The sequence below is a fragment of the Aphelocoma coerulescens genome, assembly GCF_041296385.1.
Source record: "Aphelocoma coerulescens isolate FSJ_1873_10779 chromosome W unlocalized genomic scaffold, UR_Acoe_1.0 ChrW_unloc_scaf_4, whole genome shotgun sequence".
NCBI lineage: Eukaryota > Metazoa > Chordata > Aves > Passeriformes > Corvidae > Aphelocoma > Aphelocoma coerulescens.
The window spans coordinates 2,964,784-3,253,141 of NW_027184083.1; the positions used below are offsets into that span (position 1 = coordinate 2,964,784).

General features: G+C 47.4%; 1 protein-coding gene across 2 annotated transcripts; it reads right to left on the reverse strand.

Annotated features, from left to right (window-relative positions):
• Positions 1-47,701: 47,701 nt before the first annotated feature.
• Positions 47,702-209,828, reverse strand: LOC138102890 (microtubule-associated protein 1B-like). Of its 2 annotated transcripts, XM_069000666.1 has the most exons (8): positions 209,570-209,828; positions 189,302-189,403; positions 76,219-76,301; positions 71,727-71,867; positions 56,439-62,586; positions 52,575-52,813; positions 51,725-51,876; positions 47,702-49,596 (listed from the first exon to the last, which is right to left on the reverse strand). In XM_069000666.1, exons 1-8 carry the CDS (start codon positions 209,748-209,750, stop codon positions 49,554-49,556), a joined length of 7,089 nt encoding a protein of 2,362 aa, XP_068856767.1. In that variant the 5' UTR covers positions 209,751-209,828; the 3' UTR covers positions 47,702-49,553. The 2 variants fall into 2 exon arrangements, with proteins under 2 accessions (XP_068856767.1, XP_068856768.1); XM_069000667.1 differs by having other exon boundaries at positions 47,702-51,876.
• Positions 209,829-288,358: the final 78,530 nt, after the last annotated feature.

Consider the following 288,358-nt stretch of genomic DNA (forward strand, 5'->3'; position numbering starts at 1 on the left):
TCCCCGCTAGCTCCTGTGCAAAGATACTTTTATGTCGGGGTCTCCTCCCCCTGCCATGTAGTCCTGAGAGAGGGTCCCTGAGGGGACAGAGACAGGGTTTCCCTAGCCCCTGGGCAGTCTCGTTCCCGATTGGTTGGTGTTCCCCTGAGCGGGCAAGGACCCTTGGTCCCGCATTGTAAGAGTTCCTCGGCAGAGCTCCGGCCATGCGGCTGGAGAAATAAACATCTCTGAAACATCTAGCAAGAATTTGTCCATACATATTTCTTTTCCACGGGACTCCTTGTTTGGTACACGCATGTTACAGAATCCCCGCTGTAACAAATGGTGGAGAGTTGCTGGCAGAATGATCCCTGATCCCTAAGTAATTGATTTGTGTGAGTAAACCCTAGAAACTTTGGATTCCTGTTGGGGTCCCTCCCCCGCGCCCTGTAGCCCTGAGGGAGGCACGGGGTTTCCCTGCCCCTGGTCAGCCTCGTTCCCCATGGGTTGGTTTGTGTTCCCCTGCGCGGGCAAAGCAGCTCGGGTCCCGACTGTAAGAGTCCCTCAGCAGAGCCTGGCCATGCGGCTGGGGAAATAAACATCTCTGAAACATCTAGCAAGAATCCGCCCGTATATATTTGTTTCTTTTCCACGGGACTCCTGGTTTGATATATGCGTGTTGCAGTATCCCCACTGTAACATATGGTGGAAGATTGCGAGCAGAACGATCCCCGCGACTGATTTGTGTGAGTAAACCCTGGAAACTTTGGATTCCTCTTCTTGGTTTTGTTTTGCTATTGCATATCTGGACTATGGAAGAATCGTGGGAAATGGGGCTCTCTGAGCCACAGAAAAAAATGTATCTAGAAGTAAAAGGGATCCTTGAACAACAAAACAAAAAAGTATTGGAACCGGGAGATCTTGAACACTTTTTTATCTGGCTTTTCAAAGAGTTCCCCTATATTTCTCGAGACTTACTTTTTGATATCAAACCTCCTGGATATTCTCAGGAGTGTTTCTGGAACGAGATCTGTGATAAGCTAAGGGATGGACTAGCGATAGAAGCTCTCCGTGGATCCTTTATAATCAGTGACGCTCTTCAGGAGCATCTGTATGATCCCATTACCCCTAAAGCAGAAGATCATACTTCTCCCGTGGCCGAGACCGCGTGGCGGCCACCCCAGGAGTGTATGACTGCAGCCGTGCCAGCGGAGGTGCCTGCGCTGGATGTGCCCGGCCCCCTCGGGAGCGCGCGCCTTACTGCGGACCCCATCCCTGTCTCGGGGTCCCCGGCCATGCGGCCGCGAGTGAGGGAGCGACGCCGCAGGCGCCATGGGTGCCGTGGGCCACGAGCAGCCAGGAACCGGAGGTCAGCGTGGAAGCCCGCTCTGAGCATACGGCTCGGAGAGCCCTGTGGAGGGAGAAGCGGCGGTTTCCACAGCGACACGAGAAGCCGCGCAGTGCAGCGCCGAGCCGGAACGGGGCCGCTCTCGAAGCAGCGTGGAGTTTGCGGAGCGGAGCCGTGCAGAGCCCAGACACGCGCCGGAGCAGCGCCGTGCAGAGAGCGCAGAGCGGCCGCGGCGCGGGGGCCTGACCGAGACGTCAGAGTCGGCGAGGCGGCGGCCACGCGGGACCGGCACCCACGACAGACACGCAAGCACGTGATAGGAGACGTTCTAGCAACGAAAGTCACAGGAACTGTGAAATGGTACAATGTAAAAAACAACTATGGATTTATAACACGAGATGATACAGGGGAAGATTTATTCATCCATAGAACTGCCGTTAAAAGGAATAACCCTAAAAATTACCTGCAAAGTGTAGGAGATGGGGAAGTTGTTCAATTTGATATAGTGCAAGGAAAGAAGGGTTTACAAGCAGCGAATGTTACTGGGCCTGGAGGTATTCCCGTCAAAGGCAGCCGTTATGCACAAAATTATAAACACTATCCATTCCAGCAATTTCCCTACCCACAGCCTAATTTCCCCTTTTACCCTATACCCAATATGAACCCTTTCCTAAGTTTACCCTATCCCCAGTTTATTCCCAATCCGTTTTTTCATCCATGGTTTCCCTCACAAAACCCTGCCTTTGCCAATTGTTTCCCCAAAAATTCCTCTCTGATGCCGATGGGGGGATGAAAAGGGGGAGGGAAGAGATTGAACCCTCTCCTGCCTCAGTTTCCCCACAGGCATGTCCAGAGAGTTCTGTCTCCCTTCTGTCAGCCCTAAGATGTTCCGCAGAATCTGTTTGGACATTTAAAGACTCAGGAGGGTGGCTTGTTTTGTTTTGAAACTGTTCTTGTTATGTTTATCCAATTGTCTTCATTCTCCTTTTATTAAAATAAAACGGGTGAGATGTTGGGTCCCTCCCCCGCGCCCTGTAGCCCTGAGGGAGGCACGGGGTTTCCCTGCCCCTGGTCAGCCTCGTTCCCCATGGGTTGGTTTGTGTTCCCCTGCGCGGGCAAAGCAGCTCGGGTCCCGACTGTAAGAGTCCCTCAGCAGAGCCTGGCCATGCGGCTGGGGAAATAAACATCTCTGAAACATCTAGCAAGAATCCGCCCGTATATATTTGTTTCTTTTCCACGGGACTCCTGGTTTGATATATGTGTGTTGCAGTATCCCCACTGTAACAGATTCCTCTTCTTGTTTTTGTTTTGCTATTCTATATCTAAACTATGGAGGAACTGTGGGAAGACTCTTGGCTCTCAGAGCCGCATATGGACATTTATCTTAAACTTGAAAAGATTCTTGAACAACGATTTGTAAATTTTAGCTTAATTCAAGCTCAAAAAGAACTGAAACATTTCCTTTCATGGTTGTTTAAGAACTTTTTCTATGTTTCTTGGGATTTAATTCTTACCAAAGACTTTTGGAACACCGTTTGGACACAGTTAATTTTTGAGTCAAAATATATGCCAATGGAAGAGTATTTTCGTGAATATTATTGAATTACCGAGACTGTTGAGCAATGTCAGCTGTGTCCTGGCGAAGAGAAGCCTGCCTCAGGGACCATGAGACCCAGACCAATAGGACCAAGCCTGCTCCGAGCAGCAGCAAGGCAGTTCACGCGCACAGGCGGAGCCACGTGAGCCACAGTATCGGCGGAGAAGCAAGGTGCGGCGGGAGCAGCGCAACCCGGCGGTGCCTGCCTGGCACCATGCAGCGTGTGGTGGAGTGAGCCCAGTCAACACCTGACCGAGAGGGGCGGCGCGCGGGCGGAGGCTGGCAGCGGTGGCAGTGGAGTGGAGCCGCGCCCAGCCGAAACGTGCTGAAGCGGGGCGCGAGGGCGTCATCCCTCGGGGGCCCAGCCGAGACGTGGGTGCAGCGCCTGGCATCGTCAACGAAGCTGCGACCAGAGGAGGTGACGCACGGAGAACTGAGTGGCGCAGCCCGGCCAGGCCTGCGCGGCCCCGAGTGCGACCCCGGGAAGAGCGCGCAGGCACGAGCAGCTCCAGCAATTCCAACATGGGAGCGAGCGAAAGAGAAAGCAAGAACGCAGTGAGACAGAAAACAGCAGCCACTCGGAAAAAGGAAAATATCATAGCTAAGATTTTAGGAATAGTAAAATGGTATAATGTTAAACAAAATTATGGTTTTATAACAAGATGTGACAACCAGCAAGACATATTCGTGCATAGAACTGCCATTAAAAAGAATAACCCTGAAAAATGCATCCCAAGCTTGGGAGATGGAGAGGTGGTGGAATTCAAAATCATACAAGGTAGAAAAGAGTTACAAGCATCGCAGGTCACTGGGCCTGATGGTGTTCCTGTAAAAGGCAGTATATATGCAAAAAATCGTAGTCATGTTAGACAATATCTCCATTGTAGTCCCCCCCTACAGTCTCCCTTTCCTAATCCCACCTTTCCCTTTTACCCTATATCCTATTACCCCCAGTGTATTCCCAATCCGTTTTTTCATCCATGGTTTCCCTCACAAAACCATACCTTTGCCAATTGTTTCCCCAAAAATCCCTTTCCAATGCCGAGTGGGGGATGAAAAGGGGGAGAAAAGAAATTAAACCCTCTCCTGCCTCAGTTTCATCACAAAGCATGCTCAGAGAGTTCTGTCTCCCTTCTGTCAGCCTTAAGATGCTCCACAGAATCTGTTTGGACATTTAAAGACTCAGGAGGGTGGCTTGTTTTCTTTTGAAACTGCCCTTGTTGTTTTCAATGTTAAGTTTTACATCTCTTTTTGTTAAAAATAAACCGGTGAAATGTCGGGGTCTCCTCCCCCTGCCATGTAGTCCTGAGAGAGGGTCCCTGAGGGGACAGAGACAGGGTTTCCTAGCCCCTGGGCAGTCTCGTTCCCGATTGGTTGGTTTGTGTTTCCTTGTGCGGGCAAGGATCCTCGGTCCCACATTGTAAGAGTTCCTCGGCAGAGCTCCGGCCATGCGGCTGGAGAAATAAAGATCTCTCTGAAACACCTATCAAGAATCTGTCCATATGTATTTCTTTTCCACAGGACTCCTGGTTTGATACATCGTGTTGCAGTATCTGCACTGTAACTCTTTTATCCCTTTGAGACAGGTGTACCCAGAAAACTCAGTGTTGTGCAGACTGACCATGATGAAAAAAATCAAAATTCTGACAGTGACACCAGGCTCGGAGCCAGCTATTGATCTTCTGGCCCTTCTTGTTTCTTCCCTCATCATTTCTTGCAACTGGAAGGATAGAAGAGAACACTACTTGTGCTCCTGATCCCTTAACCAGCAGTCCCAAGGCCTGAGGTCTCTCTTGGTTGCCCTTAGACTTCTTGTTGCAACTTTATTGCTGCCTACCTGAAAAGTCAATAATGGAAAATAATATAAAGGCTGTATCAGGGTAGTGAAAGGAATGAGGCACTTGTCTTTACTAACAAGCTGTGGACCTGCTGGAAGATAAAACTAGTACTGAGAGATAAAAGAAACAATGGGAAGGATTCCACTGATTGATGAATGGAAAGAAAGAGATTTGTCTTTACAAATAAACTATAGGTCTGCTGATAAATTAAATTGGATATTGAGAGATGAAAGAAACAATGAGAAGAACCATAAGAATTAAAATAAAGGGAGGGGTTATACATTAGAAAGGAGTCTTAGGTATTAGGCGTTTTGGGAAGTCTGTACCTCTCAAGTACCTCAGCCAATGGGGAAAGAGAGAGTGAAATGCCATCGGGAAATTAGGATAAATAGGAGGCTGCACCCTCCAAAAATTTGAGAGACCCCAGGGGAAATGCCCCATGGCCTCTCCCTTAATTCGAATAAAGTAACAAGACTCCTCTGTCTCCTTTTTGGACATGAACCTCTGGTGTTTGTGGATTAATTTTTCTGACAATTTGGGGACTCTCGTCTGGGATATTTCCACAGTCCAGGGCAGCGAGCAGAGCTGAAGGCGCACCTCACCGAGTTTCGGTGATAGCTCCCCTTGGTGGCGGCCGGCACCGGGCGATCAATTGAATTCCCGAGACTGTCCAGGAGACAGACAAGTGGCAGAACAGGGGGGGTCCATGAAGGGTCCACAGGGGAGGACCGCTGAAAATCTCACCAGTGAGTACAATGGGATCTTTGGGGAGCAAACCTGGGAGGGCACCCATGGAGGGTAGCACAGGTAAAACAAGGCACCCATGGAGGGTAGCAAAGGTAATGCTGGGAAGGGGTGAATCGTGCTGAAAGTGGGCCAGGAGACACTTCAGAGACAGAGTCAGAGAAGTGGATATTTGCTTTATTCGGCGCTCTGGGTGTGTGGGGATCACTCCTCCAAACACACACACTGGTGCTCCCTACAACACAGTATTATGGGTTAAATTATGAATATTCATTACATTCCTTGGGACAGGCGTGGTTATACAAATTATTTCTCGGAAGTCATTAATATCATTAGCATACGGATCACGCATGCACTGCGTGTCCTGGTGGTCGTGCTGAGGAAGGCCTCTCCTCTTCCTCGGGGGTCTTTCTGATGAAGGTCAGTAGTCTTCCTCACAGTGCACTTTTCACCTTTCTCCCTGGGCATGCGTAGTCCTTAGAGGAATGATTCAGCAGTCTCTGAGATGGTCCTTGTCCCCTCTATCTTGACAAGATAAGGGCGAATTCAGCTTCTTAGGTTTTGTAATTAACATCTGCTGTCTGAACTAACATTTGCTGTCTCCCAATAGTTAACTTGTGCTTACATGAGTTAGCTATTGACTGCCCTTACTCAGGGGCCCTGGCAAATGGGATGATGATCCCAAAATATCTCAGAAGAATCCCTTGGACGAATGTGGAGTTGGTTTACACATTCTCCCAGAGGTAATTAAGGACATAGATGCCCAGAAGGGGCAATAATGGGAGTCGAGAAGGGATCTCGACAATCCATGCCTAGAGGGGGAAATAAGTGGAGTCGAGAAGGAGTCTTGACAAGAGGAGATGGACAAATAGGGTTAATATGGTTGAGGCAATGCTGCAGCTCTCTTTGTGAAGATGCCTTTCAAGGCAAAGAGCAGCAGGACTGGGCGTGGAGCTGCAGGACTGGGAGCATGGGCTGGGGGCCTGTGGGGGCTGTGGGGCAGCTCAGGCTCAGAGCTGGGCAGTGCCTGACCCTGCCACCTCCGGGCAGGGGGGGCAGCGGCTACCAGCCCCTATGAGGTTGCGGGACGCCTGTGGTGCTGCTGGCTGTGCCCGCCGGGAACACCGGGGGGCTGAGGATCTGTTTGGACACTGCGGCAGGAAAGAGGACATCTCTGGAATACGGTGTGGTGAGGAGAGTTGCCGAGGACGCCCCTTCCGTGGGGTCCGATGGAACGGGAAGCCCCACGCTTGGGCGCCAAGCTGCCTTTGTGTCCCCTAGGAACAGTTCCCTCTCAGCCCGGTCAGCTCGGGACACAGCAGGCTGCGGGGGCCAGCCTCTGATATCGGAGGGATCAGAGGTCTGGCTCGTGGGTCCTTCCAAGGGACCACGGTGATAAAGGCAGAAGGCGGGGAAAAGGGGGCAGGCTCAGAGTTGGGTTAAATCCAGAAAGTTTATTGGTCCTCCGAACGGGGGGGACCTCAACCACCAGGGGGTGCCCAACTCAGCGCGCCTGCAAATCTCGTGCAGGGCATTTTATGGGGGGGGGGAGGCATGAGGGGGGAGTACAGAACAACCAACTAGGGAAGGGAAGGGTGCGGCAAACAGAACGAGGGACACATAAGGGAACCAACTGTAACAGGGGAAGGGAGGGACTTCTTTCCCAGGACCAATCACCTGGCCCCCTGGCTAGAACTTTCCAGAAGCCTAGGAGGGGTGCCAGAGTGACAGACAGGGTCCTGGGAGGAGACAAAAATGACAGATAGGGTGATTTTAATAAAACGGGGGGGGGGCCAACTGGGGTACACCAAACTTAAGGAACATAGAGGGGAGACCTGGACTGAACTAAACAAACACACTCCCACATCTCCTCCTTTTTTGTTTTTTAAGATGACATGAATTCGGCTTGGGGACAGTACTCTGAGTCTGGGTACAGGTCCCCGAACCACGTCATCTCCTGGGCCATAGGCTCGAGTTCAAAGTCTTTGGGGAGCTCTGCTTGGTTGATGTCTGCAGGGGAGGATGAGCTCATAATCATGTTGGTTAGCAGTCTTTTCAGCAGCCCGAACATAATTATGACAACCAAGAGAATAAAAAACAAGATCAGTCCGGTTCGGAGAATGGATCTAGTCCACCTGGATAATCCCCATCCGCTGACGGCACAGGACCCATCTCCGACGTCTCCAAACTAAAACAAAACTTAGAAAAATGAGGTTGAAACTGGGGATAACAACTGGGATAAACTTGGGGCTCGGGGCTCAGAGAGGCACACGACTAACCTACCCCGGTCTTGGGGGGTATTTGATCTCCCTTCCTGACGGTCTGGGAGACATATGGTTTCACCCACTTTGATGGGATCCACCTAGGGCCCTCGGGGGTGGATACACATGCGTACCCTTTCCCCTAGGTAACTAGTTCATAAGGCCCTTGTATCTCCCTAGTCTCCGGGTCCTTAACCATCACCGGAGACCTTTCTTTCATTTGCAACTGCTGAGACCGCCCAAAGTGCCGCACGATTGGTGGGTTCAGGTTCTCAAAGGCACAGTCGAGGAAATTTAGGGTGAACAATGCCTTTGAGAGCCTGACAGCAGGTGACTCTAGCTTTTTGGAGGAGCACTGGCGCTGGAGCATCCTTTTGATGTTTTGGTGGGCCGTCTCTACAATGGCTTGACTTGTCGGGGAATAGGGGATGCCAGTCATGTGTTCTATTCCCCATTGCTGCAGGAAGCTCCTGAACTCCTTGGACATATACGCTGGGCCATTGTCTAGGCCCAGGTACTTCCAAGGTGGCATCCATTGAATCTTTCCCTCTTGGAGCGCAAACCCTGCAGCAACCAATGCACTGATTGTCAGGTCGAGCACACTGGCAAGCATGTCATTGTCGGGGGCACACACGAGGACATCATCCATCTCTTGTGGTGTGCAGGTAACATTTCCGACAATGACATACCTGTCAGGGCCTTGGTCTTCTGCCCACAGCTCACCACCAGCGCTTACCGGTGCGGTATGCCACTCTTTGGTCTTTAGGTGGAGCGGTGTCAACAGCTGCAACCTGAAAGAACCATCAGAAAAGGAAGTCAAGTCCGGTTGTAAAGTTCTGTCCGGTAGTTTTGCCTCTTTGAGTTTCCCCTCCCCCTCTCGTCCCGTCCCTTTTTTGTCTTCACGTGGGGCGGGCGCGCGCTCCCCATTCAGTTTTTTTGTTGCAGTTGGCCCTCCTGTCCCCCAGGTTCATGTTCCTTTTTAAATTGCTGGAACTGCCACTTGAGCGGGCAGTCCCTTGTCCAATGTCCAGGCCGGTCACATAGGAAGCAGGTGTTCCTGGCCTGCGGGGCTCTCTTCTGGCCGTTTGCAGTTGGAGGTGGTTTGGTGTTCAGGCCCGTGGTCCTCCTCTGGTCCGCTGCAGGGCGATGCGTTGCTGTTCCCACTGAGGCCATTCCTCTGGGCCGCTGTCTCTCTGAGCTGGTAGGTTGCAGGTGTGGTGCCTTCGCAGCACAAACTTCCAACATAGTCTGTATGGTCGGCGGGGGGTCCATGGGGAGGCTCAGGATGGCTGCCTTGCATTGAGGGTTGGCATTCACCATAGCCATTTCTGCGATGACCTCTTCCCTGGCCGCCGGCTGCTTGACCTGCAACTCTACAGCTCGGGTTAGTCTCTCCACAAACTTTAGGAATGACTCAGTGGATTGCTGCTGGACCTGCGAGTAGGATTCTATGGGCACATCAGGCCTCAGACCAAGGAATGCCTTACTGGCCGCTTCCTTGACCTGTTGCAGAACCTCCAAAGGCAAGCCTTGAGCCTGCTTCGGCGCCAGAGCTCAATCTGCTTCGCCGCTTAGATGGTCCAATGTGAATTCCTTATTGTCGGCATTAACGGCCGTATCAGAACCTTGAAAGAGCGCTGGAAGGAGTCTGCGGAGCTCCCTTTCCCACGCTGCCTTCCAGAGCAGAAACTCTGCCGAGGAAAGCAGGCATGAGAAAAGCTGATGCAGATCAAAGGGCGTCATTACCGCTCCGGAGAGATTTGCCTTTAAAAGGCCACGAAAATATTCGCTTTCTCTCCCAAACTCCTGTGCCTTGCAGAGTTCCTTTATTGTTTGGTGGGAGAGGGGTTCCCAGCTGACATGGGTTGTTCCTCCTCTCCGGGACCTCTGATAAAAAACTGGAGCGGCTGAGGGAATGGGATCCAGTTCCGGGTTCCGGTCCTCGGGCCCCCCCCTTCCGGCCAGACACCGTGGGAACCGGAAGGACAGGCGTGGGAACCGGAAGCAGGAAGTGGGTGGCAGCCGGGCATGGAACCGCGATTTCTGGGGGCGGAGCACGGGGGCGCGCACTGGTGACAGGTAGGAGGGGTAAGAGGTGTGGAACCAGCTTGGGAGTAGGAGGGGTCGGGGAGAAAGGGGTTGGGACTCGGGAGAAATGGATTTTGGGCGGAAAAGCGCGGGGAAAAGCAAGAGGGGGTTTCTGCCACGTGGCACCAGCCATCTTGTCCTCCTCGGGCAGGGAGGGCATTTTCTAAACTCTCTGGATAGCCGAACCAAACTCGGGGTCTAACAACTGGGGAAGCCAGGGAACGGGATAAGCCTCGGGCAGTCTGGCCGGGACTGTCTGAGCGGGGGCTCCGGGGAACCCCGAGGAGAGCCAGGGAGACGGTGGCAGCCCTGCGCATCGCGGGTTGCTCTCCTCAGGATGCCCGTTTGAGGGGACACGGGTTTGGGAGACGGGTTAGGGGTAACAACTGGGGAATTTGGGGTTGTTCGTCCTTCCCTCTCCCTTTTTTTATTCAAAGCCGACCTAATCTGCAAGTACAGAAAGGAGAAATCTTTCTCTTTGGCAGAATTAGTTTTTCTCCCGCGGCATTCCAAAAGGGAACGGTCAAAACCGAATCCTGAGAGCACTGAGGGAAGTGCAGAAACAGCCACCGAATAAACCGTTTTAAACATCCCTTTGAAAAACTTATCCCCCCACCCTCAAGGAGTCCTGCAACTTGGAGAAATGCCCCCTTCTGTGCTGTGGAGAGTTTAGCACCCATAGCCGACAGCACAGCGTCTGGAGCTAAACTTCAAGCCTGGAACGCCGGTTTTCCCAAAAACCAACTGGAGACAAGCTAACCGCGCTTGTTCCGGGGCTGCGCAGCCTACGTTCGGCTCTTCGAGAGCCGGGGACCGTACCGGTCCCTCCGAAAGCCTTTACCGGCTTTGAGGCAAGTTTTTCCCCCCCCGGGGAAAAATACTTACCTGACTGGAGTCCAGGTTAGCTCCAGGCGACCGGGTCCTCCTTCGAGAACGACTTCGCGGCGTGGCGAAGCTACCGTCCTCAACCCCAGGAGCGCAGCTCACTAAAACGGAGCGTGCTGCAGCTGGGGTAGCTTGACGTCCCGATGACGCACTTGCCGAAGCAATCAGCCCCTTCCGTGGGGTCCGATGGAAGCAGAGCCCCACGCCCGGGTGCCAAGCTGCCTTTGCCGAGGACGCCCCTTCCGTGGGGTCCGATGGAACGGGAAGCCCCACGCTTGGGCGCCAAGCTGCCTTTGTGTCCCCTAGGAACAGTTCCCTCTCAGCCCAGTCAGCTCGGGACACAGCAGGCTGCGGGGGCCAGCCTCTGATATCGGAGGGATCAGAGGTCTGGCTCGTGGGTCCTTCCAAGGGACCACGGTGATAAAGGCAGAAGGCGGAGAAAAGGGGGCAGGCTCAGAGTTGGGTTAAATCCAGAAAGTTTATTGGTCCTCCGAACGGGGGGGACCTCAACCACCAGGGGGTGCCCAACTCAGCGCGCCTGCAAATCTCGTGCAGGGCATTTTATGGGGGGGGGGAGGCATGAGGGGGGAGTACAGAACAACCAACTAGGGAAGGGAAGGGTGCGGCAAACAGAACGAGGGACACATAAGGGAACCAACTGTAACAGGGGAAGGGAGGGACTTCTTTCCCAGGACTAATCACCTGGCCCCCTGGCTAGAACTTTCCAGAAGCCTAGGAGGGGTGCCAGAGTGACAGACAGGGTCCTGGGAGGAGACAAAAATGACAGATAGGGTGATTTTAATAAAATAGGGGGGGTTCCAACTGGGGGACGCCAAACTTAAGGAACATAGAGGGGAGACCCGGACTGAACCAAAGCAAACACACTCCCACCGAGAGTGAGCACAAAGAGGAGGAAGAAGGAATATCTGGGAAATGCAGATTGTACGTGGAAGGATTAGAATTTTCTTTTAAGGATTTTGGTTGGGTCACTGGACAAACAAAAGATTTTGAGCTCTGGGAGAATGAGTACCCACAGGCAGTATTGGAGGGGACTAGAGGAAAGGTAGAATAAGTCCCTGGATGAACTGATTAGAAAGATAAAGCAAGTCTATGTAAGAAGGGATGAGGAAAAGGCAAAAGCAATGGCAAAGGTGATGGCAGAGTTTTACAGCCCCAGAGGGATAAACTGCAGGGCCCAAGGGGTCCCCTGGGATAGAAGGGATGGGGGTTGGCCACAAGGATGTGGCAGAGGCATTCCCTCCTCAGCAGGGGAGAGCCAACCCAAACAGCGGTTGGGAAGGAATTAGTGTGTGTCTGCAGGGCAGAGGGACACTGCAAGTGAGAATGTCTGCAGAAACAGCTGGATCCTCAGGAGGAGGAAGTCCAGAGGATAATGGAGATGGGTTGTTAGGGCTGTCAGGGTATCCCATTATACCAGGACCCACCACACTGGAGCCCTTGCTAACTTTTAAGGTGGGTCTGGATCAAGAGGAGGTGTGTTTCCTGGTAGACACAGGGGCCTCTCTATGCACTTTAAATTTTATCCCTAAGGGGGGAAATTGTCAAAAAGATCTTTGATTATTCAAGGGGTGAGTGGAAAGGATGAGCAAGTGCATTTTATTCAACTGCTGTTCGCAGATGTGGGGGATAGGTTTGAAATGCCTGAATTCCTGTTTGTTCCTAATTGTGATTGTAATTTACTGGGAAAGGATTTGATGGCTAAAGTGGGAACGCAAATTAGTATTGTGAAAATGATACAGAGGCTAATGCTGTGGTAACTTTGTGTAAATAAAATGTCTGAGAAGGCTTATGCTGAAATAAACCCGGAAGTGTGGCCACTCCAGGGAAATACGGAAAATTAGATATGGAGCCTCTCCAAATTACTTTGAAGCAACCAGGACAAGTGGTGTCTAAAAAGCAATACCCTCTTTCAAGGGAGGGAAAGAAGGGGTTTACAGCCTGTCATTGAGTCCCTGCTAAAGGCAGGTCTTTTGGAGCCAGGGATGTCTCCCTATAACACTCCTATCCTGCTGGTTAAGAAACCAGATGGAACCTACAGAATGGTGCAGGATTTAAGAATAATAAATGGAATTGTCAGACCAAGGCATTCCACAGTTCCAGACCCCTATACCATCCTGAATCAGATTCCTTCTTCACATCAGTATTATTCAGTACTAGATTTGAAGGATGCTTTCTGGGTGTGACCAATTACAGAGGACAGTAAACAGTATTTTGCCTTTGAGTGGGAACAGGAGGAAAAAGAGAAAATGGTAAAACAACAATTGACCTGGACAGTCCTCCCGCAGGGATGTAGAGAGTCACTGGTTTTGTTTGGGCAAACCTTACAAAAAATGTTAAGAGAGTTTACGCCACCCTTGGGAGTTAGGTTGTTGCAGTAGGTGGATGACTTGCTTTTTATCAAGGGAACAGGAAAAGGTAGTTGAAGAGGCTACTGTGAAGCTGCTTCATTTTCTTGCTGTTATAAATGAAATTGGTAATTCATGCTTGTGTACATAAATGTATATATTAATTGTACAAATAAAAACGCCTAAGCCCAAACCCCAGGCCAGGGAAGGAGAAAATTTCGCAAGCCTTGGCAGCAGCAGAGAAGACAATATGGCCAGGAACTAATCAGCATACAAAAAAGTCTATCTCTGGGTAGAGGTAGACCTTATATGGAGCCATTAACACCACACCTGGGCGATGATCTGGACGATGATGAAACTGATTAACATCTCAGAGTCGTTAAAGGAGTATCCCATTCCAGGAACTAAGAATAACTGTTCCAGGAATCGGAGATGGACCATTCATCATCCAAGATGGACAATTCATCAGACCCAGGAAATGCTTTGTGCAGTCCAACTTCGGGACAAGAAAACATCATGAATATGCTAAATTGTGAAAAGAATAGAATTAATTCGGAATCTGCCCAAGAACTGTATAAGAAGGAACCAGCCGAAGCAACATTTGTGAGCTTGGGGATCTGACGCGATAGAGGTCAGATCTGTGTTCACCCAGCACCGATCCCGGGCTCGGGGCTGACCTTTTTCCAATCATGGCTTTCTGTGTGACCGATCTTTTGGCCGTGGAATAAAATCTATTTCTTTATTAAATTTAATTTGGCTGAATTTCTTTACTACAAATGGTGACCCTGACATGATCCGATTTGGGGTATTGCTGACCCTCTCTCCGTCCGGGAGGTGCCCTGCTGATTCTAGTGGCCTGGTAGGATAGGTGGGTTCTGCGAACCAATCAGACCACCGAACTAAATTCAGATCAGTGCTACAATAGAAAAAGGGGGGATAAAAGGAGCTCTCGGGGAACTCAAGGGAGGATCCAGGGTAGTATCTTTGGAGCCGCGGCATAAGGTTTTTCACTCAGAAAACTCTACGTGCACGAAGAACCCACACAAGAAAAGGAACCGTAAGTATTGCGTGGTTGAGTGAAGGCTGATCGAGCTTGTGTGAGATGTGATATTATCACGAAGCGAGTGGGGACCCCAAGATCGCAGTTCCTCTCTCCCGCGAGGGAAGAGATCGGTCGTGGGGGAAGCGAACGAAACGGGATAGAACCCCATTCCACACGTCAAACCCGAATAACTTGGGACATTCGGGGGATTGATCACAGGAAGGCCAGAAGGGAAGGGAACGTTCCCTACGAGTTTGGGGAATTGGTAAACCTTCTGGTCTGGGACTATGTAGTCCAGGTAAGGAAAGTAGGTACCGATTAAAAAAAATAGGTACTGATTGAAGTCGAGAGCTGTTACCAGAGGAAAACCCCCAGAGTGGTTCACTGCGGGGCCAGTAAACTGGTAAAGAACAAAAAGTAGGTACCGATTACAGTTTAAGAAAAGGAACACTAGCGAAACAATTCTTTTAGGAAAAATGGGGCAAAAGAAAAGCAAAGCCCAGAGAAAATCTCGAGAAAAATCCACGGAAAGAAAAGAACCAGGTATACCTGAAATTCCCAGAGGTAGTCGCTTAGGATGGATGTTAGAAAATTGGTGGGACTGTCCTGAGAGGAGAAGTAAATCTAAAGAAAGGATGATATATTATTGTGTAGAAGTGTGGGGAGGTAAAGAGATCAGAGAACATCTAATTTGGCCCATGTTGGGCACCTTTGAGAAATGGACATGCCAAAGCCTTAAGCAAACATGTGAACACCAAAAATACTCATAGCGAGGAAGAAAAAGATTACGCTAAAATATGGGAGTTTGCTAAAACGGAGTTACTCCCGATAAAAACTCATTTGGGTCCCGAAACCCAGAATGGAGCTTGGGATCCCTTAGATAACCTACTGCCCCCATATTTGAACCCTCTGCACCAACCTGTGCAAATTCAGGGACCCCAAAGGGAAGGTGCACCCTCAGTGCTGGGACAGGTTCCAGTACAGCAAATCTATCCCCCGCTTCCACCCCCACCCCCACTGCCAGCAGAGAGAAGGGAAGATCTAGCTTCTCCCATTAAGGGAACCCACTCCCCCCCTGCCAGCAGAACATGATTTCAGACAAAGAAAGCCGGGGCAGATTGTAGTGAAGGGGAAGAAGAGAAGCCTAAATTATGTCCCCTAAGAGAAGTACCAACAGCGCCAGGGATTATAGGATTTGTAAACGTACCTATCAACACAGGGGATGTAAGGGCATTTAAGAAAGAAATGGGAAAGCTAATGGATGATCCCTTAGGGGTGGCAGATAGGTTGGATGAATTTTTAGGAACTAGTATTTACTCATACGAAGATATATGTGCAATATTAAGATCATTGTTTAACCCTGAAGAACGGGAAATGATAAGACAAGCTGGGGTATGAGGCTGGGAGCGCAGAAACCCACAGGGAACGCCAGGGACTCTGAAGTGGCCAATTCAGAGTCCCAGGTGGAATGCACAAACAGAGGGAGGGAGACAGAACATGGTCGACCTAAGAAATATGGTAATACAAGGAGTGCGGGAGGCCGTACCCAGAGGACAGAACGTGAGCAAAGTGTTCGGGGAATGCCAGGGAAAAGAAACGCCTACTGAATAGCTAGAGAGATTAAGGCAAAATTTACAGATGTATTCTGGGACAGACCCAAATTCTCCAATCGGGGAAGTCCTGTTAAAAACGCAGTTCGTAGAGAAGTCATGGGAAGACATCCGGAGAAAACTTGAGAAAATAGATAATTGGCAAGAGAAAAGTTTACAGGAGTTACTCCACGAAGCTCAGCGGACGTATATGAGGAGGGATGAAGAAAAGCAGAAAGCACAGGCAAGGGTATTGGTAGCTGCAATAAGGGAAGCCCAGAAACAAGAACATACCCCAGACCCTGCAAGCTCAACACAGAATACTGAGTCACAGAGGAGGCAGTTTCCCATCCAGAGACAAAATTCAGAGAACCGGAGAAATACATCGGGGTGTTTTTACAGCGGGAAGAAGGGGCATTTTAAGAAAAATTGTAGAAAAAGAATGAAAGATGAGAGGATCTTTCAGGAAGACTAGAGGTGTCAGGGGCTTTTTAACCTGGGGTCCAGAACATCCCGAGAGCCCTTGATAAAATTGAAAATAGGACCCCAGAAACAGGAGCTGATGTTCCTAGTAGATTCAGGAGCTGAATGAAGTACGGTTTAGTGGTTGCCATCGGGATGTGTTAAGAGCAGAGAAACCATAATAGAAATCAGGGCTAAAGGAAAGCCCTTTAAAGTTCCAGTTATTAAAGATGTAGAAATAGAATCAGACACCAGGGTATGCCTGGGAAATATTTTATTAGTAGAGGAAGCAGATTATAATTTGTTAGGGAGAGATTTGATGGTGGCATTGGAAGTGAGTCTAATTGTTCAAGAGTCTCGGCTTGTAGTGAGTTTGTATAAACTGACAGCAGAGGATGAGAACAAAATAAATCCTAGAGTCTGGTACTCAGAAGGGGAAGCCAGAAAATTAGAAATTACGCCCATTCATGTTGAAATTGAGAGACCAGAAGATCCCATTAGGGTCAAGCAGTATCCTATCCCGATGGAGGGAAGAAAAGGGTTAAAACCAGTAATAGATGTGCTAATAAAAAGGGGAACTCTAGAGCCTTGTATGTCCAGGCACAACACGCCTATCCTAGCAATACAAAAGTCAGACGGAAGTTATAGATTAGTACAAGACTTAAGAGCAGCAAATGCAAGAACCAAAACCTTATTCCCCACGGTCCCCAATCCATACACTTTACTAAATAATATCTCCCCTAAGGATACCTGGTACAGTGTGATTGACTTGAAAGATGCGTTCTGGACTTGCCCCCTAGCCGAAGAAAGTCGGGATTACTTTGCTTTCCAGTGGGAAGACCCAGAGACTAATCGAAAACAGCAACTGAGATGGACCTCTTTGCCTCAAGGGTTTGTGGACTCACCAAATCTTTTTGGCCAGGCTCTTGAACAATTACTTAGCAAATTTGAACCTGTAAAAGGAACTATATTGCTACAATATGTAGATGATTTATTAGTGGCAGGACCAATAGAACTCGATGTAAAGGAATGGGAGGAAAGCTAGAAGGAGGTAAGTGGAAATTACCTGACGGGAGAGAATTACTGCCTAAAGATTATAACAGAAAAATTTTAAGGAGATTACACCAGCAGACCCACTGGGAGGCACGAGCCTTAGCAGAACAATTTTTAAGGTTTTTCGGATGTAAAGGAATTTATGAGTTAGCTAAGCAGGAGGTACAAGGATGCATGACATGCCATGCTAGATCTCAACGAGCAGTGTTGGGAAGTTGCCCTGCAGCCCACCGGCCTTTTGAGAGAATTCAAGTAGATTTTACAGAGTTGCCTAAAGTGGGGAGATATTAAAATCTGTTAGTATTAGTAGATAAATTAACACATTGGGTAGAGGCTTTCCCAACCTCTAGAACTACAGCCCAAACTGTATCAAAAATATTAATAGAATAAATTATACCCTGATATGGCATAATAGATTATATAGACTCAAATCAGGGGACACACTTTACCTCAAAAATTATTAAGCAATTGGCCGAAGCTCTGGGAATTTGATGGGAATATCACACTCCTTGGCACCCCCAGAGTTCGGGTCAAGTTGAAAGAATGAATCAGACACTAAAAGCTCAATTATCTAAATTAATGTTGGAAACGAAAATGTCATGGGTAAAATGTCTCCCCTTAGCCTGGTTAAATATCCAAACTATGCCGCATTCAGTGACAGGGCTGTCACCTTTCGAAATGTTATACGGGATGCCAGTAGGACACCCCGGGATAGAGGATGGACAAATACAACCATACTTAATAGAAATTAACAGAAATCTCCAAGAATTGAGAAGGCATGGGCTGGTAACTCAAAATTCACCTCTGGGATTTGCTATCCACAAGATACAACGGGTAGACAAAGTACTTATAAAAACATAGAGGGAGATCCCTCTCACACCTCACTGGGAAGGTCCTTTTCTCATCCTCCTGACCACAGGCGCAGCAATTTGGACAGCAGAGAGAGGTTGGATGCACGCTTCTCGAGTGAAGAAAATAGAACTTCAAGAAGAGACACCTGAGTGGAGGATCACTTCTTCCCCAGGGGACTTAAAGATAAAACCAGCAAATGACCGGGAGGGACCAGATAAGTTGTACCGTAATTGGTTGTACATGTTACCCGTTTGTCTCTTTTGAATGCGAATATTGTCACGAGGTTCCGGTTACTCATTGCCAAAGGGGCTATAGACCCAGAGACTTGTGTACAAAGTGTTTAGAAGAAGAACAAGACTTGACTAGCCGTGTCTTAGAGCTTGCTACAAATTTGGGTATAATAGAATTGGATTCTTTAGAGTGGTATCGCCTATACAAAAATGGAGTAAGGGGAAAATTGGACTCTTTGGCACAGATTCTGACTGTCGAGTGTCGCAGGTTAAATAAAGTACCCTGCGGGACTGACACAGTTAAGCTCTCTAGGTGGGGCGTGTACAAAAGGCAGTATGCAGCTTGATCTGGCCACAGGATCCCAGGACAATATTCCTGCTGCCGAGAAGATGGTTTACCTTGCCGCTGGTGGCAACCCAGTGGGCGTAGGCACAGGCAGAGGAATGCATCTGTGGGGATTCCTGATGGTTCTGAGCCTAGCCATATGCCAGACAGCTAACCTACAGCCGGATAGCTGGTCCTACACTGAGGGGGAAGACCTCACCGAGAGGTGTAAGCTGTGTCTGCCAAGCCTCTTAAAGGAACAGGGTACATATCAAGTCCCAGAAGTCTGTGAAATCAGAAAGAAAGGCGGGACCTGTCATATAAACGGCACTCGATTCCAAATATGTAAAACAAATGGGGTAATTTTGTGCTACCCCCAAGTTGCAAGCTCTAAGTCAAGGGCACCTCCTATTAAAAGTAGACACCACCTTAATAGATATAAAAGGGAAGTCACACAAAAACCTATTCCAACTTGCAACCAATGTAATCAGACTGTTTGGATTGGAGGAAAAATGAAATCCATTTTTGTGGCCTACTTTCAGGTTAACAATCTGTGCTATGATACCTCTACATTAAGCATGTGTATTATGGGTGGAAAAACCTACTGGGTGGGGCAAAATTTAAAATATCAAGGTAAACTGACCCTGGGCAGTGAGTCTGTTATATTAGATCTGCTTGAAGAAAGTGATGACAGGGAATGTTTGAAATATGACAAAACCTTCTGTTTCTCAAGGAACAAAGAGGGAATGGACCCAGAAAATATAATATCGTCAGAACTTAAAAGAAAAGAATCCAAAATGAGGAAAAAGAGGGTGGCACAAGAAAAATTGTTAACTCTTAGCAAGCAGTATGATGAATTAGAGAAACAGTATAATGATTGGGGATTACCGGCCCCCAACCAAAATTTGTTCATAAATTTAATGCAGGAAATTGCCACCAAGCTAGGATTATCTAATTGTTGGATCTGTGGGGGACTAAAATCTGCCGGAAAATGGCCTTGGAAGGGTGAAGGCTTAGCTCCAGAACAGCTCTTAAGATGGGACGAGGGCCAAATCTCAAAGACCATACAAAGACCTGACGGGTGGGTCCTAGATCCACGAGTGATAGGGACCATTTGTATTAGCAGGGAAGGAAATGAATATACTGAGGTCATGGGATATACTCCATGTATATCCACCCTCACCGTAAATTCAAATAATAAATGTAAAATCTGGCAACTGGAACCCCCTGCAGGCTACTGGAGTCAGAAAAAGGGAAAAGAATGTGAATGGAACGACCAAGTCAGTCTATGTTGGCACAAAAGCCCTGGAGCTAACCCTTATCAATCCCTAGAAAATTTAAAAGATTACTGGCAGGAACCAGAGAATACAAAAGTAAAATGGAAAGCCCCCAGTGGTATATATTGGATTTGTGGGAAAAAGGCATATAGTGAGCTGCCTAGGAAATGGAAAGGCTCATGCACACTAGGAATGATTCGACCTTCCTTCTTCACGCTTCCCAGATCTGAGAGCAGTCTGTTAGGAGCTCCCTTATACGAAGCCCTGAACAGAAAGAAAAGAGAAATAAAGAAAGAAATACCTATAGCTGGTGGGAGTCAGAAATGGGGTGAAGAAGAATGGCCCGTGGAAAGAATAATAGAGTAGTATGGTCCTGCAACTTGGGCCCAAGACGGGAGTTGGGGATCCAGAACCCCAGTTTATTTGCTCAATAGTCTTATAAGGCTCCAAGCTGTTGTGGAGATAGTATCTAATCATACCTCAGACGCTCTAGAACTGCTAGCAAAGCAACATTCCCAGATACGAGCCTTTGTATATAAGAACCGAATCGCATTAGACTATTTACTGGCCAACGAAGGGGGAGTCTGTGGAAAATTTAATGAATCTGAGTGTTGTGTGGAAATTGATGACTATGGTAAAACTATAAGGGGGCTAGCTGCTGAAATCAAAAAGGTAGCACATGTCCCAGTTCAAAAATGGAATTCGATTTTACAAGCATCATGGTGGGATCGACTATTGGAGGGTGCATGGTGGAAGAAGGTAGTATTTTTCATCTTATGTTCATACCTTGCCTAATACCATGTTTTATTAGACTAATCCATTCAGTGGTACAAGGCATGCAGTTAGCGGCAATGCCCATAGATCCAGAACTAGCTGCAGGAAATTTAGGTAAAACTTCTAGGATCTCCAAAATTATAAAACTAGAAGAAAAATCAGAGAAGAGCAGGGCGGCCAAGGCCCTATTAGAATTCAAAAAACAAATAAAAATAAACTAGGTAAATTTATAAAAAAGATTGAAAAACCAAGGGCAAAAAGATTTGTTAGCTGTTTATGTTCCAAGACCTAATGCCGGTGTAATAAAGTTAACTAGAATTAAAATTAAAAAGGAAGCACGAATTAATGTGTTCATATAAAAGGGAGGGAATTGTTATAAATGAAATTGGTAATTCGTACTTGTGTACATACACGATTAGAAGGGGAAAAGGGATTTTACCTTGGTATTTATTTTAAGGATCCTTAGGTGCACACGTCCAGGTCATATGCATCGAGATGCACCCTGCCGAGAGTCTCCCCAAAGATCCGGTATTACATTATAGGTTTTACTAATTAGCATATCTATCGATGATTCCCCAATGAGAGGCTCAAGTGAGCTCCCCTCCCCAAGGAACCTTCCCCTGGATGGTTCTATCTTAGTTTACAGAATGTGTTCTGGGGAGGACCTTGGGGTCTGGGGCACACTGATCCCTAGCTATGAAGCTTCTAAAATGTTTAGTCTCCTAGCTGAACAAACAAGTCCAAGAATGTAGGGAAAAAGCACTAAGAATACAGAAGTTGTAAAAAGGTATAACAGGGGTATAAAAGAAAAGGCAAAAAATCTTCATGGCATCACCATTACTCCAGACAAAAAAAAACCAGAGCTACAGCAGTTTTTCATGGTTGATGGGGTACTGCAGAGCATGGATTGAGGATTTTTTCTGTTTGGGCCAGTCCTTTACATGACTTTTTAACCCAAGACAGTCCTAATGTCCTGGTATGGACACCAGAAGGAGAGCAAAGCTTGAAGAAATTAAAAGACAAATTGGTTAATGTCCCAGTCTTCGCTCTTCCAGACTCAGAAAAGGAATTTGAGCTATATGTGAATGTTAAACAGGGCCATGCTAAAGGAATTTTGGTTCAAGACCATGGGGGAACACAGCGGCCTGTTTATTTTTCTAAGCTGTCAGACCCAGTGGCCAGAGGCTGGCCCCATTGTCTGCAGAATTGTGCAGCCACAGCTCTGATGGTAACAGAGGCCCAAAATCTGACAAGGGGTGGGTATCTGATTGTTAAAGTTTCACATCAGGTTAAAGCTTTGTTAACTGAGAGGGCCTCTAAGTGGATGACCGGCACTCAGTTATTACAGTATGAATCTTGTTTAATGGAACAGGAGGATTTAGAATTGAAAAATGGGGAAGGGTTTAACCCAGCCTCCTGTCTGAATGGCCCTGAAGAGGGGGGCCGGGAAGAAACCCATGACTGCATTCAGGTGATGGATCTCCAGACCCAGGCTAGGGAAGATTTCCGAGACACTCCCTGGCCTGAGGGAGAAAATGTGTTTATTGATGGGTCTTCAAGGGTGATGGAAGCGAGTTACAGGTTACACTATCGTTAATGGAAGGGAATTAAAGGAAAGGGAGAGGTTACCGCCCACATGGTCAGCTCAGACAGCAGAGCTGCGTGCACTTGTGAGAGCCTGTGAATTATACCGGGACAAGATAGTGAATGCTTTTACTGATTCTAAATATGCATATGGGGTGATGCATGCATTTGGGAAACTATGGTAAGAAAAAGGTTTATTAACCTGCAGGGGAAAAACGTTAGCTCATGAGAACTTAATCTCTTGCCTATTGGAGGTGGTGAATTTACCAAAAAGGGTGGCAATTATACACGTCAGAGGACACCAGGCAGGGTGCTTAGAGGAGGCAATAGGTAACCAACTGGCTGATGAAGAGGCTCAGAAAGCTGCATTGTTGCCAGAAATCTCTGAGATCCTCCCCTTGCTCCCAGTAACTGCACGGCTGCCAAAGAAACTGTCTTTTCCACCAGAGGAGATTGAGATAATTAAAAAGAGTGGGGCAGAGGAAAAAGGGGATAATTGGTTTACAAGGGATGGTAAACAGTTGAATTGCGCCACAACCGGGCCAGGAGACACTTCAGAGACAGAGTCAGAGAAGTGGGTATTTGCTTTATTCGGCGTGCCGGGTGTGTGGGAATCGCTCCTCCAAAACACGCATACCAGTGTTCCCTACAACACAGTATTAAGGGTTAAATTATGAATATTCATCACATTCCTTGGGACAGGTGTGGTTATACAAATTATTTCTCGGAAGTCATTCATATCATTAGCATACGGGCCCCGCATGCGCTGTATGTCCTGGTGGTTGCACTGAGGAAGGCTCCTCTTCTTCCTTGGGGGTCTTTCTGATGAAGACCAGTAGTCATCCTCACAGTGCACTTTTCACCTTTCTCCCTGGGCATGCATAGTCCTTTGAGGAATGATTCAGCAGTCTCTGGGATAATCCTTGTCCCCTCTATCTTGACAAGATTAGGGCGAATTCAGCTTCTTAGGTTTTGTAATTAACATCTTCTGTCTGAACTAACATTTGCTGTCTCCCAATAGTTAACTTGTGCTTACATGAGTTAGTTATTGACTGTCCTTTCCTCACAGTGTGTTGGGGTCCCTCCCCCGCGCCCTGTAGCCCTGAGGGAGGCACGGGGTTTCCCTGCCCCTGCTCAGCCTCGTTCCCCATTGGTTGGTTTGTGTTCCCCTGCGCGGGCAAAAGCAGCTCGGGTCCTGTGACTGTGGGAGCAGAGTCTCTCGGCAGAGCCCGGCCATGCGGCTGGGGAAATAAACATCTCTGAAACATCTAGCAAGAATCCGTCCGTATATATTTCTTTTCCACGGGACTCCTGGTTGGATATAGGCGTGTTGCAGTATCCCCACTGCAACAACAGTGGATGCCAAAAGCTCTGGCCTTACAGTTATTAAAGCAACTTCATGTAGGTAGTCATTGGGGCTCCCGAGGACTGGCAGATGCAGTCCTCAAAGTGTATGTTGCTGTGGGTCTTTTTACTCTGACAAAGCGAGCTATTGAGGATTGTTTGATTTGTGCTAAAACCACTAACAAGGTTACAAAGAAAATTGCCAGGGGAGGGAGGCCTTGGGCTGTACGTCCCTTCCAGAGATGCCAGGTGGATTTTACCGAAATGCCCTGAGTGGGAAGGTTTAAATATCTTCTGGTAATAGTATGTCAGCTAACAAATTGTCCTGGAGCATTTCCAGCTGTTTCAGCAACTACAAGATCAGTTATTAAAGTATTTTTGGAACAAATAATTCCAAGGTATGGGATTATGGAAGCAATAGACTCAGATAAGGGAACTCATTTTACAGGAAAAATTCTTCAAGGGGTTATGACTGCTTTAGGAATACAATGGATCTTCCATACCCCCTGGCACCCCCAGAGCTCAGACTGGGTTGAAACGGTGAATGGAGAAATAAAGAAACACCTCCTGAAGCTGGTGATAGAAACTAAGATGCCATGGGTGCGGCTCTTGCCACTGGCTTTAGCAAGAATAAGGACCAGACCCAGGGGAGACATTCAATTATCTCCCTTTGAATTGATGTTTGGAATTCCTTACCCTTGTAATTCTCAGCCTAGTGGGAGGGTGGAAATGTATATTTAAAACAATATGTGGCCAGGATACTGTTTCTTGTGAAATCTCTTCAACAGGAAGCTCAGCTGGCACAGACCCTGCCTTTGGACTTTGCTGTTTGTAACATCCAGCCAGGAGATTGGGCCCTAGTTAAGGAGTGAAAAGAAGCACCACCGGTGGCAAAGTGGCGTGGCCCATTCCAAGTATTACTGACCACAGAAACATCTGTCAAGACAGCTGAACACAGGGGGACCCATCACACACAGCTCAAGGCCTCTGAGGCCCCAGAGATTTGGACATCTCAACTGGAGGAGAAGGACAGGAGGCCATGACTGGCACTCTGCAGGAGTGGGCCAAAGCAGTAGCCAGTTCATCAACATCGAGAGAAGCCTCGTGTGCCTACCCACAGACCGTCTGCTGAAATAGTCTGTATGGGCATCCCTCCTCTCAGATCTCCAGTCACTGGGGGGGGTCAATCCTCACTGTCATTGTTTTCTTTATGTTAAGCTGTTTCTGTGCCTTCACTTGCCACAGGTAGTGCGGAAGACAACGTGAAAGTGAAAATTAGATTAGGAGATTAGATTACTCCATTAGAATGTTTCTCTTAATAATCTTACCTGTCATACATGAAATCCCTATTTGTGCTTGGTCTTTGCATATTAAGTGCCTTAATTAATTTGAGCTTAATATTTTTAAATTGAATGTTAAAATCAATCCATCAGCCCAGGTACACTAATCAAGTTTTTATGATCTTCCTGTGTTTACGGTATACTTTTACAAGTGTTTTAAGATGTGTTGGATGTATTTTTTTGTTTTACTTGTATCTTGGTTTCAAGGCAGATTTTAAAAACCCCAGTTGCAACAAACAGCCCAGCCCCCATAAGCACATGACCCTTATCTCAACTAATATCACCCCTCTGACCAGGAGGAGCCATTGGTGGACAGAGGTGGTCTGTCAAGGGGAAAACACCAACCGCCTTGAACCAGGGGGGTGGGCTGTGGGCGGACTGTGGGCGGAGCAAAAGCTATAAAAGGAAGAAAAGACACGTGGTCATCCTCATTCTCCCATCCTCTCCAGCTTGCTAAGGCAGTGCTGGAGAAGCCTACCCCTTTCTAGGGGCTTTTTAGAAATAGATTTCTTTTTGACCAGCCTAAACTGCAAGTTTATTTTTTTCTCTACCTGAGGTTCAGAGCTGTCTTAAGCCTAAAGTTCCTGAATCCCTGCGCTCCTGGGGCATATCTCTCGAGCCATCTGGATCCCAAATTTTTATATTTTGTTAGTTTTTTGCAATTTTTCAACTTTTTTTCTGTTTTAATAAATTGTTTTAATTTCTACAAAGAGCTGTCTCATTCCTCACAACTCTTTTGGGGGCTCTCCGGGATCCTATTTTTGCCCTAAAATCCAGGTATTTTGGTTAATTTTACTATTTTTGAATTTTTGCGATTTTTTTGGTTTTTCTCCTTGGATTTTCTGGGCTCCCACAAGGATTACTGCAGCAGAGAAAGGACACCTCCGGTGGAGAAAGACTTGTGGTAAGGCTTGAACCCTTCTTAAAGGGAACTTAGTTAGGGACTTACCCTTTTTAAGGGCTATTAGTTTTTGGGGAACCTCCGAGTGGAATTCCTTTTGTGAGAGAGTGTGTGGGGGGGTTGGCCGCCCCCAGTGTGTGTGTGAGTGTGCTTGAAAGGGTTCATTTTTAAGGGCACCACGAGGGATCACCCTTTAGAGACACAGAGGGGAAGATCGAGTGTGGTGATCAGCCTTTCTGGGGGGAGGTTTCCACGTTTTAGGGGTGTGCGCAGCCCCAAATTCATTTTTATTAGTGTCTCAGTCTCCTCGGGTCTAGAACTGAGGAGAAACCTCATTTTAAACCCCTCTCTTTTTCTTTTCGCCGCGTGGTCGGCGGCCATTTTGAAATTTCGGGCTGCCGCGTGGTCGGCCGCCATTTTGAAATTTCGGGCCGCCACGTGGTCGGCCGCCATTTTGTGTCCTTTTAATTTGAACTGCACCCCTTTGCTACCCCTGTGCATGTGTGAACTTGTTTTAGCTGCACTCTTGTGGTCAGTGCTATCTAGCACCTTTATACTTCCTGTTTGTTTGGAGTGTTTGGGTTATTGGATTGTAGTTGTAATTTGCTTTATCTGCTTTAATCATAAGACACTACTTTGATATTTTGAATTACTGCTTGTGTTATTCATTATAATCTTTTTCCTTTAATTTGGTTATAAATATTTTAATCTATCTCTCCTTTGCTAATAAAGACAACTCTTGTTTCTTAAATTTTAAGTATATATGTATAAAACTATCTAAATTTCAGTCATACTTTAACCAATTTAAATATTCACTAATTATTCTTTTTATAATTAAAATTAATTTTTCTTGCAACATATTTGTTTCTCACCAGCCTGCCATATTTAATTTTTTTCCCACAGATTCGCCATCATTTATTCCCTTATATATCTACTAACCCTGCTTGCTTTTCTCTACATTAGTTGTATTGTATTTTATGCTTATAACTTTATTATCATTTTTTTTTATTGTGATAGTGTATTGAATTTAGGTTATTTTGTAACATTATTTCCTTATGCAATATTTTAATTGTTTTATATAATACAATACTTTGGTTTATTTAATTAGAAAAAAAAAAAAATTTTTTTTCTTCTGCACTAGCTGCTTGTTTGCTTCCCAGTAACAAAATGGGACAAGCGAATAGCAAAAAGAAAGACCTAATGAAGAAATACAAAATCTTCCCAGACAGTCCGTTAGGGCAAATGCTCCTAAAGTGGGAAGAAAATCTTTTAACTAAAGAAAAAGACCAGTGTCAAATGATTAGGTACTGTGTTTTTAAGTGGCCAAAACATAAAATTAACAAAGATGGACTCAGATGGCCCAAGTATGGGTCTTCTGAAAAATGGCTTTGTGAGGCTTTGCATTCTTATGTACATTACAAAGCTCCAAAACATTCTGATGAATTAGACTATGCTAAAATTTGGTTAAATTATTGGCAAAAACAAAATGAAGACCAAAGCAAAAAAATAGAATTGGAAGAGGAAACTAAATCTGATTCAATTGGACTTAATAAAAATTCAAACCAAATTTTTTCCATTGCAGAAGAACACAAACAGAAGGAAAAGCAAAAACCTAAATTAAATAAACCAAAGTGGGACCCCCTAGACTACCTTCCTCCAGTAACTCCTCCAGAAAGGAGGGTCCAAATTGAACAAGAAAGGGTCCTTCCTTCATCAAGCCACCCAATCGAAAGGGACTCAGAAAATGAGAATGAAAGTGAAAAAGAAAATTCTGTTCCTTCCTGCTCTCACAAAAAGACAACCAGACAAAGGATTTCTTCTAGCCAGGATGGCCCAGCATCTTGCACTAGAAAGAAATCATTTAAAACACCTGACTGTCCCACCTGCCTTAGCACTCCCCATGAGTCTAAAATTCTACCTCTTAGGGAGGTACCCATGGGAAATGCTCAAGGAGGAATTGGTTATGTAGTTGTACCTCTAGCTTCATCTGAGGTACGGGAATTTAAAAAAGAAATGAAAAGCCTGATGGCTGACCCAATTGGTCTAGCTGACCAATTTGATCAATTCCTCGGCCCTAATATTTATAATTGGGGAGAGATACAATCCATCCTTCACTCCTTATTCACCATTGAGGAAAGAAAATTGATTAGAGCTGCAGGAGTGACAGTCTGGGACAGAGAAAATAATTCTAATCAAGGCCCAATTGGAGAACAAAAATTACCACTGACAGACCCTGAATGGAACCCAAATTCAGAAGAGGGCAGGAGGAACATGAAGGACTACAGAAATTTAATTATAAAAGGGATTAGAGAAGCTGTTCCTCGAGTTAATAATATGAAAAAAGCATTTTGTGGGGAACAGGAAAAGGATGAGTCCCCAACAGCTTGGATGGCTCGGTTAAGGAATAACATTCAACTTTATTCTGTCATTGACTTAGACAGTGAGGGAGGCAAAACTATGCTAAAGGTACATTTTGTGCTTCACTCCTGGCCTGACATCAGGAAAAAATTGGAAAAATTGGAAAAATGGCCAGAGAGGGAACTAGATGAATTACTGGAGGAAGCCCAAAAAGTCTTTGTTAGGAGGGATGAAGAGAGGATGAAGGCTAAAAGCCGAATAATGAATAACAGTACTAATGCTCCAATCCACAACCCTCCTACACAAAGAACTTCCCAAAGGGGCATCCCACAACAGCAAACCCAAATCTGCTCTCAGCAACAGCCACAGGTTTGTGTTTGCAATAAACAACCTAACCCAATTGTTCAAAGACCTGAGAGGTTAATTTGCACATACTGTAATAAACCAGGCCACGGGCAGTGGTACTGTTTTAAAAAGCAGAGAGATCAAGGAGTCCTTCAAATGGAGGGACAAATTTTGAACAACTGAAGGGGTCAGGGGCTTTATTCTCTGGGGCAAAAACATCTTAAAGAGCCCTTGATAAAATTAGAAGCTGGACCCCAGAGACAACAAGTGGAGTTTTTAGTGGACACAGGTGCTGAAAGAACCTGTGTCACTGAAACACCTCCAGGATGTTTTATTTCTCAAGATACATTAGATATATATGGTGCTAATGGTGAAAGCTTTGCTGTTCCTGTAATTAAAAATGTAATCCTTTCCATACAAGGACGTACCCATACAGGGGATGTGCTATACCTACCTCAAGCTGGGATCAATCTTTTAGGACGTGACTTCCAAATACCTCTGAGGGTTGGGGTGGTACCGCAGGGTGGAAAAATGACCACTAAATTGTTTGTTTTATCTTTAGTAGATGAGCAACACATTAACCCGGTAGTGTGGGCCAAACCTGGCAACCGGGGAAAAATGGACATCACACCTCTAACAATTGAGTTGCTCCCAAATAGCCAGCCAGTACGTGTACCACAATATCCCCTCTCCAAGGACAAAAGAAAGGGCCTGAAGCCTGTTATCATGGACTTATTACAAGATGGAATTCTTGAGACCTGCAAATCCAGTTACAACACTCCAATTTTGGCTGTCCAGAAACCAGATAAGTCATTCCGGCTTGTACAAGATCTGCGTGAGGTCAATAAGAGAGTCCAAACCAGGTACCCACTGGTGCAGGACCCCTATACACTCCTGAGTCGGGTACCCCCAGCACATGCCTGGTTCTCTGTTATTGACCTTAAAGATGCTTTCTGGTCATGTCCTCTAGATTCTCATTGCAGAGACATCTTTGCATTTACCTGGGAGGATCCAGACACTGGACGGAAGCAGCAGCTGCGCTGGACTCGCCTGCCTCAAGGGTACACCGAGTCACCCACACTCTTTGGCCAAGCGCTAGAAGATTTGCTAAGTTCCTTTTCTCCACCCGAAGGGATTCAGGTAACTCAGTACGTAGACGACCTGCTCCTCTCTGGGGAACAGGAGTCTACGGTAAGAACTGCTACAATTCAGTTACTGAATTTTCTAGGGAGGAACGGGCTGAGGGTGTCAAAACCTAAATTACAATTTGTGCTACAGGAGGTGAAGTATTTGGGACATCTAATTGGCCATGGCACAAAAAAACTCAGTGCTGAAAGAGTAGAAGGAATCCTAAATCTACCACCTCCAACCTCAAAACGAGAAATCCGGCAATTATTAGGCCTATTTGGATACTGCAGACTGTGGATTGATCAGTATTCACAATCTGCCAAATTTTTATATGAAAAACTAATAGAAGAAGAACCTTTTAATTGGACTAATTCAGACACACAAAAACTACAAAATCTGAAAGAGAAATTAACAAAAGCACCTGTTTTAAGCCTTCCTTCACTAGAAAAACCCTTCGATCTATTTGTTAATGTGGAGAAGGGAATTGCCTATGGCGTCTTGACCCAGGAGTGGGGAGGAGTCAGGAAGCCGGTTGCTTTTCTTTCCAAATTACTAGATCCAGTGTCCAGAGGATGGCCCGTCTGCATCCAGTCCATCGCCGCAGCAGCTGTTCTGGTCTCGGAGAGTCAAAAACTCATTTTTGGTGGAGACTTGACAGTGCATACACCACACTCAATCAAAACCATTTTAGCTCACAGGGCTGCAGAGTGGTTAACTGACCCAAGAATAGTCAAATATGAAGCCATTCTCATGCACTCAGACCACCTGAGGTTAGTTGTGTGTACACACCAAAATCCAGCTCAATTTCTTTATGGGACCCCATCAGAAAAAGAAATTGAACACAATTGCATTGAGATAATTGACATCCAAACAAAAGTCAGAGAGGACCTGGTGGACTGTCCCCTCAATGAAGGGGAAATCCTCTTCATTGACGGGTCATCTCGAGTGGTGGATGGAAAGCGATGCTCTGGCTATTCAGTGGTCGATGGACACCAAATGTGTGTGCTAGAAAAGGGCAGATTGCCACCAACCTGGTCAGCTCAGGTCTGTGAGCTCTATGCCCTAGAAAAAGCACTCCACCGACTAGCAGGAAGCATCGGGACCATTTACACTGACTCCAGATACGCTTATGGCGTAGTCCACACCTTTGGAAAAATCTGGTCCGAAAGGGGGTTCCTAAACACCAAAGGGAAAGATATCCTACATAAGGAATTGATCCTAAAAATTCTAAAAGCACTGCAACTGCCTCAGGTGATCTCAGTGGTGCATATTCCAGGTCATCAATCGGGAACCACAAAAGAAGCTCGAGGGAACAACCTAGCAGACTTGGCAGCAAAAGAAGCAGCAGTGGAAGAAGAGGTAAAAGTGATGGAAGTAAACCAACTTCCAACTAACACCACCACATCTGACACTATTCCACAAACTAACATTTTACCCACGCCCATTTTTACTGATCAGGAAAAACAGAAATTAGTTTTAATTGGTGCCAATGAGGATTCTCAAGGCCGCTGGTATTTACCAGATAAACGCCAAATTTTAAACAAAAATTTAACCCGAGAAATTCTACAAAATATCCACCAAAGCAATCATTGGGGTTCAAAGGCTCTGGCGGATCACTATCTCAGAACCTTTGGATGCACTGGTGTTTATGAAATAGCCAACCAAATAACCCGGGACTGTGTAATCTGTCAAAAAGTTAACAAAAAGGTAATGAAAAAGAACACTGGCGGAGGAATTGAATTAGCAATCAGGCCTTTCCAAAACATTCAAATTGACTTTACAGAAATGCCTCCTGTCCAGAGGTGGAAATACCTATTGGTAATCGTTGATCACCTTACCCACTGGGTGGAAGCTATTCCAACTGTCAATGCAACAGCCCAGACAGTGAGTAAGGTGATCCTCGAGCAAATTATCCCCCGTTATGGGATAGTCCACCGCATAGATTCAGATCGAGGTACTCATTTTACCTCCCAAATTGTACAACAATTGGCTCAGCAATTAGGAACAAATTGGAGATTACACACCCCGTGGCATCCACAGAGCTCTGGGAGAGTGGAACGGATGAACCAGACAATCAAGAACACCCTCACAAAATTAATGCTGGAAACAAAATGGACCTGGGTAAAATGCCTTCCACTTGCTCTTCTTAAAATTAGGACACAGCCAAGATCTGATTTGGGTTGTTCACCATATGAGATGTTGTATGGATTACCCTACCTTGCTACACCACAAGAGTTGAATGTGAAAGAGTGTGGAAACACCAATGTACAAAAATATGTACAGATAATTGCCAAAAATCTAGAGTTGCTGAGGGAAAGAGGTTTTCTACCACAAACTCCCCCACTTGATTTTAATTTACATCACATCAATCCAGGTGACTGGGTGTTAATAAAATCCTGGAAAGAAAAGTCATTAACCCCATCCTGGGAAGGTCCATTTCAGGTCCAGCTAACCACTGAAACAGCTGTCCGGACATTTGAAAAGGGCTGGACGCATGTCAAGAGGGTGAAGGGTCCAGTGGCACCACCAATTGAAGAGAAGAAACCTCCAGACAAACCATCAAACTAAACACCCTGTTTGAAAGCTCCACTCAGCATCCCTCACTCCAAGTTAATAAAATCCTGTACTCCCAGTTCTTCCCCAGTTATACCTCAGTAATAAGTGCTAGCTACAAGTTGTTAAACTAAGTTGAAAATATTTTGCTGTTAATTCTGTTCTTTGTTATTCCCTTTTACAGATTCTGCCTTCACACAACCATATTGTCACATCAACTGTATAGTAAGGCTCCATTTGAAGCCAGCATTCTCTTCCAATAACAGTCCAATCAGACTCCAAAATTATGGGCACGATAACTCTAATCTTTGACAAGGCCAACCCTAAAATAACCATGAGTTTCCAGAAGCCTGAGGTCACTGAAGAACCATCTGAAGGTGAGATGCCTAAAGAAAGGACGAAAGAAGCAAAGATGACAACCCCCACCAGCAGAGGCAACCCAAATGCTGACAGCTCCTCTCGGGTATGCCAAAAGGGGAAAGTGAGCAACATCCTGCTACTAAGTGTCATCTGTCTCTGGGTCCTCTGGCCTCCCTTTACACAAGCAGCCGACAGCCGCTGTAACAGATGTTACAAGACTGTGTACCAGGCAGAAGGAGGCTCATTTCAAATTCGACACTTTTTCCGAGCACATACTTATGTTAATCCATCTTGTTACAACATAACAAGGTTGAGTATCTGCTCAGAAAAAGGTCATAAGTACTGGATTGGCAAAAACATTGGCACCCAAATACATAAGCAGAAGGGAGAGTGCCCCTCCCAAGATGATTGGCTCTGTTTCAATTTTAGATACATAACCAAGACAGAAGATTTGTTAAAAAGAAAGACCTATGACACTGACCTGATCCAAGAGGTGGTCATAGAAGAAAAGGAAAAACAAAAAGAAAACAATCCTTTGATGTCAAGGAAAAACTTGTTTATTGACCTGGCAGAAAGGATTGGACAACAGCTAAATTTAACAAATTGCTGGGTGTGCGGAGGAACTTTAGAATCGGAGAGTTGGCCTTGGCGGGGAGTCAGTCTTGGACCCCCCGATTTACTCCGACTGAGTAATCTCTCCCCCACAACCAGACATGACAATGAAACCTGGCTGCTAAGCAATACTGTTATTGGAGAAGAATGCATCTGGAGGAAAGGAAGAAAATTTTTAGAAGAAGTTGGTGAGACAATATGCAAAAGGTACCTGGTAACTGATGGGCAAAAACATTGGTGGATACCTCAAGAACCAGATGTATTCTGGTCTGCAGAAAAGGTTAAAAACAAAAACTGCATTTTGAATCCTGTTAAAAAACTCTGGCAGTGCTGGGATCAAGGAAATCCATATTCTGTCCTGCCACAAATTTCCAAGTACTGGATTACAGCAGCAAGTATACAACCCCACTTCTGGGAAGCACCACAAGACCTCTACTGGCCAAGGACAATGGTGGAAAAAAGCTTTAATTATTGTTGGACTTTCCCTTACAGTACTTATTTTTCTCCCTTGTTTAATCCCTTGTTTCATCCGTCTAATCACCACTGTCGTCCAAGGCATGCCACTGATCCAGGATCTTCAAGGACAACAGCAGCGTCCACCATTCGCTCAAAAGATTATGCATATCAATAATAGTAACAATAAGAAAACTAGAAAGGAGAGAAAAATTGCCCAGCAAGTGTGGGACAGTTTTAAAGAGCTTGAATCTATCCCTGAAGAGTTATCCACCTCCACTTAAATGCAAAGACCAAAGATGTGAGCATAAGAAAAAAAGGGGGGACTTGTCATACATGAAATCCCTATTTGTGCTTGGTCTTTGCATATTAAGTGCCTTAATTAATTTGAGCTTAATATTTTTAAATTGAATGTTAAAATCAATCCATCAGCCCAGGTACACTAATCAAGTTTTTATGATCTTCCTGTGTTTACGGTATACTTTTACAAGTGTTTTAAGATGTGTTGGATGTATTTTTTTGTTTTACTTGTATCTTGGTTTCAAGGCAGATTTTAAAAAAAACCCCAGTTGCAACAAACAGCCCAGCCCCCATAAGCACATGACCCTTATCTCAACTAATATCACCCCTCTGACCAGGAGGAGCCATTGGTGGACAGAGGTGGTCTGTCAAGGGGAAAACACCAACCGCCTTGAACCAGGGGGGTGGGCTGTGGGCGGACTGTGGGCGGAGCAAAAGCTATAAAAGGAAGAAAAGACACGTGGTCATCCTCATTCTCCCATCCTCTCCAGCTTGCTAAGGCAGTGCTGGAGAAGCCTACCCCTTTCTAGGGGCTTTTTAGAAATAGATTTCTTTTTGACCAGCCTAAACTGCAAGTTTATTTTTTTCTCTACCTGAGGTTCAGAGCTGTCTTAAGCCTAAAGTTCCTGAATCCCTGCGCTCCTGGGGCATATCTCTCGAGCCATCTGGATCCCAAATTTTTATATTTTGTTAGTTTTTTGCAATTTTTCAACTTTTTTTCTGTTTTAATAAATTGTTTTAATTTCTACAAAGAGCTGTCTCATTCCTCACATTACCTTTATATTGCCAGTTATGTTTGGGCCAAAAGTGGGAGGATAATTTTTTTAGCCTTAGGAGAAGTAGCAAAAACCTTTAACCTTAGCAATTGTTGGGGCTGTGGAGGGCCAGGAGGATCTGAAAACTGGCCATGGGTGGCCAGCCCAATCAAACCTAAATGGTGAGTCAGCACCCTGTGTGAGGTCCATAATAGAACAGAATTTTGGGGTGAAGAAGGAAGTCCATGGCTACTTCATTCTTCTGAAAGAGGCATTTATTGTCTAAATAGAATCAGAGGTGTATAAGTGGGAAAATGTGTTTGTGACTGGACTTTATCTCTGAGTTTATCTATTAGAAGAAGGGGGAGTGTGTCGAAAAATAAATGACTCAAACTGCTGTTTGCAAATAGATGTCAATGGAAAAATGGTGAAACAAATAACAAAAGGAATAAGAAAATTAACACATGTACTGATCCAAATGTGGAAAAGATGGGAATGGGACATGTTTTCATAGTTACCTGGTGGACTATGAGTTAAACAAATGCTTTTTTCTCTTATGTGCTGTAGCAACTCTAATCTTTTTACCATGCATGATCCCCTGCTTAGTGCAACTTATTCAACATGCAATCAAGGGGATGCAGGTAGTAGCCATGCCTGCTGATCCAGAGATGGCTACAAAAGGACAGAAAATGATGTCACTGCAAATAATTGCAAAACCAAAAAAAGACCGAAGAACAGAAAATTAAGTCACTAATAACTAAAGTTTGTAAAGACAATTATTAAAAAAATAAAAGGGAAGGGATTGAAAGGAATGAGGGACTTGTCTTTACAAACAAGCTGTGGACCTGCTGGAAGATAAAACTAGTACTGAGAGATAAAAGAAACAATGGGAAGGATTCCACTGATTGATGAATGGAAAGAAAGAGATTTGTCTTTACAAATAAACTATAGGTCTGCTGATAAATTAAATTGGATATTGAGAGATGAAAGAAACAATGAGAAGAACCATAAGAATTAAAATAAAGGGAGGCGTTATACATTAGAAAGAAGTCTTAGGTATTAGGCGTTTTGGGAAGTCTGTACCTCTCAAGTACCTCAGCCAATGGGGAAAGAGAGAGGGAAATGCCATCGGGAAATTAGGATAAATAGGAGGCTGCGCCCTCCAAAAATTTGAGAGACCCCAGGGGAAATGCCCCATGGCCTCTCCCTTAATTCGAATAAAGTAACAGGACTCCTCTGTCTCCTTTTTGGACATGAACCTCTGGTGTTTGTGGATTAATTTTCCTGGCAGTAGGAAGCTTTCTCTCCACATAGAATCATAGAATAGTTTGGGTTGGAAGGGACCCTAAAGACCATCCAGTACCAATCCCCCAGGACTGGGACACCTTCTACTAGACCAGGTTGCTCAAAGCCCCATCCAGCCTACCATTGAATACTTCCAAGGATGTGCTGATGTTAAGAGAGGACATAACCTTCTGCAGGGTGGATACCATTGGTCCCTGATCAATCCAGCAGAACTAGAGCATCCTTGCTGACAGCCATGCTCCTTAAGGGCTTCTTTCATACAGGGGGCAGGGTGGGGGAGTAGGGCTGTGGTTGCTCCTGGCTGTGCCCAGGTCCCATCAACTGCTATCTCAGAGCTTCAGCCTCCTGGTAGCTCTTTCGGCTCCCCCAAGTTTTCCTGATTCAGGAAATTCCCCTGTGCACTGTGTTAAAGCACTCTACTGTGGATCATGCTGGCATGGGAGCTGCTTGCCTCAGTGATGTAGTTTTATTTGGTGCCATCTCTGATACAGCCCCTTGAATGTGCACTGTGTGAATCGACACATACAGGTAACCAAGGCGACCACCAAACCACAGCTGAAATGCAACGAGTAGATTTATTTCATTACCTTGCTAACAACGCCTGGCGGCAGACACACAGGGACACAGGCTCAGTTCATCCTGGAGGGCGGGGGGGAGGGGGGGCCTGCTGACTGGCCCAGTATATCAAAGGGCCTCGCCGACCCACAGTATATTACAAGGCTGTTCTTTTATGATCTCTGTCTCTCCCAGCAGGAGTGTTGGGGTTTTAGGAGGTCTCCTTTTATTTTGTTTTCTCTTAAGGAATTTTCCCCCATATGTGTTGCTAGGAGACAACAACGACTGGATACTTAAGAGAGACAAAAGAAGTCACAGCTCAGGGGAGGGGTCCAGCTGGCTACTCTCTTTTACCTGGGGGTTTCTCCGAGGGCAGAGATGCCGAGAGATTTGGACTGGGAAAACGGGGTTGGGTGCAGCCCCTAGTTCTCTTGTTCTCTCGGCATTCGGAGGGGAGAGAGGCTGCAGTCACTGTGGGGAGAATTCGTCACTGGGTTTCTGGTTCTGTTTGTTGTTACTGCCATAGTTATTGTTGTTTGTTTGTCTTGTTATATATACTAGTAAAGAACTGTTATTCCTATTTCTCATATCTTTGCCTGAAAGCCCCTTAATTTCAGAATTATAATAATTCGGAGTGAAGGGTGTTGCATTTTCCATTCCAAGGGAAGCTCCTGCCTTCCTTAGCAGATACCGGTCTTTCAAACCAAGACAAGGAGGCTCAAAGCATGTCTGTGAGAGTGTGTTATCTCTCCACAGGAATTCTACTTCTCAAAACAGGCAGAGGATGAACAACACTAGGCATAATAAATTGAGTTTTCTGACACCAATTTTCTTAGCATTCCCAGCTACAAGGTCAATTTAAGCGCAAATATTCCCTCTTCTTCCAGTTTTAACCCTTTTCCCCCAACATGTACTTACTGAAAATTAGGTGTTTTCTCATGCTGCTGAGGGAATACAGAAATGAGAACAACAAAAAGAAGCCACATCTCAGTACATCATGGTAATGTTTTTTATCAGAAGAGATAAAACTAATCTTTAGAATTTATTTTTCAGTTTCTAAATAAAGATTAGTTCTTATCTAGCATTTTAATAGTCATTGTGAAAAGTGGAAAGAACTCCACTACTAGAATAAGTAGTAAAGTAGGTATGTTTATTCCAGCGCTGGGACGCACAGGGGATCGCTCCTCCAAAATCATGCGTGCCGACAGCTGTAGTTACAAAAATGCTGCTAGCGAGGATTTTCTTGTTATTTTCTAAGTCCGTGAGAGACTTTTCTCTCTCACAGAAGAGGTAGCAGGGAATGTAAACAACCAAGCCACCTGCAACCTTGAAAAGTCTTGTTTATGGTATAGTAGAAAAATATTTTGACAATGGATGTTTTAGGATTTTAGCCAATCACCCCCAAGGGGTGGCTGGCCCTTTGTCCAATTAGGCTATGAAGAAAAAAGTCTATAAAAGAGTTTGAAAAATAATTAAATAAATCAATCTTGCTGCACAACTCCTGCCTGCTGGATCTTCTCTCCTCCTCCTCCCTATGGCTGCGGGACACGGTGCTATACCGTAGGAACCAGGCCTGCGGTAATAGACAGCTGCATTCAGCTCGGTATTTATTGGGTTACAAGTTCCATAGTCATTAAGTTTCCTAACAAACTTATACATATTCATCACTTAGCCCCGCCCAGCCTCACTTCGTATTATAATGAACTCAAAAGTCATTTACATCCGTGTAGCGCTTGCGCAGTGTTGTTTGGTGGTTGTGGTAGGGGTCTTCCGAGGGTCTTTGGATGAAGTCAGGGGGAGTCTTCCTCGTCTGAACTTTTCACCTTTCTCTCCTGCGCATGCTCTTTTATACCTTTGGCCTGGGTTTAAGCTTTGGCACTGGTTTGAGCTAGTTTTGGGTTGAGCACAGGATGTCTGTCTGAGACTCCTGCTGGTCTTATCAGCGGTCTCTTATCTTTTCTTCCTGCTCTGGTATGCTGACCAAGCTAGATGCATTGTTCCTGACAAACGAATTCTTCTGCTCCCCATCCCCCTGATTCAGTCCCCCCTTTTCTAAAGAGTTAGTAAATTCTTTTACTAATACTTAAATTCTTTTCCTAATGAATTTTTTGGTAGGCATCTCTTAATGTTTTTCCGTGTGCGTTTGACAAAGTAGTTAGAACTGATAGCCTTTTTAGTACTCTATAGTTCCAAATAAGTAACGCGATAGACAGCGCGAGGCAGGTACTAACCAAGGTTAATAAGACAATGATGGGGTGACATAATGTATTTAGGATACCAGTTGCGGTCGGTGACCACCCGAAAAGTGAATCCCACCAGTTATGGCTTGCGTCTTGTTTTACTCTTTGCAAGATTATGCTGATTTCTTGTGTGTCATAATGGACGATGACTAAGGTCTTTTCCCCGTTTCTTTGGATTTCTCTCAAAATCTCCATTAGGTCTTGATGTTTCACTAATTGCTTTACTAATGTTAGGTCCATTCCAATAGGTGTGGGTAGCAATTTATGGTAAATGGTATCGTTAGACCTTATTAATTGATGAGATACGACTGGTGCTAAATACGAAAAGTCACACCCAACAATCCTGGCAAAATTACAAATACAAAAATTAGAGTGATTCCTGGCAGTTACATTTATAACATTGTCATCTATCATCATAGAAGTGCAGATAGTTCTTAAGCACACACAGCCTTCACTAATATATACAAGTACAGTTTTTGGTGAAGTGTCTGGGTGGATCTCAAAGTGACACATGCCTTGTTCTGTATCAAGACATATGTCTCTGGCATCAAGCGTATTACTTTCACAGCTAAATCCTTGTTGTTTTCGTGTGATGCAAGATTCTAGATCCACCGTTTGCCATTTTTCTCCTACCATCCGAGCCCATACTCTATGTTCAGAGGGGTAGAAAACTGTCCCTTTATGGTTTAGTCCTAATGCAACAATAGGATGAATTACATAAACTGTGGCATTCCGTATCATAAGGACAAAGGCAGTAGCTATGTTAGTCATTGGGTTATAGGTGAATTTTACCAAGGTCCACCAGGATTGGAGCTTTCTTTCTAACTTAGTAGCATTGTTCCAAACAGCCTCTCGGATTTCAGTAGGAAATACACCTTCATTACCTTCTCTTATGATTAAGGAAGCTGTGGACTGCATCCATAATTGAGCTTGTATGCAGCTAAGGGCTAATGAGACATTGTCCTGAGCTGTGCCAAGTGTGTTTAATATCAGTTCGTGGTCCAGGTTGCTGATTTTCGCAAGGTCTGGGAGTATTTTGGAGACTTGCCACTGGCTGTTTCCTAATGCTAATAGGGAAGATTGTAGGGGTTGCTTTAATTTGGTCAGGTCACTGGTCGCTGTGGCCAATTTATTCATCAGTATCTCTGAATCAATCCCATTTATAACTCCCAGTCCTGTTCCCAGCATGCCAGTCAGGTCTCTCTGCATTCTGCCCTTGAGGGGGGTTTGCTTTTGCAGCCAGGCTGTCCACCCTTCAAAGGATGTTTGAATTAAAGGGGAGCAGGCTGGTTGGATTTCAGAAATGTTAATTTGCATTAGTAGTTCTACACGCTTAAGAGACCATTCTGGGTTAAACAGCAGTAATTGTTGGCCTGTGTTCCTTACTACATAAGGGCCAATCTCATAAACCTTTGGCTCAGATTTAAGTGGTGTGACCTGGGTTTGGATCTGATTGCCAGAGTAGGTCGTAGTAGGCCTAGCCATGGCATTTCCTGGAATTTGAATGAGAACCCATTACTGCCTTGGCCCCAAAGACAAACTACTTCAACAGTCTGTACTAATGTAAAATTATACCAACAATCTGCTTCACTTGAATAACTACAGATTTCACGGTGTTTGTCTGTAGGAGTAGTTGAGACACTGATTTGGGTTGCTTTTCTGTGAGTAGTCCCGTTAATCATTCTGCATCCAATCTTGATTTTTTTCTCCTACAGTCCCCTGGAGCTGCCAAGTTCTTTGTTTTTCCCATTCTTGCTTTGTATACACTTGGTTTCCGTGCATGACTACAGTCACCAAGTTTAAATTTTTTAAATCAGAATATTTCCCCATGAGTCCAGTAACCCGTATAAAGGCTTGGGACCATATGTCTTCTCTCCTATGAATAACTTCCCGGCTGAAGGTTACAATTATAACTGTGAGAAAAACAATTTTCTGGGTTATACTTGTGTGCCACCCTAACATTTTCATTTTGTTCGGGTAAACTTCAATTTCAGTTCATCATCCCCAGGGGTCACTTTCCAAGGGGTCTCTGGAGCCTTCTTTACTCGGGTATGGTGAATCCAGGCACTCTGTTCTCTGATCTTAATCGCGGTGTAAGTGGTGAGGAGCACCTGGAATGGCCCTTCCCACTGTGGTTCCAGAGTCTTTTCTGTAAGAGACTTAACATATACATAATCTCCAGGCTGAATGCCATGTACAAGCCTCGACTTCAAGTTCCAGCCACATGTTTTCCAATTTCTCTAAGCTGTTTGTCTAAAGCAATCATGTAGGTGGTTAGCGTTTCTTCCCCTATTTGGGTAGATATTCCTTTCTGTACCCCATATGGGCTTCCATAAAGTATTTCAAAGGGACTTAACTTCTCCTTAATTCTGGGCTTGGTCCGAATTCATAACAATGCAAGTGGAAGAGATTGGGGCCAGGGTAGGTTAGCTTCTTGCCCTAATCTCACAGTTTGCTGTTTAATCAAATGGTTCATTTTCTCTACTTGGCCACTCGACTGGGGATAGTATGGAGTGTGGAGTTCCCAGTCTATGCCTAAATGTCGGCTAGTTTGTTGTACAACCCTTGAAATAAAATGTGGTCCCCTATCTGAGGACATTGTGGCTGGAACTCCGAAGCGCAGTATTATTTCTTGTAGTAACACCTTGGTTACTTCTCGAGCCTTAGCGGTCCTAGTAGGAAAGGCTTCTGGCCATCCTGAAAAAGTATCTGTTAGCACTAATAAATATCGATATCCCCCTTTTCTTGGAAGTTCTGTGAAATCAATTTGCCACTGCTGTCCCGGCCCATGGCCTCTCCCAATCTGGCCCATTTTTGGTTTGGGGGTATTTTTGGGATTAGTCTGGAGGCAAAGGTTGCACTGTCGAGTTACTTGCATAACAGTTTCGTATAAGTTTCTAAGGATAATTTTCTCAATTAAGTAGTTATATAAGGCATTTGTTCCCCAGTGTGTTTTCTGGTGTTCCTCTCTAACTACGGCCCATAGCAAATGAGAGGGAATAACTACTTTTCCTCCTGCAGTGATAGCCCATCCCTCTTGGTTAAATGTTCTTCTTTCGTCTTTAATCAATTTCTTGTCTTTTTTATTATATGTTGGCTTACCCTCTAGGGAAAGTTGTCCATCTGGGATCTAGGCTCCAGTTGTTGTTACCTCACCTTTTGCTGCTTCTTTTGCCTCTCTGTCCGCTAGTTCATTCCCTTCTTCCAATTCTGAGCTCACCTTTTGATGTGCCCTTATGTGCATGATTGCTACCTTCTCAGGTAGCTGAACTGCTTCCAGCAGCCGCATTATTTCTTGTGCATGTTTGATGTTCTTTCCATATGAATTTAACAGTCCTCTTTCTTTCCAAATGGTCCCATGTGCATGTACAACTCCAAACGCATACCTTGAGTCTGTATAGATGTTTATTTTCTTTCCTTTTGCCATCTCTAAGGCACGGGTTAGGGCGATTATTTCAGCCTTCTGCGCAGAGGTGTTTGTTGGCAGGGGTCCGGATTCTATCACCTCCCTGCAGGTGGTAACTGCATACCCAGCATGTCGCTTTCCACTGATGACATAACTGCTCCCATCAGTAAACCAGGTCTCTGCATTGTCTAAAGGGGTATCCTTTAGATCCGGGCGGCTGGAGTAGGTAGCTTCGATAGTCTCCAGGCAATTATGGCATACCGGTTCTCCTTGATTTCCACTGAGAAAGGAAGCTGGGTTGACAATGTTAGTTACCACTATTTCTACATCATCTTGTTCTACCATGATGGCTTGATATTTCAGGAACCTTTGTGGAGAGAGCCAGTGCCCACCTTTCACTTCCAGCACTGCGGACACCGTGTGGGATACCAGTACAGTCATTCTCTGACCCAAGGTGAATTTGCGTGCTTCCTGGATGTTTAGCACGACTGCTGCAACAGCTCTGAGGCACCCAGGCCATCCTTTGGCTGCTGCATCTAGCTGTTTAGAGAAATAGGCAACTGCCCATTGGTATGGGCCCAGGTCCTGTGCTAGTATTCCCAGGGCGATCCCTTGCTTCTCATGGGAAAATAGAAAGAATGCCTTTCTCACGTCTGGAAGTCCTAGAGCTGGAGCTGACATGAGGGCATTCTTTAGCTGGCTGAAGGCCCGCATGGCCTCCTTTGTCCACTGGAGATCTCTGCTTTCCTTTGTAATGAGCTCATATAGTGGTTTCACGAGCAGCCTGTAATTGTAAATCCACAGTCTGCACCACCCCGTCATCCCCAGAAAAGTCTGTAACTCTTTCACTGTCTGGGGTTTCGGGGTTTGGCATATCGCTTCTTTGCCATCTTGCCCCAAAGTTCGTTGCCCAGCACTGACTTCATAGCCCAGATAGATCACTTTCTGTTTCACCACCTGAGCCTTTTTCTTGGATACCCTGTACCCTTGGAGTCCCAGGAAGTTTAAAAGGCTTACTGTCCAGGCTGTGCAAGCTTCCTCTGTTCAGGTAGCTATTAGGAGATCATCCATGTACTGCAATAGCTTCCCTTCTCCTGGTGGGGCTTCCCAGGACTCTATGTCTTTTGCGAGCTGTTCTCCAAACAAGGTGGGACTGTTCTTAAATCACTGAGGCAACACCGTCCATGTGAGCTGGGTTTTGCGCCCACTCTTAGGGCTTTCCCATTCAAATGCAAAAATTTTCTGGCTGGCTTCATGGAGAGGGAGGCAAAAGAAGGCATCTTTTAGATCTAAAACTGTAAACCAAGTTAGCTCTGGTGTTAAGCATGTTAACAGAGTGTAAGGGTTTGCCACAACAGGATAGAGATCCTCAGTTATCTTGTTAACAGCCCGTAAATCCTGTACCACCCGGTAAGATCCATCAGGTTTACGGACAGGCAGGATAGGAGTATTAAAATCAGATTGGCACTCTTAACAATCCCAACTGTAAGAATTTTTCAATTATTGGGCCAATTCCTTCCCTGTCTTCCCTTTTAAGGGGGTACTGTTTAATTCTAACTGGTTGTCTCCCTTCTTTGAGTTTGATCTGTATTGGGGTTGCATTTTTGGCTCTCCCAGGTACATCTGTGGCCCAGACTCCTGGGAACACTTGGCTTATTATCTCTTCACTAATTTCCTCCGCAGGGCCTTTGGTTGTTAATATTAGGCTCAGTATTTCTACATACTGTTGGTCATTTACCTCCAGAATAACTTCCCCATTCCTAAAAATAATGGTTGCTTGTAATTGTTCTAATAAATCTCTTCCCAAGAGTGCTTTTGGAGAATTGGGTAAATATAGAAACTTGTGAATACCCTATTGTTTCCCAATTTTATATTTCAATGGCTTACAAAAATAAGCTTTTTCAGATTGGCCAGTTGCTCCATGTACCACAATATAGTCATCCCCCACAGGCATTAAAGCTTTAGTTAAAACTGAATATGCTGCCCCCGTATCCACCAAAAATTCTATTTCTTTTTCCTTGTCCCCTAGCTTCATTATAACCAGTGGATCTGCTAGGGTGGAATCCCCCGGTCCTCTTCAATCTTCTTTCACATGTGCAACCACCCTCCCCCTTCCTCGGTTTCCTCTGTTCTGGCGGTCTTCTTGTCTTCTTTCTGGGCACTCATTTTTCCAATGGCAGGACCTTCCACAAATCGCGCATTGGTCTCTACCTAGCCGGGGTGGGCCTTGTCTGGGCGGTCCTTGTCTAAGTTTTCCTCTATTCCCTTCTTCTACTGCTGCTACTAATCTCCTCATCCCTTGCTTGTAACTTTCTTCTCGATTACTGAATACCCTCCAAGCTGCATCTAATAGAGATTCCAGATTCCTCCCTTCTGGCCCCTGAAGTTTCTGCAATTTACGTCTGATATCTCCTGTGGATTGCCCTATAAGCAAAGATACCAGCTGTTGTACCCCTACCTCGGTCCCAGGATCCAGCGATGTGTTACGGCGCTTTGCATCCCTCAGACGATCCAGGAATTCGGATGGTGACTCGGAAGGACCCTGTCTTATTGCGTACAAAGCTGACCAGTTTAGGGTCTTGGGAATAGCCTTTTCCACCCCTTTTGCTATCCATTCTTGATAACCTTTTAATTTCTTTAATTCAGCTGTTCTATTCGGATTCCAGTGTGGTTCCTGGAGTGGGAAGTAATCTTTTACATCTAATTGTTGCGTTTTGTAATAATCCTCTGCCAAGTCTCGAGCTGTTTTCAAAACTAACTGTCTTTCTGTCTCTGTTAGTCCACCCAATAGTAATTGTATATCAGCCCAATCTGGATTATGCTGTTTAATTATAAGTCGCAAGCACTCAGCAGTACCCACTGGATCATTTCGGTAATTTTTGGCAATATTATACCATGCATCTAGGTCAGCAGTAGAAAAAGGTACTCTAATCAACATTGTATCCCCATCAGGTGCCACCGCCTCTCTCAGGGGTGCCATCAGTACCTGTTTCCTGGTTTGGGACGAGACAGGACTGCCCGGGGGAGAGGGGGTTGGCGCTGGTGTTCCTTCCGAGTCCGCATCCTCTTCCTGTCTCCTAAGGGGAGGCTTAAGCAAATCGGTTAATTCATCATCATCTTGTTCCTGAGCTGCTGCTTGATAGACTTTGTCTGACCTTGTGCATCTCTGGCCTATGCTGCACGACGAACAGCAGCGCTTAATTCTTCTTTGGCCCTTTTTATTCTCTTTTTCCAGAGCTAACACCATAGGATCACTGGGGGGTTTGATTCCACAGTCTCTCTGCCATTCAGGGTGTTTTCGGAGAGAGAAAAATGCATCAGCGTAGGAAACTTCTTCCCATTTACCTTCCCGCCTCAGAAACAGCATTAGCTGAAGCAAAGTATTATAATCTAAAGTTCCATTAGATGGTCATTTGGCTTCATTTTCTAATTTATACAGTGGCCACCACTGGGTACAATATTTTATAAGGGTTCTTTTATTTTCTGTGCCTCTAGCTCCTACTATCTCCTTCCAATGTGCTAAAATACAGCCGAGCGGGCTTGCTTTGGGGATTTCCTTACTTTGTCTGGTTCCCATCCTATTTGAGTTTACTCAAATACTGTGCCACCCCCTTCGGGTCACCTGTATCCTATGCCTTTTGCCAAGGCTGCTTTGCTGCTTGAAATCTCCTTTTTTTTTTTTTTTTTTTTTTTTTTTTAATAACCTTTTTGACTTCCACAAAATCTGCACTGAGCTTACACCCACACACAAAGCAGGGAGTCCTTTCTATCACTCAAGCAGATAGGACACATGAACGGAGAGAGTTTTGTCCCCTAGTGTTACCTCTTTTCTACCCAAATCTTTCTTCACACTCTCTCACAGTTCTTTCTCAATTTTCTTTCCGAACCTCCCAAATCTCAGGTACCAAATGCGACTTCCCACACACAATCTTTAAAATCTCAGGCTCAAAATACAAACTTTACACTGCATTAATACCCATGCAACCTGCCACCCTCCCGTTGAATAAAAGGTTCTGATACATCCACAAGAACAAGCTATTCCACGTACTCTTTCAAACTCTAAATTCTCTGCTGCTGGTTGTTCTCAATCAAAAGCCACTAATCTTCCTGCAGAGGTTCTCCCAGTCAAGATTCCAAATTCAACAAGCAAGCACTCTCCCAAACAAATGTCTCAATATCACACTCTCAAACAACACACGGCAACACGCACGCTCCCGTTTTACAGATGAATAGGCGACCTAATACACATCCACACCCATAAAAGCAGTCCGACAACAACCAATGTCTGCACAGACATATAAGCAACACAACAAGATTCAAACCAGCTACTAGTAGCAAAAATGTTCGTAACACTCGCTTGTAATAGTTTCAGGGTCCCGCTTATATTTTCCCAACACAGTAACAAGTTCCAGCGGGACCCCCCCCTGGAATCACCCAATCCGCCCTCAGGATCGCTAGCGGCCGCTCTATCGGTCGGCGATTCCCCCTTGCCGGCTCCGGTAGCCGGTTGCTTGCAAGCCCCACCTTTACCCTCACAGGGACTGTGCTGTGTGTGGGACGTCTCCTCACGGCTTACCAGCAGCCCTGGCCACGCGTACGACTTACAGGCACCTTAAATGCAAAACATACCGTTTGTCCGCAGCTTCAGCAGGTCGTTGTCTGTCCGCCGCAGTGAGCGAGCCAAGGGGCGGAGATCCTCCAGGAAAGCCCTGGGGCACGCCTAGGATGTCCGCTCCCCAGCCAATCCTGCAGCCGGGCAGAGTTTCTCCTGGCTGCTTGCCAAATGAAAAGCAGAAAGAACTCCACTACTAAATAAGTAGTAAAGTTGGTATGTTTATTCCAGCGCTGGGACGCACAGGGGATCGCTCCTCCAAAATCATGCGTGCCGACAGCTGCATTCAGCTCGGTATTTATCGGGTTACAAGTTCCATAGTCATTAAGTTTCCTAACAAACTTATACATATTCATCACCTAGCCCCGCCCAGCCTCGCTTCGTATTATAATGAACTCAAAAGTCATTTACATCCGTGTAGCGCTTGCGCAGTGTTGTTTGGTGGTTGTGGTAGGGGTCTTCCGAGGGTCTTTGGATGAAGTCAGGGGGAGTCTTCCTCGTCTGAACTTTTCACCTTTCTCTCCTGCGCATGCTCTTTTATACCTTTGGCCTGGGTTTAAGCTTTGGCACTGGTTTGAGCTAGTTTTGGGTTGAGCACAGGATGTCTGTCTGAGACTCCTGCTGGTCTTATCAGCGGTCTCTTATCTTTTCTTCCTGCTCTGGTATGCTGACCAAGCTAGATGCATTGTTCCTGACAAACGAATTCTTCTGCTCCCCATCCCCCTGATTCAATTGAATTTTTGAGAAAAAGCCCATATAGTAGGTAATCATGACTGAAGGAAAGGGAAAACTTACAAGTACTTACATACACAAAGACAAGAAATGTCAATACTGCTTTACTGCTTTTGTATTTTATTGTGGAACTGAGTTTTTTCTTTTACATCAGATATGCTCAATGGAAGAGGGGACATTGCACACAAATATCATAAAAGCATTGCATATTACTTTCATGGGAAACTAATTTTCTACATTAGATATGACTGGATAGAAGTGATGCAGAATTATAAGACATAATACCATACACAGCTGCAGATTGGCACAAACACCACTCAGAACAAGAGAGGAGGTGTGTGAGGTGCTTCTCAGCCAGCAACAAGACTGTTTCTTTCCATGGTTTGGAAGATGATGGCTGCATGCAAATGTGTGAAAGGATATTTCAGATTTCCTCTTTTACAGTTGTGATTTCAGCCCAGTCCTGAAAAGGTAGCTCTGACATCTGGACCTCCTAGCTAGTCTAGTGCAGAGAAGCTGGTTTTTTCTTCTTTTTTTTTTTTTTGTTTCAATATTTTTATGTCATTGTTTTATTTAGTTACTTTTTTTTTAGATTTTTTTTTGTAAAGTCACAACAAACAGACTTTTTTCTTTTTTTATTTTAAACAAAATTACTATTTTTCTCAAAACATCATAGCAAGAACCTCTTGCAACAGATGAACAAAGAGAAGCATATGACAGAAATATCCTATATGCACAGTAAGTGTTCTTTGGAGATGACTTTCTTGTGGTAGGATGGATTGACAATTCAAATAACAAATTGATCCAATCTTAGTAAATAAGTACCAGAACTCTCCTAAAATGCATAAGCTATTGTAGACAATTTAACAACCCCATTCATATACGCAGCTAGCTCCATTCACTGGAGTATGCAAGATAATAATAAAAAAAAATCAAAAATTAATTTTATGAAAGATGGCATGAAAAGTAGAGGTCACTGAAGTCAGGCCCACCACAGGACTTTGAAAAGGCATGAAAGAATGGCTCTGTCTAAGTTCAGGAGTGGGGTGTGACCTCTAAAGTAATTTATTGAATTTTATGAAGCAGTAAAGTAATAGCATGAAGATCATGACTGGGGATGCCCAATTTAAATGGCATGCCCTACTGAATCTTTATAATTAACCAAAACAAACCATGCTCCTAGAAATCTATGCTGATCAACAGTACTCATCGTTAATGTACACGCAACATTTTTCTGACTGTTTCTAAACTGATTGTGTAGTGATTAGTGCAGTTAGATTAGTTCCACAGGCAGGAAAGACATAAAGGCAAGAGGAGCTAATGGAGGAGTTCATTGCTGTGTTACACCCAGGCATGATTAACATTTAAAAGGGAATGGATGGAACAGGCATTACAATACCTCAGAATAGTCAGACTGGGTTTTTAATATTCTTGTAAAAGCAAAAGATGAATAAATATTTTAAGAACAGCTGTAACTGCCTAATTATTATTTTTAAAGTAAAATAAATGCTTGAGCCATCACAAACTTACTTGGAAAGATTTAAGGCTTGATTCTAATTTCATTTACAGTAGGACCTAATGACTGTAACTTCCCTGATTGTAGTGAAATTGCTCTTGATTCACAAGAATAAGTGGCATAAGTGAGATTAGACTCAGGACCATTGCTGTACTTATATTTTCTACCAAAGCAGAGGTACAAACCATTTCAGATATTATCAGAAAATCAATTCCCGCCCACTTAAAAAGTTTGAAATTTGACATATATAAGAATGTAGACAAAGCAGAATTGTAGAACTTGTACAATTATTCTTCCAAATATTTTGCCTATAACTTTGAAGACTATGTATTACAAAAGCCATTTTAAGTGAATGATTATGAGCCCAGCAAACATGCTTGTTTTCACAATACATTTCCATCTGCCTTTTCTGCCATAGTCATTCTGAGTGAAGTTCTTAACAACTTAAAAGGTATAGCAATAAATAAAACAGCACTGCCAGAGATACCTAAAATGAAGAAGACATTAAAAATAAATCAAAAACCTCAACAATTGACAAACAGTAATTCACAGCATTAAATAGGCCTCAGAAGCCCACATTTAAAGGGCCCTAAAGCAGTATTAAAAAACCCCTCATAAAAATTAGGAGTGCAAACATATACCTATTAAACAAAAATGGCCTAACAATGTAAAATTGAAACAAATTATAAGTAAAGAAAATAAAATGAGGTCATAGTTCACTACATTGCAAAGCTTAATACCAGCCATAATGGTGAATCACACAGACCAGCACATATTTTCATTTTGGAGGCCTTTACACCTTCTATAAATTCAGATTTGCAAACCTTCTACAATGTAACAAGACTTTTTAATTGGGATAAAACTTCTGAGACTAAAAAGTCCAAACTGTCTTAAATGACATAACTGTTCTATATGCTGTTCTGCTTGCAAGCAGTCTAAAGAAGGAAGGGAAGGGAGAAAGGAAGAGAGAGAAGAAGGGGGAAAGGAACTTATTTTAGCTTATCATTTATTATATCTTTTTTCAAGATCTTGGGGGGATTGAGCATGTAGATTACACTCTTGTAAATATTAGGCAATCAGCATTTAAAATCCCATTTTCTGTCACCATCAATAGGTTAATTTTTCCACCAGGGACCCCCTTCCCGCCGCTTCCAAAAAGGCAGTTGACTATTTTCAACAAATCTTACCTCAATATCCATTCTCACTAGAACTTTAAATAACATTAATTTATCTTACAAGACTACTACTACAACTAAAAAAATTGTCTTGGCCTGAAAAACTTTTCTTTGAATTTTCCTTTAAATGAAAACTTTTGTTAAAAATTTATTAAAAGTTCACGCAGCACTACAAAAAAGTTTTCTGTACATTTGTACCCATATATGCTCTTAAATTAAACAAATAAGGTAAGACAGAGGAAGTTTGAATACTGTACAGACTTGCAGGTAACCTTCATCATCCTTAATATTTTACCAAGTTTTGCAACTCTGATAGCGGAGACTACTTCAATCTTACTTCCACAGTACAAAAGAACCTTTAAAAAAAAAAATGCTCATCTTGCCTTGTTGAGCTGTCCTGGTGCATCAATGAATTGTTCACAGAACTAACATACGTACTTCATAGCACCAAGCTGTTTGACCAGTCAGATAGGTTTCTAGTATACACTTTATGCACACTAACACTTCTTTACTGGGGCAACTATGATCCTACACAGATGTTTTATAAATTTGCTGTCTCAACATAAAAAATAAGTGCATCAAGTTTCTTTGTACATTCAAGTCACTTTCTAAGGCAAATTGTCTACTGTATGTACTCCCAACTGCTTTGGTATTTTGTTTTAGTTAATTGATAGTGGACATGGGTGTTTAAGCATGTGTACTGGTCAGTTCTGACTGGAGTGAGTGGATTTTTACTGGGAGCATGCCTTAGATCAACAATTTTGCATGTTGAAGTAAAGGTTTTAGAATTCTCAATGGGGTTCAGACTACATGCATATTTGGCCTATGAATGTTATTGGATGTCAGCATGCAGGATTCAAATTTAAAGTGGAAAACTGCTAATGAACATTTAGGTTATACATCCCTTCCTAGCCACATTCTGCTTCTTATTTTGCAGCTAACTTAATTCTGTAAAGTAAGGACCTCCTTTGCAATAGCTCAGATTGATACAAATTTCAAACCTCCTTTTCATGTGAATGCATGAACTGCAGTAAGACATACAGCTATTGCCATAAGACTACTGGAGATCTAATTATTTATTACTTTCTCCTCCTACCCCTCTCTTTCTTTTTCTCTCTTTGTAATTCTTTAGATGGAAAATGCCTCTACCTGGCATAAGTCACTTGGAGTTGCTAGTACATGGTTTTCAAACATTCAGTGGAGATGAAACTGGATCTGTATTTTCCCAATAATTTTGACCCTATTATGGGAATGCTGTTATTTCCCCTAGCAATCAGCAAAGACTAAAAAATATTTGTGACTTGCATCACTGTGATAGGGTACAGCATTTTGCAGGTATACAGTTCAGCAATTGAAATAGATGGGTTGAATTTTTAGAAAAGGTGTTTTCAAACTGAAGAATTTATGGACAAAAAGTAAATCTTGCAGTCTGGTTCTTACAGTTCAATCTTGCACGCAGGAAAAGATTCATCTTGCATAACAACAGTGCTGCTGCTTGCCAAAACCATGATGTTGAGGTCCTGCTGTTTCTCGTGGGTCTCTTGGTACCATTCTCTCATCACTTCCGAGTCATGGGTTGGGATTAAGGTCACCTGCAACACAAAAGAGGAGAACTCTTGAGGAATGGACAACAGAAGCAACTGATAAGAAAAATGTCTTTTTAAGAAATCCTAGCCAACAAATATGATTCCCTTTTGGAAAGAGTGGATCAGATAAAAGAAAATAAATAAATATGTAGATAACATAAAATGACTGAGAAGAAGCAGTTTATCAAAATAAAACCTTGGTTCTCTAAGGTACTGAGGTGCAACTTTCCAGAGAAGCAGCAGTCTGTAGTCTGCACCTATAGCTCTTCAGATTATGGCCAAATATTTTGTTTACTTATTTATCATGTTGGAAAGGCACATGAAGTTTCCATGTGTACGTGTTGACTGTATAAACCATGAAACATTCACTTTTCTTTCCTACTTAAAACCTGCAAGGTTTCCAAACTTGGATCATATATGGTATAACAACAAGATCAAGTAGACAAATGGCCTTGTAAACCAGGTCCCAACTGTTTTGTTCTCCAGAGACAGGTCAGAAGGGTCAGAAATGGAGAAGCATTTGAGTATGGTGCAACTCTATCCCTCACTTGGGTGTCCTCTCACATCACTGATGAAACAAGGTGTCCAAGCTGGGAACTCCTGTCTCCAGCAGCTGCTGCCCACTGCAGAGGCACTCTGGCTTCCTGTAGTTGCTTTTCAGAGAAGATTACATTTCCAGGTAGAAATACGAGTGAAAAGCCTACCTGCATATTACTGTCCCACTGAGCCTTTCCCTCCAGCAGGGAGTCCAGAACAGCCCTGCTTGGCTCCTCAGCTGCAGAATCATTCCCGCTCACCACATAGTAGGATGACCGCACCCTCTTGAAAAACTCAACATCAACATTTTTTCTATTGCTGTGGTTGGGAATGTACACCAGATCCAAATACACCGGAGGTCCTGGAGGCACTGCTGTAGATTTTGATGACTTACTATTCCCAGGTCCTTTAGAAATCAAACAACAAAAGAACATATCATAGGATAGTTAAAACATGCATTTGTTAATTACCACTATAACTGCTGAGATTATATTAAAATTGCTTGTCTTAGTTAAACATTACATAGCTACAATTGTACTTCTGTGTCCCCTGAAACATTTATGGCATTACCCTCCTACATCTAATAACACGTTCCAACTTTGTCGTATGCCAATTACAATTGGACTGGGAGGAAAAAAATGAAATAAAAATAACTAACTATATAATGCAATAAAAACTCACTACCACATAAACAACATTTGACCGAACCTTTCCCAGTAATATACTATTATCCAACAATTACTATGCAGGGCTGTGGTTACTGAATTACCATTCAATAAATGGCAGTATTATTTTCCAATTTAAGAAGTACAACTTTTTGAAAGTCTCAGGTATGCATGATTATAAAAGCTAGGGTCACACAGGGAGCCATGCAGAAGTGGTCCTGAGATTTGGGGTATCACCACATATCAAGACATAGTAGCTGTTGATATGTTCAGACTGTCTTACAGGTGCATCAGGAAGATACTACATATGAGCAGAGAGAGGGGCGAAGTGGAAGGTGAGAGAAAAGAGAAACTTTCTAAAGCAATTACTACAGGAAACTGAGAACAAATGTTTGTTTGCCTGCTGGATCCTTATTTACATACACAAACTAGCCACATCACAAAAAGTAGAGGGAAGCATGTTTTTCTGCTATACACAGCATAGTATCTGTTCCAAGAAGAGGTCAAAAATAGCTGCTTTTGCTGAACACTGGATCATGGTGTGAACTGACAATCAGGATTCAAGCAGTAATTTTATCTAGATGATCACCATTTATGTTTTATTGATCTCCTCATGATGTTACAGAGGATGAAGTTTGGTAAACTAAATTATCTGAACAACACTATTTAGGATTACATATTGAAAATACTGGCAAGTCCAATACAATTGTCTAGTGGGACCTGCCATTCATCACAGGGCAATATGTCAAATAAGCATCATAATATGATAAGATTTCCTGAATTAGAGAGTTTTTAACTATTGGGTATATTAAAAAAATCTTTTATCATCTTTTATCATAAAAAATCTGGGATACATCTTTCTGAATTGTGTATACTAACATTGCATAATACATTAGACATTACATTTTACACTTAAATGTCATTATCAAATTGAGCCTTGTCTTCAGCGCTAGAATATACCTTAGAAGTATGCTTCAAGGAAGAAGAATCTAATATAAAACTGAAGTGCTGGAGAAATGTACAGCATGAGGAACTGAACAGCTGCTTTGAAAAACATCTACTAGGAGCTACATGCAAATAATGATGTAAGAAAGGAATAGTGGACCACTTAAAATGATGAAGCTACAGAGAGCTGAATGCTGGTTTGCTTGTACTGAATCCTACACTTGTTCCTTGTAAAAAAGTTTTCAATAAAACATCAGTCCTGGAAACAGCAAAATCCAAGTATCCCCAAAACACTCTCTAACAAGATCTGCCAGAAACAAAATATTAGCACAATGTCTTCTTTGGTAATCTAATTCATATTTTATTACTACTTGGAATACACAACAGTCATTCAAAATAACATTAGTTTTCTGTATATTTAGTCATTACTGATGGCATAAAACTTAAACTGTGTATTGGTTCTGGCTGAGCTGGAGTTCATTTTCCCATAGCAGCCCTCACAGTGCTGTACTTTGCATTTGTAGCTGGAAAGGTGTTGACAACATACCAGTGTTTTGGCTACTGCTGAGTAGCACTGCCACAGCGCCAGAGCTGTCTACCATTCCCCCCCCCCCCCCCATCAAGGGGCTGGAAGTGGGCAAGATCCTGGGAGGGGACTGTCAGAGACTGAAAATAGTTCATGCCTCAAACATTGATATAAAGTTTTGCTCATTATAAAGAAGCTACAACGGAGGAAGTCCCCCTGAAGAGTGGGACTTTGAACTGAAAGTCAAACTGTTGATTAGATAAAGGGAAACGCATTGTTTAATCATCTCAGGCTGAGGGAAAGGTATGCATCCACAAAAGGCCAAAGCCACCAGCTACAACTATCCCCAGCTGAGTTTGGGGTGGGGGAAGAGCACAGCTCACAGAGGCCAAGTTTACACAGACTCCCCCCAACCGAGGGGGGAGAAGGAGGTTTTGAATGCATGGTGTAACCTCTGGTGAGAGGCAATAAACACCCATCCTGCGATTACACAAACTGGCCCAGCTGTGGAACCCCCAACCCCACAGGCCACATCCACGGGGCATTCATGTGAAAGGCTTTGCCCCACAGGACTGCACGTGATGCAACAGACCCAGAGTCTGCTGTGAGAGACTGCCCCCCCACCTCCAGGGGGACACGCCTGGACATGCCTACCTAGCCTGAGCATATATACCCATGGGATTCTATGTTTTCTGGGGGAGGTTTTCACCACTAAGGGGACCAGCTGGAGAGGATCAATGGGACACCGTTGGGATCCATGGAGTGGTGATATCTTCCTTATTCTGTCCCTGTCACTCTTTCTGTCCCCCCCCCCCCACCACCTATTTTCTACTTCTTTCTTTCTCTCTCTCTCATGTTTACTATCAAATAAAACCCTTACTATTGTCACTGACATATGGTCTTGTTTGCACCTTAATTTGGGCTGAGGCATTTCTAAGAACCTTGAAACTGGATCATAACAGGGACACAACTAGGACAGCTGACCCAAACTGACCAAAGGGATATTCCATACCATCTAATGACAGCTCAGATAAAAAAAGCTAAGGAAGAGAGGAGGAACAGGGGGGCATTCTACAATGTTTGCCTTCCAGATCAACCACTGCATGAGCTGAAGCCCTGCTTCCCAGAAAGTGGCTGAACATCACTTGTTGATGGGAAGTAGAAAATAAACTCTTTTTTTCTCTTTGCTTGTGCTTGTGCAAACTTTTGCTTTCACTTTAGTAAACTGCCTTATCTCAACCTACAAGTTGTTTTCCATCTGATTTTCTCTCCCCTGTCCAGCTGGGAAGGGGAGCGGTAGAGCAGCTTGGTGGGCACCTGGTGTTGAGCCAAGGTCAACTGACCACAACTGGATTATGTGATATACATGCTCAGCTCACTGAAAGTGCTCTTACTACTGTTATAATTTTTTAAAAATACTATTTTTAAAATTAATCCAGAAAAGTAATAAAAGCATCCAATGTCTGATTGTACCTATGCCTCTCACAATATTGAATTGCATTACTTTATGTTAAGAATATTATGCCTATACAATTCTTATAATGAATAAAGTAATTTACTTTACTGCTGATTTCACTTCACCTACAGAAGTGGTACTTTTAATTCTAATAGTTGGTTAACAATTCAGATAGTACTAAGTTTTTTATATTTGATGTACCCTCTCTAATTCTTTGCATCTGAGCAAACTGACACATCAGATTTATCAGATTGCAAAACTTAATTCAGTGTATTTCATTCATTTAAATGTAGCTATAATACACGAGATTTATATTTAAAACATGAACTTTCCTTGGGGGTTTGCTAAAAACCACATTGTCAGCTGATGTAAAGGCAACCTAACTTCACTGCAACAACAAAGAAAATCTTAACATTAGGGAACTCCTATCTGTCTTTACCTGTGGTTGCAGTCTTTGCTGACTTGTATGTTGTTGTATTTGCTGCATTCTTGGTGTCCTTATCTTTCTCTTCCACTTGAGACTTTACTTCTGGATTAGAGATATTTTTGGTTGCTTTCTCCACAGACTCCTTTTTTTGAGAAACTGTTTTGGAATTTTTGTCTAAAGATTCCTTTACAGCTGGTTTTGGTGAAGCCACTTGTTTTGATTTACCATCAGTTTTTTTAACAGGAGAAGACAACTTGGTCTTAGTACCCTGCTTTTTTGTCTTTGTCTTTTCTTTGAGGTCCTTCTTCAAAGGTTTACCCAAATTCTGATCAGTGGGCAAAATCTCTGGATCAACCATGGAGACGTCAGGGTGCCTAGGGGAAGGACTGTGATCCTGCATTGGGGCAGGTGGTGGGTCAATTTGTTTGTATGTAATTGTCTTGTCTGTCGGAATGGTTTCTGACTCATCTTCGGAATCAATGTTAGCATCTGCAGTGATGGAAGGGCATTCCTCAGTCTCAGGGGGAACATCTGAATCAGTCTGAGATGGGGCAGACTCACTCATGGATGTAGGAGGGGTTTCATCACACTGCCGCCCTTGCTGCTTTCCCCCAGAAGGTGTATGAGCTCTCACAGATTGAGTTAATGGTTTCTTTTGATATTGAGACTGTTCTTCACTTGCAAACCACTCAAGGGGATTTGGGTTGATAAATGACGGTGAAAGTTCAGTTTTAGGATGTTTATATTCACAGGAAGACACAAGGCATAAGTCAACATCTTGACGGGATTCTGCTAAAGATTTTTCTGGAGTAAAATGTGCACTTGCTTCATAGGAATAGCTAGTAGCTTTGGATGACCTGGTGGTTTTCCTAGTTGTCTCAAATGAGTAATCTGTGTCTTCAGGTGAGTTGGTGGCTTTCCCAGTTGTCTCATAGGAGTAATCCATAGCATCAGGTGATCTGATAGCTTTCCCAATTATCTCATAGGAATAATCTGTGGACTGAGGTGATCTAGATGTTGAAACTGCCTCATAGGAGTAACTAATATCATCTGGTGACCTAACAGTTTTCTCTGGGGCCTTGTAAGAATAACTAAGTTCTTCTGGTGACCTGCTGCTTTCCTCTAAATCTTCTTTTTCTGGGCTGATTAAAGGTTCTGGACTGTGCTTTGTTAGGGGTTCTTGGTAACCAAATGCTTTGACAGAGGACACTTGCAAAGACAATGAAGATGTGTGACTAGCTGGCACAACTTCTGTGATTGCAGGAGGTGAATCTGGAAAACTAGGAGAGTACAGAGAAGACTCCCTTGGAGTTAATGGAGATAGGTCAGACTTTGGTGAAAGCTTTTCTCCGAGGCTCTGCATCTTTTCTGAAGTAAAAGAAGAATGTAGTGACATATGTCTGGGTGGAACAGCACCTGAAAAGGTTTCTTCTGGCAGTGGTGAAGTTAACTGGGAATGTGTATGAGCTGATGAAGTTGAGGATGAAGCTTCAATTTGAGAAACTGAAATAATTTCTGAAATATCCTTCTCCTGAAAGCAAGATGACTGCTCCACAGGGGAAGTCTTCCATGCAAAAATAGGCTCCTGTATATCTGAAGGGCTATAATCTACTTCTGTCAGTCCATTTTCAGATATATGGTATGTACTAGTGCCTACAGTAGGATAGTCTGGAGATTGCCTACTAAAGTCCATTGTTAAAGACTGCTCAGGGGACTCATGACCAAATTCTACTGACATAGTTGACTGCTCAGGAGATTTGTGATTGTGCACTGGGGTTCTTGATTTTGTAGTTTTAGGTGAGAAATCTGGTGGTGAAATTGACATGGGTCTTGGGCATTCTTCTTTAGATGGAGACATCTCTGTTTCCTGAAACATTGTTGGTGTTTGTACAACTGACACTGAAAGGGAATCATCAACTTCAGTAGAGTGGGGGGATCCAACCTCGGCATGCAAAGAAGGAGATACATCATCAGTAGTTGGTTCTGGAAATGAACTAGTAGCAACAGATGCTGTAGAGACAGAAGCTACTCCTTCTATATGGGAATAGGTATCTTCTGCTACAACTTCATCAACTGGAGTTGCAGATGTGTCAGAAACAGTACCTTCTGAAATTGACATTTTGGTGTCTTCTTTTAAGGAACCAAACTGACCAATATCTATTTGAGTCGGCGAGAGATCACCTGCTAACTTCTGCTCCTCCAAGACCAGTGAAGACTGAGAGCTGCTGGGTTCTGTATCCTCCATTTTCCTTTCTAGGCTGAAACCTTCCTTAATTACCATAAACTCCATGCTTTTTTCACCTTGTTTTTCTTGGAAAAGGCTCACAGAGCTGGCTTCAGAAGCCGGGTTCATCTGAACAGGTGATTTTTTTTTTTCAGGTTTCCCCTCAGAAGGATTTCCATAATCTCTGGTGGGAGACTTTACATCAGCACTCAAAAATGTATCATAAGTGGTCTCTGAACCTATCAGTGGTGGACTCCGTAGAGGCGAGAGAACCTTTTCAATAGGAGATTCTGAATCTGGCACAGGCTCATCCATAGGGCTAATTCTGGGTTTAGCAGACTCATCTTTATCTTCACTGAGTTCAAAGATAACAGGAACTTCTGTTGACTTTTCATTGGTTTCAGAGGGAAGCTGACTGGATTTTTCATCAGTGGGAGATTGATAATAAGGCGTGTGGCCAGCACTACCAGCAGCAGACTGTGAGGGAGATGCTACTTCTAATGTTTTATCTTCAGGGCTTGCACAGTACTCTTTGGCAACTTCTTGATGTACATCAGACAATGTAGCAATGGGGACAGGCTCAGCCAAGGCTTTGATCTCACTGGGAGTAAGTGAAAAGTTCACACTGTGTTCACTCAGTGGTGTTTTAGCAACAGGTGATGGAGGGGACAAACTCTTAGCTGGGCTCTTGGCTGGACTATGTTTTCCACCATCTTCTGGACAGGGTTCTTTGATTTCTAATTTGTCAGTGCCTTGGATTTCACTTCCTTTTTGACAATATACATCTTGGAATGCAGATTTACAGAATTTGTCTTTCTCTAATGAAGAAGGTGGTGAGATGGTAGAAGCTGAGGCATTATAGTCTTTAACTTCTGTGGCCTCTGTTTTGGATCCCTCTGATAATCCATTAAAAGCATCTGGAAGTGGAGAAAGTTTAGGTCTAGCAAATTCTTGAGAGTACAATGATGTCTCATACTTGGTAATGTACATATACTCTTGAGAAGGTGACTCACTTTCCTCATTGTTAGTTTCATCACTCATGACATCCCGGGGGGTAGACATTTCATCCATTGGAGTTGGTTCACTGGATATTTCGATGGTAGACTGTGTATAACCTGAAGTAGCAGTGAATTCCTCAGGTGGATTTTCTCTATCTTCTTCATCAGAAACAGTGGCTTCACTTTCTGAGCCACCAGGTAATATTTCATTATGGATAGAAGAAGCCAGTTCAACTGTTGGAGACTGAGGCTCTGAGTGTTTTGTTGGTGTAAGTATGAGTAGGCCATATTTATCTTCAACTTCACCAGTTTCTGCAGCTTTGTCTACCACAGCCATCACATAATCTTCAGCTTCTATTTTTTCAGTCTTCTCTTCATCTCTAATGTCTTTTGCTTTGTCTTCCTTGTCTTCTTCAGCCTCTTCAGTTTCTGCCTTTTCAACTGCTTCTTCCCTGTCTTCCTTAGCCTGTTCATCTGATGCCTCATCATCTGCCTTTTCAATATATTTTTTTGCTTTAATATCAGCCATTATTTCTTCTGAACTCTCTTGCATTTTTCTTGCTTTCTTCATATATAGTTTTGTAGTGACCAGTTGTGTCTTTACCTCCGCCTCTTCACCTCGCTCTTCAGCTTCTTCTGTCTTTGCATTTTCCTCATCATTTCCTCCTTCATATGAGTCTTCCAAGACAGTTCCCTCATCTTCAAACTTTTCATGGTCATCAACCCTGTGCTTTTCCAGAGGTTCCAATTCTTCAGATGTTTGTTCACACTCACCCTCTGCCTCTGTAGTAGTTATGCCTTCATCAGATGACTCAGCAGGTCCTTCATGATCTAATTTTTCTTTTTGGACTTCAAAGGCCTCTTTTTGTTCTGTGCCAGTGAGTTTCAGTTCATCCTCTATGAGTGCAACTTGAAGTTTCGTTACTTTTATTGTTTCATCTTCTTCAGCTTTTAATTCCTCAAAATCCTTCGTTAAATCCTCTGGTGAAGACATAAGGGATCTCTCAACTTGAAGTTCTTTTCCACTAGCTGCAATTTCTGCAGCTGCTGCAGTTGTGGTAGTGGCTTCAACTACTGAAAGGGCAGCTTGAGCTCCACTGACTTTAATCTCCTTGAGAGTCTTGATTTTTACTTTTTCCTTTGGCTTTTCAGTAGATATTGCTTCTTTATTAGTAGGTTCCTCCTTCTTTTGTGGTTTAGTCTTTGCTGCTGGCTTTTTGACTTCAGTTGAAGGAGCAGATGTCTTTGTTTCTTTAGGAACCTTCTTGATGTCTTTTTTGATTCCTTTTTCTTCCTTCCTTATTTCCTTCTCTTCTTTTTTACCGTCTTTTTTAACTTCCTTTGGTGGAGCTTCTTTCTTTACTTCCTTCTTAGTTTCCTTATCTTCCTTTTTCACCTCTTTTTTAACTTCTTGCTTGATCTCTTCTTTTTTGTGTTTTTCCTCTTTTTTGATGGGTGTTTTCTCCTCTTTTTTAGAAACTGCTTTCTTTGGTTTTTCTTTTTCCTCTTTTTTTTTTTCAGGTTTTGCTTTGACTTCCTTTTTCACTGGCTTGTCCTTTGCTACTTTTGCTTTTACATCTGTATCTTGTTTTTCAGGAGTTTCAGATTTTTGCTCTTCTTTACTTTTAACATCTTTTTCTGCCACTATAGGTTTGGTCTCCCCTTTTACTGGTTTCTCTTTTTTAACTGGAACGTTTTCTTTGCTTTCCAATTTCTGAAGCTTTTCCAGTGCTGGACTAGGTTTTGCAGGCTCCAATCTTTCTTCTTTAGATTCCTTTCTGACAGGTTTGCTTGGTGTCTTTGCAGCAGGCTTCAGACTCTCCTTGCTGTCTGTTCGCTGCTTCAACCTTGCTTGTTTCACAGCTGGACTAGCAATGTTTCCAGTTAGGTCTTTTTGTGTAACCACTGGTTGTTTAAGAAAGTCTAAGTGTTTGAGTTTTTCTAGTCCTTCTAAAATATTATATTGTGTGCTGTTTCCAGGAAACAGAACTCGGATTATTTTTTCTACAGGATTAGATGGATGCCACACAATGAGGGATGAGACAGAGGTGAAAAAGGATAAGGGAATGTCTAGCTCTTGGCCATTTGGTAGCAGGAATTCAGCTTTATCTTTGCTAGTACCACTCCACTGCTGCATAAAATATTGCATCTCTTTGCTATTTTTGACAGGATTAAGCACATACATCTCAAGTTTGCCAACTCCCATTTTCTGAAATAAAATGATGGGGTCAGTGGTATTTCCTATGTTTCTGAAAAGAGGTTCTGGTTTCATAGACAATTTATTTAAATATTGGAGAGTAAACCAAGCTTCTTCTACACTCCTATTTACTCTAAAGTTAGGATCCAGGTTCTTCAGGTTCTCAGGTATATTAAGGAATACAACACCTAAATCAGGTGAGATCAGATTTTTCATCCAGTCACTGTTGGACGCAGACCCTTGGGACTGTTCCTCTTCTAATTCAGCTATTTTTCGCTGAAGCATGCTATTGATTCCTGGCAGGTTATCATCTCCAATGTGAGTGAGTAGAATGGAATCTACCCTGTCCAAGTGCCGGATAAGTTTCCAAAAGCAAGATTTTCTTTCAGATCCTCCATTGATAAGCATGTTGAATCCATTCACTGAAAATAATGCAGAGTCCCCTCTTCCACCTGGGAAAATATAACAGCAGGGTTTGGAGAGTTTCAAGAAGCCTCCTGATGTTGGAGGTTCTAAAATGTCAAAGGGTGATGGCACTTCTACTGATTCTGACAGATACTCAGTGAATTCAGAGAGTCCTTCCATTTTGGGCAATATGGAAGCTGAGTTGAGCTTAATGTTAATAAAGTCTTGAAGGTTGTGTCTGTCAAGGTTGGAATTTTTCCATTCTCCTTCCTCAGGGCAGAAAAGAGTTAAGCTGGCTTTGTTGGCAGGGTGTGTGGTGCTCAATAATTCACCAATCTAAGGTTGTAAAACAAAACCACAAGATGAATGTAAATTCATTTTTTAATTACAATTAATATCAGAACATAATAGTTCCCGATCAGATAAAACCTTTTTCATTCGCTTCTGCACTGTTGAGTACCCATCCTAGAAGCTAAAGGAACCAGTTATCCCAATTAGTTTTCTACTGTATTTTTTAAAATACAAAGGATCACCTTATGAGGAAAGGTCCCTTCCTCGCTACCTAAAGGGGGAAAGTACCCCAAGGTTCTCCCCTCCCTCCTCTACCCTTTATAGGAGGACAGTACAAGTTTTAATTTAGAGGGGATGAGGACTATGAAGCTAATGTTGCCAGAGCTGCCACTATCTCTGCCATTGGCTCATGAGTCTCCCTGCTACCCCTGTTCATTCAGAGGAGGCTAGTATCCTCCTGGAGCAGCTGCCTTCCTCACCCCCCTCCTTACACAGCATGTATTTCACAACACCACAGTTCTTTCTGCAGACTGGATCCTGACTCCCAGACTGCAGGACAGTTTTCCAGAACACTAAGAAATTATTTACTCCATCAAAAATGCAAAAAGTTGCAAGTTTTGTATTTGTGAGATTGTGAGGCAAATATATTTATATATGTTCTATTGTTCTGGTTTTGGCTGGGATAGAGTTATTTTCTTCATAGTAGCTATTATACGGCTGTGTTCTGGATTTGTGCTAAAAAAAGTGTTGATAACACAGGGATGTTTTAGCTGTTGCTAAGCAGGGCTTATACAGAATCAAGGCCTTTTCTGCTTCTCACATCACACCATTAATGAGTAGTCTGTGGGTGCACAAGAAGTTGGGAGGAGGCACAGCTGGGACAGCTGATTCCAACTGACCAAAGGGACATTCCATACCATATGATGTCATGCTCAGCATATAAAGCTAGGGGAGGAAAGAGGAATGGGAATGATAGCATTTGTCTTTCCAAATCACCATTACTCATGATGGATCCCTGCTTTCTTGGAAATGGCTGAACACTTGCCTGCCCATGGGAAGCAGTGAACTAATTCTTTATCTTGCTTTGCTTGCATGTATGGCTTTTGGTTTTCCTATTAAACTGTCTATCTCAACCCATGAGTTCTCTCATTTTTCCCCCTGATTGTTTCACCAATCCTACTGTGAGGGGAATAAGCAAGCCACTATGTGGGGCTTAGTTGCCAGCTGGGGTTAAACTATGAAAAAAAGATATAAAAATACATATATCATATTATGCAATATATTATATATTTAGAATACTTTATATATATAGTCTTATAAATAAAAAGATATAAATTCAATACCAAAGAAAGAGCCAGAAGAAAAGTGCTATGGTTAAAAACAATATTGTCATTATTTTTATTTTCAACTCATGGATCACAAAAGTGAAAATCTAGAATAACTCTATTAATTTTGACAGTGTTTGAAAACATGTGGCTGAGTTTCAGCCAGGGCAAAGTTAATTTTTTACAGTAGTCAGGAGGGGGGCATGGCCAGGCTCTAATGTTATTCAATACCACCTCATGTCATTGCTAGGGATGGGGCAAAGGGACCCTCTCTGGCTTCAGAGGAGGAGAGCAACCTTTTTCTGGTCAGGAGAAAAATGTGGTCAGGAAGAGCCAGTCACTATTTGTCAAAGTTTTCTGTGTAAATAGTTTCTTTGTCTTATAGCTTTTATTATTAATCTTGCTGTTATTGTTAGTTTTCTTATCTCATTGCTGTTTCCAGTAAATTGTTATTTTCGCAACCCGTGATCTTTGCCTTTTGTACTTTCAGTGGGGGTGGAGGGGGAGCAAGCGATGTCTGGTTTGGGAGAGTCTAGGTGGGGGCACTAAATTGGGGAGTACCATTCCTGAACCATGACAGCCTTATTTGGCGCCCAATGTCAGGCATGAAGGGTTGAGATAAGAACAGATCTGCCCAGAGTGGATTGGAAACAAATTTGATCTAAGCATTTGTTGTATTAGGCATGGAGCCACCGGTCCCAGTGTAGCTTGGTCTGTTCATGTGGGTGTGGTATCTAACCCTGTATATATTCCTGTATGTTCTCCTTGCAACATTCTTTTTCAGAGCAGGGAGAGGGATCACCATTGCTTTGTTGCTGTACTGTGGGATATCAGTTTATGACATGATAACATCAAGGGCAATGAGGGTTATTTGGGATGCATATTCAGTGTTGCTTTCCTACCTAACTTTGCAGTCCATTAATAATTATACACAGTCTGTGGAGGGAACAGGGAAGGATAATTTTCCACAGCCTTTCACTTCCTTTTCCTCCTTCAGGCCTATTACAACAGCTTTTGAGAATTTTTAATTCACTTTGGATATTAGGAAAGCATGTTCTTGGTAGGTCTGCCAGGTCTCCTCAGTGTGGTCCACATTATGTTTAGAGTCAAGAAAGAGATTTCTAGGGGGAGGTCATTCAGAGATCTGTCCCGAGAGTGGATAGTCATGAGTAGCATGGACTGTGGGAGGACATGGGCCAGTATTCGAAGGACTTCTCCAATGGTTTGGAAGTTCACCCCTGAACAACTACAGGACCCTGTTAAAGTGATAAAATATGCGAAGGAAAAATGCTGTGGCAGTTCTAGAGAGGTGCAAAGTTATGCAACGTGCTGGTCCCTGGCTACTAAGTATCAGACACTGTTCATCACTAGACAGCATCCTGAGGAAAAGAAGGAAAGCAGATGAACAGGCACTGTGGCCACTCAAACTGCAGCTGAACCAGAGGAGCAACCTGTGCCGGTAGCAGTTGCCTCTATACAGCAGAAGAAATCCAAGACCAAATCAGTTCGCTTAGTGAGGGATGAAGAGGAATCAAGACTGTCAGAACAGGAGGAAGAGGCAGGGCCAGAGATAATTCCCTGATCCCTGTCCTCAGGTGAGCTGTGAGACAAATGAAAAGATTTCAACTGCAATTTGGGTGAGCGCCCAGTAACCTGGCTACTCCAATGCTGGGATATCACAGCCCACAATATGAAAATAGACAGTAGTGAAGCCAAGCAGCTTGGATCCATGTTCCAGGATGTGGGCATAGATAAGGGGATTGGGAAGAGGACAGAAACAGCCTCTGAGGGCAACTCCTGTCAAGCATGAGGCAAAAGTATCCTCTCAAGGATGATCTAATAATGTGTCTGTATTGGGTTTGCATGACCAAGCTTAGGTGGGGGGGGGGGCAGGCTACAGGGGCAACTTCTGTGAGAAGCTGCTAGAAGCTTCCTCAGTGTCCAGCAGAACCAATTCCTGGCAGCTCCAAAGATGGACATACAACTTGACAAAGCTGGGAAGAATAGAAATGGTGGTAACACCTCTGTGATAATATATTTAAGAAGAAAGACAAACAAAAAATTGTGCAGTTGTAATTCCAGCCAGAGAAGAGCAGAGTGAGAACATGTGAGAAGAACAACTATGCAGACACCAAGGTCAGTGAAGAAGGAGGGGGAGGAGGTGCTCCAGGCACCGGAGCTGAGATTCCTCTGCAGCCCATGGTGAAGACGGTGAAGCAGGCTGTCCCCCTGCAGCCCATGGAGGTCTACAGGGGATGCAGAAATCCACATGCAGCCCATGGAGGAGATCCACACCAGGGCAAGTGGATGCCAGAAAGGAGGCTGTGACCCCGTGGGAGGCCGGTGGAGAGAGGGGCCCTGCTCCCAGGCTGGAAAAACCTGCCCATGGAAGACTGCACCCTGTGGAAGAGTGACCTATGCTGCAGCAGTCTGAGAAAGACTATTGCCCGTGGGATGGACTCACACTGCAGCAGGTCACAGAGATCTGTTGCTTGTGAGATGGACTCATGTTGGAGAAGTTCATGGAGAACTGTCTCCCGTGGGAGGGACCCCACAGTGCAGCAGGGGACTGACTCGTCTCCCTGAGCAGCAGGAAAAACCACAGGTGATGAACTGACCATAACCCTCATTCCCTGTCTCCTTGTGCTGCTGGGGAAGGCAGTAGAGCTGGGAAGGAGGGAGGGGTGGGGGCAAGGCGTTTTTAAGGGTTTATTTTACTTCTTATAAACCAGCTCTGATTTTGTTAGCAATAAATTCAATTCATATCTCTAATTAGACTCTGTTTTGCCCGTGATGATATTTGATGGGTGAAATCTCCCAGTCTTTATCTCAACCCATGAACCTTTCATTATATTTTCTCTCCTCTGCCCAGCTGCAGAGGAGAGTGAGTGAGCAGCTTTGCTGGGTGTCTGGCATCCAGCCAGTGTCAACCCACTAGTCATGCAGATGCACATGTACCCAGAGTCACACTACTGAAGAACAATGCAACAACGGACAAATGGATTGGGCTGCCAAGATTAAAGTGTCTCAGGTAGATCTGGAATGGCAACACAAGGGTGAATTATTTCTGGCTTCATGGGCCCATGATGCCTCAAGTCATCAGGGAAGAGATGCAACATACAGATGGGCTCGTGATTGAGGGGTGGACTTAACCATGGACACCATACCCCAGGTTGTCCATAACTGTGAACCATGTGGTGCAGTGGAACAGGCCAAGTGGGTAAAGCCCCTCTGGTATGGAGGGAAGGTGGTCTAAATATAAGTATGGGGAGACCTGGCAGATTGATTATATCACACTCCTGCAGACCTGCCAAGGCAAGCACTATGTGCTTACAATGGTGGAAACAACCACTGGATGGCTGGAGACACACCCTGTGCCTCAGGCCACTGCCTGGAACACTATCACAGCAAGTCCTGTGGCAACATGGCACCCCAGAAGGAATCAAGTCAGACAACGGGACTCATTTCAAAAATAGCCTCATAGACACCTGGGCCAGAAAGTATGGTATTGAGTGGGCGCGTCATATTCCCTATCATGCACCAGCCTCCGGGAAAATTGAACAGTACAGTGGACTGGTAAAAACCACATTGAAAGCAATGGGTGGTGGGGCCTTCAAACATTGGGATCTACATTTAGTGAAGGCCACTTGGTTAGTTAACACTAGTGGCTCCACCAATTGAGCTGGCCCTGCCCTATCAAAACCTCCGCGTACCGTAGAAGGCAATAAAGTCCCTGTGGTGCATATGAGAAATGTTTTAGGATAGTCAGTTTGGATTAGTCATGCCTCAAACAAAGGAAAACCCATCTGTGGGATTGTTTTTGCTCAAGGACTGGGGTGCACTTGGTGGGTAATTCAGAGGGACAGGGAACCATGATGTGTACCTCAGAGTACTTGATTTTTGGGTGAGAACAGTCTGTAATGTTAAGTTGCATGATATTGGTTGCTGAATGACATTGCCACTGTATGCCATAACTCCCATGGCCAATGAGAATGGACTGCTCCAGACAGACCAGTCGTGAGCTCCTGATGCAGCAACCAGCCAACAGCACACCATCCCTCCTGCCCTGGAAGACATCTAGGACAGATAGAACCCACAGTCATGGATTAAATGAACTCAACAGACATCATGGAGGGACAGCCAGTGACTATGGAAATGATACCTGTGCATGTGTATATTTATATACATGTATATGGATATAGTTGGAAGGTGTAGGATCTGGGCATGATATGCATGGTCTAGAATAAGGAGTGGGTAATATCCTAGTTTAGGCCAGAAAAGGGCTTTTACAGTAGTGGGGAGAGGGGCATGACCAGACCCTAATGTTATTCAATACCACCTCACATCATTGCCATGGGTGGGGTAAGGGGAGGTTCTCTGCCTTCAGAGCAGAAGGGCATCCTTTTTCTGGTTGGGATAAAAATGTGGTCAGGAAGAACTGGTCAGTGTTTGTCATGGTTTTCCATGTAAATAATTTCTTTTTCTTATAGCTTTTGTTATTAATATTCTTGCTGTTACTATTAGTTATCTCATTGCTGTTTCCAGTAAATTGTTATTTTCTCAACCCATGATCTTTGCCTTTTGTGCTTTCAATGGGGGTAGAAGGGGAGTGAGTGGTGTCTGGTTTGGGAGAGTCTAGGTGGGGGCACTAAATTGGGGAGTACCATTCCTAAACCTCAACATGATAGTACTAACACAATCTACTGAAATAAAGGCACAGAAACCAAAAAGTTCTATGCCATAGTATGAAAAGCTATTGCTCTTTTCCAGTCTGAACTAAAAACCAATATTTGGTGCTTCCACATTAGTACACAAACATGAAAAGGTATGATATACTTTTTATCTTCTCCCAATTTCACAGGCACATTTGACTTTTTTTTTTTACAGGAAAATAGGTCAAATGTAGCCCATTTCTGTTCTCTTTGCTCTTAACAAAGAGACCACCAAATTATATATTTATAGAATTAATTCAGACATAAAATTCAATGCAAAATATACCCACATGTTATCATGCAAAATACCACAACCTTCTTTGCAGACACCCAATTGCTAGTTCAAGCTATAGGAGTAGTTTTCATAAAGATAATATAGATTAGGCGGCAGCTGAATAATTTTAAAGTCTTGGACTACAAACTGAATCAGCAGAAGAAATGGATATATAAAAAAAGATGCTTGATTGCAGTAGATCTCTGTGGTCCTCTGTGTATGTCTTGTTTCCTTTCTTTGTGTTACATAATTTATTTTGAGAACTTACCAATAATAAAATGCAACAAAGACAATGGCTGTAATCTAAAGAAAAATTATCACACCAATAACTAAATAAAGCAGAAAATACATATTTTCTATCTTTGTTGTATTGAAACCGTTTGATATGAGTATAAATAAATCTCACTCCTAAGTCAGACGTGGCTTTGTCTGTAAAAAAGCAAAGAAAAAAAATGAAGCTAAACTTCTCTCAACCAGCAACGCTCAGATCCCTTTCTGTAGGGCTGCTCTCCAGCCACTCCTCTCACAATCTATATTCATGTTTGGCATTACTCCATCCCAGGTGCAGAATCCAGCATTTGGACTTGTTAAATTTCATTTGCCCAATGCTCTGATCTGTGTAGATCCCTCTGCAAGGTCTCTTCTCCCTCAAGAGAGTCAACAGCACCTCCCAGATTGGTATCATCAGCAAATTTGCTAACGGTGCATTTAACTCCTACATCCAGATTGTTGATAAATATACTGAACAGAATTGGGCCTAGAATTGAGCCCTAAGGAACACCATTAGTGACTGGTCACCAGCCAGATATAGCCCCATTCACTACAACCCTTTGAGCCATGCCCTTCATCCAGTTCTTCACCCAGCCCACTGTTGGGGTTTTTAGTTTAGTCCTAGTTTTTTCCTGTTAAAGGAATTTTTCCCCATATGCATGTTGCTAGGGGACAAATAGCCGTACTTAAGAGAAGACAAAAGGGCCTGGCCAGGCTTTTGTTTTCACCTGGGTGTGAGTTCAGTTCGCTCTCAGCGCCTGGAGAAAGAGGCTGCAGAGGGGGGGCTGCTGGTCCCTGTTTTTTGGCCATCTGTCTTTCTGCTGGAAATAACGCCAGGATCCCAGGGCTGCTTTCCCTGCCCTGCTGGAGGCTGGGCTATGGCCGCCCTGCCCCGCTGCTGCTTCGAGCCTTCGCTGCATTGTAGCCGTGCTCGCCCTGCCTGCCTGGACCTCCGGGGGGTTCCCCTTTTGGATACATCTCGTCTGCCACCCAGGATTTGTGTTTGTGCCTGCCACTCCAGCCTGCCGTTCCAGCCTGCTGTTTCCGAGAGTCCGGGATCGGCTGCCCAGCGGTTTGTGAAGCTTTTGTTCCATCCTTCCCCGGGATCCCAGGGCACCAGTGCCGCGTGCTCCCCGAGCTCGCTCCGGAGCGCCCCCTGCAGCCGTGGGGGAACCATTGCACCTGCCCTGCTCACGGGGAGCCGCCAGCGCCCCTGCTGGCTGCGAGCGGAACTGCACCCAAGGGGAAATAGCCTGACAGCCGAGAAGGCTGGGACTGGGTTTGTGTTTGCTGTTACTGTCATAGTTGTTGTTGTTTTGTTTGACTGGTTATATATCTATATATATATATAGTCAAGAACTGTTATTCCTATTTCCCACATCTTTGCCTAAAGGCCCTTGATTTCAAAATTATAATAACTCAGAGGGAAAGGGGTTATATCTGCCACTTCAAGGGAGGCTTCTGCCTTCCTTAGCAGACACCTGTCTTTCAAAACCGAGACACCCACCATGAGCCCACTCATCCCATAGTTGGGCAACTTTTCCAGAAGGATGCTGTGAGGGACGGTATCAAAAGCCTTACTAAAATCCAGAAAAACTACATCCATTGCCTTCCTTTCATCCACTAGATGGGTGACCTTATTGTAGAAGGTCTACAACCTCTCTGGGTAACCTGTTTCAGTGTTTCACCACCCTCATCGTAAAAAACTTTATTTCTTATATCTAGTCTAAATCAACCCTTTTTTAGTTTAAAAGCATTATGCCTTGTCCTATTTCAACACACCCTGCTAAAAAGTCTGTCCCCAAATCGATACAACAAGGTCACACTGGAGCTCATGCAAACTTTGCTTTTTCAGTGCTTAAGTTTCAAAATTCACTCCACTGAAATGCTCCTATTTAATTTTGGGAACTAAATACCTAGGGACACAGCCATATAGATTATTTAAATATAGACTTTACACAGCAGCCAAATTAAGTGTGACAGCTTGTTTACTATGGGTTCCTGCCCCACAGGAACTTCCAGACACAGTACATTAAGCAAGACAGCAAAATAACAAGTCATGAAAGAAACAGCATTAAATATTGGTATGTTTCATTATTATATTTTTGTTCTGTAAATCCCACAAGATTTACAGATTTCACTATCAAAATTTTAAACACTACAGTAAAGAAGCCAAACAGGTAGGTGGTGCAAAAAACTACAGACATTCCAACAGGTAGTCTGTCTTATTTAATGTAACTTATTACTTAACTGCCACCAGGCAAGAACCTGCTGTCAAATTCAACTGCTTTCTATGTGCACCTTAGATAAACAAGCTGTATATTTTAAGCACAACACTGTCTCTTTCCATTGTCAAAATGTTCCTTGGTTTTCTCTTTCTTGAAACTACAATTTAAATCCCAAAAATAAAATGTAATTCATTTGTAAAGAAATTTACATCAAAACTGAAGTAAATTAAATGTCTTGAAAGAAAGCCTATAATAAAGAGTTAAAAGCATCAGCATTAGTTAACCAATGCTAATTCTAACAAGATGGTCATTTTTAATCTCTTAAAAACCTGTGCCATCACATGACAATATATGGAAAACACTTTTCTGAACACACCTCTTGATCTGTGAAGATCTCAATGAAATTATTGAAGGAGAAGGTCCCTGACTGAAGAACAAGTTCTCCTGTGTTTTCAAAGCACTGTCCAGTTAGTACAAGGAGCTTGTGTCTTGCAGCATCTGTGATCATTAAGCGCACCTAAAGAGAAGGAGAGAAACACATCAGTAATGGGAGTTACCACGTGTTTGTACATTCCTCTGAGAATATAAGGTTTGCCTCATCTAATTTAAAGCATATTTTGCATCAGTCTCCATAGGACTGTCAAAACATTTTCAAGTTATGGAGTGTTTTTATTGTCTGGAGCTTGATGATGGCTCAAATAGATTAGAGTGTTTATGGGTAAGAATCAGGAGAAAGGCAAACAAGGCAGATATCCTGGTGGGAGTCTGTTATAGACCACCCAACCGGGATGAAGAGGGAGATGAAATATTTCATAAGCAACTGGGAAAAGTCTCATAATTTCTAGCCCTTGTTCTCCTTGGGAGACTTCAATTTACCAGATATCCACTGGAAATACAATACAGCAGAAAGAAAACAGACTAGGAGATTCCTGGAGTGTGTGGAAGAAAACTTGCTGACACAGCTGGTTAGAGAGAGCCAGCTAGGGAAGGCACCTCCCTGGACTTGCTGTTTGTGAACAGAGAAGGACTGGTGGGTGATGTGATGGTCGGAGGCCGTCTTGGGCATAGCAATCATGAAATGATTGAGTTTTCAATTCTCAGAGAAGTAAGGAGGGGTGCCAGCAGAGCTTCCACCTGGGACTTCCAGAGGGCAGACTTTGGCCTCTTAAGGAGACTGGTTGAGAGTCCCTTGGGAGGCAGTCCTGAAGGGCAAAGGAGTCCAAGAAGGCTGGAAGTACAGCACCTTGCACTTGGTCTTATTAAACCTCATGAGATTCCCATGGCCCCACTTCTTGAGCTTGCCCAGGTCCTTCTGGATGGCATCCTGTCCTTCAGGTTTGACAACCACACCACTCAGCTTGGTGTCATCTGCAGACTTGCTAAAGGAAGCACTCAATCCCGCTATGTCATTGATTAAGATATTAAATAGCGCTGGTCTCAATACAGATCCCCAAAGAACACCACTTGTCACCAGTGTCCATCGGGACATTGAGCCATTGACCACTACCCTCTGGATGTGACCATTCAACCAACTCCTCATCCACTGAACAGTCCACCCATCAAATCCATATCTCCAATTTAGAGAGAAGGATGTTGTGAGGGATTGTATCAAAAGCCTTACAGAAGTCCAGATGGATGACATCTGTAGCCCTTCCCTTGTCCACTGATGCAGTCACTCCATTATAGAAGGCCACAAGATTGATCAGGCAGGACTTGCTCTTGGTGAAGCTGTGCTGGCTGTCTCAAATCACCTCCCTATCCTCCATGTGTCTTAGCATAGCTTCTAGGAGGATCTGTTCCATAAACTTCCCAGGCACAAAGATGAGGTTTGTAGTTCCTGGGGTCCTCCTTTCTACTCTTTTTAAAGATGGGTGAGATTTTTCCTTTTTTCTTGTTCACCTGACTGCTGTGACTTTTCAAATATCATGGAAAGTGGCTTGGCCACTACATCAGCCAATTCCCTCAGGACTCTGGAATGCATCTCATCAGGTCCCATAGACCTATTCAAGTTCCTTAGGCTATCATAGACTTAATGTTCTCTTACAGTGGGAGGGACTTTGCTCCTCCAGTCCCCATCTTGTAGTCCATCCACTTGAGAGGTGTAGGAATAGAGACTGCGGTTTGGGGCAGCTGACCTGAACTGGCCAAAGGGATATTCCATACCATAGAACGTCATGCTCAGTATATAAACTGGGGGGAGATGGCCAGGAGGGGACTAACTGGGCATTGGTCAGCGGATGATGAGCTATTGTATTGTGCATAACTTCTTTTTCTTGCATTTTATTATTCTCTCTCTCTCCTTTCCATTACTCTTATTATTGTTACTATTTTTTAAATTATTATTTTATTGCATTTTATTTTGTTTCAATTATTAAACTGTTCATATTTCTACCCATAAGGTTTACCTTTTTTTTAGGATTCTCTTTTTCCCCCGTGTGGAGTGAGTGGCTGCATGTGTCAAGACTTAAAAAATGCAGTGAAATGTCTCAAAACACTGTTAAAGAAGGAAGATCCCATAAGATAAGCCACCAAAACAGGTACAGATGGCAAAAAGGAAGGTGTTAATTCCAGGCCTAAATGGAGGGGAAGGTTTGGAATTAGGACACTAGACAAAATTGCACTGTAGAAACTTGTGATAAGTGCAGATGTCAAGAAAGGGAAGATGCCAGGCCTGGTGAGGCAGATGTGGGTAACCTACTCAGACAAAAATTCCTACCATGGCAAACTGTGAGAAAGGAAGGAAGTCCTTATACACATGCCAGCCCAAGTTGTGGGAACACCATCTATGCTCTGTGGATACCTGGGACTTAGACTGTATAAGTGGTACCTCCAGAATAAAACTTGTGGACCCCCACCACTGAGAAAACCAGAAGAGGAAGGGCCAGCAGGATGCTGCAGGGACCCACGTCATGGTGGCTCTCTATCTACTTAATCTGTTTTTTTCTCTCTCTTTCTCCCCCCTCCATTTACTGTTAAATAAAATCTGTACTATGGACTTTAGCATATGGTCTCATTTGCAAGTTAATTTTGGTGGAGGCATCTTTTAATAATCAGATCCTAACAACACGATACTTAGTTGCTGACTGGGGTCAAACCATTAAAATTTCTTCCTGTTTGTGTTTGATATCACTTCATGTTGGTAAATAAGCGGAATTTTTGACAAAATACTGCAAGCAGAGTGTGTTGGTTTTGCATGGCCTGGTTCTTGGTAGTGGGGGAGGCCACAGAGGTGGCTTCTGTGAGAAGCTACTAGAAGCTTCCACCATGTCTGGCAGAGCCAATCCCTGGTGGGTCTGAGGATGGACATGCTGCTGGCCAAGGCTGGGCCAATTAGAGATGGTGGTAACGCCTCTGTGATAATATATTTAAGAAGAAAGACAAACAAAAAATTGTTGTGCAGTTGTAATTCCAGCCAGAGAAGAGCAGAGTGAGAACATGTGAGAAGAATAACTATGCAGACACCAAGGTCAGTGAAGAAGGAGGGGGAGGAGGTGCTCCAGGCACCAAAGCCGAGATTCCTCTGGAGGCCGTGGTGAAAATGATGGTGAAGCAGGCTGTCCCCCTGCAGTGCATGGAGGTCCACAGGGGATGCAGAAATCCACATGCAGCCCATGGAGGAGGTACCCATGCTGGAGTGGGTGGATGCCTGGAGGAGGCTGTAATCCTGTGGGAGGCCGGTGGAGAGAGGGGCCCTGTTCTCAGGCTGGAAATAGCCTGTCCTTGAAGGACTGCACCCTGTGGAAGAGTGACCTATGCTACAGCAATTTTGGGAGGACTGTTGCTCATGAGATGGAGCCACGTTGGACAAGTTCGCAGAGAACTGTCTCCCATGGTAGGGACCCCACAGTGCAGCAGTGGAACCACTCGTCTCCCTGAGCAGCGAGAGAAACTATGGGTGATAAACTGACCAAAACCCCCACTCCCTGTCTCCCTGCACTGGCAGTGGGAAGGAGGGAGAGGTTGGGGTGGGAGGGGGGGGGAAAGGTGTTTTTAAGGGCTTATTTTACTTCTCATCATCCTGCTCTGATTTTGTTAGTAATAAATTCACTTTATATCTCACAGTTGAGCCTGTTTTGCCCTCGGAGTGTTTTTTCCCAGTCCTTATCTCAACTCATGAAGCTTCCGTTAAATTTTCTTTCCTCTGTCCAGCTGTAGCAGAGGAGGGTGAGTGAGTGGCTTTTGTGGGTGCCTGGCATCTGGCCACTGTCAAACCACCACACAGAGTCATTTCATTCCCCAAAAGAAATTGTACTATGTCAGTGCTTCTCAGCACTGGCTAGCAATGTAATTATGACTAATTTTTACAACCTTCAATATCACTAGCTAAATTTGTCAATTTTTTCTTTGAGCTACATCCTCAGTTCTTTGGCTCTACCCTAGCAAGTTCACGAGGAATTGACAGAACTCTTCTGGGGCACTCTTCAGAGCCCATTGATTGTGTCAAACAGTTTTTGAAGGACAGATCACATAGATCAACCTAGTGTCACCACCACGTAGATGGTCATTCTCAATAAACCTGACTTCTTTTCAGGCACTTTTTCATATGCAAAAAAGGCAGCGAGAGCTACCAAACAATGGAGGAACAGAAGAAAACCAGCTGTAGTTTTACTACAGCTGCCTTCATCAAGAAAAGAATTTGGTGTGTTATGAGGAAATGAGTGCTGGCTAAGTGGCGTGTTTCTGTCCTATGTCTTTGAAGCTTTATTAGAAGTCCAGGAAAACAGAAAAAAATCGAGGGGTTTTTTTAATGCTTTTGATTATATTTGCTTCTAACATGCCCTTTTGTCCGTAGTTAGGAGGTTTTCTCAACCTGTCCACTTAATGGAGCTTTTATGACACATCCAGTGAAGTATTTCTGACTGACTTACCTCCGTACTAACTGCTTCATCTGAGGGATTGATTAGGACTACAGTTTCTAAGACATCACTTCTGTGGTGAAGAATCTTCTGACCTGCAAGCACGGAGAAGAAAAAGAAGACATTAAATTCAACCAGTATGGTTTAAACCAGTGCTTTCCTGTAGTGGCTGGTTAGCCTGTGGTACAAGGGACAAAGAGAGTCCTCTGGTAAGACAGTCCCTAGTACCAGAGAATTCTTCCCAGGTTAGGGTGAGATAAGAAGCTTCTCCCAGAATGCTTTGTGTTGCTATGTTAATGTACCCCAGTGCTGCTCTCCTGGTTGGCCGTTGGCCTCTCCGCCCCCTTGCTACCTTATATGTTCCATGCCCTAAAAAGTTCTCCACTCCAGGTTCCCCCCATTGGCCCTTGCTTCTCGCCACTCCCCCAGAGCTTCCCCATTGGCTCCCTGTGGAGGGCTGGGAGCCCTTGGCACAAGAGCCCTCTGCTCTCCCTTGGAGAAGAGAGGCCTGAGGGCAAGACGATCTTCCCCAGAGATAAGCAACCTTCCTCTGGGTCATGGCAAGAAAGTGAACCACCCCCAGCATGCCTTGTTTCTATATGGTAATACCCAGTACCCAGTTGGCTAGTTGGTTTCTACCCCACCCCCTGCCTACCCCATATAACCTCTGCCCTCTTGCCCTAATGCAGGGAGTCTTGTCCCTAGCTACCCCTTCACAGGGACTGCTGGACAATAAAGGCTACCTCTGTGGAACTGCTATACAAGGCTCCTGTCTCTCTATCCCCGAGTTTGCCTTGGGTGATTTCCCAAAGAGCTGGATCACAAGAGCTGGAATCACTTGTAGCTGAGAAATCGCTACACTTGCTGAAATCGCTTGTTGCCCAGGGAAGCCAGCCACTGCTCCTGGAAGAGTTGTTCCTTGCAGGACACTCTTTCTAGGAAGGTCGTGGCACACCAGGTTGTCCACCCCCGGCCTCCTTGGAAGCAACAAAGTGGCGCACCAAACAGCTTGGACTCATATCCTAGAAGTCCTGGAGAGAGCGACTCCTGAACAGCTGTTTGCAGGACTTAAAGCCGCCGTCGGATCATCACTTCTCTGAGAAGACACTCCTGCGTTTTAGCAGAGGCTATCCAAAGAGACAGACCCTCGCCTACCATCTCAAAGAAACACTTCTTGAGGATCGACCTGCAGGCTGACCACCTTCCCAGCAGACGTTTTCTTTGACCCTACTGGTTGCCCCCATGCCTGAAGAAGGAATTGTAAGTTAAAATTGGGGTCTTTCTGCGTGCTCCTATATTTTTGAGTCCTTTTTGCTTTTTTTTTTTCCTCTTTTTTCTGCTGGGTTAGGGAGTGGGATAGCCAGGATGGGACAGAGGCTGGGAAAACAGCCTCACCCAACCTGAGAGAGACCTTTATTCCCAAGTTCTAAAAATCCTTCTTGCTAGTAATTTTAAGTTCTCTAAGGGGAATCTTTCTAAGAGGAAACTTAAGTCCTTTATAATTTGGCTTTCTAAGCATTTCTCTGATATTAACGGTGACTATCCTTTCTGACTCTTTTTGGGACCTCGTTGGGAAAAAAATCTATTCTCTTCAAGCTTCTGGTGATTTTTCTGTTTCTCAGTTTATCCCCTTGTTTCATATTATTGTTAAGTTAGTAGAAAAAACCGGTAGTATTTCGGGAATGTCGGAAAATCCCCTTTCAAAAACCTCTCCCCCCCCCCCCCCCCGCCTTCCCCTGCCTGTGCTCCCAAGCCCCCTTCCCCGCTGGAGAGGGAACCGAAAAGCGGCGCATTCCGTACGGAACAGGGTAGCCATGGAAACCCTGACGCCTTCCGATCCCCCCTCCTTCCCTGCCAGGGCGACTCTGGCCAAGTTGCTTTGGAACTTCTCCCCACCCCCCAACCCGATCCCCTGGTCCCAGCCATCTATCCGTCTCTCCCCCCGAAAGACGGCGCAGGCGACGCTGCCCTCTCTGCCACCCTGCCGCCCCCCGTTGTAAGTTATCCAGCTCCCCCGCAATACCACCCCTCCCCGCCGCCGTCTGCATCTGCTCCCCTGCCTCTAAGCACGCCCCTGCACGCCTCGCACCCCCACCCCCCTGCCGCTCCTCTCCCACCCCTCTTCCCTGCCGTGTTTTGTGATGCTATCATACACCCCTCCACCCACACCTCAGTAGCAGGCGGACAAACGCCTGGCTCCTTAGAAATCGATCCACCAGCCTCCATACCCTCAGGCTATTTCCTTGCCCGCACCCCCCCTACCTTCCTTTCAATTGCTAATGAAGTGGGTGCTGCTAAACCTGTTCTGCCAGTTTCGCTGCCTCAAACCTCGCTACCCCCCAGCCTTCCCCCCTCAGGGGAGGAGAGCCCGGGTCCCGTTCCCCCCCACTCTTTCGGTTTCTCTCGAAAACTGCGCTCCCGCTTCTGTTTTAAACCCCACCGCCTCGACCCCTTCCCCCCCAACTGCTTCCAGCCGCTGCTGCTGATTTCCAACAGCCTTGCAGCAGCAGCGGCGGCGGCACCCTGACCCCTGATTCTCCCGAGATCTCTAGTTGCCGCACAGCTGCACCTTCCCCGCCGCCTCCCCGCGGCCGGACGGGACCCCCGCTCCGGCACGGCACTCCCGGTCCCCTGCCACTCCCGCCCCCAGCCTGGCTCGGGCGGTGCCGGCATCCAAAAGTTGTCACGCTTTTCCCCCCGCCGTTCAGCTCCAGGCTGCCACGGCTCGCCCTAGGGAAAACCGGTCCTCCTTTTCAGAGGATGACAGCAGCATCACGGACTCTGACTCAGAGCCCGACGATCGCTGGACACAAACACGGAGAGAAGCCACCCGGGAAGGAGACTGGGAATTGTCCCCAAAGATTTCAGCCTTCCCATTCCTTTTAACAAAAGGGAGGCGGGGGAGACCCACAATTAAAAGAATATGGGAGCCAATTCCCTACAGAGAAATCAAAGCTTTGCAAGGTCGCTAAGGAACACGGGTGGGGATCCCAGTTTTTAAAAAGTTATTAGAAGCCACTTTCTCCGCCTACACGATCGTCCCTCACGATATTAATAATATTGTTAACTGCCTCCTTAGCCCGGCAGAATATATGCTATGGGAGAGGCATTGGAAAAGACAATTAAAAACATTATCTGACTCCTATTCCAAAGATGCGAGTCGGCCAAATTTGACCATTGAGCAATTAGCCGGAGAAGGTTGTTATAAATGAAGTCTGTAATTCGTGCTGTTATGTATAAAAATGAACTGTAATAAAACTATACAGAGCCAGAGTTTCAACCCCCCCCCCCCCCCACCAGCCTGGCTGAGAGGAAAATTTTGCAACACTGGAGCAGTTGAAAAGGAAGTTCTTTCAGCACAGATGTAATCAATAGGTGAGGATTCCACCCCAGGTGGGGTTGGATCTTATCACCGGGACATTAACACTATGATGACTTGCTACATCTCAGCCGATAAGGAATTGGACATTCCGGGAACTCCATTGAGGGTTCCAGGAATCGGAGACAGACAAATTCATCACCGAAGATGGACAATTCATCAGACCCAGGAAATGCTTTGTGCAGTCCAACTTTGGGACAAGAAAACATCATGAATGTGCTAAATTACGAGAAGAATAGAATTAATTCGGACTCTGCCCAAGAACTGTATAAGAAGGAACCAACCAAAGCAACACTCGTGAACTTGGGAGGTCTGATGCAATAGAGGTCAGATCTATACGTGTTCACCCAGCTCCAATCCCGGGCTCGGGGCTGCTTTTCTCGATCGTGGCTTTCTGTGTGACCGATCTTTTGGCCGCGGAATAAAATCCATTTCTTTATTAAATTTAACTTGGCTGAATTTCTTTACTTCAAGGTGAACTTCAAAAACCCTTAGACCAAACAAACACTATACCTGAAGCTGCACTGCAAGATATATCCATTGCAGCAAAAACATCACTGCTTCTTACCCCTGATAACTTGATACCCACACAACATTTTTCTAACATCAAACAGGGAGTAGATGAGAGTTTCATTAAATTCATGGACAGGTTAAAGGTAGCCCTTGAAAAACAAATAGAAAGTCCAGAGGGACGAAAGGAACTTTTGAGTAAATGTCCTGGGTTGCAGTGTATTCTATTACCATCCTCATGAGCTGTTGAAATGAGGTGGGACAGTGTTTCCTTGCCTCCTCCCCCCAGACTATCTTTCTGTTAACGGCCCATCATTGTCCTGCCACATGACTCAGAGATAACTCCCTCTGGACTATCTTCTGTTAATGAGCCTAATCAACACTTGGCTTCATGACTCATTACCCCATTGTGAGATGCTCCACCCAGAGGGAGGAACCAAGCATTCCATCTTGGATCTAATCTGAGATTCTGAACACCAGAGAGAACCTTTCCACTGGATTTCCAGAGGACAGGAGCTACACAGCCACCACTGGACTTTCTGAGGAAGAGCAGACCCTTCTACTACAGGATCACCACTTCAGAGGACTGCAGCCACCATTCAACCAGACTGCTACCACCACCCTGCCTGGCAGGGACTCAGGTTGTATCTTGACTCTGTCAGTTTAAACCAGTGTTTTCTTTTAGTTTTTCCTTTTCTTTAATTTCCTAATTAAATTGTTATTCTGACTTGGTGCCTCTCACTGGTTTGTTTTCAAACTAGTACATAAACTTGCTATGTCAAATGCTAATGAACAATGTAAAGCTATCCTAAGGGCTTTACCCCTGGACATGGAACCCACCATAGAACAAATGATGGAAGGCTGCACATGCCATATGTCCACCGAAAATGCAGTTGCCCAAGCAGTTGCGAAGGGCATTGCAGAAGGGGTATCTGGTGCATTTGCAGTGTAGGCTTCGAAAGACAATGCCCGCTGTTTCAATTGCGGAGAATTTGGACACTTTATAAAGGACTGCCCAGAAAAGTCACCCACCCAGGACTGTCGCACCAGCTACCAAAGGCCCCAGAGACAGAAGTGGTACCAACAGCACCCGGGAAATTTCCAGTGGAGCGCAGGACAGCCTCACGCTTTGACAAAAAATCAAAAGCCGTATCACCTTGACCAGTATGCGAAGTCCACCGCCAAGTGCCGGGAGCAGGCAGATGGACCTAGCAAGGTATCATCATCCCCGGAGATCCCAGCGCACATGAAAGAGACCCATCACATGGAGTGTTACAGATGGGAACCCAGCGTCAGCTGGTAACTGCACTGTCCATTGACTTTGCAGATGAATGTTTTTACCATATCCCCACAGGGAAGTATGGACCATAAAACGCTCCATGGGACATTCTCATCCTAGATGACACTTTTCATGGTCCAGAATAAATGTTTGTATTACCAGAAATACAAACAGTACACCCTGGACAAGAGATCTTTGTCCAGCTTTGTGGCACAGACCCACCCTTTTACCTTTCACGAGAAACACCGATTGCACAAGCCTTTTTGCTTCCACGGGACTGCCCAGAACAGGCTCCACTCAATCCAACCATAATGTGGGCACAGGTTGTGGGCTCAAATAAGCCTACCATTGAGTGCGGCCTACTCTGTAATTGGGAGCAGATCTACCGACCAGGGATGCTAGACACCGGCACAGACGTGGCCATCATCTCCTGCTCTGAGTGGCCAGCGAACTGGGAACTGCAGCCCATGGCAGGCGTGATTTCTGGGATCGGTGGAGCCACAGTGTCTATGCAGAGCAAGTGGAATGTCATCGTCAAAGGCCCTGAAGGCAAGCTAACGACCATCTGGCCATTCGTGGTAAGGGCCCCCATCACCTTATGGGGCAGGGACCTCTTGACCCAATGAGGGGCTTTCTTACACATCCCCAGTAAGGATTTCTAACTGGGACCACTGAGAGGCGCACACCACCTTCCATCCCTCAGCTCACCTGGAAACGAAAGGATCCAGTGTGGATCGAGCAGTGGCCCCTTTCCAAGGCAAAATTGTGCACTCTGGAAGCCCTCGTGGAGAAACAGCTTGCCAAGGGTCACATCGTCGAGACCACCAGTCCTTGGAACTCCCCTGTCTTTGTGCTGAAAAAGCCCGGCAAAGATAGGTGGAGGCTCCTCCACGACCTCCGTAAGATCAATGAAGTCATTGACGACATGGGTCCCCTCCAGCCCGGCCTGCCCTCACCATCAATGCTGCCCAGAGATGGATGCTTGCCATCCTAGATATAAAAGACTGCTTCTCCAACATCCCTCTCCACCCTCAAGACATCCCCCGGTTTGCTTTCTCCGTCCCCTCCCTCAACAGAGAGGCCCCACTCAAAAGGTACCATTGTCTTGTCCTTCCCCAAGGCATGAAGAACAGCCCGACCATATGCCAGCGGTCTGTTGCCCACATTCTGTCCCCCATCCGGAGCCTGTTCCCAGACGCAGTCATTCACCACTATATGTATGATATCCTGATCTGTGCATCACAAAAAACTTACTTGGACATGACCGTTAAAAGGACTATTGAAGCCATAGAGGAAGCAGGGTTTGAGATTTGTGAAGACAAAGTGCAGTACACCAGCCCATGGACTTACCTCGGATTCCAGATCCACGAGAGGACCATCGTACCCCAGCAACTCGCCATCCAAGATGACCCAAAGACCCTAAGATATTTACACAAGTTATGTGGGTCCATCAATTGGATACGTCCCCTGGTAGGGATTACAACAGAAGACCTCGCCCCCCTCTTCAGTCTTCTCCGTGGCGGTGAGGACCTGGACTCTCCACGCACCCTCACGCCAGAAGCCCAAGATTCCATCACCAAAGTCCAGGAAGCCCTGTCTTTATGCCAAGCACCTCGCGTTGAGCCCAGCCTGCCCCTCCAGTTTACTGTTTTGGGTAAGGGCCTCCGTTTCTACGGGTTGATTTTTCAGTGGGATCCTCAACTCAGAGACCCTTTATTAATACTTGAATGGATCTTTACAAGCAATCAGCCTACAAAAACAATAAGCATTCCTCAGGAAATGATGGCACGTCTAACAAAAAAGGCCAGAACTCCCCTCCGCTCTCTTGCAGGGTGTGAATTCACATGCATATACTTGCCATTGACCACTGGAGATCTGGAACATTTGCTCCAGACCAATAAGAGCCTCCAGTTCGCCCTGGATAGGTACCCAGGCCAAATTTCCATCCATGTGCCAAAACATAGACTTTTAAATTGTGATTCAGCCTTTCATTTGATCCCAAAATTAATCCAAAGTAGAATACCTCTCAAAGCACTAACCGTTTTTAGCAATGGCTCAGGGTCATCCCACAAGTCAGTAATGACTTGGAGGGATTCCAAAACTCAGAAGTGGGAGTCTGATGTCCAAGTAGTGGAAGGATCACCACAGATTGCTGAGCTAGCAGCTGTCGTCAGAGCCTTTGAGAGATTCAAAGATGAGCCCTTTAATCTGGTCACAGATTCAGCTTACATTGCTGGCATAGCTATGAGGGCTGAACATGCCTTTCTCAAGGAGGTCTCCAATCCAAACTTACACCAATTGATTTCTACATTGAATAATTTAATCTCTCACAGAAAGCAACCTTACTATATTATGCATGTAAGGTCACACACCGACCTCCCAGGTGCCATCGCAGAAGGGAACAGGAGGGCAGACGCGCTAGCCATGTCAGCAGAGACTGCTAACATCCCTGACATCTTCGCCCAGGTGAAGTTATTGCATGCATTTTATCATCAAAATGTACCTGCGCTCATCAGGATGTTCAAACTCTTGAAAGACCAAGCGACAGCAATTGTAGCAACATGTCCGAACTGCCAAAATTACCAGATACCATCTATGGGTACCAAGGTTAACCCCTGGGGCCTGAACAGCTGCCAACTATGGCAGTCTGACATGACCCACTTCCCATCCTTTGGAAAGTCTTAAGTATGTGCATGTGTCAATCGACGTTTTCTGTGGCAGTGTTTGCATCAGCCCATGCAGGAGAAAATGTCACCCACACCATCAAGCATTTTCTCCTTGCATTTGCCTCCCTGGGAGTCCCTGAGCAAATTAAAACAGATAATGGGCCCGCCTATACCTCCTGCAAATTGAAAGATTTCTTCAACCAGTGGGGAGTAAAACACACGAGGGGCATACCCGCTAATCCCACAGGACAATCCATAGTAGAAAGGAATCATCAGACCATCAAAAGAGTCCTCAATCAGCAACAGAGAGAAACAGAGATTATGTCTTCTGTTGAGAGACTCTGTAAGGCTCTCTATGTTATTAATTTCCTAAATTGTACATCATCAGAGCCTGAACCCCCTGTACTCTGGCACTTCCCAAATTCAACTCGAGCTAAGCTCACTGAGAAACCACCAGTGCTGATCAAGGATCCAGAAACACATCAGATTTCTGGGCCTTTCTGTGGGATGTGCCCAGCCCTTGCCCTGGAGGGATCTCTGCTGAGACAAGAGATTTTGCAATCGCCCAGCAGGACTCCCTGAAAAGGCAGCCACTTCTTGGTCATGGCGAGGAAAAGTGGACCCACAATCCTTTGAGAGACACTATGCAGATCTTTCTGTAACCCATTGGTCTGTCCCAGACCCTCTGTAACCCATTGGTCCTCTGCTGATCCCCTGTATCCCTATAAAAGGAAGTCCCCTGGCTCTGTGGGGGAGAGAGCTCGTCCCTGGCTTTCCCCTTCGCCGGAGGGAACCAACAATAAAGCTACCTCTGTGCGGAACCAGCCACACGGGCCTTCTCGTCTCTCTCTGGTCTGGCTTGGCCTGGAGGCTGCCCTGCAGAGCTGAGCTGAAATCACGAGCTGACAATCACTAAAGAGCTGACAGCCTCTGCAGGGCCCTCCTGCCAGCAGCTGAGGGAAGACACTGGGCCTCAGGAAGGCGATCCCTTTCGGGACCATCTCTCCGGACCGGTCACCTCTTCCTGGGTCAGAGCCACGGACCCCACCACCAGCTGTAATAACTGGCGCCTGAACAGCCTTGGACCCCGGGACCCCTGGACCTTGGACTCCTGGCCTGAGCTGCGTCTTGATCACCAAGACAGAACCAGCCGTTCGTGTGCTGACCCTCTGAAGATAGGCCTACGTTTTAGCAGGACTTTTGGACGAGGACAGTTCGAGACCCTCACCTCCCACCAAGGACTGAAGTCCCTGAGGATCGAACTGCCAGACCACCCCCCCAGCAGACCTTTCCAGGAGCCAGCCCCACCAGAAAACGGGATTTGTAAGTTTAAGTTTGGGGCTCTCCTTCTTTTGCGCGCATTTTACTTTTGGTTTGGTTTTTTTCTCTTTTTCTGCTGAGGGAGGGACTAAGATGGGACAAAGGCAAGCTAAACCCAGCCTTTCCCATTCTGAGAGAGACCTATACCCCTTTCTTCTGACCCTTCTCTTAAAATCTGACTTTAAATTCTCTAAAGGTATTCTTTCTAAGAAAAATCTTAAATCTTTCAGTAATTGGATAGCTCTAAATTTCCCTGATGCTACTACAGATTCTGTTCTTTCTGATTCATTCTGGGACAGTGTGAGAAACAAACTGTACTCTTCTCAAGCCTCGGGAAACCTCTCCGTTTCCAAATTCATTCCTTTATTTCATTTACTGGTTAAAACGTGTCGTGCGAAACCCCCCCCTCAGCCAAACCCCTTCTCTGCCCTTCCCCCTTCCCACCCCCCCTCTCCGCCTCTGGGAATGGCCAGCCAGAGTGAGGACTCGGCCAGCCGCCCCGACCCTGGCCCGGCCGGGGCGCCGGCCCCCCCACTTCCCTTCCCCAACCCCCTGTTCCCGGCGGTCCTCCCGTGCCCGCCCCCCCCCCCCCCCCGCTCGCCCCCTCGGTTCCGCTCCCACCCCCCAGGCAGCGCGCGCGGGATCCATCCCAGACCCATCCCCGCTCCCCGGGATGGATGCCTCTGACCCCCCCCCCAGCCCCGTCTCCCTGTGCCCCTGGTATCTCGCAGCCCTCCCCGCATGACACCACCCTTCCCCCTCTCGCACCGGCCCGCGGTGCCTCCGACCCCCCCCCACCCAACCGCGTCCCAGCCTCCTGCCGTATCACTGCCACACGCAGCCCTGTTCTCCCCCCACCCCAGCACGGCGGCCCTGTCCCAGCGAGCCGCCCCGCCGCCGCTGCCCCCCCCTGCACCCACGGAGCAGCCATGGTACAACACGGGGCCGGTCCCGCAGAGCCCCGCGCACGCACTGTGGGGCCCGGAACAGGCGTCACGCCCCCCGCCAGCATCTGCCCCTCTTGCCGCTGGCGGGACCCAGCTATCCGCGGCACCGCCCCAGGCTATCGCCCATAGACCCTGGCAGGCGCCGGCACACCCGCTCCCCCCCCTCCCCAGCTGCATCTTGCGCAATCCCTGCTGATGTTCCCCCTCTCCCTGCATCCCCCCTCCCCCTACCACGGGTTCTTGCGCAATCCCCATTCCCCCCACTGCTGCGCTAGAGCCCACCGCCCCCCCACACCCTCTTTTCGCCCCTCCCGACTCCACATGGAATTGCGAAACCGGCACTACCTGTAACCCGACCTCTCCCCAAACGACCTGCTGCTGTACAACCTCTCCACCCCCATGCTGCCATAACGGGACCCCTTCCCACCCCTCAAACCACCCCCGACCCCCCGCTATTCCCGACCTAGGTAAAGGAATGTCGGCATTTCAAAAACGCCGTGCTACGCCCCCTGTATCCCAGCCCCGCCCTGCCACAGCTTATCCCTCCTGTTCAGATGACAGTAGCAGTGGCTCTGACTCTGAATCGGAGGACCGGTGGGCACAGACACGCAGGGAAGCGAACCGGGAGGGAGATTGGGAATTGGCTCAGAAAATTTCAGCCTTTCCAGTCATTATAGGGAGAGGGAGGAGGGGTGGTCCAACTACAAAAACATGGGAACCTATCCCATACAAAGAAATCAAAGAGCTTTGCAAGGCAGCAAAAGAACATGGGAGAGGGTCACATTTCTTTAGAAACCTCTTGGAAGCCACTTTCTCTGCCTATACATTAGTACCACATGATATTAAAAACCTTATTAATTGCATCCTTTCCCCTGCTGAATATATGTTATGGGAAAGGCATTGGAAAAGACATTTAAAAACATTGTCTGACACTTATGCTAAAGATGCAAATCAGACAGATTGGACAATAGAACAACTGGCTGGAGAAGGTGACCTCCAAAAACCCCTAGATCTAGCTACAACCTTACCTGAAGTAGCATTACAAGACATAGCTATTGCAGCTAAGACATCACTGTTTCTTACCCCTGATGATTCTGTTCCTACACAATATTTCTCTAACATCAAACAGTCAGCAAATGAAAGCTTCATTCAGTTTGTTGATCGTTTAAAAGCTAGCTTAGAAAAACAGATAGAAAGTCCAGATGGACGAAAGGAACTTTTGGGCAAACTTGCCATGGTAAATGCTAATGAACAATGTAAGAATATCTTGAGGGCCCTACCCATGGACACAGAACCTACAATAGAACAAATGATAGAGACCTGTACTAGACACACATCCACAGAGAACACAATGACCCAAGCAGTTGTAAAGGGCATCACAGAGGGAGTTTCTGGTGCATTTGCTGCAGCAGTCTCTAAGGAGAATGCCCGCTGTTTCTATTGTGGTGAACTTGGACACTTTATAAAGGACTGCCCACAAAGGTCACCCACCCAGGACCGTCGTGCTACCTACCAAAGGCACCAGAGACAGCAACAGCACCAGCAGCGTCCAAAAAACTTCTATCGGAGCGCGGTGTCAAGGCCCCGCGCCCAGACAACAAATCAAAGGCCATACTACCCCGCCCCGGCTGTGAACTCCACATCGGACCACCGAGAGCAGACAACTGGACCTCACCCGGCACCATCATCCCAGGCAGTCCCACAACACGTGACAAGGATCCAACACACGGAGCGCTACCGATCGGGACCAGACGCCAACTGGTAACATCACTGCCATTTAACTTTGTTGACAAGCGTTTTTATCGTATTCCTACAGGAAAGTATGGACCGCATGACGGCCCATGGGACATTCTTATCCTAAGCGATACCATCCATGGTTCAGAACAACTCTTTGTATTACCTGAGATACAAACAGTGCAACCTGGACAAGAGATTCTTGTCCAGCTTTGCTGCACGGACATACCTTTCTTTCTCCCACAGGGAGCACCGATTGCCCAAGCCTTTTTACTTCCACAGAACCGCCCAGAACAGCTTCCTCTCAATCCTATGGCAATGTGGATAGAGATTGTGGGCTCAAACAAACCAACCATGGAGTGCAGCTTGTTCTGTAAAGGAGAGAGGGTCTACCGCCCAGGGATGCTGGACACTGGAGCAGACGTGACCATCATTGCCCGCTCCGAGTGGCCAGGGAATTGGGAACTGGAGCCAGTGGCAGGTATGATCTCTGGGATTGGTGGAGTTGCAGTATCCATGAGAAGCAAACAAAATGTTGTCATTGAAGGACCTGAGGGCAAGATAGCGACCACCCGACCATTCGTGGTAAGAGCCCCCATCACCCTATGGGGCAGAGACCTTCTATCCCAATGGGGTGCCACTCTTACCATTCCCAGCCAGGATTTCTGACTGGGGCCACTGAGAAACGCGCGCTGCCATCTACTCCCCCGCTCACCTGGAAGACTGACAACCCAAAATGGACAAGGCAGTGGCCCCTTGAAAAAGAAAAACTCAGCGCGCTGGAAGCCCTGGTGGAAGAGCAACTTGCCAAAGGTCATATCACCGAGACCACCAGCCCTTGGAATTCCCCTGTCTTTGTGCTGAAAAAGCCCGGCACAAACAAATGGAGACTACTCCATGACCTACGAAAGATCAATGAGGTCATTGAAGACATGGGCCCCCTCCAACCCGGCCTGCCATCACCATCGATGCTGCCCCGAGACTGGCTGCTGGCCATCATAGACATTAAAGACTGTTTCTTTAACATCCCGCTCCATCCCCAGGATGCACCACGGTTCGCCTTCTCCGTCCCCTCTCTTAACGATGAAGCCCCACTCAGAAGATACCATTGGCTCGTCCTCCCACAAGGCATGAAGAACAGCCCGACCATCTGCCAGTGGTACGTCGCCCACATTCTGTCCCCCATCAGGAGCCTGTTCCCAGAGGCAATCATTTACCACTACATGGATGACATACTAATCTGTGCATCAGAAAAGACTTACTTGGACAGAACTCTTAAAAAGACAATTGAGGCCATAGAAGAAGCAGGATTTGAGATTCGTGAGGACAAAGTGCAGTACTCCAGCCCATGGACTTACCTCGGCCTCCAGATCCGGGAGAGAACCATCGTACCCCAGCAACTCGCCATCAAAAAGGACCCTAAAACCCTAAGGGACTTACACAGCCTGTGTGGATCCATAAATTGGATACGCCCCCTACTGGGAGTCACAACAGAAGACCTCGCTCCCCTCTTCAACCTCCTCCATGGCAGCAAAGATTTGGACTCTCCATGCGCCCTCACACCTGAAGCCCGAGATACCATCGCCAAAGTCCAGGAAGCCCTGTCTTCACGCCAAGCCCATCGCGTTGAACCCAGCCTGCCTCTTCAGTTTGCAGTTTTGGGTAAAGCTCCCCGCTTCCATGGACTGATCTTCCAATGGGACCCTAAACTCAGAGACCCTTTGCTGATACTTGAATGGGTCTTCACAAGCCATCAACCTGCAAAGACATTAACCACCTTCCAAGAAGTAATGGCACATTTAATAAAAAGGGCCAGAACTCGTCTCCGCTCTCTTGCAGGGTGTGAGTTCACATGCATATACTTGCCATTGACCACTGGAGATCTGAAGCTGTTGCTCCAGACCAATGAAAGCCTCCAGTTAGCCCTAGATAGCTACACAGGCCAAATTTCCATTCACATGCCAAAACATAGACTTTTCTACCGCGATGCAGCTTTTAATTTGATTCCAAAATTAATCCAAAGTAGAAAACCTCTTAAAGCTCTGACCGTCTTTACCGATGGGTCAGGTTCGTCACATCGGTCTGTCCTGACATGGAGACAACCCAATACCCAAAAACTCCTTGCAAGGACTTTTAGAAAATTCTCTCCCATCAGGAGGGATTTGATTTCTGGCACGGTTCAGTGTGATTACCCCTAAAACCCCACTTACCTATATGCCTACCTTCCTGTTCCCTCCCCTCCCTCTCCTCCCCAGCCCTCACTTACCTCCAACCAGAATATCCCAAATACTCTATCCCCTCCAACAGTATGCATTTAAACAAAAACAAAGAAAGGAGAAATCAAAAGGGGGGAGGAAGGAAAAGTGAAGACAATCCTTCCCCTTCACCTCAAAGCTAACAAATTTTTGTTTATATTCCCTATCAGAAGCCCCATCCCTGTCTAAAGATGAGACCCATCTACCTTGATGCTGCCCTCACTGCTGCCTGGACTCTCCTCACAGTGCCACAGGCCCTCAGCTGTGTTGTCCCACAACCCAGCCATAATATCTGGGTGACCCTAGCAAGGACATTAAAACAAGATAACTTGTGCCTCTCCATGGGCAACCTAGACAACCTATTGTCAATGTGCCTGGTAGGGATTCCTCTAGCAGCACATGAATACCCATATACAGGTAAGAAACCCAATCCGGTAGACATTTGGGATGAATGGACCAAGATTCTTCCACAAGCACCAGAGGAACCCCAGGAATTGGACTTATTGGGGTCCTCCAAAGCTCATTACTGTGTGCAATTTCATTATAAACTATCCGGCCAACATTTGAACCACCTTGACCTTATTTGGTCTACCCATAAAAAAAATGTATTACCAAATAACAAAGTTTATAATCCTCCAAATTGGTGCAATTACACCAGTCATAAGCTTTCTTCATCCTCACTCCATCCCAAAGTGTTGCCCTGGGGAGTGTTTCTTATTTGTGGAGACAGGGCATGGGCCGGGATCCCCTCACACCTTCAAGGGGGTCCTTGTAGCCTTGACCAGCTTATTACCCTCACCCCAAACATTACGATACTTCAAGGTTTAAAGAATAATTCGGCACACAAATTGGCACGCCAAAAATGATCATATCTAGAATGTGATGAAAATTGTGATTCTCAAGTTATTAATTGGAGTAAAGGAAAAAGGGTAGCCGTTTCCCTCCTTCTGCCTTGGGTAGCCGCTGCTAAAGCCCTTGGTGAGCTAAATTACCTGGGGTACTGGCTTAGCAGGCAGGCCAATGCAACATCTGCCGCCCTTAGTAATCTCCTCGGAGATGAAGAGACCACCAGACATGTGACACGGCAAAACCAGGCAGCCATCAACTTCCTGCTCCTGGCCCATGGGCATGGCTATCAAGATTTTGAAGGCGTGCCGTTTTGATTTAACATCACGTAGTGACTCCATCTCAAAGAACATCCAGCTGCTAAAAGATCAAGTCCACCAAATCAAGACAGAAGAAAAAATCACAGACAGTCTCAACAACTTTCTCGGACAATGGGGACTCCAAGGGTGGGTACTTTCTTTAGTTAAGGGTGCTTTGTGGATTTTCATTGTAATTCTTATCGTATTGCTTATGTTCTCATGTTTTTTACGCTGCTTTAAAAAGGCTGTTGGGGAGGCGTTCTTAGTAAAAAAGGAAGGGGAAGTTGTGGAGGGCTGGGAGTCCTTGGCACAGGAGCCCTCTGCTCTCCCTTGGAGAAGAGAGGCCTGAGGGCAAGACGATCTTCCCCAGAGATAAGCAACCTTCCCCTGGGTCATGGCAAGAAAGTGAACCACCCGCAGCATGCCTTGTTTCTATATGTTCCAGTTTGGCCAAATTTAGAAATATATCCTCTGAGAGAAGGCACAACCACCCCTCCCCCACCAGGTTTGGGAAAAAGTAAATTTTCCTCAAAAGAAAGTGAAGGAGATAAAACTATTTATTTATCAAACACACGGGAAAGGAAAATAATGCTAAATAATAAAATCTTTCGCTGTGGAGGAAAAACCTGGGAAAATGTTAGAGTCCTCCCTCTGGTCTCCTCGGAGCTGGGGCTTGGCCCAGGGCCAGGCCCTCTGTGCCCAGTGGAAAGTCCTCCTGATGTGTTCTGATGTTAAAGCAATCAAGCAGTCCAGTAGAAAAGGGAGAAAATCCAAAATTCCAGAGAAGGAAAAATTAAACTCTCAGTCTCTCTCTGGAGAAAAAGCAGCTGAACCACTGGCCAAATAAAAAAACTGACCTGGGAGCAGCCAGCCGGGTGCTTCCTCCCTCCCCTGCCGCAGCTGGGAAAACCAATTGCTATCTGTGTGTGACCTTGAAAAAGCTGCAAACTGCTTTGAAAAAGTTTTGCTCAGTTTTTTCCTTCCCCCTCTCAGGCTCAGTTTAGAGGCATAGAAAGGCACAGGAATTAATTTCTGGGCATAGGCAGCGATATGGGATACACATCATAAGGTCACCCCAAGACACTATATGGTAATACCCAGTACCCAGTTGGCTAGTTGGTTTCTACCCCACCCCCTGCCTACCCCATATAACCTCCGCCCCCTAGCCCTGATGCAGGGAGCCTTGTCCCTAGCTACCCCTTCACAGGGACTGCTGGACAATAAAGGCTACCTCTGTGGAACTGCTATACAAGGCTCCTGTCTCTCTATCCCCGAGTTTGCCTTGGGTGATTTCCCAAAGAGCTGGATCACAAGAGCTGGAACCACTTGTAGCTGAGAAATCGCTACACTTGCTGAAATCGCTTGTTGCCCAGGGAAGCCAGCCACTGCTCCTGGAAGAGTTGTTCCTTGCAGGACACTCTTTCTAGGAAGGTCGTGGCACACCAGGTTGTCCATCCCCGGCCTCCTTGGAAGCAACAGCTCCTATTCCCTAGTCCCACCTTTGTACCACACTCATGCCCTCAGATCATTGGTCCCTGATGCTCGCCCCGCTCCCGTACTTAAACCTGGACCCTCCATTGTTCTCTGTCTTCGTCCCTTGATCCCTTCACGGTGAGGCTGCAATAAACCTTCGTCCATGAAACTCTATACGGAGACCCTTCCTACCTCTTTGCCATTGACCCATATTACTGGAGCTATCCGTGTGTTTGTGCATGCACGCGTGTGTGTGTGTGGCTGTCCTGCTGAGTGGCTTTGCTAAGGAGACGCTTCTGGGAGATTGCAGCACCTCGTGCTACGGCACAGCAGCTGTGGCGCAGCGGAAAGCGATACTTTCCCAGAGCTACTTATACATTCCACTGTGGGACAGCCCTCAGGTTACACAGGACAGTGCACACTGGCCACAGCAACTACTGTGCTGGCTCATGTCTTCAGGAATGCCCATGGCATGTGGTCTTATGGGGCAGAAACACCACTCTAGAAAATTCATAGAATCATAGAATGGTTTAGGTTGGAAGGGACCTTAAAGATGATCTCATTCCAACCCCCTGACATAGACAGGGACACCTTCCACTAGACCAGTTGGCTCAGGGCCCCATCCAACCTGGCCTTGAACAATTCCAGGAATGGAGCATCCACAATTCCTCTGGGCAACCTGTGCCAGTGCCTCACCAACCTCACAGTAAAGAATTTCTTCCTAATATCTAATCTAATACTACTCTCTTTCAGTTTGAAACCATTCTCACCTTGCCCTATGACTACTGATGCCATGATGATTTTTTGCCTTTTCTTTTTATATACCTTTTATGTATTCTCAGTATTCTTAGCATACATTCTTATAATTCTTTAGCCTGATATCTTTTAGCGGGGGGGGGGGGGGGGGGGGAGGGGTTCTGAGCGCAGGGGAGCCGGCCGAAGTCATGATACGAACACCGATACGATTTGAGCATCGTGCTTCCTTGATTGTTTACGTACACTCACTTATATCTACTTTACAAAGTTTCACGCCCTCTTCCCATGGGACAGCCTCTAAGCAGCGGGGCAGCCGACCAGCATGTAACTTTTCCCAAGGCTGTTCAAGGCTGCCTGCAGCCAGGTGTCTTTCTGGCCTATCTGCAGCCTGAGGCCCCTACAGGGGTGCTTCTGCAGAAGCCCTGGGGTGCCCAAACTCTCCTGGGCTATCATATGCCCCTGTTCCACAAGGAATCTCTCTACAATATCTCATCTTAGTCCCAGTATGTTGCTGCCTGTTCTGAGCTTCCCCTCCCTGTCCCAAAGACACTTGCTCCTGCCATGTGCTCCGAGCTCCTTTGTTCTAAGCGCGGGCAAAACCAAATGTAACTTAAACTCTTTAGCAGTGTCTGATTGGCCGGTCACCCCAGGTCCGCCCCCAGTCCTCCCTTTTCCCCTTCTCCGAATAAAAGAGATGGTCGAGGGAGGCCCCGCCCCCTCTTGGCTCAGCTATCTTCCTGTGAACATCTCTTGTTGTCTGTGTCATTTGAAAGCTTCTAACTGCAGGAAATTGAGCGAGCAGGGAGCTATATTTCTCCCTCTTTGCTTCTGCTGATGGTATTTGCTTTGCAGCTGATACAGTTACCGATTTTAGAGCTACTAAAGTGCTAGATTGCCCGTGCTACCTCTCTAGGCTGCTTGAGGCTTTCTAAGGCATTAAACCACTAGCCTAGCCGGTATAAAGCTGAAAAGATACCTTCCACATCTGGTGTACAACATGCTATCTCTGAACTCTGATTCTGAGAGACTTTCAGGGTGTCCCGGCAGCTGTTTGTCTGCTGGAGTTAGCTCTGCACGTCCTGCTGTGCCAGCTCTGTGTACCGAGCTGTTACTTTTTGTGTAACATCGAGCCCAGAGCCTCAGCCTGTACCCTCCCCCACACCACGTGGCGAGGGAACAGCTGGTAAGTAGAAGACCCTTTTCGCTTGTTTTTTTTCTCCGGACCTGCTTTCCTGTGGTAAATCCAGAATTCTGGTGAGCATTTCCCTGCTGGTTTAGGGGCTCCTGTCTTAAGCTGGTGCCGGTGCAAACTTTCTCTTTTTTTCCTCCTTTTTGGCAAGTTGGGGCTGAGGATTTGTGGTGCTGCATTCGTAATGGGATCTGAGGTTTCTGCACACCACAGAGAAATATACCACCAAGTTCAAAGCTACCTTTCTTGTACTGGGCATAAATACCCTAAAAATCTAGTTCAATCTTTTGTACAATGGCTTTTTCAGTACTTTCCTAATCTGACCTCCGAAGACATAAGATCTCCTGAATTTTGGGATAAGGTGGGGAGAAAACTCTCCTCTCTTAGGCGTGCAGGAGACGAAACAGTTTCAAAATTCTTTCCTCTCCTGTTACTAAGTTATACTTTGCTGGAGAAAAAAGTAGTAAATTAAAAGCCTCTGCAAAAGCCCCCTGTTAATTCCCTTATACCCTCTTCCAACCCTGGTGTCCCTGACCCCTCTTCTCCTACGCTGGAAAACACAGCTAGAGCAGACTGCTTTTTAGCACAGGAGAGCTATCGTCCTCCTGGCTCACCCGTGTTTCCTCAGCACCCTGCCTTGGACGGGAATCCGGAGCCAGTCCCAGGACCTTTCCAAAACCTCTTCTCCACTCCTTTGTCTGCAGTTTCTAGCCCTCATGTTTCAAGCACACGAAAAAACCCCTTCTCCCCTTATCTCTTTGTTCCCAGGGACAGCCATTGCCATGTGCTCGCAGCCCAGGAAAAAGCCCCTTCCCCCAACCCCTTTTCTCCGAGTTTGTTTGTCTCCAATAATGGTGGATGCAATGTTTCTTCATCTCCAAACTACACCTCCCACAATCCCTTTCTCCCCCACCCCACAAATCGCTTCTTGTCCCCATCCCCTCCCACTCATGCGTCACAATCTGACCCCGCCCCTAACCCTGCCCCCACAGCGTCGTGTTTCACCCCTCCCTCTGTGCCCGCCCCTGCACCTTCACTTCCCGCCCCTGCTTCCCATTGTCCCGCCCCTGCGCCTTCACTTCCCGCCCCTGCTTCCCATTGTCCCGCCCCTGCTTCCCACAATCCTGTGACTACCTCTCTAAATCCTAGAACCCAGAGCTACCAGGAAGTAACTCCAACTGCTTCTACTACACTCTCTCGTACTAGCAATGGAGCAAACCCTGACTGGAAACCCTTTTCTTATTCTAATATTAAAGATTTGTGCAAGGCAATTAAGAAGTTTGGAATGCAGAGTAATTATTTTAAGAGCCTTTTAAGTGCTACTTTTGCAACTGACTTACTTGTACCTCATGATTTACTTACATTGATGCAAACTCTTCTAACAGCTGGTGATTTTATGATGTAGAAAAAGCAATGGAAAATAATTTTATCTGATTTATTAAAAATTTTGTGGCAAACACCAGATAATTACCGGGACTTTGAGAATAATTATATCACATTAGACCTTTTATCTGGTGACAATAATATGGCAAATCCTCAAAAACAAGCAATGCTTATGCCTCATCCAGTTCTTACTGAAATCACACGTGCTGCTGAAAAGGCCTTAACATTATTACCATCTCAAACTCCTAATTCTCATTATACCACCATCAAGCAATTGCCAAATGAAAATATTATTCACTTTTATAACTGTTTGTGCGAAGCTGTCTCTTCCCAGGTCCCTAATCCTGACCTCCAACAAGCGCACCTACTCGAACTTCTCCAAGTTAATACGAATGATGCTTGCAAAGGAGTCATCCTCACTCTCCCTCTGCATCCTCCCCCTACTGTTGAATCCATCCTCGAAGTCTGTATAAAGAAGGTACAGCTGAACACAGCTGTTCCCTTTTTGAAAAAAGTGGGGATGGTTGGGGAGGTTGTAGATAATGCTATGGGTACAGGAGAAACTTAATCGTGTGGAAACTTTATATGCTATCGTTGTCAGAAAAAGGGACATGTAGCTCGCAATTGCAGAACGGTTATAGCTGCTGATAAAAACTCTCCAAAGATTGTTTCCCCAGGTCAACAGCAGGGAAACTAGCCACTCAAGCGTCCTAACAGCTCCGTGTTCAGACATAAATAGGGCTGCAGACAAAGCAACTTGGACTTCTGGACTCAGGTTTAAGGTAACCTGTTATAAAGCACGCCATTACAACAACAACAAACAGACTGTAATTCCCATCTCATTCCAGAATGTGGACCACATGCCAGACTTTACATACCTTTTTGTTATTGGGGACACTCGGGAAACACCTGCTGGGATAGAGGTTACACCCATACTCATGAAAGTGGATCAGAACAGGTGTTCTAACCTAATTGTACAATGTATATATCCACCGTACTTTATGCCAAAGGGTCAAGTCATTGCACAGGCCATTCCACTGCCCAAATACCTGCCCACAGATGGTCATATCCCAGCCATCTGTTGGACTGAGGTTTTGGGAAATGATAAACCTGTAATAGAATGTAAGCTCCATCACAAATCACATAAAATCAGTATCATGGGAATGATAGACGCAGGTGCTGATGTGTCTGTCATTCCATTTCATAAGTGGCCTGCGCAATGGGAATTGAAATCTCAGGGCATCATACAAGGGATTGGAGGTACCCAAACTGTGAAGCAATCCAAAAACACCATTCAAATTGAAGGTCCTGAAGGACAAATAGCGACACTTCGTCCATATGTCCTGGACACGAAATTCACCCTGTGGGGAAGGGATGCCATGTCTCAGTGGGGAACAAAAATTGATATCACCCCTAGACATCAAAATTTTCCCTTGCAGGCCACTGGTGCAGAGTGCCATCCACAGAAATTAACTTGGAAAACAGATGAACCAGTGTGGGTTAACCAGTGGTCGCTAAAAGAAGAAAACTTAGAGGCACTCAAAACATTAGTAGCTGAACAATTGGCTAAAGGAAATATAGTTCCAACTAACAGCCCATGGAATACACCTGTGTTTGTAATACAAAAACTGGGAAAGAACAAATATAGGCTACTCCAAGATCTTAGAGAAATTAATAAGGTTATTGAAGACATGGGACCCCTTCAACCAGGTATGCCATCACCTTCAATGCTCCCACAACATTGGCATTTAGCTGTTCTTGACATTAAAGATTGCTTCTTTCATATTCCACTCCATCCTGCAGATGCCCCTCGATTTGCATTTTTTGTACCCTCTCTTAATCGTGAAACTCCCATGGAACATTATCATTGGCTTCTGCTTCCCCAAGGTATGAAAAATTCCCCAACTCTCTGCCAAGAGTATATTGCTAAAATTCTATCTCCCATCCGTGCCAAAGCAGAGAAAGCCATCATCCTACATTACATGGATGATGTGCTAGTGTGTGCTCCCAATAATCAATATCTTGAGCAGACACTTAACATGGTGATTGAGGCCCTAGAGGCCAAGGGCTTTGAATTACAACCTGAAAAAATGCAGAGAACAAGCCCTTGGAAATACCTCGGACTCAAAATCACAGAAACCTCTATCATCCCAACACCCGTCACCATTAATAATAACCCAAAAACACTAGAGGAAGTGCAACAGATCTGTGGGACACTGAAGTATTTAAGGTCCTGGTTAGGACTCACCACAGAGGATGTAGCTCCTCTTGCAAACCTGTTAAAAGGGGAAGGCGGTCCAGCATCCCCCAGATCCCTGACAGAAGAGGCAAGGCAGTCTCTCAGAAAGATACAAGAGCTCATTTCCACCAGACAAGCACACAGGTATCAGCCCTCCCTACCCTTTAAGCTTGTCATTCTAGGGAAGGTACCACGCTTTCACGCCCTCATATTTCAGTGGGACAAAGAGCAGAAGGAGCCCCTTATCATAATTGAATGGGTATTCCTTCCACTCCAACCTCCTAAAACCATCACACAGCCACAAGAACTAATGGCAAAAATTATCATGAAGGGTAGAGCAAGGCTCCGCACCCTGGCAGGATGTGACTTTGCATGCATCTACTTACCTGTAACAACTGATGCATTAGATCATCTACTCCAAAATAATATAAATTTACAATTTGCATTAAATAGTTACTCAGGCCAAATCTCCAATCATTACCCAAAACATGACGTTTAATTTGCCATTTTCTTTCATCCCTCGAGAAATTCAAAGTAGAAAACCCCTCGATGGGATTACCATTTTTACCGATGCTGCAGGAAAAAGTAAAAAGTCCGTGGTTGTTGGAATTGTAAAAAGAAGAGAGGCCCGGCGGGGGGGAGAAAGTTGCAGTCCAAAACCAATTTGGTTGATAAGCGCAAAACTCCGTTTATTAGCAATCCAAAGGCACTTATATAGTATCCCAGCTTATTAACTCCTAAGCGGCTTAAAGCTTATCAAAGCTCATTTCTACTTCTGCTTAATTGGACTTACATTGGCAAGTTTCTATTAGTTATGTTATGATTAAAAGAATTCAATGTTTACCTCCCTTCTCTGGGTCTTATCTGAACAGCTGCAAGTCTTCAAACTCCCTTTTTGTTCCCCAGGCCTTTTCTCACACAAGAATTTTCTCATGGAGAGTTTTTCTCACACAGGCCTTTTGCTTGCAGGCTCTTGCTACAGTTCTTTTATTGATCCCAATAATTCTATTTCCCAACACGTAGTCACATGGAAAAATCCAAAGACGCAAAAGTGGGAATCTGACATCAAGGTAATCCAAGGCTCACCACAAGTAGCTGAACTAGCAGCCGTCGTTAGAGCATTTGAGAGGTTCAAAGAACCCTTTAATTTGGTCACAGACTCAGCATATGTAGCTGGAGTAACTGTTAGAGCTGAGCATGCTCTCCTAAAAGAAATCTCAAACAAGAAAATTTGTGATTTGCTCTCAAAGCTAATTTATCTAGTTTCCCACCAAGAGCATCTCTATTTTGTCATGCATGTGAGGTCACATACAAACCTGCCAGGATTTATTGCGGAAGGTAATCGTAGAGCTGATGCTCTGGCTATGCCAACAGACATAGTTTTATCAGCCGACTTACCAAAGCTCCCCCAAGTTTTTGAACAAGCAAAATTGAGCCATGCTATGTACCATCAAAATATTCCTGCTCTTATCCGCATGTTCCATCTGTCGCAGACACAGGCAAAAGCAATAGTGGCAACATGTCCCAACTGCCAGAAGCTACAGCTTCCATCACTAGGCATGGGGGTCAACCCCAGAGGCATTAATAATGGTCAAGTGTGGCAGATGGACGTCACACATTTCCCTGAATTTGGGAGATTAAAATACGTTCATGTTTCTATTGATACCTTCTCTGGTGCTATGTATGCCTCTGCACATGCAGGCGAAAAAGCTAGGGACGTTGAAAAACATCTTGTCCAAGCTTTTGCTGTGCTCGGTATACCTGAGGAGATAAAAACTGATAATGGACCTGCCTACACCTCTCAGGAGTTTAAAAACTTTCATCAGCAGTGGGGATTTTGACATGTTACAGGTATTCCTCACTCCCCAACTGGACAAGGCATTGTTGAACGTGCCCATCAAACCCTCAAGCGAATGCTGCTACAACAGTCAGGGACCACCAAACTCAACTCACCTGTCCTCAGACTCAGCAAAGCACTGTTTACCATAAACTTCCTGAATGGCACTTTTGAGGATCCAAACCCTCCCATCTATCGTCATTTCCAGAACACCAGGAGACAGAAACTGAAGGAAAATCCAGAAGTCCTGATCCGGGACCCAGAGACTCAAAAAATCCAAGGACCATACAAACTTGTAACTTGGGGGCGTGGGTATGCCAGTGTATCTACCCCTGAAGGACTGAAGTGGATCCCAGGGAAATGGTTAAAACCTTATGTCACTTCCTCAAAAGTTAAGGAGGTTAAAACTGCCTCCTGGAAGAGACGCCGTAAAAAGGATCCTGATTTTGCACCCTCATGTAAACCCCCTATGGCAGATTTTGATGTTAATCCCTTAAGTTAAGTTGCACTGTTTTGCACTCACGTTTTGCACTGTATTTTGTAAATCTTAGTCCTGATACTCCATACCATAGATGTCCTGACTAAGCCCCTGAGTTTTGGCTGGGGAACTAGTTTAAAGACATCCTAGGTACTGTCGAGTTGTAGGGATGATAGATTCCAATTATGTTTTGCACTGTTGTTTTGTTACTGTTCTATGCACTTTTAAGTTACTAAGAGTTACAACCCAGCTTTAAAGAAAAAAAAAGGGAATTGTTGCTGCCTGTTCTGAGCTTCCCCTCCCCCTCCCCAAGACACTTGCTCCTGCCATGTGCTCTGAGCTCCTTTGTTCGAAGCGCGGGCAAAACCAAATGTAACCTAAACTCTTTAGCAGTGTCTGATTGGCCGGTCACCCCAGGTCCGCCCCCAGTCCTCCCTTTTCCCCTTCTCCGAATAAAAGAGATGGTCGAGGGAGGCCCCGCCCCCTCTTGGCTCAGCTATCTTCCTGTGAACATCTCTTGTTGTCTGTGTCATTTGAAAGCTTCTAACTGCAGGAAATTGAGCGAGCAGGGAGCTATATTTCTCCCTCTTTGCTTCTGCTGATGGTATTTGCTTTGCAGCTGATACGGGTACCGATTTTAGAGCTAATAAAGTGCTAGATCACCCGTGCTACCTCTCTAGGCTGCTTGAGGCTTTCTAAGGCATTAAACTACTAGCCTAGCCGGTATAAAGCTGAAAAGATACCTTCCACACCAATATTTTACTAGGCAAGAAGACCAAACACCCTAAAGGCCTCACAGTTGAAGGCCGGAAAGCCTTATGCTACATTGAGAAACCAAGGCTCTCTCTGGAACATACTTTGTAAACTAGGTTCAAGCCCCATCTGGGGGGAATACTTTAGAATAGGGAGATGTCCCCCCATTCATTTAAGATTCTCATTGGGGAATCTTTGTCAGATATTCTAATTTCCATGATCTATAAAATTGTATACACGGTATACCAGGTGTGTGCATTTTGTCATATTCCACTTTGACGAATTGTTGCACCATAAGGATCCTTATTAAATACAGAGGTAAAAACCCTTTTATCCCTTAACCGTGTCTGGCTCATAATTCTAGGACCAGAGAAAAAGGCATCACTACATGCCCTTGTAAAAAGTCCTCCAGTCCTCTTGTAGGCTCTCTTCAAGTACTGAAAGGCCACATGAAGGTTACCTCAGAGCCTTCTCTTCTCCAGACTGAACAGTCCCAATTCTCTCAGCCTTTCCTCAAAGGAGAGGTGCTCCATCCTTCTAATCATCTTTGGCCTTCCGCTGGACTTGCTCCAACAGGTCAATGTCCTTACTGTGCTGAGGACCCCAGAGCTGAATGCAGTACTCCAGGTGGGGTGTCTCAAGAGCAGAGTACAAGGGCAAAATCACCTCCCTTAACCTTCTGGTCACACTTCTTTTAATGCAGCCCAGAACATGTTTGGCTTTCTGGGCTGCAAGTGCACATTGATGGGTCATGTCAAGTTTCTCATCCACCAACACCCCCAAAAGTCCTTCTCCTCAGGGCTGCTCTCAATCCATTCTCTGCCCAGGCTGTATTTGTGCTTGGAATTGCCCTGACCCAGGTACAGGACCTTGCTCTTGGCCTTGTTGAATTTCACGAGGTTTGCACAGGCCCATCTCTCAAGCCTGTCAAGGTCCCTCTGGATGGCACCCCTTCCCTCCAGCACGTCAACCGCACCACAGAGATTAGTGTAATCAGCAAACTTGCTGAGGGGGCATTCACTTCCACTGTCCATGTTACTGACAAAGATGTTAAACAGCACCAGTTCCCATACTGACCCCTGAGGAATGCCACTCGTCACTGATCTGCACTTGGACATCAAACTATTGACCACAATTCTTTGAGAGCGACCATCCTACCAATTCCTTATCCACCGCAAGAGTGGTCCATCTGTCAAATCCATGTGTCTCAAGTTTAGAGACAAGGACGTCGTGAGTGACAGTGTCAAATGCTTTGCACAATTTCAGAGGCAAGTGTAGCGGTCTTCACCATGTAAATATGCCTATTTAGAGCTTCATGTGTGACTGCCTCCCTCTTCCACTCCTTGGCATCAATAACTGATTATCTTACAGGGTGGGGCACTGGTAGTTGATTTTTGTAAGAGTAACTCAGGCTTCCTGCTCAGGCTGATACTCAGATGCTGGAATGAAGGAAAGTTTCCCCCAGAAAGACTTTTATCAAACAGAAATGAAGTATCATAGTGTGGGAGTAGAAAGCAGCAACAGCCTTTCATAAACTGGCAAGAGACCGAGACTTATTAAACTACAGATGACGTGGGAGAATCTGAGACTTGCACAGAAGATCTGGGGTTGCTTTAAAGTGACTCTACCAAGTTTTTGCAGCTTATCTCTACACATTGGACAAAATATTTTTGTGACACATCAAAGGAAGAAAGGAAGACATTTCCAGGTTGCACAGAAGCGGTTGAGTAGCTAGATTGTATCCACCTCTCGTTTCTGTAAAGTAGGTCAAAATCCTATTTAAAGACTTCTGGGAAAAAATATTTATCTGTTTGTAAGTATTTCCTCAGCCTTGATTTTATTGAGTAAAGCTTCAAATTAAAACCAGATTTGAATAAAGAGACTTAGCTGCTGCTTGATTCAGAATCAGTCCAATAGAGAGAAGTAAATACCACGTGACAGTTGATTAAAGGGTGATTTCCATTTGCATCATCCTAGTTCCCACAGCCATGAAATCCCATTGTTCAGCTACGCAGCCAAATATTGATGACATTTATGGAAGAATTATTGAGATCGGGATGGTGTCTAATATTTTCTAGAGAAGTGACTGAAAAGGTTCCTAACTTACACATTTGATCTTTTCAGGCTGATCAAGCATCATGATCATGGGGCCCACTTTTTATGGTGATTGTGTTGCAGTCAATTTTGTGCAAAACCAAAATGTAAATGAATAGCAAGGGAAAGAAAGTAAGCGCTACTTCAAGTCTTGTTTAACCAAGGATCGCTACTGACACACTTCTTACTGGCTATGCTGGTGCAACAGCAGCCGATGGGGATGTATGCTGTAGGCAACAAACTACTCAACAGAGGGGGTCCCATCACCCCTTCCTGTGGATACAAAAATGCTGCTAGCACGGATTTTCCTGCTATTTTCTAAGCCCATGAGAGACTTTTCTCTCTCACAGAAGAGGTAGCAGAGTATGTAAACAACCAAACACCTGCAGCCTTGAAAAGTCTTGTTTATGGTATAGTAGAAAAATATTTTGACAATGGATGTTTTAGGATTTTAGCCAATCACCCCCAAGGGGTGGCTGATCCTTGTCCAATTAGACTATGAAGAAAAAAGTCTATAAAAGAGTTTGTAAAATAATTAAATAAATCAATCCCGCTGCACAATTCCTGCCTGCTGGATCTTCTCTCCTCCTCCTCCCTACGGCTGCAGGACACGGTGATATACCTTAGGGCTTAGGACTGCGGTAATATTTGGTGCTGCCCGATGTGATCTGCATGCTGCGAAGTGTCCTGCTGCTGCGAGCCAAGCTGAATTTCTCTAGAAGTACGCTGTTCCCCTTCCCCCCCCCCCCCCAGGACCGGGAGGTCCGACGGGACTGAGATAATGGCGAACAGCAGCTCACAAACCGATGCTGTGGTGCTGATCTGGAAAGGTGTGTTTAGTATAATGCACACCTCCATTCCTGAGAACTCAGTTTGGGAATTATTAGATTGGGCTACTTTAAAAGGGATTTCCATGGACAGAGATACTGCCCTGGACTTTGGAGTATGGCAAGAACTTGGCTGTGCTGTCTGACACAAACTCCTGCTTGGGGACCCAGCAGTGTTAGAATGATACCAAACATGGCATTCGTTATTTATTCTGCTGACCGACCTTGACTGTGGCAGCAGAGCTGGCTCGCCTATTTCAGTAATGAGTGATGGAGAAATGTCAGAGGGGGACCCTGCTGACCGGGCTCCAGGGGCAAGTGATGGTGGATCCGGAAAAAACCCCTGGCTCCACAGGCAGAGCCTGCGCCGCCTCAGCCTGCACAATCGCAGGACTCCACGGCCCCCAGGGACCCCCTGCCGGCAGAGGCGGGGGTGCTGGGGCAGCAGGAGGGCACGCAGTCCACCTTGCTGCTCGGCTCGGCCTGCAGCCACAGCTTATCCAGGGCTGCGAATTACTGTTTAGTGAATTGGACCGTGGCAGCTCCTAGCCCATTTGTGTATGCGCCAGCAGAGCCAAAACCGCCCAGATCTACCTTCTTGGCCTGTGTAGCACCAGGCGTGACTGCACCGAGACTGCCTGGGTGGGGTCCACTGCCCTCCTTGGAGCTGGACTATTCTGCGCAGTCGCAGAACCGATCTGTCAACCTTTTAATACAGTATCTGCCTTTGCTGACAGTTACCGAACATATCACGGCAGCTGGAGGAACTGCTCAGCTTGCAAAAGCAGCTGCTGCAGATGCCAGAGGCACCCCGCCGTGCTGGGTGCGCTGGGCCCACGTCTCCCGCAGGCAGCGCGGGCGGCGCGGCTCCGAACCAGGAAGTGGCGCGGCCAGCGGCAAACCCGGAAGTAGTGCTGCCACAGAAAAACCCGGAAGCAGCAGCTGCAGAGCAGCGGCCAGGGGCTGTGGCTCCGAACACAGCCTGGGAGTGAGAAACTGGCGTGACAATTGCACAGGAGTCAGCAGTGCCAGGCGCCAGCGTGGAGCAAGAGACAAGCACAGCGCCAGGTGCGACTGCAACCCCGGAGACGGCTGCAGCAGCTCCAGTACCAGTTTGGTCGGAACTGGCCGAGACGGCATCCCGTAAAAAAGCTGCTGTTCAAACTGCAGCGCAGCCAACTGTAGTCTGTGCTGTCTGTTCTGCCCCTAGCCAACCTAGCCAAAGTGCCCCTCTCCGTCCACCTTTGTGCGCTCCCAGCGTCCCAGGGTTGCCTTTGCCTGATAATTCCTCGTCAGGAAGTGAGGCAGATGAGGTTCTGGCCCCAGGGCGTAAAGCTGCTGTAGCCGGGCGGCGAAAGAAAAGGCTGGTCCAGTCTCGCCCTGGGACCTTTCAGGACTGCACGGTAACAGTGCGTCCGACCCACTGCAATCGCTTCTTAGAGTCAGTTAAGATGCGAGCGCTGAAGGAGGGTGACTGGAGGTTATTGGAAACACTTGGAATGCCAAATAGATTTGAGGATTCTGGGGGTAATCGGGAAACTGTTACACTCCATCCAGAGGCTGTGCCAGAAGTTCAGGATGGTAGTGACTCCCCAAAAGGGGAGATCCAAGCTTTCCCAGTGTATAAGGCTCTCCCAAATTCAGGGGAGCATGACAAGCATGAGATGATTGCTTGGAAGGTTGCCCAGGATCTGCAATCCAAGGTGGCACAACATGGGCTAGGTTCTACTGAGGTTATGCAGATAATAAGGGTGATAAATACAGATTTGCTTGCTCCATTTGATATTAGACACTTAGGTCAAATTCTATTTCAACCTATACAATTTACAGTTTTTGAGAAAACCTGGAGAAAGCTGGCCGACAAGGCTGCAGTAGGGAATATGCAGCTCCCTGCTGCCGATCCTCGATGGACAGTGGGAATGGATGCTTTGATGGGGACTGGTCCCTTCTCTGATCCCAGTCTACAGGGTACCTTGTCCCCTAGCTTCCTGCAGTAAGCTCAACAGGTCGGCATGGCTGCCCTGTTGAAAACCATAGAGTTGTCTGCACCTAGAAAGAGATATACTGAAATAGTTCAAGGGAAATAAGAGTCATTCCTCTCTTTTGTAGAGAAAGTCGCTGCTTCCCTCGAGAAGCAGGTTGAGGATGACGGGTTAAGACAGTTCTTGTTAAGGCAGTTAGTGAGAGATAACGCAAACGAGGAGTGCAGAAAAATCATAGATGCCTTACCAGGGGATCCTGAGGTAACAGACATGGTCGAGGCCTGCTCTAAGGTGGGATCTGGGAACCAGAAAAGGTCTGCTTTGGCTGCGTTTCTGCAGCCTGTTCATGCATCTTCTGATCGTGAACCAAAGCAACCCAAACACGCTAAAAAACGGAAGCGACCTAAGCCGAGACAAAAAGAGAACCCACCGATCCCCCAGTGCAAGAGGTGTGGCAGACCAGGGCATTGCTCGGACTATTGTAGATCCCGGACTCATGCTGATGGTCGGCCTTTGTCGGGAAACTTCCACCGGGGTGCAAGGAGGGGGAATTGCTCTCCGATGCAGTCGCTCCCCCAGAGAGTGGCACAGGTACAGGCACAGGCCTACCCAGCCACCCTAGAGACGGCACCCAGGGATCAGATGGTTTTGACGTCCACACCAAAGACCAGTCGTCTTAGACTCTAGCGGTATTTATAAGGTTCCCTTGGATGCATATGGACCACTAGCCCAGGGATCCAGTGCGATGCTGGTGGGAAAACCTGACGTTGACCATCAAGGAATCTTAGTGCACTCAGGAGTTATTGATGCTGACTTTAAAGGTCAGATTTACGTGATGGTCTCCACTCAAAAACCCCCTGTAACTCTTCCTGAAATGACCTGGCTTGCTAAATTAGTGCATTTTAAGTCTTGTGTCTCCAGGATAGCACAACCATCTCACGAAGATAACGGCAGTGGATCGACAGGACTTCCGCAGGCCTTCTGGACTGCAGACATCTCTGACCAAAGGCCACAGATGACATGTACCCTGATCCTGCCGAACGCCCGTCCTCCCCGGACTCAGCTTCGAGGTTTGATTGATACAGGCGCTGATGTAACTATCATCTTCTCTGTGTGGCCTCCCTCATGGCCTTTAGCCCCTGTGGGATCAGCCATCACAGGATTAGGAGGAACCACACAGAGCTATTTAAGCGAACGGCCTGTGGTGGTGAAGGACTCAGAGGGGCGCACAGCTACAATTAGGCCTTATGTTACTACCACTTCCCTTAACCTTTGGGGACGGTTCGTGTTGGCAGCTTGGGGGGTACGGATTGGGACAAATTTTTAGCAGGGGTCACTGTGCGTAAGGGCGCACAGTATCCTACACTGTCTTTGTGGTTGTTGACTAACACACCAATCTTCGAGCCGCAGTGACCCCTACCAAAGGAGAAGTTAGATGCCCTTCATCAGCTGGTTCAGGAACAGTTACAACAGGGGCACATTGAACCTTCTACTAGCCCCTGGAACACTCCTGTTCTCGTAATTAAGAAATCAGGGAAATGGAGATTATTGTAGGACCTCCAGAAAGTTAATGCAGTAATGGAAGGTATGGGTGCATTGCCTCCTGGCATGCCCTCTCCCACCATGATTCCTTCGGGGTGGGATATCCTGATAATTGATTTGAAGGATTGTTTTTTCACAATTCCTTTGCATCCTGATGACAAACCAAAATTTGCCTTTACTGTGCCTGCCATTAACAATGCTGAACCTGCTAAGAGATACCAATGGAAGGTCCTCCCTCAAGGGATGAAGAACAGCCCAATTATCTGTCAGTGGTATGTCGCCCAAGCTTTAGCCGAAGTTTGCAAGCAGTTTCCTGATGCATGCTGCTACTATTATATGGATGATATCCTGGTGGCAGCATCCACCCAGGACGAGCTGCTGAGAATACAGCTTCAGCTGCTGGCTGCTCTGCATGCATAAGGATTAGAGATAGCTCCGGAGAAAGTTCAACAGCATCCTCCTTGGAAATATTTAGGAGTGAAAATTTGGACCAAACTATCCAACGCCAAGAGGTGCAATTCCCGGATTCGATTAAAACCTTGAATGATGCTCAGAAGCTGCTGGGTGTCATCAATTGGTTACAACCTTATTTCGGTCTAACTGCAAAGCAACTTTCCCTGCTTTTTAATACATTAAAAGGGGATCCCGATCTGAATTCACTGCGGGAGTTGACTCCGGAAGCGCGATGAGCACTGCAAGAGGTCCAACGGGCTGTTTCCGCTCCTCAGGTTTATTGAGTGGATCCCTCCATTGCTATCACTGTTTTCATTACTATTCCAGACCTCCATCCTACAGGTATCATTGGCCAGTGGAATGCACGAATCCTTAGCATATCCTAGAATGGGTCTTTTTGCCTCATCAGCCGAAAAGGACTGTGACCACAGTGTTTGAATTGGTCGCTTCTCTGATAATCAAATGCCATCAATGGTGTTTGCAATTGATGGCTGCGGATCCTGCAGTAATTGTCATTCCGATCTCAAAGTAATACTTTGAGTGGAGCCTCATCCATAGTGCTCTTTTGCAAAGCGCGCTGCAAAACTTCTCAGGGCAGATCACTTACCATCTGCCCAGCCATAAATTACTGCAGTTGGCAAAATCGACCATACTTTCCTTGCGGCCGAGAAATAGTCAAGTACCGGTGCAAGGACCCACCGTCTTTATGGATGGTTCAGGGAAAACTGGGAAAGCTAATGTTACCTGGAAGGAGGGATCGGAATGGCAGGTGCTGAAGGAACACGAGTCAGGCTCTGCTCAGTTAGTTGAATTAAGAGCTGTTACCATGGCTTTTCAGCGATTCTCACAGGAACCTTTGAATTTGGTTACTGACTCTGCTTATGTAGCAGATATCACCCAATGCTTAGATTGTTCACTTCTGAAGGAGGTGAATAATGCGGCTCTGTTTTTGCTGTTGCAAACCTTGTGGTCTGCAATTCAGGCTCGAGTGCATCCGTATTACATTCTGCACATTCGAAGCCACAGCAATTTACCAGTTTCTAACAGAAGGCAATGCCAGGGCTGACATGCTGGCCAACCCTGTGTGGGTAGGGCCTCAGCCTGACAAAATTGCACAAGCCAAGACATCGCACGGTTTCTTCCATCAAAGTGCACATACCCTTCAGAAGCAGTTTCATTTAATGCCAACCGAGGTGCACAACATTGTCAGCGCTTGTGCTGACTGTCATGGACTCGCTGCGCCTTTGCCACCAGAGGTAAACCCCAGAGGGCTAAAAGCCTTGCAGATTTGGCAAACGGATGTAACACACATCCCAGAATTTGGTCGGCTGAAATATGTGCACGTGTCTATTGACACTTTCTCCTCAGCTATGTGGGCTACTGCTCACACTGGAGAGAAGGGTCGTGATATCATTGCCCATTGGAAATTGGCTTTCTCAGTCCTGGGCGTGCCAGCTTCTGTGAAAACCGATAATGGCCCTGCCCACACCTCGGAGAAGACGCGAGAGTTCTTACACTTATGGGGTGTAGACCATACCTTTGGTATCCCACATTCTCCTACTGGCCAAGCTATTGTCAAACGCACTCATGGTACCTTGAAGCGTGTTTAGGACAAACAGAAAAGGGGAATGCATGGAGAAACCCCACAGAGTCGACTAGCAAAAGCTTTGTATACAATCAATCAACTTACAGTGCCACAAAATTCAAATAATCCTGTTATTCTGAATCATTTTCTCTCATTGCAGTCTTCAGGTGAGACACAACTTCCCCGGGCAAAAGTCTGGGTATGGAATCTACTCACTAACCAGTGGGAAGGCCTGCATGAGCTTATCATTTGGGGTCGTGGGTATGCTTGCGTTTCCACAGATACTGGGGTATGGTGGCTACCTTCAAAATGCGTTCGCCCTGACCTACGGCACCAGAGGCAGAACAGGCAACCTCCAAATGATGGCCAGAACGCCAACCATCCAAATGGCGACCAGAATGTAGATCATCAGCCTAATGACTCTTATGATGATGACCAAGATGTCAACCATCAGGCAGATGGTCCTTCTACAAGCAGAGACTGAGATGGTCCTTCTACAAGCAGAGACTGAACTTTAAATTTCTTGTTATGGAGTCAGATCGTTAAAGCCTTAAGGACATATTTAGAATTAATAACTGATGTAGGTTTCTAATTAGGATTAATAGTAGAGTTGTTATCTTATCAAACAAAAAGGGGGAATTGTAGATACAAAAATGTTGCTAGCAAGGATTTTCCTCCTTCTTTCTAAGCCCGTGAGAGACTTTTCTCTCTCACAGAAGCAGTAGCAGAGTTATGTAAACAACCAAACACCTGCAGCCTTGAAAAAAAATCTTGTTTATGGTATAGTAGAAAAATATTTTGACAATGGATGTTTTAGGATTTTAGCCAATCACCCCCAAGGGGTGGCTGATCCTTTGTCCAATTAAACTATGAAGAAAAACGTCTATAAAAGAGTTTGTAAAATAATTAAATAAATCCATCTTGCTGAACAATTCCTGCCTACTGGATCTTCTCTCCTCCTCCTCCCTATGGCTGTGGGACACGGTGATATACCCTAGGGCAGCGGTAATACCTTCCTGCCATCCCAGATAGACACCAGTGCTAACTCGCTCTCCATCAATGCCATTCCCACACAAATTAAATTCAGAATAACCTATTTGCAGAGGAAGCAGATGGTGTTGTTCGATGTTGTGGATACAAAAATGCTGCTTCCAAGGATTTTCTTGCTATTTTCTACGTCCGTGAGAGACTTTTCTCTCTCACAGAGATAGTAGCAGAGTTCTGTAAACAATGAAACACCTGCAGCCTTGAAAAGTCTTGTTTATAGTACAGTAGAAAAATATTTTGACAATGGATGTTTTAGGATTCTAGCCAATCACCCCCAAGGGGTGGCTGATCCTTTGTCCAATTAGACTATGAAGAAAAAAGTCTATAAAAGATTTTGTAAAATAATTAAATAATTCAATCTTGCTGCATAATTCCTGCCTGTTGGATCTTGTCTCCTCCTCCCTATGGCTGCGGGACACGGTGATATACCCTAGGGCATTTTTTATGATATGATGATTCTGGCAGAAAGGGCAAAGGGACAATATGTTCTCTCTGATGACTGAAGGGGAAATTTGTTGGAGAATAGAATTATTGGGATCAATAAAAGAACTGTGCAAGCTATTGAGCTGGAGGTTTTTAGGCTTGTGTGTGTGAGAGACATTTTCCGTGGGAAAGTCCCTGTGTGAAACTAAACAGTTTCAGCCTGAGAAATTTCAGGGAGTAAAGAACTTGCAGGTGTGATATCCGGGCGTGATACGAGGGAGGCAAGCACAAAATTCTTTTGATCATAACAAGACTGTGGAAAACTGCCAATGTAGTCCAATTATGTAGAAATAGAAATGTATCTTGATAAGCTTTAAGCCACTTAGGAGCTAACAAGCTGGTATACTATATAAGAGTTTTTAGACTGCTAATAAATCGGAGTTCATTTTTCAACCATATTGGTTTGGCTTCTGTTTTTCTCGCTCCCCCCGCCGGGGATCCGGGTTCCCCGTCCCGCGCGGTTTCCAACAGAAATTAAAGCAACCTGCACGGTTTTCTAATGGAAGACTAGCATTTGCCCTAATAACACAGCTGAGCTCTGGGGGTGAATTTTCCACTTTAACACGCAGTTTACACATTTCAGAAATCCTCTTTGCTTCTGAGATCTCAATCCTTCTTTGCCAATGGGCCAAAGGTGACTTGTCTAGGTCTCTGTCTACCAGACTGACCTTCCTCTAGGCTGCATCTCAGGACCTGAGAGGAAAGAATGCATGTCCCTTTAAGGCAGATTAGATCATAGTTGTCTATTGTGAAGGGCTTTTTTGGTGGTCTTTGTTTTAGATCAGACCATTGTCTGAGATAACCTATTGAGGCTAATGAGAACTCACATAAACAGCAGAGGGCTCTGTACATTTTTGAGTTCAATTCTTGTGTTTCAACATGGTGCCATATTGAAGCCATAAAAATAAATCACAGATGCCTACAAATTACTGGTGGCCTACAATCCCACTCAGGCCCCAAGAGGATAGCATGCGTTACTTCAGTTCAGTTTTTATTACGTTGTAAACTTTTGATTGTTCTGTGTTGTCATTGATGTGTCAAGACTGGGCTCTGACAGTGCGTCTCATCTGACTGAGATCAACAATGCTCTGCTAAAGCTGAAAAAAAAGAAGTAAAATAACAACACTATACAGACAGTAGAACAAACAGTATTTTACTCACTTGATAAGGATAGTAGAACAGAACAACATTTTACTCTTATCAAGGAAAATAGAACAGAACAGCACAGCCTTGGACAAATAGATTAAGGATGTAACTTAGGCAAACAGAAGTCATGCAAAATGCAAGCAGGATGCCAGGTCAGCTCTGCAAGGCTGACAAAGTAGAATTTATGCAAAACAACAATATTGCGCTTACTCAAAAGTAGGGGGCAAGGAACAGCCACCTAAAAAGGACACTGGACTTGAAGACAGACCCCAAAGAACCATATAAGGACTTCTGATAAGGGGTGCAACTATGTAAAATAAAGTCAAGTAAGCGGGGATAGCTAATGAATATGTAATCAGTGTGTATGATAAAAACTGTTCACCTGACGCTCAGGGCACTCAATTAGAGGAAGGATCCTCCCAGTGACTAGCATGCTGTAATAAAAATGCCTGCTTTCTAATACTCAAAACTGTGTTAGAGAGTTTCTGTCTGGCTGATTTTGGTATCACAGTATTATGGGACTTTATTTAATCAACCACAGTCAATAGCTGTGCAATATGGTGGCAAAACACAAGGGTTGTGTCAGCATGTAGCAGTGCTTCAAGGAGAGATGAGTGGGTATAGGAACATATTCCCTAAGTGTCCTGTGATATATGAGCCATAAACCGTGATGTTCCCTTTGTTGTTAGAGAAGCCTTTGTCCTGATGTACTTCCAGCTACTCAGCACTTCACTATTTTAGACTCAAAGAGAAATCACCAAAAGGCTTGGCTGAGTGTTGAGGATGTTCCATTGGTACTGTTTTAAAATCTTTTATAGGAGGATCAGTATACTATGTCTTAGGACTAAACTTCTCTAACATTATCAATGCTAGTGATCAGCTTGTCCTGTTAAGTGAGAATTTGGTATCAAGTAACTGGGTTTTTTTTCCCCTCCACTTTAAAAAATCACCATTTTGTCCTGTAATAGCTAGAGGAGGTAACAATAATGGTGCTTTCACAGCCCTTCGTAATTCTAAACAAAGAAAAAGAGGACCAATGAAGCCATATTGACCCAAAGCATGTTTCAAATTTTATTTACAGATCTTTAGGTATAGGATGCCCCTTCATAAATGGAAGGATGAGACTCCTTAGGATAACATCACCATATCCTTTGAACAACATCTGAAAACAATACTGTTCCCTAGTTGTGCCAAAGTTCTGCCAAGTCAAATGAAATATTACAGTGCAGCTAACGTCTGAACTGAATGAGCACATCTAGAAGATGTCTGTGCATGGAGAGTCACAGAGCCATTTTAATGTAGACATCTGAATCTGCAGGATGTAAACCAGCATGAATTCAAGAACACATTTTCCTCTGAATATTTAAAGTCAAAGTATATATTTTCTTAAACCACCAAAGTATTCTAAAAGTTATGGGCTTTTTTAAAATGAGATAGCACTGATATAAAATAATTTTCAAAGTTTCTATCACTACCATTAACCTGTAGTACCATTTAGAAGGAAACTTTCAGATATTATTTATCTTACTGGGATCTACAAATCTTTGCAACTACTTAAAATTGAACCAGTATTTATAGCTCTCTTGTTGAACACAGACAAGTAGCTCATTCTAATACATAGAAAGAAAAGCAATAATTCACAAATTAAATACACCCCTTTAAAGTTGCAGATGCTTTTGATCCTGACATAACATAATGCCCCCTGAAACAACTGAAGTGTCGTGTGAACCAATTATTTATGTTTCTATAGACTGGAGAAGTTATAAAGTGTTGAGATGAAATTATTTCCTAACACCAGCTCTGTGTTTTGTTAAACAAAATGCGACAAAGTATACTTTAGCACTGTGGCATTATAGGCATAGGTTTTCAGTGCCAAAAATTTCCAGTAGTGGCTGTTTAATAGATAGACAAAAATGTCCTGACCTCATCTAGAGAAACCTCTCCCAAAACCATATTTTTGATATGGTGTAATACCCAGCATATTCTGAAACCACTCAAGTGAATGACCTACCACTTAATCCTTTGGGTCAGCACAATCTAAAAAATTGAACATTTGAGAACTTTTCTGTAATATTTAGCCTGCATTACCTTTAGTTAAATGTTCCTAGTTCTGCCTTTTTGTCCTTTACAATAGCATAGCTCCACCTGCTTTGCTAATTACACTGCTTCAGTACTTGTATACCAGCAATGTAACATACCTTTGCCATAGATAATTAAGGACAATAGAAAAAATTAAAATTAAAAATTGTGAAACAATAGAAAATTACATTGATAAGAAAAGGACCATGCTATAATTTTTTCAACTGATTTGCCATGGCCTCTTAATTTCTTCAAACAATTAGACGGTCAAAATGTATAAAAGTTCCAGGACTAGAACCAAAGTAACAGAATAAATCAGCATGCAAGCTTTCCCCCAAATTAGGTAACAATAAAATCAGGCAGCTATCCAAACAATACAAAATGACTATTAGTAAGCAAAAACCTGGCATGCCTGTGAAAAGATACAGAATTTTCTACTTCACAGGACGCAGGACAGTGCATAGTGTGAGGTGAAATGGAACATAACACACCCAATTTGTACTGCAGTATTTGAATTTGTTTACAGTCAGAGAATCACAGGATAGTTGAGGTCGGCAGGGTGGGCTAGAGCAGATTGCTCAGGACCATATCCAGTTGTTTTTTTTCAATATCTTTGAGGATGGACACTCCACAACCTCTCTGGGAACCCTGTTTTAGTGCTTGGCCACCCTCACAGTAAAAAAGTTCCTTAAGTCTAAGTTGCATATCCCATACTTCAGTTTGTTCCTTCTCATCCTGTCAGTGAGCACCACTGAAAAGAGTCTGTCTCTGACTTCTTTAGTCCCACCAATCAGGTATTTATGCACTGCAATGGGGGAATACTCCAGTATAGGAATCATGATTACATATGGTAGCCTTCCATGGTATCTCATACCAGATGGAGTTGCCTGAACAATGGTGTGAGCAGTGTTCTCTTTCAATTTCCAATTTTTTTCCTCTTCCTTTCATAGCATCCAAATTTTTTATATCTCTTGTCAAGGGCATGGAATCAAGTCACACTCCCTCCCTCCCCACCCCACTGCTCCTCCCTCTCCCCATCCCAGCTTAACCTTGATGAAATGGTATTGCCCTGTGCCTCCAATAAACTCTGGTAAGCATGAATTGCATGTTTTACTAGGATGTAATCTTAACTCTCAGTTGTATGGACCACACATAAATGCCACTGTCAACTTCTTCACTGTGGTTGTTGATTATGTTTTGTTGGGGAGGGGAGGGTTATGTTTTGAAAATCATGTTCCAAACATACCTATCCCAGAATCTCAAAGCCCTCCAACTCCAAGCCTTCAGGTTCAGTAAAGACGGTGTTATTTTTCTGACTGGTGCAGAGGCTGTTAGAACTTGTGAGTTGTCAATAGCTAGCAGGAGAGCATAAGCACCAGAGCTCAGTAACCAGGTAAATAAGCCTGTTCCACTGACGTCATTGCTCTTTTTTTGTGTCTCAGCCCTTTGCCACTATGAAGATCGTGGCCATTTCAGGGAAGCTGCCATGGGGTTTTCATTCTGCCACACCCAGAGAAGCAGACATCCAGTAGTGGCCCCCAATGCAAGCAACTGCACATGGACTTAGCACTGCATACTTCCAGAGCATTACCAGTGGGGTGGGGGACAGCAGGCAGAAGACTGGCTTTAGCTATGGTTGCCCTCCACAGATTACTTAATCCAGTCTTGGCTTCCACCTAAACTCCTGGGAAAATGCCCAGTCTCCTAAAAGGCACTTTCAGGTAGGGCTTGCTTAGCTCCAAGTCTGGGTGTGAAGAGACTTTTGTTATGGGCATATCTGCAGCAACAGCATACATAGACAAGCAGCCTCAGACCTGTCCCATCCTCCTCTTCAAGAGCATACTAAACCCCTCCCCTTGTCAGGGGCACCAGTGCAGAGCTTACCCTGCTCTGCTCTGAACACAAGATGCATGCTGAATATGCATTTCTTAAACTGGGAGCATCCTTTAAGTTGCTAGGAAACAATGCAGACATCATAAGAACATGGGTAGCTAGGTTTTAGTGGATTGTTGAAATAAAAGCAAAATGGATTTTTGTCTCTGTTTTGTAATGTGCGATGTCCTGGCACTGCTGTTGGGTTCCCACTGCCAAACTTTGCTGAGTTCTGGAATTCACCCAGTCCCCTTTTGGCTTCTGAAACACTTTGTGCAAGCACCTAGGATCCATTAAGGAGGACTGTGAGTTGCATGAGCAGCAAATGTATGAATAAAAGGATAGAAATGCTTTTTAAAGACTGAAAAGTCAATAATGAAATGCATTAGAGAAGCATCAAAATGTCCATTCCTGACAGGCCTTTGTTTTTATTTTGGGGAGGGCTTGAAATGTGCTTGGCCTTCCTAAGGAAAGTTGGGGTCCTGCAGAATAAACTTCTAATCTCAGGCAGTTTATAGTTTTCCATGACTGCTTTCCTGATACCGCTGCAGTGGATTGCAAAGCATTTCACAGATGCCAAGCCCCTGTGATTTAACCATTTTGCCTGACAGTCTGCAAGCAAATGTGTTAACTTTCAATGAAGGTCAGAAGTTAAAGACAAGCAGGAGAGCTATAAAATAAATACATATGCTCTCTGAAACACTGTGAAAGAAACAATATAGAGCAGATATTGGTAATGCAATGTAAATATTGGATGCAAGCCCAGTTACAAAGCTAGAAAAGCTGCATTTCGGTTAGCACAGCTCTGGAAATGGGCTTTCAAGCCACTCTGTGCAGAGCCAACTTGCTTTTCTTATTCAGCTTTCCCAGGAGTAGCCCACAGATGAAAGATCCTGGTGGACATCCTGGTTAACAGCCCAAATTTTGATTGGGGTTGCTCACTTGCAAAGTTTAGTTTATTTAATGTTTGTTCTAGAAGTTCTTTGCTGCTTATTAAGAGTTAGGCACTATGATGTGAGTATTTGGACTCAGTTGCAAAAGTTCAGTGTAGAATTATTAACTGTCCTTGGTTTGTAGAAAAATATTGGTACATTTTAAATTTTATCTCTCAAAATGAATATTTGTGTCTGCTGTGTTTCAGTTGGGATTAGTGACAATTTGTGCTTTCTGAAATTGCTCCAGTCCCTGGGTGCTTAAGTGATTGCCCAGTTTCAGTAGTATCACTTATTGTTCATATTTTGGATGAAAACAGAGCCTCCCCCTTGGAAGGGAAATTCAAATTGTAACTGCTTGGCAGTGGTAGTTTGTGACTAAGAAATGATCTGTCAGGAATGGAGGGCAAGAAGCCCCAACTGCAGAAGGGGTTAAACTGGTTGGAAGCAGGGGTGCCAGAGACAGGAGGACTCCCTGAAAGGGAATGGAGTTTCCCTTGGTGATGAGATAAGGAAGAGCCAAAGCACTGCTTGTAGTCATCCTGGAATGGGAGCACTCAGGAGCCCAAGCTCAGGTGATGCCTTAGATCTTGACCTTTGTGTTTTTCAAATCCTGTACTGCTTAGAGTGTAACTCTGAAGTTTCTTGCGGCCTGTTGGTTTCTGCTCTCTCAGGCTGGGTAGACATAACAAAAGCCTCTCTGGGCCTGCACTCCAAGGTCACCCAGACTGTCCTAGGCCCAAAAAGTATAATCCAAAGATCTTCTAAGGGGGGCAAGCTGAGGGGAAATTGCATCATTGAACTGAAGCTTTAATTGGAGAATTAACCCTGATATGCAAATGAACCAAACCTATAAAAGTGTGAAGAACTCGTGACCTGTGGTCCATCTTGGGGTCCATTCTGGCAATAGCATGTGGCTCCCAGGGTGTACCTTTGAAGGCCTTTCAAATAAATACCTATTTTATTCTTTTACTCCTGTCCAGTCTCTGTGTCTAGGAGGCCTCTTAAGGCATCACAGGTACCACCTTTGAGCAACAGAGCTGGGCCACAGGATGCACCCACTGGTTGTACTGAAGTGCCCCCTGCAACTGCTGACAAGTTTGGTGCTGGAACGGGGGGGGGATTAAGTGGTGCATTTCACACTGTCCTGTATGACATCCTTGTCTCTAAACTGGAGACACATGGATTTGACAGATGGATCACTTGGCACATAAGGAATTGGCTGAATGGTCACACTCAAAGAGTTGCAGTCAATGGCTCAACATCCAAGTGGAGACCAGTGGTGAGTAGTGTCCCTCTGGGGTCAGTATTGGGACTGGTGCTGCTTAACATCTTTGTTGGCAACAGTGTGATCAAGTGCACCCTCAGCAAAATTGCAGATGACACCAAGCTGTGTGGTGCAGTTGACATGCTGGGGGGAAGGGATGCCATCCAGAAGGACCTCAACAGGCTTGAGAGGTGGGCCTGTTCAAACCTCATGAGGTTCAATAAGGCCAAGTGCAAGGTCCTGCACCTGGGTCAGGGCAATCCCAAGCGCAAATATAGACTGGGTGGAGAATGGATTGAGGAGAAGGACTTGGGGGTATTGATGGACGCGAAGCCCAAATTGAGTCGGCAGTGTATGCTCAGAGTCCAGAAAGCCAGCTGTACCTGGGCTGCATCAAAAGAAAGGGAGAATAGACAAAAAAAGGAGCAGGACCTAGAGAAGGAAATAGAGGGTAGGAAGGCAACTGAGTTATTGCTGTCTTTAAAAATCAAACAGCTGCAAAAACAATTGCAGGAAGAAAAGCAGAAACCAAAAAAGTCCTGAGAACGGGTCAAAATGATGCTTATACAGGTTACTTGTTCCCCTAAGATCGTACAGATTAGGAAACTAGTGGTATCCCCTGAAGATTGGGATGGAGATATCTGGGGTGATTCTGATGACAGCAAACCAGAACTGGCACTCAGCCTGGGATTCTGGGCATCCTGAACTGAACTTTGCTTAAAGCTGAGTAGGGGGGCACCTCCCCAAATGACCACCAGAGACCCCCGAAGAGGCCTATGCAGGTACAGTGACACATATTATATAAAGTTGCCCAAGCCAAACAATTATGCAATAGTAGGTGGTGACTATTTATTAGATGTTGCTGCCTGTTCTGAACTTCCCCTCCCCCTCCCAAAGACACGTGCTCCGGCCATGTGCTCCGAGCTCCTTTGTTCGAAGCGCGGGCAAAACCAAATGTAACTCAAACTCTTCAGCAGTGTCTGATTGGCCACTCACCCCAGGTCCTCCCCTTCCCTCTTCTCCGAATAAAGGATAGTCGAGGGGAGGCTCCACCCTCTCTCAGCTCAGCTATCTTCCTGTGAACATCTGTGGTTGTCTCTCTCTTTCTTAAGGCTTCTAACTGCAGGGAATTGAGCGGGCAGGGAGCTATATTTCTCCCTCTTTGCTTCTGCTGATGGTATTTGCTCTGCAGCTGATACAGGTACCGATTTTAGAGCTATTAAGGTGCTAGATCGCCTGTGCTGCCTCTCTGGGCTGCTCGAGGCTTTCTAAGGCATTGAAATACAAGCGCTAGCCGGTATAAAGCTGAAAAGATACCATCCACATTTGGCGCCCAACGTGCTATCTCTGAACTCCGGTTCTGAGAGACTTTCAGGGTGTCCCGGCAGCTGTGTGTCTGCTGGAGTTAGCTCTGCACGTCGTGCTGTGCCAGCTCTGTGTAGCGAGCTGTTACTTTTTGCGTAACAGTGAGCCCAGAGGCTCAGCCTGTACCTCCCCCACACCACGGGGCGAGGGAACGGCTTGAAAGCAGAAGACCCTTCTCGCATGTTTTTTTTCTCCGGACCTGCTTCCCTGTGGTAAAATCCAGATTTCTGGTGAGTATTTCCCTGCTGGTTTAGGGGCTCCTGTCTTAAGCTGGTGCCGGTTCAAACTTTCTCTTTTTTTTCTCCTTTGGGCGAGTTGGGTTGAGGTTCGTGGTGTTGCTTTCATAATGGGATCTGAAGTTTCTGCACACCATAGAGAAATATACCACCAAGTTCAAAGCTACCTTTCCTTAACTGGGCATAAATACCCTAAAAATCTAGTTCACTCTTTTGTAGGATGGCTTTTTCAGTATTTTCCTAATCTTACCTCCGAAGACATAAGATCTCCTGAATTTTGGGATAAGGTGGGGAGAAAACTTTCCTCTCTTAGGCGTGCAGGAGATGAAACAGTTTCAAAATTCTTTCCTCTCCTAAGTTATACTTTGCCTGAGAAAAAGGCAGTACATGAAAAGCCTCTGCAAAATACCCCTGTTAATTCCCTTATACCCTCTTCCAACCCCTTTGTCCCGGACCCCTCTTCCCCTACGCTGGTAAACACAGCTCGAGCAGACTGCTTTTTAGCACAGGAGAGCTATCGTCCTCCTGGCTCACCCGTGTTTCCTCAGCACCCTGCCTCGGACGGGAATCCGGAGCCCGTCCCAGGACCTTCCCAACCCCTTTTCTCCACTCCCTTGTCCCCAGTTTCTAGCCCTCATGTTTCAAGGGCGCGTAAAAACCCCTTCTCCCCTGATCTCTTTGTTCCCAGGGAGAGCCATTGCCATGTGCTCGCAGCCCGGGGAAAAACCCCTCCCCCCAACCCCTTTTCTTCGAGTTTGTTCGTCTCCAATAATGGCGGCCGCGATGTTCCTTCCTCTCCAAACTACACCTCCCACAATCCCTTTCTCCCCCACCCCACAAACCCCTTCTTGTCCCCATCCCCTCCCACTCATGCGTCACAATCTGACCCCGCCCCTAACCCCGCCCCCACAGCGTCGTGTTTCACCCCTCCCTCTGTGCCCGCCCATGGCTCAAGTACCGCCCCTGCCTCAAACAACCCCGCCCCCAACCCCTCCCCTCCTCCGGCCGTGTCCCCGCCTCCACTCCCCGCCCCTGCGCCTCCACTCCCCGCCCCTGCTTCCTCTTGTCCTGTCCCTGGTTCCCACAATCCTGTAAATACCTCTTTAAATCCGGGAACCCATGGCTACCAGGAAGTAACTCCAACTGCTTCTACTACACTCTCTCCTACTAGCAATGTAGCAAACCCTGACTGGAAACCCTTACCTTGTTCTAATATTAAGGATTTGTGCAAGGCCATTAAGGAGTTTGGAATGCATAGTAATTATTTTAAGAGCCTTTTAAGTGCTACTTTTGCAACTCACTTACTAGTACCTCATGATCTACTTACATTGATGCAAACTCTTCTAACAGCTGGTGATTTTATGATGTGGAAAAAGCAATGGAAAATAATTTTATCTGATTTACTAAAAATTTTGTGGCAAACTCCAGATAATTACCTGGACCTTGAGAATAATTATATCACATTAGACCTTTTATCTGGTGACAATAATATGGCAAATCCTCAAAAACAAGCAATGCTTATCCCTCGTCCAGTTCTTACTGAAATCACACGTGCTGCTGAAAAGGCCTTAACATTATTACCATCTCAAACTCCTAACTCTCATTATACCACCATCAAGCAATTGCCAAATGAAAATATTATTCACTTTTATAACCGTTTGTGCGAAGCTGTCTCTTCTCAGGTCCCTAGTCCTGACCTCCGACAAGCGCTCCTACTCTAACTTCTCCAAGTAAATACGAATGATGATTGCAAACAAGTCATCCTCACTCTCCCTCTTCATCCTCCTCCTACTGTTGAATCCATCCTCGAAGTCTGTACAAAGAAGGTGCAGCTGAACACAGCTGCTCCCCTTTTGGAAAAAGTGGGGATGGTTGGGGAAGTTGTGGAGAATGCTATGGGTACAGGAGAAACTCAGTCGCGTGGTAACCTTATATGCTATCGTTGTCAGAAAAAGGGACATGTAGCTCGCAATTGCAGAGCGATTATAACTGCTGATAAAAACTCTCTAAAGATTGTTTCCCCAGGTCAACAGCAGGGAAACCAGCAACTCAACGCGTCCTAACAGCTCCGCGTTCAGACAAAAATAGAGCTGCAGACAAAGCAACTTGGACTTCTGGACTCAGGTTTAAGGTAACCTGTGCTGAAACACACCATTTCAACAACAACAAACAGACTGTAATACCCATCTCATTCCAGAATGTGGACCACATGCAAGACTTTACATACCTTTTTGTTATTGGGGACACTCGGGTAACACCTGCTGGGATAGAGGTTACACCCACACTCATGAAAGTGGATCAGAACGGGTGTTCTAACGTAATGGTACAATGTATATATCCGCCGTACTTTATGCAAAAGGGTCAAGTCATTGCACAGGCCATTCCACTGCCCAAATACCTGCCCACAGATGGTCATATCCCAGCCATCTGTTGGACTGAGGTTTTGGGAAATGACAAACCTATAATAGAATGTAAACTCTGTCACAAATCACAAAAAATCAGTATAATGGGAATGATAGACACAGGTGCTGATGTGACTGTCATTCCATTTGATAAGTGGCCTGAGCAATGGGAATTGAAATCTCAGGGCATCATACAAGGGATTGGAGGTACCCTCATTGCAAAGCAATCCAAACACACCATCCAAATTGAAGGTCCTGAAGGACAAATAGCAACTCTTCGTCCGTATGTCCTGGACACCAAATTCACCCTGTGGGGAAGGGATGCCATGTCTCAGTGGGGAACAAAAATTGATATCAGCCCTAGATATCAAAATTTTCTCTTGCAGGCCACTGAAGCAGAGTGCCATCCACAAAAATTAACTTGGAAAACAGATGAACCCGTGCAAGTTAGACAGTGGTCTTTAAAAAAAGAAAACTTAGAGGCACTCAAAACATTAGTAGCTGAACAATTGGCTAAAGGAAATATAGTTCCAACTAACAGCCCATGGAACACACCCGTGTTTGTAATAGAAAAAACGGGAAAGGACAAATACAGGCTACTCCAAGATCTTAGAGAAGTTAATAAAGTTATTGAAGACATGGGACCCCTTCAACCAGGTATGCCATCACCTTCAATGCTCCCACAACATTGGCATTTAGCTGTTCTTGACATTAAAGATTGCTTTTTTCATATTCCACTCCATCCTGCAGATGCCCCTCGATTTGCATTTTCTGTACCCTCTCTTAATCATGAAACTCCCATGGAACGTTACCATTGGCTTGTGCTTCCCCAAGGTATGAAAAATTCCCCAACTCTCTGCCAAGAGTACATTGCTAAAATTCTATCTCCCATCCGTGCCAAGGCAGAGAAAGCCATCATCCTACATTACATGGATGATGTGCTGGTGTGTGCTCCCAATAATCAGTATCTTGAGCAGACACTTAACATGGTGATTGAGGCCCTAGAGGCCAAGGGCTTTGAATTACAACCTGAAAAAATGCAGAGAACAAGCCCTTGGAAATACCTCGGACTCAAAATCACAGAAACCTCTATCACCCCAACACCCGTCACCATTAATAATAACCCAAAAACATTAGAGGAAGTGCAACAGATCTGTGGGACACTGAAGTATTTAAGGCGCTGGCTAGGACTCACCACAGAGGATGTAGCTCCTATTGCAAACCTAGTAAAAGGGGAAGGCGGTCCAGCATCCCCCAGATCCCTGACAGAAGAGGCAAGGCAGTCTCTCAGAAAGATACAAGAGATCATTTCCACCAGGCAAGCACACAGGTATCAGCCCTCCCTACCCTTTAAGCTTGTCATTCTAGGGAAGGCACCACGCTTTCACGGCCTCATATTTCAGTGGGACAAAGAGCAGAAGGACCACCTCATCATAATTGAATGGGTTTTCCTTCCACTCCAGCCTCCTAAAACCATCACACAGCCACAAGAATTAATAGCAAAAATTATCATGAAGGGTAGAGCAAGGCTCCGCACCCTGGCAGGATGTGACTTTGCATGCATCTACTTACCAGTAACAACAGACGCATTAGATCACCTACTCCAAAATAATATAAATTTACAATTTGCATTAGATAGTTACTCAGGCCAAATCTCAAATCATTACCCAAAACATGAAATGTTTAATCTGCCATTCTCTTTCATCCCTCGAGAGATTCAAAGCAGAAAACCCCTCGATGCGATTACTGTTTTTACTGATGCATCAGGAAAAAGTAAGAAGTCCGTGGTCACATGGAGAAATTCAAAGACACAAAAGTGGGAATCTGACATAAAGGTAATCCAAGGATCACCACAAGTAGCTGAATTAGCAGCTGTCATTAGAGCATTTGAGAGGTTCAAAGAACCCTTTAATTTGGTCACAGACTCAGCATATGTAGCTGGAGTAACTGTTAGAGCTGAGCATGCTCTCCTAAAAGAAATCTCAAACAAAAAAAAATTTATGATTTACTCTCAAAATTAATTTATCTGGTTTCCCACAGAGAGCATCCCTACTTTGTCATGCATGTGAGGTCACATACAAACTTGCCAGGATTTATTGCGGAAGGTAATCGTAGAGCTGATGCTCTGGCTATGCCAGCAGACATAGTTCTATCAGCCGACTTACCAAAGCTCCCCCAAGTTTTCGAACAGGCAAAACTGAGCCATGCTATGTACCATCAAAATATTCCTGCTCTTATCCGCATGTTCCATCTGTCACGGATGCAGGCAAAAGCAATAGTGGCAACATGTCCCAACTGCCAGAAGCTACAGCTTCCATCACTGGGCATGGGAGTCAATCCCAGAGGCATTAATAGCGGTGAAGTGTGGCAGATGGACGTCACACATTTCCCTGAATTTGGGAGATTAAAATACGTTCATGTTTCTATTGATACCTTCTCTGGTGCTATGTATGCCTCTGCACATGCAGGCGAAAAAGCTAGGGACGTTGAAAAACATCTTGTCCAAGCTTTTGCTGTGCTCGGTATACCTGAGGAGATAAAAACTGATAATGGACCTGCCTACACCTCTCAGGAGTTTAAAAACTTTCGTCAGCAGTGGGGATTTTGACATGTTACAGGTATTCCTCACTCCCCAACCGGACAAGGCATTGTTGAACGTGCCCATCAAACCCTCAAGCGAATGCTGCTACAACAATCAGGGACCACCAAACTCAATTCACCTGTCCTCAGACTCAGCAAAGCACTGTTTACCATAAACTTCCTGAATGGCACCTTTGAGGATCCAAACCCTCCCATCTATCGTCATTTCCAGAACACCGGGAGACAGAAACTGAAGGAGAATCCAGAAGTCCTGCTCCGGGACCCAGAGACTCAGAAAATCCAAGGACCATACAAACTTGTAACTTGGGGACGTGGGTATGCCAGTGTATCTACCCCTCAAGGACTGAGATGGATCCCAGGGAAATGGGTAAAGCCTTATGTCACTTCCTCAAAAATTAAGGAGGTTAAAACTGCCTCCTGGAAGAGACGCCGTAAAAAGGATCCTAATTTTGCACCCTCATGTAAACCCTTTGCTGCAGATTTTGATGTTAATCCCTTGAGTTAAGTTGCACTGTTTTGCACTCAGGTTTTGCACTGTACTCTGTAAGTCTTCGTCCTGATACTCCATACCATAGATGTCCTAACTAACCCCCTGAGTTTTGCTGGGGAACTAGTTTAAAGGCATCCTAGGTACTATCGAAGTTGTAGGGACGATAGATTCCAATTATGTTTTGCACTGTTGTTCTGTTACTGTTCTATGCACTTTAAGTTACTAAGAGTTACAACCCAGCTTTAAAGAAAAAAAAATAGGGAATTGTTGCTGCCTGTTCTGAACTTCCCCTCCCCCTCCCAAAGACACGTGCTCCGGCCATGTGCTCCGAGCTCCTTTGTTCGAAGCGCGGGCAAAACCAAATGTAACTCAAACTCTTCAGCAGTGTCTGATTGGCCACTCACCCCAGGTCCTCCCCTTCCCTCTTCTCCGAATAAAGGATAGTCGAGGGGAGGCTCCACCCTCTCTCAGCTCAGCTATCTTCCTGTGAACATCTGTGGTTGTCTCTCTCTTTCTTAAGGCTTCTAACTGCAGGGAATTGAGCGGGCAGGGAGCTATATTTCTCCCTCTTTGCTTCTGCTGATGGTATTTGCTCTGCAGCTGATACAGGTACCGATTTTAGAGCTATTAAGGTGCTAGATCGCCTGTGCTGCCTCTCTGGGCTGCTCGAGGCTTTCTAAGGCATTGAAATACAAGCGCTAGCCGGTATAAAGCTGAAAAGATACCATCCACAATTAGATAGGCAGGTTTATGTAGATTTCAATGTATTAATTCTCTCACTGCTTGCTTGAATTCTGGAAAACTTCTACTTTGCACCCTGTGCAGAATAAACAATGTCTCCTTTCTAAACCTGACTCTTTGTCCATGTTGAGTTCCAAAGAATCAGTAACAATCTGAAACCTCGAACTGGGAAGTGAAGAGATCCCCAGTTTGGAGAAGCAAAGATTGGCAATCATTGCTATATAAAGCCAGGAAAACGCTTTTCAAGATGGGATGGGCAAAAGCTCATGCTAAGGATAATCAACCAGATACAAAGTGGAATCAAAAGGCAGATGAGCTAACTAAAATCAGGAAAATCATCTTAAATCCTGAGTAGTATTGATTGGGAGAATGGTTACATCAAAACCTAGGCCACACAGGTAAAGAAGAACTTTATTTTTCTGCACAGAGTAAAGAAATAGAAACAAAATATAGAAATATAAAAAATATAAACAGAAAGAACTTGTGAAACTATTCTTACGGAATGTCCCCAGCATAGATTGAAATTACGAGCAGATCACCCTGCTAAAGCATCATCTGTACATATCTATGAAGGGGAAACATTATGGTCTACATGGCAAATTGATTATTAAATCCTCTGTGGGATATCAATACATCCTCACAGGAATGGAAGTAGTCTCTGGCTTGCTTATGGCAACTAAGTGTTGGAAAGAAAATGAGTGAAACGTAGTGCAAGGGCTATAATTTTTGTTCTCAAATTAATTACTCCTGATGTTATCCAAAGTGACAATGGCTCACATTTTTTGTGTAAGGAAGTGCAAGATTGGGCAAAACAAGAGGAAATTAAATGGGTATTCCATACCCCATACTACCCTCAATCAAATGGCATGGCAGAAAGCACTAATGGCTTATTGAAAAGGAATCTCAAACCACACAAAGCTCAATGAGAGATGAGACTTCCCAGAGTGCTCCATCAATTAAATAATCAATACAGGCCTATTGGAAGCCCTGTAAGATGAGTATTCTTTGTAAAAAATGAGCTTAGCCCTCCACTTACTGGGAAAAGATAATATCCAATGCCATTACAGACAGGACAGCCTGTGATGTTCAATCTACTATGCATCAGTACTGTACCTATGACTTTAAACCTTGTGGCCCACTTGCCAAGGAAGCTACTGATAGCAGTAATGCAAAACACAGAAAGAGTGCATGATGGATTTTTCCTTTTTTTAATGGGCTAATCTGTTCAGACTCTCCCTACTGAAACAAGTCTACTCTGCTCTCATGAGACTCCACCTAGAGTACTGCGTCCAGCTCTGGGGTCCCCAGCACAGGAAAGTTACTCCTTGAGTTGGAGTTGTTACTGAACAAGTTATATTTCTTTAAGAAGAAGTCTATACAGCAGTGGGGGAAGATGTTGGAAAATTCTTTTAGCTTTAGACAATAGTATATGGTCCCTATATTCGTGGTTAATGCTTAGTACAAATGCCAGAGATTAATGTAGCCTTGTGTTAACTCCCTATATCTGCAACTAAAAATCTTGTGCCAGATAATGCTTCCTTGTTTACTTCTATTAGTGATTAATATGTACTAGCTGATATCTTAGTTTTGAGAATGGGATGGAGTGTCAGAGCAAAGAATGATAAGAGAAATACATTATGACCTGACCACATATTTGAGATAGTCTCAAGGAAAAAAGATTCATCAGAAGATCTGGAACCATATCCAAATAAGTCCACACAAACAATTAGCATATATGCATGTATTCAGGAAATGTGATGAATATGTATTAGTTTCAGGAATATAACCTGGTCTGTTAGGTTACTCGGCGTGCATGCATTAAGGAGAAATCCCCATGCATCCAGCACTGCTAATTAATGTTGGCTTTCTAACCTAGTAAATTGGTTGCAGAGTTTATTTCATGGTTTTCAGTGAGTCCAGAGGAGGGCCATGAATGATTAGAGGGATAGACCACCTCTCCTATGAGGAAAGGCTGAAAGAATTTGGTTTGTTCAGCCTCCAGAAGAGAAGGCTCTGAGGAGACCTTATTGCAGCCTTTCAGTATCTGAAGGGGGCTGTTGGGGGTTAGGATTTTTCCTTTTGTTTCTTTCCCTCAAGGAATTTTGTCCCATATGTTACTAGGAAACAATAGCTACCAATAGTTGAGAAAACAAAGATGTAGCTGAGTGTCACAACATTCCATTGAACTGGCCCTGGCTGGGGGCAGGTTGCAAGTGATAATGAGAGAGAAAAACTGAGGGGGCTACCCCGGAAGTTTTGGGGCTGGGTTTTTGGTCAGTCTTGTTTCCCAGGTTTCCCAGTTCAGAGGATGAAGGAGCTGTTTGCCTGCTTTCCTGCTGCCTGGCAGCTCGGAGCTCAGAACCAGCTCGTGTGGTGCCAAAATATTGGGATCGGCTCCCGCCGGACCCTCTGCCTGCAGCGTGTTGCCACGGCCACTCCTGTGTGTTGGACTCCGAGATCCCAATCTGCTGTAGTTTTCCTGCACTGCAAATCTGCTTAATTCTTTTTGTTTTGTTTTGTTTCCCAGCCATTTGGGGGGGGATCCAGAGTCGACGTGTGGGGTGTCCCCATACAGGCCATCTCTGCACCGTAGCCCGGCAATTGGGACCAGCTGCCACCCGTGACTTCCCGTCTCAGCCAAGCTGCCATCAACCCTGTGGCCTCTGAGCTCGCATCGGAGCGCCCCCTGCAGCCGTGGAGAAATCACCTCATCTGTGCTGCCCTCAAGGAGCCCGCCAGCGCCCCTGCTGGCTGTGACCATAACTACACCAAAGGGAAAATTGCTTAAAGAGCAAGAGACTGTTTATTGGCTTTTCTGTTTTTTTGTTTGTTCTCACTGCCATTGTTGTTTGTTTGCCTGGTTATACACATACATACTAGTAAAGAACTGCTATTCCTTTTCCCATATCTTTGCCGGAAAAACCCTTAATTTCAAAGTTATAATCATTCAGAGGGAAGGGACTCATATTCTCCATTCCAAGAGAAGTTCCCACCTTCCTTGGCAGACACCTGTCTTTCAGTCCAAGACAGGGGCCTAGAAGAAATCTGGAGAGGAATTATTTACAAGAGCATGAAGTGACAGGACAAAGGGGAATGGCTTCAAACTGAGAGTAGGTTTAGATTGGATATTAGGAAGAAATTCTTTACTGTGAGGTTGGTGAGGCACTGGCACAGGTTGCCCAGAGAAGTTGTGGATGCCCCATTCCTGGAATTGTTCAAGGCCAGGTTGGATGGGGCCCTGAGCCAACTGGTCTAGTGGAAGGTGTCCCTGTCTATGTCAGGGGGTTGGAATGAGATCATCTTTAAGGTCCCTTCCAACCTAAACCATTCTATGATTCTATGATATAAGGCATCGACTCCTGACCCATCTTTGCAGACTCCTTGTAGAACTGCTTATGGTGGTAGGATCCTGTCCAATGTAGTATAGCATAGTTTTTTTATATATATGTGTATATATATATTTAAGTACTGTCGTGAGTTGACCCTGGCTGGATGCCAGATAACCACCGAAGCCTCTCTGTCACTCCCCTCTGCAGCTGGACAGGGAAGAGAAAATATAACAAAGGGTTCATGAGTTAAGGACTTGGAGAAATCACTCACCAAATACCATCATGAGCAAAACAGTTTAGAATTAGAAATATTAATTGAAATTATTAGTAACAAAATCAGAGAAGGATAATGAGAAGTAAAATAAAGCCTTAAAAACACCTTCCCCCCACCCCTCCCTCCTTCCCAGCTCTACCTTCTCTCCCAGCGGCACAGGGACACAGGGAATGGGGGTTATGGTCAGTTCATCACTCATTGTTTCTCCCACTGCTCAGGAAGAGGAGTCCTTCCCCTACTCCAGTGTGGGGTCCCTCCCACAGGAGATAGTTCTCCATGAACTTCTTCAATATGAGTCCATCTAACAGGCAACATTCCTCCCCAAACTGCTGCAACGTGGGTCATTCTTCCACAGGGTGCAGTCCTTCAAGGACAGGCTGATCCAAGTGTGGGCTTCTCGCTCCATGGGTCTCCTACATGGTCACAGCCTCCTCTCAAGCATCCACCAGGGTCCTCTCAGGCATGGGTCTCCTCCAAAGGCTGCAGGTAGATCTCTGCATCCCCATGGACCTCCATGGGCTGCAGAGGCCCAGCTGCTTCACCATGGTCTTCACCATGGGCTGCAGAGGAACCTTTGCTCCGGTGCCTGGAGCACCGCCTCCCCATCCTTCTCTGCTGACCTTTGTGTCTGCAGAGTTGTTCCTCTCGCATATTCTCACCCCACTCTTCTCTGACCACAATTACAACTGTGCAATAACTTTCCTTTTCTTCTTCTTAAATATGTTATCGCAGAGGCATTACCACCATTTCTAATTGGCCCAGCCTTGACCAACGGCATGTCTGTCTTTGGAGCTGCCAGGGATTGGCTCTGCTGGACATGGAGGAAGCTTCTGGCAACTTCTCACAGAAGCCACCCCTGTAGTTCCCCCCTGCTACGAAAGCGTGGCCATGCAAACACAATATAAGCACAAACAATTGTTTCATTATTAATTATTAAACTGCCTGTATCTCAACCTGTAGATACAAAAATGCTGCTAGCAAGGATTTTCTGGCTATTTTCTAAGTCCGTGAGAGACTTTTCTCTCTCACAGAAGAGGTAGCAGAGTATGTAAACAACCAAGTCTCCTGCAACCTTGAAAAGTCTTGTTTATGGTATAGTAGAAAAATATTTTGACAATGGATGTTTTAGGACTTTAGCCAATCACCCCCAAGGGGTGGCTGGTCCTTTGTCCAATTAGACTATGAAGAGAAAGTCTATAAAAGAGTTTGTAAAATAATTAAATAAATCAATCTTGCTGCACAATTCCTGCCTGCTGGATCTTGTCTCCTCCTCCTCCCTACGGCTGCGGGACACGGTGATATACCTTAGGGCTTAGGACTGTGGTAATATTTGGTGCTGCCCGATGTGATCTGCACTCTCTGACGTGTCCTGCTGCTGTGAGCCAAGCCGAATTCCTCTAGAGCTATGCTGTTCCCCTTTCTCCCCGGGACCGGGAGGTCCGACAGGACTGAGAAATGGCGAACAGCGGCTCACAAATCGACACTGTGGTAATGGTCTGGAAAGGTGTGTTTAGTATAATGCACACCTCCATTCCTGAAAACTCAGTTCGAGAATTATTAGATTGAGCTACCTTAAGAGGGATTTCCATGGACAGAGATACTGCCCTGGACTTTGCCTTATGGCAGAAACTCGGCTGTGCTGTCCAACACGAGCTCCCATTTGGGGACCCAGCAGGGTTAGAATTATACCAGACCTGGCGTTCGTTATTTATTCTGCTGACAGACCTTAACTGTAGCAGCAGAGCTGGCTCGCCTATTTCGGTGATGAGTGACGGAGGAATGTCCGAGGAGGACCCCGCTGACCGGACTTCCGGGGCAAATGATGGTGGATCCGGAAAAACCCCCCCGGCTCTACAGGCAGAGCCTGCGCCACCTCACCCTGCACAGTCGCAGGACTCTGCGGCCCCCAGGGACCCCGCACCAGCAGAAGCAAGGGGGTCGGGGCAGAGGGAGGGGGCACAGTCTGCCTTGCTGCTCAGCTCGGCGGCAGCCATGGTTTATCCAGGGCCGCAAATTAGCGGCTTAGCAACTTGGACCCCCAGAGCGGCTCCTAGCCTGCTTGCGTATGCACCAACAGAGCCAAAATTGCCTGGATCTAACTTCTTAGACCGCGTAGCGCCGGGCGTGAGTGCACCAAGACTGCCCGGGTGTGGTCCGCTGCCCTCCTTGGCGCTGGACTGTTCTGCACCGCTGCAGAACCGAGCCATCGACCTTTTAATAAAGCATCTGCCTTTGCTGACAGATTTACCGAACATATCCCGAAAGCTGGAGGACCTGCTCAGCTTGCTAGAGCAGCTGCTGCGTAGGCCTGAGGCACCCTGCCGCGTGGGGTGCGCCGGGCCCGCGTCACCAGCACCGCCCGCGCCACCTGCGGGAGACACAGCTCCAAACCAGGAAGCGGCAGGGCCAGAGGTGAACCCGGAAGTAGTGCTGCCGCGGGAAAACCCAGAAGCGGCCGGGGAGCGAGAAACAGCAGCGGTTTCAGCAGCGGCGCCAAGCGCCGGTGCAGAGCAAGTGATGAGCACAGCGCCGGGCGTGGCTGCAGCGCAAGGACCACCGACGGTGCCGAATGCTGCTGCAGTGCAAGAGACAAGCGCAGCGCCAGGCACGGCTGTTGCCTCAGAGACAGCGGCAGCAGCTCCAGTACCGGTTCGGTCGGGCCTGGCCAAGACGGCATCCCGTAAAGAAGCTGCTGTTCAAACTGCAGCGCAGCCGACTGCAGTCTGTGCTGTCTGTTCTGCCTCTAGTGAACTTAGCCAAAGTGCCCCTCTCTGTCCATCTCTGTTCGCTCCCAGGGTCTCTGAGTATCCTTTGGCTGATGACTCATCGTCAGGCAGTGAGGCAGATGAGGTTCTGGCCCCAGGTCGTCAGGCGGCTGTAGCCACGCGGCAAAGGAAAAGGCTGCTCCAGTCTTGCCCCTGGACCTTTCAGGACTGCACTGTGACAGTGCGTACGACCCATTACAGTCACTTCTTAGAGTCAGTTAAGATGCGAGCATTGGAGGAGGGTGACTGGAGGTTATTGGAAACACTTGGAATGCCAAATAGATTTGAGGATTCTGGGGGTAATCGGGAAGCTGTTACACTCCATCCACAGGCGGTGCCAGAAGTTCAGGATGGTAGTGATGCCTCAAAAGAGGAGATCCAAGCTTTCCCAGTGTATAAGGCTCTCCCAGATTCTGGCGAGCGTGATAAGCATGAGATGATTGCTTGGAAGGTTGCCCAGGATCTGCAATCCAAGGTGGCACAACATGGGCTAGGTTCTGCTGAGGTTATGCAGATACTAAGGGTGATAAATACAGATTTGCTTTCTCCATTTGATATCAGACACTTAGGCCAAATTCTATTTCAACCTGTACAATTTACAGTTTTTGAGAAAACCTGGAGAAAGCTGGCCGACAAGGCTGCAGTAGGGAATACGCAGCTCCCTGCTGCCGATCCTAGACAGACAGCAGGAAAAAAAGATGCTTTGATGGGGACTGGTCCCTTCTCTGATCCCAGTCTACAGGGTACCTTGTCGTCTAGCGTCCTGCAGTAAGCTCAACAGGTCGGCATGGCTGCCCTGTTGAAAACCATAGAGTTGTCTGCGCCTAGAAAGAGATATACTGAAATAGTTCAAGGGAAATAAGAGTCATTCCTCTCTTTTGTAGAGAAAGTCGCTGCTTCCCTCGAGAAGCAGATTGAGGATGACGGGTTAAGACAGTTCTTGTTAAGGCAGTTAGTGAGAGATAACGCAAATGAAGAGTGCAGAACAATTATAGATGCCTTACCAGGGGATCCTGAGGTAACAGACATGGTCGAGGCCTGCTCTAAGGTGGGATCTGGGAACCAGAAAAGGTCTGCTTTGGCTGCGTTTCTGCAGCCTGTTCATGCATCTTCTGATCGTGAACCAAAGCAACCCAAACACGCTAAAAAACGGAAGCGACCTAAGCCGAGACAAAAAGAGAACCCACCGATCCCCCAGTGCAAGAGGTGTGGCAGGCCAGGGCATTGCTCGGACTATTGTAGATCCCAGACCAATGCCGATGGTCGGCCTTTGTCGGGAAACTTCTGCCGGGGTGCAAGGAGGGGGAATTGCTCTCCGATGCAGTCGGTCCCCCAGAGAGTGGCACAGGTACAGGCACAGGCCTACTCAGCCACCCTAGAGACAGCACCCAGGGATCAGATCGTTTTGACATCCACACCACAGCCGCAGTCATCTTATGTTGGGAAATAGAATTATTGGGATCAATAAAAGAACTGTGCAAGCAATAGGCCTGGAAATTTTAGGCTTGTGTGTGAGAAAACTTTCCATGGGAAAGTCCCTGTGTGAAAGATAACAAGCAGGCCTGAGGAACAGAGAGGGAGTGAAAACTTGCAGCTGTACTATCCGGGAGTGAATGAGGGAGATAGACACTGACTTCTTTATGGAAGCTTGCCAATGTAAGTCCAATTATGTAGAAATAGAAATGTGTTTTGATAAGCTTTAAGCCACCTAGGAGTTAACAAGCTGGTATACTATATAAGTGCCTTTGGACTGCTAATAAATGGAGTTTCTGTGGAGTTTGCTCTATCAACCATATTGGTTTGGACTGTTTCTCTCTCCCCCCCGCCGGGGGCCTGGGCTCCCCGTCTCGTTAAGCTTCTAACAGTCTTAGACTCTAGCGGTATTTATAAGGTTCCCTTGGATGCATATGGACCACTAGCCCAGGGATCCAGTGCGATGCTGGTAGGAAAACCTGACGTTGACCATCAAGGAATCTTAGTGCACTCAGGAGTTATTGATGCTGACTTTAAAGGCCAGATTTGCGTTATGGTCTCCACGCAAAAACTCCCTGTAACTCTTCCTGAAATGACCTGCCTTGCTAAATTAGTGCCTTTTAAGTCTTGTGTCTCCAGGATAGAACAACCAACTCACGAAGATAACGGCAGTGGATCGACAGGACTTCCGCAGGCCTTCTGGACTGCAGACATCTCTGACCAAAGGCCACAGATGACATGTACCCTGATCCTGCCGAACGCCCGTCCACCCCGGATTCAGCTTCGAGGTTTGATTGATACGGGTGCTGATGTAACTATCATCTCCTCTGTGTGGCCTCCCTCATTGCCTTTAGCCCCTGTGGGATCAGCCATCACAGGATTAGGAGGAACCACACAGAGCTATTGAAGCGAATGATCTGTGGTGGTGAAGGACTCAGAGGGGCACACAGCTACAATTAGGCCTTATGTTACTACCACTTCCCTTAACCTTTGGGGACGGGATGTTCTGGCAGCTTGGGGCGTACGGATTGGGACAAATTTTTAGCAGGGGTCACTGTGCGTAAGGGCGCACAGTATCCTACACTGCCTTTGCAGTGGTTGATTAACACACTAATCCGAGTCAGACTCTGCTTAGTTAGTTGAATTAAGGGCTGTTACCATGGCTTTTCAGCGATTCTCACAGGAACCTTTGAATTTGGTTACTGAAGCCGACTAGCAAAAGCTTTGTATACAATCAATCACCTTACAGTACCACAAAATTCAAATAATCCTGTTATTCTGAATCATTTTCTCTCATTGCAGTCTTCAGGCGAGACACAACTGCCTGGGCAAAGGTCTGGGTATGGAATTTACTCACTATCCTGTGGGAAGGCCCACATGAGCTTATCGTTTGGGGTCGTGGGTATGCTTGCGTTTCCACAGATACTGGGGTACGGTGGCTACCTGCAAAATGCGTTCGCCCTGACCTACGGCACCAGAGGCAGAACAGGCAACCTCCAAATGATGGCCAGAATGCCAACCATCCAAATGGCAGTCAGAATGTAGATCATCAGCCTAATGACTTTTCTGATGATGACCAAGATGTCAACCATCAGGCAGATGGTCCTTCCACAAGCAGAGACTGAACTTTAAATTTCTTGTTATGGGGTCAGATCGTTAAAGCCTTAAGGACATATTTAGAATCAATAACTGATATAAATTTCTATTTAGGATTAATAGTAGAGTTGTTATCTTATCAAACGAAAAGGGGGAATTGTAGATACAAAAATGCTGCTAGCAAGGATTTTCTTGCTATTTTCTAAGACCGTGAGAGACTGTTCTCTCTCACAGAAGCAGTAGCAGAGTATGTAAACAACCAAGCCACCTGCAACCTTGAAAAGTCTTGTTTATGGTATAGTAGAAAAATATTTTGACAATGGATGTTTTAGGATTTTAGCCAATCACCCCCAAGGGGTGGCTGGTCCTTTGTCCAATTAGACTATGAAGAAAAAAAGTCTATAAAAGAGTTTGTAAAATAATTAAATAAATCAATCTTGCTGCACAATTCCTGCCTCCTGGATCTTCTCTCCTCCTCCTCCCTATGGCTGCAGGACACAGTGATATACCGTAGGAACCAGGCCTGCGGTAATATCGACCCATGGGGTTTTTTCACCTTATTTTCTTCTCCCATCCCACTGAGGAGGGGAGTGATAGAGCGCCTTGGTGGGCACCTGGCAGCCAGCACAGGTCAACCCACCACAAACCCTTACATTTTAAATAACTTCAAACTGTTCATTGTTTCACCTTCTTTTTCTAGGGAGAATGAAAAATTTGGCCTTCAAAAAGGATGTATTAACCTTGTGTTCAGCATGGTTCTTCATAGGGGTATTTGGAGTTCTGGATGACTAGTCATCTGATGGTTTCTATTTCTTATACTAACTGAATAAATCTATTTTTCCTTGTTTTCAACACAAAGATCAATCTACATAAATTGTCAAATAATGTTGTAATTGTGGCCAGCCCCCAAGTCTCTCCACTGTCAACCTGGAGTCACTGTATTGCAACAATGATTCCTGAGCAAGGAGAAAGAATCAGTCATATTGTGAAGTATCTGAAGAAATCATCCTTAAATTATATGGAGCACTCCATCCCCTTCACCCTCCCCATTGTGATAGCGCCATCAGAGCACTTTAAGTTTCCTACTGACGTAAAGTGCAAGCTGGAGAAATGGATAAGTTTACAGCATTAAGCAAGGCAGTAGGTTTTGCACAGTTGCCAAAGCAAATTCTGAAGTTGTAAAAATTTGGAGTTCTCTATCTGCAAGTCAGAAGAAAATGATTTGCAGACTTGATGAAGAAATGGCTACATAATGTCCAGGAACTGGACTATGAGAGCAAAACTTTAGATAGTCCCTTCTAGGCATGCTCTGAAAGCCCTACAGGTGATGCCTGGGTGTGCAAAGGCTAATCAGTCAGTTGTGTAACTAGCTGACATGATGGATAGTGTGCAACACAGGCATAACTCCATCTATACCAGAGAAGATAGAGTCACTGTCTCCAGGGGTCAATTCAACCCAATGACTTCTTAAATTTAATCTGGGTGAAAGGAAGGACTCCAGCAAGAACTCATATATATGTACAAATAACAGAGTACTTTACAAAATTTTGGGTGAAAATAAAATTTATATCTGCTAGGATGTTGAGTTGAGATGACAGCTGTGAACAAAATGTCAGCTCTACTAACATCGATGAGCCCTCTGATGGTGACAGATTTTGGAAGACCCCCCACTGAATGCAAAATGTTACTGTTTTCCTTGTAGTTATTTAAACCTGTTTGCTCTGAACACAATGTTCAGACACATATCTAATGTAAAGTGTTGCCTCTACAAAGTTAGGCTAATTTTTCTTGCATCTGATCTGTGTTGCAGTTATGTAGGAAGTGTAAAGGGAATTAATATCCAAGTTCCACATGGTTCAGCTACATCCTGGTGATAGTTTAACATTTTTCCTACTCACAACTTACTTGCAACAATTTATTAACTTCAAGTCCTGAGAGGCAATGTCCTCCAGCATACTGTGTTTTAGTAATTTAAGCTCATGTTTGTTTAACAAAATAGGACTAGTTGTATATAATTTCACTTTAGTTCTTGAATAAGTCCTTATCTGTCAGATCTCATTTGGGTTTATACTTTCAGATAATACCAGAGTCCTGAAAATAGACAGCTAGACAGAAGAGTATGATGTAGCCTGAACAGTAACTTCAAGATTCAGCCTCCGGTTCCTGTACACAAACCCCGTCCACCAATCCTTGCTCAGGTCTCTTGAACAGCAGTATGAGAAAGCAAACCAAAGCATCTGCAGTAATATTCATAGCTGAATTCATATCTTCTGCCTCAAATACTCGCAGAACTGAGCTGTGCCAGTATCTGCTGCAAGAACTACCTCTGAAATAATCACAGGGGACTCCACAGCTCTGTGACCCATTATTACTGATATCTCCTGAAGTAAAATGAAGGCATTTGTAAGGACTTAAAGAGCACAGTTGTCTATCTCAAAACACTGTCAAGGCCACAGAAGGAACTTGCCATAAGGTAAGCCACCACAGTGGGAACTTGAGATAAGCACAGATGGGAAAAATTTATGACAGGAAGGTGCTAATTCCAGTCCTGGTGGAGGTGAGATCTGGTTAGCACATCCTGGTTAACATATCTGGACAAAAATTCCCACTGTGGCAAGCTGTGGGAAAGGAAGTAACTGCTCATATACATGCCACCCCAAGTTATGGAAACATCTGCAACCACCCTGTGGATACTGGGAACTTAGACTGTATAAAGGTGGTATCCGCAGAAGAACAACTCTGGGACCCCCACCACCAAGAAGCCCAGGGTGAAGAAGGACCAACAGGATGCTGCTGGATCCATGGGTGGTGACTATCTTCTGCTTGATCTCTCTCTCTCCCCCCTCCTCTTTTCTGTTTCTTTCTATCTCTTTACCTCACTGTTATGGTTAAATAAAATCCATATTATTGACTTCAGCATATGGTCTCATTTGCACCTTTATTTGGGCAGAGGCATCTCTCACTAATCGGATCATAACAGCATTAAATCATCTTTTCACATGCTCTGTTGATCAACACACTAATTATACCAACTTTTCACGCTAAATATTGATTTCTTCCACCATTTGCCAACTTCATGTGCCATCTAATTTGCTGAGAAGTTAGAGCCATTTATCAAACAGAAGCAAACTATTGGCCTTTAATTTCCATCTGTTATTGTCACGGGCAAATTATTACCCTCAATTTTGATTCTTCACCTTCAGAAACAGTATTTTTCACATAATTCTTCATATTTTACAATTTCAGGGCTCTATGAATGACTGCTAAAGCACTAAAAATATCTTCTGAACAAAGTAGTACTACAAAAAGTACTCTTTAAAAAAAACCAGCTGCAAAAACAATTGCAGGAAGAAAAGTAGAAACCACAAAAGTTCTGAGAACAGGTCAAAATGATGCTTATACAGGTTACTCATTCCCCTAAGATTGTACAGATTAGGAAACTAGTGGTATCCCCTGAAGATTGGGATGGAGATATCTGGGGTGATTCTGATGACAGCAAACTAGAAGAAGACGATCCTTTGTTCCCCACAAATCTTCCTTAATATCAAGCCAGACCTGTTGTTAAAACAGAAAAAAATTTGGAACCCCAGGGTGTTCATCCACAACATGCTACATGAATCATCTCCTGGGATCTGTTGCAATTGACAAATTTGCAAAAGAAATATAGCAGAAATCCAGGGGAAACTGAAATGGAATACCTGTGGTGAGTGTGCTTAAGTGGTGGTGAACAAATAATGTTGAGTGAGGACAAAGCAAACAACTATTGGGGTCCAGGAGTTTTCTTCAATTTAGGACCCAACCCAACAAATAAACTCCATTCTATCACCAGCTGAGTATCTTACTGGGCTGGAGGGATACACACCATGGGTCAAGGTGAACCCTCCATAATACCCATAAAATCTCTTAAGTGAGCTCTCTACAGCCCTCACAAAAGTCACTTGCATACAAGCCATGCACAAATGAGGCTCCCGTGATGTCCCACTATATGCTACAGTAGAGTTTTTAATGTGAAAACCACTGATTACAGAGCCCTGGCAATTCCCAACCCTATCTAGTTGAAAAATGGGATGAGATCAAAACAGACACTAATAATAAAAACCAGGGCAATAATGCTCCTAAAGAACTCCCTACATGGGCAGAATTAATGCATGGGTCAATGCACCAGCTAAAAAACAAAAACTGAGGCCCAGGGAAAGAGATCACTAAGACCCCTGTATTACTGCAGGCCTGGTTCCTACGGTATAGCACCGTGTCCCGCAGCCATAGGGAGGAGGAGGAGGAGAAGATCCAGCAGGCAGGAGTTGTGCAGCAAGATTGATTGATTTAATTATTTTTCAAACTCTTTTATAGACTTTTTTCTTCATAGCCTAATTGGACAAAGGGCCAGCCACCCCTTGGGGGTGATTGGCTAGAATCCTAAAACATCCATTGTCAAAATATTTTTCTACTATACCATAAACAAGACTTTTCAAGGTTGCAGGTGGCTTGGTTGTTTACATTCCCTGCTACCTCTTCTGTGAGAGAGAAAAGTCACTCACGGACTTAGAAAATAACAAGAAAATCCTCGCTAGCAGCATTTTTGTAACTACAATTCCCCCTTTTTGTTTTATAACAACTCTACTATTAATGCCAAATAGAAATCTACATCAGTTATTAATTCTAAATATGTCCTTAAGGCTTTAACTATCTGACTCCATAACAAGAAATTTAAAGTTCAGTCTCTGCTTGTAGAAGGACCATCCCAGTCTCTGCTTGTAGAAGGACCATCCGCCTGATGGTTGACATCCTGGTCATCATCAGAAGAGTCATTAGGCTGATGATCTACATTCTGGTCACCATTTGGATGGTTGGTGTTCTGGTCATCATTCAGGGGTTGCCTGTTCTGCCTCTGGTGCCGTAAGGCAGGGCGAACGCATTTTGAAGGTAGCCACCGTATCCCAGTATCTGTGGAAACGCAAGCATACCCACGACCCCAAACGATAAGCTCATGTGGGCCTTCCCACTGGTTAGTGAGTAAATTCCGCACCCAGACTCTTGCCCGGGGCAGTTGTCTGTCGCCTGCAGACTGCAATGAGAAAAAATGATTCAGAATAACAGGATTATTTGAATTTTGTGGTACTGTAAGGTGATTAATTGTATACAAAGCTTTTGCTAGTCGGCTCTGTGGGGTTTCTCCATGCATTCCCCTTTTCTGTTTGTCCAAAACACGCTTCAAGGTACCATGAGCGCGTTCAACAATGGCTTGGCCAGTAGGAGAATGTGGGATACCAAAGGTATGGTCTACACCCCACAGGTGTAAAAACTGCCGTGTCTTCTCCGAGGCGTAGGCAGGACCATTATCGGTTTTCACAGAAGCTGGCACGCCCAGGACTGAGAAAGCCAATTTCCAATGGGCGATGACATGACGGCCCTTCTCTCCAGTGTGAGCAGTAGCCCACATAGCCGAGGAGAAAGTGTCAATAGACACGTGCACATATTTCAGCCGACCAAATTCTGGGACGTGAGTTACATCCGTTTGCCAAATCTGCAAGGCTTTTAGCCCTCTGGGGTTTACCTCTGGTGGCAAAGGCGCAGCGAGTCCATGACAGTCAGCACAAGCTCTGACAATGACGCGCGCCTCGGTTGGCGTTAAATGAAACTGCTTCTGCAGGGTATGTGCACTTTGATGGAAGAAACCGTGCGATGCCTTGGCTTGTGCAATTTTGTCAGGCTGAGGCCCTACCCATGCAGGGTTGGCCAGCATGTCAGCCCTGGCATTGCCTTCCGTTAGAAAACCTGGTAAATTGGTGTGGCTTCGAATGTGCAGAATGTAATACGGATGCACTCGAGCCTGAATTGCAGACCACAAGGTTTGCAACAGCGAAAACAGAGCCGCATTATTCACCTCCATCAGAAGGGAACAATCTAAGCGTTGGGTGATATCTGCTACATAAGCAGAGTCAGTAACCAAATTCAAAGGTTCCTGTGAGAATCGCTGAAAAGCCATGGTAACAGCCCTTAGTTCAACTAACTGAGCAGAGTCTGACTCGGATTGGTGTGTTAATGAACCACCACAAAGGCAGTGTAGGATACTGTGCACTCTTACACACAGTGACCCCTGCTAAAATTTGTCCCAATCCGTACGCCCCAAGCTGCCAACACATCCCGTCCCCAAAGGTTACAGGAAGTGGTAGCAACATAAGGCCTAATTGTAGCTGTGTGTCCCTCTGAATCCTTCACCACCACAGGCCGTTCACTTAAATAGCTCTGTGTGGTTCCTCCTAATCCTGCGATGGCCGATCCCACCGGGGCTAAAGGCCATGAGGGAGGCCATGCAGAGAAGGAGATGATAGTTACATCAGCACCCGTATCAATCAAACCTCGAAGCTGAATCCGGGGTGGTTGGGCGCTTGGCAGGACCAGGGTACATGTCATCTGTGGCCTTTGGTCAGAGATGTCTGCAGTCCAGAAGGCCTGTGGAAGTCCCGTAGATCCACTGCCGTTATCTTCCTGAATTTGTTCTACCCTGGGGACACAAGACTTAAAAGGCACTAATTTAGCAAGGCAGGTCTTTTCAGGAATAGTTACAGGGGGTTTTTGAGTGGAGACCATAGCGCAAATCTGGCCTTTAAAGTCAGCATCAATAACTCCTGAGTGCACTAAGATTCCTTGATGGGCAACATCAGGTTTTCCCACCAGCATCGCACTGGATCCCTGGGCTAAGGGTCCATATGCATCCAAGGGAACCTTATAAATACCGCTAGAGTCTAAGACGACTGCGGCTGCGGTGTGGACGTCAAACCCATCTGATCCGTGGGGACCGTCTGATCCCTGGGTGCTGTCTCTAGGGTGGCTGGGTAGGCCTGTGCCTGTACCTGTGCCACTCTCTGGGGGAGCGACTGCATCGGAGAGCAATTCCCCCTCCTTGCACCCCGGCAGAAGTTTCCCGACAAAGGCCGACCATCGGCATGAGTCCGGGATCTACAGTAGCCCGTACAATGGCCTGGCCTGCCACACCTCTTGCACTGGGGGATCGGTGTGTTCTCTTTTTGGCTCGGCTTAGGCCGCTTCCGTTTCTTCACCTGTTTTGGTGGCTTTGGTTCACGACCAGAAGATGCGTGAACAGGCTGCAGGAACGCAGCCAAGGCAGACCTTTTCTGGTTCCCAGATCCCACCTTAGCACAGGCCTCGACGATGTCTGTTACCTCAGGGTCCCCTGGTAAGGCATCTATGATTTTTCTGCACTCCTCGTTTGCATTATCTCTCACTAACTGCCTTAACAACATCTGTCTTAACCCGTCATCCTCAACCTGCTTCTCAAGAGAAGCAGCGACTTTCTCTACAAAAGAGAGGAATGACTCTGATTTCCCTTGAACTATTTCAGTATATCGCTTTCTGGGCGCAGACAACTCTATGGTTTTCAACAGGGCAGCCATGCCGACCTGTTGAGCTTGCTGCAGGATGCTAGAGGGCAAGTTACCCTGTAGACTGGGATCAGAGAAGGGACCAGTCCCCATCAAAGCATCCACTCCTGCTGTGTGTCTAGGATCAGCAGCAGGGAGCTGCATATTTGCTAATGCAGTCTTGCCGGCCAGCTTTCTCCAGGTTTTCTCAAAAACTGTAAATTGTACAGGTTGAAATAGAATTTGGCCTAAGTGTCTGATATCAAATGGAGAAAGCAAATCCGTATTTATCACCCTTATTATCTGCATAACCTCAGCAGAACTTAGTCCATATTGTGCCACCTTGGATTGGAGGTCCTGGGCAACTTTCCAGGCAATTACCTCATGCTTGTCATGCTCTCCTGAATCTGGGAGAGCCTTATACACTGGGAAAGCTTGGATCTCCCCTTTAGGGGAAGCACTACCATCCTGAACTTCTGGCACCGCCTGTGGATGGAGTGTAACAGCTCCCCGGTTACCCCCAGAATCCTCAGATCTATATGGCATTCCAAGGATTTCTAATGACCTCCAGTCACCCTCCTCCAATGCTCGCATCTTAAGGGACTCTAAGAAGCGATTGTAATGCGTCGGACGCACTGTTACCGCGCAGTCCTGAAAGGTCCAGGGGCGAGACCGGCGCAGCCTTTTTCTTCGCCGCCCGGCTACAGCCGCCTGACGACCTGGGGCCAGCACCTCATCTGCCTCACTGCCTGACGAGGAATCATCAGGCAAAGGCAACTTTGGGGTGCTGCGAATGAACAGAAATTTACGTGGAGGGGTACTTTGGCTAAGTTCGCTAGAGGCAGAACAGACAGGACAGACTGCAGCTGGCTGCGCGGCAGTTTTTGCACCAGTTTCTATAGGGGAGGCCGTCTCGGCCAGCCCCGACCGAACTGGTACTGGAACCGCTGTCGCCATCCCTGGGGCTACAGCCACTCTCGGCGCCGCCGCCTCTGGCACAGCAGCTGCGTTCGGCGCGGTCGCCGCCGGCCCGTTCTCGGGGGTCGCTCTGGGTGCCGCTGCCCCTGCCCGCTGCTCCGCAGCCGCCGTCTCTGGCCGCGGCTCCGCAGCCGCTGCCGGGTTTTGCCGCGGCTGCGCCGCTGCCGGGTTCGCCTCCGGCCGCGACGTTTCTCGGCTCGGAGCCGCGTCTCCCGCAGATGGCGGGGGGGGGCGCGGGCGGCGCTGGTTCGGGCATTCGCCGCTCTAACAGGGTGAGGAGTTCCTCCATCCTTCGGGATAAGTTTGGCAGCTCCATCAGCAATGGCAGATGCTGCACTAAGAGGTCGATGGCTCGGTTCTGCGACTGCGCAGAACAGTCCAGCGCCAGGGAGGGCAGCGGACCACACCCAGGGAGTCCCGGGGCAGGCATGCCCGGCGCTACGCCGGCTAAGAAGTTAGATCCAGGTCCGTACGGAACCGAGCTAGGAGCCTCTCTGGGCATCCAAGTGGCTAAGCCGCTGATCTGAGGCACTGGATAAGCCGTGGCCGCTGCCCAGCCGAACGGCAAGGCAGGCTGTGCGCCCTCCCGCTGCTCTGACCCCCCCGCCTCTGGCGGCGCGGGGTCCCTGGGGGCTGTGGAGTCCTGCGATTGTGCAGGGTGAGCCGGCGCAAGCTCTGCCTGTGGAGCCGGGGGGTTTTTTCTGAATCCATTATCATTTTCCCCGGAAACCCAGTCAACGGGGCCCCCCTCGGACATTCCTCCGTCACTCATCACCGAGATAGACGAGCCAGCCCTGCTATCACAGTCAAGGTCTATCAGCAGGATAAATAATGAATGCCAGGTTTTGTATAATTCTAACGCTGCTGAGTCCCCAGTCGGGAGCTCCTGTCGGACAGCGCATCCGAGTTCCTGCCATAAGGCAAAGTCCAGGGCACTATCTCTGTCCATGGAAATCCCTTTTAAAGTAGCCCAGTCTAATAATTCCCGAACTGAGTTTTCAGGAATGGAGGTGCGCAATATGCTAAACACACCTTTCCAGACCAGCATCGCAGCTTCGGTTTGTGAGCCGCTGTTTGCCATTTCTCAGTTCTGTCGGACCTCCCGGTCCCGGGGGACAAAGGAGAACAGCGTACCTCTAGAGGAATTCGGCTTGGCTCGCAGCGGCAGGACACGTCAGAGAGTGCAGATCACGTCGGGCAGCACCAAATATTACCGCAGGCCTGGTTCCTACGGTATAGCACCGTGTCCCGCAGCCATAGGGAGGAGGAGGAGGAGAAGATCCAGCAGGCAGGAGTTGTGCAGCAAGATTGATTGATTTAATTATTTTTCAAACTCTTTTATAGACTTTTTTCTTCATAGCCTAATTGGACAAAGGGCCAGCCACCCCTTGGGGGTGATTGGCTAGAATCCTAAAACATCCATTGTCAAAATATTTTTCTACTATACCATAAACAAGACTTTTCAAGGTTGCAGGTGGCTTGGTTGTTTACATTCCCTGCTACCTCTTCTGTGAGAGAGAAAAGTCTCTCACGGACTTAGAAAATAACAAGAAAATCCTCGCTAGCAGCATTTTTGTAACTACACCCCTGAAACAGGGAACAGAAACTATATCTCAGCTTGAACACTGCTACATCAAGGAGTAACAAGTAACCACTTGTCCATCTCTTCAACACTGGTGGAAGTGATAAAATTTACCACTATTATAGCACTTCTCAGATTTTTTTTACCAATGGTGAATTAAACTAACAGCACTGAAAATTATGACATTTGAAAAAAATAAAGGGCTGAAGAAATTTGTTATTGTAGGAGAAAAAAATCTATAAGTCAGGGAAAGTCTTTTTTTCATTCAAAGTAGAGGATATTGGGAATTTAATTATCGTCTAGGATTCACATAAATCTTAAAAGCTCATTTCACTGGAGCACATATGTGATTTTTGTATGTAAGTAGGTTTTAGATTGGTTCCTGCATGATAAATATAGTTCAGCTAAAGGGGCTAGGACACACTGTCAATCTATAGTTTCTCAAACATATTTTTCAAGACAACAAAAGCAGTATCTCATTCTGCTGTACCCCAGAGAAAGGCTGAAGCTTGATTTCTTTTTTTACCTTTCAGGCCATAAATGGATGCTGGCATTAATTAGTAGATGGTAGGTGGCTTCTGAGCATACCTAGTGGGGAGGCTTGCTTTTGCCAAAGCACAGTTTCTGTCTTGCAGAAAGAAGGAAGGAACTGAGTTGTGCTGAGGCACTCTGTTGGGGTTTTAGTTTAGTCCTAGTTTTTTTTTCCTGTTAAAGGAATTTTTTCCCATATGCATGTTGCTAGGGGACAAATGGCTGTGCTTAATGAAGACAAAAGGACCTGGCTGCTCTTTTTGTTTCACCTGGGGGTGTGGGCAGTTCACTGTCCCGTTCGGAGAGAGAAGCTGCTGGTTCTTTTCCGCCGTTCTTTCTTTTCTGCGGAGAAAGATCCCAGGATCCCCGGCCCACCTTCCCTGCCCCGCTGGAGGCCGGGCTATGGCCACCCTGCCCCGCTGCTGCTTCGAGCCTTCGCTGTGTTGTAGCCATGCTTGCCCTGCCTGCCTAGACCTCCGGGGGGTTCTCCATTTGGATACATCTTGTCTGTCCTCCGGGATTTGTGCTCATCCCTGCCGCTCCAGCCTGCCGTTCCAGCCTGCTGTTCCCGAAGGTCCAGCCGGACACCGGGGCCAGCTGTCCGGGGGTTTGTGAAGCCTTTGTTCCATCCTTCCCTGGGATCCCAGGCCACCGGTGCCGCGTGCTCCCCGAGCTCTCTCCGGAGCGCCCCCTGCAGCCGCAGGGAAACCGTTGCACCTGCCCTGCTCACCAGGAGCCACCAGCGCCCCTGCCGGCTACAAGCAGAACTGCACCCGAGGGGAAAAGGGCCTGACAGCAGAGAAGGCTGGGACTGGGTTTGTGACTGTTTGCTGTTACTGCCATAGTTATTGTTCTTTGTTTGACTGGTTATATATAATAGTAAAGAACTGTTATTCCTATTTCCCACATCTTTGCCTAAAAGCCCTTGATTTCAAAATTATAATAACTTGGAGAGAAAGGGGTTACATCTGCCACTTCAAGGGAGGCTTCTGCCTTCCTTAGCAGACACCTGTCTTTCAAAACCAAGACACACTCTCCTTGAAATCTCTTCTGGCACAACTCCCTGTGCTGTGCAAGTGTCCTGGGTTAGGTTTCTCAGGGGAATTTCTTCTAATCTATCATCTGCAAAAGACACTGGGAGAAGAAGGGGGTCATGCCCGGGGATGATGTGGCCGAGTGCCTTGGCATACTGTTGGAATGGTTCTGGGGGAGGGGAGGGAAAGCACAGTGATTTTAGCAGTTTCTTAGCTGGGAGGTGGGGCAGTCTTTGCCCACCTTGGAGGGGAGACTATTGTGGTGTTTGGTGCTGGGCTTCTCCTGCCCGGAGGACTTGCTGCTACCATGGAGTTTTCCTTGTTGCTTCTCCTCACCATTGGTAGGCCAGTTGCTCATGGGAGCGGCCAGTGGACTGGAACTTTTCAGCGCTCACCCTTGCCAGGAGAGACCCTCCCCATCTGTGTGGGTGTTTCAGGGGAAAACTGGGCCCCCACCTCCTCCCTCTTGTTAGGAAACTTATTCACGATGCCAGAGGTTTATGTCCAAAAAGGAGACAGAGGAGTCCTGTAACTTTATTCGAATAAAGAGAGAGGCCATGGTGCATTTCCCATGGGGTCTCTTGAGTTGTTGGAGGACGCAGCCTCCTTTTAATCCTATTTTCCCAGCTGCATCACTCTCTCTCTTTTCCCATTGGCTGAGGTACTTGAGAGGTATAAACTTCCCAAATCACCTAATACATATCCCCTTCTAATATGCACCCCCCTCTTTTCTTTGTATCTCTGCTCATTTCCTCTAAGTCCAGGAATTTAACATGGCCTTGGATGAGATAGAGTCTGTGCCAATTAGCAACATTCCTCTGAAATTTATGGTTCCTCCCATTGCTTCTTTCACCTATCAGTATCTGTTTTTTTCTACGGGCAGACTCACAGTTTGTTAGTAAAGACACATTCTTATCATTCCTTTCACTGTCCCCAGAGGGAGCATCTCCTGGCTGTTGACTGGAACCTCGGCTGCTGCTGCCATCACCAGGATACCGCATGGGATATGTGAGAGCCGGGGGAAAACCAAACCCCCCCCCCCCCCCCCCACCTTTGCTATCTCCTCGAGGCCGCCATTTCCCCCTGGGGAGGCTCAAGGCTCACTTCAGCCACCCTCTGAAGCCACCTGAGCAAACATCGTCCTCTGAAGCTGCAGGGGAGTCACTGCAGCCTCTCTGCCTTGATACAAGCCATTAGCGCCCCCTGCCGGTTGTGGTCATAACTACACCAAAGGATATATAAATATATATTCTAGTAAAGAACTGTTATTCCTTTTCCCATATTTTTGCCTGAAAGCCCCGTAATTTAAAAGTTATAATAATGTGGAGGGAGGGGGTAATTTTTTTTTCCATTCCAAGAAGGTTCCCGCCTTCCTTGGTAGACACCTGTCTTTTAAATCAGGACAGTTTTTGGCACCCAGTGTGGGGCTGGAGGGCATCAAGAGGAAAGGGTAAAAAAAGAATAACAGTTCTTGGGTAACCCATTTCTGTTCTGGATATAGAAACCTTGTTAGGTGGCACCATGTGGTTTAACCTACCCTGGTTTAGTTGGAACATGATCATGGCTACGTTTTTCCCATTTGCAGCTCCTTATCCAAACATGGGTCCTATTGATGCCTAAAGATTTTTAGCTTTTACATATTTTCATATATTTGTAACTTTGTAGATTGCTAATACATAGTTGTAGCTTCTAGTACTTTTCCTACCCTTTTCCCCTACATTTTAGAACAGTAAGCTAACCTTCTAACACATTCCTGAAATATTGTTTGGTCTTATTTCAAGAAGAGAACCAACTACAAGGATGTTCTGTTTTCCAACCAGAATCTGGGAAGACATAACAAAAATGGGGCAAAGAACCCCTGGACGGACTCCAGTGGGGCAGTACCCAGGGGAGAATTGCCTAACCAACTGTTCTTCTAATTGGACAATATATGATAGGTATACTAATCAACTAACCTTATAAAAATTGTAGAAATACTGTATCATGTGCAGGTTTTGCCATATTATGTACCTAAAGGCTTTAAAGTAAAGGCTTGTGTCGGGGTTCCTCCCCCCTGGCCTGGGGTCCGGGGGGAGGGGACCCTGGAGTAGATGCACGGGGTTTCCCTACTCCCTGGTCAACCTCGTTCCCCATTGGTTGTTTTGTGCTCCCCTACCCAAGAAGGATGCTGCTGGTCCCATGACTGGGAGTGCTTCAGCAGTCGTCCGGCCATGCGGCTGGAGAATAAAGATCTCTGAAAAACATCTACCAAGAATCAGTCCCTATTTCTTTCCACGGGCCTTGCTGTCTGATACATGTTGCAGGAGACCCCACTGCAACAATGGTAGAGAATGCGGGCATAATGATTCCCTGGAGTCAGCGGCTGTGAAGCAATCAAGACTTTGAAGATCCCCAAAAATTCATGAGTAAAAGAAACTTTTTGGATCTCTCTTCTTGCTTTTGTTTGGCTGTTCCATAAACTGTGGAGGAACCATGGACAGACTCATGGCTCTCCGAGCCGCATAGGGACATTTATCTTAAACTTAAAAAGATTCTGGAACAGCGATATGTAAATTTTAGCTTAATTCAGGCTCAAAAAGAACTAAGACACTTCCTGGCATGGTTGTTTAAAAACTTTTTCTACGTTTCTTGGGACTAGATTCTTACAAAAGACTTTTGGAAGAATGTTTGGACACAGTTAATTTCTGAGTCAAAATATATGTCAATGGAAGAATATTTCCGTGAATATTATCGAATTACGGAGACTGTTGAGCAGTATCAGCTGTGTCCTTGCGGAGGAAAACATGCCTCAGGGACCGTGCAACCTCATTCACGTACGCCAAGTGCTCTGCAAGCAGCAGCGAGGCAATTCCCCCATGCGGGCGGCAGTGGAGTGAGGCGTGGCAGGAGTGGCGCAACCCGGCAGTGCCCGCCTGGCCCCACGCAGTGCGTGGTGGAGCGAGCCCCGTGAACACCCAGCCGAGAGGGGCGGCGCGTGGGCGGTGGCTGGCAGCGATGGCGGTGGAGCGGAGCCGCGCATAGCCGAAACACGCACCGGGACAGAGTCGTTTGCAGGGCGCGGGCGGGCTGCCGAGCGGGGGCCCAGCTGATACATGGGCACGGTGCCAGGCAGTGGCAGCACAGCTGTGACCAGAGGCGGCAGCAATGGAGGTGTGGAAAGAGCTGAGAGGCGTGGCCTGGCCTGGCCCGCACGGCCCCAAATGCAACCCCAAGAAGTCGAGACTCCGCAGCAAGAGCACACAGGCACTAGCAGCCCCGACGGCCCCAGCAGCCCTGGCAGCTCTGGCAGCTCCAACGTGGGAGCAAGTGAAAGCGAAAGTGAAAGCAAGAACACAGCAAGACAGAAAACAGCAGCCACTCAGAAAAGAGAAAAAATCATTGTAGCTAAGGTTTTAGGAATAGTAAAATGGTATAATGTCAAACAAAATTATGGTTTTATAACGAGATGTGACAACCAGGAAGACATATTCGTTCATCGTACTGCCATTATGAAGAATAACACCAAAAAATATATCCCAAGCTTAAGAGACGGAGAAGTGGTAGAGTTCAAGATTATTCAAGGAAGGAAAGGCTGGCAAGCAGCAAATGTTACTGGGCCTGGTGGTGTTTCTGTAAAAGGCAGTATATACACTGCAAATCGTAGTCATGTCAAACAATATCCCCATTATAAGCAGCCCATACAGTCTCCCTTTCCTAATCCTACCTTTCCTTTTATCCTATATCCTATTATCCCCAGTGTATTCCTAATCTGCTTTTCCACCCATAGTTTCCCTCACAAAACCATGCCTTTACCAATTGTTTCCCCAAAAATTCCTTTCCAATGCCAAGTGGTGGATGACAAAGGGGGGGAAATGAATTAACTATTGTTTAGAGTTCCAACAGGTACAAATGGAAGAAACCCTCTCCTGCCTCAGTTTCCCTACAAAGCATGCTCAGAGAGTCCTGTCTCCCTTCTGCCAGCCCTAAGATGTTCCAGAGAAAAAATCTGTTTGGACATTTAAAGACTCAGAAGGGTGGCTTGTTTTCTTTTGAAATTGTTCATGTTATCTTATGTTTATCCAGTTGTTTTCAATGTTAAGTTTTAAATCTCTTTTAGTTAAAACAAAAGGGTGAAGTGTTGGGGTTCGTCCCCCCTGCCATGGGGTCCTGGGAGATGGGACCCTGGGGTAGAGGCACGGGGTTTCCCTGCTCCCTGGTCACATGTACCCTAATCCTGTTCCCCATTGGTTATTTTGTGTTCCCCTGTGCGGGGAAGACCCTCGTTGTCCTGTGATTGCTCAGTTCTTGGGCTGGACCCCAGCCATGCGGCTGGAGAATAAAAATCTCTGAAAAGCATCTATCAAGAATCAGTCCCTATTTCTTTCCATGGGCTTTGCTGTCTTTACATGCTGCAGAAATCCCCGCTGCAACAGGTTTGCTTTTATATTATTATTCTAACATTGTTTGGGAAGGTTTGTTCTATTTCCAGGCAACACTATGACTTTGGCTATTGTGGCTGTTATCCAGTTTGAAGAATGGGTCAATAAGGTGAGGAATTCAAGGTTTGTAAACTTCCTCTGGAATGTGGGCACATGGCTATATAACTATCACAGACTAAGTTTGTATCTTTGGGGTTTCCTCATTAATGGTACCTATTGTGAGGAAGCAACACAGGGGGGAGTTTTCTCCCAATCCTTCACCCAGTTCTTTGGCCCTACCCCACCAGCTTTTGAAGTGTTCAAATTTTCTCTAGACGCTAATGATATCGTACAATGGCTGGTGTTGATGATATGCCTATTCACTACGGTCTATTTAGCATTTAAAGATGGGGTGAGGTTGCCTTGGGTAACTACCCTGATATCTACCCCAGAGACTAGGGATGCTGTCCAGGAACATGCCACAGGGGCTGGGGACACTGCCCAAAAGCTTAGCACTGCCCACCAAATGCCTATCATTGCCCACCAAAAGCCTATCACTATCTACCAGTCCACCTTAGAAATGAAACACTCAGATTGGATGGGGGTATGGGAGGAGATAGGCCGGGTGCTGAAGGAATACTCTTCCCCAGCTGTTTGGAATCCCTCCCCCTGCCTCAAAGAGGGAAAGGCTGATGGCGCAGCAGTGGAATCAACAGACGTTACAACTGTCCAGGTTCCAGCTAAACCACGAGGGCAGCCACACCCGGCAGCAGTCGCCCCTGTGCAGAGGAGGAAGTATAAAACCAAATCAGTATGCCCAGTTAATGATGATGAGGTACCAGGGCCCTCACAACCAGTGGAGGAGCCAGAGCCTGAAATCATCACCAAGTCTCTGTCGCATGACAGTCTCTGCAATCTGCAGAGACATTGTGCGACAGGGGTGCGAGACTTTTTCAACCTGGTTGATTTGAGTTTGGGACCTTATGGGTCCAGGTGTGCAACTGGATAGTACTGAAGCAAAGTATTTGGGATCCTTGACACAGGACAGGGGTGTTGATCAGGTGTTTGTGAAGGAGCCAGGGCCCCTTCCTCTCTGGGAGTTGAAACATAGATTTAAAAGAAACATAAAGATTTTAGTTATAGGCTAGCTGTGTTGAAATTAGTTAGAATAGGAAGGAATTCGGGCCCAGCTAGAGTTAATTAAAATAGTTAAGAGAGCTGGACCTGAAATGGGTTTTAAGATGTTAGTAACTGATTACTAAATAATTGATGATCTGTCATTTGTATGTTTGCTCAGCTGTGCTTAGAGCAAGGAACAGAAACATTGATAAGTTGGTCTAGGGAACAAGGACAATTACCAATTTCTACCCTCTGTGGGAACCTATTCAAAAGTCACACAAGAGGAAATTTGGAGGTCACTAAAGTAATTAGGATTGTTAAAGTTCAGAAAGGCGAAAAAGGTCAAAGTGAGGGACATGAGCTTACTTCATCTATCTGGGACCACTGACCCAATTTGAGACCACCGACTTAATTCAGAGCACAAACTACGCATGCTTAATGACATTTAAGCTCATTTTCATACGAAGCAGAGAATGGGAGGTGTTAATGTTATGAATATGCATTTGTATTTTGGATATTCATAATTTTTGTAAATGAAAAGCTTTGTGTTTGCTTGTATCGGGGCCCTGCATTTTAGGGAGCTATCCCACGCAGTGCCTGGCTCCAAATAAACATGCACTTTCTAACTCTAAACCGTTAGAGAGTCTTTTTCCATCTCAGTTGGATATCGATACTAGATCGATATTCATATTTTAGTAAATCAGAGTGGCTTATAATGAGGGTAAGAGAGAGGTTAGCTCACAGAGACAGAATGCAGGAGCACCATCATAGAATGTCCTGGAAGACCATGGAGGAAGGGATCCAATGCATGAGAAAAATGGCAGTACTGGAGATACTTTTTGGAAAGGACGGACAACACCATAATGACCCTGACAAGTTCAGGTGCACAGGGCAAATTTTGTGGAGCCTTGCACATCTGGGGCCATCTGAATACTCCAACTTCATGGCAACAATGCATTTCAAGGACAACCGAGAGACAGTGGGTTCTGTAGCCACCAAACTCACTAATTATGAGAGCATGGTCCAAGGCCTGATGCAGACTCATGTCTACTGTGGCTGAGAGTCTCAAAGAGGAGATGGAGGAGGAGATAAGGAAGGAGATGAGGGATAACAGTTTCCATGTAGCACCAGTGCAAACCAGAGGCCTCAACATCAGAGCCTGATGTCCCACAGCTAGGGAGAGGGGGTACTCCCCATGAGTCAACCTGTGGTTCTTCCTGTGTGAGCATGGGGAAAATATGAGAAGGTGGGATGGAAAGCCCACTTCTGTCCTGGCAGCACAAGTGCATAAACTAAAGGAGGAAACTATTAATAGAGGGAGTTCCACCAAAATGACTGTAGCCCCATCTTCCCGTGACTGAGCTGCTAGGTATAACAGAAGGGAGGATAACGTCTGATCCCCCTGAAAGAACCTCCAGAATGTACACCCAGGGAGAAAACTGTAGCCAGGACTAGAGGGGCCCTGCCTCTAGCCAGGTAGAAGCTGGGGAAAACTGGGTCTTTTGGACTGTGTGGATCCGATAGCCTGGCACATCAGAACCACAGAAATAGAAGGCTTTGGTACAAACTGGTGAACAGTGTACTTTAATACCATCGGGACACGTGGAGGCAGAACCCATTTCTATTGCTAGGGTGACAGGGGGATGGCAGCAGTTGACCCTGGTGGAAACTGAGGTGAGCCTGAAGGAGTGGCAGAAACACCCTATTGTAACTGGCCCAGAGTCCCCATGTATTCTGGGCATAGATTTCCTCTGGAGTGGTTATTTCAAAGACCCAAAAGGACTCAGGTGGGCTTTTGGGATAGCTGCTGTAGAGACAGAGGGAATTAGGCAATTGAACACCTTGCCTGGAATGTCAGAAAATCCTTCTGCAGTAGGACTCCTGAGGGTGGAGGAATAATGAGTACCAATTGCCACCTCGACATTGCACCGCCGGCAGTATCAGACAAATAAAAATGCCGTGATCCCCATCCACAAGATGATCCATGAACTGGAAAGCCAAGGGGTGGTCAGCAAGGCCCACTCAATCCTTCAACAACCCCATTTTTCCTGTGTGCAAGTCTGATGGGGAATGCAGATCGACAGTGGACTATCGTGGCTTTGAATGAAGTGACCGCACCACTGAGCAACACTATGTCAGACATGTTGGAGCTTCACTATGAACTGGAGTCCAAGGCAGAGAAGTGGTATGCCACTATTGACATTGCCAATGTGTTTTTCTCCATTCCTCTGGCAGCAGAGTGTAGGCCACAGTTTGCCTTCACCTGGAGGGGTGTGCAGTATACTTGGAATCAACTGCCTCAGAGATGGAAGTACAGTCCTACCATTTGCCGTGGACTGATCCAGACTGCACTGGAAAAGGGTGAAGCTCCAGAGCATTTGTAGTACATTGATGACATCACTGTGTGGGGGAACACCGCAACAGAAGTGTTTGCGAAAGGAGAAAAAATCATCCAGGTTCTCCTGGAAGCCGGTTTTGCCATCAAAAAGAGTAAGGTCAAGGGACCTGCCCGAGAGATCCAGTTCCTGGGAGTGAAGTGGCAAGACAGATGCCATCAGATACCCACTGAGGTCATCAACAAGATCACTGCGATGTCTCCACAGACCAGAAAGAAGGAAATGCAAGCTTTCCTAGGCACCATAGGTTTCTGGAGGATGCACATTTCCAAGTACAGTCAGATCGTGAGCCCTCTCTACCTGGTAACCCACAAGAAGAATAATTTCCACTGGGTCCCTGAGCAGCAGCAAGCCTTTGCCCACATCAAGCAGGAGATTGCTCATGCGGTAGCCCTTGGCCCAGTCAGGACAGGACCAGAGGGGAAGAACATGCTCTATTCTGCAGCTAGGAGGAATAGTCTTTCCTGGGGCCTCTGGCAGAAGGTGTCTGGTGAGACTCAAGGCTGACCACTTGAATTCTGGAGCCAAAGTTACAGAGGGTCTAAAGCCAACTACACCCCAACAGAGAAGGAAATCCTGGCAGCCTATGAAGGAGTCCAAGCTGCTTCAGAGGTGGATGGTACAGAGGCACAACTTCTCCTGGCACCCCAAATACTGGTGCTGGGGTGGATGTTCAAAGGAAAGGTTCTCTCTACCCATCATGCCACCAACACTATATGGAGTAAATGGATTGCCCTCATCACACAGTGTGCCCATATTGGAAATTCAAATTGCCCTAGAATCTTGGAAATAATCACAAATTGGCCTGAAGGTGAGAACTTTGGTCTGATAGACGAAGAGGAGCAGGAACAGGTGACGTGTGCTGAGGAAGCTCCACCTTACAACCAACTGCCATCAGAAGACACATGCTACACTCTTTTCGCTGACGGTTCCTGTCACATTGTAGGGATGAACAGAAAATGGAAAACAGCCATATGGAGCCCCACGCGACAAGTTGCAGAAGCTACTGAAGGAGAAGGTGGATTGAGCCAACATGCTGAACTCAAAGCCGTCCAGTTGGCACTAGACATTGCTGAAAGAGAGAAGTGGCCAAAGCTATACCTCTATACTGACTCATGGATGGTAGCCAATGCTCTGTGGGGGTTGCTGGAAAGGTGGAAAAAGGCCAATTGGCAGCGTATGGGAAAACCAATCTGGGCTGCTGAAGAATGGCAAGACATTTCCACCCAGGTGGAGAAGGTACCTGTGAAAGTCCGTCTTGTGGATGCCCATGTGCCCAAGAATTGGGCTAATGAGGAGCACTGAAACAACGAACAAGTAGATCAGGCTGCAAAGATAGAGGTGACACAGAGAGATTTGGATTGGCAACACAAGGGAGAGTTGTTCCTAGCTCGATGGGCCCATGATGCCTCAGGACACCAGGGCAGAGATGCCACCTATAGGTGGGCACAAGACCAAGGGGTGGATCTAACCATGGACAGTATCTCCCAGGTGATCCATGATTGTGAGACATGTGCTGTGATCAAGCAGGCCAAGCAGGTGAAACCCCTGTGGTATGGTGGGCAGTGGTCCAAATACAGGTATGGGGAGGCCTGGCAGATTGATTACATCACACTGCCTCAAACCCGCCAAGGCGTTATGTGCTCACAATGGTAGTTATGCCTAAGCAACCACTGGGTGGCTGGAGACTTACCCGTGCCTCATGGTACTTCCCAGAACACCATCCTGGGCCTTGAAAAGCAGGTCCTTTGGAGACATGGTACCCCTGAGAGAATTGAGTCAGACAATAGGACTCATTTCAAGAAAAGCCTTATAAACACCTGGGCTAGAGAACATGGTATTGAGTGGGTGTATCACATTCCTTATCATGCACCAGCTGCCAGGAAAGTTGAGCCGTGCAATGGACTCTCAAAAACAACATTGAAGGCAATGGGGGGTGGGACATTCAAGCAGTGGAACCTGCATTTAGCAAAGGCTATATTGTTAGTTAACACCAGAGGTTCCACCAACCAAGCTGGCCCTGCCCAATCTGAACCCCTGTGTACAACCCACGGAGATAAGGTTCCGGTGGTGCATATGAGAGGTATGTTAGGAAAGACTGGATTAATTCTGCCTCAAGCAAAGGGAAATGCATCCTTGGGCTGTTTCTGAACGCTGCCACTTCTTTCAGTGATCTTGGTCATTCACAATCCACATGTGGTGGATAAAGCTCAAATCTCATAGTCTTTGTCTAGCACTATTTGACAGCACTATAAATTCAGTGAGAGCATGGCAAGCAAAGGATGTAAATCCAGACGCACTGGATTTACACTTTTCAAAGAGGTGAGTGAGGCTTTATAGCCCTACTCCAAAAAGTGATCTCCTATAATTATAAGAAGGGAAAAAAGAGGAGGTTTTAGAAAGCAGGGTGTCTTGGGTTACAATGGAAGATATAACCAAAAGTATGTATTCTACTACCATCTACATAAGCTGTTAAAATAGGAGGGGCAGTGTTTATCTTCTCCATGACTCAGCCCTGATAACACCTTCTGGAGAAACAGCTGCCACCTTGAGGGGGCCATGTGCGCTAATGGACCATCAAGGTCTCTCAGCATGACTCATAGAATTACATAATCCCATTGTGAGGTGCCCTGCCCAGGGGGGGGAACTGAACATTCCTACCTGTATATAATCTGAGGCTTGGAACACTGGGAGGGCACTACCACTGGATTCCCAGAGGACAGGAGCTAAATAACCACCACTGGACCTCCAGAGAAGGACCAGATCTTTCTACAGGATCACCACTTTGACAAAACCACATCCATCACTCCAATAGGACTATAGCCACCATTTAATCGGACTGTAACCACCACCCTGACCAACAGGATGTCAGGTCGTATTCTGACTCTGTCAGTTTAAGCCAGTGTTTCTGTACTATTGCCTTTATTTTAATTTTCCTATTAAATTGTAGTTCTGACTTGGAATCTCCCACTGGTTTGCTTTCAAACTAGTACACAGGGCAATTTCATATGTGGGCATAAAGCGAAGAGTGATGGCTGTTTACCAGAGGGCCATGCAATGTCCCTAGTCATGAGAACTGCCTTGTTCAACAACATGGCTCTAGTCAGTATAGCTTTGGGAAGCCAACATGCATCACAAGTGTCTGACATGGGCTTTCACTAACAATTCATTTACCTCAAGACACCATCATCCTCAGGAATCACCCTTCCAACCTTGAAATGAAAGGTTTCCCAGACAGCTAGAAGACTGCAGCACTTACCAACATGGAGATATCCATATCCATCTTTATGTCTTATTCCCCAATTGTTTTGCTCTTAAAACCTTTTTATATGAATTGCAGTATTTTCCTTTATTTTCAAGACAATAGGTAGCACTTATTAATGCTCCATATAAACAAAATTTAGGATTTTCTTCCAAATATTCAATTTAGAGTGGCTTCCTAAAATGCATACTTTAATCTTGTTTAATATTTCCACATATTGGTTTTATAGATTACAATTCTATAGACACTGTGATCTCTGAACAACTACTTTCACAACAAATTTTATCTTTAGAACACATCTGTAGGTGTGAAAGAACTTAAATCCTATACAATAGAGATAATTTAACAATTTTCAGGGTCATACAGAAACAAACCCCTGAATCTTTAGAAGCCAAACAGAGTGCTTTAGCTATACAACCCTTTTGGTTCTGCTAGGTACGCCACTATGTTGTGTGTTAGAAAATACTGAATGCTTGAAAAACTATGCATAATGGATTTTTTAATGGAAGGACTCCCTAAGTCACCTTTAACTACTTTTCATGTGTCCTGGTTTAAAAGACAGGTGTCTGCCAAGGAAGGTGGGAACCTTCCTGGAACAGAAAAGATGACCCCCTCCCTCCAAGTTATTATAGATTTGAAATTACAGGGCTTTCAGGCAAAGATATTGTCGAGAAATGGCTGAGTGAACAGGGACATGTATACGTACACAATCCAAGCTATATTAGTGAACTGTCCTTGACTAGGGAGAAAGGAGAAGAGCAATGCTGATGTGGCAAGCCGACAGGATGTTGGGGAGGGGGATGCTGACCACAGAAAGAGGAAGACTTATGTTAGTTAGTCGTGTGCATATTAATCTGTAACCAATCGCTTGCTATTAAAGGCCATGTGAACAGCAGCTGTAATCCAATAGTATGGAGCTTGCTTATGCGTGCTTGGGGAATTAGGGTATAACTATGGGTCTAACAATAGAATAAACGGAGTTCCATCATATCTCTGTGAGAAGCGTGGTTCATCCCGGCAGATCTCTGGCTATTAGATATGGGAAAAAGAATAACAGTTCTTCACTAGAATATATATACACAGACAAACAACAACATCAACAACAACAAAAAAACCCAGAAAGCCCAATAACAACCTTTTTCCTGCACATCAAGCAATTTTCCCCTTTGGTGTAGTTATGACCTCAACCAGCAGGGGATGCTGATGTCTCGTGTTGTGGCAGAAAGGCTGCGGTGACTCCCCCCGCGGCTTCAGGGGGCACTGTTGGCTCCTGGTGAAGCAGAGAGGCTGCAGTGACTCCCCCACGGTTCCAGGGGGCGCTGTTGGCTCAAGCGGCTTCAGAGGGTGGACAAAGCAAGATCTGAGCCTCCCCAGGGGGTAATGGTGGCCTCGGGGAGACAGAGAAGGTGAAGGGGGTGGTGGTTCAGTTTTCCCCAGGCTCTCATGTCCCGTGTGGTGTCCTGGCAATGGCAGCAGCAGCCAAGGCTCCAGTAAGCAGCTGGGAGGTGCTCCCTCCAGAGAGAGGGAGGAGGTGGGGGCCCAGTTTTCCCCTGAGGAACCCATGAAGATGGTGAGGGTCTCTCCCAGCTAGGGGCAGGTGTTGCAAAGTCCCAGTCCGATGGATGCTCTTGCAAGCAGTGGTTTACCAATGGTAAGGAGAAGCAGTAAGGAAGGTTCAGCAACAGCAGCAAGTCCTCTGGGCAGAAGAAGTTCAGCACCAAATCCCACAACCATCTGCCCTCTAAGCTGGGCAAAGACTGAACCACCCCCAGATAAGAAACTGCCAAACTGCCAAAACCCACATTGCTTCTCCCCCTCCACCAGAACCATTCTAAGGGTATGCCAAGGCACTGGCTACATATTTTGTCTTTTAAATCGATGTCCATTCACCATCTCTATGAAAACAAATAGGAAGAAAATTCCCTAAAGAAAAGCTAACCCCCAACACCATGGCTGAAATTCCATAAAACACTCACCTGGCTATTAAGATATGTATAATATTTAAGAAAAATTAGTTTTATGACTGCAGACCTTGAAGCTCTAGCTACAAATGGCAACAGAAAACAGCACCCACTGGAGTTAGTGAGAAGTTTTTCTGGGACTATCAATAAAAAGCAAATCAATTTAATATTTTCCTGTCTCAGTTTTTGTATTTCATAAACTTGAGACAGACATAGTCAAATGTTAGATTCTCTGTTGTCTTAAGTTACACTTCTCCATTACAAGTAATAACCTTGAAAAGCTGTTAAGGGCACCTAAATAAATTAATGGCACATATACTATGGTGAAGTACTAAGGCCTGAACAACAGGTCTTGAGCCAAAGTTGACCTCTAGATGAACCTTCCAACCAAATGTTATATATATATATATATATATATATATATATATATATATATATATATATTCGCTCATTAACAAAATACTGTTATATGTGTTCATTTTTTGGCAAAACATGTATTTACCTTTCCGTATCTAGAAACCGGATAAGGCCACATCTGGCCTTCTAAGGGGTGATGCCAAATTGATTTTTGCCTTTTTGCTTTTATATATTCTTTATATTCCTTCATATATATATTTGTAGCTCTGTAGACTATTGTTGTATAGTTATATAGTTCCTAGCTAACTCCAGTACATTTCCTACTCTATCAGACAGAAAGACAAAATACATTCCCCAGCAGTTCCAAACCCTGGGGGTCCAAGGCTCCTATCCTATCTTGCTGCTTCGTCTGGGAGTCAAGGACAAAATACTCTCCCCAGACACTTTCTCAGAAAAAAAGTACAGCTAGTACCAAGGGGGGAGGGCTCCAGAAAAGGGTTGAACCAAAAGGGGGAATTACCTCATCACCTCTGCTTCAATTTGGGAATTCTTGTCAATTATGCTAATTTGCTAAACTTATAAAACTGTATTCACCCTATGTTACGTGGGCATTTTTCCATATCTGCTGCCAGAGGCCTCCAATAAAGACCAGTTTTTATATTACCTCCTATACTAATATTGTCTCAAAAATGTGTTGTTTTATTTCTAGATCTTTAAGGCATGGGGGGGTATAGGATCAAAGACAACTCCCTTGGTTCCTCCTTGAGCCCTGGCCAGCCTTTGGGAGAAAGCCAACAGGAGAATGAATTTAGAAATTGTCAGCTTGTTGTTTAACAATATAAAAGCTGAGTTACTGCCACAGCAGAGAGCCTCATGGCCTGCAAGGTAGATGCACTGCAGTTACCTGGTGTGGTTCTCCAGTCCTTCACTGTGACAGCTTCCCACCACAGCTGATGTGTGGACTTGGATGATGGTAAAGTATTAGGGTAATTGGTTATGTATCTTTCTTAATCACTATAGGCATTTTTTCGTAGTAATGATTATGTGCATTGCTTATCCTTTTTTGAGTCTTTGCAGTTTTGCATTATAGTAATGTTATGAATGTATTGTGATGTTGGCTTTTCACATTACATAATTGTTATGAATGCATTGTTGTCCTGGGTTGAGGTGTATTCTATTACCATCCTCCTGAGCCGTTGAAATCAGGTGGGGCAGTGTTTCCTTGCCTCCTCCCCCCAGACTATCTTGCTGTTAATGGCCCATCATTGTCCTGCTGCATAACTCAGAGATAACTCCCTCCGGACTATCTTCTGTTAACGAGCCTAATCAACACTTGGCCTCATGACTCATTACCCCATTGTGAGATGCTCCACCCAGAGGGAGGAACCAAGCATCCCATCGTGGATATAATCTGGGACTCTGAGCACCAAAGATACTGGCTCCACTGGATTTCCAGAGGACAGGAGCTACACAGCCACCGCTGGATTTTCTGAGGAAGAGCAGACCCCTTCTACTACAGGATCACCACTTCAGAGGATTGCAGCCACCATTCCACCAGACTGCTACCACTACCCTGCCTAATAGGGACTCAGGTTGTATCTTGACTCTGTCAGTGTTTTCTTTTACTTTCTTTTCCTTTCCTTTAATTTCCATTAAATTGTTATTCTGACTTGGTGCCTCTCACTGGTTTGTTTTCAAACTAGTACATAATTTGGCGCCCAACGTGCGGCCTGCTCTGAGAGAAAGTCAGAATTACAATTTTGTATTCACCATGGTGCTCAGCTTGTCTGCATGGGTACTGTATCTTGCTCTCTATATCTTTCCTCACATGGGGAACTACCTGCCTGTAGTATTACTCCTGTTAAAACCAGGGAATGGTATGAGAATTGCTTTAATGGTTTATTATGTCTATAGCATAATAACCTGCGAGGCGATGAATGCCATTCGGAAAATATACTCAATTTTGTTTGGCTGTCCTAGTCTGGACTCCTATTTCTGGGATCTCCTCAACAATCACACCCAGCCCCTGGTGGGAGGAGTAGAGAGTGGTTTCTTCCAGCCTTTCAGGCCAGGCACAGCAGTTTTTGAAAATATTGAACTCCCTCTGGATGTCAAAGATAGCATAAACTTGCTGTCAGTTCTGCTTTGTCTTCTCTGTACAGCCTGCACCATGTACACCATGCTCAGAATAAGAGCTATGGAACAGCATCCTCAGGATGAGGGAGGGAAGAAGAGCAGAGCAACAAACACCATGTCTGCACAGACTGTCGCAGAGGAGAAAGAAACCAAATGCAAAACAACAGCATCCATGTCTATGCAGACTGACACAGAGGAGAAAGAAGCCAGACACAAGACAACAGTGCCCATGTCTACGCAGACTGACACAGAGGAGAAAGGAACCAAAAGCACTGTCAGCATCCCCACGCAAACCATCACTGAACCAGAACAGCCCAAACCGATTGCAGTTGCCCCCGTTCAGAAGAAGAAATCAAAAAGCAAGTCAGTCCGCATAGTGACTGACAAGGATGCAGCAGGACCTTCGCACCCAGCAGAAGAGGCAGAGCCAGAGATCATCACTTGGTCACTATCCCTGGGTGAGCTGCGTGACCTGCGGAGGGAATTCACGCGCCAGACGAATGAGTCCATCCTGACCTGGCTGCTCCACATCTGGGACGCGGCAGCCAATGACACCATTCTGGACGGAAGTGAGGCCAGGCAGCTGGGATCTCTGTCCCGGGATGTGGTCATTGACCAGGGGATCGGGAGAACCCAAGAAACTCTCAGCCTCTGGCGGCGACTGCTTACAAGTGTCAGGGACAGGTACCTTTGTAAAGAAGACCTCCAGGTGCACCAAGGGAAATGGAGCACAATGGAACAAGGTATCCAGTGCCTGAGGGAATTGGTTGTGCTGGAGATCATTTTCTCAGAAGACGAGAGATTTCCTAAGAGCCCAGATGGTGTCCAGTGCACGTCACAGATGTGGTTGAGGTTCGCATGCCTTGGACCAGAGATATACTCCCGTTACCTGGCAACGCTGCAATGGAGAGAAGGTGAGGACAGGGTGGGCGTCTTGGTGAACAAGCTGAGGATTTACGAGGACACCGTCACAGCCCCGTTTCGCACCCATGTCTCATCCGTGGAAACAAGTCTTTTGGCTGAGCAAGTCCGGAGCTTGATTGAAGAAGGCCATCAGAAATTGAAAAAGGAGCTTAAGGAAGAGATTTATCACATCTCGCCAGAACCAACAAGAGTCTCTGCCATTAGGAGCCGGCGTCCCCCAACCAGGGAGAGAGGATACACCCCACGAGGTAATCTCTGGTTTTTCCTTCAGGAACATGGAGAAGACATGAGTAAGTGGCATGGAAAACCCACCTCCTCCTTAGCAGCCAGGGTACATGAACTAAAAAGAGGGACAACTACCACAAGAAGCACATCTAGAGTCAACATTGCTCCGGTCTCTCACACACAGAACTCCAGACGATACCAGAATGATAGTATGACTGATCCTCTTGAAGGGACCTCAGGAACATATTCACTGGAAGGGAGCAACATGCACCAGAACCAGGAATAGAGGGGCCCTGCCTCTAGCCAGGTAGAGGAAAGGGATAATCGGGTCTTTTGGACTTTGTGGGTCCGATGGCCTGGCACATCTGACCCACAAAAATATACGGCTTTGGTTGACACAGGTGCTCAATGTACTCTGATGCCATCAAGGTATGTGGGAGCAGAACCCATTTCTATTTCTGGGGTGACAGGAGGATCCCAGCAGCTGACTTTACTGGAAGTTGAAGTGAGTTTAACTGGGAACGAGTGGCAGAAACACCCCATCGTGACTGGCCCGGAGGCCCCGTGCATTCTCGGCATAGACTATCTCAGAAATGGATATTTCAAGGACCCAAAAGGACATCGTTGGGCTTTTGGGATAGCTGCTGGGGAGACAGAAGATATCAGACAACTGAGTACATTGCCTGGCCTCTCAGATGACCCGTCTGCCGTGGGACTGCTAAGAGTCGAAGAACAACAGGTACCCATCGCCACAGCAACAGTGCACCGTCGGCAATACCGCACAGACAGAGACTCTGTGGTTCCCATCCATGAGATGATTCGTAAACTGGAGAGCCAAGGGGTGGTCAGCAAGGCCCATTCACCTTTCAACAGCCCTATATGGCCAGTGCGTAAGTCCAATGGAGAATGGAGACTGACGGTGGATTACCGTGGCCTGAATGAAGTCACACCACCGTTGAGCGCTGCTGTGCCGGACATGTTGGAACTTCAGTACGAGCTGGAGTCCAAAGCAGCGAAGTGGTATTCCATTATTGACATTGCCAACGCCTTCTTCTCCCTTCCTTTGGCAGCAGAATGCAGGCCCCAGTTTGCTTTCACTTGGAGGGGTGTGCAATACACCTGGAACCGACTGCCCCAGGGGTGGAAGCACAGTCCCACCATTTGCCATGGACTGATCCAGACTGCATTGGAAAAGGGTGAGGCCCCAGAACATCTGCAATACATTGACGACATCATCGTGTGGGGAAACACAGCAAAGGAAGTATTTGAGAAAGGAGAGAAAATCATCCAGATTCTCCTGGAAGCTGGCTTTGCCATCAAAAGGAGCAAAGTCAAGGGACCTGCCCAAGAGATCCAGTTCCTGGGAGTAAAGTGGCAAGATGGACGACGTCAGATTCCCACCGAGGTCGTCAACAAGATCACTGCGATGTCTCCACCGACCAGCAAGAAGGAAACACAAGCTTTCCTAGGCGCCATAGGTTTTTGGAGAATGCACATTCCTGAGTACAGCCAGATCGTGAGCCCTCTCTACCTGGTTACCCGCAAGAAGAACGATTTCCACTGGGGCCCTGAACAGCAGCAAGCGTTCGCCCAGATCAAACAGGAAATCGCTCATGCGGTAGCCCTTGGCCCAGTCAGGACAGGACCAGAGGTGAAGAACGTGCTCTACTCTGCAGCCGGGAGCCATGGTCTGTCCTGGAGCCTCTGGCAGAAGGTGCCTGGTGAGACTCGGGGCCGACCACTGGGATTCTGGAGCCGAAACTACAGAGGATCTGAAGCCAACTACACTCCCACAGAGAAGGAAATCTTGGCCGCCTATGAAGGAGTCCAAGCTGCCTCAGGGGTAATCGGCACTGAGGCACAACTCCTTCTGGCACCCCGACTACCAGTGCTGGGGTGGATGTTCAAGGGAAAGGTTCCTTCCACGCATCACGCCACCGACACCACATGGAGCAAATGGATTGCTCTCATCACACAGCGTGCCCGTATTGGAAACCCGAATCGCCCTGGGATTCTGGAAATTATAACAAACTGGCCTGAAGGTGAGACTTTTGGATTATCTTCTGAAGAAGAGGAAGAGCAAGTGACTCGTGCTGAGGAAGCCCCACCATATAATGAGCTACCGGAGACTGAAAGACGTTATGCCCTCTTCACTGATGGTTCCTGCCGAATTGTAGGCACTAACAGGAAGTGGAAAGCTGCAGTATGGAGCCCCACACGGCAAGTTGCACAAGCTACCGAGGGACAAGGTGGATCGAGTCAGGTTGCAGAGCTTAAAGCCGTCCAGCTGGCTTTGGATATTGCTGAACGAGAGAAGTGGCCGAGGCTCTATCTCTACACCGACTCGTGGATGGTAGCTAATGCTCTGTGGGGATGGCTGGTTCGCTGGAGAAAAGCCAACTGGCAGCGCAGAGGGAAACCCATCTGGGCCGCTGAGATTTGGCAGGACGTCGCCGCCCGAGTAGAGAAGCTGACCGTGAAGGTTCGACACGTGGATGCGCACTTACCCAAGAGTCGGGCTAATGAAGAACATCGCAACAACGAGCAGGTGGACCGAGCTGCCAAGGTGAAAGTATCACAGGTGGATCTGGACTGGCAGCACAAGGGAGAACTATTCCTAGCTCGTTGGGCCCATGATGCCTCTGGTCATCAGGGGAGAGATGCAACATATCGATGGGCCCGTGACCGAGGGGTGGACCTTACCATGGACAGCATCTCACAGGTCATCCACAGCTGTGAGACCTGTGCTGCAATCAAACAGGCCAAGCGGGTGAAGCCTCTGTGGTACGGCGGACGATGGTCAAAGTACAGGTATGGGGAAGCCTGGCAAGTTGATTACATCACCCTTCCCCAAACTCGCCAAGGCAAGCGCTACGTGTTGACCATGGTTGAAGCAACCACTGGATGGCTGGAGACCTACCCTGTGCCTCATGCTACAGCCCGGAACACCATCTTGGGCCTGGAAAAGCAAGTCCTGTGGAGACATGGCACCCCTGACAGGATCAAGTCAGACAACGGGACTCATTTTAAGAACAGCCTCATCAACACCTGGGCCAGAGAACACGGTATCGAATGGATATATCACATTCCTTATCATGCACCAGCTGCCGGAAAAGTTGAACGCTGCAATGGACTACTTAAAACCACCCTAAAGGCACTTGGTGGGGGGACCTTCAAAAATTGGGAAGTGAACTTAGCGAAGGCTACCTGGATGGTCAATACCCGAGGGTCCATCAATCGAGCTGGTCCTGCCGAGTCTGAACCCTTGCACACAGTGGATGGAGATAGAGTCCCTGTGGTACACCTGAGAGGTATTTTAGGAAAGACTGTTTGGATTAATCCTACCTCAGGCAAAGGCAAACCCATCCGTGGGATTGTCTTTGCTCAAGGACCTGGTTGTACTTGGTGGGTAATGCAAAAAGATGGGGAAACCCGTTGTGTACCACAGGGAGACCTAATCTTAGGTGAGAACGGTGTGTAGGGTTTCATTGTATATATATATATATATATATATATGTATGTGTGTTTAGAGTTTAAGAAGGTATTGATTTGGGATGATGTAGATGGTAATAGAATAAGGGGTGGATAATGTCCTGGGTTGAGGGGTATTCTATTACCATCCTCATGAGCTGTTGAAATCAGGTGGGGCAGTGTTTCCTTGCCTCCTCCCCCCAGACTATCTTTCTGTTAATGGCCCATCATTGTCCTGCTGCATGACTCAGAGATAACTCCCTCCGGACTATCTTCTGTTAACGAGCCTAATCAACACTTGGCCTCATGACTCATTACCCCATTGTGAGATGCTCCACCCAGAGGGAGGAACCAAGCATCCCATCGTGGATATAATCTGGGACTCTGAGCACCAAAGATACTGGCTCCACTGGATTTCCAGAGGACAGGAGCTACACAGCCACCGCTGGACTTTCTGAGGAAGAGCAGACCCCTTCTACTACAGGATCACCACTTCAGAGGATTGCAGCCACCATTCCACCAGACTGCTACCACTACCCTGCCTAATAGGGACTCAGGTTGTATCTTGACTCTGTCAGTGTTTTCTTTTACTTTCTTTTCCTTTCCTTTAATTTCCATTAAATTGTTATTCTGACTTGGTGCCTCTCACTGGTTTGTTTTCAAACTAGTACAATTGTGATGTTGTTTTTTTTTCATGAAAAACTTTACCTAGGTTCTGTAATGTAATACATGATATAGAATGTCTATTGTTTATGTAGTCAATTTAGAAAAGATAGGCAGAGAAAGCCTTCACATTCCTGGAGTATCTTATCAGAGAAGAAGAAGACCCAAAACCAGAGAGAAGAATTTATGGAGGGAGCAGAGACAGAATGGAGCCAAGGAGGAAGATAAGGCTGATGGGATGATACACAGAAACTCCAAAGAATTTATGAATCATGCATGATTGTGATGAATATGCAATAAGAGATGTACTTTTAAAGACGATCTTTTGGATGTAGAGGTGTGCCTTTGGATCTCTGCCAAAGCACCCAGCTGTAATACCGTTTTTGCTGTTGTCCCCTAATTGTCCCTTTTATTAAACTTTTCTTAAAATGTTATGAAGAGTGAACCTCGTTTTTCACAGTAAATTGCACCATTCCTTTAACTGATATCTGTGTGTGTCCCTGACCCTACCCACTGGCAAAACACATAGTCAGAACTATATGTTTAGGCTGTAATCCTTCCATTGTCTCATGCTAATCTCTCCTGCCCTTAAATGCATAGAAAATGGCAAGGTCAACTCTACAATGCGCTGCAGAACTGATCTGTGGATCTGCTATGCTGGACCTTGAGCTCACCAGCATGGAGGGGCTGGTTGGGTTAATGTGAGACTCGAGGGAAGCATTGGCTGCAGAGATCATAAAATAGTGGCATTTCAGATCCGTAGGGAAATGAGGGCACACAGCAAGCTCACTACCCTGCACTTCAGGAGAGCAGACTTTGGCCTCTTCAGGGATGTGTGTTAGGGTTTTCGGGAGTTCCCCTTCTGGTTTTTTCCCTCTTGAGGAATTTTCCCCATATATGTTGCCGGGGCGACAAATTGCTGGGTACTTGGGGAGGACAAAGGACCTAGCCACTGAGGGTGTGGTCCAACAGGCTACTCTCTTTCACCTGGGTGTGTGGGCGGTTGGTGCTCTGCGTTCAGAGGGAAAGAGAGGCTGCTGCCATCTCATCCGCACTGCAGGCTTTCTGCTCTTGGCTGCCTTCTTTCTACCGGAGAAACCCCGGGAGTCCCAAACCCGCCTTTCCCTGCCCCTGCCGCTGCGTTCGAGCCTTCGCTACTCTGTAGCCCCTGCACGTCCTGCCTGCCGAGACCTCCCAGGGTTTCCCACCACAGCTCTGGAGTTTGATACATCTTGTCTGCCACCCGGGATTTGTGCTCGTCCCTGCTGTTCCAGCCTGCTGTTCCCGAGGGTCCGGCCGGACACCGGGATCGGCTGCCCAGGGGGTTTGTGAAGCCTTTGTTCCATCCCTTCCCGGGACCCCAAGCCGCCATTGCCGTGTGCTCCCCGAGCTCACTCCGGAGCGCCCCCTTGCAGCCGCAGGGGAACCATCACACCTGCCCTGCTCACCGGGAGCCGCTAGCGCTGCAATAGTAACTGCACCAGAGGGGAAAGGGCCTGAGAGCCGAGAAGGCTGGCACTGGGTTTGTGGTTCTGTTTGCTGTTACTGCCATAGTTATTGCTGTTTGTTTGCCTTGTTATACATATATATATAAAATAGTAAAGAACTGTTATTCCCATTCCTCATATCTTTGCCTGAAAGCCCCTTAATTTCGAAATTATAATAATTTGGAGGGAAGGGGGTTGCATTTTCTTTTTCATTTCAAGGGAGACTCCTGCCTTCCTTGGCAGACACCTGTCTTTCAAACCAAGACAATGTGCTTGGTAGAATCCAATGGGATAAAGCCCTGGAGGGAAGAGGGGCCTAAGAAAACTGGTTAATATTCAAGGATCACCTCCTCCAAGCTCAGAAGTGATGCAGCCTGATGAAGAGGAAGTCAGGGAAAAACACCAGGAGGCCTGTGTGAATGAACAAGGAGCTCCTAGACAAACTCAAACACAAAAAAGAAGACTACAGAGGGTGGAAGCAGGGACAGGTATTCTGGGAGGAATACAGAGACTGTCCAAGCAGCCAGGGATCAGGTTAGGAAAGCTAAAGCTCTGAGAGAATTAAACCTGGCCAGGGATGTCAAGGGCAACAAAAAAAAAGCTTCTATAGGTATCTCAGAGATAAAAGGAAGACTAAGAAAAATGTGGGTCCAGAATTTTTCTTTTTCACTGCAGCACTCTGTGCAGATGTTTCCTTGCATATCACCACAACTCCCACCTTCATATGGAAAATGGAGCACAGTAGCATCAGGGAAAAGTATATAAATGCAAAATGTGCAGCAAAGGAATAAATACTGAAATTAATATTTCAGAAAAATTTAAGAAGTCTGCCTTTCCTGTTCTCAGATATCTCTACCTGAATACATTTTTAGACTTTTAGTCTCTTCCTAAGGGAAAAGTCTCTAAATTTTGATAATTTCAGAAATTCTCTGTTAATGTTTCAAAATTTCCACAATCTACTTACTAATGGGCTCTCATCAATAAGGCAGCTGAAGCTGCCAATTAAAATCCTCTGGGGAAAATGTCTGGTCTTGGGGTCATTACTACAAATGCAACTTACTTTTAAGTTCATCTACTATCTCTGTTCAGTCAGACAAGACAGTACAACCTATAGGGGTTTCACACATAGGGAATCCATTCTTTCCCTCAAGCAGATTTTCTTTGACATGTATTTATTACAAAATTATTGTTTCTCAGTTTATATGTAATTTCTATCTTTCCTCCTAGTTCAATTCAGAGAATTTCATTGGCTCAGTAGTCCATGAATAATGAATGATGGATCTGTTCACAAGCACTAAGGGTTGTTGCAGCAAGCCTTGTACTCCAGATTAGACACTGAACTTTGTAGTATATAAAATTATTTATGGTCGAATCTTCCTACAGTCTGGAAATCAGTAAATTTTTCAGTGATGGAAACTGTAGTATCAAAAAGAAATGTACGAACAACAAATAGTAGTAGTTCATATCCACTGATACACTACTAGAAAAAATACCTGCTATCAGAAGTCAAAGGGCTTGGAAATCAGAAATCAATGAACCAGCACATGTGAAGGCAAAAGCTGTCCATCTATATGATAAAAGTGGGCAGACTCCAGAAGCCAGTCAAGAGTCTAGCTTGGATTTACTTTTTTTTTCCTGACCCTGTGCACTCTCCCTGCACCAACTTCAGTATGAAAAAAAGCGAGGAACAGATCTAGTTCTGAAAACACTGACTTCATCTTCAAGTGTTTGAGTTATCATTTCTCATATCCTCTCTTACTTCGCCCTAGGAAGAAGCAGATGCCTCCCAAAAGAGTTCAGACAGTCTCTGCGCTGAGGAGCAGAGGACTACTCTTGCTGCCCCATAAAGGGAGGATACTTTCTGCCTGCATGGCTACAGCAAGCTTTTACAGGAGGGCACAGAATTTGCACCTGGTGAAATAGTTTCATCCTATATGTATAAGAACTGCTGTGGAGAACTCTATCATCTCTAATTAGAAAAATGTTCACCAAACTCCCAGAAAATCCACTGCAATGCTCGGTACACATCAAAACTAATTACACTCGAAGTCTGTCTGCATGCTAATGAACTCCACCAGATCATAATCCATACAGATGGAATTTAAAATTCTTTTCCACAACTTCATCCTAAAGTCTTCCAATTAACCCTTTGACATGAGATAAGCAGTCGTGCAGAAGCAAGGATGGCATAGCAGAGGTGTCAAAGGGAAAAGACCATTCCTTGCCACTTGTCTTCCCCCAGGATTTGAAGGTTGTGTCAGTCACCAAGTCCATCTCTGAGGGGTAATAAAAATGTCATTTATTTCATCTCTCCACGGCATTTTAACTTTTACCCTGTAAGCATTTAGGACTGGCAAAAAGGTTTTAGTAATCATAAAGCACACATTTCCACAGACATGCAGCAGCACTTAAAAGCATTTCAGTCCCACTTGACATGAAGCTTTGTATAGAGACTATTTCACCAGCTTGTGCTGTGCACAAATGCTGAGCTCCCTAGAGGGGTTTAGGTCTAATGGAAGTCAGCTGATTTATAGCTAACTCCAGCACTAAACTAGCAAGGAAACCATCTGAGAGAATTGCTCAGATTTATTTCATGTGGTGCCACAGCAACTTAGTAGTGCTGCATTTCATTTTATGTGGAACCCTGTTGCAAACTAAAACCAGTTCCCTCAAACTATCTGTAGATGGGATCTAGAAAATTGCAATTCTTTAACAGCGCTCCAATATTTGTCTAATATATAATGATGTATATCAAAAGCTTTTGCCCATACAGATGTATGTAATTGTTCAGTTTCATAAAATAGTCCTCACTTATTTTTTTTACCTTTTTTTAAACACAACTGTCCTGGGTTACAGTGTATTCTATTACCATCCTCATGAGCTGTTGAAACCAGGTGGGGCAGTGTTTCCTTGCCTCCTCCCTTGGGACTATCTTCTGTTAATTGGCCCATCAATGCCTGGCCTCATGACTCATTACCCCATCGTGAGATGCTCCACCCAGAAGGAGGAACCAAGCATTCCATCCTGGATATAATCTGAGATTCTGAACACCAGAGACAACCTTTCCACTGGATTCCCAGAGGACAGGACCTACATACCCACCACTAGACCTTCCGAGGAACAGCAGACCCTTCTACAGGATCACCGCTTCAACAGAACCACATCCATCGCTTCAGGAGGACTGCCGCCACCATTTTATTGGACTGCTACTGCCACCCTGACTAACAGGGTGTCAGGTTGTATCCTGACTGTCATTTAACTCAGTGTTTTCTGCCTTTATTTTTTATTTCCCTATTAAATAGTTATTCTGACTTGGTGCCTCACACTGGTTTGTTTTCAAACTAGTACAACAACTCAGAAATCTGAAGTTCCACAAATGGTAAATGACTAATATCAGCTTTTCAACTTTTCTTTTATTTTCAAATAATAGAATCATGGAATGGCTTGGGTTGTAAGGGACCTTTAAGGGTCACCCCTGCCATGGGCGGGGACACCTTCCATTAGGTCAGGTAGCTCAAAGCCCTATCCAACCTGGCCTGAACACTTCCAGGAATGGGGCATCCAAAACTTCTCTGGACAACCTGTTCCAGTGCTCCACTAACCTCTGAGTAAATAATTTCTTTCTAACATCTAATCTAATAATCCAATAAAGTTGATTGATCCCTGTAGTGATTACTTTGTAACATCTGTCTGGTGGTTTATTTAAAGAAGTTTGGTGGCCTCATTGATTATCTTCTATTAGTGCATGGACATGGATGTGAAGAATTTGAAGGTATGTGTTGTATGAATTTGTCAGATCATTCGAAATCCATCCATGAAAGTATACGGCAATTAGAGGATGGAATAGCTAAACTTGGAGAAGAAAGCAGATCATTGTTGAACAATTTGTTCAATTGGTTTGACCTTACACCCTTATGGAGAAAAATTTTAAAGATAGGTTTGTATGTTTTAACTGTTGTAATACTTTTAGTATTTGTACCTTGTATACTTCACTGTGCTAGATGAGCCACGGACAAAGCTGTCAAGGAAGTGGTTTTGGTTCAAACAGGAGGGGAAGATGTAGGAACCCAGAGTGCCGAGACTATTTCTCTGCCTGTTTTTAAGGGTTCTTACCCCCCTGAACAACACTGTTTTAACTTTCAACCTTGGAAAAAATTACCAGCGATCAGACAAGAACTAGAAAATACAGTGGTGTGAATTAGGTGATAGACTACTATGTAAGATTGTCACAGGGTGAAAAATTTAGAGGTTTTGGGCTTCTCTTTGTAGTAAATAGATAAGAGTAAAAAACCATATCAAAATGGAGGATTGTTGTTGTTCTCTAAACCTTCTTCTCCTTCTTCTACTACTCCATGTTCTGCAGTAAAAGTAGTTTGGAATGATTGGATAGAGAATTCTGCAGTTCCTGCCCGTGTTACTGAATAATTGGCAGGAAAGTGAAAATAATGTACATTTTTAGTAACCATTGGTTAAATTATCTTTAAAAGGCTGTGTAAATCTTGATAAAGGGAGACTTCACTCCTGCTTTCTGTGCTCTATGCTGTACCTGGGTCACGCTAGTGGCTCTGTTCCTCTGATAAGACTTAATAAACAACTATCCGGCAGCATTGAAAATCAAGGAAAAGTCTCAGTTTATCTTCGAAACTCCTTGCAAGGACTTTTAGCAAATTCTCTCCCATCAGGAGAGATTTGATTTATGGCACGGTTCAGTGTCAATTTAACAATTATTTCCTCAGATAGATCTACAGCATGCATTCATTTATGCACAAATATAGCCATATGTATAATGGTCTTGCTTTTTTCCCCACTGGCTCTGCATAATTAATTATAGAATCATAGAATAGCTTAGGTTGGAAGGGACCTAATCTAGTCAAACCCCACTGCAATGAGCAGAGACACCTTCCACTAGGAGAGGTGTTCCAGCCCTCTGATTCTCTTGTGGCCCTCCTCTGGACTTACTCCAACAGACCCACATCCTTCTTAAGTTGGAGGTCCCAGAGCTGGATGCAGTACTTCAGGTGGGATCTCATTAGAGTAGAGTAGAGTAGAGGGGAAGAATCACCTCCCTCAACCTGCTGGTCATGCTTCTTTTGATGCAACCCTGGATACAGTTGGCCTTTTAGGCTGCAAGCACACAAACAGTGTGGCCAGCAGGACTAGGGAACTGACTGTCCCTCTGTACTTGGCACAGAGTAGTGTCCAGTTCTGGACCCCTAACTTCATGAAAGACATTGAGGTGCTGGAGCGTGTGCAGAGAAGGGCAACTAAGCTGGTGAAGGGTCTAGAGGGTAAGACCTATGAGAAGTGGCTGAGAGAACTGGGGTTGTTTAGTCTGGAGAAGAGGAGGCTAAGGGGAGACCTTATTGCTCTCTACAACTACCTGAAAGGAGGTTGTAGCAAGGTGGGGATCGGCCTCTTCTCACAGGCAACTAGTGACAGGAGAAGAGGACATAGCCTCAAGCTGTGCCAGGGGAGGTTCAGGTTTGACATCAGGAAGAATTTCTTCACTGAAAGGGTAGTTAAGCATTGGAACAGGCTGCCCAGGGAGGTGGTGGAGTCACCATCCCCAGCAGTGTTCAAGAAATGACTGGACATGGCACTTAGTGCTATAATATAGTTGGCATGGTGGTGTTCAGTCAAAGGTTGGACTCGATGATCTTGGAAGTCTTTTCTAGCCTTAATGATTCTATGATTCTATAATTTCTGGGTCATGTCAAGCTTCTCATCCACTGGTACCCTCCCAAGTCCTTCTCCCCAAGGCTTCTCTCAATCCATTCTCCCTCCAGATTAAATTTGTGTTTGGGATTGCCCCGACCTGGGTGCGAGACCTTGCACTTCTCCTTGTTGAACTTCATGAGGTTCCCATGGATCCACTCCTCAAGCTTTTCCAGATCCCTCTGGATGACATCCTATCCTTCAGGCATGTCAATCGCACCACACAGCTTGGTGTCATCAACATAATGTTAAGTATTTTCATAAATGATCACTATCTGTGGTCTTCAAACTGAGAGCTCTCGCCCTGGCTGAGCTACATTTTGCTTCTATGATAGATTTGAAGTTTGCTGAGCTTCAGCATTCACATTGAAGGATTTGTCCTTTAAAGTCAACAGATCTGAATTTTCTGAAATTTAAACTCCAAGCAAGATCAGAACAAAACAGAAACATATATATCACATTAAGTACCATGACCTAAAACCAGTAGAGAAGTATTCATACTGATTTTAATATGTACTCATTTACTGCACAGGAATGAATATAGACATTGACAATGCCATCTACTGGCATAAAAAGCACAAATAAGCCTAATTCCATGGCACGCTATTTCCAAAAAAAGGGAAAGGGTAAGAAAATTGTGGGTTGTTAGTTTGCTGGATTTTTGTGTTTGTTGGTTTTTTTTCTTAAGTTACTCATTTCACTCTTTCTTTTTAAAATAAGCAGATGTAACTCCATGATATGATGTTGAACTTTATGTAGAAACTTTGCTGGGAATGAGTTTTGAAAATTATTAAAATTCTTGCAAAATAATTTTGTACCAGAAAAGATTAATGGTTGAAAATAGTAACAATTTAAAAGACAACAGAGATAATGAGAAAATATTAATAGACCTGCAAGACTGAAATTCCTTTTACTTTCCTATGATGTCTCTTATTTCACAGAACCTTGAAAAATAACTCTTAAGACTTTAAATATTTGGTGAGGATATTCAGTGTCTAAGCCTTTCACGCTGTCCTGGTTACAGGAGTAGGGTGCCAGTTTAGCACTATGTGGATGTAACCAAACTGTGTATTCTTACACCCCTCTACATCATTTCTGATGAACTGTTAATGATGGATCGTTTGCAGTAGCTGCCCAGTGCACACCCAACACCTCACGCTACAAACTGGGTGTTAAATGAGATAAGGAAGAGGCAAACCCTGCGAGGCAGGGTAGTGTTTCTTTTTCTTCACACCAATGATTCAGCTGTGATAACTCCCCTCCGGGGAAGCACCAGTGCAGTCACACCCAGCCTGAGGGGTCATCTCTGCTAATGGGCCATAATGGACTCAATGGCACTAGCAGAATAGGCAACTGCAACGACTTAGACTATCAAAGACTCCCAAAATAACCCATGACTCACAGTATTACATCATACCATTGTGAAACCCCCCTCTGCCCTGGGGGAGGTACTGAGAATTCCTACCCAAATCTATAAAATCTTTAGGCTTGAGTGCTTTGACCACCACCACTTGACAGATCTGGAGGAGGATCAGAATTTCAACTGGACTGTGACCACCACTGACCAACAGGGTGCAAGGCTGTACTCTGTGGGTTAAAACCAGTTTTCCCTGGTTCATCATTGTATTTGTTGTAATCTTTTTAGTAAATTGTAACTCTGACCTGTAATCTCTCCTGAGGTAGTTGAGTGGGGTTCATTTCTCCCACCAGCTTACTTTTAAACCAGCACACACACTAGGAATCTGAAAAAGCATCAAAATCAGCAATGAAACTGTTATTGTGCTGTCAGCTATAGCAACCCTGATTCCAAACTTTACACAGCCAATTCATGATTTTATCACAAATAGTCATCTTGGTAGAGAATATATGTCCTATTAACTCTGTTTACAAAGCAATAACTGTTGTCATAGCACTATGGCAAGGCAGAAAGGCAGACATTTTAAATTTTTTTTGCAATTACTGATGAGATTTTTTACTGTGTCTAGTCCATGCTTAGTCAACAACCAGGTTACTTAGACTATCTAATGAAAACCAGTTGGTCTTATATTGAACCAATATTCTCTGAGAGTGTCCTATCTTTACAAGCAAGATATATGAAATAATATTTGTTGGGGAGTACATTACTAATATTTGGTGGGAGAATATTACAGGGAGTAATATTTGGTGGGTTTCAGAAAGAACTTTGGTCTAAATCTAAAACAATCACTGACAGAGAGACAGCAATTTGCTCAAAGAGAAGACAAAAAAAAAAAAAAGGTGGAAGTGTCAGAAGTAACCTCCAATGTATTTAATAGCAGAGGGAAGCCAGGAGTAGTAGTAGAAGACTACAAAGCATCACTTGTCAACAAAGATATCCCTGACCACAGCTTTTTCTAAACTCATTTATTAAAGTTAAAATTCCTTGGTTGTTAGCTGCAGCATGGTTTCATAAAAGGGAGAAAGCCTGGAAGTGCCGGTACTGACAAGGTACCATTCACATTATACCACTAAATCACCTTGACTTACTGTGACATATAGGAAGATTGCAGGAGGAACAGCCACAGGGAAAGGAAGAAGTGTCATCTAGGATGAACACAAGCTTCTCTAAGTCTTGAAAACATCAGCCTAATATCAGAATTCAGCATTTCACACACTTTAGGAAAGTAGAAGGAAATAGGATACAACTTCTAAAATAAGCTGAAGAAAAAACAAATCAGGAAAATGGGAAAAATAGTTTCAGATGTCAGTGTCACAGAATAGTCTTTGTTCTATGCTTTGTTCTTGCAAAAACTGCCCTTGAAAGAGACACCAAAGCTGTCTCTGAAACATGGCAGTAGAGCCCTGCCTAAACAGTGCTGTGGCAAAGTTAAATACTGATGTGATGAGGAATGTAAGATAATCGCTCCTGATGGTCTTCTGAGAGACCCCATCACTCGTGATCACTCTGCTCCCAGGGACTGAAGTCTGAAGCTGCACTGTCCTGGGCAAATGTACCAACTCATCTGGTGCTTGTAGGATAGATCTACATAGGGCTGCCTTGCACCATTTCTTTCATTCTTTTCTTTCTTTCATTTCTGATAACAAAAGCTTTTAGAGTGCCCCCTTCTCTTAAAGTCATCCGTGCTTTTTTTTGTGACTACATGCTGCAGCAGGGATTTCTGCAACATGTATAGGACAGCGAGGCCTGTGGAAAAAATTGGGGACTGATTCTTGATAGATGTTTTAGAGATCTTTATTCTCCAGCCTCATGGCTGGCATCCTGCTGAAGAACTGCCGCAATCACGGGACCAGCAGGGTCTTCCCCTGGGCAGGGGAACACAAAAAAAACCAATGGGGAATGGGATTGACCAGGGAGTGGGGAAACTCTGTAGGTCATGCCTCTACCCCAGGGTCCTCTACCCCAGGGTCCCCTCCCCCAGGACCACATGGCAGGGGGGAGGAACCCCAACACTACAAGTCAAGACAGGAAGGGAGAAAGTGTTACCATACCAGGACTAAACATTGCCCTGGGCTGAACACACCACATGAACTACCATGTCCCTGGAAAGCAGCAGACACTGTGTTAAAATCTCATTTGAGACTCAGAGTACTTAGGAAGGCCTGAAAAGTACAGGAGGACACAGGTAATTTCATAGATACCCAGCTGTGTCCAACATCATCAGGAAAAAAGAATCAAGTTTGGAATGGACTGAAAGTTAGAACAACTCTGCAAATCTATAGTATGCTGTGCAAAACTGAAAAAAGTGGAGACCTGTAAAAACCAAAGTAAATCTCTAAGTTTCTTCCATATTATCTGCAAGAAACTGTTTCCTTGTTCTGGAATTATCTTTTAATTTAAATTAATTTAATTAAAGAGGGAGTACACAGGCCATGAAACAATCCAGAGTTCAAAATTACATTTTTTTTAGGTAAGTACAGCTCTAAAGTAAGATTGTATTATATTGTTCAATGCACTGGAGAGTAAGTTTACACTGTTTAAGAAAATTGAAATGCTTTGCATGTCCTTTTTTCTGTGATTATTGTCCTTGTGCCTGGCCTTGGAGGCTGCTTAGTGCAGGCTCTGACCTTGTGTTTTGCCCTCTTCTCTAAGCTGGTGTGCTGGTTTTAGCTGGGGTAAGGTGAATTTTCTTCCTAGTGTCTGGTATGGGGCTGTGTTTTGGATTTGTGCTGAACACAGGGTTGATAATATAGAGATGTTTTTATTATTGCTCAGCAGGGCCTGCACAGAGTCAAGGCCTTTTCTGCTTTTCGTACTGCCATGCTGGCAAGGGGGCTGAGGGTGCAGGGGAAGTTGGGAGGAGATGCAGCTGGGACATCTGACCCCAACTGACCAAAGGGATGTTCCAGACCATATGACATCATACTCAGTATATAAAGTGGGGGGAAGGAGGAAGGGAGGACAGATGCTTTGAGTGATGGCATTTGTCTTCCGAAGTCACCATTATGCGTGATGGGGCCCTGCTCTCCTGGAGATGGCTGAACACCTGCCTGCCCATGGGAAGCAGTGAATGAATTCCTTGTTTTGTCTTGCTTGCATGCACAGCTTTTGCTTTCCCTATTAAACTATCTTTATCTCAAGTTTTCAAGCTTTTATTCTTCCAATTCTCTCCCCAATCCCACTGGTGGGGGGGGGTGAGCAAGTTGCTGTGTGGTACTTGGTAGCTGGCTGGGGTTAAACAATGACAAAGACTTAGAAAACCTTATTTGTGACTCAAGACATGGGAGCTGAAGGTGGGATCAGTCTTTTCACCAGAAGAGCTACAGAACTGACATAAAATTGGAAGAGCTTCCAAAGGGTGCCTAGCTCGGCAAAGGGAAATTGACTTCCATGTGAAAGTCTCCATAGCTCATTAGAGTCATTCAGAGATTACACAGTCTAATATTAAACTACTAAGAACTTGGTTACCTCCTTGGAAGGGTTTGTTGGTTTATTTGTTTGTTAAATAAAACCCTAAGCATTCCACAGTTCTGATAGGCAGAATCTCCCACATACAGCTATGCAGGAGATGGGGACATAGGGACACAGGAGAGTCACTCATGTCACCATTATAGAAAAGCCCTCAAGTACCAAAGTACATAAACTTGCAACATGAAAATAATACTGAAATTCACACATTTATTTCTGAATATATTGTTTAGTTATTATTTTCATATAATTTTAACTTGATTTTGTCTTCTATCAGCAACTGGTTTTGAATCATAAACAGACTAATTCTGACCAGTAAAACATCCAAGAACCAGAAAAATAATGTCCTTACATTTATGAGTCAATGCTGCACACATGGATCCCACACAGACAGCATGCAAACCCAAGTCAACAGGAGCACTGGCTTTTCTTAACTCTAGGAACAGATTGCAAGCAGCAACTACAAGTCAAATGTACCTATCATGTCTTTTTGGTGGGACCATAGGGGGGTTTGATGCAAAAGCATGAGTCTCTTACAGAACTATCCAGCTTTCTATTTGTGACTGACTAAAGTGCATGTCTTTCTTACATATTGTCCTGTTTTCAGCTAGGGTAGAGTTAATTTCTTCTCAGTACCCATTACAGTGCTGTGTTTTGGATTCGGAATGAGAATGGTGTTGAAAACACACTGATGTTTTGGTTTCTGCTAAGTCATGTTGTCCTAGTTTGAAAGACAAGTGTCTGCCAAGGAAGGCGGGAACCTCCCATGGAATGGAAAATATGACCCCCTTCCCTCCAAATTTGAAATTAAGGGGCTTTCAGGCAAAGCTTTGGGAAAAGGAATAACAGTTCTTTAGTAATATATATATATGTATGTATAACATGGCAAACAAACAACGACGGCAGCAACAACAAACCAAAACAGAAACCCAACAACAGCCTTCTCTCAGCTGTCAAGCACTTTCCCCTTTGGTGTAGTTATGGTCACAGGCAGCAGGGGCACTGTTGGCTCCCGGCTGGGCAGGGCAGGTGAGATGATTCCCCTGTGGCTACAGGGGGCGCTGTGGCACAAGCTCAGCCACCTCTCTCCATGTGGTAATGGCGGGTGCACTGGCAGGCGAGAGAGAGAAGGGGCTTTCCTTTGCAAACTGACGGGAAGCAGCCGGTCTCAATGCCACTTGTGAAACTGAATGGACTGCAGCAGGAAACCTTGGAAGTAGCAAGCTGGAACAGCAGAGGCGGGCACACCCAAGGGTGACAAACAAAATGTAGCAGAAACTCTGAGGCCCTGCCTGAAGCAGCAGGGTGTCCTGGTGTCAGGTTACAGTATAGCAAGAAGCCCTGAAGCAACGGCAGAGAACAGTGGGGCTGGGTAGGGAATCGCTCTCCTGGATAGGTCACCCGCAATGGCTAGTCCTGGGGTCGGGCTGCACAGAGGGGGCGGCCCCAGCGGGGCGGTGGCGGGCTCCTGGCGCAGCACACACTGGCTCTGGGCTCCCAAGCAAGCAAAGGGGCAGAGAAGCAAGCCAGTAAGCTCCAGTCACAGTGCCAAAGGAAAAGAAAAAAACGGGCAAAACCCACAAGACAACAGTATCTCTAGTCAGACATCACACCGCATGGCCGCAGAGATGATTGCTCCACCGGAAGGAAGCAGCCACCCCTCACCCCCAACCCTTGCAGGAAATCCCAGGCTGGCTCTCACCTATCACAATACTCCCAGAGCCGGGGGGGAAGGGGGGAGGCAGCGACCACCCCGGACACAAAACCAAACCAAAAATGGATATGGGATAAAAAAAACCTCCCCAAGACACATGTTTATCCTAAGTCAAGGATTTTTTTTTCTTCTCATGCTCTGCCAGTCAGGAGGTTCACAAAAGAAACTGGGAGGAATCATAGCTGGGACAAGTGATCCAAACTGACCTAAGGGTTATTCCACACCATAGAATGTCATGCCCAGTATATAAACTGGGGGAGTTACCCAGAAGGGCGACCAATCTGGGTTCAGGCAGGGAGGTCTGGCATCAGTCAGTGGGTGGTGAACAATTGCATTGTGCATCACTTGGGGGTTTTTCTCTTTTTATTATTATTTTCCATTATTTTGTATTTTACTTTATTTGCAATTATTAAACTGTTCTTATCCCAACCTACAAATTTTACTTCAATTCTTCTCCCCATTCCACTGGGGTGGAGGAGAAGGGGGAGGGGGGGGTTGAGCAAGCAGGTGCATGGTGTTTTATCTCCAGGTGGGCTTAAAATCAGACAGTCCTTTTGGCATCCAATGTGAGGCCTGAAGGGTTGAGATAAGGACAGATCCACCTAGAGTGTGTTAAAAAAAAACACCTATTCATACAGACTATGAGGTACTAAGGGATACTCCCAGCAGTCTATAGACAGGAGCACCTGGATCTGCAGCCAGCACTAATGTATCTCTTCCAATGCTTTCTGCATTTGTCTCTATGTGGTTGATGATGGCTGGAGCGCCCCATGCTACTGTGAGGCTGATTGCAGCAGTTACAGTGGCACCTCTCATGCTACATTTGGTAACAAACATGTGCTCCCCATAACAAGCCTCCTTTTTTCCAGGCTAAACAACCTCAGTTCCCTCAACCATTCCTCACAAGACTTGTGCTCCAGACTCTTCCACCAGCGTTACTGCCCTTCTTTGAACAGGCTCCAGCCCCTTAATGTCTTTCTTGTTGTAAGAGACCGATTAATTTTAGAATAAGAATGCCTCAACATTGTTTGGATTTTATTTTGGACTGTTGGTTATAAATCTGTTCTTTCTAACGTTAATGAAAAGTATTAGAAAAGCTGCACATGTCTTGGCACTACCAGCACATGTCAACATGTGCACAAAAATGGCTGTCTCTGGGGGAAATTTCTCCTGACAGCCTACCAGGGTGAAGAGAGTCTCTATCACTAGGGTGACTCTCCAGGTGACCTTCCTCGGATAATAGGACCATGGGAGGGGTTACACAGTATATAAGAGACTGCCTCCAAGCCCCTAGCTGAGCTTCGCTCCTGGCTCCAGCCTTTGCTCTCTTTTGCCTGCTCCTTGCCGACCCTCCTTACCTGCAGCCACCGCTGTCCTGATCCTGCACCGTCCCTGCTGCAGCTTGCCGCCCTGCCCTTTCCCTGCTGCTGCCGCGTCTCCTGCCCGAGTGTTGTGTCGCTTAATGAGCGTCTCGCCGTCTGTTGCATGCAGTTCAGGCTGTTAGAATCATGCTGCGAGTGCTGCGCCGACTCGGCTCACAGCGCACGCATGCCACCTGCCGACCGAACATCGACAGTGTGCTGCAAACGCCATAGCAGTAACAGTGTCTCTCTCTCACTCTTTGTCTTTTCTATCCCCGTTAGGGCCATTTATTTTCTTTTATCAATAAACAGTTAACAGGTGTAATATTGACCTCATTTGCATCTAATTTCGCCCTAGGAATCTTTAGAATTCCCCCCGTCTCACTCTGGGATGGGACACTTGTAGTGAGGGATTGTAAGGACTTAAAGAGCACAGTTGCCTGTCTCAAACACTGTCAAGGCCACAGAAGGAACTTGCCATAAGATAAACCACTGCAGCAGAAACTTGAGATAAGCACAGAAGGGAGGAATTTGTGACAGGAAGGCACTAATTCCAGGCCTGGCAGAGGCAAGATCTGGTTAGCACATCCTGGTGAATGTATCCAGATAAAAATTCCCACTGTGGTGAACTGTGTGAAAGGAAGCAACTGCTTATACACATATTACCGGTCAAATAAAGATCACCCCAAGCTATGGGACATACAGCATCTGTGGCCACCAACAACCACCAAAGCCCCCTGAAATCTTGGAGGAAGCACACGGAGGACACACCCATCCTCACTTAGCATGCAAATTCACATATAAATTAGGAATATGCCTCTGTGGATACCCAGAACGTGGACTGGATAAGGTGGTACCACCGTAAGAATGACCTGGGGACCCCCACCACCAAGAAGCCCAGGGTGAAGAAGGACCAACAGGACACCACTGGATCCATGGGTGGTGACTATCTTCTGCATGATCTTTCTCTCTCTCCTCTTTTCTATTTCTTTCTATCTCTCTACCTCATACATTGTTAAATAAAATCTGTATTGTTGACTTTGGCATATGGTCTCATGGCATAGGGAATACAGTATCATAAAGTCACACCAGGACATCACCTTAATTAAAACAGATTTTAATCTATACAAGGACTTGAATACAAATCAATGATAGAGTCATGTATCCCAGGTGGAAGCTGATGGACAATGGCAGGTGTGGAAGTCTTGCAGAAGGGCCCTCAATGGCTTCATTCACACACAGAATTCTTTTACTCCATCTTTTGTGAAGCAGTATATTCAGCTTTATGCAGCTGAAACTTTTTTTAAATTAAGACTGGTAGCAACAGCTGCAATTTCAACATATTTCTTTCCAATACTCTCCACTTGCTCTCACTACCAGATACACAATTCCTTTTCCAGCATGTGTATGTTACAACTCATTGTTTGAAATTTTTGTCCTTGTGAAGTTATCATCAGTATATGACAGAGAAAACAGAGGTAAGCACTGGAGGGCCTATTTTAAGTCACGTTGCCTGTTGTCTTGGCAACCAGTCAATAAACTCTGTTACTCATTTTTCATCAGCACCGGACAACATCTCTGCAAGATTTGGTATTATTAAGGAATCTGCTAACAGCTGCTTTACAAAGTATCAGAAAATATCTGTTAGCATTTCCATTCTTAATTCTATTTTTCAGGGAATCATAAATCATCCATAAATTTCCCAGCAGCCAAATATACAATACACAAATGTCACTGTGACAATCCATTTCCTTGATAAGAGCACAAAAAGAGCGTTTGGATCTGGTCATGGTCCTTACAGTGTTAATATATACATTGTTTTTCACTACACATAGCAAAGGATTAGACCTCAAATTCCTCAAGTGAAAACACACAAATGCTTTGACAGACTGTCTTGGGGTGACTTGATGTTGTATTCCCTATCGCTACACTATGCCCAGAAATTAGTATATATACCTTTCTATGCTTTTAAACAGAGCCTGAGAGGGGGGAGGAAAAACTGAGCAAAACTTTTTCAAAGCAGTTTGCAGCTTGTTCAAGGTCACATAGAGATAGAAACTTTTTTTTTTCAGCTGTGGCAGGAGAGCGAGAGTGGGGAAAGCACCCAGCTTGCTTTTGGCCAGTTTTTTTAGCTCCTTTTCTTTCTCCAGAGAGAGACAGAGAGTTGAACTTTTGTTTTCCCAGGATTTTGTTTTTTCCTTTTTTTCCCCCTCTGCTGGACTGTTTCAACATCAGAATACATTGGGAGGAATTTCCACAGAGGCCTTGACCCTGGAGGTGGGCCCATCATCCCATCCCAGCTCCAAGGAGGGGGAAAGAGATCTACAGAAGGACTCTGAAATTTTCCCAGGTTTCTCTCAGCAGAGCGAGAGGTTTTATTATTTAGCATTGTTATCCCTTTTCCTGTGTGTTTGTTAAATAAATAGTTTTTATCTCTTTCACTTTCCTTCAAGGAATTTTTTTTTTTTCCCCGAACCTGGTGAGGGAGGGGTGGTTGTGACCTGACTTCTCTCAGAGGATATATTTCTAGATTTGGCCAAACCAGAACACAGACATTCTCTTGCATGTATCTTCTTGGACAGTGTGTTGCATATATTCTCAAGCTGCTTTGAGAAGCATACAAACATGTACTGAATTGGCACTACAATTACCATAATAAACATTATAATCAAAAAAGTTTCATCCATTAGTCAGACCTTACTATACTAAGAGCTGTGCAGACACACTAAATGACTCTCAAGAGTAAACTGTCCCTATGTTTGAGTTGCACAAAGAGTTCAATCTCAAAAGATTGAAAAAAAGGCTGTTTAATTAAATCCCACAGACTATCCCATCATCTTGGATGAATACTTTCCTTGGACAAGAGGTCACCTAGTGGGCTAGTTTGAAAACAAACCAGCGGGAGATTGCAAGTCAAAATTATAATTTAATGAGAAAATTAAAATAAATGCTATAGTACAAGAACACTGACAGAGTCAGGATACAACCTGACACCCTGTTAGTCAGGGTGGTAGTAGCAGTCCAGATAAAGTCATCCTGTTGAAGTAGTGATCCTGTAAAAAAGAGTCTGGTCTTCACCTGAACATCCAGGGGTGTAGCTCTTGTCCTCTGGGAGTCCCATAGGTAAGGGCTGTTTGTGCTAGTCCAAACCCCAGATTATATCCAGGTGGGAATGCTTGGCTCCTCCCCCTGGGTGGAGCATCTCACAATGGGTTGATGTAATTCTATGAGTCATGTGGTGGGTCCTTGATTGCCCATTAAACAGAGATAGCACCCAGAGGGAGTTATCAAGGATGAGTCATGGTAGGAGATAACGAACATTGCCCCACCTGCTTTAACAGCTTGTGAAGATGATAATAGAATACATGCTTTTGGTTACATCTTACATTGTAACCTAGGACACCTAGTTATCCAAATTCCAGAGAATTTCTGAGTTTAAGAGAATACATGTTTGCAATCTTCTTTATTATAAACATTGCCAGTTTCCCTGATTAAACACTCGAAATCCAACATTTGTTGAACAGAAATCAAAAATTCTAGAATTTTATTGACAGATGGCAAGAAAAAAACCCCTCCTTCCTATCAAAGAGTAGAGCAGACATAAAAGAGCCTCATAAAGATTCTACATCAGAGAACCACAGAGAGAATAGATAAACTAAAATATTGTCCTCTGATCTGTGCAGTGGAATTCTGAAGGTGTCAATGGGCTTCTCCACAAAATTTGAGAAATTAAATTGGTCAAGAGGGCTAGATTTATTCCTGGATGTTCCCTCTTTCCCAGTTTCAGGCTCCCTAAAAGCTCTTTCAACACATATTTTGGCAGCTTATTGTTTAAAGATTGAACATTGCTGAAAAAGAATGTTTTACTCTCTATAGATATGGAAAAATCTGCTATAATCTATGCTGCAAGAGGGACAATTATTAACACAAGACATTTGGTACATTATTCAAGACCATCAGGTCAATGATGTCATGCTAGCAAGACATCAAGACCTCTTTGTCAACAGTCTATAGCAACTGACCTTAGTAATGTGATGCAGTAGTATGATACAACATTTCATACCCCTTTTCACCTGTCTTGGTTTTGGCTGGGATAGAGTTCATTTTTTTTTTCTTAGTAGCTGCTACAATGCTGTGTTTGGGATTTGGTATGGGAATGATGTTGATAACACACTAATGTTTTGGTTGTTGCTAAGTAGTGCTTACCTGAAGTCAAGGACTTTTCAGTGTCTCACACTCTGCCAGTGAAGAGGTGCACAAAAAAGCTGGGAGGGAGCATAGCCAGGACAGCTGACCCAAACTGGCCAAAGGGATATTTCACATCATAGAATGTCATGCTCAGTATATAAACTGTGGGAGTTACCCAGAATGGGTGCCAATAACAGTTCAGGGCTGGGTTTGGTATCAGTCAGCAGGTGGTGAGCAATTGTATTGTGCATCACTTGTTTTTTGAGTTTTATCTGTCTCCCTCTCCTTTTTATTACCATTATTATTATACTTTGTTTCAATTATTAAACTGTTCTTATGTCAACCTACAGGTTTTACTTTTTTGTTCCTGATTCTCCTCCCCATCCCACCAGGATGGGGGGTAAGTTAGAGAGTGGCTGTGTAGTACGTAGTTGCTCATTGGGGTTAAACCATGACATCACCATACTTAAAAGATATTCCTGAAGTCAGAATTTATAACATTCATCAATACTAGGTTGTACTAGTCAATGTGCACATGGCCACAATAATTACATCAATGAAAGCAACCTATACTTCTTGGAGAAGGTTATATATTTTAATACAAAAACCAAGATTAATCTCTCATATACTCGCTAAACATTTGTGTTAAAGTAATGAGATGTTAGGAAACTTACCAAATACTTGATTTCCATGCACTGAGAATAAAATGAAATTTTACACTTCACAAAATTGTTGGGTTTTTAAATTTATTTTATGAATCCTCTAAAGGAAGGACAGTCTTGAAGAAAATGCATCAGAGGAGAAGATGTAGCCTTTAAAATTCTAGTTTCTTCATACAAGCCAAAGAAAGTTCCTGAGAGTCAAGGTAGACCCTCTACCCCTCAGCTTTTTCATATCAAGAAAAAGAGTCTAAGCCCTAAGGACAAACATAGGGTTTGAGCCATGCTCGTACAACAGCCATGATACCATTTCTGGCTCTATCAAATTGTAGAGCTAACCTTTCAGGTTATTTTCTGTATGTGCTCTACCTACCACAGTGAGGAACAGCTTCAGTCTCCAGGACTACTAGATTGGTGCTACATGAACAAACTGTTCAGTCAAAAAGTGAGTTTCACTTAACTTTAATAGTGGCCTAAAACTAACATCTACTGCCAAAATAATCATGGTGAGATACATGAAGCTAACCTAAAAGGCTGATTATTTAAATGTTTCAGACATTTCCTGTTGCCAGAAAGTTGAAACAAACTATAATTTTCAAGCTTTATTTTAAAACAAAGAAAAAAGCATTCATTGTAGAAAACCACAAATGAAAGAGGGCCATCCAATACCTGAGTGTATTTATTAATTCTGCTCTTAAAAAAAACATACAAAACAAAACTTTGACCAACATTTCCAAAACTCACCTTGAATTTCAGGAGAGAATCGAGCTGAATGGCGAGACACAAAAAGTTTTAGTTCTTGATCCAAGTTGCATTCAATCAAGCTTGTATCCCATGATCGGATTCCTAAAATTTAAAATGCAAAACATGTCTACCTTGATATAGGAACACTGTTTTAATTGATTATTTCTCCATTTACATTAATGACATTTGCATATTTCTCAATTCCAAAACCAACCTCCACTCCTTTCAAGCCATGCAGCTATCCCTTGCAAAGTGCTGAGCACTCACTAAAAGCACTCTGGATAGGGATCAGTCACAAGCAAGAGGAAATCTGCCTTTCCAAAAGGTAACAATCATTCAAGGCCCCTGATTTATGACTGCTGGTTTCAACATCCTAATAGCCACATTATGAGATGTTCTGGAATTGACTTTAAAATAGCAATACACTGTTTTATAAAACTGAAAAGACTGAATCACTCAGGGGATATGTTAGCCCTATTGCAAGACAACTGTATGAGGAAATAAAAAAGACAACACCTAGCATGTTGCAAATTAATATTTAAATACAAAATATTAAATGGCTGACTTCATTCAAAAGCTTTGAAGCATCCCATATTTAAATTAAAATTTAAGTGATCTTTTATTAACGAAATATCAAAATCCAAGTTTTAAGACTTTAAAATGCTATGCTTGGCCTTTTTTCTTTAAAAAAAAATACCTCATCTCTATTTCCCCAGATACTGAGGAAGTGAGACACTTGGCACATATATGATCATAAAATGTATTTTTCTGAAATGTATTTTTAAGCATTGAAATCTGACCAGAAAAAAATTAAAATCACTTTAGCCAAAATGCAAATTTATAGTTTCCTACCATAACATTATGATGACTAAATTAAAAAAAAAAAAAAAAACAACAAAAAACCCCAAAACCAAACCAAAACCTACAACAAACAAACAGAACATGTTTTAAGATTTTTCTTTAAAAAAATAAACTCTCTCAGACTTCAGGAGAGCAGACTTTGGTCTCTTCAGGGATCTGCTTGGTAGAGTACCATGGGATAAGGCCCTGTCTTGGGGTGACGTTATGATATGTATCCCATATCGCTGCCTATGCCCAGAAATTAATTTTTGTGCCTTTCTGTGCCTCTAAACTGAGCCTGAGAGGGAGAAGAAAAAACTGAGCAAAACTTTCTCAAAGCAGTTTGCAGCTTGTTCAAGGTCACATAAAGATAGGAGGTTTTTTTTCCCTTCCCAGCCGCGGCAGGGGAGCGAGGAAGCACCCGGCTTGCTGTGTTCCAGTCAGCTTTTGGCCAGTTGTTTCAGTTTCTGGTTCTCCGGAGAGAGACTGAGAGTTGGACCTTGCTTTTTTCCTTCTCTAGAATTCCAGATTTTTCTCCCTTTGCTACTGGACTGCTTTTCAACCTCAGAGCACATCGGGAGGACTTTTTGTCGGGCACAGAGGGCCTGGCCCTGGGCCAAGCCCCAGCTCCGAGGAGACCAAAGGGAGGACTCTAACGCTTTCCCAGGTTTTTCCTCCACAGCAAAAGATTTTACCATTTAACCTCATTTTCCTTTCCCGTGTGTTTGTTAAATAAATAGTTTTATCTTCTTCACTTTCCTTCGAGGAAAATTTATTTTTTTTCCCGAACCTGGTGGGGGAGGGGTGGTTGTGCCTTCTCTCAGAGTATATATTTCTAAATTTGGCCAAACCGGTACAAATTTAGTGGCGCCCAAGTGGGGCTCGAAGGAAAGTGAAAACCTGTGCTAATTACATTTTGGTTTGAATTTACTTATTCTGTGCTGGAGTAAAATAGTCATCATGTTGGTTGAGTTCATAACATTTCTCTGGCTTGATATATTCATGTATTTCTGGTCCGTAGGCTTGTTTAAGGTACTAGTGCCTTTCTGGTCCCTAGGCTTATTTGCCTATCCACAACTTGGTCCGATCTTATCCTTGATAAGGAATTTTTGCAGAGCAGGGACACGAATTCGGATTATTATTTTGCTGTGCTCGGTGATAATGATTTATAAGAAGTTGACAGAGGTACAGGCAGCTGTTCAAAGTGTGTATGATAAATGGTTTCTCCCTCCTAACCCCAGTCCTAGCTTCAGTAGCCTGTTTTGGGAATTTATTAGTAACTGCACCCAGATTGTTAGAGGAGGAGGAGATGGGGTTTCCCTTCCCTTTAAATTTGATAGGTTTTCTTTTGAGAGTGTTCAGTTTCTCCTGGATATTAAAGAGACCACCCTCCTGGTATTTAACCTGGTAATCTTCCTCTATATGATTCACAACTTCTCTAGAACGAGAGCTCAGATTTCCCGGGTGACTGCCGAGACACCTGACCCAGAGGTGGAACATCCTGAGTGGTGTGGGGAATGGGAGGATATGGGCCAAATCCTGAAGAAATTCTCTGACCCAATGGTTTGCAATTTTTCCCCTGAACAAGTTCAGAAACCAGCTGAGGTGGCGAAATATCTGAAAGAGAAATACAATGACAATTCTAATGCGAACAAGCTCCTTGCAATATGTTGGGCTTTGGCATATGCCTATCGCACACTGCAGCCAGTAAGGGTAGAGAGGCAGGAAGATCAATCAGCAAAGCCTGCAGATACCCCAGTCACTCAGGCTGCAGATAAACCAGACAGCAAGCCCAAACCAGATGGAGAGTCTAAGCCACTGACAGTGGCTCCTGTTACAAGGAAAAAGCACATAACCAAAACTGATCGCCCAGTGAAAGATGAGGATAATGCAGGGGAAGGAACCTCAAAAGATGCAGGGGAAGGAACCTCAAAACCACCAACTGACTCAGGCACAGAAACCATTACTGAGTCCATGTCCATAAAGGACCTTCACAGCCTAAGAAAGGATTACACCTGACGGTCCGACGAATCCATAATAAGTTGGATGGTCCGTATTTGGGATGCGGCAGGTGATGATGTGATGCTGGACGGTGCTGAAGCGAGGCATTTGGGATCCCTGTCACATGATCCAGTGATCGACCAAGCGATGAAAAGGGGGACTGACTCTACCAGTGTCTGGAGACGAGTTTTGACAGGCGTGATTGAAAGATATATGTGTGGAGATGATCTCTACATGCAGCAAACCCCGTGGAAGACCATAGAACAAGGGATCCAACGCCTGAGAGAACTAGGGGTGGTAGAGGTTGTCTTTGCAAATGACCCAGGATTGAGGAGTCCAGACCGGGCCAGAGTTATTCCATACATGTGGCGAAAACTCATACAACTTGGGCCACCAGAATATGCTTCTGCTTTAGCAATAATGAAACCGGACTACGGTGCGAATGAGACTGTGAAGGATATGGCAGTGAAGCTCCGAGCATATGCAGACTCTGTGCATGGCCCAACACATGCAAGGATCGCAGCTGTGGAAACACGTATGCAGAAAATAGAAGATGAAATGAAGAAGAATCACCAGGAGATTAAAGAGTGCCTTCTCCGCGGACGTTCCCCAGAGAGAAGGCACATCCCACGAAGTGAGCTGTGGAATTTCCTGTGTGACAGTGGGGAAAACACGAGGAAGTGGGGTGGACAACCCACTTCTGCTCTGGCAGCACGAGTGCGTGAATTGAAGGAGCGCAAGTCTCAGAAAGGAGGATCTACCAAAAAGGAAGTAGCACCAGTTGCCTGTAGCCAAACTGCCGGAAATGATGGAAAAGAGGATGGCATGTCCAATTCCCATGAAGGAACCTCTAAGATACAGGCCCAGGGAAAGAAGGATAACCAGGCATAGAGGGGCCCTGCCTCTAGCCAGGTAGAGGTTAGGGAAAACCGTGTGTTTTGGACTGTGTGGATTCGTTGGCCTGGTACATCAGAACCACAAAAATATGATGCCTTGGTTGACACTGGTGCGCAGTGTACAATAATTCCATCACAACATGTGGGGGTAGAATCTGTTTCTATTTCTGGTGTAACGGGTGGATCACAAAATTTGACCTTGGTGGAAGCTGAGGTGAGCCTGACTGGAACTGAGTGGAAGAAGCATCTCATTGTGACTGGCCCAGAGGCCCCGTGCATTTTGGGCATAGACTTCCTCTGGAATGGGTATTTTAGAGACCCAAAGGGACTCAAGTGGGCTTTTGGAATAGCTGCTGTGGAGACAGAGGGCAGTAAGCAATTGAACACTTTGCCTGGGCTATCAGAGAACCCGTCTGCAGTAGGCCTTCTGAAGGTGGAAGAACAAAGAGTACCAATTGCTACCTCGACAGTGCATCGCCGACAGTACCGGACAACTCGAGATGCTGTGATCCCCATCCACAAGATGATTCGTGAGCTGGAGAGCCAAGGGGTGGTCAGCAAGACCCACTCACCCTTCAACAGCCCCATTTGGCCTGTGCGCAAATCTGAAGGAGAATGGAGATTGACTGTGGACTATCGTGCCTTGAATGAAGTGACTCCACCACTGAGCGCTGCTGTGCCGGACATGTTGGAGCTCCAGTATGAGCTGGAGTCCAAAGCAGCGAAGTGGTATGCCACTATTGACATTGCCAATGCATTTTTCTCCATCCCTCTGGCAGCAGAGTGCAGGCCTCAGTTTGCTTTCACCTGGAGGGGTGTGCAGTACACCTGGAACCGACTGCCCCAGGGGTGGAAGCACAGTCCCACCATCTGCCATGGACTAATCCAGACTGCACTAGAAAAGGGTGAGGCTCCAGATCATCTGCAGTACATTGATGACATCATTGTGTGGGGGAACACTGCAGCAGAAGTGTTTGAGAAAGGAGAGAAAGTTATCCGGATTCTCCTGGAAGCTGGTTTCGCCATCAAGAAGAGCAAAGTCAAGGGACCTGCCCGAGAGATCCAGTTCCTGGGAGTAAAGTGGCAAGATGGACGACGTCAGATTCCTGTTGAGGTCATCAACAAGATCACTGCAATGTCTCCACCAACCAACAAGAAGGAAACACAAGCTTTCCTAGGTGCCATAGGCTTTTGGAGGATGCACATTCCTGAGTACAGCCAGATTGTGAGCCCTCTCTACCTGGTTACCCGCAAGAAGAACGATTTCCATTGGGGCCCCGAACAGCAACAAGCTTTCACCCAAATCAAGCAGGAAATCGCTCATGCGGTAGCCCTTGGCCCAGTTAGGACAGGACCCGAAGTGAAGAACGTGCTCTACTCTGCAGCTGGGAGCCATGGCCTGTCCTGGAGCCTCTGGCAGAAGGTGTCTGGTGAGACTCGTGGTCGACCACTGGGGTTTTGGAGCCGAAGCTACAGAGGGTCCGAAGCCAACTACACTCCCACAGAGAAGGAAATCCTGGCAGCCTATGAAGGAATCCAAGCCGCCTCAGAGGTAATTGGAACTGAGGCACAACTCCTCCTGGCACCCCGACTACCAGTGCTGGGGTGGATGTTCAAAGCAGAGGTTCCCTCTACCCACCACGCCACCAATGCCACATGGAGCAAATGGATTGCTCTCATCACACAGCGCGCCTGTATTGGAAAACTGAATCGCCCTGGGATTTCGGAAATAATCACAAATTGGCCTGAAGGTGAAAACTTTGGTCTCGCTGATGAAGAAGAACAAGTGACACGTGCTGAAGAAGCTCCACCGTACAACCAACTGCCATCAGAAGACACACACTATGCTCTTTTCACCGACGGTTCTTGTCGCATCGTAGGGATGAAATGAAAGTGGAAAGCAGCCGTATGGAGTCCCACACGACGGGTTGCAGAAGCTACTGAGGGAGAAGGCGGATCAAGCCAACTCGCTGAACTCAAAGCTGTTCAACTGGCCCTGGACATTGCTGAAAGAGAGAAGTGGCCAAAGCTCTACCTCTACACTGATTCATGGATGGTAGCCAATGCTCTGTGGGGATGGTTAGAGAAGTGGGAAAAAGCTAATTGGCAGCGTAGGGGAAAACCAATCTGGGCTGCTGAAGAGTGGAAAAACATTGCTGCCCGAGTAAGAAAGCTGGTTGTGAAAGTCCGCCATGTAGATGCCCATGTCCCCAAGAGTAGGGCTAATGAAGAACACCAAAACAACAAGCAGGTAGATCAGGCTGCAAAGATAGAAGTGTCACAGGTAGACTTGGACTGGAAACACAAGGGAGTGTTGTTCCTAGCTCGATGGGCCCATGATGCCTCAGGCCATCAGGGCAGAGATGCAACCTATAAGTGGGCACGAGATCGAGGGGTGGATCTAACCATGGACAGTATCTCCCAGGTGATCCATGATTGTGAGACATGCGCTGCAATCAAGCAGGCCAAGCGGGTGAAGCCCCTGTGGTATGGTGGGCGGTGGTCCAAATACAAGTATGGGGAGGCCTGGCAGGTTGATTACATCACACTGCCTCAAACCCGCCAAGGCAAGCGCTATGTGCTCACAATGGTAGAAGCCACCACTGGATGGCTGGAGACCTACCCTGTGCCTCACGCTACTGCCCGGAACACCATCCTGGGCCTTGAAAAGCAAGTCCTTTGGAGGCATGGTACCCCTGAGAGAATTGAATCTGATAATGGGACTCATTTTAAGAACAGCCTTATTAACACCTGGGCTAGAGAACATGGCATTGAGTGGGTGTATCACATCCCTTACCATGCACCAGCTGCAGGCAAAGTGGAACGGTGCAATGGATTGTTGAAAACCACTTTGAAGGCACTAGGTGGGGGAACTTTCAAAAATTGGGAACAGCATCTAGCAAAGGCCACCTGGTTAGTTAACACCCGAGGTTCCACCAATAGAGCTGGTCCAGCCCAATCTGAATCCCTGCATACAACAGATGGAGATAAGGTCCCAGTAGTGCATGTCAGAGGTCTGTTAGGAAAGACTGTGTGGGTAAAATCTGCCTCGAGTACAGACAAACCCACCCGTGGGGTTGTCTTTGCTCAGGGACCTGGTTGCACATGGTGGGTAATGCAGAAAGATGGAACAACACGTTGTGTACCACAGGGAGATCTGATTGTAGTGTGAAATGCTTGTATACCCCTGCTTGCTGATTGTCACTGTCACTGTTCGCATATAGCTGTGCACATATATATATATGTATATATATATGTATTAATGTGTGTGTAGAATTAGAATATCTTAGTTTGGGCATTGAGCCAACAATATGGGATAAGGGGTGGAATGTCTTGGGGTGACGTTATGATATGTATCCCATATCGCTGCCTATGCCCAGAAATTAATTTTTGTGCCTTTCTGTGCCTCTAAACTGAGCCTGAGAGGGAGAAGAAAAAACTGAGCAAAACTTTCTCAAAGCAGTTTGCAGCTTGTTCAAGGTCACATAAAGATAGGAGGTTTTTTTCCCTTCCCAGCTGCGGCAGGGGAGCGAGGAAGCACCCGGCTTGCTGTGTTCCAGTCAGCTTTTGGCCAGTTGTTTCAGTTTCTGGTTCTCCGGAGAGAGACTGAGAGTTGGACCTTGCTTTTTTCCTTCTCTAGAATTCCGGATTTTTCTCCCTTTGCTACTGGACTGCTTTTCAACCTCAGAGCACATCGGGAGGACTTTTTGTCGGGCACAGAGGGCCTGGCCCTGGGCCAAGCCCCAGCTCCGAGGAGACCAAAGGGAGGACTCTAACGCTTTCCCAGGTTTTTCCTCCACAGCAAAAGATTTTACCATTTAACCTCATTTTCCTTTCCCGTGTGTTTGTTAAATAAATAGTTTTATCTTCTTCACTTTCCTTCGAGGAAAATTTATTTTTTTTCCCGAACCTGGTGGGGGAGGGGTGGTTGTGCCTTCTCTCAGAGTATATATTTCTAAATTTGGCCAAACCGGTACAGGCCCTGGAAGAAAAAGTGGCCCAAGAAAGCTGGTTGATATTCAAGGATCACCTCTTCTGAGCTCAGAAGCAATGCATTCCAGAGAAGAGAAAGTAAAAAAAAAAATGACAGGAGCCTTGCGTGGATGAACAAGGAGGTCCTGGAAAAATTCAAACACAAAAAAGATGACTATAGAGGGTGGAAGTAGGGACAAGTATCCTGGGAGGAATACAGAGAGATTGAGCAGCCAGGGATCAGGTTAGGAAAGCTAAAGCCCTGATAGAATTAGATCTGGCCAGGAACATCAAGGGACACAAGGAAAGCTTCTATAGGTACATTGATGATAAAAGGAAGACTAGGGAAAGGGTGGACCCTCTCCGTAAGGAAATGGGAGACCTGGTAACTCAACATATGGAGAAGGCTGAGGTACTGAATGATGTTTTTTGTTGCTGCCTGTCCCAAGCTTCCCCTCCCCTTCCCAAAGACAGTTGCCTCTGCCATGTGCTCTGAACCCCTTTGTTCTAAGCGCGGGCAAAACCAAATGTAACTCAAACTCTTTAGCAGCGTCTGATTGGCCGGTCACCCTGAGTCCACCCCCAGTCCTCCCCTTTCCCCTTCTCCGAATAAAAGAGAAGATCAAGGGAGGCCCCGCCCTCTTTTGGCTCTGCTACCCTTTCTGCAAAGATCTCTTGTTGTCTGTTTCTTTTGAAAGCTTCTAACTGCGGGAAATTGAGCGAGCAGAGAGCTGTATTTCCCCCTCTTTGCTTCTGCTAGAGGTATTTGCTTTGCAGCTGATACAGTTACCGATTTTAGAGCTACTAAAGTGCTAGATTGCCCGTGCTACCTCTCTGGGTTGCTCGAGGCTTTCTAAGGCATTGAACTACAAGCGCTAGCCAGTAAAAAGCTGAAAAGATACCTCCTCAGTTTTTGCCTCAGTCTTCACTGGCAAGTGCTTCAGCCACACTGCCTGAGTCACAGAAGGCAAAGGCAGGGACTGGGAGAATGAAGAACCAACTGCTGTAGGAGATGATCAAGTTCAGGACCTGAAGGTGCACAAGTCCATGGAACCTGATGATGAGATGCATCCATGGGTCCTGAGGGAACTCGTGGATGAAGTTGCTAAGCCACAACCCATGATATTTCAGAAGCCCGGTGAAGTTCCCACTGACTGAATAAAGGGGAAACATAACCCCCAATTTTAAAAAGGGAAATAAGGAAGACCCAAGGAACTACAGGCCCGTCAGTCTCTTCTTAGTGCCTTGCAAGATCATGGAGAAGATCCTCCTGGAAACTATGCTAAGGCACAAGGAAAATAGGAAGATGATTGGTGACAGCCAAAATGGCTTCACTAAGGGCAAATTGTGCCTGACAAATTTGGTGGCCTTCTGTGATGGGGTTACAGTGTTGGTGGATAAGGGAAGAACAACTGACTTTACCTGGACTTGTGCAAAGCATTTGACACTGTCTGATGCAACATTCTTGTCTCTAAACTGCAGAGACATGGATTTGACAGATGGACCACTCAGTGAATAAGGAATTGGTTGAATGGTTGCACTCAAAGAGTTGTGGTCAATGACTCAATGTCCAGTGGAGACCAGTGACAAGTGGCATTCCCCAGGAGTTGGTATTGGTACTGGAGCTATTTAACATCTTTGTCAGTGACATGGACAGTGGAATGGAATGCACCCTCATCAAGTCTGTCAATGACATAAAGCTGTGTGGTACAGTCGACTCACTGGAGTGATGGGATGCCATCCAGAGGGACCTTAAGAGGGTTGAGATGTGGGCCTGTGCAAAGCTTATGAAATTCAAGAAGGCAAAGTGCAAGGTCCTGCATGTGGGTCAGGGCATTTCCAAGCAGAAATATAGGCTGGGCAGATAACGTGTTGAGAGCAGCCCTGAGGAGAAAGACTTGGGGGTGTTGGTTAATGAGAAGCTCAGGACTTAGCAGGGCTGATTGATAGAACTTTAGATTAGAAAGGGGTAAAGGGACAAAACCAGGCTTGCCAGTGATAAGCAATGGGACATGCCAAAATTTGAGGGACTAAGTACTAGTGAGATCCTTCATTCTGCTCCACGAGTTGTTTGCTACACTGAATTGCACTTGAAGTGTTTCTACACCACCATGAACAGCATGAGGAACAAGCAAGAGGAGCTTGAAGCCTTGGCCCAGTCCTAGAGATATGACACCATTGGCATAAGCAAAATCTGGTGGGATGGGTCTTGTAACTGGTGTGCCATGATGGATGTTTACAGGATCTTCAGGAGGGATAGGCAGGGCAGGCAAGGTGGGGGAGGGGCATTGTATGTAATGGAGGGGCTGGAATGTATGGACATTGGGAGGAATGGGTTAAAAGCAGAAGACTAGTGAAGCAGATTGTATAGAGATCAAGTGACCTTGCAGCTGGAAATTTCTCTAGATAAGCCTGTGTGAAAAGCAGGCCAGTGATCCTCTAGCATGGACCGAGTTTAACAGTGCCTGTGTCTTCACTTGAGTGCTTCTGCCTGGGTTTTGCTTTGGGGATCACCCAGTTAGTGAGATAACAGAAATAAATTGATTCTTTGTGTTCTAGCCATGAGTTTGCAGTTGTTCTAGATGCCTGCCTGTGTCAACTCACACAACAGAGCTTGCAGTTGGTGATGGCATGGTTGAGAGCTTCTGGGTAAGGATTAAGGGACAAACAAATATAGTGGATATCATTGTGGGAGTCTACTATAGGCCACCCTGCCAGGACCACAAAACCCATGAATTATTCTAGTCATTAGTGGGGTTTTGCAGGGCTCTATCTTAGGCCAGTACTCTTAATTGTCTTCATAAATACTAAGTTTGCCAATGAAACTGAATTGGGAAGAGCTGTTGATTCCCTCAAAGGCAGAGAGACCCTGCAGAGGAACCGTAACAAATTAGAGGGCTGGACAATCCCCACTGTTTAACAAAGATGAGTGCCGGATTCTGCACCTAGAATGGGACAACCCTGGATGTATGTACAGACTGGGGAACGAGAGGCTGGAGAGCAGCCCTGCAGAAAGGGATCTGGGGGTCCTGGTTGATGGCAAGTTGAATATGATTCAACAGTGTGCCCTGACAGCCAGGAGGGCCAACCATATTCTGGGATGCATCAAGCACAGCATCACCAGCTGGTCAAGGGAGGTGATGGTCCCACTCTACTCTGCATTGGTGTGGCCTTACCTTGAATATTGTGTGCAGCTTTGGTCACTGCAATATAAGAAAGATATTAAACTATTAGAGAGCGTCCAAAAGAGGGCAACAAAGATGGTGAAGGGCCTTGAGGGGAAGCTGTATGAAAGGTGGCTCAGGTAACTTGGTCTGTTCAGCTTGGAGGAGACAGGGGAGACCTCATTGCAGTCTACAACTTCTTTATGAGGGGAAGAGGAGGGGCAGACACTGATCTCTTCTCTCTGGTGACCAGTGACAGGACCCGAGGGAATGGCCTGAAGTTGTGTCAGGGGAGGTTTAGGTTGGATATTAGAAAAAGGTTCTTCCCCCAGAGGGCGGTTGGGAACTGGAACAGGCACCCCAGGGCAGTGGTCACAGCACCAAGCATGCCAGAGTTCATGAAGTGTTTGGACAACACTCTTGGGCACATGGTGTGACTCTTGGGGATGGTGCTGTGTAGGGCTGGGAGTTTGACTTGATGATCCTTGTAGGTCACTTCCAATTCAGCTTATTCTGTGACTCTAGGGGAGGATGAAAGTTTGGTAAGAAAGTTTCACAGATATGTAGGCTTGGCAGAAAGATCTCTGAATGTAGAAACTGAGGATGAGATAGAAATGAAAGCAAGTTTTGATATAGAGTAAAAGATGTTTTGCTGAAACACTGATCACTGAATAACTGCGAAGGCAAAGGTTGGAGATGAGTTGGAAGGAGATTTTTATGATTAGGGCAAAGGTATGTGACTACAAACAAAGACGCTTTTCACCAAGTAAATGAGTCTCAAGAAGAGCCTAAGTAAATAGAAAACATATTTTTACCAAGAAAGAGAGATATCGCAGGCAAACAAGAAATGTCGATGTAGCAAGAAGAGAGGTCTGAGAATTTTCCACTGTAAGCTTAAATTGTAACATACTTACTCTTGTGATTGGATAATAACGACTATAATATGGTAATGGTAGTAGCTATGATAGGCTATAGGCAAATGTAAAGGTATTGTGTATGGTGCTTATTGGTTGTTATGTATTTAGATATTCAGCAAAGAAAAGTATATAATGCTTTGTAACTTGAACAGAAAGCGACTTCAGGTATGCCTACAAGCTGTAGCTGACAGCTGTAGGGCTGGCTCTGGATACCCACTCCCTGGACTGCTGTAACTTTGCCTACGCAACAAACAGCTTTTAAGTGAGCCGCCTGAAGTCCAGACATCCTTCATCGACACTTCTCCTATATGTGACTCTTGTCATTCATGTGGATAGAGATGGCCTCCAAAATGAGGTGCTCCAACACCTTTCCAGGGGTCGATGTGAGGCTGACTGGCCGGTAGTTCCATGGGTACTCCTTGCCCTTTTTGAAGCCTGGGGTGACATTTGCTTTCTTCCAGTCCTCAGGCACCTCTCCTGATCGCCATGACCTTTCAAAGATGATCGTGAATGGCCTAGGTATGGCATCCACCAGCTCTCTCAGCACTTGTGGATGCATCCTGTCAGGGCCCATGGACTTGTGGATGACAAGCTTGCATAGGTGTTCTCTAACCTAATCCCCCTTGACCCAAGTCTTTCTTCAAAGATTCACACAATCACAGAATGGTTAGGGTTGGAAGGGCCCTTAAAGATCATCTAGTTCCAAGCCCCCTGCAATGGGCAGGGACACCTTCCACCAGACCAGGTTGATCAGAGATCCATCCAGCCTGGCCTCCAGGGATGTGGCATCCACAACTTCTTTGGGCAACCTGTTCCAGTGCCTCATCACCCTCACAGTAAAGAATTTCTTCCTAATATCTAATCTAAACCTACCTTCTTTCAGTTTGAAGCCATTCCCCCTTGTCCTGTCACTCCATGCTCTTGTAAATAGTCTCTCTCCATCTTTCTTGTAGGATCCCTTCAGGTACTGCAAGGCCACAAGTAGTAGGTCACCCTGAAGCCTTCTCTTTTCCAGACTGAACAGTCCCAATTCTCTCAGCCCTTCCTTGTAGAAAAGGTGCTCTGTCCCTCTTATCATCTTGGTGCCCGTCCTCTGGACTCACTCCAACAGGTCGATGTCCTTCCTGTGCTGGGGACCCCAGAGCTGGATGCAGTACTCCAGGTGGGGTCTCATGAGAGCAGAGGGGCAGAATCAAGTCCCTTAACCTGCTGGCCACGCTGCTTTGGATACAGCCCAGAACACAATTTGATTTCTGGGCTGTGAGCGCACGCTGCCGGCTCATGTCCAGCCTCTCATCCACCAGCACGTCCCAAGTCCTTCTCAGCAGGACCGCCTTAAATCTGTTCATCGCCCAGCCTGTATTAATAGCAGGGGCTGCCCTGACCTGGGTACAGCACCTTGCACTTGGTCTTGTTAAACCTCATGAAATTCCCATGGGCCTACTTCTCATGCTTGTCCAGGTCCCTCTGGATGACATCTTGTCCTTCAGGTGTGTCAACTGCACCACTCAGCTTGCTGTCATCAGAAAATTTGCTGAGGGTATACTTGATGCCTTTGTCCATGTCATTAATGAAGATATTAAATAACACTGGTCCCAATACAGACCCCTGAGGCACAGCACTGAGCCATTGACCACTACCCTCTAGATTCCTTTACCCTGATCTCCTGGGTCAGAGATCCCTGATATGATTCCAAGTTTGACATGTTCCAATAATGTGCGCTTGCAGCCCAGAAAACCAACTGCATCCTGGGCTGCATCAAAAGAAGCATGACCAACAGGTCAAGGGAGGTGATTCTCCCCTTCTGCTCAGCTCTTATGAGAACCCCACCTGGTGTACTGTGTCCCACTCTGGGGCCCCCAACATAAGAAGGCGTGGTCCTGTTGGCAAATGCATAAGGGATTGCATGGGAGGAATTGTCTAGTGGCTCCTCCCTACATTCCTGAGCATATCTTTGCATGAAATTTTTGAGTTAAATCACTTTGGGTTTTGGTACCTTTGGGGTACAGAAATGCTTCAAGAGCTGTGTGGTCAACCCCTTACCATGAAACTAGCACTAATATTTCTTCTCATAACTCTTGTCAGGATTTCAGGCTGCAAACCTTATTGTCAACACTGCCTCTCATGTTTTATTCTCTTTCAAGGCAGCAGCAATGTCAAGTCTTGCACTGTCAGAAACCATGTTGTAGGGCTGAAGGTAGAGAAGGAGAAAGAGGGGGAAGAGCAGAGAAACCAGATCTGTGCTGGTGGTTTCCCATTACAGCTCTGGGTAGGTGAACCTTTACATTTCAAGAGCCTGAAGCCTCTTCAGGGGTAATTCATCCAGGGCTTTTTCTTGTCAGCATCCCAGTCAAGGTAGGACCATGCTTCTTACTGTGATATGCTACCAACTATTAAGCAGCTGCCATTCGAAACTAAATAATTTTGGAAATACAGTATCGCCTGTATGTTTCATAACCACTCAAGAGAAAAATAACTGAACTATAACCGGCCACCTCCACTTCCTGAATTATGCATCACTGTTCATAGGCACAAGCAATGAGAGTCTTCTGTAAGTCTCCTCATCTTAATTTCTCAAAAAATCTCTTGGCCATATGGTGCATTTTTGGAGTGTAGTCCTGCCAGACAAACACAGCTCAGTAGGCTTTAACTTTTTCCAGGTCTTGGAAATTTCTGAGAGCAAGAAAGTAATGATGATATAATACCACAAGTGTAAAGCACATATGAAAACTCTGACTAGCAAACTGACATTGATCACAAAGCTGAAGTACATTGAAAAGAAGTTTGTGTGAATCGACATAGGCAAGTGGCCAGAACAACCACAAAACCACAGCTGAAATGCAAAGAGTAAATTTATTTCACTACCTGGCTAACTGGAGGATCCTGAAGCAACACCCAGGTAGAGACACAAGTGGGAACACAGGCACCATTAGGCTCAGTCCATTCTGACAGGTGGCAGACCTGCTGTTTGCACCAATTTATCAAGGGCCCATGCACGTGCTTTTTATGATCTCTGAGCTTTGATCTCTCTCCTAAAACAGGGAGCTCAAGAATGTCCATGAGAGTACCTCCAAGTCTCTCCAAACACCTACGTTATTTCTACACAGAGATTCTACTTCTCAAAACAGACAGAGGATAAACAGCAGTAAGCATAATATTTGGGGTTTGCCACACTTATTCTCCAGGCCTTAGCATTCCTAGCTGCAAGGTCACTTGAGAGAATCTACCATCTCTTCACCATTCTTCCACTTTTAACCGTTTCTTCCGAAGAAGGTGCTGAACTTCAAGAAACTAGAAGATAATAGCTCACTGGCCTCTGACATCAGGCTTGTGTAGGGAGACTACAAAACTTTCCAGAGGTAAATTAAGCAATATGGACTATGTTTCAGCAATGCTGTGTATTGGGTTGTCGGAGACTGGATGTTATAATTTATGGCTTAAACATCTTCATGAAGGACCTTTGCCTATTATAACAAAACTGTACAAAAGCTGCAGAGAAGACCACCACACCCTGAATAGGCCTTCTGACTGAGGCCCTGGACTGCTTGATGATGGAGATAAGATAAAGTAAATTCAGGTCTGGGGAGAGAAGAAATACATTCACAGAGGGATCAAGCTTAGCACCTTCGGGGTGGACACCATAGCCCCAGGGCTATCAGCTGCCAGGCTGGAACAGACCCTCACACCAAAGGGTGGGAGGGGAAGAGAGGCTTTGGGTTTGTGCTGAAAAAGCCTCTGGTCAGAGGCAGTGAACACCCATCTTCCGCTGTGCAGAAGAGCCCAGCTGCAGGGGCCCCTTCATCCTGGGAAAAGCTTATCCACAGCAGAGGGGTGTCATGGCTCATCGAAGGCCCCCCCCCAAAGGGGTCCCCAGACCCTGCACCAGAGCACTGCAACATGATGAAACAGATCCACAGTGTTGCAAGGGACAGTGTCAAACTGGCCCCCTGCAAGGGAGGCACATGGGCATTCCCACCTGGCCCAAACATATATTAATCCACTGGATTCTATACTTTTTGGCGTGGCAACAGGGGACCCTCACCACCAGAAGACCAAATGGAGGGGAGCCACGAGATGTCGTTGGGATCCTTGGATGGGTGATATGTTTCTACCTAACCCCTTTAGCGGGGGGGGGGGGGTTTCTGAGCGCAGGGGAGCCAGCCAAAGTCACAATACGAACACCAATACGATTTGAGCATCGTGCTTGCTTTATTGTTTACTTACACTCACTTATATCTACTTTACAAAGATTCACGCCCTTTTCCCATGGGACAGCCTCTAAGCAGTGGGGGAGCCAACCAGTGTATAACTTTTCCCAAGGCTGTTCAAGGCTGCCTGCTGCCAGGTGTCTTTCAAGCCTGTCTGCAGCCTGAGGCCCCTTCAGGGGTTCTTCTCTAGCAATCCTGGGGTGCCCAGACTGTCCTGGGGTATCATATGCCCCTGTTCCACGAGGAATCCCTCTACAACACCTGTCACTCTCTCCGTCCCCCCACCCCTTACGCACACTTCTTTTTCTATTTATTTTTCTTTCTTTTCTCTTTCTTTCTCTTTGCTTCTTTTACTATTAAATAAAATATATCAATTTTTTGGCACCAACATCTAACCTCGTTTGGTTTTAATCATGTTTTTTGGGTATATTTTGAACCTTTCTGGGTCTGATCTGTTTTATTCACAGAGGCTTAGTTTCCTTTGGTCTCCTGTGTTAAACCGGTTGGTAACATGGGTTTGCATGGCAAAGTTTTGGTAGCGGGGGAGCTACAGGGTGGCTTCTTCAAGAAGCTGCCAGAAGCTTTCCCTATGTCCAATGAAGCCAATAACAACTGGCTCCAAGATGAACCAAGTCCAAGCCAGTGACGGTAATAACACCTCTGTGATAGCATACATAAAAAGGGGGGAAAAAAGTTATTGTGCAGAAGCAAATTGCAGCCAGAGATGAGTGAAAATATGTGAGAGAAACAATTATGCAGACACCAAGGTTAGTGAAGGAGGTGCTCTAGCCGCCAGAGCAGAGATTCCCCTGCAGCTTGTGGTGAAGACCATGGTGAAACAGCTGTCCCCCTGCAGCCCATGGAGGTTGAGTGGAGCAGATATCATCATGCAGCCCTTGGACGACCCCACGCCAGAGCAGGTGGATGTGCCCTGAAGGAGGGTGTGACCCCGTGGGAAGACAGTGCTGGAGCAGGCTCCTGGTAGAACCTGTGCACCTGTGGAGAGAGATGCCCATGCTGGAGCAGGGGAAGGAATCCTTCCCCTGAGGAGGGAGTGGCAAAAACAACCATTCTCCATCCCCTTGTGCCACTGGGGGGGAAATGAGGTAGAAAATCGGGCATAAAGTTATAGCCCAGGAAGAAGGGAGGGGTGGGGGGAAGGTGTTTTTTAAGAATTGGGTTTACTTCTCATTACCCTACTCTGATTTGATTTGTAATAAATTAAATTAATTTCCCCAAGTCAGGTCTGTTTTGCCTGTGACAGTAATTGGTGAGTGATCTCTCCCTGTCCTTATCGCAACCCACGAGCCTTTCATTAAATTTTCCCTTCCTTGTCCTATTGAGGAGGGGAGTGATAGAGTGGCTTAGATGGACACTTGGTGTCCAGATAAGGTCAAACCACCACATGCTATGAATGATAGGATCTGTCCACCATCCATCCCTAGCTGCTTTTGTCATTAATCCAAATTTGCAGTAGGGATAAGATTCTGATTAGACATAGACTGATGCACCAGGTAATTTTCAAAATGTCCAAAAAGAAAAAGCCTAGATATACCATGCACACAATAGTCCTAGAAGCTGAAGTTGGGATTTGAACAGAATATCCCAAATCTGCAGCTGTATGATTCAGCATTCTGGATGCGAAAAATCTGGATATACATTAGAATGTAGTATAATGTATTATATACCAAATCAGGTTTGGGTAGAACAGAGGAAATTCTGGAACTAAAATCCAAGGTAAATCAAATTATGTATAGCATTAAAAGCATGGAAGTAACTACTAGAAGTATGACTGAGCTGGAGCTATTTCTGCAGGCTTAGGAGTGCAATGCCACTAGACACAGGACTTATCAGACAGCAGACAGGGCACACCCAGTGGCATCTGCCAAATGAGTGGAAAAATCCTGAAGTTTTCTCTTTGCTCCCTCCTTCTTTTTTGGTGGACAATGGGTTAGGATTTCCCCCTTAGCAAAGTGACATCCTAAGTGTAATTACTGGAAATGCAGCTCGCCATACCATTCCCTCTTCATGATATAGAGAAATGACTCTGCATTCCACCAGGTTGCATAGCATCACACCACTGATGTGTTATCAGCAGATGTTTTCTTTGACACATTGTGCTGCAGTTCAGTGCATGAATACACACTTTTCACTCATGGTACTTAGGAGATATACCAGAGAAGACAGTGAGGCAGAGTTATCAAGAACCCTAAGGCTATGTTGAGAATAAAGGTTGAAAGAAGCCAATTTTTTCCAGACTACAGAATATTTTTCCATAAGAAATAGATTAGCCAAGCCCATATTTGCCTCACATAGAGCTTCAGACTCCTAGTATACTCATCCAGAACAATACATCTCAAAATTTGATCAAGGTTTTTTCCTGGCAGGCAAAATCCCAATCAGATTGTCTGACACCAGGAACAGTGAGGTGACTTCTTACCCAAAATGATGAATAAAAAGGCAAAAGCATTCCCTCTGAAGATCTAAAACTGCAAGTGGCAAGAGGTAGACAGAGGCAACAGAGGCAAGAGGCAACAGAGCTATGTAGCAGCAATTGTACAATAGAAGAGACTAATAGAAGAGTGTCATGAAGAAACTGAAGAGCATTTTTTCAGAGAAGGATGACATCAAATGTTTTGAGGGCATAAGTATTAAAGTGTATAGAGCAAGTGGATAAAAATGTAAATAAATGCAGCCAATTTATTTCTGTCACAATCAAAAATTAAGATAGTATTAGCAAAGTGCAGTGCCGAAGAGGCTCTGAATGACAAAGCATCTGCCTCAGTAGTTGTCCCTAGGAGACAATGGTAGCAATAAAGACACACAGGCTGTCACAGTGAAGCTGGTTAGCTGTGATGAGAGAGCCTTTTACCACAAACGGTCGTGAAAAAAGAATCAAGAGAAATTGCCAACTAAAGCAACAATAGTTGAGAAAACAATAGAGACAAATGAAGTCCTAGCTTGACTGCTGAACCACACCTATAAGGCAAGGCTGCTACCAATTCCCCTTTCCAAGGTCTCTCTCTCCTAACAATGGCAGATTTCTGATATTTCTGTTTTCACCAGCCCAGAACAAAAATATGTTACAAAATCATGTATCAATTAAGTTTAACAAACTATATAGAGTCCAGCAATAATTTTCTTTGTGCTTCACGCCGTTATTATGGCAACAGGGGTTTGTTTCCCTTTCCATGTACACTGCGATTTATTGTATCAGAAACCACATCGAGAAGTTATAATGTTGTCATTTCACTTGCGATACCTTCCTGTATTGCTGTCTTAAGGACAAATAAACAGTGAGTCATAGCATCCTGTAGCTGGACAATAATGAGGCTGATCACTCAGGTATTAGCCTTATTACCCATATCTTTTTCGTTTTTGAAATATCTATGTGCATATAAAGCCTAGGTCCTGAAAAATTCTCCAGCCAAGAGAAAAGTCTCGTAGCCGAAAGTTAGACGCAATAGGCACAGCCGCATTCCTGCTCAGGGGTCTTTGCCACTGAGAAGGAAAACGCCCTGAATCCCGCTGATTTGGTTTCGCGGTGGGGAACAAGGGTTTGCTGAGGAACCGAGGAAAATAGCAAACGGCCGCCCAGCAGCCCGACTGCCCCAGACCCAGCCCCGTTTTTTTTGGCGGTGCGGACGCCCTTTGTCAACTCGGGGCTGCTATAGGGACCGCAGTGCGGACTGCGCCACGCCCACCCGCCACTGTCTCCGGGCAGAAGGGCTCGGCAGCGCTAGGTCTCTGCCGCAGCCCCTCCACCCCAACAATGGTGAGGAGAAGGCTTGCCCCCTTCGCTCCTGGGTATGGACAGTGGGGCGCGGTACGCGTCGAGCCGACTGCGGATCTTTGTGCGGGCGGCAGCAGGGAGGAGCCACCTCCGGACGCCGCACGGGGCCCGGCCCGCAGTCGCTGACCGCCGCAGGCGGCTTCCCGGCGCTCGCACCTGACGGAGGGGTTCCGATTCCGGTAGGGCGGGAGGGGCGTGCACGCAGATGGGATGACGAGCCCCTCGTGCAATAAAAAGAAGAAACCAGAGGCCTAGACTTCACAGCTTATGTGTGTGTGCCGTGCGTGTGTTGCCCCGATGATAAGCAAGGAGCTGCCAGGCTCCCCACCCCGCCGGCCGAACCCGGTCAGCGCCCTCGCTCGCCCCGCGCGGAAGGGGAAGAAAACGGGAAGCGACTGCCTGCTCTTTGAGGGGAAGGCGTCTGCGGGATGGGAACTCCGCCGCTGCCTGCGTCGGCTCTGCTCCCCGCCGTCTCACCTCGCTCGATGTTGGCGATAGCCCTCGGCAGATGCTCTTCGGTCACCAGCTCGCCAATAACCACCAGCAGGTAAAATTTGCTGTCCAGGAAGCGGTGCGAAAGGCTTGGCGAGAGGGAGGTGGGGTTGGGGATGCTACAGGAGGCTTCTGAATCCATTTCCACCACCACCACGGTGGCCATCGCGGGCGCCTCACCCCTCCGCCCCGCGGCTCCGGGGGGAGAAAGGCCGCTCCACGGCTGCTCCGCAGGAAGCAGGGAGTGAGGGCGGGCGGGGAGGCGGCGGCGCTTTTATATGGAGACGGTGCAGGGCAGGGACCTGGCGAGGAGGAGGAGAAGGAGAAGGGGCGGGGGGGAGGGGGGGGGGAGGGGGGAGAGGGAGCCGGCGCATCCCCGCACCGCCACTTTTCTAGCATGCACAGCTGATGTCATCTGCGGCAAATGCTCCCCGCGGCGGCCCCCGGAAGCAGGAAGAACGCGGGGGGGGGGGGAGAACAATTTCCCGAGGGGCCGCCGCAAGGGTGGCCTTAAGGTGCACCCCGACCTTCCACGTGACCCCTCCGCCTGTGCTCCCCTGGCAGGCGCAGGTCCCTCGTCCCTCTCATATACAACCTTCTCCTTTGCCCTCCTGCTGTCTTACCCTGTCTTACCAGACCCTGACTGCCGGCTTGGCCATCTCCCACTCCCCGAGGCCCTCCCAGGATCTCAGCCTTGAAGCATCATGGCAGTGCTATGAGGCTCCAGCTGCAACCCTGATGCTGGATGAAAAAAGCAGCTCCACTGTGCAAGGCCAAGAGTCCAGTCTCCTGCATCTTTCCGTGGCAGTGCAGCAAAATTTTAGCCGTATTTCCCTCCCTCCCTACTGGCAATTGAATATTCTTGTTAACTTTTTTTTGTTTCATTTTAAAGCAGTTCACTTAATAAGATACTACAAACAGGTTTTCTGCACATTCTGGGATATATATAGATATATGACTTATGCCAGAAAAGCACTGTTTCTGGACTAGATGCTTATACCCATACTCTGAAGGCTCCAGAAGTTCAAAGGGCTTTGCGTAACTAATTTTGACTGGGCTCAAGCAATTCCAGGGAGAACTGGTATCAGAAAACATCTACAATTACCAAAACAAAAGCTTGATTCCTCTTGAATACCATGTAAAAGTTAGACATCTGTTCCCCAATACTGAGACCCACTGAAGAGAGAAATTCAATCACCTCCTAAAAGTATTTTTATCCTCCTCTAAAATGGGATAGAGCAGTCTGAGATAAATCAGCCTTTTTAAGATGTTGCCCTCACTTTACTGACAGAAGCCAGGCACTGGTTTCCAATAAGCAGCTTGTTTATATTGATACCTAAAGATTTTTAGCTTTTTCATATATTTGTAGCTTTGTAGATTTTTAATATATAGCTGTATAGTTTCTAGCACTTTCTTACACTTTAGAATAGTAGTTGCCCTTTCTCACATCACACTCTTGACATTCTATTTACTCTTATTTCCAACAAAATAATTTCTAACAAGGACATCCTGTTTTGCATCAGCATTTGGGAGACATAACAAGATATAGGGCTAAGAACCCCTTGGAGGGACCCCAGTGGGGCCGGTCTAAGGGTGGGTTACCAGGACAACTGATCTTCTATTGGATGTACTTGCTTGATATACTAATTGGTTAAACTTATAAAAATTGTAAAAATCCGATGCCACGGGTGCGCATAGCTATAATTTGTGCACCTGAAATCTTTCATTAAAGAACTGGTCTTTATGTTACCACTTTTAATATTGTTTGGAAAGTTTGTCTTCCGATTGTAGGCAACTATATGGCTAAAGTGATGTGGGAGAAATCTCACTGTGACCTATGAAAGGATATAAATTTTTATAGTCTGGGTTTTTTTTAAGATAATCTCTGGTCCCTGATGGAGAAGACACTTCCTCTGTGTACAGCTCCTTCCAGTACTGACTGCACAAATTCCCTGCCTGCTCCTCAGAAACAGAGTACTTGCCTGGATTAACCAATTCATCAGTCCTGTTTCTTAGAATATATACTTTGTTTCAGGGCACACTGGACTAATTCGAAATAGCATGTCTTATTTGCCTAGAGGAATCCGCAAAGATTGAAACACTGTAGTAGGTGCTGGTTAATATTAATGTTATATCTGCCTATAGCACCTAGTATTTTTAATATGAATAGTTCCTCTGCATAAATATAGCATTGAGAGCCTTGATTAATATGGTGTGATGTGTTTGGATGTTATAGGAGAAAGTTTCACGAAGGATGTCTGGACTTCAGGCGGCTCTCTTGAAAGCTGTTTATTGCATAGGCGAAGTTACAGCATTTCAGGGAGTGGGTATCCAGAGCCAGCCCTACAGCTGCCAGCTCCAGCTGTAGGCATACCTGAAGCCACTTTCTGTTCAAGTTACTAAGCATTATATACTTTTCTTTGCAGAGTATCTTAACACATAACAACCAATAAGCACCATACACAATACCTTTACATTTGCCTATAGCCTATCATAGCTACTACCATCACCATATTACAGTCATTATTATCCAATCACAAGAGTAAGTAAGTTACAATTTAAGCTTACAGTGGAAAATTCTTAGACCTTTCTTCTTCTTGCTACATCAACATTTCTTGTTTGCCTGCCATATCTTTCTTTTTGGTAAAGACATGTTTTCTATTTACTTATGCTCTTCTTGAGACTTATTTACTTGGTGAAAAACATGTCTTTGTTTGTAATCACATACCTTTGTCCTGCTCCTAAAAATCTCCTTCCAACTCATCTCCAACCTTTGCCTTCTCAGTTACTCAGCGATCAGTTTCAGCAAAACATCTTTTATTCTATATCAAAACTTGCTTTCATTTCTACCTCATCCCCAGCTTCTACATTCACAGACCTTTCTGCCAAGCCTACATACCTTACCAAACTTTCATCCTCCCCAACATATGTTGCATCCAAAGTAGACTATTTTTCTGAGCTACCATTGCATTGAAGGTTGTAGACTGTGGACAAGCATTTTTACAGGTATCAGGTGGCTGTGATGACACGGTGATAAAGAGCAGTGATGCTCATTCTTCACTAGAGATGATACTGCTAATAGAACAAATGCAATGGCATAGATGCAGAAGAACTAATAGCAGTTCCAAAAGTATTAATGGTTACAGTGTTGCTCTATGGGTACTCCATTTGTCTGAGCCCAGCTATGATTTGGTGTTTCTTTGATGAACCTGGCAGTTTCCATGAGGTAGTGTAGCTGTCTACCTAGAAAGAAGGTCGACTCCTCTGTGGCCATGTCCTATATGACCCCTGCCCTAACAGTCTGTATTCTAGTTATAGTGATACCAAAATTGGTTGGATAGAAACTTTCTAACACAGTTTTGAGTATTAGAAAACAGGCATTCTTTATTGCAGCGTGCTGGTCACTCAGAGGATCCTTCCTCTAATCAAGTGCCCTGAGCATTGGTTAAACAGAGGTTTTATCATACACACTGATTACATATTCATTAGCTATCCCCGCTTACTTGATGTATATGTATCGCTTTATTTTACATAGTCCCATCCCTTATCAGAAGTCCTTATATGGTTCTTTGGGGTCTGTCTTCAACATCCAGTGTCCTTTGTAGGTGGCTGTTTCTCGACCCCTGCTTTTGAGTAAGCACAGTATCGTTGTTTTGCATAACTTCTATTACTGTATCCCGCAGCCGTAGGGAGGAGAGAAGATCCAACAGGCAGGAATTGTGCAGCAAGATTGATTTATTTAATTATTTTACAAATTCTTTTATAGACTTTTTTCTTCATAGTCTAATTGGACAAAAGATCAGCCACCCCCTGGGTGGATTGGCTAGAAATCCTAAACATCCATTGTCAAAATATTTTCCTACTGTACCATAAACAAAGCTCTGCAAGGTTGCAGGTGTTCATAGTTTATAGAACTCTGCAAATCTCTTCGTGAGAGAGAAAAGTATCTCACGGGCTTAGAAAGAAGCAAGAAAATTTCTTGCTGACAGCATTTTTGTATCCACAAACTTCTACTTTGTCAGCCTTGCAGAGCTGAGCTGGCATCCTGTTTGCATTTTGCATTACTTTTGTTTGCCTAAGTTACATCCTTTATCTATTTCTTCAAGGCTGTGCTGTTCTGTTTTACTGTCTGTCAGAGTAAAATGCTATTCTGTTCTACTGTCGTTATCAATATATACCCTCAAGACTTGCCACACGGTGCCCACTGGAGTCAGCCAGCCTCTGGCTTCTCCCACTGCAATAAATAGCTTTGGGATATGCCTTTATTTCAGTCACCAATAAGAGCATCTGGTCTCTGGAGTGTGGAAGGGGCTTTCCAAGGGGAAGATGTTGGGGAGGATGAAAGTTTGGTAAGGTATGTAGGCTTGGCAGAAAGGTCTGTGAATGTAGAAGCTGGGGATGAGGTAGAAATGAAAGCAAGTTTTGATATAGAATAAAAGATGTTTTGCTGAAACTGATCGCTGAGTAACTGAGAAGGCAAAGGTTGGAGATGAGTTGGAAGGAGATTTTTAGGAGCAGGACAAAGGTATGTGATTACAAACAAAGACATGTTTTTCACCAAGTAAATAAGTCTCAAGAAGAGCATAAGTAAATAGAAAACATGTCTTTACCAAAAAGAAAGATATGGCAGGCAAACAAGAAATGTTGATGTAGCAAGAAGAAGAAAGGTCTAAGAATTTTCCACTGTAAGCTTAAATTGTAACTTACTTACTCTTGTGATTGGATAATAATGACTGTAATATGGTGATGGTAGTAGCTATGATAGGCTATAGGCAAATGTAAAGGTATTGTGTATGGTGCTTATTGGTTGTTATGTGTTAAGATACTCTGCAAAGAAAAGTATATAATGCTTAGTAACTTGAACAGAAAGTGGCTTCAGGTATGCCTACAGCTGGAGCTGGCAGCTGTAGGGCTGGCTCTGGATACCCACTCCCTGAAATGCTGTAACTTCGCCTATGCAATAAACAGCTTTCAAGAGAGCCGCCTGAAGTCCAGACATCCTTTGTGAAACTTTCTCCTATAGGACTTGCTAACTGGTTGCAGAATAGACTGGTAGGGGTTCCTGGACATAAAGGTAAAACAATTAATTGCCTCACAAGCACAGCAGGTTAAATGCATTACTCTGAGAAATGCATGCCAGTGTACAAAATCAATTATTTGTGCTTTTTTAGCACTTGCTTATTTTAAGAAAAAAAATAATACATACATACCTGGAAAATTGCTTGTGGATTTGAAAATTAAAAGGTGAAATGAATGTATTATGTACAAAGAAGAAAACACTTACATACATGTAGGTAATACAGATGTACTTGAAATACTCTGCTGAGATAGTCCTCTATTTTATATTGCTCTGTAAAAGAGTATGGAGCTATAACATGGTATGACAAAAGGTGAACGGTTACAGTGTAGTGGGTTGAACCTGAGTTGATGGACAGTCTTTTAGACCAATGACGCTTCTCAAAATTTACAGTTTTAAACCGCATGGAAAGGCGGGAATTGCCTTTTGTCCTAGCTCGCCTGCTGGTAGATGGGGGGGCTCCGAGCCTCCAGGCCCCGCCGGGCCAGGCCGGGGCCCCTTCCCCCCTTTCCCAACGCCGCGGCACGGACTCTGGGTCGCTGGGGGGGAACTGTCCCAGAGCCGCAGGCAGCTAAAACCAGCCATGGACTGCCACACAGCTAAACCCATCCAGCGCGGCTTCTTGGGACAGGCGGGTCCTTCTCCTCTCCATGCAGAGCCGGCGGAGTCAACGGGAGCCGGCGTAGCCTCCTTTCTGCAGCCAGCACACTTTGTGCTGAACTGAAGAAGACACCATGCAGCCAGCAGCACAAAGGGAGCGAGGCTTTCTCTACCGTAAAGCCTGAACAAGAACACTCTTCCACATGGCGGCTTCAGAGTCAGAGAGAAAGAGAAAGTGAGTCACGTGAGACGAAGCTGAAAATGGCGATGGGAGAAAAGAGGGCAGTGCCGTGTTTCTCGCGCGTAGCTTAAAAAACTTCTTGCATGCCGTGGTAAGAAACTGTAATATCACAAACTGTTTGTCTCCTTAATCCATTTGAAGTACATGGGGTGAGAGAATTCATGTGTGGCCTGTGAAGATTGTGAAGAGTGCCTATGCCAGGCTATATAGAAGCAGTGAGAGGCTTTTAGAGACTTGTGGCGAAGAAAGCCTTTGTGTTCAGGCCAAAATAACTCATCCTTAGAAAGATTAATAACCCCATGTGATGGCTCATGTTTTGCAGTGTGAAGGAACTGTGAGATTTTTCATGGGAGAGATGTTTTACACCACAGCAGATTGTTTCTTTCCTGGCGGGTCTGCTGTTGGTGGCAGTTTGGGAACCACGTGTAACTGAAGAAAACCCTTTTTTCCTTAAGCATAAGAGAGAGACTTTTCAAGAACTGCAACACTGACTAACATCCCATGTTCTGTTATCCTTTGTGCGAGTTGGGTAAAAGGAGAGAAGTGCTGGAAGGGGGGGGGGGTGTTTGCTTTAATTTCTTGTCATTTCTTTTTACTTTTAATTCTATTAGTAATAAAACTCTTTCATTGTTCTGCAACTGTTTAAGGTTTGTGCCTGCTTTGCTTTCTCCTGATTCTTCTCTCACTGAAGGAAAATAAGTAAGTAATGAATATTTTGAACCAAAACCACTACACTTAATTGGTGTTTCTGCCTGGTTTACAAACTTTACCCGCTACATAATGTGCGGGCATTTGATGAGAGCTGTGAGATGAAGATTAATTAGGAGAAATAATAAGCAAAGCAAGTATAGTTATAAAGCAAGTATAAAGTTATAAAATTAAGTGGAATGATAGAAGAAATTTGCTTTGTTGTTGTGTTAAAATTCTAGGGGTGGAAGTTTATGTAATTTGTTGCCTTTTAGCTCTGGTTTTGCTATTTTAAGTAACTTTTGGATATATAAATTTAGAGAAGCGAGGGGTGGAATGTAGTGGGTTAAACCTGAGTTGATGGACAGTCCTTTAGACTAATGACGCTTCTCACAATTTACATATTTAAACTGCACGGAAAGGCGGGAATTGCCTTTCTGTTCGAACTTGTCTGCCGGAAGGTGGGGGGGGGCCTCAGAGCCTCTGGGCCCCGCCGGGCTGGGCTGGGTCCCCTGCCCCCTCCCCCTTTCCCAATGCCGTGGCACAGACCCTGGGTCACTGAGGGGGAACTGTCCCAGAGCCGCAGGCAGCTAAAACCAGCCATGGACTGCCACATAGCTAACCCCATCCGGCACGGCTTCTCAGGACGGGTGGGTCCTTCTCCTCTCCATGTGGAGCCGGTGGAGTCAACTATATTGTGCTGGGAGAAGTTTCATACATTAAAACCCTAAGGACGAGAGGCTGCCTTTGGAAGAAAATGGTCTTGTGCTAAACTCTTGAAGGGACGCGGTCCTCTGTCCTCTCACAAGCATATGCTGCTTCATCTGAGATGGAAGTGAGACAAGAAAAGATGCTTTAACCTCATAGATGTGTCTCTGAGAAAGCTGCAGGTACCCAGGTCCATGGTCAGTGTTCACGCTAGAACTTGCCCAGTTTGGGTCTCATTCCAGTAGTTTTGTTTGTCATAGAATCATAGAATAGTTTGTGTTGGGCGGGACATTTAAAGGTCATCTAGTCCAATGGGACATCTTCAACTATAGCACGCTACTCAGGTCATCATCCTTCTGTATCTGGAAATATGAAGAGTATCAACAGATCCACTGCTGGGTGAAATGTGGAGATATGCTGTATAAAGTTGACTCAGTGTCATGTTGTCAGACACTGTATTAGATCAGTGTCTGGAGACATTTTGGGATGCTTGGAATGCTTGTGTGTGTGTCTGGTGAGAGGTGGGGCAGGCCGGGCTTTGCATAGGTGAGCCAGTGCCCTGCCCCGCCCCCAGACCCCCCAAGCCCTGGCAGAGCTGTCAATCAATTGCACACTGGGGGCAGTGCTAACCCTGCCCCTGATTGGCTGAGCAACCGGAAGTCCCACCTAGGGGGGGTGGGCCCACGGAGGCCCTGGGGCTTTAAAGCCACCATGTGCTTACCTCATGTATCTGATCCTGCTGGCTTTCTTGGAGTTTATGCTGGAACTCTAGGAGTTGGTAGCTATATGTGTGTTTTTCTATATCTTTTCTTTCTGTGCCTGTCTCTTTCTTCTTCCCCTAATTCTCTTTTCATGGAACATATTGGGTAACATAACATCTTATGGGTTTAAAGGTTTCTAGGTTAAATTGGCTAAGTTAATGAAGTTAATGCTATTGATGCCTAAAGACGTTTGCTTTTTATATTTTTTTAATATATACGCGTAGCTTTGTAGACTGTTAATACATCGTTATAGCTTCTAGTACTTTTTCTGCCCTCTCTCACAGTTTAGCTAACCTTTACTAACATGTTCTTGAAATTCTGTTTAGTCTTATTCTTAAGAAGAGAATTTCTGACAAGGACATTTTGTTTTCCACCAGAGCTTAAGAGACATAACAAGAAAATAGGGCAAAGAAGCCCCTGGACCAACTCCAAGGGGCTGACACAGAGGTGGGTTACTGGGGTAACTGACTTCCTATTGGATGTACTGGCTAGATATACTAATTAATTAACCTTATAAAAATTGTAGAAATCCTTTATCATGTGTGCAGAGCCATATTTGTGCACCTGAAAGCTTTCATTAAAGAGTTGCTTTTATCTTACCATTTTAACACTGTTGCAAGGTTTCTTCCTTTTGTTTATAGGCAACGCTATGATAAGTGGTTTTATACTGAATTTGGTGTTGTATTTAATCCTTTGCCAAAATTCCTTAATTTTCTATATTTTGCCAGTAAACTTTTGCATATTTTTGACCTCTTGAGAATATCTGGTTGGTATTTCTCCTTGCACCAAGCTAGAGTAAATGAACCTAGGTTCACCCCCTTACATTTGAGTGTTCTGGGGTGTTACACATGTGATCCTCAATGTTTGAAAGAGAGACCAGTTTCTTAGCTGCAACTAAATCGCATAGATATGCCACTTCAGTAGAAAAAATAGCAAAGCACGTGTGGATTATGGAAGATGTCTTGCTCTTTTAAAGAGGCAATGACTGATACCCACAGCTGTCTGGCTTTTTCTTTGCTTTATTTTGGTTTGCTTTTGTTCCTTTAGTATATTTAATACCAAATTGGTATCCCATAAATGAATATAGTCAAGCGTTATACATAGAACTGTATTTTTCTTCCAAATCTGGTATTTTTTTAAAGCAAACAAGCAATTTTAAATAAAGCACTTGAAATCTAAAACTAGAACATGCTCACTGATGGTGCATGCCATTTGTTACCCACTAATATTCAGGTTTTGTTTAAGTCCTATCTTCAAGTTTTGAATGAGCTTTCAGTGATGCACAAACCCTTAGACTGGTCCTTGTTCCAAAGCAAGATGTCACTCCTAGCATAAAAGAAATATATATCCATGTGCATTACTTCAGAACAATTTAAGAACTTTAATCAAAGTGCAGTGGTTCAGGAGGTTCTTACATAGTCTGTCTTTAACGCTGTGGGCAGTGGTCGGTGGAGAGTTTGCCATGTTATTCTGAGAGTGTCCCTGGCAAAGATCACTCCGGCAGTGCTGTGTAGCACGCTAGCAGGCTAACTTCCTCACCCATGCAGCTGGAGGCACAGAAACACGCACACAAGCTAGATAGCTCAATGTTCCCAGAGACAGAGTCGGGAGGGGTCCCCCTATAGCATTCCACAGACGAAGGTTTATTGCAGCCATGCCGTGAAGGGAAACCAGTGACAAAAGACAAGGGAACAATGCAGTGTCCAGGGTTTTATATGGGGGCGGGGTAGAGCATCAGGGACCAATGATCTGAGGGTACAGGGGCAGTACAAAGGTGGGACTGGGGAATGGGAGCCAATGGAGAGAAGGGAGGGGCAGAGTGGGCAGCAAGCCAACCAGACAGACCCAATCTGCATAGCACCAAAAGCCTGATGGGAGAGGATTTTCCTTTCTCACCCTAAGTCAGGGGGTGATCTTAAACTTCGTAATTGGCCAACCAATGGGCCTCTCCTACTTCGGAGCTCTTTGGCCCCTTGGCCATCACAGCTGCTGGCTCAGCTTCTACAACATCTTCCCTTTCCTTGTTTAAAAGAAAAGCCTCTCCTGTCGACTTAGATAGGTGTAGTGGGTTGAACCTGAGTTGATGGACAGTCTTTTAGACTAATGACACTTCTCACAATTTACATATTTAAACCGCATGGAAAGGCGGGAATTTCCTTTCTTTCCAGCTTGCCTGCTGGAAGGTGGGGGGGGCCTCAGAGCCTCTGGGCCCTGCCAGGCTGGGCCGGGGCCCCTGCCCCCCTCCCCTTTTCCCGACGCCGCGGCATGGACCCTGGGTCGCTGGGGTGGGGGGGAACTGTCCCAGAGCCGCAGGCAGCTAAAACCAGCCATGGACTGCCACACAGCTACACCCATCCAGCGCGGCTTCTTGGGACAGGCAGGTCCTTCTCCTCTCCATGTGGAGCCGGCAGAGCCAATGGGAGCTGGCGTAGCCTCCTTTCTGCAGCCAGCTGTCATGGGTTAGCAAGCTAAGTCTCGGAAGTGATGTTCTCACAAAGGAGTGCTTACAGCTTCCCCCCATGACCTGACAGAGCCTATCAGCTGGCCAGTTTGAATATGGACAATTCTTTAAGCCACTTAAAGTTGTGACTGCCTCTGTGATACACACTTAAGAATAGATAAACCCACCCACAGCTCTCTCTCTTGTTTCCGGTGCTGGGACAGGTGGCTGCGGGCCCCGTGCAGGGCCCAGTGGGCCCGGCCCAGGCCCTGCTCGGGCCGGGCCATGGCCATCCTGGAGAGATGGGCCCTGTTCTACCTGCGGAACCCCCCCCCCCCCCCCCCCAAGTCTTGCTGTGGACAGCCGGAGCGGCTTCCTCTCCCCCCTCTCCACTTCGATAAGCCACATTCCAGCTGCAAGGCCGAGGTGAGATTAACCCTTTTGCTGTGAAGAGCTGAAAACCTGAGGGAAGAGAAAGAGGAGATGCTTAAAGCTGAAATTCTGTCATGAAGCTATGATATATCAGAGTATCCCATTGTAATTTCATGAAGATATGGGGGGTGGAGTGTTCAGCTCATAAGCAAAAGCACCTGCGCTGAGATGGGCAGATGCTGACGCAGCTGTAATTTCATGAGAAAATTGGAAAGGGAGAGATGGAAGCGATGAGGACTTTTGCTCCAAATGGGAAAGGAGAAGACCTCAGTTCCTAGAGATGCTCCCAGAGATAGTCCTAAAGATGAAGATGAGGAAGACCCTTTGCTCCCAGGGAAGGAGAAGGGCCTCTGTTCTTAGAGATGAAATGCTCCCAGAGATGGGTGAAGAGAACTTTTGTTTCTGAACGGCTCAACCTTAAAATTGTACCCCAAAAACCTTCAAGAGTGGACCCTCGAAAGCAGTTGTGGGAAAAGCTGCAAGTTGGGGGAAGGTACTCACATGCGAGCAGAGAGACCTCTTCCTAAATGGACTGAACAGAGTTATTTGGAAGTGGGCAGCTGTCTCGTTGTGATAATGTGTTCATAGCATGAGCAAGAGAGACTCCTCTTCCTAAATGGACTGAACAAGGTTATTATGGAAGTGGTAAACAGACTGAACATCTTAAGGGTTGTCTTTTTACATTGTCAGTGGGAGAAGGGAAGAAGGTGGGGGGAGGAGAAGAGTTCTGAAGGTGTGGTATAATTTTTTTTTCCTTCTTTTAGGTCTGTTAATAAACTTCTTTATATTCTTTCAAAGTTGGTTCCTGCTTTGCATTTCTCCTAATTCTTATCTCACAGAAGATAAACAGTAATGAGTATTTTGGGCCAAACCACTACACCAGCACACTTTGTGCTGAACTGAAGAAGACACCATGCAGCCAGCAGCACAAAGGGAGCGAGGCTTTCTCCACCGTAAAGCCTGAACAAGAACACTCTTCCACTTGGCAGCTTCAGAGTCAGAGAGAAAGAGAAAGTGAGTCACGTGAGACGAAGCTGAAAATGGCGATGGGAAAAAAGAGGGCGGTGCCGTGTTTCTCGCGCGTAGCTTAAAAAACTTCTTGCATGCCGTGGTAAGAAACTGTAATATCACAAACTGTTTGTCTCCTTAATCCATTTGAAGTACATGGGGTGAGAGAATTCATGTGTGGCCTGTGAAGATTGTGAAGAGTGCCTATGCCAGGCTATATAGAAGCATTGAAAAGCTTTTTAGAGACTTGTGGTGAAGAGAGCCTTTGTGTGCAAGCCAAAATATCTCGTTCTTAAAAAGATTAATAACCCCATGTGATAGCCTATGTTTTGCAGTGTGAAGGAACTGTGAGATTTTTCATGGGAGAGATGTTTTACACCACAGCAGATTGTTTCTTTCCTGGAGGGTCTGCTATTGGTGGCAGTTTGGGAATCAAGGGAAGCAGAAGAAAACCCTTTTTTCCTTAAGCACAAGAGAGACACTGCAACACTGACTAACATCCCATGTTCTGTTACCCTTTGTGTAAGTTGGGTAAAAGGAGGAGAGTGCTGGAAAGGGGGAGGGGGGTTTGCTTTAATTTCTTGTCATTTCTTTTTACTTTTAATTCTATTAGTAATAAAACTCTTTCATTGTTCTGCAACTGTTTAAGGTTTGTGCCTGCTTTGCTTTCTCCTACTTCTTATCTCACAGAAGGAAAATAAGTAATAGATATTTTGAACCAAACCACTACCCTTAATTGGTGTTTCTGCCTGGTTTACAAACTGAACCCACTACAATAGGCACTTCTTAAGGCAAGCAAACAAACTTAAAACCATAAAAATTATTAGAATGACTCACAGTCCAGCTTTGACTAAGGATTTCACCCATCCTTCAAGTCCCCATTGTCCAAAAAGGTTTCCGAGCCAATCCGCGTCTCCTTCTATCTTTAGTTCTTTAATTTGGTCCTTCATTTTCTGTATTGTCATGTGGATGCTCTGGCTGTAAGATAATAGGTTGAGATGACAGGTTAAAACAGCACAGACCTTTAAATTCCTTACAGCCATGTCCATGGGCCAATAAAAGAAAATCAATTGCTGCTCTGTTTTGCAGCATTGCATGCCTGGTGGTTTCTTCATCCTCAAGTAGTTGAGAGTGGGCACTCGATGTTAGGTTAGCATGCTTTCTGAGCCAGCACTCAAGGTGAGTAATTTGGCCCAGGGCCTTTGCTGCTGCTACCCAAGGCAGGAAAAGTGATGCAGCGACCCTTTTGGACTTTGAGCAATTAACAATTTCACTATTACAGTTTGAGTCTAATTGCTGTATTCCTCTCTTTTGGCGGGCCAATTGAGTATGGTTTTTCCAATATAAAATTTGGGTCTTGTTGGGTGCTAGTACAGAAAGCCTGCTGAGAGTGCACGGTCCTCCCCGGAACTGGGATGGGATTCCGGACCACACCTGATTCCCGCAAATCAGGAACATACCCCTAGGAAGGGCTTTGGGATACATGGGTGACGCAGCTGGGATGAGGTGCTCGTCTCTGCACCAATTGTTGATGGAATAAATTTTTTCAAGAGGTGTCATGTCTTTAATATAACTCCATTTCTGGTGTTCTGACCAGGATAACGCCACTCCATTCAGGCTGAAGAAAAACCTGATGCAGTGGGTAGCTGGGGAGGACTCCAGTAGTTCCAATTCCTGGGGTTCCTCTGGTGATGTCGCCAGCATGTTCATCCATTTATCCCACACGTCCACTGGGTAGGGTACCCGACCTGAGAAGGGCGGTTCATCCTCACAGAGAGGGATCTCCACCAGGCATGACCAAAGTGGGTCATTGACGCTGCCCATAGACAGGGACATATGGTCTTGCTAGAGTCCTTTCACCAACGTGACCCGCACATTGGCCTTTGGCTGCGGGACAATCCACACGACGACCCCTGATGGTAACAGGAGACCAGGAGAAAGCGGAGGTAAGCAGTTACGGACGTGGTGGTAAGTAAGGTATGGGTAGTCCTTTTTCTGTGGGATTTTAAGCAAAAATTATTAAAAGATGGTCCTTCATTATTTTTTCTTTTTCCCCTCTCGTGCCCCCCCCCCCCATCCTTTTTTCTTTATATTCATAAGGTAGGTAACACACGAGTAAGGGGGTTGTGGGGTAGGGAAACACATGAGGGTAACATATAAGGGGTTTTGGGGTTTCAGGTTTTGGGGAACAGCCTGGAGGTGGCACAATTGGATGTTCACGTGGCCAGTATCTTATGTTGACGTCTTCTCCATGCGGCACTTGTTTTCTTGTCTGGAGTTTCCTTGTCACAGTCTGGGGTGTTGTCTTTTGTCTCCTCAGGAGCTGTCACCAATAGTCCAAGGTAGGGCTTTACGTTCTTTCCTGGTATCCACTTGGGTCCTGAAGGTGTGGAAACACAGGGGTATCCCCTCCCCCATACAATTAGTGGGAAAGGGACCAAAATTTAATGGCTTTCTGGATCTTTGATCAACAATGGCAGTTGTTCCTTTCATTTGGCTTGGGTCGAATTGGTGAAATGCCAGAATACGGGGGAGGGTTGGCTCCGAGAACAAATTGTTCAAGAAATTTATTGTAAAAAGGGCCTTACAGAGTCTCACAATGGGAGAATTGACCTCTGACCCTCCCCGCTGTTGGTCAAGGACCCTCTTGATAGTTTGATGGGCCCTCTCAACTGTAGATTGACCTGTGGGGGAGTGGGGAATGCCTGTGGTATGTTGAATACCCCACAAACAAAAAAATTCCTGAAGTTTGTTAGAGATGTAAGCCGGACCATTATTGGTCTTTATTTCTGCTGGAACGCCCAGGGTAGAAAAAGCAAGGAGAAAATGTTTCATAACATCTCTTGTCTTTTCTCCTGCATGGGCAGATGTGAACACAGCTCTGGAAAATGTATCAACGGAGATGTGTACATATTTTAATCTTCCAAATTGGGGGACATGGGTTACATCTGTCTGCCATATTTCACAGCTACCTAGGCCATGGGGGTTAACCCCAGAACCCAATGATGGCACCTGGTAGCTTTGGCAGTTGGGGCAGGTCGCCACAATTGCCCTTGCCTGGTCTCTAGGCAGTTTAAACATTCTCATAAGGGCTGGAATGTTTTCATGGTAAAACTGATGGCTCAATTTCGCTTGAGCGAATGTATCTGGTAAGTTGGGAACTTGTACTGGCATTGCAAGAACGTCTGCCCTCCGATTCCCTTCGGCAGTTAGCCCTGGGAGATCGGTGTGTGACCTCACATGCATCACGTGGAATGGATGCTTTCGGCGGGAGAGTAGAAAAACAAGCTTTGAAAGCAAGCTATACAATTTAGGGTTGGACACCTCCTTTAACAAAGAGTGTTTGGCTCTGGCAATTATTCCGGCTACATAAGCTGAATCTGTCACCAAATTAATAGGTTCCTCGAACCTCCCAAAAACTCTAACCATGGCTGCCAACTCTGCAATCTGTGGGGAACCTTCCACCACCTGGATGTCAGACTCCCACATCTGCATCCTGTGATCCTTCAAGTCATGACAGACTTGTGGGATCCTCCTGAGCCATCCATAAAGAGTGTTAGAGCTTTGAGAGGGGTCCAACTTTGAAGTTCCTTTGGTGCCAAATGAAAGGCCGAATTGAACAATTTATGTTTTGGATTGTGAATTGAGACTTTGCCTGGGTAGCTGTCCAGAGTAAACTGGAGGCGTTCATTCATCTGGAGCAAGTGCTCCAGGACACCAGTTGTCAATGGCAAATAAATTCAGGAGAAATCACACCCCGCAAGGGTACAGAGGCGTGCTCTGGCCTTCATAATCAGTTGGGCCATAAGTTCCTGTGGCGTGGTTATAGTTTTGAATGGCTGATGCGACAAGAAGATCCACTCTATTATAAGAAGAGGGTCTTTTTGTGCTGCGTCCCATTGAAAAATCATCCCATGTAACTTGGGCAACTTACTCAAAATGATGAAACTAAAGGGACTGGTCCAATGGACCTGGTGAGAAGACAGGGCAAGCTGTACCTTTTCAATGGACTCTTGGGCCTCCTTAGTGATGACTCAGGGTGAGTCCAGGTCCTCGCAGCCTTCCAGGAGGTTAAACACTGGCACCAGGTCTTCTGTCATGAGTCCCAGCAGAGGACAAACCCAGCTGATAGAGCCACACAGCTGGTGCAAGTCCCAGAGGGTCTTTGGGTCATCTCTGATGGTAAGCTGCTGGGGCACAACAGTCCGTTCACTGATGCGGAGTCCCAGGTAAGTCCACGGGCAGATATGTTGAATCTTTTCCTGCTGTATTTTGAACCCTGCCTTTTCGATGGCCTGAATAGTTTTTTCTAAAGTCAAGTAAGTATCATCCGGTGCACAGATTAATACCTCATCCATATAGTGGAGGATAATAGATCTCGAGAAGTCCTTGCGGACAGGGGACAAGACACGGGCAACGTACCATTGGCAAATTGTGGGCAAGTTCATTCCCTGGGGAAGGACTCCCCAGTGGTACCTGCGCAACAGGGATTGATGGTTGAGGACAGAGAAGGCAAACCTGGGGGCATCACAGGGGTGTAAGGGTATATTGAAAAAACAATCTTTGATGTCTAGGATGGTGAGCTTCCATTGTAGGGGGAACATAGAGGGCAAGGGAAAACCCGGTTGCAGGGGACCCATATCCTCGGTGACCTCGTGAATTCGCCGGAGGTCATGGAGGAGCCTCCACCTGTCTTTGCCTGGCTTTTTCAAAACAAAGATGGGGGAGGCCCAAGGGCTATTGGTGGGGACTATATGGCCCTTGGAAAGCTGCTCCACCACAAGGAACTTGAGAGCACGTAATTTCTCTGCTGACTGGGACTACTGGTCCACCCAGATCACTTTATCTGTCTTCCAGGTAAGCGGTGGGGTGGCATGCTCCACAGTGGCCCCTGCTAAAAATCCCGTGGTGATAGGATTTCCAGCTGAGTCCCCCATTGGGATAGAAGGTCCCTGCCCCAGAGTGTAAAGCCTGAGTCAATTACAAATGTGTCATGGTTGGACTGTGGCTACATGACCATCGGGGCCTTCTACCACGATGTTATTGGCACTCCTTATGGAAGTCGCTGTTCCCCCTATACCCGTGATCCTCCTGTTCACTGGTTTGACCGTCCACTTTCAAGGCCATTCAGCTTGAGAAATGATAGTCACATCTGCCCCTGTGTCTACCATTCCCGTCAAGTAAACAGCGAACTTTCCGTTGTGCAGTTTACAATGTATCATTGGTTTGTCCCTGCCCACGATTTCTGCCCACCATATGGACGGCGTTCTGTGGCACTGTGGGAATTCTTGGAGGAGTAGATTGGCCTGTGCAACAGGTGTCCCTTTGTTCAAGAACCATGGTAGGTTGTTACAGAAAACAGTGACAGTAATTGTACCGTTTATGTTCACAGTCTGAACCTCAGGAAGGATAAAAAGTTCAGGTGGTCCACACACAGGATCTCCCCTGATTAGAATGTCTGTAGTCCTGTCCAAAAATCCAATCTGTCCCACAGTGATCGTGCATGGTATATTGTCCTCAAAGTGAAAAGAAAGGTCACTCACCAAAAGATGATGAGTCTCTGCTCGCTTACAGTTCTGAGGTCCGTCCTTCAGGCTGGGAGCATGGTGGAGGGAAATGGCTCGATGCTTGGTGTCCTCACGCAGGACTGTTCTGCACTCTAATGTTCGTTTCTCGAATGTCTTTGGTGGTGGTGTTTGTATGTGGGACAGTCTGGGGGGACAGACTTGGTATCCTTGTTAGTATCTTTTGGTTCGGGGCAATTTTTAACCAGATGTTTAAAGCTTCCACAATTGAAGCATCTTGGCTTCTCTTTTCTGTACCTTATTTGAAACTGCCAGTGCTTCCACCACCCCTTTTGAGACCGCCTGGGCAATAGTCACCTCAGGGGAGGTCAATTTGGTGCAGGCCTTGACCATTTGTATTACTATCCCATCGACTCTGTGGGTTCTTTGCCGGAGCACGAGGTGTAGTGATCTCTAAAAAGCGTCTCCAGAGCAAAGCCATTCAGCAAGATCAGCTATATACACTCACACACACTTGCACGCACAAATGCACGGATAGCTTCAGTAATATAAGTCAGCGGCAAAGAGACGGCAAGGGTTCTTGCGTGGATTTCCACAGAAGCAGTTTATTGCTACTACACTGTGAAGAGTTCCAGAGGCAAAGACCCAGAACATGGGAGAACTCAGGCATAAGTACAGGGATGTGGCTAGCACCAGGAGCCAACTGGGGAAGCAGAACTGGGGTAGATTACCATAATCGAACATAGCATTCTGGGAGAGGCTTCTTTTCCTCACCATGACTGTGACAGAACTATCTGGTACTAGGGACTGTCTTATCAAGAATTCTCTCTGTCCCTTGTACCACAGGCCAACTGGTCACCACACATTTGGTCAAGGGTAAGAGCCGGATCCAATGGAAGAGCCCGGAGGATTTTTTTACAACTCTCATTGGCATTTGCCATGGCCAATACACACAACAACTCTTTATGGACTTCCAAATTCTCAACTTGCTTTTCGACTGGCTCCTTAAGTATGGTGATGAATTTTATAAACGACTCATCTGTTGAGCTTTTGACGGGGTGCCCTTCCTTCTCGGACCAGGGTAAGAGGGAAGAGGAGGCTGCTGTTCTGCTAAGTTCTTTTTTTCATAGTCTCATATCATTCTCGAAGGCAGAGTCTGAAGGGGGTTACATGATAAAGCCAAGCAGCAACAGCAAACAGCAGGCAAAACAAGCTTCTTCTTCTTCTATATGCTCTATATGCTCTCTATGCTCTATATTTTTTCTTACAGAAGTGTGGATTATATTTGTTAACTGACCAATAAGATTGACACACGATTCTAGTTTTTCTTTTCTTAACCTATTCTGGTCTAATTCTAACAGTCATTGTGGGAGTGTGTTTGTTTAGTTCAGTCCAGGTCTCCCCTCTATGTTCCTTAAGTTTGGTGTACCCCAGTTGGCGCCCCCCGTATTTTATTAAAATCACCCTATATGACAGTTTTGTCTCCTCCCAGGACCCTGTCTGTCACTCTGGCACCCCTCCCAGGCTTCTGGAAAGTTCTAGCCAGGGGGCCAGGTGACTGGTCCTGGGAAAGAAGTCCCTCCCTTCCCCTGTTACAGTTGGTTCCCTTATGTGTCCCTCGTTCTGTTTGCCGCACCCTTCTCTTCCCTGGTTGGTTACTCTGTACTCCCCCGCCTTGTCTCCCCCCCACCCCCCATAAAATCCCCTGCACGAGATCGGCAGGTGCGCTGAGTTGGGCACCCCCTGGTGGTTGAGGTCCCCCCCGTTCGGAGGACCAATAAACTTTCTGGATTTAACCCAACTCTGAGCCTGCCTCCTTTCCTCCACCGTCTGCCTTTATTGCCGCGGTCCCTTGGAAGGACCCACGAGCCAGACCTCTGATCCCTCCGATATCAGAGGCTGGCCCCCGCAGCCTGCTGTGTCCCGAGCTGACCGGGCTGAGAGGGAACTGTTCCTAGGGGACACAAAGGCAGCTTGGCGCCCAAGCGTGGGGCTTCCCGTTCCATCGGACCCCACGGAAGGGGCGTCCTCGGCAAAGGCAGCTTGGCGCCCGGGCATGGGGCCCCGCTTCCGTCGGACCCCACGGAAGGGACTGATTGTTTCCGCAAGTGCGTCATCGGGACGTCAAGCTACCCCAGCTGCAGCACGCTCCGTTTTAGTGAGCTGCGCTCCTGGGGGTGAGGACGGTAGCTTCGCCGTGCCTGCGAAGTCGTTCTCGGCGGAGGAACCGGCCGCCTGGAGCTAACCTGGACTCCAGTCAGGTAAGTATTTTTCCCCGGGGGGGGAAAAACTTGCCTCAAAGCCGGTAAAGGCTTTCGGAGGGACCAGTGTCCCCGGCTCTTGAAGAGCCGAACGCAAGACGGTCCCCGGCTCTCGAAGAGCCGAACGTAGGCTGCGCAGCCCCGGAACAAGCGCGGTTAGCTTGTCTCCGGTTGGTTTTTGGGAAAACCGGCCTTCCAGGCTTGAAGTTTAGCTCCAGACGCTGTGCTGTTGGCTATGGGCGCTAAACTCTCCACAGCACAGAAGGGGGCATTTCTCCAAGTTGCGGGACTCCTTGAGGGTGGGGGGATAAGTTTTTCAAAGGGATGTTTAAAACGGTTTATTCGGTGGCTGTTTCTGCACTTCCCTCAGTGCTCTCAGGATACGGTTTTGACCGTTCCCTTTTGGAATGCCGCGGGAGAAAAACTGACGCGATCTAATTCTGCCAAAGAGAAAGATTTCTCCTTTCTGTACTTGCAAATTAGATTGGCATTAGCTAAAAAAAGGGAGAGGGAAGGACGAACAACCCCGAATTCCCCAGTTGTTACCCCTAACCCGTCTCCCGAACCCGTGTCCCCTCAAACGGGCATGCTGAGGAGAGCAACCCGCGATGCGCAGGGCTGCCACCGTCTCCCTGGCTCTCCTCGGGATCCCCGGAGTCCCCGCTCAGACAGTCCCGGCCAGACTGCCCGAGGCTTATCCAGTTCCCCGGCTTCCCCAGTTGTTAGACCCCGAGTTCGGTTTGGCTATCCAGAGAGTTTAGAAAATGCCCTCCCTGCCCGAGGAGGACAAGATGGCGGGCGCCACGTGGCAGAAACCCCCTCTTGCTTTTCCCCGCGCTTTTCCACCCGAAATCCCTTTCTCCCGAGTCCCAACCCCTTTCTCCCCGACCCCTCCTACTCCCAAGCTGGTTCCACACCTCTTACCCCTCCTACCTGTCACCAGTGCGCGCCCCCGTGCTCCTCCCCCAGAAATCGCGGTTCCATGCCTGGCTGCCACCCACTTCCTGCTTCCGGTTCCCACGCCTGTCCTTCCGGTTCCCACGGTGTCTGGCCGGAAGGGGGGGGGCCCGAGGACCGGAACCCGGAACTGGATCCCATTCCCTCGGCCGCTCCGGTTTTTTATCAGAGGTCCCGGAGAGGAGGAACAACCCATGTCAGCTGGGAACCCCTCTCACACCAAACAATAAAGGAACTCTGCAAGGCACAGAAGGAGTTTGGGAGAGAAAGCGAATATTTTCATGGCCTCTTAAAGGCAAGTCTCTCCGGAGCAGTAATGACACCTTTCGATCTGCGTCAGCTTTTCTCATGCCTGCTTTCCTCGGCAGAGTTTCTGCTCTGGAAGGCAGCGTGGGAAAGGGAGCTCCGCAGACTCCTTCCAGCGCTCTTGCAAGGTTCTGATACGGCCGTTGATGCCGACAATAAGGAATTCACATTGGACCATCTAAGCGGCGAAGCAGATTGGGCTTTGGCGCCGAAGCAAGCTCAAGGCTTGCCTTTGGAGGTTCTGCAACAGGTCAAGGAAGCGGCCAGTAAGGCATTCCTTGGTCTGAGGCCTGATGTGCCCATAGAATCCTACTCGCAGGTCCAGCAGCAACCCACTGAGTCATTCCTAAAGTTTGTGGAGAGACTAACCCGAGCTGTAGAGTTGCAGGTCAAGCAGCCGGCGGCCAGGGAAGAGGTCATCGCAGAAATGGCTATGGTGAATGCCAACCCTCAATGCAAGGCAGCCATCCTGAGCCTCCCCCTGGACCCCCCGCCAACCATACAGGATATGTTGGAAGTTTGTGCTGCGAAGGCACCACACCTGCAACCTACCAGCTCAGAGAGACAGCGGCCCAGAGGAATGGCCTCAGTGGGAACAGCAACGCATCGCCCTGCAGCGGACCAGAGGAGGACCACGGGCCTGAACACCAAACCACCTCCAACTGCAAACGGCCGAAAGCGAGCCCCGCCGGCCAGGAACACCTGCTTCCTATGTGACCGGCCTGGACATTGGACAAGGGACTGCCCGCTCAAGTGGCAGTTCCAGCAATTTAAAAAGGAACATGAACCTGGGGGACAGGAGGGCCAACTGCAACAAAAAAACTGAATGGGGAGCGCGCGCCCGCCCCGCGTTGGAGTGGTGAAGACAAAAAAGGGACGGGACGCGAGGGGGAGGGGAAACTTAGAGAGACCAAACTATCAGACACGACTTTAAAACCGGACTTGACTTCCTTTTCCGATGGTTCTTTCAGGTTGCAGCTGTTGACACCGTTCCACCTAAAGACCAAAGAGTGGCATACCGCACCGGTAAGCGCTGGTGGTGAGCTGTGGGCAGAAGACCAAGGCCCTGACAGATATGTCATTGTCGGAAATGTTACCTGCACACCACAAGAGATTGAAGTCGCTCCGGGACTAATGACATCCAGTCCCGAAGGACCTGTTCTCTTGCTGCGCTGTGTCCACCCACCTCTTTTCCTGCCCAGAGGGCAGACAGTCGCCCAGGCTATCCCTGTAGAAAGGCCACACCCAACGGTGTGTGCCACACATGTCATAGGGACAGAGAAGCCTCGGGTAGGCTGCGAGATCAACAGAGGGGAAGAAGTCCTACACCTCAGAGGGCTTCTGGACACAGGGGCAGATGTGATGATCATTCCCACACGAGAATGGCCGGCACATTGGGAATTGCAGAACGTGGCTGGACACGTGCAAGGTGTTGGGGGCATTCAATTGGCCAAACAGTCAAAGAGCATCGTGCAAATCAAGGGACTGAGCGGACAATTGGCAAACATACGTCCGTTCGTATTAGACTACAAGGAACCCCTCTTGGGGAGAGACCTCATGCAGCAGTGGGGAGTCACAATTGACCTACTTGACCCCCCGAAAAATTTTTGGGTTGCGGCCACTGAAGAGCGCCCTACTCAAAAACTAAATTGGAAAACTGATCAGCCCAGCCCATTTGGGTAGAGCAGTGGTCGCTCTATGGTGAGAAGTTGAAGGCGCTCGAGAAGCTCGTGGAGAAGCAACTTGAAAAGGGGAATATCGTGGAATCCAACAGCCCGTGGAATTCCCCTGTCTTTGTTATCAAAAAGCCTAACAAAGACAAATGGCGGCTCCTCCAGGACCTTCGTCAAATTAACAATGCTATTGAGGACATGGGCTCTCTCCAACCAGGGATGCCATCCCCAACGATGCTCCCTCAAAATTGGAATCTGGCAGTAATTGACATTAAAGACTGCTTTTTCCAAATTCCCCTGCACCCTGACGATGCTCCGCGTTTTGCCTTCTCGATTCCTGTTATCAATCGAGAAGCCCCAAGGAAAAGATACCATTGGAAGGTGTTGCCACAGGGTATGAAGAACAGCCAGACCATCTGCCAATGGTATGTCTCTTCCTTGCTTGCCCCAGTTTGCGCAGCAGCAAAAGAGGCCATCATCTTCCATTATATGGATGATGTCCTCGTGTGTGCCCCCGACAATGACATGCTTTGCCAGTGTGCTCGACCTGACAATCAATGCATTGGTTGCTGCAGGGTTCGAGCTCCAAGAGGAAAAGATTCAACGGATGCCACCTTGGAAGTACCTGGGCCTACAAATTACAAAGCGGACCATTGTGCCGCAAAAATTGGCTATCAATACCAACATCAAGACTCTGGCAGATGTCCACCAGCTGTGTGGGTCTTTAAATTGGGTGAGGCCGTGGCTGGGTCTGTCCACCGAAGACCTAGCCCCCCTTTTTGATTTACTAAAAGGGGGAGAGGAGCTTAGTTCTCCCCGGACACTCACCCCAGAGGCGCAAACAGCTCTGGAGAAGGTGCAACATCTAATGTCCACCAGGCAGGCAAGCAGGTGTAGGCCTGACTTGCCATTCAAATTCATCATCCTGGGTAATCTGCCACACTTGCACGGGGTTGTCTTCCAATGGGAAGACAACAAAAAGAAGAGCAAAAAGGACCAGGACCGGAGGGATCCCCTCTTAATTATAGAGTGGGTATTTCTCAGTCACCATCGGTCCAAGAGGATGACACAGCCACAAGAGCTGATGGCTGAACTGATCCGGAAGGCTAGGATCCGGATCAGAGAGTTATCACGATGTGACTTCGACTGCATCCGCGTGCCAATTAGGAAAAAAATGGGTCAAATTCCTAAGGCGATGTTGGAGAGTCTGCTTCAAGATTGTGAAGCATTGCAGTTTGCTCTGGAGGGCTACACAGGCCAAATTTCTTTGCATAGGCCAGCCCACAAAATATTCAATTCGGAAGTTCAATTCGAATTAAATATAATAAGTGTTCGGAGCAAGGAACCTCTAAAGGCCTTGACAGTTTTTACTGACGCGTCCGGGGCGACTTGGAAAAACGCCCAAACTCAGCGGTGGGAGACTGACATCAAAGAGGTAGAAGGATCGCCTCAGGTTGCTGAGTTGGACGCAGTCGTCAGGGCTTTCGAAAGGTTCCCCGAACCCCTAAATTTGGTAACAGACTCTGCATATGTTGCAGGGGTAGTCTCCAGAGCCGAGCACGCCATTTTGCGTGAAGTCTCCAACATGGCCTTGTATGAGTTGCTCTCAAAGTTAATAAATCTGGTCTCCCACCGAGAGCAACCATTTTACGTGTTGCACGTCAGGTCACACACGGACCTGCCCGGGTTCATCGCAGAAGGCAACAGGAGGGCAGATGCCCTCGCTGCGCCAGCTGCGATGGCCCCGACTCCAAACGTGTTTGAGCAGGCCAAAATCAGCCATCAGCTGTTCCATCAGAACACTCCTGCCCTAGTTCGTCGATTCAATCTAAAGCACGACCAGGCCAGGGCGATTGTGGCTGCATGTCCAGAATGCCACCAGCTAGCCCTTCCTGCCATTGGTACTGGCGCAAACCCCCGTGGACTTAACAGCTGCGAAGTGTGGCAGATGGACGTGACACATGTTGCTTCATTCGGCAGAATGAAGTACGTACATGTGTCGGTTGATACCTTCTCGGGAGCAGTTTTTGCCTCTGCCCACACAGGGGAAAAGGCTAGCGATGTCCAAAAGCACTTAGTGCAGGCAATCGCTACCCTGGGCATCCCCAAAGTCATCAAAACGGACAATGGCCCAGCGTATACGTCCAAGGAGTTCAGGAGCTTCCTGCAGCGATGGGGAATAGAACACAAGACTGGCATCCCCTATTCCCCGACAGGTCAAGCCATTGTAGAGAGGGCCCACCAAAACATCAAAAGAATGCTCCAGCGCCAGTGCTCCCCCAAAAAGCTAGAGTCACCTGCTGTCAGGCTCTCAAAGGCATTGTTCACCCTAAATTTCCTCGACTGTGCCTTTGAGAACCTGAACCCACCAATCGTGCGGCACTTTGGGCGGTCTCAGCAGTTGCAAATGAAAGAAAGGTCTCCGGTGATGGTTAAGGACCCGGAGACTAGGGAGATACAAGGGCCTTATGAACTAGTTACCTGGGGGAAAGGGTACGCATGTGTATCCACCCCCGAGGGCCCTAGGTGGATCCCATCAAAGTGGGTGAAACCGTGTATCTCCCAGACCGTCAGGAAGGGAGATCAAATACCCCCCAAGACCGGGGAAGGTTAGTCGTGTGCCTCTCTGAGCCCCGAGCCCCAAGTTTATCCCAGTTGTTATCCCCAGTTTCAACCTCATTTTTCTAAGTTTTGTTTTAGTTTGGAGACATCGGAGATGGGTCCTGTGCCGTCAGCGGATGGGGATTATCCAGGTGGACTAGATCCATTCTCCGAACCGGACTGATCTTGTTTTTTATTCTCTTGGTTGTCATAATTATGTTCGGGCTGCTGAAAAAACTGCTAACCAACACGATTATGAGCTCATCCTCCCCTGCAGACATCAACCAAGCAGAGCTCCCCAAAGACTTTGAACTCGAGCCTATGGCCCAGGAGATGACATGGTTCGGGGACCTGTACCCGGACTCAGAGTACTGTCCCCAAGCCGAATTCATGTCATCTTAAAAAACAAAAAAGGAGGAGATGTGGGAGTGTGTTTGTTTAGTTCAGTCCAGGTCTCCCCTCTATGTTCCTTAAGTTTGGTGTACCCCAGTTGGCGCCCCCCGTATTTTATTAAAGTCACCCTATATGACAGTTTTGTCTCCTCCCAGGACCCTGTCTGTCACTCTGGCACCCCTCCCAGGCTTCTGGAAAGTTCTAGCCAGGGGGCCAGGTGACTGGTCCTGGGAAAGAAGTCCCTCCCTTCCCCTGTTACAGTTGGTTCCCTTATGTGTCCCTCGTTGTGTTTGCCGCACCCTTCTCTTCCCTGGTTGGTTACTCTGTACTCCCCCGCCTTGTCTCCCCCCCCCCCCCCCCCCCCATAAAATCCCCTGCACGAGACAGGCAGGTGTGCTGAGTTGGGCACCCCCTGGTGGTTGAGGTCCCCCCCGTTCGGAGGACCAATAAACTTTCTGGATTTAACCCAACTCTGAGCCTGCCTCCTTTCCTCCACCGTCTGCCTTTATTGCCGCGGTCCCTTGGAAGGACCCACGAGCCAGACCTCTGATCCCTCCGATATCAGAGGCTGGCCCCCGCAGCCTGCTGTGTCCCGAGCTGACCGGGCTGAGAGGGAACTGTTCCTAGGGGACACAAAGGCAGCTTGGCGCCCAAGCGTGGGGCTTCCCGTTCCATCGGACCCCACGGAAGGGGCGTCCTCGGCAAAGGCAGCTTGGCGCCCGGGCATGGGGCCCCGCTTCCATCGGACCCCACGGAAGGGACTGATTGTTTCGGCAAGTGCGTCATCGGGACGTCAAGCTACCCCAGCTGCAGCACGCTCCGTTTTAGTTAGCTGCGCTCCTGGGGGTGAGGACGGTAGCTTCGCCGTGCCTGCGAAGTCGTTCTCGGCGGAGGAACCGGCCGCCTGGAGCTAACCTGGACTCCAGTCAGGTAAGTATTTTTCCCCGGGGGGGGAAAAACTTGCCTCAAAGCCGGTAAAGGCTTTCGGAGGGACCAGTGTCCCCGGCTCTTGAAGAGCCGAACGCAGGACGATCCCCTGCTCTCGAAGAGCCGAACGTAGGCTGCGCAGCCCCGGAACAAGCGCGGTTAGCTTGTCTCCAGTTGGTTTTTGGGAAAACCGGCCTTCCAGGCTTGAAGTTTAGCTCCAGACGCTGTGCTGTTGGCTATGGGCGCTAAACTCTCCACAGCACAGAAGGGGGCATTTCTCCAAGTTGCGGGACTCCTTGAGGGTGGGGGGATAAGTTTTTCAAAGGGATGTTTAAAACGGTTTATTCGGTGGCTGTTTCTGCACTTCCCTCAGTGCTCTCAGGATACGGTTTTGACCGTTCCCTTTTGGAATGCCGCGGGAGAAAAACTGGCGCGATCTAATTCTGCCAAAGAGAAAGATTTCTCCTTTCTGTACTTGCAAATTAGATTGGCGTTAGCTAAAAAAAGGGAGAGGGAAGGACGAACAACCCCGAATTCCCCAGTTGTTACCCCTAACCCGTCTCCCGAACCCGTGTCCCCTCAAACGGGCATGCTGAGGAGAGCAACCCGCGATGCGCAGGGCTGCCACCGTCTCCCTGGCTCTCCTCGGGATCCCCGGAGTCCCCGCTCAGACAGTCCCGGCCAGACTGCCCGAGGCTTATCCTGTTCCCCGGCTTCCCCAGTTGTTAGACCCCGAGTTCGGTTTGGCTATCCAGAGAGTTTAGAAAATGCCCTCCCTGCCCGAGGAGGACAAGATGGCGGGCGCCACGTGGCAGAAACCCCCTCTTGCTTTTCCCCGCGCTTTTCCACCCGAAATCCCTTTCTCCCGAGTCCCAACCCCTTTCTCCCCGACCCCTCCTACTCCCAAGCTGGTTCCACACCTCTTACCCCTCCTACCTGTCACCAGTGTGCGCCCCCGTGCTCCTCCCCCAGAAATCGCGGTTCCATGCCCGGCTGCCACCCACTTCCTGCTTCCGGTTCCCACGCCTGTCCTTCCGGTTCCCACGGTGTCTGGCCGGAAGGGGGGGGGGCCCGAGGACCGGAACCCGGAACTGGATCCCATTCCCTCGGCCGCTCCGGTTTTTTATCAGAGGTCCCGGAGAGGAGGAACAACCCATGTCAGCTGGGAACCCCTCTCACACCAAACAATAAAGGAACTCTGCAAGGCACAGAAGGAGTTTGGGAGAGAAAGCGAATATTTTCGTGGCCTCTTAAAGGCAAGTCTCTCCGGAGCAGTAATGACACCTTTCGATCTGCGTCAGCTTTTCTCATGCCTGCTTTCCTCGGCAGAGTTTCTGCTCTGGAAGGCAGCGTGGGAAAGGGAGCTCCGCAGACTCCTTCCAGCGCTCTTGCAAGGTTCTGATACGGCCGTTGATGCCGACAATAAGGAATTCACATTGGACCATCTAAGCGGCGAAGCAGATTGGGCTTTGGCGCTGAAGCAAGCTCAAGGCTTGCCTTTGGAGGTTCTGCAACAGGTCAAGGAAGCGGCCAGTAAGGCATTCCTTGGTCTGAGGCCTGATGTGCCCATAGAATCCTACTCGCAGGTCCAGCAGCAACCCACTGAGTCATTCCTAAAGTTTGTGGAGAGACTAACCCGAGCTGTAGAGTTGCAGGTCAAGCAGCCGGCGGCCAGGGAAGAGGTCATCGCAGAGATGGCTATGGTGAATGCCAACCCTCAATGCAAGGCAGCCATCCTGAGCCTCCCCCTGGACCCCCCGCCAACCATACAGGATATGTTGGAAGTTTGTGCTGCGAAGGCACCACACCTGCAACCTACCAGCTCAGAGAGACAGCGGCCCAGAGGAATGGCCTCAGTGGGAACAGCAACGCATCGCCCTGCAGCGGACCAGAGGAGGACCACGGGCCTGAACACCAAACCACCTCCAACTGCAAACGGCCGAAAGCGAGCCCCGCCGGCCAGGAACACCTGCTTCCTATGTGACCGGCCTGGACATTGGACAAGGGACTGCCCGCTCAAGTGGCAGTTCCAGCAATTTAAAAAGGAACATGAACCTGGGGGACAGGAGGGCCAACTGCAACAAAAAAACTGAATGGGGAGCGCGCGCCCGCCCCGCGTGAAGACAAAAAAGGGACGGGACGCGAGGGGGAGGGGAAACTTAGAGAGACCAAACTATCAGACACGACTTTAAAACCGGACTTGACTTCCTTTTCTGATGGTTCTTTCAGGTTGCAGCTGTTGACACCGTTCCACCTAAAGACCAAAGAGTGGCATACCGCACCGGTAAGCGCTGGTGGTGAGCTGTGGGCAGAAGACCAAGGCCCTGACAGATATGTCATTGTCGGAAATGTTACCTGCACACCACAAGAGATCGAAGTCGCTCCGGGACTAATGACATCCAGTCCCGAAGGACCTGTTCTCTTGCTGCGCTGTGTCCACCCACCTCTTTTCCTGCCCAGAGGGCAGACAGTCGCCCAGGCTATCCCTGTAGAAAGGCCACACCCAACGGTGTGTGCCACACATGTCATAGGGACAGAGAAGCCTCGGGTAGGCTGCGAGATCAACAGAGGGGAGGAAGTCCTACACCTCAGAGGGCTTCTGGACACAGGGGCAGATGTGACGATCATTCCCACACGAGAATGGCCGGCACATTGGGAATTGCAGAACGTGGCTGGACACGTGCAAGGTGTTGGGGGCATTCAATTGGCCAAACAGTCAAAGAGCATCGTGCAAATCAAGGGACTGAGCGGACAATTGGCAAACATACGTCCGTTCGTATTAGACTACAAGGAACCCCTCTTGGGGAGAGACCTCATGCAGCAGTGGGGAGTCACAATTGACCTACCTGACCCCCCGAAAAATTTTTGGGTTGCGGCCACTGAAGAGCGCCCTACTCAAAAACTAAATTGGAAAACTGATCAGCCCAGCCCATTTGGGTAGAGCAGTGGTCGCTCTATGGTGAGAAGTTGAAGGCGCTCGAGAAGCTCGTGGAGGAGCAACTTGAAAAGGGGAATATCGTGGAATCCAACAGCCCGTGGAATTCCCCTGTCTTTGTTATCAAAAAGCCTAACAAAGACAAATGGCGGCTCCTCCAGGACCTTCGTCAAATTAACAATGCTATTGAGGACATGGGCTCTCTCCAACCAGGGATGCCATCCCCAACGATGCTCCCTCAAAATTGGAATCTGGCAGTAATTGACATTAAAGACTGCTTTTTCCAAATTCCCCTGCACCCTGACGATGCCCCGCGTTTTGCCTTCTCAATTCCTGTTATCAATCGAGAAGCCCCAAGGAAAAGATACCATTGGAAGGTGTTGCCACAGGGTATGAAGAACAGCCCGACCATCTGCCAATGGTATGTCTCTTCCTTGCTTGCCCCAGTTTGCGCAGCAGCAAAAGAGGCCATCATCTTCCATTATATGGATGATGTCCTCGTGTGTGCCCCCGACAATGACATGCTTGCCAGTGTGCTCGACCTGACAATCAATGCATTGGTTGCTGCAGGGTTCGAGCTCCAAGAGGAAAAGATTCAACGGATGCCACCTTGGAAGTACCTGGGCCTACAAATTACAAAGCGGACCATTGTGCCGCAAAAATTGGCTATCAATACCAACATCAAGACTCTGGCAGATGTCCACCAGCTGTGTGGGTCTTTAAATTGGGTGAGGCCGTGGCTGGGTCTGTCCACCGAAGACCTAGCCCCCCTTTTTGATTTACTAAAAGGGGGAGAGGAGCTTAGTTCTCCCCGGACACTCACCCCAGAGGTGCAAACAGCTCTGGAGAAGGTGCAACATCTAATGTCCACCAGGCAGGCAAGCAGGTGTAGGCCTGACTTGCCATTCAAATTCATCATCCTGGGTAATCTGCCACACTTGCACGGGGTTGTCTTCCAATGGGAAGACAACAAAAAGAAGAGCAAAAAGGACCAGGACCGGAGGGATCCCCTCTTAATTATAGAGTGGGTATTTCTCAGTCACCATCGGTCCAAGAGGATGACACAGCCACAAGAGCTGATGGCTGAACTGATCCGGAAGGCTAGGATCCGGATCAGAGAGTTATCACGATGTGACTTCGACTGCATCCGCGTGCCAATTAGGAAAAAAATGGGCCAAATTCCTAAGGCGATGTTGGAGAGTCTGCTTCAAGATTGTGAAGCATTGCAGTTTGCTCTGGAGGGCTACACAGGCCAAATTTCTTTGCATAGGCCAGCCCACAAAATATTCAATTCGGAAGTTCAATTCGAATTAAATATAATAAGTGTTCGGAGCAAGGAACCTCTAAAGGCCTTGACAGTTTTTACTGACGCGTCCGGGGCGACTTGGAAAAACGCCCAAACTCAGCGGTGGGAGACTGACATCAAAGAGGTAGAAGGATCGCCTCAGGTTGCTGAGTTGGACGCAGTCGTCAGGGCTTTCGAAAGGTTCCCCGAACCCCTAAATTTGGTAACAGACTCTGCATATGTTGCAGGGGTAGTCTCCAGAGCCGAGCACGCCATTTTGCGTGAAGTCTCCAACATGGCCTTGTATGAGTTGCTCTCAAAGTTAATAAATCTGGTCTCCCACCGAGAGCAACCATTTTACGTGATGCACGTCAGGTCACACACGGACCTGCCCGGGTTCATCGCAGAAGGCAACAGGAGGGCAGATGCCCTCGCTGCGCCAGCTGCGATGGCCCCGACTCCAAACGTGTTTGAGCAGGCCAAAATCAGCCATCAGCTGTTCCATCAGAACACTCCTGCCCTAGTTCGTCGATTCAATCTAAAGCACGACCAGGCCAGGGCGATTGTGGCTGCATGTCCAGAATGCCACCAGCTAGCCCTTCCTGCCATTGGTACTGGCGCAAACCCCCGTGGACTTAACAGCTGCGAAGTGTGGCAGATGGACGTGACACATGTTGCTTCATTCGGCAGAATGAAGTACGTACATGTGTCGGTTGATACCTTCTCGGGAGCAGTTTTTGCCTCTGCCCACACAGGGGAAAAGGCTAGCGATGTCCAAAAGCACTTAGTGCAGGCAATCGCTACCCTGGGCATCCCCAAAGTCATCAAAACGGACAATGGCCCAGCGTATACGTCCAAGGAGTTCAGGAGCTTCCTGCAGCGATGGGGAATAGAACACAAGACTGGCATCCCCTATTCCCCGACAGGTCAAGCCATTGTAGAGAGGGCCCACCAAAACATCAAAAGAATGCTCCAGCGCCAGTGCTCCCCCAAAAAGCTAGAGTCACCTGCTGTCAGGCTCTCAAAGGCATTGTTCACCCTAAATTTCCTCGACTGTGCCTTTGAGAACCTGAACCCACCAATCGTGCGGCACTTTGGGCGGTCTCAGCAGTTGCAAATGAAAGAAAGGTCTCCGGTGATGGTTAAGGACCCGGAGACTAGGGAGATACAAGGGCCTTATGAACTAGTTACCTGGGGGAAAGGGTACGCATGTGTATCCACCCCCGAGGGCCCTAGGTGGATCCCATCAAAGTGGGTGAAACCGTGTATCTCCCAGACCGTCAGGAAGGGAGATCAAATACCCCCCAAGACCGGGGTAGGTTAGTCGTGTGCCTCTCTGAGCCCCGAGCCCCAAGTTTATCCCAGTTGTTATCCCCAGTTTCAACCTCATTTTTCTAAGTTTTGTTTTAGTTTGGAGACATCGGAGATGGGTCCTGTGCCGTCAGCGGATGGGGATTATCCAGGTGGACTAGATCCATTCTCCGAACCGGACTGATCTTGTTTTTTATTCTCTTGGTTGTCATAATTATGTTCGGGCTGCTGAAAAAACTGCTAACCAACACGATTATGAGCTCATCCTCCCCTGCAGACATCAACCAAGCAGAGCTCCCCAAAGACTTTGAACTCGAGCCTATGGCCCAGGAGATGACATGGTTCGGGGACCTGTACCCGGACTCAGAGTACTGTCCCCAAGCCGAATTCATGTCATCTTAAAAAACAAAAAAGGAGGAGATGTGGGAGTGTGTTTGTTTAGTTCAGTCCAGGTCTCCCCTCTATGTTCCTTAAGTTTGGTGTACCCCAGTTGGCGCCCCCCGTATTTTATTAAAGTCACCCTATATGACAGTTTTGTCTCCTCCCAGGACCCTGTCTGTCACTCTGGCACCCCTCCCAGGCTTCTGGAAAGTTCTAGCCAGGGGGCCAGGTGACTGGTCCTGGGAAAGAAGTCCCTCCCTTCCCCTGTTACAGTTGGTTCCCTTATGTGTCCCTCGTTCTGTTTGCCGCACCCTTCTCTTCCCTGGTTGGTTACTCTGTACTCCCCCGCCTTGTCTCCCCCCCCCCCCCCCCCCCCATAAAATCCCCTGCACGAGACAGGCAGGTGTGCTGAGTTGGGCACCCCCTGGTGGTTGAGGTCCCCCCCGTTCGGAGGACCAATAAACTTTCTGGATTTAACCCAACTCTGAGCCTGCCTCCTTTCCTCCACCGTCTGCCTTTATTGCCGCGGTCCCTTGGAAGGACCCACGAGCCAGACCTCTGATCCCTCCGATATCAGAGGCTGGCCCCCGCAGCCTGCTGTGTCCCGAGCTGACCGGGCTGAGAGGGAACTGTTCCTAGGGGACACAAAGGCAGCTTGGCGCCCAAGCGTGGGGCTTCCCGTTCCATCGGACCCCACGGAAGGGGCGTCCTCGGCAAAGGCAGCTTGGCGCCCGGGCATGGGGCCCCGCTTCCATCGGACCCCACGGAAGGGACTGATTGTTTCGGCAAGTGCGTCATCGGGACGTCAAGCTACCCCAGCTGCAGCACGCTCCGTTTTAGTTAGCTGCGCTCCTGGGGGTGAGGACGGTAGCTTCGCCGTGCCTGCGAAGTCGTTCTCGGCGGAGGAACCGGCCGCCTGGAGCTAACCTGGACTCCAGTCAGGTAAGTATTTTTCCCCGGGGGGGGAAAAACTTGCCTCAAAGCCGGTAAAGGCTTTCGGAGGGACCAGTGTCCCCGGCTCTTGAAGAGCCGAACGCAGGACGATCCCCTGCTCTCGAAGAGCCGAACGTAGGCTGCGCAGCCCCGGAACAAGCGCGGTTAGCTTGTCTCCAGTTGGTTTTTGGGAAAACCGGCCTTCCAGGCTTGAAGTTTAGCTCCAGACGCTGTGCTGTTGGCTATGGGCGCTAAACTCTCCACAGCACAGAAGGGGGCATTTCTCCAAGTTGCGGGACTCCTTGAGGGTGGGGGGATAAGTTTTTCAAAGGGATGTTTAAAACGGTTTATTCGGTGGCTGTTTCTGCACTTCCCTCAGTGCTCTCAGGATACGGTTTTGACCGTTCCCTTTTGGAATGCCGCGGGAGAAAAACTGGCGCGATCTAATTCTGCCAAAGAGAAAGATTTCTCCTTTCTGTACTTGCAAATTAGATTGGCGTTAGCTAAAAAAAGGGAGAGGGAAGGACGAACAACCCCGAATTCCCCAGTTGTTACCCCTAACCCGTCTCCCGAACCCGTGTCCCCTCAAACGGGCATGCTGAGGAGAGCAACCCGCGATGCGCAGGGCTGCCACCGTCTCCCTGGCTCTCCTCGGGATCCCCGGAGTCCCCGCTCAGACAGTCCCGGCCAGACTGCCCGAGGCTTATCCTGTTCCCCGGCTTCCCCAGTTGTTAGACCCCGAGTTCGGTTTGGCTATCCAGAGAGTTTAGAAAATGCCCTCCCTGCCCGAGGAGGACAAGATGGCGGGCGCCACGTGGCAGAAACCCCCTCTTGCTTTTCCCCGCGCTTTTCCACCCGAAATCCCTTTCTCCCGAGTCCCAACCCCTTTCTCCCCGACCCCTCCTACTCCCAAGCTGGTTCCACACCTCTTACCCCTCCTACCTGTCACCAGTGTGCGCCCCCGTGCTCCTCCCCCAGAAATCGCGGTTCCATGCCCGGCTGCCACCCACTTCCTGCTTCCGGTTCCCACGCCTGTCCTTCCGGTTCCCACGGTGTCTGGCCGGAAGGGGGGGGGGCCCGAGGACCGGAACCCGGAACTGGATCCCATTCCCTCGGCCGCTCCGGTTTTTTATCAGAGGTCCCGGAGAGGAGGAACAACCCATGTCAGCTGGGAACCCCTCTCACACCAAACAATAAAGGAACTCTGCAAGGCACAGAAGGAGTTTGGGAGAGAAAGCGAATATTTTCGTGGCCTCTTAAAGGCAAGTCTCTCCGGAGCAGTAATGACACCTTTCGATCTGCGTCAGCTTTTCTCATGCCTGCTTTCCTCGGCAGAGTTTCTGCTCTGGAAGGCAGCGTGGGAAAGGGAGCTCCGCAGACTCCTTCCAGCGCTCTTGCAAGGTTCTGATACGGCCGTTGATGCCGACAATAAGGAATTCACATTGGACCATCTAAGCGGCGAAGCAGATTGGGCTTTGGCGCTGAAGCAAGCTCAAGGCTTGCCTTTGGAGGTTCTGCAACAGGTCAAGGAAGCGGCCAGTAAGGCATTCCTTGGTCTGAGGCCTGATGTGCCCATAGAATCCTACTCGCAGGTCCAGCAGCAACCCACTGAGTCATTCCTAAAGTTTGTGGAGAGACTAACCCGAGCTGTAGAGTTGCAGGTCAAGCAGCCGGCGGCCAGGGAAGAGGTCATCGCAGAGATGGCTATGGTGAATGCCAACCCTCAATGCAAGGCAGCCATCCTGAGCCTCCCCCTGGACCCCCCGCCAACCATACAGGATATGTTGGAAGTTTGTGCTGCGAAGGCACCACACCTGCAACCTACCAGCTCAGAGAGACAGCGGCCCAGAGGAATGGCCTCAGTGGGAACAGCAACGCATCGCCCTGCAGCGGACCAGAGGAGGACCACGGGCCTGAACACCAAACCACCTCCAACTGCAAACGGCCGAAAGCGAGCCCCGCCGGCCAGGAACACCTGCTTCCTATGTGACCGGCCTGGACATTGGACAAGGGACTGCCCGCTCAAGTGGCAGTTCCAGCAATTTAAAAAGGAACATGAACCTGGGGGACAGGAGGGCCAACTGCAACAAAAAAACTGAATGGGGAGCGCGCGCCCGCCCCGCGTGAAGACAAAAAAGGGACGGGACGCGAGGGGGAGGGGAAACTTAGAGAGACCAAACTATCAGACACGACTTTAAAACCGGACTTGACTTCCTTTTCTGATGGTTCTTTCAGGTTGCAGCTGTTGACACCGTTCCACCTAAAGACCAAAGAGTGGCATACCGCACCGGTAAGCGCTGGTGGTGAGCTGTGGGCAGAAGACCAAGGCCCTGACAGATATGTCATTGTCGGAAATGTTACCTGCACACCACAAGAGATCGAAGTCGCTCCGGGACTAATGACATCCAGTCCCGAAGGACCTGTTCTCTTGCTGCGCTGTGTCCACCCACCTCTTTTCCTGCCCAGAGGGCAGACAGTCGCCCAGGCTATCCCTGTAGAAAGGCCACACCCAACGGTGTGTGCCACACATGTCATAGGGACAGAGAAGCCTCGGGTAGGCTGCGAGATCAACAGAGGGGAGGAAGTCCTACACCTCAGAGGGCTTCTGGACACAGGGGCAGATGTGACGATCATTCCCACACGAGAATGGCCGGCACATTGGGAATTGCAGAACGTGGCTGGACACGTGCAAGGTGTTGGGGGCATTCAATTGGCCAAACAGTCAAAGAGCATCGTGCAAATCAAGGGACTGAGCGGACAATTGGCAAACATACGTCCGTTCGTATTAGACTACAAGGAACCCCTCTTGGGGAGAGACCTCATGCAGCAGTGGGGAGTCACAATTGACCTACCTGACCCCCCGAAAAATTTTTGGGTTGCGGCCACTGAAGAGCGCCCTACTCAAAAACTAAATTGGAAAACTGATCAGCCCAGCCCATTTGGGTAGAGCAGTGGTCGCTCTATGGTGAGAAGTTGAAGGCGCTCGAGAAGCTCGTGGAGGAGCAACTTGAAAAGGGGAATATCGTGGAATCCAACAGCCCGTGGAATTCCCCTGTCTTTGTTATCAAAAAGCCTAACAAAGACAAATGGCGGCTCCTCCAGGACCTTCGTCAAATTAACAATGCTATTGAGGACATGGGCTCTCTCCAACCAGGGATGCCATCCCCAACGATGCTCCCTCAAAATTGGAATCTGGCAGTAATTGACATTAAAGACTGCTTTTTCCAAATTCCCCTGCACCCTGACGATGCCCCGCGTTTTGCCTTCTCAATTCCTGTTATCAATCGAGAAGCCCCAAGGAAAAGATACCATTGGAAGGTGTTGCCACAGGGTATGAAGAACAGCCCGACCATCTGCCAATGGTATGTCTCTTCCTTGCTTGCCCCAGTTTGCGCAGCAGCAAAAGAGGCCATCATCTTCCATTATATGGATGATGTCCTCGTGTGTGCCCCCGACAATGACATGCTTGCCAGTGTGCTCGACCTGACAATCAATGCATTGGTTGCTGCAGGGTTCGAGCTCCAAGAGGAAAAGATTCAACGGATGCCACCTTGGAAGTACCTGGGCCTACAAATTACAAAGCGGACCATTGTGCCGCAAAAATTGGCTATCAATACCAACATCAAGACTCTGGCAGATGTCCACCAGCTGTGTGGGTCTTTAAATTGGGTGAGGCCGTGGCTGGGTCTGTCCACCGAAGACCTAGCCCCCCTTTTTGATTTACTAAAAGGGGGAGAGGAGCTTAGTTCTCCCCGGACACTCACCCCAGAGGTGCAAACAGCTCTGGAGAAGGTGCAACATCTAATGTCCACCAGGCAGGCAAGCAGGTGTAGGCCTGACTTGCCATTCAAATTCATCATCCTGGGTAATCTGCCACACTTGCACGGGGTTGTCTTCCAATGGGAAGACAACAAAAAGAAGAGCAAAAAGGACCAGGACCGGAGGGATCCCCTCTTAATTATAGAGTGGGTATTTCTCAGTCACCATCGGTCCAAGAGGATGACACAGCCACAAGAGCTGATGGCTGAACTGATCCGGAAGGCTAGGATCCGGATCAGAGAGTTATCACGATGTGACTTCGACTGCATCCGCGTGCCAATTAGGAAAAAAATGGGCCAAATTCCTAAGGCGATGTTGGAGAGTCTGCTTCAAGATTGTGAAGCATTGCAGTTTGCTCTGGAGGGCTACACAGGCCAAATTTCTTTGCATAGGCCAGCCCACAAAATATTCAATTCGGAAGTTCAATTCGAATTAAATATAATAAGTGTTCGGAGCAAGGAACCTCTAAAGGCCTTGACAGTTTTTACTGACGCGTCCGGGGCGACTTGGAAAAACGCCCAAACTCAGCGGTGGGAGACTGACATCAAAGAGGTAGAAGGATCGCCTCAGGTTGCTGAGTTGGACGCAGTCGTCAGGGCTTTCGAAAGGTTCCCCGAACCCCTAAATTTGGTAACAGACTCTGCATATGTTGCAGGGGTAGTCTCCAGAGCCGAGCACGCCATTTTGCGTGAAGTCTCCAACATGGCCTTGTATGAGTTGCTCTCAAAGTTAATAAATCTGGTCTCCCACCGAGAGCAACCATTTTACGTGATGCACGTCAGGTCACACACGGACCTGCCCGGGTTCATCGCAGAAGGCAACAGGAGGGCAGATGCCCTCGCTGCGCCAGCTGCGATGGCCCCGACTCCAAACGTGTTTGAGCAGGCCAAAATCAGCCATCAGCTGTTCCATCAGAACACTCCTGCCCTAGTTCGTCGATTCAATCTAAAGCACGACCAGGCCAGGGCGATTGTGGCTGCATGTCCAGAATGCCACCAGCTAGCCCTTCCTGCCATTGGTACTGGCGCAAACCCCCGTGGACTTAACAGCTGCGAAGTGTGGCAGATGGACGTGACACATGTTGCTTCATTCGGCAGAATGAAGTACGTACATGTGTCGGTTGATACCTTCTCGGGAGCAGTTTTTGCCTCTGCCCACACAGGGGAAAAGGCTAGCGATGTCCAAAAGCACTTAGTGCAGGCAATCGCTACCCTGGGCATCCCCAAAGTCATCAAAACGGACAATGGCCCAGCGTATACGTCCAAGGAGTTCAGGAGCTTCCTGCAGCGATGGGGAATAGAACACAAGACTGGCATCCCCTATTCCCCGACAGGTCAAGCCATTGTAGAGAGGGCCCACCAAAACATCAAAAGAATGCTCCAGCGCCAGTGCTCCCCCAAAAAGCTAGAGTCACCTGCTGTCAGGCTCTCAAAGGCATTGTTCACCCTAAATTTCCTCGACTGTGCCTTTGAGAACCTGAACCCACCAATCGTGCGGCACTTTGGGCGGTCTCAGCAGTTGCAAATGAAAGAAAGGTCTCCGGTGATGGTTAAGGACCCGGAGACTAGGGAGATACAAGGGCCTTATGAACTAGTTACCTGGGGGAAAGGGTACGCATGTGTATCCACCCCCGAGGGCCCTAGGTGGATCCCATCAAAGTGGGTGAAACCGTGTATCTCCCAGACCGTCAGGAAGGGAGATCAAATACCCCCCAAGACCGGGGTAGGTTAGTCGTGTGCCTCTCTGAGCCCCGAGCCCCAAGTTTATCCCAGTTGTTATCCCCAGTTTCAACCTCATTTTTCTAAGTTTTGTTTTAGTTTGGAGACATCGGAGATGGGTCCTGTGCCGTCAGCGGATGGGGATTATCCAGGTGGACTAGATCCATTCTCCGAACCGGACTGATCTTGTTTTTTATTCTCTTGGTTGTCATAATTATGTTCGGGCTGCTGAAAAAACTGCTAACCAACACGATTATGAGCTCATCCTCCCCTGCAGACATCAACCAAGCAGAGCTCCCCAAAGACTTTGAACTCGAGCCTATGGCCCAGGAGATGACATGGTTCGGGGACCTGTACCCGGACTCAGAGTACTGTCCCCAAGCCGAATTCATGTCATCTTAAAAAACAAAAAAGGAGGAGATGTGGGAGTGTGTTTGTTTAGTTCAGTCCAGGTCTCCCCTCTATGTTCCTTAAGTTTGGTGTACCCCAGTTGGCGCCCCCCGTATTTTATTAAAGTCACCCTATATGACAGTTTTGTCTCCTCCCAGGACCCTGTCTGTCACTCTGGCACCCCTCCCAGGCTTCTGGAAAGTTCTAGCCAGGGGGCCAGGTGACTGGTCCTGGGAAAGAAGTCCCTCCCTTCCCCTGTTACAGTTGGTTCCCTTATGTGTCCCTCGTTCTGTTTGCCGCACCCTTCTCTTCCCTGGTTGGTTACTCTGTACTCCCCCGCCTTGTCTCCCCCCCCCCCCCCCCCCCATAAAATCCCCTGCACGAGACAGGCAGGTGTGCTGAGTTGGGCACCCCCTGGTGGTTGAGGTCCCCCCCGTTCGGAGGACCAATAAACTTTCTGGATTTAACCCAACTCTGAGCCTGCCTCCTTTCCTCCACCGTCTGCCTTTATTGCCACGGTCCCTTGGAAGGACCCACGAGCCAGACCTCTGATCCCTCCGATATCAGAGGCTGGCCCCCGCAGCCTGCTGTGTCCCGAGCTGACCGGGCTGAGAGGGAACTGTTCCTAGGGGACACAAAGGCAGCTTGGCGCCCAAGCGTGGGGCTTCCCGTTCCATCGGACCCCACGGAAGGGGCGTCCTCGGCAAAGGCAGCTTGGCGCCCGGGCATGGGGCCCCGCTTCCATCGGACCCCACGGAAGGGACTGATTGTTTCGGCAAGTGCGTCATCGGGACGTCAAGCTACCCCAGCTGCAGCACGCTCCGTTTTAGTTAGCTGCGCTCCTGGGGGTGAGGACGGTAGCTTCGCCGTGCCTGCGAAGTCGTTCTCGGCGGAGGAACCGGCCGCCTGGAGCTAACCTGGACTCCAGTCAGGTAAGTATTTTTCCCCGGGGGGGGAAAAACTTGCCTCAAAGCCGGTAAAGGCTTTCGGAGGGACCAGTGTCCCCGGCTCTTGAAGAGCCGAACGCAGGACGATCCCCTGCTCTCGAAGAGCCGAACGTAGGCTGCGCAGCCCCGGAACAAGCGCGGTTAGCTTGTCTCCAGTTGGTTTTTGGGAAAACCGGCCTTCCAGGCTTGAAGTTTAGCTCCAGACGCTGTGCTGTTGGCTATGGGCGCTAAACTCTCCACAGCACAGAAGGGGGCATTTCTCCAAGTTGCGGGACTCCTTGAGGGTGGGGGGATAAGTTTTTCAAAGGGATGTTTAAAACGGTTTATTCGGTGGCTGTTTCTGCACTTCCCTCAGTGCTCTCAGGATACGGTTTTGACCGTTCCCTTTTGGAATGCCGCGGGAGAAAAACTGGCGCGATCTAATTCTGCCAAAGAGAAAGATTTCTCCTTTCTGTACTTGCAAATTAGATTGGCGTTAGCTAAAAAAAGGGAGAGGGAAGGACGAACAACCCCGAATTCCCCAGTTGTTACCCCTAACCCGTCTCCCGAACCCGTGTCCCCTCAAACGGGCATGCTGAGGAGAGCAACCCGCGATGCGCAGGGCTGCCACCGTCTCCCTGGCTCTCCTCGGGATCCCCGGAGTCCCCGCTCAGACAGTCCCGGCCAGACTGCCCGAGGCTTATCCTGTTCCCCGGCTTCCCCAGTTGTTAGACCCCGAGTTCGGTTTGGCTATCCAGAGAGTTTAGAAAATGCCCTCCCTGCCCGAGGAGGACAAGATGGCGGGCGCCACGTGGCAGAAACCCCCTCTTGCTTTTCCCCGCGCTTTTCCACCCGAAATCCCTTTCTCCCGAGTCCCAACGCCTTTCTCCCCGACCCCTCCTACTCCCAAGCTGGTTCCACACCTCTTACCCCTCCTACCTGTCACCAGTGTGCGCCCCCGTGCTCCTCCCCCAGAAATCGCGGTTCCATGCCCGGCTGCCACCCACTTCCTGCTTCCGGTTCCCACGCCTGTCCTTCCGGTTCCCACGGTGTCTGGCCGGAAGGGGGGGGGGCCCGAGGACCGGAACCCGGAACTGGATCCCATTCCCTCGGCCGCTCCGGTTTTTTATCAGAGGTCCCGGAGAGGAGGAACAACCCATGTCAGCTGGGAACCCCTCTCACACCAAACAATAAAGGAACTCTGCAAGGCACAGAAGGAGTTTGGGAGAGAAAGCGAATATTTTCGTGGCCTCTTAAAGGCAAGTCTCTCCGGAGCAGTAATGACACCTTTCGATCTGCGTCAGCTTTTCTCATGCCTGCTTTCCTCGGCAGAGTTTCTGCTCTGGAAGGCAGCGTGGGAAAGGGAGCTCCGCAGACTCCTTCCAGCGCTCTTGCAAGGTTCTGATACGGCCGTTGATGCCGACAATAAGGAATTCACATTGGACCATCTAAGCGGCGAAGCAGATTGGGCTTTGGCACTGAAGCAAGCTCAAGGCTTGCCTTTGGAGGTTCTGCAACAGGTCAAGGAAGCGGCCAGTAAGGCATTCCTTGGTCTGAGGCCTGATGTGCCCATAGAATCCTACTCGCAGGTCCAGCAGCAACCCACTGAGTCATTCCTAAAGTTTGTGGAGAGTCTAACCCGAGCTGTAGAGTTGCAGGTCAAGCAGCCGGCGGCCAGGGAAGAGGTCATCGCAGAAATGGCTATGGTGAATGCCAACCCTCAATGCAAGGCAGCCATCCTGAGCCTCCCCCTGGACCCCCCGCCAACCATACAGGATATGTTGGAAGTTTGTGCTGCGAAGGCACCACACCTGCAACCTACCAGCTCAGAGAGACAGCGGCCCAGAGGAATGGCCTCAGTGGGAACAGCAACGCATCGCCCTGCAGCGGACCAGAGGAGGACCACGGGCCTGAACACCAAACCACCTCCAACTGCCAACGGCCGAAAGCGAGCCCCGCCGGCCAGGAACACCTGCTTCCTATGTGACCGGCCTGGACATTGGACAAGGGACTGCCCGCTCAAGTGGCAGTTCCAGCAATTTAAAAAGGAACATGAACCTGGGGGACAGGAGGGCCAACTGCAACAAAAAAACTGAATGGGGAGCGCGCGCTTGCCCCGCGTGAAGACAAAAAAGGGACGGGACGCGAGGGGGAGGGGAAACTTAGAGAGACCAAACTATCAGACACGACTTTAAAACCGGACTTGACTTCCTTTTCTGATGGTTCTTTCAGGTTGCAGCTGTTGACACCGTTCCACCTAAAGACCAAAGAGTGGCATACCGCACCGGTAAGCGCTGGTGGTGAGCTGTGGGCAGAAGACCAAGGCCCTGACAGATATGTCATTGTCGGAAATGTTACCTGCACACCACAAGAGATTGAAGTCGCTCCGGGACTAATGACATCCAGTCCCGAAGGACCTGTTCTCTTGCTGCGCTGTGTCCACCCACCTCTTTTCCTGCCCAGAGGGCAGACAGTCGCCCAGGCTATCCCTGTAGAAAGGCCACACCCAACGGTGTGTGCCACACATGTCATAGGGACAGAGAAGCCTCGGGTAGGCTGCGAGATCAACAGAGGGGAGGAAGTCCTACACCTCAGAGGGCTTCTGGACACAGGGGCAGATGTGACGATCATTCCCACACGAGAATGGCCGGCACATTGGGAATTGCAGAACGTGGCTGGACACGTGCAAGGTGTTGGGGGCATTCAATTGGCCAAACAGTCAAAGAGCATCGTGCAAATCAAGGGACTGAGCGGACAATTGGCAAACATACGTCCGTTCGTATTAGACTACAAGGAACCCCTCTTGGGGAGAGACCTCATGCAGCAGTGGGGAGTCACAATTGACCTACCTGACCCCCCGAAAAATTTTTGGGTTGCGGCCACTGAAGAGCGCCCTACTCAAAAACTAAATTGGAAAACTGATCAGCCCAGCCCATTTGGGTAGAGCAGTGGTCGCTCTATGGTGAGAAGTTGAAGGCGCTCGAGAAGCTCGTGGAGGAGCAACTTGAAAAGGGGAATATCGTGGAATCCAACAGCCCGTGGAATTCCCCTGTCTTTGTTATCAAAAAGCCTAACAAAGACAAATGGCGGCTCCTCCAGGACCTTCGTCAAATTAACAATGCTATTGAGGACATGGGCTCTCTCCAACCAGGGATGCCATCCCCAACGATGCTCCCTCAAAATTGGAATCTGGCAGTAATTGACATTAAAGACTGCTTTTTCCAAATTCCCCTGCACCCTGACGATGCCCCGCGTTTTGCCTTCTCGATTCCTGTTATCAATCGAGAAGCCCCAAGGAAAAGATACCATTGGAAGGTGTTGCCACAGGGTATGAAGAACAGCCCGACCATCTGCCAATGGTATGTCTCTTCCTTGCTTGCCCCAGTTTGCGCAGCAGCAAAAGAGGCCATCATCTTCCATTATAGGGATGATGTCCTCGTGTGTGCCCCCGACAATGACATGCTTGCCAGTGTGCTCGACCTGACAATCAATGCATTGGTTGCTGCAGGGTTCGAGCTCCAAGAGGAAAAGATTCAACGGATGCCACCTTGGAAGTACCTGGGCCTACAAATTACAAAGCGGACCATTGTGCCGCAAAAATTGGCTATCAATACCAACATCAAGACTCTGGCAGATGTCCACCAGCTGTGTGGGTCTTTAAATTGGGTGAGGCCGTGGCTGGGTCTGTCCACCGAAGACCTAGCCCCCCTTTTTGATTTACTAAAAGGGGGAGAGGAGCTTAGTTCTCCCCGGACACTCACCCCAGAGGCGCAAACAGCTCTGGAGAAGGTGCAACATCTAATGTCCACCAGGCAGGCAAGCAGGTGTAGGCCTGACTTGCCATTCAAATTCATCATCCTGGGTAATCTGCCACACTTGCACGGGGTTGTCTTCCAATGGGAAGACAACAAAAAGAAGAGCAAAAAGGACCAGGACCGGAGGGATCCCCTCTTAATTATAGAGTGGGTATTTCTCAGTCACCATCGGTCCAAGAGGATGACACAGCCACAAGAGCTGATGGCTGAACTGATCCGGAAGGCTAGGATCCGGATCAGAGAGTTATCAGGATGTGACTTCGACTGCATCCGCGTGCCAATTAGGAAAAAAATGGGCCAAATTCCTAAGGCGATGTTGGAGAGTCTGCTTCAAGATTGTGAAGCATTGCAGTTTGCTCTGGAGGGCTACACAGGCCAAATTTCTTTGCATAGGCCAGCCCACAAAATATTCAATTCGGAAGTTCAATTCGAATTAAATATAATAAGTGTTCGGAGCAAGGAACCTCTAAAGGCCTTGACAGTTTTTACTGACGCGTCCGGGGCGACTTGGAAAAACGCCCAAACTCAGCGGTGGGAGACTGACATCAAAGAGGTAGAAGGATCGCCTCAGGTTGCTGAGTTGGACGCAGTCGTCAGGGCTTTCGAAAGGTTCCCCGAACCCCTAAATTTGGTAACAGACTCTGCATATGTTGCAGGGGTAGTCTCCAGAGCCGAGCACGCCATTTTGCGTGAAGTCTCCAACATGGCCTTGTATGAGTTGCTCTCAAAGTTAATAAATCTGGTCTCCCACCGAGAGCAACCATTTTACGTGATGCACGTCAGGTCACACACGGACCTGCCCGGGTTCATCGCAGAAGGCAACAGGAGGGCAGATGCCCTCGCTGCGCCAGCTGCGATGGCCCCGACTCCAAACGTGTTTGAGCAGGCCAAAATCAGCCATCAGCTGTTCCATCAGAACACTCCTGCCCTAGTTCGTCGATTCAATCTAAAGCACGACCAGGCCAGGGCGATTGTGGCTGCATGTCCAGAATGCCACCAGCTAGCCCTTCCTGCCATTGGTACTGGCGCAAACCCCCGTGGACTTAACAGCTGCGAAGTGTGGCAGATGGACGTGACACATGTTGCTTCATTCGGCAGAATGAAGTACGTACATGTGTCGGTTGATACCTTCTCGGGAGCAGTTTTTGCCTCTGCCCACACAGGGGAAAAGGCTAGCGATGTCCAAAAGCACTTAGTGCAGGCAATCGCTACCCTGGGCATCCCCAAAGTCATCAAAACGGACAATGGCCCAGCGTATACGTCCAAGGAGTTCAGGAGCTTCCTGCAGCGATGGGGAATAGAACACAAGACTGGCATCCCCTATTCCCCGACAGGTCAAGCCATTGTAGAGAGGGCCCACCAAAACATCAAAAGAATGCTCCAGCGCCAGTGCTCCCCCAAAAAGCTAGAGTCACCTGCTGTCAGGCTCTCAAAGGCATTGTTCACCCTAAATTTCCTCGACTGTGCCTTTGAGAACCTGAACCCACCAATCGTGCGGCACTTTGGGCGGTCTCAGCAGTTGCAAATGAAAGAAAGGTCTCCGGTGATGGTTAAGGACCCGGAGACTAGGGAGATACAAGGGCCTTATGAACTAGTTACCTGGGGGAAAGGGTACGCATGTGTATCCACCCCCGAGGGCCCTAGGTGGATCCCATCAAAGTGGGTGAAACCGTGTATCTCCCAGACCGTCAGGAAGGGAGATCAAATACCCCCCAAGACCGGGGTAGGTTAGTCGTGTGCCTCTCTGAGCCCCGAGCCCCAAGTTTATCCCAGTTGTTATCCCCAGTTTCAACCTCATTTTTCTAAGTTTTGTTTTAGTTTGGAGACATCGGAGATGGGTCCTGTGCCGTCAGCGGATGGGGATTATCCAGGTGGACTAGATCCATTCTCCGAACCGGACTGATCTTGTTTTTTATTCTCTTGGTTGTCATAATTATGTTCGGGCTGCTGAAAAAACTGCTAACCAACACGATTATGAGCTCATCCTCCCCTGCAGACATCAACCAAGCAGAGCTCCCCAAAGACTTTGAACTCGAGCCTATGGCCCAGGAGATGACATGGTTCGGGGACCTGTACCCGGACTCAGAGTACTGTCCCCAAGCCGAATTCATGTCATCTTAAAAAACAAAAAAGGAGGAGATGTGGGAGTGTGTTTGTTTAGTTCAGTCCAGGTCTCCCCTCTATGTTCCTTAAGTTTGGTGTACCCCAGTTGGCGCCCCCCGTATTTTATTAAAGTCACCCTATATGACAGTTTTGTCTCCTCCCAGGACCCTGTCTGTCACTCTGGCACCCCTCCCAGGCTTCTGGAAAGTTCTAGCCAGGGGGCCAGGTGACTGGTCCTGGGAAAGAAGTCCCTCCCTTCCCCTGTTACAGTTGGTTCCCTTATGTGTCCCTCGTTCTGTTTGCCGCACCCTTCTCTTCCCTGGTTGGTTACTCTGTACTCCCCCGCCTTGTCTCCTCCCCCCCCCCCCCCCCCTAAAATCCCCTGCACGAGACAGGCAGGTGCGCTGAGTTGGGCAACCCCTGGTGGTTGAGGTCCCCCCCGTTCGGAGGACCAATAAACTTTCTGGATTTAACCCAACTCTGAGCCTGCCTCCTTTCCTCCACCGTCTGCCTTTATTGCCACGGTCCCTTGGAAGGACCCACGAGCCAGACCTCTGATCCCTCCGATATCAGAGGCTGGCCCCCGCAGCCTGCTGTGTCCCGAGCTGACCGGGCTGAGAGGGAACTGTTCCTAGGGGACACAAAGGCAGCTTGGCGCCCAAGCGTGGGGCTTCCCGTTCCATCGGACCCCACGGAAGGGGCGTCCTCGGCAAAGGCAGCTTGGCGCCCGGGCATGGGGCCCCGCTTCCATCGGACCCCACGGAAGGGACTGATTGTTTCGGCAAGTGCGTCATCGGGACGTCAAGCTACCCCAGCTGCAGCACGCTCCGTTTTAGTTAGCTGCGCTCCTGGGGGTGAGGACGGTAGCTTCGCCGTGCCTGCGAAGTCGTTCTCGGCGGAGGAACCGGCCGCCTGGAGCTAACCTGGACTCCAGTCAGGTAAGTATTTTTCCCCGGGGGGGGAAAAACTTGCCTCAAAGCCGGTAAAGGCTTTCGGAGGGACCAGTGTCCCCGGCTCTTGAAGAGCCGAACGCAGGACGATCCCCTGCTCTCGAAGAGCCGAACGTAGGCTGCGCAGCCCCGGAACAAGCGCGGTTAGCTTGTCTCCAGTTGGTTTTTGGGAAAACCGGCCTTCCAGGCTTGAAGTTTAGCTCCAGACGCTGTGCTGTTGGCTATGGGCGCTAAACTCTCCACAGCACAGAAGGGGGCATTTCTCCAAGTTGCGGGACTCCTTGAGGGTGGGGGGATAAGTTTTTCAAAGGGATGTTTAAAACGGTTTATTCGGTGGCTGTTTCTGCACTTCCCTCAGTGCTCTCAGGATACGGTTTTGACCGTTCCCTTTTGGAATGCCGCGGGAGAAAAACTGGCGCGATCTAATTCTGCCAAAGAGAAAGATTTCTCCTTTCTGTACTTGCAAATTAGATTGGCGTTAGCTAAAAAAAGGGAGAGGGAAGGACGAACAACCCCGAATTCCCCAGTTGTTACCCCTAACCCGTCTCCCGAACCCGTGTCCCCTCAAACGGGCATGCTGAGGAGAGCAACCCGCGATGCGCAGGGCTGCCACCGTCTCCCTGGCTCTCCTCGGGATCCCCGGAGTCCCCGCTCAGACAGTCCCGGCCAGACTGCCTGAGGCTTATCCGGTTCCCCGGCTTCCCCAGTTGTTAGACCCCGAGTTCGGTTTGGCTATCCAGAGAGTTTAGAAAATGCCCTCCCTGCCCGAGGAGGACAAGATGGCGGGCGCCACGTGGCAGAAACCCCCTCTTGCTTTTCCCCGCGCTTTTCCACCCGAAATCCCTTTCTCCCGAGTCCCAACGCCTTTCTCCCCGACCCCTCCTACTCCCAAGCTGGTTCCACACCTCTTACCCCTCCTACCTGTCACCAGTGTGCGCCCCCGTGCTCCTCCCCCAGAAATCGCGGTTCCATGCCCGGCTGCCACCCACTTCCTGCTTCCGGTTCCCACGCCTGTCCTTCCGGTTCCCACGGTGTCTGGCCGGAAGGGGGGGGGGGCCGAGGACCGGAACCCGGAACTGGATCCCATTCCCTCGGCCGCTCCGGTTTTTTATCAGAGGTCCCGGAGAGGAGGAACAACCCATGTCAGCTGGGAACCCCTCTCACACCAAACAATAAAGGAACTCTGCAAGGCACAGAAGGAGTTTGGGAGAGAAAGCGAATATTTTCGTGGCCTCTTAAAGGCAAGTCTCTCCGGAGCAGTAATGACACCTTTCGATCTGCGTCAGCTTTTCTCATGCCTGCTTTCCTCGGCAGAGTTTCTGCTCTGGAAGGCAGCGTGGGAAAGGGAGCTCCGCAGACTCCTTCCAGCGCTCTTGCAAGGTTCTGATACGGCCGTTGATGCCGACAATAAGGAATTCACATTGGACCATCTAAGCGGCGAAGCAGATTGGGCTTTGGCACTGAAGCAAGCTCAAGGCTTGCCTTTGGAGGTTCTGCAACAGGTCAAGGAAGCGGCCAGTAAGGCATTCCTTGGTCTGAGGCCTGATGTGCCCATAGAATCCTACTCGCAGGTCCAGCAGCAACCCACTGAGTCATTCCTAAAGTTTGTGGAGAGTCTTACCCGAGCTGTAGAGTTGCAGGTCAAGCAGCCGGCGGCCAGGGAAGAGGTCATCGCAGAAATGGCTATGGTGAATGCCAACCCTCAATGCAAGGCAGCCATCCTGAGCCTCCCCCTGGACCCCCCGCCAACCATACAGGATATGTTGGAAGTTTGTGCTGCGAAGGCACCACACCTGCAACCTACCAGCTCAGAGAGACAGCGGCCCAGAGGAATGGCCTCAGTGGGAACAGCAACGCATCGCCCTGCAGCGGACCAGAGGAGGACCACGGGCCTGAACACCAAACCACCTCCAACTGCCAACGGCCGAAAGCGAGCCCCGCCGGCCAGGAACACCTGCTTCCTATGTGACCGGCCTGGACATTGGACAAGGGACTGCCCGCTCAAGTGGCAGTTCCAGCAATTTAAAAAGGAACATGAACCTGGGGGACAGGAGGGCCAACTGCAACAAAAAAACTGAATGGGGAGCGCGCGCTTGCCCCGCGTGAAGACAAAAAAGGGACGGGACGCGAGGGGGAGGGGAAACTTAGAGAGACCAAACTATCAGACACGACTTTAAAACCGGACTTGACTTCCTTTTCTGATGGTTCTTTCAGGTTGCAGCTGTTGACACCGTTCCACCTAAAGACCAAAGAGTGGCATACCGCACCGGTAAGCGCTGGTGGTGAGCTGTGGGCAGAAGACCAAGGCCCTGACAGATATGTCATTGTCGGAAATGTTACCTGCACACCACAAGAGATTGAAGTCGCTCCGGGACTAATGACATCCAGTCCCGAAGGACCTGTTCTCTTGCTGCGCTGTGTCCACCCACCTCTTTTCCTGCCCAGAGGGCAGACAGTCGCCCAGGCTATCCCTGTAGAAAGGCCACACCCAACGGTGTGTGCCACACATGTCATAGGGACAGAGAAGCCTCGGGTAGGCTGCGAGATCAACAGAGGGGAGGAAGTCCTACACCTCAGAGGGCTTCTGGACACAGGGGCAGATGTGACGATCATTCCCACACGAGAATGGCCGGCACATTGGGAATTGCAGAACGTGGCTGGACACGTGCAAGGTGTTGGGGGCATTCAATTGGCCAAACAGTCAAAGAGCATCGTGCAAATCAAGGGACTGAGCGGACAATTGGCAAACATACGTCCGTTCGTATTAGACTACAAGGAACCCCTCTTGGGGAGAGACCTCATGCAGCAGTGGGGAGTCACAATTGACCTACCTGACCCCCCGAAAAATTTTTGGGTTGCGGCCACTGAAGAGCGCCCTACTCAAAAACTAAATTGGAAAACTGATCAGCCCAGCCCATTTGGGTAGAGCAGTGGTCGCTCTATGGTGAGAAGTTGAAGGCGCTCGAGAAGCTCGTGGAGGAGCAACTTGAAAAGGGGAATATCGTGGAATCCAACAGCCCGTGGAATTCCCCTGTCTCTGTTATCAAAAAGCCTAACAAAGACAAATGGCGGCTCCTCCAGGACCTTCGTCAAATTAACAATGCTATTGAGGACATGGGCTCTCTCCAACCAGGGATGCCATCCCCAACGATGCTCCCTCAAAATTGGAATCTGGCAGTAATTGACATTAAAGACTGCTTTTTCCAAATTCCCCTGCACCCTGACGATGCCCCGCGTTTTGCCTTCTCGATTCCTGTTATCAATCGAGAAGCCCCAAGGAAAAGATACCATTGGAAGGTGTTGCCACAGGGTATGAAGAACAGCCCGACCATCTGCCAATGGTATGTCTCTTCCTTGCTTGCCCCAGTTTGCGCAGCAGCAAAAGAGGCCATCATCTTCCATTATATGGATGATGTCCTCGTGTGTGCCCCCGACAATGACATGCTTGCCAGTGTGCTCGACCTGACAATCAATGCATTGGTTGCTGCAGGGTTCGAGCTCCAAGAGGAAAAGATTCAACGGATGCCACCTTGGAAGTACCTGGGCCTACAAATTACAAAGCGGACCATTGTGCCGCAAAAATTGGCTATCAATACCAACATCAAGACTCTGGCAGATGTCCACCAGCTGTGTGGGTCTTTAAATTGGGTGAGGCCGTGGCTGGGTCTGTCCACCGAAGACCTAGCCCCCCTTTTTGATTTACTAAAAGGGGGAGAGGAGCTTAGTTCTCCCCGGACACTCACCCCAGAGGTGCAAACAGCTCTGGAGAAGGTGCAACATCTAATGTCCACCAGGCAGGCAAGCAGGTGTAGGCCTGACTTGCCATTCAAATTCATCATCCTGGGTAATCTGCCACACTTGCACGGGGTTGTCTTCCAATGGGAAGACAACAAAAAGAAGAGCAAAAAGGACCAGGACCGGAGGGATCCCCTCTTAATTATAGAGTGGGTATTTCTCAGTCACCATCGGTCCAAGAGGATGACACAGCCACAAGAGCTGATGGCTGAACTGATCCGGAAGGCTAGGATCCGGATCAGAGAGTTATCACGATGTGACTTCGACTGCATCCGCGTGCCAATTAGGAAAAAAATGGGTCAAATTACTAAGGCGATGTTGGAGAGTCTGCTTCAAGATTGTGAAGCATTGCAGTTTGCTCTGGAGGGCTACACAGGCCAAATTTCTTTGCATAGGCCAGCCCACAAAATATTCAATTCGGAAGTTCAATTCGAATTAAATATAATAAGTGTTCGGAGCAAGGAACCTCTAAAGGCCTTGACAGTTTTTACTGACGCGTCCGGGGCGACTTGGAAAAACGCCCAAACTCAGCGGTGGGAGACTGACATCAAAGAGGTAGAAGGATCGCCTCAGGTTGCTGAGTTGGACGCAGTCGTCAGGGCTTTCGAAAGGTTCCCCGAACCCCTAAATTTGGTAACAGACTCTGCATATGTTGCAGGGGTAGTCTCCAGAGCCGAGCACGCCATTTTGCGTGAAGTCTCCAACATGGCCTTGTATGAGTTGCTCTCAAAGTTAATAAATCTGGTCTCCCACCGAGAGCAACCATTTTACGTGATGCACGTCAGGTCACACACGGACCTGCCCGGGTTCATCGCAGAAGGCAACAGGAGGGCAGATGCCCTCGCTGCGCCAGCTGCGATGGCCCCGACTCCAAACGTGTTTGAGCAGGCCAAAATCAGCCATCAGCTGTTCCATCAGAACACTCCTGCCCTAGTTCGTCGATTCAATCTAAAGCACGACCAGGCCAGGGCGATTGTGGCTGCATGTCCAGAATGCCACCAGCTAGCCCTTCCTGCCATTGGTACTGGCGCAAACCCCCGTGGACTTAACAGCTGCGAAGTGTGGCAGATGGACGTGACACATGTTGCTTCATTCGGCAGAATGAAGTACGTACATGTGTCGGTTGATACCTTCTCGGGAGCAGTTTTTGCCTCTGCCCACACAGGGGAAAAGGCTAGCGATGTCCAAAAGCACTTAGTGCAGGCAATCGCTACCCTGGGCATCCCCAAAGTCATCAAAACGGACAATGGCCCAGCGTATACGTCCAAGGAGTTCAGGAGCTTCCTGCAGCGATGGGGAATAGAACACAAGACTGGCATCCCCTATTCCCCGACAGGTCAAGCCATTGTAGAGAGGGCCCACCAAAACATCAAAAGAATGCTCCAGCGCCAGTGCTCCCCCAAAAAGCTAGAGTCACCTGCTGTCAGGCTCTCAAAGGCATTGTTCACCCTAAATTTCCTCGACTGTGCCTTTGAGAACCTGAACCCACCAATCGTGCGGCACTTTGGGCGGTCTCAGCAGTTGCAAATGAAAGAAAGGTCTCCGGTGATGGTTAAGGACCCGGAGACTAGGGAGATACAAGGGCCTTATGAACTAGTTACCTGGGGGAAAGGGTACGCATGTGTATCCACCCCCGAGGGCCCTAGGTGGATCCCATCAAAGTGGGTGAAACCGTGTATCTCCCAGACCGTCAGGAAGGGAGATCAAATACCCCCCAAGACCGGGGTAGGTTAGTCGTGTGCCTCTCTGAGCCCCGAGCCCCAAGTTTATCCCAGTTGTTATCCCCAGTTTCAACCTCATTTTTCTAAGTTTTGTTTTAGTTTGGAGACATCGGAGATGGGTCCTGTGCCGTCAGCGGATGGGGATTATCCAGGTGGACTAGATCCATTCTCCGAACCGGACTGATCTTGTTTTTTATTCTCTTGGTTGTCATAATTATGTTCGGGCTGCTGAAAAAACTGCTAACCAACACGATTATGAGCTCATCCTCCCCTGCAGACATCAACCAAGCAGAGCTCCCCAAAGACTTTGAACTCGAGCCTATGGCCCAGGAGATGACATGGTTCGGGGACCTGTACCCGGACTCAGAGTACTGTCCCCAAGCCGAATTCATGTCATCTTAAAAAACAAAAAAGGAGGAGATGTGGGAGTGTGTTTGTTTAGTTCAGTCCAGGTCTCCCCTCTATGTTCCTTAAGTTTGGTGTACCCCAGTTGGCGCCCCCCGTATTTTATTAAAGTCACCCTATATGACAGTTTTGTCTCCTCCCAGGACCCTGTCTGTCACTCTGGCACCCCTCCCAGGCTTCTGGAAAGTTCTAGCCAGGGGGCCAGGTGACTGGTCCTGGGAAAGAAGTCCCTCCCTTCCCCTGTTACAGTTGGTTCCCTTATGTGTCCCTCGTTCTGTTTGCCGCACCCTTCTCTTCCCTGGTTGGTTACTCTGTACTCCCCCGCCTTGTCTCCTCCCCCCCCCCCCCCCCCTAAAATCCCCTGCACGAGACAGGCAGGTGCGCTGAGTTGGGCAACCCCTGGTGGTTGAGGTCCCCCCCGTTCGGAGGACCAATAAACTTTCTGGATTTAACCCAACTCTGAGCCTGCCTCCTTTCCTCCACCGTCTGCCTTTATTGCCACGGTCCCTTGGAAGGACCCACGAGCCAGACCTCTGATCCCTCCGATATCAGAGGCTGGCCCCCGCAGCCTGCTGTGTCCCGAGCTGACCGGGCTGAGAGGGAACTGTTCCTAGGGGACACAAAGGCAGCTTGGCGCCCAAGCGTGGGGCTTCCCGTTCCATCGGACCCCACGGAAGGGGCGTCCTCGGCAAAGGCAGCTTGGCGCCCGGGCATGGGGCCCCGCTTCCATCGGACCCCACGGAAGGGACTGATTGTTTCGGCAAGTGCGTCATCGGGACGTCAAGCTACCCCAGCTGCAGCACGCTCCGTTTTAGTTAGCTGCGCTCCTGGGGGTGAGGACGGTAGCTTCGCCGTGCCTGCGAAGTCGTTCTCGGCGGAGGAACCGGCCGCCTGGAGCTAACCTGGACTCCAGTCAGGTAAGTATTTTTCCCCGGGGGGGGAAAAACTTGCCTCAAAGCCGGTAAAGGCTTTCGGAGGGACCAGTGTCCCCGGCTCTTGAAGAGCCGAACGCAGGACGATCCCCTGCTCTCGAAGAGCCGAACGTAGGCTGCGCAGCCCCGGAACAAGCGCGGTTAGCTTGTCTCCAGTTGGTTTTTGGGAAAACCGGCCTTCCAGGCTTGAAGTTTAGCTCCAGACGCTGTGCTGTTGGCTATGGGCGCTAAACTCTCCACAGCACAGAAGGGGGCATTTCTCCAAGTTGCGGGACTCCTTGAGGGTGGGGGGATAAGTTTTTCAAAGGGATGTTTAAAACGGTTTATTCGGTGGCTGTTTCTGCACTTCCCTCAGTGCTCTCAGGATACGGTTTTGACCGTTCCCTTTTGGAATGCCGCGGGAGAAAAACTGGCGCGATCTAATTCTGCCAAAGAGAAAGATTTCTCCTTTCTGTACTTGCAAATTAGATTGGCGTTAGCTAAAAAAAGGGAGAGGGAAGGACGAACAACCCCGAATTCCCCAGTTGTTACCCCTAACCCGTCTCCCGAACCCGTGTCCCCTCAAACGGGCATGCTGAGGAGAGCAACCCGCGATGCGCAGGGCTGCCACCGTCTCCCTGGCTCTCCTCGGGATCCCCGGAGTCCCCGCTCAGACAGTCCCGGCCAGACTGCCTGAGGCTTATCCGGTTCCCCGGCTTCCCCAGTTGTTAGACCCCGAGTTCGGTTTGGCTATCCAGAGAGTTTAGAAAATGCCCTCCCTGCCCGAGGAGGACAAGATGGCGGGCGCCACGTGGCAGAAACCCCCTCTTGCTTTTCCCCGCGCTTTTCCACCCGAAATCCCTTTCTCCCGAGTCCCAAAGCCTTTCTCCCCGACCCCTCCTACTCCCAAGCTGGTTCCACACCTCTTACCCCTCCTACCTGTCACCAGTGTGCGCCCCCGTGCTCCTCCCCCAGAAATCGCGGTTCCATGCCCGGCTGCCACCCACTTCCTGCTTCCGGTTCCCACGCCTGTCCTTCCGGTTCCCACGGTGTCTGGCCGGAAGGGGGGGGGGGCCGAGGACCGGAACCCGGAACTGGATCCCATTCCCTCGGCCGCTCCGGTTTTTTATCAGAGGTCCCGGAGAGGAGGAACAACCCATGTCAGCTGGGAACCCCTCTCACACCAAACAATAAAGGAACTCTGCAAGGCACAGAAGGAGTTTGGGAGAGAAAGCGAATATTTTCGTGGCCTCTTAAAGGCAAGTCTCTCCGGAGCAGTAATGACACCTTTCGATCTGCGTCAGCTTTTCTCATGCCTGCTTTCCTCGGCAGAGTTTCTGCTCTGGAAGGCAGCGTGGGAAAGGGAGCTCCGCAGACTCCTTCCAGCGCTCTTGCAAGGTTCTGATACGGCCGTTGATGCCGACAATAAGGAATTCACATTGGACCATCTAAGCGGCGAAGCAGATTGGGCTTTGGCACTGAAGCAAGCTCAAGGCTTGCCTTTGGAGGTTCTGCAACAGGTCAAGGAAGCGGCCAGTAAGGCATTCCTTGGTCTGAGGCCTGATGTGCCCATAGAATCCTACTCGCAGGTCCAGCAGCAACCCACTGAGTCATTCCTAAAGTTTGTGGAGAGTCTTACCCGAGCTGTAGAGTTGCAGGTCAAGCAGCCGGCGGCCAGGGAAGAGGTCATCGCAGAAATGGCTATGGTGAATGCCAACCCTCAATGCAAGGCAGCCATCCTGAGCCTCCCCCTGGACCCCCCGCCAACCATACAGGATATGTTGGAAGTTTGTGCTGCGAAGGCACCACACCTGCAACCTACCAGCTCAGAGAGACAGCGGCCCAGAGGAATGGCCTCAGTGGGAACAGCAACGCATCGCCCTGCAGCGGACCAGAGGAGGACCACGGGCCTGAACACCAAACCACCTCCAACTGCCAACGGCCGAAAGCGAGCCCCGCCGGCCAGGAACACCTGCTTCCTATGTGACCGGCCTGGACATTGGACAAGGGACTGCCCGCTCAAGTGGCAGTTCCAGCAATTTAAAAAGGAACATGAACCTGGGGGACAGGAGGGCCAACTGCAACAAAAAAACTGAATGGGGAGCGCGCGCTTGCCCCGCGTTGGAGTGGTGAAGACAAAAAAGGGACGGGACGCGAGGGGGAGGGGAAACTTAGAGAGACCAAACTATCAGACACGACTTTAAAACCGGACTTGACTTCCTTTTCTGATGGTTCTTTCAGGTTGCAGCTGTTGACACCGTTCCACCTAAAGACCAAAGAGTGGCATACCGCACCGGTAAGCGCTGGTGGTGAGCTGTGGGCAGAAGACCAAGGCCCTGACAGATATGTCATTGTCGGAAATGTTACCTGCACACCACAAGAGATCGAAGTCGCTCCGGGACTAATGACATCCAGTCCCGAAGGACCTGTTCTCTTGCTGCGCTGTGTCCACCCACCTCTTTTCCTGCCCAGAGGGCAGACAGTCGCCCAGGCTATCCCTGTAGAAAGGCCACACCCAACGGTGTGTGCCACACATGTCATAGGGACAGAGAAGCCTCGGGTAGGCTGCGAGATCAACAGAGGGGAGGAAGTCCTACACCTCAGAGGGCTTCTGGACACAGGGGCAGATGTGACGATCATTCCCACACGAGAATGGCCGGCACATTGGGAATTGCAGAACGTGGCTGGACACGTGCAAGGTGTTGGGGGCATTCAATTGGCCAAACAGTCAAAGAGCATCGTGCAAATCAAGGGACTGAGCGGACAATTGGCAAACATACGTCCGTTCGTATTAGACTACAAGGAACCCCTCTTGGGGAGAGACCTCATGCAGCAGTGGGGAGTCACAATTGACCTACCTGACCCCCCGAAAAATTTTTGGGTTGCGGCCACTGAAGAGCGCCCTACTCAAAAACTAAATTGGAAAACTGATCAGCCCAGCCCATTTGGGTAGAGCAGTGGTCGCTCTATGGTGAGAAGTTGAAGGCGCTCGAGAAGCTCGTGGAGGAGCAACTTGAAAAGGGGAATATCGTGGAATCCAACAGCCCGTGGAATTCCCCTGTCTCTGTTATCAAAAAGCCTAACAAAGACAAATGGCGGCTCCTCCAGGACCTTCGTCAAATTAACAATGCTATTGAGGACATGGGCTCTCTCCAACCAGGGATGCCATCCCCAACGATGCTCCCTCAAAATTGGAATCTGGCAGTAATTGACATTAAAGACTGCTTTTTCCAAATTCCCCTGCACCCTGACGATGCCCCGCGTTTTGCCTTCTCGATTCCTGTTATCAATCGAGAAGCCCCAAGGAAAAGATACCATTGGAAGGTGTTGCCACAGGGTATGAAGAACAGCCAGACCATCTGCCAATGGTATGTCTCTTCCTTGCTTGCCCCAGTTTGCGCAGCAGCAAAAGAGGCCATCATCTTCCATTATATGGATGATGTCCTCGTGTGTGCCCCCGACAATGACATGCTTGCCAGTGTGCTCGACCTGACAATCAATGCATTGGTTGCTGCAGGGTTCGAGCTCCAAGAGGAAAAGATTCAACGGATGCCACCTTGGAAGTACCTGGGCCTACAAATTACAAAGCGGACCATTGTGCCGCAAAAATTGGCTATCAATACCAACATCAAGACTCTGGCAGATGTCCACCAGCTGTGTGGGTCTTTAAATTGGGTGAGGCCGTGGCTGGGTCTGTCCACCGAAGACCTAGCCCCCCTTTTTGATTTACTAAAAGGGGGAGAGGAGCTTAGTTCTCCCCGGACACTCACCCCAGAGGCGCAAACAGCTCTGGAGAAGGTGCAACATCTAATGTCCACCAGGCAGGCAAGCAGGTGTAGGCCTGACTTGCCATTCAAATTCATCATCCTGGGTAATCTGCCACACTTGCACGGGGTTGTCTTCCAATGGGAAGACAACAAAAAGAAGAGCAAAAAGGACCAGGACCGGAGGGATCCCCTCTTAATTATAGAGTGGGTATTTCTCAGTCACCATCGGTCCAAGAGGATGACACAGCCACAAGAGCTGATGGCTGAACTGATCCGGAAGGCTAGGATCCGGATCAGAGAGTTATCAGGATGTGACTTCGACTGCATCCGCGTGCCAATTAGGAAAAAAATGGGCCAAATTCCTAAGGCGATGTTGGAGAGTCTGCTTCAAGATTGTGAAGCATTGCAGTTTGCTCTGGAGGGCTACACAGGCCAAATTTCTTTGCATAGGCCAGCCCACAAAATATTCAATTCGGAAGTTCAATTCGAATTAAATATAATAAGTGTTCGGAGCAAGGAACCTCTAAAGGCCTTGACAGTTTTTACTGACGCGTCCGGGGCGACTTGGAAAAACGCCCAAACTCAGCGGTGGGAGACTGACATCAAAGAGGTAGAAGGATCGCCTCAGGTTGCTGAGTTGGACGCAGTCGTCAGGGCTTTCGAAAGGTTCCCCGAACCCCTAAATTTGGTAACAGACTCTGCATATGTTGCAGGGGTAGTCTCCAGAGCCGAGCACGCCATTTTGCGTGAAGTCTCCAACATGGCCTTGTATGAGTTGCTCTCAAAGTTAATAAATCTGGTCTCCCACCGAGAGCAACCATTTTACGTGTTGCACGTCAGGTCACACACGGACCTGCCCGGGTTCATCGCAGAAGGCAACAGGAGGGCAGATGCCCTCGCTGCGCCAGCTGCGATGGCCCCGACTCCAAACGTGTTTGAGCAGGCCAAAATCAGCCATCAGCTGTTCCATCAGAACACTCCTGCCCTAGTTCGTCGATTCAATCTAAAGCACGACCAGGCCAGGGCGATTGTGGCTGCATGTCCAGAATGCCACCAGCTAGCCCTTCCTGCCATTGGTACTGGCGCAAACCCCCGTGGACTTAACAGCTGCGAAGTGTGGCAGATGGACGTGACACATGTTGCTTCATTCGGCAGAATGAAGTACGTACATGTGTCGGTTGATACCTTCTCGGGAGCAGTTTTTGCCTCTGCCCACACAGGGGAAAAGGCTAGCGATGTCCAAAAGCACTTAGTGCAGGCAATCGCTACCCTGGGCATCCCCAAAGTCATCAAAACGGACAATGGCCCAGCGTATACGTCCAAGGAGTTCAGGAGCTTCCTGCAGCGATGGGGAATAGAACACAAGACTGGCATCCCCTATTCCCCGACAGGTCAAGCCATTGTAGAGAGGGCCCACCAAAACATCAAAAGAATGCTTCAGCGCCAGTGCTCCCCCAAAAAGCTAGAGTCACCTGCTGTCAGGCTCTCAAAGGCATTGTTCACCCTAAATTTCCTCGACTGTGCCTTTGAGAACCTGAACCCACCAATCGTGCGGCACTTTGGGCGGTCTCAGCAGTTGCAAATGAAAGAAAGGTCTCCGGTGATGGTTAAGGACCCGGAGACTAGGGAGATACAAGGGCCTTATGAACTAGTTACCTGGGGGAAAGGGTACGCATGTGTATCCACCCCCGAGGGCCCTAGGTGGATCCCATCAAAGTGGGTGAAACCGTGTATCTCCCAGACCGTCAGGAAGGGCGATCAAATACCCCCCAAGACCGGGGTAGGTTAGTCGTGTGCCTCTCTGAGCCCCGAGCCCCAAGTTTATCCCAGTTGTTATCCCCAGTTTCAACCTCATTTTTCTAAGTTTTGTTTTAGTTTGGAGACATCGGAGATGGGTCCTGTGCCGTCAGCGGATGGGGATTATCCAGGTGGACTAGATCCATTCTCCGAACCGGACTGATCTTGTTTTTTATTCTCTTGGTTGTCATAATTATGTTCGGGCTGCTGAAAAAACTGCTAACCAACACGATTATGAGCTCATCCTCCCCTGCAGACATCAACCAAGCAGAGCTCCCCAAAGACTTTGAACTCGAGCCTATGGCCCAGGAGATGACATGGTTCGGGGACCTGTACCCGGACTCAGAGTACTGTCCCCAAGCCGAATTCATGTCATCTTAAAAAACAAAAAAGGAGGAGATGTGGGAGTGTGTTTGTTTAGTTCAGTCCAGGTCTCCCCTCTATGTTCCTTAAGTTTGGTGTACCCCAGTTGGCGCCCCCCGTATTTTATTAAAATCACCCTATATGACAGTTTTGTCTCCTCCCAGGACCCTGTCTGTCACTCTGGCACCCCTCCCAGGCTTCTGGAAAGTTCTAGCCAGGGGGCCAGGTGACTGGTCCTGGGAAAGAAGTCCCTCCCTTCCCCTGTTACAGTTGGTTCCCTTATGTGTCCCTCGTTGTGTTTGCCGCACCCTTCTCTTCCCTGGTTGGTTACTCTGTACTCCCCCGCCTTGTCTCCCCCCCCCCCCCCCCCCCCCATAAAATCCCCTGCACGAGACCGGCAGGTGCGCTGAGTTGGGCACCCCCTGGTGGTTGAGGTCCCCCCCGTTCGGAGGACCAATAAACTTTCTGGATTTAACCCAACTCTGAGCCTGCCTCCTTTCCTCCACCGTCTGCCTTTATTGCCGCGGTCCCTTGGAAGGACCCACGAGCCAGACCTCTGATCCCTCCGATATCAGAGGCTGGCCCCTGCAGCCTGCTGTGTCCCGAGCTGACCGGGCTGAGAGGGAACTGTTCCTAGGGGACACAAAGGCAGCTTGGCGCCCAAGCGTGGGGCTTCCCGTTCCATCGGACCCCACGGAAGGGGCGTCCTCGGCAAAGGCAGCTTGGCGCCCGGGCATGGGGCCCCGCTTCCGTCGGACCCCACGGAAGGGACTGATTGTTTCCGCAAGTGCGTCATCGGGACGTCAAGCTACCCCAGCTGCAGCACGCTCCGTTTTAGTTAGCTGCGCTCCTGGGGGTGAGGACGGTAGCGTCGCCGTGCCTGCGAAGTCGTTCTCGGCGGAGGAACCGGCCGCCTGGAGCTAACCTGGACTCCAGTCAGGTAAGTATTTTTCCCCGGGGGGGGAAAAACTTGCCTCAAAGCCGGTAAAGGCTTTCGGAGGGACCAGTGTCCCCGGCTCTTGAAGAGCCGAACGCAGGACGGTCCCCGGCTCTCGAAGAGCCGAACGTAGGCTGCGCAGCCCCGGAACAAGCGCGGTTAGCTTGTCTCCGGTTGGTTTTTGGGAAAACCGGCCTTCCAGGCTTGAAGTTTAGCTGCAGACGCTGTGCTGTTGGCTATGGGCGCTAAACTCTCCACAGCACAGAAGGGGGCATTTCTCCAAGTTGCGGGACTCCTTGAGGGTGGGGGGATAAGTTTTTCAAAGGGATGTTTAAAACGGTTTATTCGGTGGCTGTTTCTGCACTTCTTTCAGTGCTCTCAGGATACGGTTTTGACCGTTCCCTTTTGGAATGCCGCGGGAGAAAAACTGGCGCGATCTAATTCTGCCAAAGAGAAAGATTTCTCCTTTCTGTACTTGCAAATTAGATTGGCGTTAGCTAAAAAAAGGGAGAGGGAAGGACGAACAACCCCGAATTCCCCAGTTGTTACCCCTAACCCGTCTCCCGAACCCGTGTCCCCTCAAACGGGCATGCTGAGGAGAGCAACCCGCGATGCGCAGGGCTGCCACCGTCTCCCTGGCTCTCCTCGGGATCCCCGGAGTCCCCGCTCAGACAGTCCCGGCCAGACTGCCCGAGGCTTATCCGGTTCCCCGGCTTCCCCAGTTGTTAGACCCCGAGTTCGGTTTGGCTATCCAGAGAGTTTAGAAAATGCCCTCCCTGCCCGAGGAGGACAAGATGGCGGGCGCCACGTGGCAGAAACCCCCTCTTGCTTTTCCCCGCGCTTTTCCACCCGAAATCCCTTTCTCCCGAGTCCCAACCCCTTTCTCCCCGACCCCTCCTACTCCCAAGCTGGTTCCACACCTCTTACCCCTCCTACCTGTCACCAGTGCGCGCCCCCGTGCTCCGCCCCCAGAAATCGCGGTTCCATGCCCGGCTGCCACCCACTTCCTGCTTCCGGTTCCCACGCCTGTCCTTCCGGTTCCCACGGTGTCTGGCCGGAAGGGGGGGGGCCCGAGGACCGGAACCCGGAACTGGATCCCATTCCCTCGGCCGCTCCGGCTTTTTATCAGAGGTCCCGGAGAGGAGGAACAACCCATGTCAGCTGGGAACCCCTCTCACACCAAACAATAAAGGAACTCTGCAAGGCACAGAAGGAGTTTGGGAGAGAAAGCGAATATTTTCGTGGCCTCTTAAAGGCAAGTCTCTCCGGAGCAGTAATGACACCTTTCGATCTGCGTCAGCTTTTCTCATGCCTGCTTTCCTCGGCAGAGTTTCTGCTCTGGAAGGCAGCGTGGGAAAGGGAGCTCCGCAGACTCCTTCCAGCGCTCTTGCAAGGTTCTGATACGGCCGTTGATGCCGACAATAAGGAATTCACATTGGACCATCTAAGCGGCGAAGCAGATTGGGCTTTGGCGCCGAAGAAAGCTCAAGGCTTGCCTTTGGAGGTTCTGCAACAGGTCAAGGAAGCGGCCAGTAAGGCATTCCTTGGTCTGAGGCCTGATGTGCCCATAGAATCCTACTCGCAGGTCCAGCAGCAACCCACTGAGTCATTCCTAAAGTTTGTGGAGAGACTAACCCGAGCTGTAGAGTTGCAGGTCAAGCAGCCGGCGGCCAGGGAAGAGGTCATTGCAGAGATGGCTATGGTGAATGCCAACCCTCAATGCAAGGCAGCCATCCTGAGCCTCCCCCTGGACCCCCCGCCAACCATACAGGATATGTTGGAAGTTTGTGCTGCGAAGGCACCACACCTGCAACCTACCAGCTCAGAGAGACAGCGGCCCAGAGGAATGGCCTCAGTGGGAACAGCAACGCATCGCCCTGCAGCGGACCAGAGGAGGACCACGGGCCTGAACACCAAACCACCTCCAACTGCAAACGGCCGAAAGCGAGCCCCGCCGGCCAGGAACACCTGCTTCCTATGTGACCGGCCTGGACATTGGACAAGGGACTGCCCGCTCAAGTGGCAGTTCCAGCAATTTAAAAAGGAACATGAACCTGGGGGACAGGAGGGCCAACTGCAACAAAAAAACTGAATGGGGAGCGCGCGCCCGCCCCGCGTTGGAGTGGTGAAGACAAAAAAGGGACGGGACGCGAGGGGGAGGGGAAACTTAGAGAGACCAAACTATCAGACACGACTTTAAAACCGGACTTGACTTCCTTTTCTGATGGTTCTTTCAGGTTGCAGCTGTTGACACCGTTCCACCTAAAGACCAAAGAGTGGCATACCGCACCGGTAAGCGCTGGTGGTGAGCTGTGGGCAGAAGACCAAGGCCCTGACAGATATGTCATTGTCGGAAATGTTACCTGCACACCACAAGAGATCGAAGTCGCTCCGGGACTAATGACATCCAGTCCCGAAGGACCTGTTCTCTTGCTGCGCTGTGTCCACCCACCTCTTTTCCTGCCCAGAGGGCAGACAGTCGCCCAGGCTATCCCTGTAGAAAGGCCACACCCAACGGTGTGTGCCACACATGTCATAGGGACAGAGAAGCCTCGGGTAGGCTGCGAGATCAACAGAGGGGAGGAAGTCCTACACCTCAGAGGGCTTCTGGACACAGGGGCAGATGTGACGATCATTCCCACACGAGAATGGCCGGCACATTGGGAATTGCAGAACGTGGCTGGACACGTGCAAGGTGTTGGGGGCATTCAATTGGCCAAACAGTCAAAGAGCATCGTGCAAATCAAGGGACTGAGCGGACAATTGGCAAACATACGTCCGTTCGTATTAGACTACAAGGAACCCCTCTTGGGGAGAGACCTCATGCAGCAGTGGGGAGTCACAATTGACCTACCTGACCCCCCGAAAAATTTTTGGGTTGCGGCCACTGAAGAGCGCCCTACTCAAAAACTAAATTGGAAAACTGATCAGCCCAGCCCATTTGGGTAGAGCAGTGGTCGCTCTATGGTGAGAAGTTGAAGGCGCTCGAGAAGCTCGTGGAGGAGCAACTTGAAAAGGGGAATATCGTGGAATCCAACAGCCCGTGGAATTCCCCTGTCTTTGTTATCAAAAAGCCTAACAAAGACAAATGGCGGCTCCTCCAGGACCTTCGTCAAATTAACAATGCTATTGAGGACATGGGCTCTCTCCAACCAGGGATGCCATCCCCAACGATGCTCCCTCAAAATTGGAATCTGGCAGTAATTGACATTAAAGACTGCTTTTTCCAAATTCCCCTGCACCCTGACGATGCCCCGCGTTTTGCCTTCTCGATTCCTGTTATCAATCGAGAAGCCCCAAGGAAAAGATACCATTGGAAGGTGTTGCCACAGGGTATGAAGAACAGCCAGACCATCTGCCAATGGTATGTCTCTTCCTTGCTTGCCCCAGTTTGCGCAGCAGCAAAAGAGGCCATCATCTTCCATTATATGGATGATGTCCTCGTGTGTGCCCCCGACAATGACATGCTTGCCAGTGTGCTCGACCTGACAATCAATGCATTGGTTGCTGCAGGGTTCGAGCTCCAAGAGGAAAAGATTCAACGGATGCCACCTTGGAAGTACCTGGGCCTACAAATTACAAAGCGGACCATTGTGCCGCAAAAATTGGCTATCAATACCAACATCAAGACTCTGGCAGATGTCCACCAGCTGTGTGGGTCTTTAAATTGGGTGAGGCCGTGGCTGGGTCTGTCCACCGAAGACCTAGCCCCCCTTTTTGATTTACTAAAAGGGGGAGAGGAGCTTAGTTCTCCCCGGACACTCACCCCAGAGGCGCAAACAGCTCTGGAGAAGGTGCAACATCTAATGTCCACCAGGCAGGCAAGCAGGTGTAGGCCTGACTTGCCATTCAAATTCATCATCCTGGGTAATCTGCCACACTTGCACGGGGTTGTCTTCCAATGGGAAGACAACAAAAAGAAGAGCAAAAAGGACCAGGACCGGAGGGATCCCCTCTTAATTATAGAGTGGGTATTTCTCAGTCACCATCGGTCCAAGAGGATGACACAGCCACAAGAGCTGATGGCTGAACTGATCCGGAAGGCTAGGATCCGGATCAGAGAGTTATCAGGATGTGACTTCGACTGCATCCGCGTGCCAATTAGGAAAAAAATGGGCCAAATTCCTAAGGCGATGTTGGAGAGTCTGCTTCAAGATTGTGAAGCATTGCAGTTTGCTCTGGAGGGCTACACAGGCCAAATTTCTTTGCATAGGCCAGCCCACAAAATATTCAATTCGGAAGTTCAATTCGAATTAAATATAATAAGTGTTCGGAGCAAGGAACCTCTAAAGGCCTTGACAGTTTTTACTGACGCGTCCGGGGCGACTTGGAAAAACGCCCAAACTCAGCGGTGGGAGACTGACATCAAAGAGGTAGAAGGATCGCCTCAGGTTGCTGAGTTGGACGCAGTCGTCAGGGCTTTCGAAAGGTTCCCCGAACCCCTAAATTTGGTAACAGACTCTGCATATGTTGCAGGGGTAGTCTCCAGAGCCGAGCACGCCATTTTGCGTGAAGTCTCCAACATGGCCTTGTATGAGTTGCTCTCAAAGTTAATAAATCTGGTCTCCCACCGAGAGCAACCATTTTACGTGTTGCACGTCAGGTCACACACGGACCTGCCCGGGTTCATCGCAGAAGGCAACAGGAGGGCAGATGCCCTCGCTGCGCCAGCTGCGATGGCCCCGACTCCAAACGTGTTTGAGCAGGCCAAAATCAGCCATCAGCTGTTCCATCAGAACACTCCTGCCCTAGTTCGTCGATTCAATCTAAAGCACGACCAGGCCAGGGCGATTGTGGCTGCATGTCCAGAATGCCACCAGCTAGCCCTTCCTGCCATTGGTACTGGCGCAAACCCCCGTGGACTTAACAGCTGCGAAGTGTGGCAGATGGACGTGACACATGTTGCTTCATTCGGCAGAATGAAGTACGTACATGTGTCGGTTGATACCTTCTCGGGAGCAGTTTTTGCCTCTGCCCACACAGGGGAAAAGGCTAGCGATGTCCAAAAGCACTTAGTGCAGGCAATCGCTACCCTGGGCATCCCCAAAGTCATCAAAACGGACAATGGCCCAGCGTATACGTCCAAGGAGTTCAGGAGCTTCCTGCAGCGATGGGGAATAGAACACAAGACTGGCATCCCCTATTCCCCGACAGGTCAAGCCATTGTAGAGAGGGCCCACCAAAACATCAAAAGAATGCTCCAGCGCCAGTGCTCCCCCAAAAAGCTAGAGTCACCTGCTGTCAGGCTCTCAAAGGCATTGTTCACCCTAAATTTCCTCGACTGTGCCTTTGAGAACCTGAACCCACCAATCGTGCGGCACTTTGGGCGGTCTCAGCAGTTGCAAATGAAAGAAAGGTCTCCGGTGATGGTTAAGGACCCGGAGACTAGGGAGATACAAGGGCCTTATGAACTAGTTACCTGGGGGAAAGGGTACGCATGTGTATCCACCCCCGAGGGCCCTAGGTGGATCCCATCAAAGTGGGTGAAACCGTGTATCTCCCAGACCGTCAGGAAGGGCGATCAAATACCCCCCAAGACCGGGGTAGGTTAGTCGTGTGCCTCTCTGAGCCCCGAGCCCCAAGTTTATCCCAGTTGTTATCCCCAGTTTCAACCTCATTTTTCTAAGTTTTGTTTTAGTTTGGAGACATCGGAGATGGGTCCTGTGCCGTCAGCGGATGGGGATTATCCAGGTGGACTAGATCCATTCTCCGAACCAGACTGATCTTGTTTTTTATTCTCTTGGTTGTCATAATTATGTTCGGGCTGCTGAAAAAACTGCTAACCAACACGATTATGAGCTCATCCTCCCCTGCAGACATCAACCAAGCAGAGCTCCCCAAAGACTTTGAACTCGAGCCTATGGCCCAGGAGATGACATGGTTCGGGGACCTGTACCCGGACTCAGAGTACTGTCCCCAAGCCGAATTCATGTCATCTTAAAAAACAAAAAAGGAGGAGATGTGGGAGTGTGTTTGTTTAGTTCAGTCCAGGTCTCCCCTCTATGTTCCTTAAGTTTGGTGTACCCCAGTTGGCGCCCCCCGTATTTTATTAAAATCACCCTATATGACAGTTTTGTCTCCTCCCAGGACCCTGTCTGTCACTCTGGCACCCCTCCCAGGCTTCTGGAAAGTTCTAGCCAGGGGGCCAGGTGACTGGTCCTGGGAAAGAAGTCCCTCCCTTCCCCTGTTACAGTTGGTTCCCTTATGTGTCCCTCGTTGTGTTTGCCACACCCTTCTCTTCCCTGGTTGGTTACTCTGTACTCCCCCGCCTTGTCTCCCCCCCCCCCCCCCCCCCATAATATCCCCTGCACGAGACCGGCAGGTGCGCTGAGTTGGGCACCCCCTGGTGGTTGAGGTCCCCCCCGTTCGGAGGACCAATAAACTTTCTGGATTTAACCCAACTCTGAGCCTGCCTCCTTTCCTCCACCGTCTGCCTTTATTGCCGCGGTCCCTTGGAAGGACCCACGAGCCAGACCTCTGATCCCTCCTTTATCAGAGGCTGGCCCCTGCAGCCTGCTGTGTCCCGAGCTGACCGGGCTGAGAGGGAACTGTTCCTAGGGGACACAAAGGCAGCTTGGCGCCCAAGCGTGGGGCTTCCCGTTCCATCGGACCCCACGGAAGGGGCGTCCTCGGCAAAGGCAGCTTGGCGCCCGGGCATGGGGCCCCGCTTCCGTCGGACCCCACGGAAGGGACTGATTGTTTCCGCAAGTGCGTCATCGGGACGTCAAGCTACCCCAGCTGCAGCACGCTCCGTTTTAGTTAGCTGCGCTCCTGGGGGTGAGGACGGTAGCTTCGCCGTGCCTGCGAAGTCGTTCTCGGCGGAGGAACCGGCCGCCTGGAGCTAACCTGGACTCCAGTCAGGTAAGTATTTTTCCCCGGGGGGGGAAAAACTTGCCTCAAAGCCGGTAAAGGCTTTCGGAGGGACCAGTGTCCCCGGCTCTTGAAGAGCCGAACGCAGGACGGTCCCCGGCTCTCGAAGAGCCGAACATAGGCTGCGCAGCCCCGGAACAAGCGCGGTTAGCTTGTCTCCGGTTGGTTTTTGGGAAAACCGGCCTTCCAGGCTTGAAGTTTAGCTCCAGACGCTGTGCTGTTGGCTATGGGCGCTAAACTCTCCACAGCACAGAAGGGGGCATTTCTCCAAGTTGCGGGACTCCTTGAGGGTGGGGGGATAAGTTTTTCAAAGGGATGTTTAAAACGGTTTATGCGGTGGCTGTTTCTGCACTTCCCTCAGTGCTCTCAGGATACGGTTTTGACCGTTCCCTTTTGGAATGCCGCGGGAGAAAAACTGGCGCGATCTAATTCTGCCAAAGAGAAAGATTTCTCCTTTCTGTACTTGCAAATTAGATTGGCGTTAGCTAAAAAAAGGGAGAGGGAAGGACGAACAACCCCGAATTCCCCAGTTGTTACCCCTAACCCGTCTCCCGAACCCGTGTCCCCTCAAACGGGCATGCTGAGGAGAGCAACCCGCGATGCGCAGGGCTGCCACCGTCTCCCTGGCTCTCCTCGGGATCCCCGGAGTCCCCGCTCAGACAGTCCCGGCCAGACTGCCCGAGGCTTATCCTGTTCCCCGGCTTCCCCAGTTGTTAGACCCCGAGTTCGGTTTGGCTATCCAGAGAGTTTAGAAAATGCCCTCCCTGCCCGAGGAGGACAAGATGGCGGGCGCCACGTGGCAGAAACCCCCTCTTGCTTTTCCCCGCGCTTTTCCACCCGAAATCCCTTTCTCCCGAGTCCCAACGCCTTTCTCCCCGACCCCTCCTACTCCCAAGCTGGTTCCACACCTCTTACCCCTCCTACCTGTCACCAGTGCGCGCCCCCGTGCTCCGCCCCCAGAAATCGCGGTTCCATGCCCGGCTGCCACCCACTTCCTGCTTCCGGTTCCCACGCCTGTCCTTCCGGTTCCCACGGTGTCTGGCCGGAAGGGGGGGGGGCCCGAGGACCGGAACCCGGAACTGGATCCCATTCCCTCGGCCGCTCCGGCTTTTTATCAGAGGTCCCGGAGAGGAGGAACAACCCATGTCAGCTGGGAACCCCTCTCACACCAAACAATAAAGGAACTCTGCAAGGCACAGAAGGAGTTTGGGAGAGAAAGCGAATATTTTCGTGGCCTCTTAAAGGCAAGTCTCTCCGGAGCAGTAATGACACCTTTCGATCTGCGTCAGCTTTTCTCATGCCTGCTTTCCTCGGCAGAGTTTCTGCTCTGGAAGGCAGCGTGGGAAAGGGAGCTCCGCAGACTCCTTCCAGCGCTCTTGCAAGGTTCTGATACGGCCGTTGATGCCGACAATAAGGAATTCACATTGGACCATCTAAGCGGCGAAGCAGATTGGGCTTTGGCGCCGAAGCAAGCTCAAGGCTTGCCTTTGGAGGTTCTGCAACAGGTCAAGGAAGCGGCCAGTAAGGCATTCCTTGGTCTGAGGCCTGATGTGCCCATAGAATCCTACTCGCAGGTCCAGCAGCAACCCACTGAGTCATTCCTAAAGTTTGTGGAGAGACTAACCCGAGCTGTAGAGTTGCAGGTCAAGCAGCCGGCGGCCAGGGAAGAGGTCATCGCAGAGATGGCTATGGTGAATGCCAACCCTCAATGCAAGGCAGCCATCCTGAGCCTCCCCCTGGACCCCCCGCCAACCATACAGGATATGTTGGAAGTTTGTGCTGCGAAGGCACCACACCTGCAACCTACCAGCTCAGAGAGACAGCGGCCCAGAGGAATGGCCTCAGTGGGAACAGCAACGCATCGCCCTGCAGCGGACCAGAGGAGGACCACGGGCCTGAACACCAAACCACCTCCAACTGCAAACGGCCGAAAGCGAGCCCCGCCGGCCAGGAACACCTGCTTCCTATGTGACCGGCCTGGACATTGGACAAGGGACTGCCCGCTCAAGTGGCAGTTCCAGCAATTTAAAAAGGAACATGAACCTGGGGGACAGGAGGGCCAACTGCAACAAAAAAACTGAATGGGGAGCGCGCGCCCGCCCCGCGTTGGAGTGGTGAAGACAAAAAAGGGACGGGACGCGAGGGGGAGGGGAAACTTAGAGAGACCAAACTATCAGACACGACTTTAAAACCGGACTTGACTTCCTTTTCTGATGGTTCTTTCAGGTTGCAGCTGTTGACACCGTTCCACCTAAAGACCAAAGAGTGGCATACCGCACCGGTAAGCGCTGGTGGTGAGCTGTGGGCAGAAGACCAAGGCCCTGACAGATATGTCATTGTCGGAAATGTTACCTGCACACCACAAGAGATCGAAGTCGCTCCGGGACTAATGACATCCAGTCCCGAAGGACCTGTTCTCTTGCTGCGCTGTGTCCACCCACCTCTTTTCCTGCCCAGAGGGCAGACAGTCGCCCAGGCTATCCCTGTAGAAAGGCCACACCCAACGGTGTGTGCCACACATGTCATAGGGACAGAGAAGCCTCGGGTAGGCTGCGAGATCAACAGAGGGGAGGAAGTCCTACACCTCAGAGGGCTTCTGGACACAGGGGCAGATGTGACGATCATTCCCACACGAGAATGGCCGGCACATTGGGAATTGCAGAACGTGGCTGGACACGTGCAAGGTGTTGGGGGCATTCAATTGGCCAAACAGTCAAAGAGCATCGTGCAAATCAAGGGACTGAGCGGACAATTGGCAAACATACGTCCGTTCGTATTAGACTACAAGGAACCCCTCTTGGGGAGAGACCTCATGCAGCAGTGGGGAGTCACAATTGACCTACCTGACCCCCCGAAAAATTTTTGGGTTGCGGCCACTGAAGAGCGCCCTACTCAAAAACTAAATTGGAAAACTGATCAGCCCAGCCCATTTGGGTAGAGCAGTGGTCGCTCTATGGTGAGAAGTTGAAGGCGCTCGAGAAGCTCGTGGAGGAGCAACTTGAAAAGGGGAATATCGTGGAATCCAACAGCCCGTGGAATTCCCCTGTCTTTGTTATCAAAAAGCCTAACAAAGACAAATGGCGGCTCCTCCAGGACCTTCGTCAAATTAACAATGCTATTGAGGACATGGGCTCTCTCCAACCAGGGATGCCATCCCCAACGATGCTCCCTCAAAATTGGAATCTGGCAGTAATTGACATTAAAGACTGCTTTTTCCAAATTCCCCTGCACCCTGACGATGCCCCGCGTTTTGCCTTCTCCATTCCTGTTATCAATCGAGAAGCCCCAAGGAAAAGATACCATTGGAAGGTGTTGCCACAGGGTATGAAGAACAGCCAGACCATCTGCCAATGGTATGTCTCTTCCTTGCTTGCCCCAGTTTGCGCAGCAGCAAAAGAGGCCATCATCTTCCATTATAGGGATGATGTCCTCGTGTGTGCCCCCGACAATGACATGCTTGCCAGTGTGCTCGACCTGACAATCAATGCATTGGTTGCTGCAGGGTTCGAGCTCCAAGAGGAAAAGATTCAACGGATGCCACCTTGGAAGTACCTGGGCCTACAAATTACAAAGCGGACCATTGTGCCGCAAAAATTGGCTATCAATACCAACATCAAGACTCTGGCAGATGTCCACCAGCTGTGTGGGTCTTTAAATTGGGTGAGGCCGTGGCTGGGTCTGTCCACCGAAGACCTAGCCCCCCTTTTTGATTTACTAAAAGGGGGAGAGGAGCTTAGTTCTCCCCGGACACTCACCCCAGAGGCGCAAACAGCTCTGGAGAAGGTGCAACATCTAATGTCCACCAGGCAGGCAAGCAGGTGTAGGCCTGACTTGCCATTCAAATTCATCATCCTGGGTAATCTGCCACACTTGCACGGGGTTGTCTTCCAATGGGAAGACAACAAAAAGAAGAGCAAAAAGGACCAGGACCGGAGGGATCCCCTCTTAATTATAGAGTGGGTATTTCTCAGTCACCATCGGTCCAAGAGGATGACACAGCCACAAGAGCTGATGGCTGAACTGATCCGGAAGGCTAGGATCCGGATCAGAGAGTTATCAGGATGTGACTTCGACTGCATCCGCGTGCCAATTAGGAAAAAAATGGGTCAAATTCCTAAGGCGATGTTGGAGAGTCTGCTTCAAGATTGTGAAGCATTGCAGTTTGCTCTGGAGGGCTACACAGGCCAAATTTCTTTGCATAGGCCAGCCCACAAAATATTCAATTCGGAAGTTCAATTCGAATTAAATATAATAAGTGTTCGGAGCAAGGAACCTCTAAAGGCCTTGACAGTTTTTACTGACGCGTCCGGGGCGACTTGGAAAAACGCCCAAACTCAGCGGTGGGAGACTGACATCAAAGAGGTAGAAGGATCGCCTCAGGTTGCTGAGTTGGACGCAGTCGTCAGGGCTTTCGAAAGGTTCCCCGAACCCCTAAATTTGGTAACAGACTCTGCATATGTTGCAGGGGTAGTCTCCAGAGCCGAGCACGCCATTTTGCGTGAAGTCTCCAACATGGCCTTGTATGAGTTGCTCTCAAAGTTAATAAATCTGGTCTCCCACCGAGAGCAACCATTTTACGTGTTGCACGTCAGGTCACACACGGACCTGCCCGGGTTCATCGCAGAAGGCAACAGGAGGGCAGATGCCCTCGCTGCGCCAGCTGCGATGGCCCCGACTCCAAACGTGTTTGAGCAGGCCAAAATCAGCCATCAGCTGTTCCATCAGAACACTCCTGCCCTAGTTCGTCGATTCAATCTAAAGCACGACCAGGCCAGGGCGATTGTGGCTGCATGTCCAGAATGCCACCAGCTAGCCCTTCCTGCCATTGGTACTGGCGCAAACCCCCGTGGACTTAACAGCTGCGAAGTGTGGCAGATGGACGTGACACATGTTGCTTCATTCGGCAGAATGAAGTACGTACATGTGTCGGTTGATACCTTCTCGGGAGCAGTTTTTGCCTCTGCCCACACAGGGGAAAAGGCTAGCGATGTCCAAAAGCACTTAGTGCAGGCAATCGCTACCCTGGGCATCCCCAAAGTCATCAAAACGGACAATGGCCCAGCGTATACGTCCAAGGAGTTCAGGAGCTTCCTGCAGCGATGGGGAATAGAACACAAGACTGGCATCCCCTATTCCCCGACAGGTCAAGCCATTGTAGAGAGGGCCCACCAAAACATCAAAAGAATGCTCCAGCGCCAGTGCTCCCCCAAAAAGCTAGAGTCACCTGCTGTCAGGCTCTCAAAGGCATTGTTCACCCTAAATTTCCTCGACTGTGCCTTTGAGAACCTGAACCCACCAATCGTGCGGCACTTTGGGCGGTCTCAGCAGTTGCAAATGAAAGAAAGGTCTCCGGTGATGGTTAAGGACCCGGAGACTAGGGAGATACAAGGGCCTTATGAACTAGTTACCTGGGGGAAAGGGTACGCATGTGTATCCACCCCCGAGGGCCCTAGGTGGATCCCATCAAAGTGGGTGAAACCGTGTATCTCCCAGACCGTCAGGAAGGGCGATCAAATACCCCCCAAGACCGGGGTAGGTTAGTCGTGTGCCTCTCTGAGCCCCGAGCCCCAAGTTTATCCCAGTTGTTATCCCCAGTTTCAACCTCATTTTTCTAAGTTTTGTTTTAGTTTGGAGACATCGGAGATGGGTCCTGTGCCGTCAGCGGATGGGGATTATCCAGGTGGACTAGATCCATTCTCCGAACCGGACTGATCTTGTTTTTTATTCTCTTGGTTGTCATAATTATGTTCGGGCTGCTGAAAAAACTGCTAACCAACACGATTATGAGCTCATCCTCCCCTGCAGACATCAACCAAGCAGAGCTCCCCAAAGACTTTGAACTCGAGCCTATGGCCCAGGAGATGACATGGTTCGGGGACCTGTACCCGGACTCAGAGTACTGTCCCCAAGCCGAATTCATGTCATCTTAAAAAACAAAAAAGGAGGAGATGTGGGAGTGTGTTTGTTTAGTTCAGTCCAGGTCTCCCCTCTATGTTCCTTAAGTTTGGTGTACCCCAGTTGGCGCCCCCCGTATTTTATTAAAGTCACCCTATATGACAGTTTTGTCTCCTCCCAGGACCCTGTCTGTCACTCTGGCACCCCTCCCAGGCTTCTGGAAAGTTCTAGCCAGGGGGCCAGGTGACTGGTCCTGGGAAAGAAGTCCCTCCCTTCCCCTGTTACAGTTGGTTCCCTTATGTGTCCCTCGTTGTGTTTGCCACACCCTTCTCTTCCCTGGTTGGTTACTCTGTACTCCCCCGCCTTGTCTCCCCCCCCCCCCCCCCCATAATATCCCCTGCACGAGACCGGCAGGTGCGCTGAGTTGGGCACCCCCTGGTGGTTGAGGTCCCCCCCGTTCGGAGGACCAATAAACTTTCTGGATTTAACCCAACTCTGAGCCTGCCTCCTTTCCTCCACCGTCTGCCTTTATTGCCGCGGTCCCTTGGAAGGACCCACGAGCCAGACCTCTGATCCCTCCGATATCAGAGGCTGGCCCCTGCAGCCTGCTGTGTCCCGAGCTGACCGGGCTGAGAGGGAACTGTTCCTAGGGGACACAAAGGCAGCTTGGCGCCCAAGCGTGGGGCTTCCCGTTCCATCGGACCCCACGGAAGGGGCGTCCTCGGCAAAGGCAGCTTGGCGCCCGGGCATGGGGCCCCGCTTCCGTCGGACCCCACGGAAGGGACTGATTGTTTCCGCAAGTGCGTCATCGGGACGTCAAGCTACCCCAGCTGCAGCACGCTCCATTTTAGTTAGCTGCGCTCCTGGGGGTGAGGACGGTCGCTTCGCCGTGCCTGCGAAGTCGTTCTCGGCGGAGGAACCGGCCGCCTGGAGCTAACCTGGACTCCAGTCAGGTAAGTATTTTTCCCCGGGGGGGGAAAAACTTGCCTCAAAGCCGGTAAAGGCTTTCGGAGGGACCAGTGTCCCCGGCTCTTGAAGAGCCGAACGCAGGACGGTCCCCGGCTCTCGAAGAGCCGAACATAGGCTGCGCAGCCCCGGAACAAGCGCGGTTAGCTTGTCTCCGGTTGGTTTTTGGGAAAACCGGCCTTCCAGGCTTGAAGTTTAGCTCCAGACGCTGTGCTGTTGGCTATGGGCGCTAAACTCTCCACAGCACAGAAGGGGGCATTTCTCCAAGTTGCGGGACTCCTTGAGGGTGGGGGGATAAGTTTTTCAAAGGGATGTTTAAAACGGTTTATTCGGTGGCTGTTTCTGCACTTCCCTCAGTGCTCTCAGGATACGGTTTTGACCGTTCCCTTTTGGAATGCCGCGGGAGAAAAACTGGCGCGATCTAATTCTGCCAAAGAGAAAGATTTCTCCTTTCTGTACTTGCAAATTAGATTGGCGTTAGCTAAAAAAAGGGAGAGGGAAGGACGAACAACCCCGAATTCCCCAGTTGTTACCCCTAACCCGTCTCCCGAACCCGTGTCCCCTCAAACGGGCATGCTGAGGAGAGCAACCCGCGATGCGCAGGGCTGCCACCGTCTCCCTGGCTCTCCTCGGGATCCCCGGAGTCCCCGCTCAGACAGTCCCGGCCAGACTGCCCGAGGCTTATCCTGTTCCCCGGCTTCCCCAGTTGTTAGACCCCGAGTTCGGTTTGGCTATCCAGAGAGTTTAGAAAATGCCCTCCCTGCCCGAGGAGGACAAGATGGCGGGCGCCACGTGGCAGAAACCCCCTCTTGCTTTTCCCCGCGCTTTTCCACCCGAAATCCCTTTCTCCCGAGTCCCAACGCCTTTCTCCCCGACCCCTCCTACTCCCAAGCTGGTTCCACACCTCTTACCCCTCCTACCTGTCACCAGTGCGCGCCCCCGTGCTCCGCCCCCAGAAATCGCGGTTCCATGCCCGGCTGCCACCCACTTCCTGCTTCCGGTTCCCACGCCTGTCCTTCCGGTTCCCACGGTGTCTGGCCGGAAGGGGGGGGGGCCCGAGGACCGGAACCCGGAACTGGATCCCATTCCCTCGGCCGCTCCGGCTTTTTATCAGAGGTCCCGGAGAGGAGGAACAACCCATGTCAGCTGGGAACCCCTCTCACACCAAACAATAAAGGAACTCTGCAAGGCACAGAAGGAGTTTGGGAGAGAAAGCGAATATTTTCGTGGCCTCTTAAAGGCAAGTCTCTCCGGAGCAGTAATGACACCTTTCGATCTGCGTCAGCTTTTCTCATGCCTGCTTTCCTCGGCAGAGTTTCTGCTCTGGAAGGCAGCGTGGGAAAGGGAGCTCCGCAGACTCCTTCCAGCGCTCTTGCAAGGTTCTGATACGGCCGTTGATGCCGACAATAAGGAATTCACATTGGACCATCTAAGCGGCGAAGCAGATTGGGCTTTGGCGCCGAAGAAAGCTCAAGGCTTGCCTTTGGAGGTTCTGCAACAGGTCAAGGAAGCGGCCAGTAAGGCATTCCTTGGTCTGAGGCCTGATGTGCCCATAGAATCCTACTCGCAGGTCCAGCAGCAACCCACTGAGTCATTCCTAAAGTTTGTGGAGAGACTAACCCGAGCTGTAGAGTTGAAGGTCAAGCAGCCGGCGGCCAGGGAAGAGGTCATCGCAGAGATGGCTATGGTGAATGCCAACCCTCAATGCAAGGCAGCCATCCTGAGCCTCCCCCTGGACCCCCCGCCAACCATACAGGATATGTTGGAAGTTTGTGCTGCGAAGGCACCACACCTGCAACCTACCAGCTCAGAGAGACAGCGGCCCAGAGGAATGGCCTCAGTGGGAACAGCAACGCATCGCCCTGCAGCGGACCAGAGGAGGACCACGGGCCTGAACACCAAACCACCTCCAACTGCAAACGGCCGAAAGCGAGCCCCGCCGGCCAGGAACACCTGCTTCCTATGTGACCGGCCTGGACATTGGACAAGGGACTGCCCGCTCAAGTGGCAGTTCCAGCAATTTAAAAAGGAACATGAACCTGGGGGACAGGAGGGCCAACTGCAACAAAAAAACTGAATGGGGAGCGCGCGCCCGCCCCGCGTTGGAGTGGTGAAGACAAAAAAGGGACGGGACGCGAGGGGGAGGGGAAACTTAGAGAGACCAAACTATCAGACACGACTTTAAAACCGGACTTGACTTCCTTTTCTGATGGTTCTTTCAGGTTGCAGCTGTTGACACCGTTCCACCTAAAGACCAAAGAGTGGCATACCGCACCGGTAAGCGCTGGTGGTGAGCTGTGGGCAGAAGACCAAGGCCCTGACAGATATGTCATTGTCGGAAATGTTACCTGCACACCACAAGAGATCGAAGTCGCTCCGGGACTAATGACATCCAGTCCCGAAGGACCTGTTCTCTTGCTGCGCTGTGTCCACCCACCTCTTTTCCTGCCCAGAGGGCAGACAGTCGCCCAGGCTATCCCTGTAGAAAGGCCACACCCAACGGTGTGTGCCACACATGTCATAGGGACAGAGAAGCCTCGGGTAGGCTGCGAGATCAACAGAGGGGAGGAAGTCCTACACCTCAGAGGGCTTCTGGACACAGGGGCAGATGTGACGATCATTCCCACACGAGAATGGCCGGCACATTGGGAATTGCAGAACGTGGCTGGACACGTGCAAGGTGTTGGGGGCATTCAATTGGCCAAACAGTCAAAGAGCATCGTGCAAATCAAGGGACTGAGCGGACAATTGGCAAACATACGTCCGTTCGTATTAGACTACAAGGAACCCCTCTTGGGGAGAGACCTCATGCAGCAGTGGGGAGTCACAATTGACCTACCTGACCCCCCGAAAAATTTTTGGGTTGCGGCCACTGAAGAGCGCCCTACTCAAAAACTAAATTGGAAAACTGATCAGCCCAGCCCATTTGGGTAGAGCAGTGGTCGCTCTATGGTGAGAAGTTGAAGGCGCTCGAGAAGCTCGTGGAGGAGCAACTTGAAAAGGGGAATATCGTGGAATCCAACAGCCCGTGGAATTCCCCTGTCTTTGTTATCAAAAAGCCTAACAAAGACAAATGGCGGCTCCTCCAGGACCTTCGTCAAATTAACAATGCTATTGAGGACATGGGCTCTCTCCAACCAGGGATGCCATCCCCAACGATGCTCCCTCAAAATTGGAATCTGGCAGTAATTGACATTAAAGACTGCTTTTTCCAAATTCCCCTGCACCCTGACGATGCCCCGCGTTTTGCCTTCTCCATTCCTGTTATCAATCGAGAAGCCCCAAGGAAAAGATACCATTGGAAGGTGTTGCCACAGGGTATGAAGAACAGCCAGACCATCTGCCAATGGTATGTCTCTTCCTTGCTTGCCCCAGTTTGCGCAGCAGCAAAAGAGGCCATCATCTTCCATTATAGGGATGATGTTCTCGTGTGTGCCCCCGACAATGACATGCTTGCCAGTGTGCTCGACCTGACAATCAATGCATTGGTTGCTGCAGGGTTCGAGCTCCAAGAGGAAAAGATTCAACGGATGCCACCTTGGAAGTACCTGGGCCTACAAATTACAAAGCGGACCATTGTGCCGCAAAAATTGGCTATCAATACCAACATCAAGACTCTGGCAGATGTCCACCAGCTGTGTGGGTCTTTAAATTGGGTGAGGCCGTGGCTGGGTCTGTCCACCGAAGACCTAGCCCCCCTTTTTGATTTACTAAAAGGGGGAGAGGAGCTTAGTTCTCCCCGGACACTCACCCCAGAGGCGCAAACAGCTCTGGAGAAGGTGCAACATCTAATGTCCACCAGGCAGGCAAGCAGGTGTAGGCCTGACTTGCCATTCAAATTCATCATCCTGGGTAATCTGCCACACTTGCACGGGGTTGTCTTCCAATGGGAAGACAACAAAAAGAAGAGCAAAAAGGACCAGGACCGGAGGGATCCCCTCTTAATTATAGAGTGGGTATTTCTCAGTCACCATCGGTCCAAGAGGATGACACAGCCACAAGAGCTGATGGCTGAACTGATCCGGAAGGCTAGGATCCAGATCAGAGAGTTATCAGGATGTGACTTCGACTGCATCCGCGTGCCAATTAGGAAAAAAATGGGCCAAATTCCTAAGGCGATGTTGGAGAGTCTGCTTCAAGATTGTGAAGCATTGCAGTTTGCTCTGGAGGGCTACACAGGCCAA

Coding starts and splice junctions, on each gene's coding strand:
- LOC138102890 (XM_069000666.1), bottom strand. CDS start 209,750: ATGGCCACCGTGGTGGTGGTGGAAATGGATTCAGAAGCCTCCTGTAGC. Junction 62,587..71,726: donor AGATCTTCACAGATCAAGAG/GTGTGTTCAGAA, acceptor TTACAACCTTAG/ATTGGTGAATTATTGAGCAC. Junction 51,877..52,574: donor AGTGGGACAGTAATATGCAG/GTAGGCTTTTCA, acceptor TTTGTGTTGCAG/GTGACCTTAATCCCAACCCA.